The sequence below is a fragment of the Aythya marila genome, assembly GCF_965140915.1.
Source record: "Aythya marila genome assembly, chromosome: 2".
Classification (NCBI taxonomy): domain Eukaryota; kingdom Metazoa; phylum Chordata; class Aves; order Anseriformes; family Anatidae; genus Aythya; species Aythya marila.
This window is the reverse complement of record NC_139043.1, coordinates 108,215,310-108,445,190: the sequence shown is the minus strand read 5'-3', so window position 1 is coordinate 108,445,190 and position 229,881 is coordinate 108,215,310. Positions and strand designations below refer to the sequence as shown.

At 43.1% G+C, this 229,881-nt stretch overlaps 6 protein-coding genes and 1 long non-coding RNA gene across 12 annotated transcripts; 4 read left to right on the top strand and 3 right to left on the bottom strand.

Moving 5' to 3' along the window:
- Window positions 1-15,435: 15,435 nt before the first annotated feature.
- Window positions 15,436-41,934, top strand: ANKRD29 (ankyrin repeat domain 29; the record flags this gene model as incomplete). 2 transcript variants are annotated; one of them, XM_082753355.1, is made up of 10 exons in its annotated part: window positions 15,436-15,456; window positions 20,374-20,484; window positions 22,521-22,619; window positions 24,618-24,716; window positions 30,071-30,169; window positions 32,874-32,972; window positions 38,410-38,508; window positions 38,956-39,051; window positions 40,100-40,198; window positions 41,814-41,934. In XM_082753355.1, 10 exons carry the CDS (start codon window positions 15,436-15,438, stop codon window positions 41,895-41,897), a joined length of 906 nt encoding a protein of 301 aa, XP_082609481.1. The 2 variants fall into 2 exon arrangements, with proteins under 2 accessions (XP_082609481.1, XP_082609482.1); XM_082753356.1 differs by lacking the exon at window positions 40,100-40,198 and having other exon boundaries at window positions 41,814-41,897.
- Window positions 41,935-52,549: 10,615 nt separating this feature from the next.
- Window positions 52,550-76,713, top strand: NPC1 (NPC intracellular cholesterol transporter 1). The gene is made up of 25 exons (XM_082753353.1): window positions 52,550-52,701; window positions 57,943-58,065; window positions 59,330-59,436; window positions 60,017-60,192; window positions 61,097-61,264; window positions 61,941-62,190; window positions 63,863-63,939; window positions 64,474-64,844; window positions 65,236-65,462; window positions 65,880-65,980; window positions 66,920-67,022; window positions 67,983-68,172; window positions 68,575-68,757; window positions 69,474-69,588; window positions 70,137-70,264; window positions 70,361-70,501; window positions 71,073-71,162; window positions 71,279-71,469; window positions 72,260-72,375; window positions 72,959-73,088; window positions 73,481-73,681; window positions 74,420-74,651; window positions 75,462-75,575; window positions 76,065-76,227; window positions 76,576-76,713. Exons 1-25 carry the CDS (start codon window positions 52,624-52,626, stop codon window positions 76,656-76,658), a joined length of 3,858 nt encoding a protein of 1,285 aa, XP_082609479.1. The 5' UTR covers window positions 52,550-52,623; the 3' UTR covers window positions 76,659-76,713.
- Window positions 76,714-77,153: 440 nt separating this feature from the next.
- On the bottom strand, window positions 77,154-92,547 carry RMC1 (regulator of MON1-CCZ1). The gene is made up of 20 exons (XM_082753354.1): window positions 92,296-92,547; window positions 90,953-91,029; window positions 89,706-89,790; window positions 89,235-89,291; window positions 88,076-88,162; window positions 87,266-87,406; window positions 85,525-85,628; window positions 84,918-85,007; window positions 84,709-84,814; window positions 83,627-83,738; window positions 82,540-82,584; window positions 82,091-82,144; window positions 81,130-81,258; window positions 80,699-80,805; window positions 79,785-79,904; window positions 79,513-79,590; window positions 78,567-78,671; window positions 78,412-78,480; window positions 78,041-78,266; window positions 77,154-77,291 (listed from the first exon to the last, which is right to left on the bottom strand). Exons 1-20 carry the CDS (start codon window positions 92,485-92,487, stop codon window positions 77,212-77,214), a joined length of 2,064 nt encoding a protein of 687 aa, XP_082609480.1. The 5' UTR covers window positions 92,488-92,547; the 3' UTR covers window positions 77,154-77,211.
- A 1,290-nt stretch (window positions 92,548-93,837) lies between these two features.
- On the bottom strand, window positions 93,838-103,946 carry RIOK3 (RIO kinase 3). Its single transcript, XM_082753352.1, has 13 exons — window positions 103,841-103,946; window positions 103,380-103,501; window positions 102,443-102,588; window positions 102,208-102,312; window positions 101,629-101,738; window positions 100,761-100,904; window positions 99,953-100,080; window positions 98,646-98,834; window positions 98,080-98,239; window positions 96,939-97,019; window positions 96,765-96,854; window positions 96,297-96,404; window positions 93,838-95,217 (listed from the first exon to the last, which is right to left on the bottom strand). Exons 1-13 carry the CDS (start codon window positions 103,907-103,909, stop codon window positions 95,116-95,118), a joined length of 1,554 nt encoding a protein of 517 aa, XP_082609478.1. The 5' UTR covers window positions 103,910-103,946; the 3' UTR covers window positions 93,838-95,115.
- A 3,637-nt stretch (window positions 103,947-107,583) lies between these two features.
- TMEM241 (transmembrane protein 241) lies at window positions 107,584-154,551 on the top strand. Of its 3 annotated transcripts, none has more exons than XM_082755016.1 (15): window positions 107,584-107,729; window positions 109,197-109,243; window positions 111,772-111,849; window positions 115,902-115,983; window positions 119,186-119,263; window positions 120,663-120,685; window positions 121,824-121,875; window positions 122,745-122,793; window positions 124,665-124,710; window positions 125,679-125,714; window positions 130,905-130,939; window positions 132,205-132,274; window positions 134,936-135,029; window positions 151,156-151,220; window positions 153,841-154,551. In XM_082755016.1, exons 1-15 carry the CDS (start codon window positions 107,658-107,660, stop codon window positions 153,899-153,901), a joined length of 888 nt encoding a protein of 295 aa, XP_082611142.1. In that variant the 5' UTR covers window positions 107,584-107,657; the 3' UTR covers window positions 153,902-154,551. The 3 variants fall into 3 exon arrangements, with proteins under 3 accessions (XP_082611142.1, XP_082611141.1, XP_082611143.1); XM_082755015.1 differs by having other exon boundaries at window positions 120,660-120,685; XM_082755017.1 differs by lacking the exons at window positions 151,156-151,220; window positions 153,841-154,551 and adding an exon at window positions 138,038-138,798 and having other exon boundaries at window positions 120,660-120,685.
- A 10,162-nt stretch (window positions 154,552-164,713) lies between these two features.
- CABLES1 (Cdk5 and Abl enzyme substrate 1) lies at window positions 164,714-218,089 on the bottom strand. Of its 2 annotated transcripts, XM_082755013.1 has the most exons (10): window positions 217,143-218,088; window positions 196,397-196,468; window positions 194,229-194,321; window positions 188,005-188,082; window positions 179,792-179,891; window positions 178,141-178,297; window positions 177,022-177,125; window positions 167,924-168,030; window positions 166,805-167,012; window positions 164,714-165,219 (listed from the first exon to the last, which is right to left on the bottom strand). In XM_082755013.1, exons 1-10 carry the CDS (start codon window positions 217,796-217,798, stop codon window positions 165,079-165,081), a joined length of 1,716 nt encoding a protein of 571 aa, XP_082611139.1. In that variant the 5' UTR covers window positions 217,799-218,088; the 3' UTR covers window positions 164,714-165,078. The 2 variants fall into 2 exon arrangements, with proteins under 2 accessions (XP_082611139.1, XP_082611140.1); XM_082755014.1 differs by lacking the exon at window positions 188,005-188,082 and having other exon boundaries at window positions 217,143-218,089.
- Window positions 218,090-221,224: 3,135 nt separating this feature from the next.
- On the top strand, window positions 221,225-229,189 carry LOC309874378. 2 transcript variants are annotated; one of them, XR_014316823.1, is made up of 3 exons: window positions 221,225-221,329; window positions 223,177-223,314; window positions 229,009-229,189. It is a non-coding gene; the product is annotated as an uncharacterized lncRNA (long non-coding RNA). The 2 variants fall into 2 exon arrangements; XR_014316824.1 differs by lacking the exon at window positions 229,009-229,189 and adding an exon at window positions 227,166-227,218.
- Window positions 229,190-229,881: the final 692 nt, after the last annotated feature.

The following is a 229,881-nucleotide window of genomic DNA, read 5'->3' as shown; positions in this document are numbered from 1 at the left end:
AATGAGAGCTATGAACTAAGACACTCGTATCAGGAGCTACGCTGCTTCACAGCATTGCTATCTGAAGCTTCATACCCATTCGCGTTTCCTCCCCCATGCACAGTCACACATCCACTGCTCAGTTTTCTTAATAAAATTTGCAGGATTCAGACACAAAGATATGCTTAGATACGCATACCTCTAATATTTTAATAGTGATTCATGTGAGTAGCAAAGTACTTAGTAACTTTATGGTCCTTGATACATGCCAAATAGCACTAGCAAGGGAGATTCCTGGTATAATATTTCAGGAAGTACCAACCACAAGCTATTGATTCGGTCTGCAAGTAAATATCACAATCCCTAGTCTTGTGTCACTATGGCTTTAGCACACCATAGAGAGGCATTTTTGGAAGCAATTTTTGTGTCCTCCTTGGGAAGAGTTGTTTTCCATAAATGCTGCATACTGCCAATTTAAATGTATCAGGGTTGGGTATTCTATCCATAAATTCTTCCAATTTCTGGAGCAACTTGAAAATATACTTCTTTTCCAACTGTGGTGTTGTGGAAAGGAAATTATCTGATTGCACATATCACTTCCTACAATATTTAATACTTCATAAAAACTATGAGAGGTGTGAATACAAATAAGTAATACCATCTTCAAATATTCTACTGAACAAAAATTCTATTGAACAAAATGCTACATTATAATATAAAATTTACACAGGTCTTTTAAAACCTGTTAAATAATAAGGGATCTAGAGTATATCGTTTTTTACAAATGGAGAAACAGAAGTGTCTGATATAAGTGGCCTTTAAGTTCAAGGCAAGCATGCTCTTACAAAGGCTTTATATCCATTAACTTGCTGAGTGCTCTTGTCCTCTTTATTCTTAGAGAAATTAAATCAAATTGAATGAAAGCTGAGCAGAGCACGTTCCTGGTGGAAAATAAACAGTTGGGCACTTTAAGGAAAATGCACTATAAAGTACAATATTAAGAGGAACCAATTAAGATTATAATTATGCAGGTTACAGAATCATCACAGACTCTTTCTGAGTAGTCAGATCACCTCCAGGCTGGGCATTCATCTAGCAGTCTCTGAAAGATGTTGCTTCTGTATATACCCAATAAGCCATGAAGTATTTTCTCCTTTTCATCCAAAAAGAAAGTGATTGTTTTGCACATCATGTGAAGAAAGTAGTTTACGCCAGTTATGCAGTACATTCCTACAAATTAGACTCCTGTGATGGGATTGTTGTTGATATTGAAAAGGATTCTTTTGATATGAATGTTTCAAACCGAAATAACTGCAAAAGAAGTAACTTGTATTTTCTTTGGACACATTTCTTGCACAGAACCCTGCCTATTCTCTTCATACACATGCAGGGATGAAATGTGAAAGTAGAGAAAATAACTGCTTAAACTAAGAATCTATGTTCTGTATCTACTAGGGTCTGTTTTACACTTTCTTTGATTGCATTTCTGTAGAATATAACACCTTACAACTTTTCCTGGTACAGTTTTGTGGGTAGTTCAGGTAAGGAATCTAGATTCAGGAGATCCTACACAATTTTACTTTAAAGAAAAGATTCTTGTAAGCTGTTTGCTACATTGCACAGCATAAAAGGCAGCGCTTCCTCACAAGAGGTGCTCTTTCCTAAACAGGGAGTATCAGTTAATTTACTGGGGAGTATTTGCATTAAAAAAAAAAAAAAAAGGCTTATTTGAGCAAGATCCCAACACTTTAATACCATCATGACATGTTCTTGAATATGCTTTCTTAAAAACATGAATGAAATTTTACAAACACTCAGAAAATAAACCTATCAAATAGAGAAAGAGAGAAAGAAGTTCTCCTGTTCCTTTGCTCATAAAATTATGCGCATTTTGCTTCATATATAGCTAAATTTAAAGAGATTTTGCTGGCCTTGCAGGTGATTTTTCTGTACTTTTGTTAAACACTTATGCCAAACAAACATATCTTATTCAATGTGTTTTCTAGAACTGGAGCATTTGAAATGTCACAGTTTAGATTTTGTTGAGAAATCCATAGAACTACCTAAAGATGTGGGAAGATTTTAGGAAAAATATTATAGTAACTTTTGCTTTTGACTCAAAGCAGATGGAAAAAGTGTTTATAGTGTCATGGGTACTGAATAACTGGGTAACATGGGTTACATGGGTACTGAATAACTTGATCTTAATAAAAAGTCAGCAACCAAAAATTTCAAACAGAGACTTGGAGTTATGTCAAGCCAAAGTATGTGAGGAAGCAGACAGGAGAAGACATGTGGATGTATGTATAGAGATGGTAATGGCAGAGTGACTTGTTCCTTGCAGATGGACAACTGAGAACTAGTCCTCTTGTTCTGATAGTATTGTGCAGGCTGTGGTATGGCCATGTGCAGCCATGAGTCTAGCCTGACTTCTGCAGGGCTTTGGGACCACAGGTAGAGTGAGGACTGGTTCCCAGTGAAAGTATAGAGGAGGGAGAAACTTTTCCTTGAATGTAAATCTCAAAATTTATGAATTCCATTTCTCTTTAAAAAATAAAAAATAAATAAATAAAAATAAAAAATAAAAAAATTGAACCAAATCCAAGGCTGGCAGAAATTCACAGGAAAGCACTTACTAACATATTTGATCTTATTATCTGTATCTAGCACAGAACTTCATCCTGTTAAAAAGGTCAATATCAATAATTCATGGTATACTACTTTATCTTCCCTTCGTGTCATCTTTTCATTGTAATTACAAGTTCCAGAAACTCAGATAAGAATTTATTAGCTGGCAGCTTTCAGGAATCAGCATTTGTAAGACAGTGGCCCTCAGCAGAAAATACTCTCCTCCAGCTGCCTGCCCTTTTCTCCCTCCCAGCAAGTCCTCTCCTCCTGTTTCCTTCAGCATTTATAAGGTTTGCTTTCCTTGTTTCTTCCTATCTGCAAGGAGTAGACTTTGTTACTTGACAGATGTCGAGCACTTTATTGAATAAATGTTAGCAATTGGAAGTGTTTCTGGATCTGTATTATTTTAATGTAAACAGATTATGTTACATTAGTAGGCATTTATGCTACTATGATCAGAGATCATTCTTCGTGTTCACATTTTCTACTTTGAAAGATGTTCATTTAGGAATGGGTTTAAAATTTCGAGTCAAGAATGTTTGCTCCAAAATTGCAGATATAGTTTCTCTGTTTCATTCTCTTAGTGACACATGCAATATAGCACGTCACATTTCATACTGCCTCATCTCAACTCATACTATTCAAGACTTGGCACATGCAGTTCACAAACGAGAAAGCTGCAAAGAAAATGGGAGATGGTGAAAAAATATTCTCAGTGACTAATGCTAATAGTAATATTTAACTCCTACCGTGATATGATCTAAGAAAAAAATTAGAAGGTGGAACCAAGGACTGTGGAACTTAAGACACAGCAAAACTAGTGTGGTAGAGAGTTTGTAACCTGTACTATGTGAGCTGCACAAGTCAGTGAAAAAGATAGGAATGAAACCTAAGATTCATCTGTAGGCACCACATTTACAATTGTACATTGCCACACCAGATGATGTGGGAATTCACTCTGTGAGATAATGAATCAATATGCTTAAAGTCTCTCAGATCAGATAGACCCGAGCAAATACTGAGTGATCATTGAAGATTTAGTTGTGCATCTCATCCCTCCATAGCAGTTTCATATCTGGCATTTATGTTGAGGCCAATCCTAAAGATTTAATATGTGGAAGAGTCTTCCTACAAAGTAGGAGCTCTCTCAATACTCTCTCTCAATATTCTCTCTCAGTACTCTCTCATACTGGAGCTCTCTCAACTCTTTCAAAGTTTTAATCAGTTAAACATATTTGTAGCCTAGAGTGTAAATATAGAACCATAACACTACAAGCTCAGATTAGGCTTCTTACATTTATCAAGGAAGTAAGTCGTTTATTATGCTCTGGGATAAATATTTATGCATGATTATTAGTCAGTTCATGTCTATAAGTAAACTTTCAGTAGTTTAATAAAAGCATTTTGCAGTACACCTAGGCTAAAAAAAGGATTGTCTGTACTCGCTCTGTCTTAATAGCAAAATTGTGCTTTTATGACCTGGCAAGTCCTCTGCGTTCACTGGATTTCATTAAGAAAAATGCATTCTGTTAAGGTCATTTTGGCCTCCACTTTTCTGATGACATGATTTTTTCCATCTTGCAGAAATTTCTTGTATACCTCAGTATTTGAGGACCCTTCCATATCACTTTGAAAAAGAGAAGTTATCCCCTTATAGTTGGGATAATGAAGCACACAGAAGCTAGGACCCACACCTGAAAATGCTGTTAAGTCAGTAGAGATGGTTTAGATGCCTACAGTTCTTGGTGTAATCCAGAATTGAATTGTTAAGAATTGTACTTTCAATTTGGTCCTGTTGGTAAGTCTCCTTGTGTCTGCTGTGTCTACTAGATCTTATTCTCCATCCAATTGGAGGTTCTTTTATTCCTCACCTGATTCAGGTATCTCAGTTGACACTCTTTCAGCTTTTTCATGATTGGCAGTTCGTTATTTTGTGGTTTGCATAATGTTGTAATACTATCAGGTTGTGCTTGTTGTACTGTAGCTTAGTGGCTAACATTTTTCTTAGCATATCTCTACAACTTAATATTTTCCTCTGCCAGCCAGCAATCTCATGTACCAAGATTTTCTTGCACATTCAGCTTCTTGAGTTTACTTGATATATTCTTGTCATAGAGAGCTACTGTGAATTCCTCGGTTTCCAGCGGGGCACTCCCTTGCTTGCAACATCCACAGCCACATTCTCATCATAGCTCAACCCTGAACCATTAAACTCTTGTGTAGACTTAAAATAGTACCAAGGCTGTTTTCTCACTGTCTTGAGTGAAGCATGTTGTATTTTGGCTCACTCAAACCACCATCTTCTGAAGTAGATCTTGATTAGTCTAGACAGTTCAGTGATGCTTGACTGAAATGGAGACTTTCTTGATGACCTGCAACTCAATACTATTATGCTCCTCTAATGGATGATATCTCAGTGCATGTCTTTGGCAGATCACACAAATTCAGGATTCAGCATGCCAGCTGAATTAATACCTTTTCCAAGTCTGTGACATGTGAGTGCAATTTTTTTTGTATCTTCTGTTCTCTCTTGGAATGTTCTAGCCACAAATATCTTTGTAGCATGCACTCATGACACAATGGGATTGTGGACAAAAGACATAAAAATAGGTAAGTGTCTGATGCAAGACTTAGGTTTGGTATTTTACAGTCTTTTATTGATAGAAGTACTAAACCAAAAGAGAATGGAAAGTGAATGTTGGTACCTTAAAAGACCTTTTTCGTTTAGGAGGAGGCAAATTGCATTTTCAAGCCAAAAACATAAATCTGTAGAAGTCATGCCATTCTCTGTCTTAAGCTTTATATGTTCAGTCACTCAGTACACTAAGGTCTAAGACAACCCTGGAAATAAGACAGAACATCTTTGCCATATGGTTCTAAAGAACAACTTAAGAGGATCACATTTTGGGGCATGCAGGAAAAGGTACAGATAATTTAAGACTCCCTAGGGAAATTACATTTCATGATTCTCCATTAAGTCAACTATAGATCCTGACATTAAAATCCATCCACTTTATTGTTTTACTTTGTAATGGATTTCCATTTTACTCTTGACTTTCTGTACTTTTTATAGAGTTGTGTAACTAAGAACTCAAACAAGTAAAGTTCAAGAACATTAAGATTTACTTTTTGTTTACTTCTGGAGGTTGGAAGAGATAGTGAATATAGAACAAATCTCCCATGAAAGTGTTGAAAATTTAATGGAGAATACCATTGATATGTTTCATTAAGCACAATTATAGATTTCCATAGCACAGATATAATAAACCACCAAAATTATCCATGGAAGATTTATAACTCTTGTAAATCTCCATTTTTTTTTTTCATTAATAACAATTGGTTTTAGCCAAATTAATTATCAGGCACTTTGTTAGGAGATAAGATCGTGCTACTCTAATATTATTTTGTGGTTTGGGCAGCTTATCATTCAGTTGTAGTCCTTTGGTTCTTTAGCTAAGTTCTTTTGATTAGTGGACTGATATTTTGACCAGCAGGGCATTAAACAGAGAAATTGAATAGACTGAGCTCTAGCCAGTAACTCAGCAAATTTTGTACCTGGCAATGGAAGTAGTGTATAAAGACAATTCCTATCAAATTTACTTATGCCCTGTCATCCTTACCTTCTACCTGTTATCCTCAGTTCCTTCCTCTGAGGACTTCTGCTCTCTCAAAGTGAAGACAAAACCAATCTACCAGGTCAGTTTTATGGAATGTGATAGACTGCTGAGGACACTCAGAGATGTCACAGTGTCTGGACCCTGAAACTTATGCTCTTTAATGGTTTCCATTGTACAAGCAGGGTTTTGGATCAGGCAAGAAATACCCAAACTGATACTGTTCTGCCAGTCAGAATCTCTCACGTGAATGGGAAGGCAAGCATCTTAAGCTTCAGTGCTAACTGCAGAGGAGTCTTGGGTTCTTGTGCAGCACTAATGAGGTCATCTCCTCCCTCTCATTGAAGAATCTGTTTATTTAGGCTAGGGATGGTAATTAGAATTTGGCCCAATTTCTTATATTTACTCTTATTTCTATCTTTGTTAGTGAACATATGCAAAACTTTGCTTACAAGAATAGAAGCTGCTTATATTCTGTGAAAAAAAAAATAAGCAAACCTTTGATAATCTGCTGGTTTTTCTGCCCATTGAAGCACAGAGCATGTCATGTATTGTTCTCACAGTCCTGTGATATGCATGTTCTCAGACCCATGTCATTTCCCACATGAGTTACGTGCAATAATGCACAAGCAATGCCCAGGAAAAATGGCCATGATGTGATTTTATTTGAAGATGCCTTTATATTTCAAGAACTTCACTGTCCATCTCATTCATATTCTCCATGGTCTCAGCCTGCAGTTTGCATTATCTGCACTAGTATCAGGCAATAGTTAAGTGCTGTGCATGGAGTTAGAAAGCCTGCAGACACAAAGCACCTGAATGCAGGCTCCCTGGCTTCTCTCTGGCTGAGCAGATGGAAGATGGATAAACAGTTAACTTCCGACTGAGTCATAAAATCAATATATACAGAGGATAAGTAGGGAAAGGAAAAGGAAATGATAGCTGAAGAAAACATGCAGTCACAATCTGCACACAGTGTCAGTGCCCTGAAGCAGTAAAACTTCAGGAGGGCAAAATTCCAGCTTGGGGAGGTGAAGGATAAAAAATGTTAAAGCATGATGTACCTCTATAGATGTTAACATACAAGTAAACTTTAAGTTCAGCTGTTTGAAAGCTGAAATGCGTTTGTCAACGAGTGAACAAGGGAGGATGGTGCTTTCTACCAGATGGAAAATTGGTCTTAGCTGGTAGTTGAGTTCCATGACAAGTTGCCTCATCTTTGTAGCTAAAAGCATTCATTTGCTAGGAACAAATGGAAAAGAGGAAACAAAAGAGCAAATGCATTGAAACGCTCGAATGAAGATTTGTGGAAATTGTTCTGTACTACTTATTCAAGGACAATGCTAACTTGTTTTTAATTCCTAGGTCGTTAAGCCAGACATCAGGTAGAAGGTCCATGTGTAGGAAGTTCAATAATGCTCTTGTGGTTCCTAGAACCTGTGTCCTTGCACTGGCTTATATCAGCAAATTTTATATGAAATAATGATCTGTCACAGAAGGCCTCAGCAGAAGGGCCATGGAGTGAAAAGGAAAATTCAAGGTAGTAGCTCCTTAAAAGGACGAATGCATATGGTTATGAACATGTTGGGTAAACTATTTCTGTTATTAGATAAACTTTTCCTTTTTCAGGTTCAGTTCTGTAAATTCTCAATTCTATTTTTATATGGCTTGCAGGATGCATAAATATTTGATACAGTTTGCCAGCAAAGTCTGCAGGTTTAGGTTCTACAGTAATTTTTACTATTTCTCATGCTATTACTCTTCTTTTCTAAGAGTATCTCTGAAAATAAAGACTAACTCAAAGTACATTGTTTATGTGATAGTTTTAATAGAATGGGCCTGCATTTTTATAAATATTATGGAAAAAAGAAATACCCCATGTATCAGGTTATGCTACAGTTTAGCAAAGGAAAAACAAATGTAAACAATCAGCTGGATGGAAAATCTTTTGCTTTATTTACTGCTTTATCAAAGTTACTGATGGTTTAAATGCATTTCCTTGGACAAGAAAAAAATAAATTAACTAACAGTGCATTTTTGTGAGACATTTTATTTGTAGAACATTTATAATTTCTGTCTTTTTTGGAAAGAGGTAGATTAATTACAATCTTATACTGTGAGAAGCTATATTTCAGTTAAATTCTTTTAAAATTTTAGTATTTCACAGATATCACCTGCACAGTCGTAGAGGGAACTACAAGACTTTTCAGTCTACTAGAAGTAACAACTTTAGGTAATGCCAAAGATACAATATACTTTTAAACAATAATAACATGCTGAAAAGATCACACAATTTCAGCATTAACTTAACAAGTACTTGCTACAGTCTTTCTAGACTATTTTTTTTCATGATTTAGACTCAGAAGTATCTTGAATAACTACTTTGTTTCTTTTATGAATGCATAAAGATAAAATGTTTGATGATATACTGACTTCCTCCAACTCTGAAATGACAGACCAATCATTCATTTCTTATACTGTTCAGGGCATCGTTCTCTGTACAGGCATTCATCAGTCTGAACTTGGACTAAACATTTAAAACTGCAGCACAGAGCTCCATCACCTGTGTGAAAGGAATAATTTGTAGCACTTGCTTCTCTCATGGGCCAGCCAGTGTGAGGAAACTTTTGGGGCAGCAGTTTGCAGATTTAGAATCATAAAATAGTTTGGGTTGGAAGGGGCCTTGAAGATCACCTAGTTTCAACCCCGTGCCATGTGCAAGGGACACCTCCCACCAGATCAGGTTGTTCAGGGTCTTGCCCAACCTGGCTTTGAACACCTCCAGGGATGGGGCATCCACAACTTCCCTAGACAACCTGTGCCAGTGCCTCACCACTCTCTGAGTGAAAAATTTCTTCCTAATGTCTAATCTAAATCTATTCTCTTAGCAAGGTAGAAATAGATTTTTTTTTTTTTCCAATGGGCAGTGCTATTTAACAGGTACAAACTTCTAGCTGTTACACTTCTCCATTCCCAGTTCTGTTTGTGAAGTACTCAAATTAAATATGTCCTTGCACTGCCTAATCACAGAGATGTAATGTGTATCTTCATGGCATATCTTAGACAAAGAGCTGCAATGTGAATTTGTGGTTTCTTTACAGCACACAACCTTCTTAATTATACACAGCATAATATTTGCTTCTCAAACACAAAAAAGGACTCCAGTTAAGCAGCCTGAGCTGCAGTCAGTGGAGAGAACATGTAGAGAGCACTGTGCACCTAGAGTTTGGCTTTGGGACTGAAAGAAGAGCAAACTTCAAAAATGTTACATGGAATATATGCTGATTACTTCTTTTTTTTATTTTTATTTTATTTTTCCCAAAAATTTATATTTCAGCCAAATGCAGAACCTAATTCTGATCCTTCTATGAACTTGTTATGTGAGCTAGGAAAAAAATGTTCTTTCCTTTATTTAGCCTCCCAACTTGTAAAATGGAGATAACAGTATGACTATGTATGTTTGTATATATATATAAAAATCTTTATAGCAAAAGTGCAATATACAAATTGAAGACTATAGTGTGTCTGATAATCATAAAATTGTCAGTCACTGTATCCGTTGGATTCATTTTCTCTGAATTTTTCAGTATTTCATTTTCAGATTAAATTAGGTTATTTGTACATCAAAGGTGCCAACAAAACCAGGTAAGATTCCTTAAAGAATCACCCGTAAGTGCTTGCCAAAATCTCAAATCAGTCTCATAAAAGAGGTACAAATATACTGGAAATGAGTTACAACATGAATCAATCTGATGCAGTCCTGTGAATAAGCTGAATAAGTTGACAATTTGAGCAAATTGTCATTATGTGACAGAACTTCCTGACTGCAGTGTCTCAAGTATCAGATCTTCTTGAAATTACATATTTTGAAATCTTTGTCCATAGGGTGTTAGCAAGAATAACATTTTCACTTGAAATGAATGTCATATTTCTGTTCCTGTATAGATGGAATTAGGTGATTGCATACCACCTCTGTGGCAAGGCTGTGAGGCACCTAGTATGCATGTGTGCCTGTGAAATGTTCATGCATGTATATTCTTGTTTTTATTATCTATGACTTCTTCTATCCACAAGTGAAGGCTGGAAGTAAAATATCTGTTCATTTAACTAATTTAGAAACCTTTCACAGACCTTTCACTATTCCTATTTTTGGAGTACTTCTCCAAAATATAGTAAATGAAAGTTGGGATAATAATATTATATTGCGCTCAATATTCACCTCATAATGTTGTAGCATTTTGAAAAAATAAAAAGTTAGCTAATTACATAAGCGCTTATCCATTTGAGATGTGCAGCTGTTCTTATCTCTGGTTGTTCAAGTGTCTCGAGATAAATTGTGCTATTCTCATTTTAAAAAGGAAGCCCATATCTTCAACACTAAGTGCCTGTGAAGGAGCCAAAGGACATTAAAAGCTGCAATCAAGAAGTAGTTCAGGAGTCCCTTTGGACACAATAATACTCCCAGGTGATATAGCACGCTGGTTTAGGAGTGATTAATACTCGCAGGCAGAGGATGGGCATGCCCAGGCACTCAAGGATGTATCACTCTTGCTGCACAGGTACAAGCCAATGCCACAAGCTGTGCTGAGTAGATACAGCATGCCTAGAAAGTATTACATTTCTTGTGCATGCTCTGTAACATGCATTTGCCTATGCACAGTGCATCTTGAACAGGTTGAGATCACAGTGCCTGAGTAGAGTGTCAATAGAGCACACATACAATAAGTCTATGGTAAATCACAGTGGGCAGGCTTAGGATTTGTTTGTTTGTTTGTTTGTTTTGTTTGATTGGTTTGTTTTTTTTTTTTCCAATTTATAGTTACTGCAGGACACCTATAAATCTTGGGCAAATACGGAGACTTCCCAAATTCTTACTGTATGAGAGAACATGCAGAGGGAAAGGGGAAGGACCAGTGGCACCAGGCTTTGGCTTCTGCTTAGGAAGGGGGCTGGGCCAACATAGCTGTACCAGCCAGAGTATTATAAGGTCTTTCTTCTGCACCAAAGACTTCTGCATTATAGTGTAGAGATATCTAAGCTGGTTATGGCAGTAGTATCAATCTACTTTGCAAAAGCAGGCTGTCTGCTTTGCTAGTAGTGCAGACTAACAGGAGTTGGTCTGTAGAGCAAACGGTGCTGAAGACCTGAAGCCCATACTTTAAACATTTCATGTTGTGGTGTGTTTTCATGTTTGTTTGTTTGTTTTCTTAAATTCAGATTATCTGTCATTCAGTCTCAGGACATGAATACCCACTTGCAGCTGCAGTTGGCTAAGTCTGCTCCTGTAGAAATTCTTCGAGTTTGGTTCAGAAAATTGATCGAGTTTGCATACAGCAAGATCACAGCAAGAACAACAGTACAATAAAGGGACTCAATCAGGGCGTTCATTTCAGAAGCATATTCCTGATCCAGACTAAAACACTAACGTAGACGTTGGCAGAGAGATCAGCGTGGACTGATTTATCTTGCCAAGCAGTTGGACTTGTAGGGTCTGCACAGACCTTCAGGCTAGCACGGCAGATCTGCTGCTGCTGTCCAAACTGGCAAGCTCTGTTCTCTCCACAGTGTACCGCAGGCTTTAGCCAAGATAGAAAATGATTTTAGCAGCGTAAATGGCCCAAAAGTCAGGGAAAGAGAAAGACGTTTTAGAGCTGCTGTCTTACTGCTTGCCAATATTGAATCTTGCTGGTGAAAACCGATGTACAAAAATCATAGGTTGATGCTTTCAAAAGTAACCTTTGTCCTGTGTGTCCTGTATAAGGCAAGAGAATGTAAGGAAGCCTCAGAAGATATTTTTGAAGATTTTGGCACAAAAGTCTTGCTCAAGTCTACGTGGGAGGTCATAGGCAGAAACACACAACAGTCCTCTAGAAGGTGATGACTCATGTTTTTAAAACTGCTCTGAGACAATAAGAGTAGAGAATGTATAACTTTAATAAAATAGAAATACAATTTGTTCTTCACTGTGGTGTTACCTTTCTATCCAGCATAGTCAAGAATTTGTCAGTTGCAGCCTTTAAAAATATTTCTGTTGTTGACTGAGTTGAATTAGGCTTATAAAAGCCTAATTCAAAATTTGTAATGGAAACTGCTGAAGATTGTTCCAATTTAAATTTTAAATTACCTTCTTCATCTTTAGATCAAGTAATTTCTTTCTGGAAAAGCATATAAACGTATTTACATTTTTTGAACATTTAAATAACTAAATAGTCATGGAAGTACATGTCACAAGAAATAAGACAATGCAGACACAGATGAAATCGTCTTCGTTAAAACTTTAGAAAAGAATAAGCTACAGTCAGACAGTAAATGTCACAGGCTCCCATCAGTGTTTTTTACACAAATGATACTGAAAGCAAACACATCAACATTATAGGCATACTGCCATACAGGAAAGAGGAAAAGCTCTGGAGTCTAGAAGGTGACAATCAAATTCAGCCATAGCTTGTTAAGATGGGGGCAGAATCCCATGTTACAGCTCATGGAAGTTAAAACACATACATTAGCCACCATACTCTGCCGAAATAGATTTGTTTACTTACACAACAAGCAATCATATTGTTCTTCACCGATATTTCTAAGCATGTATTTGCTTGTTGGTATCTATTTTTAAGCAAATAGAAGAAAATGTGTATGTTTGCATAAGGGCTTGTAGATGTCTGGATGAAGATCTCCAAATGAATGTTTTGACTAACCCTAAATCTGTGCCACCTCTTTTAGCTCTTCATATATAGGTGTGCCTGAGCTGTTCTGGCTTAGGAAAGGTTTGCTTACGACTTACACAGAATGGGTGAATCAGCTTTTAAAGGCATTGCTTTCATTTGTTCCATCAGTTAATTTTAGATACCCCTTGGATTTGTACAAAACAACATGACTAAGGATATTTGTAATAGTCATTGTGATGAAACATGTGGCAGGCATGCAGCCTACTGCCCTGCAGATGAATTGTGCCAAACAGGTAACAAATCCCAACCGGTTCAAACATCTTGCAATTTGAGATGTCCTGCCAAGAATCAAGAATGGGGGAGATGTGGGTAGTGCAACTGCATAGCCCTGAGATACTGTAGTATCCCTGCTAGGCCATAAACTTTGCACTGAGTTTGCAAGGCCCCAGAACTGCTGGACTTGCTCTGCTAAGACTTTTATTGACCTTCCCACAACTTTGTTTTACACAGTTTAGCTCTAACAGTAATTCTTCTAGTTGGCCAGGTGTCTATGAGCAATTTGATTTACTTTTGCTTATCTTTGTATAGCACCACCGTGGCTTTACAGCTCTAACACAATGAGACAGAGTAGAGACATGCAGGTCTGGTATGATAACAGAGGCCCTGACCAGTGGAGACACTGGATATGTGGTAGCTGAATATGGACATGGGATAATAAGAGATGGGACACAAGCCTGGCACTGGTGCCCCCTCAGCCACAAACAACTTGCCAATACTCAGGTGCAGAAATGCAGACCTGGAGATGGACAAAAATAGATGTAGGAACTGTCAAAACCAAAAAACCTAACAAATATAAAAGCCAACATGAGTTTGGTTGGAATGTGGAGCTGCAGACCAGTGAAGAAAGAGCAGGATGTAAAAGTGTTAGCAAGCATGACCCTGTGCAGAGCCTAGAAGGAGAGAGAAGAAGCCATCAGCATGCACATCGTATTCCCCACCATAAGGGCAGCTGACAGCTCACCATTACATCCCAGGCCAGCACCACCAGAATGAAACCCCCAGCTTCAGGACCTAGCAGAGCAGGGAAAAGTGAGGATAAGTGATATCAGGAAAAGGGGTAGAAACTAGGAAGTGTGAATAACAGTTTTAACTGTAGTATTATTAATACTGATTTTTTTTTCCACATAGACTTATTTTTTTTATTGCATCTTCTGTAGTCACAGACCACACACAATTGAAAATAATTTCAGCTTTTGTGGGCAAATTGAGAAAGGCACTTCAAAATTTGTCCCTTGTTGGCTAAAATGAGTACAGACAAAGAAAAGAAAAGAAAAATCAATGCCTGCACTGCATTAGTCTCCTATTTTGTCATTCGTCCAGAGAATTTTGTTTTTTCTTTGTCAGAAAATTTAACATTCTGGCTGACGAATGTTAAATGGTTGGCATGTTACTCATGATAGATTGGATAAATACAGGGATTTTCCAGGGGTGAGGCAGGGAGCGTGCACAGATTACTAATATTTTCCTCTAACAGTGGGCAAGTAGAGCTGTGCAACTGGATCAGAGCAAGGATGACTCTTACCTATGCAATCTGCTGAGTTATTCAGTATTTTTAAATTTCGGGAACAATCAGAATGATCGATCACGTTTGCATGATCTGCTCAGTAATTAGGCTAGGTTCACACCAGGCCATACAGCCTAAAAAGAGCTTATGCTATTGGCAGCTCTCATCTGCTCGCCTACAGTTTGTTTTACTGTATGCACAGAATTTTGCCCCAGGAAAAAAATCTGCAGCAAACCCTCTGTTTGCAGATTTGTAGAATAAACTCCTTGGATCTTAGTGCAAGCAAATTCTCTCAATGCACACGCGCAATTTTCTTGTGAATGGCATTTATGTGTGTACATCAAAAGAAGAAAATCCCTAAGGGCTCTGTTTAAACCAACAATAGCCGAGAAATTCAGGAATCTCCCACCAGAGCATGCCCCGTTTTGCCTACTTTGTATCACGCAGGCTTTGAATGAGGTCTGTGGCAGCCAGGCGAAACAGGACACGCACCGGCTTTCTGCTCGCTCGCTCGCACAGACTTAAAATTAAGCCATCAGGAATGTATGGGCTGTCTAATGGGAGCACATCACCCATGCAGGGTAGTGTTGGTGCTACAGGGATGCTATAGGGGACGCTCACCATCGTGTGCCCCATCCATGGGGGGCGGGGGGAGGGCTTGCATTTTGGGATGGTACAAGGGGATGGTGTGTGGGCCAATTAAAAAATCACCATCATCATCACCATAAAAAAAAAAAAAAAAAAAAAAAAAATCACCACCACCCATCAGTCTTTAAACAGGACTGATGGCAAGAAACTCCTGAGCATCCAAACCTGCAGGATGGAGGGAAGGGGGGAAGGAAGGAAGAAAGGAAGGAGGAAAGGAGGGAGGGAGAGAGAGAGGGAAGGAGGGAAGGAGGGAAGGAGGGAGGGAGGGGGAGAGGGAGGGAGGCGCTGCGCCCCGCCCCGGCCCCGCGGAGCTGCGCGGAGAGGCGCGGAGCAGGGGATGCTCAGGATGTCCTTCAAGGTGAGCCGGGGGGGGGGGTGTACACAAGGGATAGGATCATTTAGCCCTCCCGTTTCCTTTTTTTTTTTCTTTTTTTCTTTCTTTTTTTTTTTTTTTTAAAAAAAAAAGCTTTCCCTGCCGGCAGCCGGCGAAACGTTTCACCGTCTTCTTAGAATTAGAGCTTCATTTATTTATTAATTTATTTATATTTTTAGGGAAAAAAAAAAAAACTGTGGGAGGGGCGGTTTGGAGGGGGGGAGAAAGAAATAGAAGCGCCCTTCCCGGGCTGTGGGGTGCCCCAGGGGTGCTTTGGAGGCAGGCTGTGGAGATGCAGCTGGGGTCCCCCTAAGGACGGCTGCTCGGTGGTGCATAAATCACGGCCCTCCGCTGGCTTTAGGGTCTGTGCTCTGCAGGTTTTGATGCAGCCGGGAGCCTCCCCTCGACTTTTCCGGTCCTCTCTGCTGGCGCTGGTTGTGTAATAGTTAGGAAGCAGCTTTTATCCCTGCTCCCCGGCTCAGGCTGTGGTGGCCACTGAAGCTCGGCCGGTTCGTTCCCTTTTCTGTGATTCCTGTCACTGTGCTTCTGTCATCCAAACCCACCTCAGAACAGTCACAGTCAAAACATCACCTAAAATAAGTTTGTTTTTAAATCAGAGGACAGGATTAATAAGATCAATTGGCAAAGAGGGAAGCAAACAGCAATTTGCTGATGATGACAGATTATATCTAGGCTAGATGTACATCTCCTCAGTTTATGGACTTCCTGGATGCTGTGCTTGCTCTTCACTTATTGATCACCAGCTCTGTGCCAGTCCTCTCCCACGTTGCTCATGTTGCATTGCTTTATATGAAGGGTTGTTCTCATCCCTTCATATCCCTTGTTCTCTCCCTCAGTCAATGCATCTCCCCCAGCAGTGCTGGTGCTGCACTTGCCCGGTGTTATTTCGATGGCAGGACTGCTCAACACTGCAGGTGGCTCCCACCTGCAGCCAAAGCTCTCATTAGTCAGGGAGCAGGGCACCTGAGTGGTGAAATCTCAGCATTCATCCCATTTTTTGTCCTTCCTTGGCCCCATACCTCCTTAGTCTCTCCTGTCACTCCACTCTTTCTCCGTGAGTTGCTCCCACCTTTGTTTCTCATCAGCACCCACCTTAATTTGCTCATGGTCTTTCTCCTCTTTTTTTTTTTTTTTTTTTTTTTTTGTCAGAAACTAAGGTGCCAGCCCCATGTTCTTGCCACCTTCTCCCTTTTTGGCATCTGTGTGGTTTTTTGTTTTTGTTGTTTTAACCTTGTCCTTCAGATCTTTGTTTCTGCTCTGTCCCTACCTGCTCCCTTGTTGTGCCATTTCTCACTTTCTGTCCCCTCCTGCCCAAGGTAGCTCAGTGCCTGATCTCTCTCCCCCTGGCGAGCTGCAGGCCTCTGCTTTCTCTCTCTTTTCTGTGTCTTGTTCCTTGGCATTTTCCCTTTCTCTCAGAAGGCTGTGTACTTGCTTTGGACTCCAACCACCCTCCATTTGCTACTGCCTATTCATATTTTCCATCTTATTATCCTTCTTACCCACAAGCTAGCATTTCTTGTTCACTCTCATTGTCTGTACAGGTGAACATCTTCTCTTCTTCTACCACATTCTCTGTGCTTTTGCCTACCTTAACTTACGTCTGTATCTTCAATTACCTGTCTCTTTACTCAAGGTCTTCTGTGTAAGACGTATTACTATCTAATGAAGACCTCTGTCTTTCCTTCTGAGTCCCACTAATATTTCCTGTTATATCATGCTTGATTCTGATTTCAGTTTTAAAACTTTTCTCTTGACTCCTCCTTTGCATCAGGACTGGTTTGGAAACTGAATAAGGAAAGGAAATGTTCTTGTATTTTGACAGTACAAGGAACCACCTGTCAACTCTGGACTAGTGTTCTCCTTCTCCCTTTTCTTTCTCTCTTTCTTTTCTTCCATCTTCAAGATCACTGTTTAAGAGCTAGACTCATCCTCCTCAGCTGTCACCCTACTGTGACCTGCCTCTTCTTTGCAAACAGCAAGTGAAAGGCAAGGCAGGGAGCGGGAGCTGGTGGTCACAGCATTTAGATGATACTTTTCTCCTCAGCCTTACTTAGATGACACATACAGTTACTTTCTCACATTTTACTGCATTCCTGTATAGAAATGGTCTTGATAAATTTATAAGATATATTTTCCTCTAAGCCATTTTTCAATAAGCATTTTTGCTTGATGTCAACACAGCATCAATAAAAGGCAAGCATTTCACCTCTGAGCTCTCCAAAAGGCATACGAACAATTGAAATGAATAACACAGCCAAATTTTGCAGTAATGCTTTAGAGACCTTGATGAAATAAAGGAAATTGTATCCTGAAAATTGTTGGTGCTGGAGAAAATGACATAATGAAATATTAGCTAATGCTTTGGTGAAAAATGGCATCACTTTTTCCAAACGTTTATTATGTTCTGTTCCCTGACTGTCCATGCTGAGAATCATTTGTTTATTTTAAGAAGTTTTTAGGAGCAGACTAGCTTTATAATAAGAATTGCATCAAAACTTTATCCAAATAATCTCCTGAAATTCAACATTGCCTCTCCCTAAGAAGTATCTGAATTCATAACTAAGCAACAGCAGTCAAGGAGTATGTCGTATCCTTTGGTTTAAAACCAGTTCATTGCTAAAAAATATTCAGTTAATCAGATTAATAATTCCAAGCTAATATATCATATTGTGTTTCCTAGTGATGTCAGTTTTGTTGGTATCACCTGAAAATGAAGAGCACACAGATATAAATCCTTGGATTGAAGGTAGAAGACAAATTGCTACACAAATTGGTTCTTCTTGAGGTTGTCCCTGTAGAGTGTCCAAATTGCTTGAATGGTTTTGCAAATTCTATTCATCTTGGCATATAAAACAGCTCAGATTTGTGTTTGCTTTTTCTGTCTAATCAATACATAGCTGACAGACTGAACATGCATTGTACACAACTGTTATGGAAGGAGTCCCCAGCACTGTGGGGTCATGAGGGGAATTACAAGTACTGATAGTGATTACAAATTGGGTTAGAAACACCACTGGGAAAAACCTAATTTTGTGTCCTTGATGCATTTGAGAATTCTTCCCTGAATCTGATCCAAAGTGTGAGGACAACTTTGTTGGAGAACTACTGTAGGAATTACAGAATATCATGATAATCAAGACAATATCCCTAACTATGATCTCTACAAATAAATATCTGCCTGTTAAACTAGAGCAAAAAGGACAACATGGACCACTGTGTGTTTAGGTCACCTGCCTGCTATTACATACAATTTGAGTGGTTGCAAGGGTAAAGATGGAATAACCATGCTTCCTCGCTAGTCACCAGCAAAGAGGGTATAAAGTGCTAGCTCTGTTTTAAATGACATGATCAGCAGATTCACCAGAGGTAAAGCAGTTTGTCAGCTGTAAAATGAAAAACAAAATTAAGCCTATTGTGTTTCTTGCAATTTTCTTTTTCAGTCTCCTGCCCCAGTATGTGCTGGTACAAGAAATATTACTAACAATTTATGGGAACATTCCTAGAATTTATCGAATGGCTGAAACTTCTCTCAAACAGTTGCCAATTTTATGACCTGCTAACACCTATGAATATTAAAAATGCAACCAATTAAAAATTCTCAGTGTGATGGATATGGAATAAATTCACAGAGAAGTAATCTTGTGCCTGCTGGTTTCTGGGAGGTTTATTATACGCATGTCACTGAAGGAAGCAATTTCAACTCTGATCTATGGATATATTTTAAGTGTCAGCCATAAAACTATTTAATTGTAGTTCTCTATCACATTACACTTGTGCACTGACATTTAGACATGGGAAAGTATGCATCAAATATTCTGAAGCAGAACGATTGACTTTTATATCCGTTCTGCACTCTCTTTGGGTTATTTGAAGGCAGGATTCACTGGAGAGTAAGGTCCCTGAGTTATTGGCACTGTTTTGGTCTGAGGTAGCATCATTGATGTGATGCTTTACTGAACTGTTAGTGATATTCAGCCTTATTCAAAACCAGATAGAAGCCTGCTGTATGGTATATATACCATTGCCACCATAGCTTTGTTTCACCTCAGCACTTCTGCTGCCACATTGCTTACCCATCAGCTTTTTTTTTTTCTGTCCCCCTATTCTGAGGCAGTGATATTTTGCTCCTACAGAGAAGTTGCTTTGTGCCATTGTTTGTAGGACTGAGAAAGCTACCAATGTGAGTAGTAGTGGTCTGTGAAGTCTAGATTTCAGAGTTTCTCATTTTTGCCTTACCTATTGCCTTGTTTATATAGTAAATGAATTCATAAAGCTGTAGATGGCAGAATTTTAGCTTACTTTTTCTAGTATCACCCAGAAAATAAGTCATGCACCAACAGCTACAGGGTGTTAATTCCAGGAAGGGGACAAACCAAATAATATTGGAGATTTGTGAGCAATGCTTTTAAAGTATCAGGGCTTTGTATGGAAAAGACAGAAGTGGCAGAGAGCTAGCCTGAAATGCAGGAGGATGTCCTGCAGCAGGACATGGCAGCAGGATGAATCAGTCTCCGTAACTGGGCTCAGCCCCACCACAGGAGCAGACCATGCAGGTACCAGATAAAACATTGTTTTTTGTGATGTTTCCCTGGGGATCTGGAACAGCATTGTCAGCTCTTAATATAAAGCAAGCTAAAAGTCATGCTGCTATGGACACGGGGAAGACCTGAAACAGCATGAGGTAGCACAGGGAGACTGATCCCTGTAATTGCGCAAATAAATCAGATTAGCTTCCCTAAAGTGAAAAATGCCTGGCATGAATGCACAATTTTCACATGTATATTTGTCCAATACATCTTCCAAAGTTTTTTTCTTTTTTTTCTTTTTTTTTTTTTTTCTTTTTCTTTTTCTTTTTTTCTTTTTTTTTTTTTTTTTCACCAGAAAGAAACACCGCTCGCCAATGCTGCATTTTGGGCTGCAAGAAAAGGAAACCTGGCTCTCCTCCAGCTGCTGCTGAACAGCGGGCGAGTAGATGTGGACTGCAAAGACAGTGTATGCACACGATGCACGTATTCCCTTAGCGCTGATTTTACATCGCTTTCCGAAGCCCACTGCAGAGGGTGCAGCAGGGATCTGACTGGAGACGTTTGAGAGTCTCATGACACCTGAACATGATTTAAAACCTTCCCTTGTCAGGAAGCAAGTTTGAAACTCAAGATAAAATAGTATGATGATTTATATCAGTGGCAAGGGGTTAGGAATTTGCCAGCACTCAAAAATGTGTCTTACATAGTTATTTGTGGCGCTGACATTAAAAACACAGATCCTAACACCTCGGGCTTCTCTCTGCAAGGAAATGTCATTGTGGTAGTAGATCACAGTGAAGAATCAACTCAGCCAAGCCCAGTAGCAATGATTCTGTCAGCTAACATGGCTCCTCATAATTAGTTTTTTTAAAAATAACCCTGGACCACAGTTTCTACTTAGGCAATGTAAAAGTTTGTATTTGATGTGCAGCCATTCCTGCTGTGAGGGGGCACTGCAGTGTGCTACATGCAACTGTGGTGCTGGCCTCCTAACTTCCAGCTCTCCCCACCCTAGTGTCTCCTGCACTGGCACCAACATGAAGGCACAGCAAGATTTCCAGGCAAAAAGGAGCCCAAATAAGTGACCAACAGATTCCAAGCGATTTTTTATTTTTATTTTTACTGTAGTGGTAGTCTCAAACTAGTTTTGAGGTTAAGAATAGGTTGAAAATACAGATAAGGTGTATGTCTTGTTATTCTGCCTATAACATATGTACCATTACTGGATTGTACAAAGCTACTGCGAAAAGCCAGGGAAAACTGAGGTTGAGAAGTCCCCAGATTTCCATTGGTTGATGTTGGGACTGACTTACAGTCAGTTGTGCCTGTGTCATATGGGATTAATGCCACTTCTAGCAATTAATGTGCTTCTCTCACTATGAATGCCTTCAAAGTGCAGGAGATTTCCTAAGCCCATTGTCTTTACACTATTTTTTTCATCTTCGTTTCATCTTTGACCTGTAGGCAAGTACTCGCCATGCAGTAAGTCTGGAGTTGATCCTATGACTGTCATTCAGACAGAGAGGAAAAGATGCATAGATGGGGGCATGAAGTAAAAAGGATAGAGATAGATGAAAAGAAAGAAGGTCCACTACTGCTCATTTTTTCTCAAAATAAGACAAAGCTTGATCAAGAATTTTTATAATGCGCTTTAAAATATCCTGATATTAATTCTGTTAGGTATACACATTTTCTAGACTAAAATATTTTCATATAATTAAGACTGCATGCTCCATTTTTTGCAAATTCACACATTTCTTCTTTAGACTGAATTGGTATGTGTGAATGTTTTAGAAAGATTAATTTTGTCCTCATGTATGTGGACTTTGCATGTTGCCACACATATAACCTAAGTCTTGGTTCAGTGGACCAGTGGCCCTACTGGGGTACTGAGGGAACCTGAACAAATAGTTCTGTTATGGAAAGTTGCCTGATACAAAGTGAGGAGTCACAGACAGAGCTTGTCCTAGTCATTCAGCTAGGGAATTAGTATTCAAAACACTGGGACCTTACTCCTGGCTATGACTCAAAATGAAGTGACTCAGATAAGTCACTTTCCTCCTGTGTCCAAGGTTATTCTTCTGGAAAGGATGCAGATATCTTTGAGATTCTCTGATAAAAAGCTATGCGTAAACCAAAAATATTGTTGATGTTTTTGTTACACTTTTTTCAGGACAGTAATGCAAAATCACTGCATACATAGTTGTTGAATGGTCAGGCTTAGCTTTGCAGGCAAGTCTGTAATGTATTTGCTTTAATACCTGCTAATTACTCATCTTCAAAGTATTCATGATAGCAAGTTTTAAATTGTCTTAGAATCTGTTCAGGGGAAGATTGGTCCCCCATTCAGGACAAGGAAAAGAAAAAGAGCAAACATGTTCTGTGGTCAACAAGCATAAACACTCTTCATCTTTTCAGAAGAGGCATTGTCTTTTGCAGACAGCCTGATTCAATGCTGAAGGTGTCTGTTGAAGGAACTGATCTGTTTCTCTTTATTCGCAGCTTGGCACAACAGCTCTGATGGTCGCATCTTACCATGGCCACATAGATTGCGTACGGGAATTGGTGTTGCAAGGAGCAGATATCAACCTGCAGAGAGAGGTAGGAGAAGTTCTGCATTCAGACAGGGATTGATGAAGTGACTGTTGGTTTATTGGAAATAATAAGAGTGTTGCCTGTTGCGTTTTGCCAACTGCTTATTTGTGCTGTGCTGTGCATGTATAAACAGGGTTCTCCTAAGGTCATCAAGGAGTTGGATGTCTGAAACTTGTAATACAAAATCAGATGCCAGAGGTACCTTTATAAATAATTCATCAAACATTTCCAGCACACAGGGGTGGGGTGCTTATATCTGAGGTGTAACCCTCAGGTTACTCCACTTAAGCATCTGCCATTTTATTTATTGGTATGGTAATTTACAGCTTTCTGGATGGGATAAACGTGATGTGATAAGGAGAAGTCCTTTACTTTTGACTTGCAGAATTTGGTCATTAACATAGGGTGGATGTTGTTTTGACTCAGTATACCCAAGAGTTTCTGCCTTTCAGTCCGAGACAACTCATCTCGAAAAATCACACAACTTAATCACTCTTTCCTGCATATCTACTTTGCATTCAAGGCATCTCTCACACCATTACTTTCTTGATTGCGGGAAGGAAAATGTCAGCACCTAGCTCTGTAGAAGTGCCATCCCCTCATACACTGCTCAGGTAGTGGTAAGGAGTATCTAAAGCCATTCTGGTCTGTGTGCTGGTTATAATTGCTCTGCAACGGAGTGGGACTGGCCCCAAAAGAACAGCAGTTTGATGAGGACATGTAGTGACATGGGATGATGGCAGGAAGAGCAGGACAGCAGTATTTCCATCACTTTAATAACCCAAGCAAATGTTTCTTATTTTCCTTGGTTACCTGGAACTAGAGCACGAATCTCATGCTGATGTCTTCAAGTCACTGAGTCAGTGAATGTCATGCCTGATGATATAAGTGTCTTTGCACTAACTGGCCTAAACTTGCATTAACCATGAATGTCAGTATCTTTCAGAGGGGCATGTATTTGAACATGTAGCTTCCCTTAGACAAACATTGCTTGAAAAGCAGCAACAAAAGGAAAAGTTGAGAACAGTTTTATGGACCTTTTCTTGAGTTTCTCGCTGGACACATTGGTTCAGCAAGCCAATAAAAAGAGAAACACGGGAACACTCCAAAATCACTCTGCTGCAGAGAGGGAGCAAAATTAATGAAATTTAAGCCCTAGCAACAAAGGATACTAATCTGAAAGTAAATCTACCTACTCAAACTAGTGCTCTTGAACCTTGAAATTGCTGGGAACCTCAGGGAAAGGGAACACCCAGAGGTTTGTCTGTGAGAGGGGCTCTAAAATGGTCTTGAGGGGCCATGTGTTGTTGCAAGCTTTATACAACTAATACAGTTATATGTTATACAACTGATATAAAATAAGGGCTTTCATTTCTTCAGTGAGGTTAATAGAAAATATGAGCTGCATGACTGGCAATAGTTGCTTGAAGGCTGCTTAGATGAATGGGAAGCTACTCATGCAAAACACAAGGGTGACATACCAACAGCAGTCACATTTGGCCAGTGGAGAGTCAAGCAAAGTGGAGCTCTGCTGTGCTGAATAACCCCTCTGTGGTCTTTCCACACCCTTATCCAAATCCAACCTATGCTCCTGTTTGTCTTAGGTTGTAGAAGTAGGTGGTAGAGGGGATGGCTACAAATTGGATATTCCTCTCTTGAGTAAGACTGCTCTGTTCTCCATCTAGGCTTTCTTTCCCTGTCTGAAGACTGAAGAGAAGTAAATGAATCCTAAGAGGTCTATATTAGAAATTGTACAGAAGCCACTACTGAAGCTTGATTTTTATTCCAATGTTTGATGCAGGCCACATTTCTCAGAGCGATGAGAAGAAAACTGACCTCTTAGCTAAGATACCTTGCATCCTCTTTAGCCCTCAAAAATCATCATGTATTTTCAGTTGATATTGAAATGATTGTGCTTAGTAAGCTTGAATTTGAAATGAAATGTATACTTTGATCAAGCATGTTATGTGTTTGGGTTTTATTTAATCATTTTTTCCCCTACAGTCAGGTGCAACTGCTCTGTTCTTTGCTGCACAGCAAGGCCACAACGACGTGCTGAAGTTTCTCTTTGAATTTGGTGCCTCCACTGAGTTTAAGAATAAGGTATGATGCTTTGTCTGTCTTTATATGCTGATACATTCTGCCAGTCAGGACTGTTGGTTCCTCTTCACATGAAACATGAGGTGGCAGCAGGAATATGGCAAAATGATTTCCTCACTGCAATGTTTTCTGAATAATATGAGTACTACAACATATTATGAAAACATTAACTTGGCACTAGCTTTACTACCTGGACTTAATGGCCTGATTTGGCCAATGATCAGTCCATTGATAGTGAAATCAGACTTTCCTCTTAAGCCATTCTCCAATACAAGAACAAAGGGTCTCTTTGTACACCTCAGGTACAATCCCATTTTATGCATATACGTACTCCACTTGCGCAGGCTGGAATTAGATCCATGTTGGGAAGTGTCTGCATACCACCTTAGGAGACAGAAGAATATAATGGCTTCAGTTTGAAGAAGAAAAATAGTTCTTTATCCAACGGTAACCAATTTTTCAAGATGTTGTAGTCAGTGATTGGAATAGGTCCCTCAACCCATACTTGCTGTTCAAAATCCCTGAAAACACAGGCTTTAAATACTACATGAATTGATGGAACATCACTGGGACTCAACTCTTTACACTCTAGGGACTGTAGCAGTTATTACCAATTAAAAATCCCAGGGTTCTGTGGTCACAGAGTTCATGCATGCCCGTACAGTAGAATGTGGATCGATTCTGGTACCTCGGGGAGCGATGCTTGTGGTAAGCAATGCTCTGACCACAGCAGAAGCATCCATCAGTAAATTTAAAAACATGAATGAAATTGTGGCTATTTAACCGCAACATGGAGTGCAGCTGTGGAACTTAGCATCATAGGAGGTTGCAATGTTAAATACAACAGCTGGATGTTAGGCTGGATTCTGGATAATCTCATGTGAAACAGAGTTATTGGGAGAAGTTGCACATTAAAATAGAGTTGCTTATGAGTCTTTTATTTTAGGATGAGGGTAGCAAGATTCAGAAAAATATTCTCTCACATTCATCTGTATACAATTGGGTGTGTGAAATTACACCATTTTTTGAGTCATCTGACCTATAGACAGGCCACAAAAGCATGCTGAAGGAGCATGACAACATCTGATCATTTCTGAAGCATGCAAAATAAATTAAGGAGTCACTAGGGCAGATAAAAAGGTGTAAAGATCCAAATGAAAAGAAAATCTCTCCGCATTCAGTCCCTCCTGATATCTTCCACCTTTGGACAAATACAGGCTTGGGCTTTACTGGATGTATCTCCCATTGGCCTTCTGATTTGTTTTGGTACTGGTTCAATTTTCTGATTTAATAATGTGATTTCCATAGCTTGAAATTATTAAATCAACTCTTCTTTCTGTTAAAGGGCAGCTAAGATAACAGGCTCTTCCATCCCTTCCCCCAAACCCCAGGAACAAAGTAGCTGACAAAATATGCCTTTTCAGGTCAGAGATAAGGCATTTTCTGATTAAGGCACTCAGCTGGGAGCAGCACAAGAAAAGATGAGGCTGATCCTGTCTGTTTTTAAAGGGCATTGCAAAACTCATCAATTTACAATGAACTTTCTATTATACATGAAGATGTTTAATTTAAATATGAAAACAGTTTTAATGAAACCTAGGAAACAGATACTTTTAAGCAAGGCAATGCAAAGTCCAGTGTCTTCTTTGTAATTTACTCCTCTGTAAATTTTAATTACTGCATTTGTCACTCATATGCAAGAGTGCTGGAGAACGATCTTAATAAAACAATTCTTGGTATGCCTTGTATCATCTGAGTTGATATTCACTATGACAGGCTAAGCAAACATCCCTAGAAGTATGTATCAGAAAATAAAATGTTTTCTTTTCTTTACCTGAGACACGTTATAAGCTTGCATCTGGGTTCTTGTAAGGATTTCCATGGAGGCATGCTTTCTGAGCAATACTGCAGGTTGAATGGTATGTTGGAGGCTATTTTTCAGTGGGCAGTAATTGCAGAAGATCGATTATCCTCCCTTGTAACATATTTCAGAGAAAGTAAGAAAAACATCATGTAATTCTAAGGTGCTTGCAGGCAGTGATGACAGAGGTGAAGGAAGGGACAGGCAAATGGAGAGGTGTACACCAGAGAGCGTGGTCTCATCGGGTGCTGCTGTTCCCAGTGCTTACGTGGGAGATTGGCAGCTACTGTACATGCTGCTGACAGGGAGGAGAGAATATATGGATAAGAAAAAAGGGTTTCAAAGGAAGAATTACAGAGGTAGCTGAGAGGACTGGCTCCTGTATGAGTTTCCAGTGTGCTGGAAGGGTTTGCAGTAAAGGATTAGTGGAAGCTAAGCTGTGTCATGAAAACAGGATATGAGCAGGAAATAAACCCAAGCCTGAGTGCCTTCTCTCAGCTCCATTGCCCGTTTCCCTCCCGCTGCAGAGCGGTTATTGCCCTACAAGTGTCTCCGTGGCTCCTCACATGTCCCTGCCTGGCTCAGAGTTTCCGAGAGGTTTGCCAGTACCAAAGGTGCTGCTTCAGCATTTTACTTGTTTCAGCTGAAGCCAAAAAAAAAAAAAAGGAATCACATGTCTGAAGGAGATTTTAAGACTGTCATTTATTTCTTGTTTTCATCCTTCCGTCTACCTTATAGTCTGTAAAACAGTGGGATCTTCAGCTAGAGCTCGCTGGAGAAAAGGCTCTTGTGCTGGAAAAAAGGGAAGAAAGTGAAAGCAAGATGTAAGTTTGAGAGGAGTTGGGGGGCTGATTTTTTTTTCTCCTCCTAAAAAAATGTGGACCTTTGCAGTGTTTTGTCCAACAGTGCCAATTCCTTGATTTAACTGAGTGTTGTCTTGCCATAAGGTGTTTTCTATGGAAAGGATTCCTGTCCCCGAGTTCTTTATCCTAAAGCAAGACCAATCCCTATTTATCATAGTGGTACTCGCATCCAGAGCATGCACACGAGTCTCAGTCTCTTCTGTGGAATGTGTTTGACTTTATAGGAGACAGTAGAGCAGGTCTTAGAGCCCACATGCCTTCCTGATCAAGGACCAAATCCTTGGGCCAAGGAGTTGTTATTTGATTTTTCCTGGCCCTGGAAATATTTGATTTGATGTGGGCAAATGGAACTAGATCAGGGTGGTCTAGGTCCCTTGGTCACTCTAGTCTGAAAGATCTAAATGTTAGGTTTTGGAAATGTGTTATTCTTTCCCAAAATGTATCTATCTAAAACTGTTCACTGAATTCAACCAACTACTAGGTCAGGATCCCCACATTGAGACACTTAGACATATCCTGCTTAAAGTGTCCTCCTTCTTAAACCTCAGGCTGTGACATCTCCACAGTGGAATAGCACAGTCCTGTTCCAAGCACTTGACTGTGGTTAGCCATGCAGACCTGTCTTTGATTTGTCCTCTCATTTTGTGGCCTCCAGAAATTATGTTAATAACCAAACAATCTTCTTAAAATAACATAGTCTTTTGGGAATACAAGGATTGTAGAAAATGAAAAGCCAAAAATCAATAAACAAACTGTTCTCATATGCAGCTGAACATGACCACTTACCTTCCAGATGGGGATCCTCAGTATTTTTAAGCTTCCTATAGCTCATCCTTCCCTACTTCTCTGAGGAGGACTTCCAGTCTTGATAGCACAGTTTCTTTTCTTAACTCATTGACCTTTCTCTCCCCATTTTCTTCAGGGAAAGTCTTTAAAAATGTCTCTCTTTTTATTTGTTTGTAGGCCTTCGATCTGTTAACTCAGCGCTGAAGTAAAACTGGCTTTCAGCTGATGGGAGACAGGAAATAGATTTCATGAAGATACTAGCTTTTCCCATTGTTTTTTAAGTGTGTAGAAGTGTTTTGTTGGTTTGTTTATTTTAATCCAGAAACCATTGTGGTTGCTTTTGTGTTCCGTTCCAGCAGTTTCAATTAAATTAGGATATTTTTTTTTTACAGGAAAGTCTAGTGACTCATTACTACAGAGTAACTTAACTCCACTGACCAGGTTGCACACCGTGTTTACTTACATAGTCCAGAATTAACAATTCTTAGATGGTCACCTAACAGTTTCACATTGGTGACTTTGCTGACACTCAAGCCTTTCTTGCATTTTAATGTGGCAGGGCAGTAGGGTGAATAGTTTTTGAGCACAGTTACAGGCAGTCCCTGTGGATTACTTCGACCATGTCAGGGCTTGAGTTTTCATGGGATTGTTATAGGCATGAAATAGCACTACAGATTAAAAAGTTTGATTGTCACTTCCCGTTATAACAGATTAATTCACCCATTTGGGCTGTAACTTGTCTTGCTGGCTATCTATCCATGTGGAAAAAAATCAGACAAAACTTTTGAGCTGTTTCAGAAAACAAGACTGAGGAAAAATACTACCTTTTTCCCACAGCTTCTAGAAATCATTTATATGAAAACTTCAGATAGCTTGCTTTGTGGAGGAGGAGCTTGAAGCAGGGAGAAGGTGGGGAAGGAGACAGAAACCCTCAGGGATCCATGACGTAGGGCATGCGTCATCCTTGCATCATGGCATGGTGCCATCCAGGGCAGAAGATGAGAACCTCCTCTCCATACCAGTGTCAGAAATTATGTCAATTTTTAAGTGGGGTACAGTGCAATGAGCATGATGTGGCAAGTCCCGCATTTGCTATTTCCATTGTTTCCGCTGGCTTGGAATTGTCAGCCTGCGATCCTGAGGTATTTCCCATCTCAGATAGCTCCTATGGGAGCAGCTCTACAAGCCAGACATGATGCATGTGCCTAGGTCTCCCTTTAGTGGTGATGCACAGTAACTATAACTGCCAGGGATCACTTCTTCAGCAGAGTTAATGGGGCTTTCACTGGGTCATGGGTTTGGTCTGTTGCACACTTCCACATTTAGCTAGAATGCTTTTAGATGCATCTTCCCTACACTTCTTAAGGCCAAAACTAAAAGGTGAAAGGCAGAACATGATAGAACGTGAGGTTCTGGTCAAAGAAGAGCAGATGATCTTCCCCTGCTTTAGAGCAGGGGAAGTTTGTGCTGTCCTACAAGGAGAGGAGTTTGTCAGGGGCAGAGGATTTGTCAGTAAAAGTAAAAGAAGAGATGCAGAACAGCTTGGTGTTGTGAAGCAAATAAAGTCTCTAGTGGGAAGGTAGAAAATGAGGAACTAAAAGCAGAATTTTCTTTGTTCCCGTCACTCACGAAAAAAGCCTCAGGAGAAAAATGTTTATAGTGATGGAGCCAAAGATTTAAGGGCCATGGCTTGGCACTAAAATTATGAAGGATTCAGTAGCTAGTCACTCCAGGATTGTTGTGAGCCAAATTCTGAAAAGCCTTAAGATTTGCTTATGTTTTATGGTGCCATTCAGTCTAGCATCTTCACTCCCACACTGCTGTACCCTTTCTTTGCTTTTTCACAGGATGGAGGTACTGCTCTTCTAGCTGCTTGTCAGTACGGGCATGCAAAGGTAGTGGAAACTCTGTTGAAGCACGGTGCCAACATTCACGATCAGCTTTACGTGAGTTATTCGACACGGATAATATTGACAACACTGGTGGTGGAACAAATGTGCTGTTTGTTGGACAGCAGTGGGTACTCTGGCTCCAGCACAGAGAAGCATTTGCCAAATGTTGTGGTTTTGTAGTACTCTGCTTCTCTACACTGTGATTTTTGTTAACTGTCTGCTTTTCACAGTTTTGGGAGAAGCAGTACAAAGCCAGAAAAGATGGGTTAGCTATGTTTTGGTTCCTTGTCTGTAAGAAGGCTTTGTTCCAAACCAGCCCTATCATTGTGCTGTCCCTTACCATTGAACAAAAGCTCATGTCATGTTTTACCACATCAGATTTGCATTGCAGGCAGAGAACTGAATAACCTTAAAGCCACTGAGGCATTCAAGAATCAGTTTATCAGTTTTCCACCAAGAAATGTAGTAGAAGTTATGTTATCTTTAATATATATATATTTAATATCAGTTAAAATGATGTTATTTGGTATTTGTGTGTCTCTAGTTTGTCAGTTCTTTGGGCAAAGAGTGGTTAAAATGACCAAACTGACATTGTTTAGTTGACTTTTCAGAAAGCTGGACTGAGCCAATGAAGTACTGGATTTAATTTACTTCAGCAGAGGCACAAATAGGCTGGGCTTTTCAGCATTCAACAAAAATGAGTGGCAAGCTTTCTCTCCACTTCCCACCACTCTTACCTACCTGAGGGCATAAGACAAGTCTGACAAAGTGGAATTTGTTCCCCGTGGATATATGTTTGTTTTTTTTCAGCCTTTTCTATGGGGTTTGTTGGATGCTGTTGGTCAGCACTGAGCACTCTCAGCTCCCACCAGTCTTCATGCACTGGTCACACAGAGAGACCCCACCTCTGCGCTGCTCCCACCCCACATTTGTGCAGAAGGTTGCTCCACAGTCACTGCTTTCCTTGCTTATTTAAGGGTTAGAATAATTCATAACATTCATAATGTTTGTCATCCTCTGTTTGCTAATCTCAGGGTTTTCCACCTGGTTTAAAAATAGCAGTGCTTTTGCACCTGGAGACACTTACCTAGAAATAAAGGCAGTAAAATGACTTACTTGTTGTCTCTGCTTGAAACGAGCAGTATTTACATTCAGATTTAGAGATGTATTTTTATTGCTCAAAGTCATGAGGCAAAACCAGTCAGAAAAAGCTGCTTAATAAAGTAAGAACACAACATCTTAAAAACAAGCATTAGCCTAACTCTTTTTTTTTTTTTTTTTTTTTTTTTTGGGACATTGCCAAGTGGCTTTTACACAATGGTATCTGGCTGGCAGTTTCACTTGCAGGCAGCCAAAGGAGAGGGAGTTCATGCATGCACTTGGGCAGTCCTCCCCAAACCATCAAGATAGATGTTTTAATTTTAAGCTGAATCACGTGAGGGGTAGAGGAGAACACAAGAGAATATGTCAACTAAACAGTGCTAGTTGCAGAAATATTTTATAGCCTCTAAACAGCTTTCTTGTTATAGCACCAAATCAAGTACAAATCCTAAATAATTGCTTTAAAATAATAATGGTTGTATGACAGGCAAGCCAGGCTCTCCATCTTGATTGGTGCTGTATTAAAGAGCTCTTTAATGTTACGCAACCTTGTCTGCTTTCTAAATGGAAGTGTTCCTACTGTATGTGTCTCTGGAGGAAGCTGCAAAATGCCCAATGCCATCACCCTATTTCATGCACTTGCACAACAGCCAGAGGAAACAGACCCTCAGAGAGCCTGGGGATGGATATTCACCTGCAATGCCAGCAGATACCTCTCTTCTTTACCAGGAAGGGCATTTGCCATGCAATCAAGGTCAAACATTTTAGATTCAGTCCCTGGGCATGCTATTCAGCACAGGTTTCAGGCCTGTGCTGAGTTTTGCAGAAGGAGGGCCTAAGCAGTATGTCTTTCCACTTCTAGTTGGTTGGATGGCTTTTAATGTGGTTTGAAAATTTTTCACTGAAAAAAACAAAATCAATGAGATACGAGTTTTTATTTTTTTCCTATGGAGAAAGCTTATGTGACTCCAAGTGTTATGAATTTTCTAATGTTGAGAACATCTCCACGTGAAAGTCATGCTGAAAAAAAAATAAATCCCGGATTAGTTCATTTTCTTCACAAACTTTTCTTAGAGAAATGATGGCTTCTGACAGGGCTATGAGGTACTCTGTCCTGCATGGACATTTACCCACTTTTATAACAGAGCCAATCTCTTCTGCAATATGTGCCCGAGCAGTGGTCTAGTTGCTGGCATAGCGTAGCAGTATGGCACAGTACTCACTCCTTCAGTCTAAAGGGCAGGCTTCAGTGCCAGTCTCCAGTTCTGCAAAGTATTTGAACATGTTTTCACCATGTGCATTACTGTGGCAGAGCACCTCTGCATGAACTTAACAAACGTGAATAGATGTATTTGCCTAAATAGGAATGGATTTCCAGTTATGTAGACCAATGCTTTGGTGATCTAGACTCTTAGCATGCCAGACCCAGGACTTAATGCTGTTTGATACATGAGGGAAGCCAGTACTTCTGTGTGCTGAATGAAAACATTGCCATAGTTTGTGATTTCAGTCATTACTCCTTGAGCTCAGCTGTATATATATGCTGTTACACTGCATAATGGCTTAGGAAGGAGAAGATGATTCAGTTTGCTTTGTTTTTGCGTGAAAAGTACAGTATAATTTCAAAACAGTATAAGCTGGATATATTTGTTCTTAGGATGGAGCTTCTGCAATTTTCTTGGCAGCGCAAGGAGGCTACCTGGATGTCATCCGATTGCTCCTTTCTTCAGGAGCAAAGGTTAACCAGCCACGACAGGTAAGCTCAACACTTCAGGGCAGAGCTGGGATCTAATTACTAAATCTCATAGTTATTGAAAGTTAACACTGGAATTTTCTCTGGACATCAGCTTCCCATGGAGGTGCTTCACCAAAAGGTAAATTGTGGCCGTGACTGCATTTGTGTGCTAGTTCAGAGTGATAGTGTGGATCTGAAGGAAGTGCCCCAGTTGTTTCTGCTTGCACACAACCTAGGTAATTTCTGTAAGAAGTGAAACTGGAAGCTCCATTTTAGGCGTGCACCAATTGTGCTTCACATCCTAAAGTAGATCAGACCTCTGGCTGATCCTTGGGAATGTTTTGAACCATGTGCAGGTTGGGCACGTTTGGGCCACGGGACCAGACTAAATCAAAATACAACCTTCAAGCTGTATTTAATGTTGATATGAGGGCCTTGCACTACCTCTTGCAACTACTGAGCTGTTTCTGCTGCACCAAGCTACTTGTGAGCACGCATAGCCCATCACGTCCTTGCGTTCTTTTGAAAATCCTTGGAAAAGCTTTGGAAAATCTGGGAACACTAGTGAGAGAAATTCAGTGTACTGAAATCACCAGAAATGTGGGTTCAGTATTGAAGCTAATCTTTGAAAAAAACCTTTCACTTTCAGTTTTATTTTGTATCCTCCCTGTGTACTCTGAAATTCAGGCGTGAGTATTAACCTTCACCTCTGTAAGAACTTGGTACGTGTGCAGAGCTTTGCTATCTATGTTTCCAGTTGCTCCCTCTGGTGGGTCTGATCCTGTAAACACACGAGACCAGTGGCAACTGTGAGCACGAAATTAGCTCCTCTGTAGGCAGTGGGGCTGCTGTTTGATCATTAAATGTTACGAATGAATTCGATGTGGGGCTGGTTCAGAGATCCCTGCTATAGAAGGCGAAGGGCTAGCTCCACCTTGCATTACTGTATGCTGTTGTTAGGTATGGGTGCATATAGGTTAGGTCTTAAACTAAGGGATACTTAAGCATACCTGGTTTACAGAGACATATAAAAACTCTCTTAGTTTCCAAAAATATGGATCTTTAATTGTTTACCTGTGTCTTGATTCTAAAATCAGTGCTTACACAGCACCTTTAGACGCTTCTTTGAATAGCCAGGTGTGGGAGTTGCCCAGCTAACTTTGCTCCTGGCACTTCGAGGTGTCTGATAAGAGACAGACATTCCCAGGAATCTTTGCCTGCTCTGGGAGAGCCTCCCCTGTGGTCTGCTGAAACCCTGCAGGCAAGGTAGCTGTCCTGGGCCTTGACTGCACATTGTAAATTGATGGGATAAGGTCTTGTGCTTGCAATCAGTCACGTATGTCTGCCAGGTGTCTGTGATCGCTGACTGTAGCAAGTAAAAAATCAGGAGGCAGGAGCAAATAAATGTGAGGACTCTAATAACAGAGGACAACGTGGCTTGTGACAAGCTTGGCCAGGTATTTTTAGGACTTCTTTTCATCTGCCCCAAAGAACCTGAAAAATCATAGCTTGGCAGCAGAGGTTAATCTATATGGCTTCTGCTGCATCTGTAGGTTTGTGTCTCCTTGCTGCTCCTCTAGTGTAAATAAACTGCACTAATATTTTATGTCCCCAAAACTAAAGTCATTTTCCTGCTGGATAAGAAGGATAAATCAGTGTTTGCATTAACGCCTTTTTGAACGGGTCAAAATAAAGCTGGGGAGCCTTTGATTTAGCTGAACCAGTTTCACATTCGTGCAACACAACATGTTTCGTGATGCATGTTCAAATCTCAGTCGAGGCAAAGACTCAACTCCATGTGAATGCCCCTCCTGGCTCTGTCTCATCTCCAGCAGTATGGGCTTAGTTTGCCTCAGGGTACCTCGGATCCCTGCTAAGATTATGCCTGGATAGGTCTGTGGCATTTGTATTCAGGTCCACTGTAATCCAAAGCATTTCCTCAACAAACGGAGCATTTTTACTGTTTAATTAGTAAAGAAATGGTTGGATGGACTTCAGTCTATCTCTTACTAACAGATTTGCACTTTGTTCAAAGGTGGCATGTTGGTTACCAGGAATGCAGCCCTAGATGGTGCACTTTTGAAGCCAGATGTCTCCTACAAGCTATGTTGCTCTTACTGCTGTAGCAAACTTTTCCAAGCAACATAACATTGAATGCAGGGCTGCCTGTAGCTGCAGAGTGCAAGGTTCATGCTTCTCCTTCCTAAGTGCCCATGCTTTCCTCCCTGTCTGGTGAATTTAGGAGTGTAATTCACCTGTCTGACCACATGCATCTTCCCTGTATGTGTCTTCCTGCTGCTCCAGTGGGTACCAGTTCCCCTTCTGCCTTGTGCCCCATCTCCCAGTCCCATGGGGTTCTCCAACACCTTGGAGATGCCTATGTGCAGGCCATTCAGCTCAGCTCTCACAAGGCTGAAGAGGGAAGCTTTCTTCCCTGGCAACATCATTCCCCTTGATTTTTAACCTTCTTTTCTTTTTTCTGGTGCTGGGCCCCCAAGGAGCTGGGCTGGAATTCTTTTGTCATCTTTTCGTCTAGACAGAGCTCGGAGCAATGTCTGCAGCCCAGTGTAGGCCATGTTTCTTCGCTTCTCTGACTCAAAAACAAAGCAAGGTTATTTGCCAATGAATTTTATACTGTGTGCAGGCTGTAGTTTGACTGGCTAAGGAGACTGAAAATGTTATTAAAATTAATTTTTGCTTTGTTTTGTTTTGTTTTTCCTTTACCTGTGATATGCAATCACACATAGATGCAAGCTAGTAAACAGAGTGCAGACTACAGTCCAGCAAGCTTGACTTACTTATTTTTAGAAATAATTCAACTGGTATAGTGGTGCAAATGGACTGGTAGGCAGAGTGGTGGAGGAGATGGCACTGAGCAGCCTGCAAGTAGGGTCTCTCTGTCCCTGAAAATCCTCAGGGGGAATACAAGGGTAATTTCACCTCCTACAGTAATCTGGCCCTTTCTAAGACTCTAAGTCTCCAGCAAGCACTGAGTTTCAAAGCTGCAAAGCAAACTCTTAAGTTAATGAGTAAGAGAAGGAGCATTAGAAATTTCTGCCAGGGTATGTTTGGGACTGCTGGACATAATGAGATATAGTTTGTATCTATTATGAATTTACAGGCACATAAGGAAATAATAAGCACAGCTTTAAACATATGGAGCATCTAACATTGTTTGTTCTACAAGAGTAACAGTCTCCAGTCTGCTGGGTGGTCGGAGGAACGAGAAATGGAAAGTACTTTTTGAACTGCTTCTTTCCCTGCTCTCATTTTCTTCCTGACTCATCTCTGAGTCTTAATATCTGTTTATATGGGAATTTTTGCATGGCATCTCAGTACAGCATAATATCTCTTTTGCACCGTACACCAACATCAAAATGAACAGAAATCTCATCTATACCATGTAGATATTATATGCTTTTACATAAACCTGCCCGTTAGATGCTGTTTGCAAAAAAGATAGAAGCTGGCACTGTGAGCCCACCACCAACTTCTTAAACTTTCTTTCTTTTTTTTAAGCTAAATTCTCCAAGGTGCTCACTCTTTCTCACAATGTATTTTTGTCTCTACTCCGTAACTGAGATGCTAACAATGATATCTAGCAGCAATACTGTTAAGGACAGTTAATGGTAACACTGATGTTACCCAACACACGTATTATTGCCTTCTGCTTCTTTCACTTCATGACTGAAAACAAGAGTCATAAACATCACTGTGAGTGAAAGAAAGCTGCTATGTTCCCCATGCTGTTCTTGTACTTGTATTTTTTACGTAAACAGAAATGTGGATTTGCACAGCATTCGTTCCTCATGCCCATTAAATTGTGTAGGTGGCATGCCCTTTTCCAAGTTTTATAGGCTTTTTCGTTGCCCCTCTTGCTATTTTCTAGAGCCCTCTGGTGGGGGAAGATTGGAAAAATATCAAGTGTCCGTTTACTGATAGGGAAAACACTGTACGCTGGAGACAGACAGTTTTTGCTATCACGCTAACATCACATGCCCTCCGTACAAGAGAGCCTTTGTTATTTTTGAATCATAAAGAAAACCCGTGGTATTAACAGGGTATGTACTAGAATGAGGTCAGCCACTAGCACCCATGAGATCATTTATAGAGAACTGATACCAGAGTCAGCAAAGATCCTGTTTTTTGCCATTTTAAAAACTAAAGATCTCAGGGTGTGTACATTTGCTTTTCCTCAGAACCAGAAAAGGTGAAAACTAGAATACTATATCAAAGGGAGAAATAACTTTATTTTTTCTTCCAGTGGATTAAATCACTAGCCCGTAGAAAGCAGAGAATGGTTCAACAATGTTTTTGAATAGCTTTAGCAAGTCATATGAACCTTCAGTTGGAAGAGAGAGATTACTTCTTTGATCAAGGTGGAAATATTTTATTTAAAGTAAAAAGCTGTTTCCTTCTGAAACTTCTCATTAAGGTACTTTCAGGGGTTTTGTCTCATTCTTTTCCTGCCAAGTCTTCAGGCTGCTGAGGCTGGTGGGAGGAACTGACAGAAGCAGGCACCCTGCTACTTGTGGTCTCACTTTTAAGTTAAAGTCCATGCAGGCAAAGTCTTTTATTAAAGGACCATGCAAATTAATTTGGCACCACATAACTAACTGCTGGAGTCCTCTTGTAATCTTGAGAAGCAAATTTGGCCGTTTAGGGGGAAAAGAAGGAAAAATACAAAACTAAATCCTAATTGCAGAAATAATACTCCCAGTGTTTCAACTCACCTTTGCATTTGGGATAGAAATTCATCAGAATGTTTAGCTTATTTTGAAGATGCTTTTTATTTTCTGCTGAAATCATGATTGCCTCAGAGCCTAAGACTTGATCAGTTTACATTGTATTCCTTGAAAATTGACCTCTTTTTTTTTCTAGTGGAGCTCTTGAAGATAAAATCTGTGAGATACTCACCATCCCTGTAAGTCAGGACATTTTTATCAGATTCCCTAGGAGTGGACAATGTAATTTAACATTGAAAGTTGCTAATCATCTCAAGCTGTTCATTAGCTTCTATAAACAGCTCTCATTTAATAGGTACAGACTCCCGGCTGCAGAATTCATCCATGCAGAGATCCTTCTGCCACATCCAGCCACCTAGATTTCGAACTACACAGCATACCTTTGGCCTTTACATTTTAAACCTCCCTATTTGTTTCAGGCACAGCTGGTAAGCCACAGAGGGCTTTTAGTGTTCAAACAGCAATGACAATTTCAGGTCAACCATGCAAGAGAAAGCATCTAAGGGTTCTTCTACTCAACAGCCAGAAATGTTCTGATTTCATACAGTGAGCTCCCACGTGCTTCTGGAAGGGACTCTGCATTTGTCCGTCCATGACGCAGGATTTTATTGAGGAATTGAAGCTCATCCATTCCACTAGGCAGATTTTGGCAGTCAAATTGGGAGTACACGATATAAAAGCCAAATTTCTCAGCACCCTTCTTTCGTTTGAAGGACGGGACGGCGCCCCTGTGGATCGCGTCGCAGATGGGCCACAGCGAAGTGGTGCGAGTCATGCTGCTGCGGGGAGCTGAGCGCGATGCCGCGCGGGATGTGAGTGCCACCTCTGCCTCTGCTCTGTCTGCAGTTTTGCGCTTCCTGGCGTGTTTTGAGGCCACAGGGCTGCCTGAGGGGTGGCCCAGTGTCCCCAGAGTTTGTTCTGTTTGCCAGGTTGTAAAGCTTGGGCTCTGTTTCTGCCCGCGTGTCTGGGGTGGCTCCCTGGAAGGACCTCCTGGAATAAGAGAATGAAGAGAATGAAGGCGTTCATATAAAAGAGAGACAGACATGATATATGGTGTTACTGGTTCATTTCACCCTGAAGTTTTCAGAGGAAAAATCCTTCAGATGCCCTAAAATTAGCAGCCTGATCAGTGGAGGTGCCTCCTCAAAGATGATGAGCAGAGGAGACCTTGCGGGGGGGACAGCTGGTGTTTCCCTCCAGCCTAGGGGAATGTGGATAAAGCATTTGTTGTGACCGAGCTGATCTTCTCTCTTTTAAAGGATGGTACAACTGCTTTGCTGAAGGCTGCCATTAAAGGGTACAACAATGTGATAGAAGAGCTACTTAAATTCTCTCCCACTCTCGGTCTGCTGAAGGTTAGTAGCGTAACACATAGATTTGTCGACAGAAACTCAAGAAGGCAAAGGGTCTAACAAAAGACCTGACGTTCATTACAAGTGGAAGATGATAGAGATTGAGCCCAAAAAGTCAAGAGAATAATGAAATTACTTTATTAAGCCTTTAGTGCTACACACAAACAAATCTTTTCAGAAGATATTGTGAAATTGATCTTTGGAATAAGGAAGGACATCATGCTGTGGGAGGAATTCTCTTGGTTTTTGTCAGCTGATTTTATTGCTACAGTAAACAGATTGCTCGTGGTGGTGCAGTTGTCAGCATTATACCCTGCCCTTTTATTGCCTTTAGTCAGCAAGCGAGAACCCTGAGAGATCAGTTGTGAGTAGCTCTTTGTTTGTTTTTATTTTCCTCTGAACTCAACCAGTGACTCAAAAATAATAGCAGGTATCTGGAAGCTGCATTTTAATAGTTGATCAAATTTCACACACCCATAAATCATACACTTTGATGACTTCTGTGAAGGCAACTAATTGGCAATTTTGATAAACCTGAAAATGCAGGTGGCATTAACTTGATTGTTAGTTAAGAGTAAGAAATAGCTTCCACGCTTACCTGAACTGTCAGCTTGCAGCCACGAACAAAAGGTCAGCTACGATAAAAATCACCATTCAGCTGCCTACCAGGGAGAATATTAATCATGAGAGAAAGGAGATAAAATGCACAGCTGGTTTCCATTACTGCTCGTACTCCTGTTCCAGTTGTGAATGGCTGATTTCACCAGGCAGCAGCAAGTGCTGTGTTCTTTTCACCTCTAATCTATTGACAAGGGCAATTTAAAAAAGAAGATATTAGTGTGGTGAAGTGAACCTGACTCTCACTTTTATTAAAGCATTTAACATCACCTCCTTTGTAGTCCACTAGCCTGCCAGCACCCTCTCCAAATCACAGTCAGGCTTTCACGACCTAACCTCTTCCATGTTATTTCTCATTTGTGGGTTTGTTCTCTGCGAGCATCTTTGTTTCGCTGCCTTTTTGATTCCAAACACCTCCACTGGTGTTTTCCAGAATGGGACTTCTGCCCTCCACGCAGCTGTTCTGAGTGGCAATGTGAGGACGGTGGCGCTGCTGCTGGAAGCAGGAGCAGACCCGTGCCTGAGGAATAAGGTACGTCCTGGTGTGCCACCCGGGGCTAGGACCAGCTCTGAGCCTCGGAGCACCTGTGCATGCAATGTAGGTGGTGGTTGTCCATGTCTCTGTGTGAGATCATGACTGCACCTTGATCACCTGCAGCACCAACCTTCAGTCCATCAGTTTTTATACACAAGCATCTATAAGGGTGCTGCCTAAGAATAACCAGACCATGCACTCATTCACCCAGCACCACAGGTTAAATAGTTATCTGTAACTAGTCATGAGCTAGCTAAATTGTATTTTAGAGAAACAGTAATCTGTTACTTGGTTTGATAAGTCCTAAGTTATATTCATGTCTCGTTTCACAGATGTGTAAGAAGGATATGTCCACAGTAGGAGGAATCTACATCTGGGTGCCTTTGGTAGAATTTTCTTAGGATTTAGTACATTGCTAGTAGAAAAAATATCTCAGAATTACATGCACTTTGCCAATATCTTCTTATAAATTTGTTAGTTTATTAAAGTAATTTTATATTCCTTTTATGACAGCAATGTTTCTGGGAAAAAAAAATCTACAAAGTGTTTTAACATTAAATGCTTGTTCACTTCTATGAAAATGTCTTCCTCTGAGTTGTGTTTAGGGACTATTTGCTTCTAGCATTTGATATCTAGCTGGGTTTGTTAAGCTGTGAATGGTTGGACTGGTATTTACTTCTGGTTTATGATTATGTGAATGAAAGTTTACAACACGAGTAATCCAGTATATGCCTTCTGAACGCTTTGGTTATTTAATATAAAATCAGTGCATGTAATTCCGACATCAATCCACTTGATGGCAGCAGGGTTAATGCCGCTCATACAGTAGTTTTTGCTGATACACATTTTGTTTTGATGCAATCATCCAAACAATGTGCAAGACTTTTCTGCTGCTGGTAGTGATTTGCAGAAGGAGGGTGTACAGCATAAGTCTGTGGTTATAACTTCTCCTAAAGATTTTTTTTTTTTTTGAAAAAGCATGCAATTTGGCACAACAGTACATTTGCAGAACAGAATTATTGATTTTCAGAAGTAACTTCATTATAAATAATTTCTATTATTAAAATTGTATTCAATAAATACAGAAGACCAAACCCTGCTATTCTGCTACCTATCCTACACAATAGCATTGACTATTTCATAGCAAGTAAAGTTTTTTTCCTTGGATTTTTATGGACTTAAAGACCTGCCTCATCTCCCCAAAGGATCATCAGCCATGTTCTCTTTCAGTTTTGTGGCAGCGGCATTGGGAACCCAAGGGATACCATTTACCCTGGACAGGCAGCACAAAACAAGATGACCACACAAATCCCGTGCTAGGATTATTTTGAAGACTTAAGTGAGGTTTTGTAAAAAGCTATGTTATAATCATGTTATTGTAAGATGCCACATCAAAACTCCATTATTTCTGCAGTATAAACATATACTAAGTCTTGTTAGCTACGCTGCATGGAAAGATGACTTTAAGACATCTCCAACAGTGGTGGAGACAAAGCTGAAATAAGCACATCATGGTTATACCCAGCACCATCTTCTTTAGAGCATGATGATTTAAAACCATATTTTGCAAATAATCACTCATTTTTGCTAACCTCAAGATTTTTTGTTCCAGGCCAACGAGCTGCCAGCAGAACTAACGAAAAATGAACGCATCCTCCGACTCCTTCGCACAAAGGAAAAGCAAAGGAAGAGCTAATGTTGCCCTATAGCAAATGTGGTTTGACAGAGTTGTGCCCTGACGGCACTATCGTGACAGTAAATCTAGGTTGCCCAAGAAGGTTTTTTTGGAACAGTTTGCCTGATCAGCCTCTCCAGTATATGCTTGTGAACCCGTGAGGCCCTTGCCATGGAGTCGCCATGCCCTTGGGCCTCCATCTGGCATCGCTGAACTCAGAAGGACCGCAACAGGAGTAGGGTTTGGCCTGAGAGCAGTGTTTGCCCTGCAGCCCTACCTACACTCCAGGGTCCCCCCGGTGCCAGCACTGACGTTAGCTCCTCCACGCCTGCAGTGTACGCATCCCCACGCACCCGAGTGCTCCCGCTGTTTCAGAGATGCGTCCCTCTACTGGCATGGCCACACGCCTGCAATGAGTGCCTTGGGGTGCACTCGTGGGTTGGGAGCACTCAGCCCTTGTGCCAAAAGGACGCCCAGGTCTTGCAGCTGTTTGGAGTCAGCTGGTCCCCATGGTGCTGCTGCCCTCCCTTTGGTGGCAGTGCTGGCTCTGCCGATTCCTCTGTACCTCCAAGTGCCACGCAGGGCTACAGGTGACATCCCGTCTACGACATCCCAACAGGAAAAGTCCTCCTGCCAGTCCAGGGCTTTGATAAGAATTTTGTTTCTACAGTACAGATGCTACACAAGTAATCTATGTTCTGCATGCCCCCCCTATGTTACACTATGTTTTGATATCCACAACTACTATGCAATGCACTTGTTCCCAAAGTCTGTTGGCAGTAGTTAAGGGAGAAGTGCACAGTCGTACAGGTGTTTCAACAGCTGGTGAGAGGGTTATATGTAGCCATGCTCAAACAGGCCCACTAATTAATGCGGGCCTGGAAAATGAACTCTCAGCAGCAATTTTGGCCTTTGTTGTGGTTGCGATGCTTAAAATAAGACATGCTACTAGTGTCTGTGTGGAGAAGACAGTGAAAATTGTTAAGGTTTTGTAAAGAGCTATGTTATAACCGTGTTACTGTAAGATGCTACATCAAGACCCAGTCATTTCTGCAGTATAAGCATATACTAAGTCTTGTTAGCCACAAATACATTACAGATCGTTTTACATTGAGTCGAGGTATAAGGTTAGTCAGTACATAAATCCAGGGACTTCATCTGTCTTCAGACCTTGGCAAATTGCTGAAAAATTGCTTAAGATGTTGAGGACAGAGAACATTGAAAGGAGACACAAAATGGTCTCTGCTTAGAAAATATCTGCCTGGGATTCAGCTGAATTGTTGCACTTTGCTTCAATGAGTTAAAAAAATAAATAAATAAATTAGTGAGTTTGCACAAATGAATGTAGTTTACTGAGAGCAAATTAGCCATATATATTGCCAAATCATAAAGTTATTCTTCTTGTGAGTAAGTTAGATAAGAAGTCAGGTTTCTGGTGAAGAGTACAGAAGTGGGCATATCTTTGCTTGCAAGCTGAAATTACTATTCAATTTCTATTCAGCATTGGAAAGAAAACCTTTAAAGTTTTCCAACAATATAAGACAACACCAGAAAAATCTCTTTGTTTAGGTAATTTATGCTGTTGTACTTTTCAATTAAAATAATGTTGTGCCTAACTGAAACTTGCAGACAAACCGGTACAGAACCAAAGAATTATGCAAGATGTGCAGAGGATGATTGTATCCAGGGTTCAGTCCTGTGAAAGACTCAAAAATATTGAGCATGCAGAAATCTCAAGAGCCTTATTGGGAAGTTAATTTGCACAGCATTTTATGGGACTGGACTCTAAGGTCTTTAACAAGCAACGCTGAAGAGGGTAGGTTCATCTGGAGCCCCCAGTGGGTCAAAGATAAACATTTTGCTTTGGAGAAAGCCAGAAGGACTTTAGGCAGCCCTGCCACGATACTGGTCTTTCTCCTGAAAGTTTCTTCAGATCAACAGCTGGGAACAACCACACCATTAAGATAAAAGGCCCTTTCATGGTTGTAAAGGAGGAGGATAATCACTGGAAGGACTTAGTCAGCCATTCTGGGTGAGCAATAAATACTATCAGACAGGCTGTAATGATCGATATTGCTAAAATGTGGAAGCATCCACTGTTGGTGAGGGTCTCCTATTTCTCTTGATGTCAGAGTGTAGGGGAGAGCATAGGGAAAGCCAACAGTGGCCCTGTGATGGCTGAAGTGAACAAGCTGGGAGAGCAACCTGCAGCTGTCTAGCATCTGCAGGCAGTCTCTCCTTTCTGCCAGGTATATTTTTTTTTATTGTGTAGTCTCACCCCAAAAGGGGCAGCTACTCAGTAAAAGAGTTTCTTGAACAATGCCTGTCCATGGAAAAATGCTCCCCACCATTTATAGTAGGACTTTGCAAGTCCTGTTTCCACCTTCCTCCATGACTGGCTACCACGGCCTAGGTTCCAGTGCAACCAGTGAGGAACATCTGGGACACCACATCCCATACGGGGTATCTGCTGACCTCCTTCGGAGTAGATACAGTCACCAGGTCCTCTTTTCTGAGTAATGTTGGGCTATAACAGGCTTTTTGTTTATAAACAATATTTGAAATGTGGAGCTGCCATGGGTTGAAGGGAGAGGCCTGCAGCTCCCATTAATGCTGGGTGATAGGACATGCAGGCCTTGGACCTGTGGTGGAGAACTGGCAGCAAAGTCTTTCTCTGCCACATTCAGGCTGAAGTTGAATCTAGCTTCAGCAAAGTCACTATTCATCCAGCTTGGGATTTTAAGCACGGAGACCTTCCCGTTGGGAGCATTTGTTTCGTCTCAGAGCCTCTGAGGAGAGGGCTGTATGTGGCTTTGAGTTCCCAGTAACCAAAAGGTGCTTATTCTACCTGTAGATGGGCTTGGACGTTGCAATACTGTTCCTCACCATGCAATTAACCTTTCCACAAAGAAACCTTAGTAAATATTAGTATTTATGTAGCCAATGTTATCTTTAAAGTGCTCAGTAAACACTGCTGTGGTTTGTTTGTTGTTCTAAACTGGAAAGCTGCTTTCCCTTCTTGGCTGAAGTGATTTACTGATACCAACAGTTGCTCTTGTTGTAGTGCCTTTTGTGCAAGGCTTTCAGAGTGCTCTGTGGAAGCTCCAAAACATATTAGGCAGGGAAATTGATGATTTCATTCACACATCAGTGAAATGCAGCAACAGCTCATCTCTTCGTGTTAATGGGCAAGAGCAAATTTAGACTAGAAACTGAGGGACACCAAATCTGCTTCCTAGATGACAGGGTGAACTAGAATGGGACAGGATAACAGGCCCAAATGTTTTCATTTCAACATCCAGGGGCCCAGCCTGCTGCTTTCTCCACCTGGGATTTATGCAGGTGCTGTGGGCCAGTGACTTTCCAGCAGCTCCAAGTGAGTACAAAGGAGGTGCAAGAACAAGCTGCACAGGAGTCGAGGAAAAGCATAGAGCACCATGCCTTTATTTCACATTTATTTCACAAATAATTTCATTATTTGGAAATGACACAAAAGGCAATGTTGTACCCCTGACCTAATGCCTCCTCTTGCACATGCCGTTCTTGCCTTGCAGCGAAATTGTCTCGCTGGTGATCCTCCTCCCCTTGTTTAAACTAGAAGAGCCAAGAGGCTCTTTTAGATTAGAGCACCTGATCAAACAGCTGCAGGTGACATTTAATGCACTTTAACAACGATTGTTTGTCTCAAAGTCAGAGCCTAATCAGAAGAATAATTTCCATTTTATTCCGCCAATCATAGCAACTACTGGGAAACCTGTAAGTAAACCAAGTTTCTTCTTGTCTTGGAAATTTCAAAATCGTTGTGCTGAAAATAGGGTAGCACAAAAACTGGCCCATTTGTCCTCCCCTTCATACAAACACAACAGACATAAAATACTGCCTTTGTTTGGAACCCTTGTCACTGTGCCGCACTCCTTGAGTCAGTGGTGACAAAACGTTAACGCATGCTAGGAATGCAACCAAAGATCATACACACGGCTCTTTTTTCCAGCGAGGGAGTGATGCACTGCACATACAGGACTAAACAGAATTGTGGCTTCTCACAGTAGCTCTGCAGGAGGTCCTTGCAAATGTCATGTTCATACTTCCCTGAATTCTGGTTTCTTTTGACCCTCCCTGTTATGCATTTCATAAATCCTATACAAATTTATGTATTTCAGTGTAAGATTAATATTCTACAATGGGAACATTGCTTTGCTGAAACACATTTTTCCATACCATCGTTTCAATAAAAATGAATCTACTACTCAGATTACCTTAACTCTCTGTACCCTTCAATATGTATTTGCCTTCCTCTGTATCCTATTCTTTCTATTTGCAGAATTCCAGAATTAATTTTCTATTCTTGTTAAGACCACTTTATTCTATACCACTTGATTCATTAGACCATTGTTTTCCAGGCCTTTACAGATGAGACAGCATTCACAAAACAAACAGAGCCAATGCCCTGGCTTGAAAAACAGGAAAATTTAATTTAGCATGACATAATGAGTTTTGTTTCAGATCCAGACCTCACTGGCAGGCTCCCCGTGACATTAATATCCATTAAGTCAGATCTGAAGGAAAGATTTCCAAAATGCAATTTAGGGAACAAAGGAGTATGACTATGCTTTTATTCAGTTAGTCAAACATGCCTTGGTGGTTCAGTTACTATTCCTAAACGTAAAACTGGCCCTTATGCTGATGTGACCTGCTTCGGTTTAAAAAATAAAAAATAAAGTCTACATCCTGCTGATATGCTTATTAGAGCAAGCAGAGGATGGTAATTGTAATAAAAGGGGAAAAGGGTCTACAGCGAAAACTCCATTTTTGACCTTGTATTTGACATCCCGATCTTTTTGCCTTATTACTACAATTTGCTGTTGTGATGAGCTACATTTTCAATCGATGTCAAATATTCCTACAGTCACAAGTCAATAAAGAATCTTCATCTGTACAGAGAAGCATGGTGTGACTTGTTCATGGCCTAAATCACTACAAAGGATGATTTTTGGTAATGCAGAGCTTCTTGATTTTGCATGAAAGCAAAACAAAGTGCAGTGTCAAGAGGCTGAAACTAGGCAAATGCAAATTCGAGCTGTGGGTTTTCAACAGTGAGGCTAGTTATCTAGTGAAGCAAATTGCTTGAGATGATTCCTTCATCATTAGAGTGTTTTGTTTTGTTTTTAAATTACTTTTCAATCTAACAGATGTTTCATCTGAAGCACTTTGCATTTGATTTAGACATTATTGGATGAAATTATATGACATGCAGCAAGTAATATTATGTGATCATAATAGTCTCTTTGACCTTAGATATATGAGTCAATATTTTTTTTTGCTTTATCTCCTCAGTGATTTAAAGAGATGCTGCCTCTCATGAGATCAATAACAAGACCATATGCTTAGCAACTGTGCCCTGTATCTGTGCGGCAAAACGACACCTTGGGCACATACCTAAGCCACCTGTAAATAAACCATTTCGCTCTCACTATGTTGACGAGGCATTTTAACCGGACTAATGCTTTAATGCCCTGCTTTTAATGTCGAGGCAGGTCACCCAGAGCTGGCACGAGCTCTGCATAGTGCTGCACTTTGCCAGGGAGCAGGGAACAGCGCAGCAATCTGCGATGTGCCAACGGGGAACACAGCTAAGTCAGGAAAGAGCGAGGGACACGACTTTTTGCCGTGGCAAATGTTTCACATGAGGTCAACTTTCGAATTTTTTAGTATGTCAGTGCTTGTGAATAGTATCTGGCACGAGTACACACTGCACATTTGCTGATAGCAACAAGTGCAGTATATCTCCAAACTCTGCTTTAATAAGAAGTTGTATTTCTACAGTGCTTTCTTCCTGCAGCTCACTGTTTGAAACCTGTTTTGGGGTATTTTTGATCCCATGTTGCCATACAATAGGCACCACTTTACAGAGGAGGAAATTGTGCTGGAGAGGTTGGGACCCACCCACATCATTCAGCAAGTCTGTGGCAAAACTGGGTCAAGCTTTTCATCTTCTGAATTTAATTCCTGAGCTTTTGCTACTAAGTAATAAATAACTCCACCTAGAGTGTAGTAAAAATGAACACTTTTGGGGCACCTTCAATGATAAATGCAGGAAACACATGATGCTAAAGAGTGAGGATAGGACACGGTAGAACAGCCCTACAAATACACTAGGGCAGATACAAAGATGAAAAGATAAAAAGACTTGATTCAGCATCACCTGACACACTACGCCTATTTTTAACACTACTGGCAGCTTCAGGCCGACTGCTGTCAGCCCCCGCAGCATGATTTGATCCCACGTGGAAAGTCTGAAGCCAAGAGCATCTGACCAAAGTAATAGCTGCTCTGAGGCCAGGGCTATTACAAGTCAAACAGGCCTTCACAAGCGAGGAAGGATGACAAACGAAAGCAATACGATTTGCTTACAATGCCAAATAGGAAACACCAGCTTTGTTTAGTACAGGAATTATTCTGGCTTGGCTGAAAAAATATTCATGGGGCATGCTACAGCGGTTTTGACTGGCTCTACAGAAAAAGTGGAGGTGTGAGAAACTGGGTGAAACTTGCAAACCCACCCACCTGCTGCAGCTTGTCTTTGCACAGGAGGCAAGGTTTCCACGCAGAACACCCTGCCTTCCTCTGTGCTTATGAAATGTGTTGCTTAACGTAGCTCCCGCTTCCTGCGATGGCCTCGGGGCGCTATCGCAATAGAAATAAGAAATGCTTGTAATAAATTATACGGAGGGTAAAAAAAAAAAAAGAAAGAAAAAAAAAAAAAGAACAGCGACAGACATTTTAATTGACTTTGCTGCAAAGCGATCACGTGGTTTTTCCATTTGTACGTGCAAGTAATTCTGCAGGCAGACTGCAATTTGGAAACTGCCCGATCACTACCACGAGACAAGTGAGCTTCTAGTGGAATCGGCAACGTGTTTTGCTGCACTGGGTAAAGCCATGGAAGCACCTCTGAAAGCAGAGCTCAGGGCTTGCTGTCAAAGCAGGACAGAACAAAGCAGGTAGTTATTTCACACTCGCTGCCAGGCAGATAGCTTCACACCAAAAGGGTATTCAGTGAGGGAGAGTGTTGATTTCATCCTAATGGACAACAGAAGGACCAGTTGGGTGTGATGGGGGCACCAAATGACATCCTACGCCGTGAATTAATATTAGCATCTTCTTCCAGGCAGGAAAAATTAGGTTTGTGCACACTACCAAGAACCAGAATAACTATGCCCTTCCTTCCAAGCAGAAAATCCCTAAAAGCTATGCCTAATCTTGGGCTTAAAAGGAAGCCTTATAAAACACAGCTTGCTAGACATTTGTAAGCAATTGCAGCTGGCAGCAGGGACAGTCTCTTTAGTAGCACAGAAAATGCAGTGAGATTTTGGCAGCATTGATCTGAGTTCATTATTCAGGGCTACTTTTTCCATGCCCAGACAGGAAGGGATAACTTTCAGATGAAACAGTCAAACATGCCAGCTTTATCATTGACTTTTTAATACTTGTGCAACTCCACCTAAATGCCAAGGGGCTGCACCCTCAGCCTCTGCACGTGGAAGAGAGCTGCAACCAAGACTGAAAGCTGCAATAGGACTGAAGGAATACCCAGACGTGGGCCGCTGGCTGGCAGCATACAGAAGCAAGGTAAAAACAGATAAATGTTCAGGTTTCCACATCTGCCATTATGAAGGATTTCAGAACTCTGATGGGCTTAGTCAGATTAGTGTTTGGTAATCAGCCTTCGCCTCTATTCCACCTCACTTTCACCCGTGTGAGTGTAGAAAAACTGGTGGTATGTGAAGGCATTGCACTGGCGTAACAGTGTGAATTTAGACAGCCTTCTAAATACAGCTATCAACCAGGGATTTAGATAAATATTAAAATATTACCCCCTCTGTCTGTACTGTAGGTGGTAGACAAGTGTGATGTTATGGACTTAGTTTGTTGTGGAAATTGCTACTGCAATAGATTCCTTTGTGTTTGCTTTGCAACATTATAAATTGCTTCTGTCTCTCTTAACTTTTTCACCAGCACCAAAACAATTTTTTATTTTTATTTTTTTTTATTTTTTCTAACTTGTAGCTATGTGAGCTATGCCCACTGCAACCTCTGCTTAGGTGGAGTCTCTAGAACATGTGGCAACTCGGTCCCCTGCTTTTCGGATCATACTGCATAGTGCCGAATAAAACTTTGACTTATGACAAAATTAAGACACGTTGATTAACTTTAGGTACATCAGCTTTGGTTAGCGCTTGCCAAATGCCACGTCACGCACTTGGGATGGAATAAGCCCGTGGAAAAGTACAAGCTGGGCAGCAGCAGGGTGGAAAGCAATTTCGCAGAGAAGAATATGGTGGCTGGGCTGGACAGCACGCTGAACATGAGTCAGCAGAGAAGAAAGCCAACCACTTCCTAGGCTGTATTAGCAAGGGTGTAGCCACTGCGGTTATTCCTCCCTCTGTGGGACTTGTCAGACCACATCCGGAGTCCTGGGTCCAGTCTGGGTCTCCCCAGAATAAACAAGATGCTGACATACAGGGGAAAGTCCAGTTTAATGCCAGCATGACTGCTGGGGGTGCTGTGTTTGTTCAGCCTTAAGCAGAAGGCCGGCTCAGGGCATGTCCTGCTGCTCTCCACCACTACCTCATGGGAAGATGCAGAGAAGCTGGAGCCACTCTCTCCTTGGACAGGCACAGAGGCACCAGACTCAAGCTCTCCAGTGTGGTCACGCGGTAGACCAGCTTGCTCAGCAAGGCTGTGACATCTCCATCTCTGAAGCTATTCAAAATACAACCGGACAATTCCCTGAGCAACCTGACCTAAATGGATTCAGCTCTCAGCAAAAAGCCGAACTGCATGGCCCTCCAGAGATCCCTGCCAACATAAATTAGCCCATGAAAACACGAAACCAAGCCCAACCTACATTTTCGTCAGCAGATGGCAATATCAGCTAAACTCCAGCAGCATAAACAGCCACAAAGGCAACAAAGTAGTGGGGACATAAATCAGGGAGAAGCTGCAGGCGAATGTCACGCCCTGCTTTGCTTCCTGTGTTTTCCTCCAGACGGATCCCAAACAGATCAGCGGAGTGGAAACTCCTCGCTCCCAAACGATTGCAACACCTCTCAGGCCACCTGATGTCAGCAAGTCAGGACCAAACGAAACTCGGCAAGGCAAATTCACCGGCAGTAAAAGCCACTGAAATCAACACTGAGAGCTGATTTTCTGCCGTGCAACCTGAGCCACCCTGCTCGGGGATTATTTTTCTTGCAGCTGTGCCGTAACAGCAGCTAGCCATGCGGCCAAACGCACGTGGGGTCATGACACCAACGCTTTGAAATCGCGGATTGATAACTTTAAGGCAAAAATACGAAGCTTTTGCCTAAGCCAGGATTTTTGAGCCTACTTAGGCATTTCTAAACTATGTGATTAATGCTTCTATGTTATAAAAACCAGCTAGCATACAACAGATGTGGAATATTTCCTTCTGAAGAGGCACAACTTGGCTCCGAAGAAACCGAAGCAGTGCAGTCGCCACTAAACCTTCACTCGCCCGGAAACAAACAGGCCACTGCTGGCGCAGCTCACCCCAGGCGGCAGATCACGAGACCCCGGCAGATCACAAGACCCGACTAAAACAAGAACGATGAGTAGCTCGGATGTCAGCACAGAGTTCCCTCAACACCAAGTGTATTCGCAACCCTAGGGCCCTGGGTGCGCTCCTCACCCCAGGACGTGACTGTGTGGGTGCCCATCAGGGCAAGACACCCATTGGGGTGAGGGACACAGTAGGGTGAGGGACACATCGGGGTGAGGTGCCGATCAGAGTGAGGGATCCATTAGGGTGAGGTGCACATGGGGGTGAGGTGCCCATGGGGGTGTGGTGCACATTGGGGTGTGGTGCACATGGGGGTGTGGTGCACATGGGGGTGTGATGCACTTGGGGTTGAGGTGCACATGGGGGTGAGGTGCCCACCAGAGTGAGGGATCCATTAGGGTGAGGTGCATGCACATTGGGGTGAGGTGCACTTTGGGGTGAGATGCACATAGGGGTGAGGCGCCCATGGGGGTGTGGTGCACATTGGGGCATGGTGCCCATGGGGGTGAGGCGCACATGGGGGTGAGGTGCCCACTAGAGCGAGGGATCCATTAGGGTGAGTTGCACATGGGGGTGAGTTGCACATGGGGGTGAGGTGCCCATGGGGGTGAGGTGCTCATGGGGGTGAGGTGCACATAGGGGAGTGGTGCACACGGGGGTGAGGTGCACATGGGGGTGAGGTGCACATTGGGGTGAGGTGCACTTTGGGGTGAGATGCACATAGGGGTGAGGTGCCCATGGGGACCAGACACCCCATTCCCTCCACTTCTCCTCTCTCACCACCAGCCCTGAGGAGAGCCCTGCGGCTCTAACCCAACACCCAGACCCCCCTCATCACCCCACCAGGGGCCACCAGCAGGGCTCAGGCGTCCAAACCCCCACCTCCCTCCCTCCCTCCCTCCCCGCGGGGCCGGGCTGTGGCGTGAGGCGCGGCCCCTCCCCGCGGCCGGAGCGAGGCGGGCGGTTGGCGGCGGCTCCCGGGCACGGCCCCCCGGCCCCCTCCGCTCCTCCGCCGGGGCAGCGGGCAGCCTCCAGGGGCGGCCCCTTCCGGACCTGCGCGGCTGCCGCCCCTCCCTTCCCATCCCCTCCCCTCCATCTCTCCTCCCCCGCCGCCGTCTTTCTCTTGCCGCTTCCCCCCCCGCTCGCTGCTCTCCCCGCGCCGCCATGGGGAGCCCGCAAGGCTGCCCCGGGCGGGGGCTGCTCCTCTTCGTCCTTCTCCTCCTGCTGCTGTCCCCCGCACAGGTGAGTCCCTGCCGGGGGGCTGGGGGCGGTCAGAGGGGTCGGGTGGCAGGGGGGAGGCTCATGGATAGCGCCCGGCTCCGGCCGGGGAGCGTGAGCAGAAAAGCAGCAGTCCCTCTGCTGCAGCTGGGGATGCCGCTTCGTTATTTATTTCTGTCAGGATTTTGGAGGGATATAGCACACAACATGGTGATGAGGCGTGCCCAGGGGTGAGAAGCTGCCACACAGAGCTTGTGGTGACAGCAGGAGGGATAGCGAGCTCGGGGAAGGTGCAACCAGTTCCCCTGAGCCCTGGGTATCCCTGCAGGGGATGTGGCTCTGTGGTCCACACGAAGTTAACCTGGTGAAAGCCTGCACGCCTAATGCAAGAAAGCAAAATCGGGTGGGGGTGTAGGGAAACGAAAAGCTTAGATTCGATTTATTTTTTTTTTTCTCACTATCTGTTACTTACAGCTGACCATTACAGTCAGTGGGCTAAGAGAGGCATTTTAATGTTGTTGTTTGTTTGTTTTTCCCCAAAGTTAAGGAGTCAAATTCAAGGCTCCTGAAACACTTCTTGTTCTCTTACCGACTTCGTAGCATACAGGAGTCCGTCCAGTGCCCTGCGTGCCTTCTGTTTCAGCTGATCCCCGTATAATTATACTAAAACACAGGCTGACAAATTAGTGGTTAAGCAAGGCTGGGAGCTTGTTTCCCATCAGACGCTGGGATCCCAGGCTGTGGAGTCAAATTAGCGTGAACGTTTCTGAAATCCTTGCTGGCAGATGGTAGTGGGAGGTTGTGCTGGGTCTCAGCCTGGTGGCCTGCAGTTGTGTGTGTGTGTGTGGTGTTGTTACCTGGCCTGTGGTACAAAGGTCTGAAACGCCTTTGTGGAGGAACTTGCTCGTCAGGGGCTGCAACGTAACAAGCCTTACGGCCTCGCTCTGGAGCTGCTCCCTGGAAAATCCGGCGTGACTCGTTCATGATCTGCCTGGGTGGAAAGCGAGGAAGACCTCGCAGAAGGGGAGAGGTGACTGAGGTGAAGGGCAGCAGCCTCAGCAGTCCGTCTGGGTGTGGTGCAGTGTTACTGCTGCTCCTCGGCAGGGCACGGCAGGTACTTTGGTGCAGGTGGCCGTGGTTGCAGGCAGCTGCTGGTTAGGGGCCTCGTGCTTTCCGATCGTGCTTGCAGAAGTGCATCTGTCTATTCCTCCAGTAAAAGCAAATTGCTGTCAGCTAACACCAGCTTGCTCCCACAGATCACCACAATTATCACCATTTTTATCGCTTTCTCTTTCTACTTGAGCTGAACTTTCCTGTGAGCTCACCTGAGTACAGGTGATGTGCTTGGATAACTCCAGAGCTAGGATTTGCTTTGCCTGACCAGGAGCACCTAATGATTTTGCCTTTCAGAAGGGAGCAGTCTCTTAACCTGTGGCCAGAGGAACAGGAGGAACTTAGCTGACAAGGCTTGTCTCTGGGTTCTTTGCTTCTGAACAAGTTATTGGAAGAGACGCAGGGTTTCTTGGAATAGCTTGTCTTGCCATGTAAGATCCCAGATGTACCATGCTGGATGAAGGAAGAGGAAACAGCTGAATCTGATGCTGTTGCCTTTTCTATACATTAGCGATCTTACTTTGGAGGGCCAAACAATGTCCACTTGTCATCTGGTGTTTGGCAGATGACAAGCAGTCTGTGTTGCTGTGCACAGCAGCATCGTTGTTCTTTGTCCACTTCACAGCGACACATTCACTGGTGGTGGCTAATGTTTCTGGAGGCGTCGGAGATTGTTGATTTGTTTCAACATGCCACTGAAGAAACTTGGGCTGAAGGAAATGTGTTTGTGATCTGCTGGGATGCTAGCTTAATTACAAACAAGTGATAACGTCTGGGAACAGGAGAGCTGGAACAGAACCCTTGTCGAACGCTATTGGTAGTCGTGAAATGCTAATACGTGCTTGTGTCCAGGTTTATTAGGGTTCCTGGAGTCCTGGCACGAGGTGAAGCTTCTCTTCAAACACAGTCCTGCCAGAAGCAGGAATTTGCTTTTCAGCTCTGGAAGTACTGGAGGCCAGCGTTTGTGTACTGCAAGGGGGTTTCTGGGCTCTGGGAGGGGGGAGGCAGGAGGGAACAGCTTTAATTTAAAGCCAACTTTCTGTTGCTTGGGGGAATACTTACGGAAATCTCATTTCTCAATATTGAGGATTTAATGTGATCCTCTAAAATACCTGCATTAGAGCCTCGTGGAGTGTCCTGCCTGGTTAAGAAGGGAGCCTGGTTCAACGCAGTTCTCACTGCGTCTTGGGACCAGGAGAACTTTTACCCAGTTAGGTGTAGGGTAACAATTGTTCACCCAGATCTTACCTGGTTTAAAGGCTGATTCCAGAAGCAACGCCTTTTGTTAACTCTGAGTTATTTACAACAACAGTTACTCACCTCTATCTTCTCCTACCCGTGGAGGAATGCTTTTCAGAAGGCGTGGAAAGAACAAAGTACTTGTTTTATTCTCTAACTTACTCCAGCCTTTACGAGAGGGTTTTGGGGGGAGAGCTTTCAGCTCTATCTTATCAGTGATGATGGTGTAAGTTATTTAGTGACTTGGAAGTATCTGTGGGCACTGAACACCAGGAGACCAGCCCTTTCCTGTGCTTTGTGGCTGACTCAGGGACGAGCATGCTGGTAACTTGCTAATACCTGAGAGCTACGGTGATGTCATTTGAAGATAACAGTCAGAAGTTTTGGTTGTTTTGTTCATCCTTGCTAACTGGCTGGGTTTGACCACGCTAAATCAAGAGGCTTATTGATTCAGGGAACAAATTCAAACTTTTATTAGTGAGATCCTGCTAGATCACAGCATGAGAATTTAATCTTAAATTGTCACTGAAATCCAATGGCTAGTGTTAACACTGAAATAAAACAAAGTATTTTAACTTGCAGTCCTAGGTCTAAGTGATCTTCTAGTAGTTAAGAGTAACTGACCTGTTCACACACTCTAAACAAGCTGAAAGTTTGAGAGAAACATGTTATTTATTTTTTTTTCTGTTTGAGGTTTATCCATGTCAGACTTGAATAATGGGGCTCTAAATTTTTGTTCAAATTTTTACAAGTGTAAACTGACCCTGATAAGCCAGAATACCTCATCTTGATTTATTTTCTTGTGAAATAGCTGAATACTTCATTGTGTGTGACCAGCCTTGTTTTGTGCAAATACATTTTTAATTTTTTTTTTTGTTCCTCCCTGATGGCAGAAAACCTTGTGGGTGAATTTATAGACAACTCCGTGATAACGTAATACAGCCAGGGTTTTATTTTGTTGTGTCTGTGTAGCTATGTGAAGGTAACGCTTCCTTCGTTATGCAGATAACACTTGTAAAAGCAGCAGAACTTACTAGTCAGCCTGATGGGAGAGCTGAAATTTACCTTCAAGTAAATCTTTCTGTGGAAGCCTTCTACAAGCCTTCATGCAGCACAGAAGGTGTTGTGAGGTATGATCACAAACCAGTCTAGACTAAACATGAAATCCTGCACAAGGTACAAGAAAGACCTAATTCTGGCCTCACTGATGGTGGTAAACAGCTCAAATCTTTGCCCTTTTGTGAGAATAATAGTGAATCTATGCTGCTGCTTGAAGAGATGACTGAGTCATTTATGACATTGGTACAAACACTCGAGTCTTCCTTCCACCAGCAGACATTTGCTGTTGAAACTGGAATATGTAGGTGTAAGGAAGTAAACGGAGATGGTGACTTCAAAGTTTGTTCCTTAGCTTAGACACTGTATATTTACTTCATGCATGGACAAATTCACGGTGTGTTTCTGTAACTGGTATCCAAGTTTTTATGGCAATTTAGCTCTCCAGCTACTGCTGAGTGTTAAACATCCAGTGTTTAAAAGTGCAACCCGAAGGGTTGCTTGCCAGCTTGTACATAAGCAACGGGAACGCTTGACAGCTGGTTACAGGTTCGGCTAGAAGAGATGCTGAAGCAGATGAATGAAGTAGTGATCTGGTACTTAAACTGATTTTTTTGGACCTGGTTTGTAGTGAGTAACATTGAAATGGTCTGTGTTGTCCAGGTTCAGTAAAGGGAAGATGATTCTGACACGTTCAGGTCAATTGATTCAGTCACCTGCTAAACATTCAGTTCCTGATATGCTTTTTAAAGCATCCAGTGCCTAAAAATGCATAAAAGTGCCTGAAAAAGGATGTTGTGGCAGCGTTGTTGTCAGCTGGGGTTGCTCTGGGGCATTATGAACGCAGCCTCTCGGGGCCTCTCTGGTCAGCAAACAGCGTTAGTCACGGTCAGGCACCCAGCGCAGCAGCCTGCCCTTGCTGTATAAGCATATGGTGCCTCCACAGCTGCGGAGTCAAGGTTGTTTGGGAGACTGAAAAATAGGTCAGTTATCTCCGAAACCGTACGGTGCAGCCTGCCCGGGCTTCGGCAAGCTCTCCTCAGAGATGTTTGTGCAGCCTTGTAGTGCTGTGCTTGCACCCCAGGTGCTTCGCAAAACCCTGGCGCCGTTTTCGGGCTCCTGCTATAAATAAGTTGTCGTGGCGTTGCTTCTGAAATGTTTTGATTTTGCAGAATAAATATTTCAGGGTTAAAATCTCCGACATCTCTGTATCAGCGCCGCTGAGCAGAAGCAGAAGGCTTACATTTACAAGCGCTGATGAAGAGCACCCTTTGAGTTCGTCACAATAAATGGCATTTTTGTGGTGAATGCAGAGCTGCCAAGCTCTGCTCCACAATCCTTTACGCTGGTACTTCCTCAAAATCTGCGGGGTGGCTGGGTTTGCAAGAAGGGCTAAAAGGTGGCAGGGAGAACTGAAAGCGTTGTGTTTAAGCAATTTACTTCTCTCCCTCTACACCGACCCGTGCTTTGAGCTGACAGTCTAACTCGCTAATCACATGCACTGACTTGCATGAAGAAACTTTCCTACAGCACCTTTTATTTGATGATGTTTTATTTTATTATTTTTTTTCTTCAGTAACTCTTCTACTTAGACTTAACTGCAGGCAGTGTGCTTGCTGCCAGTCGCTGGGCCGAGAAGGGAGGAAAGCTGGGCTGGAGCTCAGGGTGTTAACATGTGCCATGTCAGCTCATGCTTTGTTTGGGGAATGCTTTCTGTAGTACGTACTCATATTGAAATTGTAAATTATCTAATCTGGACTGTAAGCGGTCCTTGGAGTGGTAACATGCGGCCTCTAAGTAGCTGAAAAATTTGGCAATTGTTCCTTGCAGTTGGTCACTAACATCGTGTTGTGCTAGGTACTTCCACAATCGTGTGTCTGGTATGGAGAATGTGGAGTTGCATCCGGAGACAAGAGATACAACTGTGCTTACGACGGACCACCCATAGCACTACCAAAGGATGGCTATGACTTACTGCAGGTGAGCTGCTTCGGCAGATCTGCTAAAAACTGTTTCTCTTACACCTCAGGAGTTCTGCTGGGCCTGCGTTACGGTTTGGAGCTGTCTCATTCTGACTTGGTCAGAAGGGAAACACAGATTCTGTAGTTTTGCAGGTATAGCTTGTAGTCCCAGCGGTGTGAAGGGGATAGACCACAGTTCCTATTCAGGGATATGAGGTAGCCAAAGCACGTGATCGATGCACTTTCACAAAGAAAGCTTTAAATGCAGGATTTCTTCACTTTCCTGACTGTTTTCCCACTGCTTGGAGCAATCCTTAGTCAGACTGTTTGTTATTAGCACCCTTCTGATTTGTGACATTTGTCAGTTACCTCCTTCATATCTCTAAAAGGCAAGGCTAAAACTGTAATTTTGCTCCGATAATCATTCCCAACCCATTTCTTAATTAGGAAAGTAATAACAGACACCAGTCATTCAGATGGAGCAGATCTGGGCAAAGAGCTGAAGTTTCTTTAGCTGTGCCTGGTATGAGACCATGTGTCTGTATCTGCTCCTTAGCTGCCAAAGTGAACAAACCCAAAGTTTAAGATCAAGCTTCTGGACTGGAGGTACAGCACAGGATGGTGTTGCCAGAGCTGTTTTCTGGCAGATGGTAGTTCCAAGCCTTAAAGTGTGGAACAGCTATAAAATTAAATGATGGTTTGGCTGGCAGCAGCGATGACTTCAGTATGCAGGTGAGCTGACTGGTGTGTTGCACTGCTTCACAAGTCTTAATGGACGATTCTTGCATGTTGCTAGGAGTTACACTAGTGTTAAAATAAACGCATCTCTTTTCCATAAACTGGGCTTGAAATAGCTCTTCCAGGTGATCAGTGACTTCGGTTAGTGGCTTGCCTTTTGGGACTTACCTCCTGGATAGCAGCAGATTCTGTGCTAAAGGATAAGCTGCAGGAATACTTTCAACTTGGATAAACAAGTGTTGTCCACTTGCTAATAGGCTCTGAAATACTATTATAATTCTATATATAGACCCTGGTGACTAAAGATCATCTGAGAGAGCTTTTTAAAGGAAGCGACGCCCTGAATAATGCAAGTGGTTCTTCTCTCCCTATTTCCCAATGTATCTCGCTGTCTAAACTGATTATTTCTTTCATGCTTCTCCCACACCAGCAACTATTTTCTGAAACATGGTGAAATAGAACCCTCAACTGTGAAGAGTTTTTAATCTTAAAAGTGCTTTTTCCTCCTCCCCCTGCACTGATCTCAATGTTTGTTTTTATTGAAGGAACTCTGTCCGGGTTTATATTTTGGCAATGTTAGTACCTGCTGCGATGTCCTTCAGCTTCAGACTTTGAAAAACAACTTGCAGCTGCCTCTGCAGTTTCTTTCCAGGTATGCTAACGAACGGCTAAGCAACTGGAGCTTCTTTAACATCAGCAAGCCACTTCTGTTGACTTAAGCTGTAGAAGATGTGGTGTTTCATTTAAAGGCATATTGGAGTGAGCTCTTGTAAAAACTTCTATCAAGAGACTTTAACTCCACTAAAACAACTGCTTGCAGTCTGGATTGAGTTAGTTGGTTGAATAAACAGCAGCACAGCTTGTCTTGAGCTTCTGCATTTGTAAGGAGTCTTCAGAAGAGAGTGACAAAGTGTACTGTTTGATCTTCCTGGTAGCAGCACTTGTTTTCATTCAACTCCCAGTTGACTTATGCCCCAAATAGCGGATGCAAGCATATAGAATCTTACTAGTGAGTAATGTTCATACTTTTGCCTGGAGAGTATTAAATGATTTTAAGTGCTAATTAACGTATGGATAATTTTGTACATATTTATATATATATTAATATACATTTTAGATACAGATCTTAAATACTTTGTCACTGAACAGACTGTTTACACCTGGGGAGGTCAAATCTGATGTCTCATCTTTACCTCTTAATCTGATTGCTGCTCACTGACTTTCCTACCCAGGTGTCCCTCCTGTTTCTACAACTTGATTAACCTCTTCTGTGAGCTGACTTGCAGTCCAAATCAGTCTGAGTTTTTGAATGTTACAAGCACTATGCCTTATTATGACCCAGTTTCAAAAGAGAACAAAAGCAGCATTACAGAGCTGCAGTACTTCATTGGAGAAAGCTTTGCAAATGGTGAGTGAATGATGTGATACTTTACTTAGACCTTTATCAAGGTAACAAGCTATGCTTCTTCTGGAAGAATTGGGAGGGGGACAGGAGACAACTCTGAATTGTCTTTTGAAGTGCAAGGCATCAAAGAGATGCCAGTAATTCCCACTCAAAATTGTTAGAATGCTGACTTCTGTGTAGGTAGGAGATTTATGCTGACACATAATGGTGTTTTTGAAGATTCTTATGTATAGATTTTCAGTGTCAGTGTCTACTAGCTGTTAACCCTGATGACGTTATCTTCAGAAACAGAAAGTTGTTTCTAAGTGAATTTCGAAAGCCTATTAAATATTGAAACTGCCTAGTGAGAACGGTAGTCGAGTTCATACATAGTGCATTTTCTCACTTCTGAGGCACTCATTCTTCCTGAAATGAACTATTTGAGTCCAGTGCAGAAAACCAAATATTTCTTTTTCCAAAAAATAAGAAGTTCAGGTTGTAATGGTTTTATAGCAAGCTTAAAGCATTAATTCAGTCCTTGAGCATTTTGTATAGTAACCCATAACCAAGTTATGAGACACTTGAAAGTCACTTAGTGGCCTACAGGTCAAAAGTGCCTTCAATATCATTGAAGTTACAACTTCTTCTGAAAGAGTAACTTGATATTAGGTTCCGTTCCTTCTAACAAGAAAGCAAGTTCTAGTGTAATGCAGGTTCTGCTGGCCTACGAAGCCTAAGATAGCCATAACAAAACACTACAGCGTTTATTAAATAAAACTGAAAGCATTACTTCACTATCTTAAGGTGTTCATCTTGAAAGCTTTAAGCACTTTTTTTAAACTTGGTGGGTCTTTACTTTTTCCCAAAATCGTAATGCTCACTCAAATTCTAATGTTGGTTTAATGATTTCTGTCTTCATTCTTTCTAGCCATGTATAATGCCTGCAAGGATGTTGAGGCTCCATCAAGTAATGTTAAGGCCTTGGGGCTGCTGTGTGGTAAGGAAGTCAAGGACTGCAATGCTACCAACTGGATTGAGTACATGTTTAGCAAGGACAATGGGCAAACTCCCTTCAGCATTATTCCTATCTTTTCAGGTAAAAAAAAAATAATAATAATAATAATGGGGGATAGTCCTTGCTTATCAAGCTTCTGTCAGGGGCTAAATACAGTAGAAAATACACTAACTTTTTAAACAGTTGCCCAGCAATGACTGTATGCAGTCAGAGGCTTTCAAAGCATTGTAATCTAAACTGATAATCTTGTTTTGTATGTTTTTTTGTTTGTTTGTTTGAAAGTTGTACTTTACACTTGTTTTCTATTCAGCTTCTTGCTATAGATGCTTAAAACTCATTAAGGGATGTGACCGGTCTTAGGAAACTGAATAGTTTGTATTCTTTGGGGAACTAGGGCAATGTCCTGATCCTCTAGGATTTTTGTAAGGAAACTGTTACATGCTTCAGAGTCTGAACAGGTGGGGGCAGAGGGTGTCACAATTTATATGTATTCCTATGACCTATAGCAACAAGGTTAACAGGTTGAAGTGTTTTTAAAACATGACTACTAGCGAGTAGACAACTTGAAGTAGCTGCTATGCCTGCTGTGGAAGATAGCAATGGTTTTATTCTTCTGCAGGACTGAGAAAAGCCACTGTGTGTAAAGAGGACTTCAGTGTAAAGGGTTCATTCGTTACACTGTGAAGCTTGTCTTGTGAAGGTGTGAAATCTACCTGGTAGTAAACTGGCTCTGCAATGTGTTGTTTGCTTGTCATAGATGTTCCCGTCCATGGAATGAATCCTATGAACAATGCTACCAAAGGCTGTAATGAGTCTGTGGATGATTCAACAGGACCATGCAGCTGTCAAGACTGTTCAATTGTTTGTGGTCCAAAACCTCAACCCCCTCCATTACCTGCTCCTTGGCTTTTGTTTGGTTTGGATGCTATATACGTCATCATGTGGATCTCCTACATGGGATTTCTACTTATATTTTTTATGCTTGTTTTTGGCATCTGGTGTTACAGGTAAAGCATCTAAAATATTCAGCTCTGAAAAGTAACTTGCCTTTTCCCAGACATTTTCCTTCTAGGATCACCCAGCCAGAAGTCATGTTCTGTGACAGATGCTTGAAATTGCAAGGGCTGTTTTAACTCATAAAAGCATGTTGTAGAAAGTGAGGGCAGAAGTCCATTTAGCTGATGCAAAACTGGAGTGAGCTAGAAAATTCTAGTGATGGAGAGGCCTGTTTACCACATGCAGTGTTTCATAGAGTTGTTTAGGTTGGAATAGATCTCTAAGATCAAGTCCAACCTAGCACTGTCAAGTCTAACACTAAGCCATGCCCTAAACCCCACATCTACATGTCTTTTGAATATATAGCCAGGGATGGTGACTCAGCCAGCTCCCTGGGCAGCCTGCTCCAATGCTTCAAAACCCTTTCCATGAAGAAATCTGTGCAGCTTAAACCTCCATTAGTGCTGGCTATTGTTAGATGTGAAAGTAAGTTGTGTGCAACGTGCTGTACTTTCTCAGGATATGTTGTTGGGAAAAGAATCCCTGAAAGCTTCTTTAAGATAACGAAGCTGTAAGAATTCAACTCGTGATTGCTGGGAAGGAGTGATATCTAGTATTGGTGGCCATGTGCGAACACAGCAGACTAACAGTAATGTATGTTTAGACTAACTCTTGTAACAAAACAATCACTGCCCTATTGCAAATTGTCATGACTACTCCTGTCTTTCTATTCCAAAAATGCCAAACAAAGTGAGCTTCCAAAGATAACAACAGCGTTTTGTAAAGTAATGCACAGCAAGCAAGCTTCTCCGTGCTATACAATGCTCATTAGTAAAGAACACAATCTAGTATAGCTATAAATGTTTTGGAGTGGTTGCACTAGCCATCCTGAGCATTGGAAACCTATTAATATTTCTTAGTAGCGTTTTCTAGAGCCACCTAGTATCCTTGGGCAGAGTAGTGCTTTTCAATTATGACCCAGAAACCAAAATTGCTTTGTAACAAGTTGGATCTGGGCAGGGAGAGTGGGTACAAAAAACTCATGCCATGCTCAGCAGCCTTGTCTAGCAATCTCGTTGAGCAACATGTATAATAAACTAAACAAAACGGTGAGGGTGTCCAAGCTGTGTGGTTCATAGCTGAAAACACCCCTCTAATTAGGAGGTCTGTTGACGAGATTAATATGAGGAGGCTTTAAAACTTATCTGCCCTAGGTATTGGGAATGTATATGCAGTATAGGTCTGTTGTAAGAGTTGAGTGCTGTAACTTGTCTGTCTTCACAACAAAAACCAGCTTTATCTCTCTTGCCTTGCTGTGCCATTTCTTTAGCCCAAATACACGTAACTTAGGGCCTTTGACTAATGACATCAAATATTTCTAACGCAGGTGTCTTACTAATGCTACTGCATTAAGTTATGATCTGTTTAAGGAGGTTCTCTGTGCTGTTATAAACTTCTATAGGGAACACGTTGATCCAAGCTGGAAAAATTTAAGAAATCTGACAAGTCCATGAGTTGTTCCAAAGGATTGAAGAAGCTGGAGATCGCTGTCCTTCAGTGGATGGCGACAGGAGGCAAAAGATGCCTACCCATTCTGGAGGAGTCAAACCAAGAATTCTTTACTAGCATTGGTCTCTAGTCTTTTTGTGAGGGACTGTGGTAACAGAGCCTTTTCTTTCACAGGAGGCGGCACTTTGTCTCGGAGTACACACCGATTGACAGCAATATAGCCTTTTCCGTGAACTCTCACCGCGATGATGGTACGTCTTGTGTAAGGGCAACAGATCTGTTAGCCTTGGCTTACATGCATCTGGTTCCTGCGGGGACACTTCAGAACTTCAGCTTTGCTAGCCCATATAATCCATTGTTACAGTGCTCTATTGCAGTCTTTTGGCTAGTTATCTCTCTCGGTGTAGAATAGTGCTTAACCCTCTTTTGCTGGTTGCTGAAAGCCCTGGCTGCACTTCCCCTGCCGTCAAAGAACTGTAGATGAGCTACCTCAGCTGCTACATACAAGCTTATGTATTTTAATGGTCGTGCATCTTCTAGATGCTTCCTGACTTTTCTTGCTGTGACTGCTCTCAAAGACCTTCCCGCATCAGAAGGGGCAGTATAGGTACAAACTGGCCCCTGCCCTTTGATCGCAAAGATTACTCCCTGGATCTGATTGTCAGCGTAGCCACTAGCTTTGTAGTGAGCATCAGGAGCAGAGTAAAACTCCAACCTTGTTAGCGTGCTGCAAGAAAACGTTGTTTAAACTGACTGAAACATTCCCTGCTTACTTTTTCTAACAGGGAAAATCACTTGTGGTGAGAGGCTTGGTGAAAGGTTTGAGAACGGCCTGAGGATGACGTTTACATCATGGGGTGCTTTCTGTGTCAGAAATCCACGTCCCGTTATTCTCTTCTCTGTGGTCTTCATTGCTATGTGCTGTTCAGGCTTTGTGTATATTAAAGCAACTACAAACCCTGTAGATCTCTGGTCAGCTCCAAGCAGCCAAGCCCGCAAAGAGAAGGAGTACTTTGACAAACACTTCGGGCCTTTCTTTCGATCTGAACAACTTATTATTCAAGCGCCAAACAGCCAGCCAGACATCTATTCGCCTTACCCATCAGGAGCAGATGTGCCTTTTGGACCTCCACTCACCAAAGAAATTCTCCATCAGGTAACTGAGACTTCCCAAGAGCAAAGAGCCAAGCATTGCTAGCTGGTATAACGACGGGGAGTTGGCTTCCATCTGTAAGGTGATGCGTCTATTCAAGCAATCGTTAGTCATTACGAGGTATATCAAAACCCCTACTATAAAATCCTTATAGTAGGATTCTTACTGTGAAGCCTCTTTCTGAAAACCTTATCTTGACCTCTTCTGGTGGACTTGCAAGCCGAGTCCCAAGGAAGTTTACTGTGAACACCTAAATAAAGTGACTTAGTCATGCACTCCTGTTGATTGTGCCATTGTCTGGAAATTTCTAGGAACATACTATGTACTTATTTCTGTCTTGCAAGGAAAATGCTTTCTTGTGCTACTCTAATGTTAATTTCTTTTCTTTTTTTAGGTTTTAGATTTGCAGGATGCTATTGTAAACATAACTGCATCTTTTGACAATGAGACTGTAACGCTGAAAGACATTTGCCTGGCTCCTCTTGCTCCCTACAACAACAACTGCACTATACTGAGTGTACTCAACTACTTTCAGAACAGTCATTCTGTCCTAGATCATACCGTTGGGGACGAGTTCTTTGTTTATGCTGACTACCACACTCACTTCTTATACTGTGTTAGGTAAGCAGTACTATTACTTGTTCTTTAAATGGTAGGCAAGCTGGACTTTTGCTGACAAAACTATCTAGGAGGGATGGACTCCTTGCATTTTTACCACTTTTTCAATCCACAGTACTATGTGAAGTTGCAGATTATCGTAGTGTGTTTGTCTTACTACTTCAGTACTCAGTGCTTCAGCAGGAGTTGTTTTAATCAGGTTTCAGGTTAATTTTGATTTGGTGCAGACACTGGCTGTGGTTTGCTTTGAGCACGTTTCATATGCTTTGAGTAATAGAGGGCAATATATCACTAGCAGTTTAATATCGTTTCAGATTGGTCAGTAATAACAGAACAGCTTTTTACTTTGTTTTTTGTCTGGTGTTGCTGTGCTGAAGTTGTCAAGCATAAGCTGAGAATTATTGCTGATTATCTCTTCAGGGCTCCAGCATCACTGAATGACACAAGCATGCTTCATGATCCCTGCCTAGGAACGTTTGGTGGACCTGTCTTTCCGTGGCTGGTGTTGGGAGGATATGATGGTAGGTGGCAAAACAGTGTTACGGTCTAAGTCTTGAGAGTACTGAGTTGTTTGTTCTCTCTGGTGCTAAAGTTGCATTCTTGTTTAACAAGGCTGTTTAAACGCACTCCAGATAAAGTTGACTTTAAAAACTTCCAGTAAGTAAGGGTGTTTTAACTAATTGGTCAGTTGACCAGTGCTGAAAATGAAGACAGACAACTTCAGAAGTCCCAAATGCAAGCAGCCTGTTACATGCTTGTCAAGTGTGCTCCTGTAAGTGTTCTGTCTTACATGAAGCTTGAGCCTGCTAAAGGATCTCTAGTTTCTGGGGACTAGGGAAAGGTGTGAAGTATCTCAAGCTGATGTGCTGGGATGTGCACGTATCTTGGTTTTGAGACAGAATATTTTTTTTCACCCGTCTGAAAAAGCAGTTAAGGCCAGATAAAGGTGTTCACAAAGGAAACCCTTCCATAGTTATTCTAAGCCAGAATTTTGTTTAAGCAACTTATCCAATCAAACAGCATGATGGGTACGTGTACGTCAAACAAATGTTCTAGAACAGCCATTGAAGGCAAGTGTTTGATTAACTTTAGATTTTTCTGCTTGCTCTGACTAAAAGATGAGTACACAAGGCTACAATGTTAGGAAGCCACGTCCTGTTTCTTATTAAGTCATAAGCACTAGTTCTGTGATAGCACCTTGTCTAAGCATGCAACTGTTTAATGTTAGGATACCATGAAAATGATTGATAATGATAACTTCAGAAAATAATCTGAAGTGTTTACCGTTCATTCCTAGTTCAGTAATGTGTTTGAGATTTCAATGTGATTGAACAGATTGTGTTGAATAGAAATGTGGTGTTGGGATTGATTGAATACCCCCTTAAAACTTAATTGTACCTGCCAACACTGGAATGCAAGCTCTGTTTCATAATGCCTGGCATTTTTTTCTTATTCTACAGCGGATAACTATAATAATGCTACAGCTCTTGTTATTACTCTTCCTGTTAACAACTACTACAATGACTCCAGAAAGCTAATGAAAGCCTTGGCATGGGAAAAAGAGTAAGTATGCTTCCTGTATTCTAAAATGCAGACGGTAATTAAAGCAACCTTTAAATATAAATGCATGCAAAACACCTCTGCTGTACTGGCAGTTGCCCTGTATAACTATAGGGACGTTTTGAGAAGCAGCACAACCTGTAAAGGACTGATTGTTACTGGTCACAAGACTCGCTTAATCTGATATAGTTAATTTGCTCTGAGGAGATAAGTTCTGGTCTCATTAGAGACCACGTAGTTGAGTAGTACTTGGTGGTAAGTAGCTACAGAAAACTTGATGCGTTGCTTGTGTTAGAAATAGGCATGCAATTTCAACCTGCTCTACTGTAACCACCAGTGCAAAAATACAGCATTATTCTGAAATTCTTAAATTGTCATTGTCTTAAAAAGCTGTCTCCCAAATAAGGATATAAAAAGCTTTCATTGTCTTCACCATATCAAAGAGCTGCTGTTGCTTTACACAGGCCAACTGCTTTGGCAAATAGTTCAGATGAAACAAACTTCTGTTCTAGAATGTCTGAGGCTAAGTACAAGTGTAACTAGCATCTGCATGTCTCACAAGCATCTCCTTTCATTTAGGGGAGCTGAAGTAAGGGTTAGTAAATTGTTCAAGTGCTGTAAGCGAGCTGTAGTTATATTTCATGTATGTGTTTATAGATCTAGCTTTGAGAAAGACTGCACTTTTTGCTTTGAAATAGCTTATGCAAGATACCTAGTTACCACCTACCTCTGGAGAGAACATGAAAAGTATTTCAGCGTAGTGTATTTCTAGTGCTTGGAGCCAAGTTCTAGGGATGTGTAGCCAGTATCTCAGTATTACAGTTTTAAAAATGAGAAGTGTGCCTTAAAGTGCTGTTTGGCCACAGTGCACACAGATCATTCAAATTTGCCTTCAGCCAGCTTACCAGCCTTTTCTACAAGGTGTTTTATCCTTTAAAGTGTGACATTCTCCTTTCTTTTTAGGTTTATTAACTTCCTGAAGAACTACCGTAATCCAAATTTGACTATATCATTCTCTGCTGAACGGAGTATTGAAGATGAAATTAATCGTGAAAGCAATAGTGATGTCAGCACTGTTTTGATAAGCTATATTGTAATGTTTGTGTACATCTCCATAGCGTTGGGACATATCCGGAGTTGGGGAAGACTGCTGGTATGTTTATAGTTCTTGTTGCTTCTGAACACTGAAGTTAACAGCTTGCTAAGTAGCTTTTGAAGTAGTTTTGCGGAACGCTTACATTCAATCTTGGTGTAAAGCCTTGAGTCCTCTTTTGACTTTGAGCTGGGGGAAACAGTCTTTGTTACATGTGACAATTCAGATGTTGTTCATATCCTCAGCTAGGTCTATTTTCACTCCGTATATGCAATTAACTACAAGTTTTAAGGCTCCAGGTTTAAGTACTGTCTCTTCTGGGGTGGGGGGTGAACAGAAGTAAGTTTCTCACTCCAATCTACATAAGAATGTAGTTTTCTGCCTTTGCTATAGTCTATGCTATGTGGTGGTGCTGGCTTGGTTAACAATTATTACAACTTTTTTTTTTTTTTTTTTTTTTAGGTGGATTCAAAGATCTCCCTGGGTATTGCAGGCATCCTGATTGTACTGAGCTCAGTGGCATGTTCTATCGGCATTTTCAGTTTCTTTGGAATCCCGCTGACACTGATTGTGATAGAAGTCATTCCCTTCTTGGTGCTGGCTATTGGGGTGGACAACATTTTTATTATAGTGCAGACGCTTCAGGTATTTATTTGTTGTGGTTTCCTAACTGTGTATTTCTTGTTTTTTGAAGGCTGTTACTTTGGAGCAAAGTCTTCTGTGCTCTAGTGCTCATCCCAGTCTGAGCAGCTCTTGACTCTCAGGGGACATCTAGTGGTCGTGGAGAGAGCCAAGATTATATGAAATTGCTCAATCCCACTCCATTCACTCCTCCCCCAAAAACGTGGAAACTCCTTGCGCATTCTTAGCTGTCAGTTGATATCAAGCTTGTTTATGATGGCTTCTGGTCCACATACTAAGGACATAAAAATGAATAATTTTAACATCTCTCTTTGGTACTTGCAGAACTCTGCTACTATTTTGATCACTTGTAATTCTAGTGCACTGTGAGCAGTAGTCTTGCAGTAAACTACAAGTTTAACACCAGGAACTTTTGGCACCAATATTTAATGGGTGGGTAATCAGCTTTGTAGTTTAACAGGCTTGATAACACACCAAAAAAAAAAAAACACACCTGGCATTGCTTCTGGTGTGTGTGTGGTTTTGGCTGAAGCATTGAACTTGCTTCAAACCTAACCTAAAATACAGTAGTAAGGCAACAGGGTGGGATTTTCATGCTGTTTTTATATTAGAATCAGTTTATGTAAAATGATGATTTTGGCTGTTTGAATATTTAAAGCAATGTGATTTTTTTTTTTTTTAAATTCCATGATTCCTAATAATTGTTTATCTTAAAACAGAGAGATGAACGCCTTGAGGGTGAAACTCTGGATAAACAGATTGGCAGAGTCTTGGGAGATGTGGCACCTAGTATGTTTCTCTCATCTTTTTCCGAGACTGTGGCATTCTTCTTAGGTAAGACCCTTATCTTCAAATGTTATCGAATTTACATCATACCTGCATATTGTAAGAATAAATGCAAAGCTAAAATATTTAAACAAAGCAAAAGCTCCTTATAGAGGAAGCTTAGCTTAGCTTTTTATTGCTATAATCAGGTTTAACTTGATCTCTGCTGGCACAGGCCAGTGTGGCTCTAAGACCAGCAGAGTGAGGCCATGTTCTGTACTAAGAACTTGACATTCATAATTAATCTCCTTGCTTAAAAGACAGGAGCTTTGAACTATATTTGTAGCAACTAAAATCTGAATTCGATCCTGGGAATGTATCAAATACAAGTATGTTGACTCCTATATTGCTTTCAGTTGTTTTTCCACTGATTAGAAAAAGGTGCCCCAGTGATAAAAATCTATTTGAAGCTCACCCTTCGTGTGTTAGAGGCACCTTTGAAGTGTAAATGAGCCTGCCTTCAAAATGAGCTTGTTTTACTCCTAGTGTAACGTGGGGTTGGCTCTCCAACAGGGGAGGGAGCTTACTTGATTAACAAACTGGTTCGCTTCCTTCAGGGACACTGTCTACCATGCCAGCAGTCCGCACGTTCTCCCTTTTTGCTGGAATGGCTGTACTCATAGATTTTATTCTTCAAGTCACCTGCTTTGTAAGTCTCCTGGGCTTGGATATTAAGCGTCAAGAGGTGAGTACAAATGCATCCCTAACCCCTCCCTGCCTGATAGGGATGGCGTCCTCTGCTGGACTACTAAACCTGGCATACTTTGCAATTCATTTCCAGAGGAATAGACTGGATATTCTGTGTTGTATCAAAGGCAGTGAAGAAACAAGTGGGGTGCAACGTTCTGAGAGCATCTTATTTTTGTTTTTCAAAAACCTGTATTCTCCGTATCTGCTTGAGGACTGGATGAGACCGATAGTGGTATGTACATGCTGTTTGCAGTTGGCAGTCATCTAAACTTGAGCAAGAACGTTGAGCCTGAAGGCTTTATACTGAAAAAAAATATATATCAAACACAATAGAACAAACAAAATTTCTATCATTTCTTTCTTCCAGCATTGGTATTAGAACGAGTCTGTATACTTGCAAGTGCTTGATCTTGGATTGTGCAAGGCCCAAATTTAATAGAGTGGTATTCTTAACAATCAAATCATCTCAGGAGTATGTCAACATGTCATCTCCCACACTGTATGAATCCAGTCTTGCTCTTGCTGGAGAACGATGCCTAATTCAATTAGAGGTTACTGTGCTCTTTTACAGAAGGTGTTTAACATATCTGTAACTGCAGCCTTCTAGGTATAAATCAGCCCTTACCTAGTCAGTCCCCTCTGTGGCCCTAGATTTTACTGTTACTGTAGCACTAAGCCTGGGTAACACACTTCCGCTAGAGCCTTTTTTGCATCATTGTTATTCACTCAGTAAATTATTTCTAGAATGCCATTGCTTGTTGTTTCTGCACAGCTCTCACTCCCCGAATCTGCTTTCTTCGCAGATTGCCTTGTTTGTGGGCGTTCTGTCATTCAGTACAGCAGTTATGCACAACGTAGAGATTGGACTGGATCAGTCTCTTTCGATGCCACACGTAAGTGTTTAAAATCATGACTCTGCTCAGCAACTTGAGGCTGAATGGAAAGCGTGAAATCCTGTTGTGCTTCCTCAACGTTATGTGACAGTAACTGAAAACTTTACCCTTTTAAGGACTCCTATGTAATGGATTACTTAAGCCAGCTCAACAAGTACCTGCACACGGGTCCTCCTGTTTACTTTGTTCTCGAAGAAGGGCACAACTACACCTCTCTGGAAGGGCAGAACATGGTGTGTGGTGGAATGGGATGTAATAATGATTCACTTGTCCAGCAAATCTTCAGTGCTGCAGAAATTAGTAGCTAGTAAGTATTTCATGCTTTTCTCTGTGTGGTTATATGGAAGAGATGTAGCTGACCAGTGTGTTCTGTTGATTTAGCTTAGGTTCAGATGGTGATTGTGCAACTGACGCTGTAGTGTTTGCTTTATACTGTGATTTATGGGAGGGAGGAAGGGGAAAAAGCTGTGGCAATCTTCCTAGAATGAGGCTAAATCCTGTCTGGACTGCTGGGATGTATTGGTGTATTTAGATGTAGAAAGGGGGTTTGGTCCTTGAAAGAATTGGGAATGGTAGGAGGAAGAGCTCGTGAAAATCTCTCAGTATGATTCAACTTCCCTTAGAAATCACTTGCATGCTCAGCTTCTAAACTTGGTGAATAAACTAGCCTAATATTCTGGCAGCTAAGTGAGAAGTGCATCTGGAATACAGTAAACATAACCGAAGAAAGTCTCTTCTAAATTCCCTTCAGTGGAGTTTAGCTTTTTTTTTTTTCCTTCAGCCTGTCTGAAGGAGGAGTCTTGCTTGACAGCAGGCAACAATATCTGAGATGGGATGAGGCACGAAGTGGGCAGGGGAAATGGAAAGCTGATACTGGCAATGGAGCTCAAATACAGGGAAGAAGCTCCCGCTGTTTGCTAGCTGCAGTGTTACACGCAAGACCAGTTCTTGGATGAGGTCCTAGAGCAGGGGACTGCAGGGTGAACTAAGGAGCTTGCACCAGAATGAGTTGAAGTAGAAAGAACTGGCACTGGAGAATCAAGAGATGTGTTCTGGAATTAAATATTAAGTTACTAATGAGCGTGCTGTTTTGTTAGTACAAGGATAGGCTATGCCCCATCATCCTGGATTGATGACTACTTTGACTGGGTGAAGCCACAGTCATCCTGCTGCAGAGTCTACAACACCACCGGACAGTTCTGCAATGCTTCAGGTACTCGCATCCACCTTGTTACCAGGGGATTAGCTTAGCTGAAGTTTCACAGCCAAAACACTCTGCTGTAGTATGAGTCAGGTGAAGAGCTTTCCTTACTGTGAGCAGGAACCTCCTGAGTTGCCCTCTAATTTGCCTGAACTGCTGTTTGAGTGAACTTAAATAATGTACTGGAATGCTGCATGCTCAAGATGGCTTACCTAGACAGCCAATGCAATGACTATTTCAAGAGTAATTTGTTATGAAACTTTAATCTCTGTGCTCTAATGAAATCATCAGCAACTTACTACCCCATTTCTGTTGAAATCCTTGAGTTTGATATAATTCTTCCTCGGTCTGATGTAGATAGTTCAAAAGTAGCTAACGATTGTCTTGTAGATCTTGCCTTAGTAGTAATAAAGGCAAAAACATGACTGCAGATTTAATACAGAATTGTAGGGCTGTTCAGTTGTCTCTTCCTCAAAAATGCTTTTTGAGGAATTATATTCCATATTATTTCAAGTCAGAAGTTAAGACAAAGTGTCTAGTGTTAAGACAAAGAATATTTGATCCTGTAGCCAACGTGATTTCTGTATTGCTGCAGTCACCGATCCATCCTGCACTCGTTGTCGACCACTGACTCAAGAAGGCAAGCAGAGACCACAAGGCCAAGACTTCATGAAATTTTTGCCGATGTTTCTCTCTGACAACCCTAATCCTAAATGTGGCAAAGGGTAAGAGCCGTATTCCCCGTATCTTGCTTAGATCAATGTCAAAGATGCTTCCGCCAGAAGTGTGGCCCTTCTGTGTATGCCTGTCAGGATGACTATCTAATGTTCCTCTAAAATTTGTATAAGCCATCCAAGTCTCACCTGTTTTATAATATTTTCTGAAACAAAACTGAAAACAAATGTATTGCCAAACAAATGGAACAGAAGTTTCCCTCCCTGCTTAAAGAAACAAGTTCTGTAGTCTAGTACAGTGTATCCTATGTAATCTTGAAATACGTTGGTGTCTGAACCCTTGCAGTATCAGCTTTGGAAACTGTTAGAAACAAGGATATATATGTTACAAAGGTAATAAATACGACTGGTGTTCATTGACCTATGACATTCTGATCATACAGAGGACATGCTGCATATAGCTCTGCTGTCAACTTCATAAACAACAAAACTGATGTTGGAGCTACTTATTTTAGTACTTACCATACTGTACTGAAAACATCATCTGATTTTATTGACGCCATGAAAAAAGCTCGATCTATAGCAGACAACATTACTGAAACCATGGGCATCAAAGGGAAGAACTACCGCGTGTTTCCTTACAGGTACACTTAGATCTTTCTTCCTGTTTAACTTGCACAACTGAGAATTACTAGCAAATAACACCTTAGAAACTTGAGTCTTCTGTTTTGTCTAACAGAAGAAAAAATGGTTTTACTAAAAAAAAAAAAAAAAATCTAGGAGGAAAAAAGACTTATGTCCAGTAGTAATTTATCTTTAGGCTGATAACTAACTTGCTGAAGCAGTTACAGCAGTGACAGTAGTGATGTCAAATACTGCTTGCTTAATGCTTGCATGATTATTAATACACTAGAGGCTCTGCATAATAATACACAGACTTTCCACAGTAGTAGCACAACAAAAGTGATTTGGAACTAGCATCCGTGCTGCTGAAATGCTGATCTGCTGGCTTCAGAGAATCCTACCCATCCTTGTGGTCTCATTTCATAACGAATCAGTTCAGACCCTCTGCAGTAGTTACTGCAGATACTACAAGCTTATTCTCAGCACTAGATGACTTCTGTTTATTTCTTGCCTGTAGTTGGACAAAACCGAAACAGCCCAAAATACCGAGGCATTTCACTGTTCAAACATTCACTCTTACTGCACTTTAATACACTTACTAACGCAGAGCTATTACCTATCGGGGGCTGAGTATGGGGGAACTGTTCCGAAGTTCAGACTCACCTTCTAATGGAAATAACCTGTGGCTTTCTGCAGAAACAGCTTTGTTCCTGGATGGCTGGTAGGAGGGCTAACCACAACTTCTGCTCTTTCCACAGTGTATTTTATGTCTTCTATGAACAGTACCTGACGATTGTGGATGATGCTATCTTTAACCTCTGCATCTCCTTGGGATCAATATTTTTGGTGACAACTGTGCTGCTTGGATTTGAAGTATGGGCTGCTGTTCTGGTTTCAATAACTATTGCTATGATAATCGTCAACATGTTTGGAGTGATGTGGCTCTGGGGCATCAGCCTGAACGCAGTTTCACTAGTAAATCTTGTTATGGTGAGTTAACGAGACGTTTGTCTGCTTCTCTTTCCAAGTATTGAACAGTTCAGTGCATCATTCATGACACTGAGTAGTCTTTTTCTACAAAACTGTCAGACACTTGGACAATAGTAGAATTAACTTAGTAATATAGAAAATAGAACTGGTTTGTCAGAATAAAGCTAGTTCAGCTAAGATACAGCAGTTGAAGTGTAAAATAGACGGCATCTGTTCTCTTCTGTGGCAATAGCTGTGTTACTGCTTATGGTAGGTGCCATTGAATGCCCTAGTGAAACGCTGTAGAACTTAGCTACCAGTGGTTAATTTCTGCTAGTGATCAATTTCATCTTTAACACCAAAAAAAAGTCTGCTTAAATTAAGTGTTACATTCAGCTGACCTTATAGTATGAAATCCATGTATATACTCAGAAATCCATATCTATACTCGGTTTTGTTCCAAAGCTATGCTATCGTAGCTAGTGTCTAGAAACTGATTTCAGTGTTGTGTGCTGCATATGCTGTATTGAAGTCAGCTTCCTGCAACACCAAGAAACTTTTGTCCTCTAACTTTTGTCCTCTATTCTGATTCTTGTTTAATCAGATTATCACCAGTCACTTCTAAGCAGACAAAATGCCATTTTTTGCTGCTCAAAAGCCTGTAGTGACAAGTTAATGCTGAACTTGTAACTTGCAATGAAACTTTTCCAGTGAGTGGTAACTGATCACAAGGAGAACTTCCCTAGCCTGTGTAGAGTTCTGAGTAGAGACATTACCATCAAAACGCTGATCTAAATGACACTTTTATGCGTGCTTTCTTTTCCTATCTAGAGCTGTGGTATTGCTGTGGAATTTTGCAGTCACATCACAAGAGCATTCACTATTAGTACTAAGGGCAGTAGAGTAGAGCGTGCAGAAGAAGCTCTGGCTCACGTGGGCAGTTCAGTAAGTATCTTCCTACCGCTGTGGGGGGGGAAAAATGAGTAGCCAAGTTGGAACTCCAGCCTCTATCAATATCCTGCGGTTATGACTGAATTGGATGGCCTCAGGGTGGCCTTGCTTTTGGGGGTGGAGGTTGTGTGCGCTATATGTACTTGGCCACCCAGGAAAGGAACTTTATTGAAATATAAGTTAAATAACAGCTTTCTTTAGCGTATGTATTTATCTGCCTGAAGTCAAAATCAAACTAAATTTGTTTGGCTGTACAAACTGGAGTAGATTTTTAGCATACTGAGCCTGGCCTGTAGTGTCAGGTAGGACTAAAAGAGGAACTTTTCTCTTGAGTAGGTCTAGTAGGCTGGTTTTGGTTCTAAGGTTTAACGGGGAAGCTGGTGTACTGCGTCTAGGAACTTCAAATTACGTAAGCATTTTCAGGAAATGACAAGTAGTTGGAATATGAAACTCTGCTTAAGAAAACTGCATCTTAATTGACAGGTCTTCAGTGGAATCACACTGACGAAATTTGGAGGAATTGTAGTACTGGCTTTTTCCAAATCACAAATCTTCCAGATATTCTACTTCAGGATGTATCTAGCTATGGTTCTTCTGGGGGCAACACATGGACTAATATTTCTTCCGGTTCTGCTTAGTTACATAGGTAAGATCTAAGAGTCTGCTCTAAAATGCACGTAAAACAAAAAAATGCTTAACTGCATGTGCGAAAGCGAGCTCACCTTGCAGTCTGGATGGTCTAAGGGCTGTCCTCCTCCGATTGGGAAATTCAAAGGGTACAAATTCGTAACACCCCCTTGGCAAGTCAAGTACTAAGACGTAAAAGCGATTGTCCTTGCTGCTGCTGGCAGCTTTTGACAGGTGAACACGTATCTGAATGCTCTCCGGCGTTAAGCTGGACCTAGAAAACCAGACTGCGTGTGGTTCTTGACAGCTGCTGACTGATGTGCTGTATCGTTGAGACTTTGCAGTGATGCTCTTTTCTCTTACTCAGGCCCGTCGGTAAATAAAGCTAAAACTCACGCTGCACAGGAGAGGTCCAGACACACAGAACGAGAGAGACTCCTCTACTTCTAGTTTTTAACGGTGTTCAGTGGACTCCGAACTGTGGCCTAGGCCCAACTCTTGCTAAGAACTGAGGCGCAGCAGTGTTCTATGACTATCACTGTAACCACCACTGACTTGACTCCTGCACAGATTCAACTAGAAGATAGCAGCTGCAGCTTTGGACACGGCTTCAAACTCAGGAAATGCTCCGTGTGGCTCATGTAACAGTATTACTAAAAGTAGATGTGTTAAGTTACTAAAACACTTCTGTTTTCAAGAGGTTGCATCTTTCTTCTAGAAACCTAAACCAGCTGCATTGCAAGTTGAATAGCTTTTTTGTCAACGAAACTGAGGTGATGTGTACGAGAATGGACTGCTAAACCACTGACACTAATTTTAAATGCAGGTCAATGCAATTTTTGTCTCTATTTTTAAGGGGGAAGCCATCACAAGTTGTAATATTTTTAGTACTATTTGCCAAAATGTCTTGTATATACTTTATTATAAAATAGCAATTTTGTAGTTCAAAAATCTACTTAAATGCAATAAATTAAGTTTATACATTCCAGTGGGAAGAGTATTTTCAGAAAGTTGTGGGCTTCATGAGAGCTTGTTCTCCAAATACTTGTTTGAAGAAGGTGACATGTTCTTCACAGTGCTCACCTAAGGGGGCAAAATAAAAGTTTGTTAACATTGGAATTGAGGAACTGAGAAGCAAGATGCTGGAGTTTAATTTACCTTAGTTAAGTAGTAAGTTAAGTAGTAACTTGCATCTTTGATGTATTAGAGTTGAAAAAGTTTTATCAACTTCAAAGCAGTGGAATGCTTTAAGGTATTTCTACTCCTGTGACAGATTGTACTGTGGTAAAGCAGGTGCTTGATCTAGTTCCTCTGTCTGACCTGTGGCCCTGCACCCATTCGAGTTCTCTGTGCTCCAGATTTAAAATCCTGAAATAGGATTCTGAGCTTTTGGACTATCTGGTGACTAACAACATGAGCAGTTTGGCTTGGGTTCTAAAATGAGAGGAACTGTAGCATAAAACAGGCCTTGAGTTTTGTCTGTGGAAGCAGACAGCTGAACACAAAGGCTGCATCTTGGTCCAGCTTCTGGCTTCAGAAGCAAACACTGATGGGAGGTGCCAGCTTTTGCTAAACTAAGTGATGCAGCTACCCAACAAGTTACCTTCACCTGAGAGTTCCTGTTTGGCTTGGAGTTGCTTTACTCTACATGCAGTGTATAGAAAGGGGTAAGGCAAGTTAACTCTGGGAGTATGCTTACAGGTAAGACTAAACTAGACTCCAGCTGAGTCTGTATCAGAAGACAGAACTCAGTGCGTGTTCGCCTCTAAGTGGCACAAGTCTTGGTTCTGTCTGTACAACAAATCACCGGTGTTGCACTGCGTATTGCTTACCTGGTGTGAAGCTAGGGTTTCCTCGTAATCGCTGATTCCTTTGTTCAAAGAATCTGAAGATAGTGTAGAAAAGCATGTCGTCATCTGCTTGTTTTGCTGCGTCAAGGAATTTGCGGGCTGAAATACTGTCATGTCCTCCGATGCCCCTGATGAATCTCAAGGCAGCCAAAACTTGGTGTTTGGACAACAGAACTTCCACTATTTCATCATTTGCCGTGGAAAGCCTCTGAAATCAATCACAGCTGTAAGAGCGTGCTCCTAAGAAATGCTTTAGATGCTAGCTAGTCACGTCAAGCTTGGTCAGGTAAGCTGTTTGTTTGACAAATCTAACCCCAATGTGACACGGCGATACCGCAGTTTGAAATGCTTACTTTTAACATGTCCAGAGAGAGCTGATGTGCAGGAGGGTAAATGCTTTCCAGGGACAGTAACAGACAAGCCTAGGGCAAAAGTAGAAATAACCTTGAAATTCTGAAGCTATTCCCCCCTCTATCACCAGTTTATTGAAGCAGTTTGCCTTACGTACCAAAGGCTTGGAGTCACTGAGCACGTGGTACTGAAGAAACTGATGAAGCATGTAGAACAAGTTGTGTTGGACAAGGGTTTTGATGACCAGCTCGTACAAATAGTGCTGTGAATACAAGAAGACCACCATCAAAGGCAGGTGTACTGGGTCTGGCTGGGATGTTAACTTTCCCTGCAGCAGCCCATACAGTGCTGTGCTCTGCACTTGTAGCTGGAACAGCAGTGTTATCACACCAGTGTTGTGTCTGCTGCTGAGCAGCAGTGGCACAGCATCAGGACTTTCTCTAACCCTCCTAGGGGGTGGGCAAAAAGTGAGAAGAGAAACATCACCAGGGCAGCTGACCTAAACCAACCAAAGGGATATTCCATACCATGTGGTGTCACACTCAGCAATAGAAGGTGGAAACAGGAAGAAGAGGGGAGGGGTGGGCTCTCACTGTGAAAACATTGGTCCTCCTTCCGAACACTGGCTACGTGCTTTGAGGCCCTGCTTCAAGGACGTGGTCAAGCACCACTTGTGTGGGAAGCAGAGAGTAATTTCTTTCCTCTGCACTTCCACATAGCCTTTATTTGTTTTGTTTGTTTGTTTTCCTCCCTTTTTTTCCTTTCCCCCTCCCTTTCCCCTTTCCCTTTTTTTTCCTTTAGTTAAATTGTTTAATTAATAATAATCTTTCCTTAATAATTATTATTTTTTCCCTTTAATTAAATTACCCTTATCTCAACCCATGAGTTGTTCTTTATTTTACTTCCCCTCCTCATCTAAGGAGGGGGAGTGAGAGAACAGTTGTGGTGTTTAGCTGCCTAGCACGGGAAAACCACCACAGCCTGTCTCAACGCTGGTTTTTAGATGTAGAAGGTGGTGGTGGACAGAACTCAAACACATGGACAAGAATGTTTTGATATTCCCTGTAACTTGCGAGAGTGAGGTGCTACAGTTGGTGCTTTACCTGAACTGCAATCTGGAACTGGTTGAGAGAGCGAATATATTCCATCAGGACTGCTATTGTGAACTTGTGAGGTGCTTCCTAGACAAGAAAAAAAGTGTTAGGTAGAACTTCCCTCGCTTTCCCTTCTAGTGACAAGTTAAGACCACGCAAACAGAGAAACAAGATGTTTTAAACCTGGCAGGAATAAAGAGAGCCTCCTGCTTGCTACTTCCAGTAGTCAGCTCAGTTCAGCAGTAGTCTCACAGCAAACCTCTCACTTAGTGTGGACTTACCTTCTTCTCTGTAAATACAGAGAGCACGTGGGTGTACATGTCAGACTGGTCAATAACTGCTTGAGTGCGGACCGGGCGTTTCAGAAGGGGATTACTTCTACTCTGGCCTGCTTCTACGACCTGCAAGGAGAAACCCTTTAAGAACAGCGTAGTCTCGTAGTACAGTTTTAGTTAAATCTTGTCTAGATAGACTGTTTAGAATCGGTTCCCCATTGAAAACGTTTTATTATTGAGCAAACTCATATCTGTGGTTAAGTTATATTGGATGCATTCTGACTGGGGGCTTTCATAATGAAATTGAAAACAAATGGAGTTGCTACTTACATGATCTTAAGGCCAGGAGATAAATGGGCATGCAGTGTTGTGGCAGGCCCACCCACTGAACAGAAATTTTGTATCTGGCTGTGCTACAAGAGCAGAACCTGCTACATTGACAAGAGCTCTGACATGCAGCAGTGTTCAAGAGGTTGTGCAGTGGTATAGTGTGCCAGGAACTCAGGGGTCTGGAACTACTGCAATAATTACAGCTTCGAAGCTGCTTTTTGAACTTCTACCTTCTTTCTTTCTTGCCTACGAGGGTATGGTAGTTGTCTTACTGGAGATGAACTACGTGGAGGTGGAGGGAGAGATGGAGCGTTTAGATGATCTTTGATGTCCCCTCCAACCCATTCTGTGAACTTCCACAGCAGAGTGCTGAACAAGGCCCACATCCCCAAGTTGGGGGGGGAGGAATTGCGTGTTGCACAAGTCTTTCTCCTGTGAGTTTGAGGACTGCAAGGGACTGACCTTAGGGGGAACCTGACTTTCCTAAGTAAAGAACAAGTACTTGGCCTTTTCCACACGATGCAACTTGATATTCCAATAGTGTTTCAAATAGTGTTATCCCATCTCTGCAAGATGCTAACATGGTTTACCATAGTATAGCTTTGCTCAGCTTCCAAGTACTTCTTATATTCGTGATTCAGTTTGTCAAAAACAGTTGCAATCACGGGTAGTGATCCCCTTTCCGGCTCACTGAGCACTGAAAAGATAAAAAAAAAAAAAAAAAAAAAAAAACCTGTGAGGAGAAGTAACAAGGGCTTTAAAGCTATCTTGAAAAAGGTGATCTATGAATTGTATGCTTAACTGAAAATGTTTCTTTAATGTCAGATGTATTTTAACTAAATGGGGGTAGCAGAAAGTTGAATTATTTCATGTTGTTAATTCCTTTAGGGTGGTGACAGACTTGATATGACAAAGCCTGTTTCAGAGCTGATCTCAACTCTAAGACCAGTCCAGCTAACTTGTACAAGTATTTGAGGAGGCAGTGTTGCACTTTCAATACAGGCAAAGCACTTAAACTTACTTTGAGAGCATACAGCCAGGATAACCATTTTGCATTCTTTTCTTTGGAGAAGGAAATCCATTAGTCTTCCTTTATCAAGCAAGAGGTTAACTACAGGCTCAAGCTTCACTTGAAGATTCCAGAGGTAACCTTGAGTTGAAGGAATAAAATAAGCTGAATTGCCATAGAAAACAGGGATATCCACATTATATTTATACCACAAAGGACAATGCAGATTGATTTCCTAAATGTGGTTTAGAGCAGCATAACCCTGATAGGACTTATAAAGGATATGCTCATCCCCAGTTAGCACTGTTAAGAGTAGACATCTTTACTAGGTGCACCTGCTTGGCCACTGTTTCAAGCTGTTTTGTGCACTGAAGGTATAAAGGAGTCACCGGTTTTGAGTCAGAGAGTTAGGTTCCTTGATAATACCATACAGGATATGTTCTGGATTTGTGATGGAAGCAACACTGATTGATTGATAACGTGTTTTGGTTCTTGCTGAGTAGTGTCTACACAGCCAAGATCCTTTCAGCTTCTCAAGTTGGGCTGTCAGCATGGAGGCTAGAGCCACACAAAAAGCCAGGAGTGGATACAGACAAGGCAGGTGGCCCAAACTGACCAAGGAACTATCCGTAACATATTCCATGCTCAACCATAAATGCTGGAGGGAAAGCACGAGGGGACTGAGTTGTGGCCTTTGTTTTCCCCAGTAACTGTTACATGTGCTGAAGCCCTGCTTTCTTTTAAAAATGGAATAGAGAAAACTAATTCCTTATTTCGCTCACATTGCACATGCAGCTTTGGTTTACCTACTGAACTGAATCTCAACCCACACCTTTTCTCACTTCTGTCCTTCTGATTCTCTTCTCCTTTCCACTGGGGAGCAAGCAGCTGGGTGGTACTGAGCTGCCTCCTGACGTTAAACCCCACCAGCTAGCCACCATTTCACAACGAGTTACAGTGTAGTACAGCTCACCTTCACTTGCACTGATGATAATATCAGGTTGAAAGACAATCCATGAAGATGAATCTAAATGTTAAAGTTCAACACCCATTTAAACATTGATTCTAGCTGCTACTGTACTCATAAAATTGTACTGAAGCAGAATGAGTTAACATGCTTGCATTCACTGACACAGCCTTTCTCTTGCAAGATCTTGAAACATCCTTGGATGTTTATCCGGTTTCACGGCGTATTTATCCACTAATTTCACACAAGTAGCTCAAATGACTAAGGAATACTTGCATTACACTGGTATTCCTTATTTATAACTGTGTTAAAGTAGTAAAGGCTCTTATGAAGCATACTACTTCCTCTTGAAGTGGTAAATGAGCTAAATCTAAAGGTAGTGAGTCAGGCTATCATGCTGGTTTTTTCCACGCTTGGTACACAGGAGGCTGACATGAAGAGCACTTAAAGGATACAGAGTTTACACGGAACAGGAGACTGACTTGTTACAGAGGCTGGACCTGCAGAAAAATTAACATCAACTGAAGAACAATAGCAGCCTGGCAGCTCCTGTGCTAACAAAACACAAAGCACAAGCTTACAGGGAAAAGGCAAGTAGAGGTTGTAACGTTCTAGCAGTCCTACAGCAAGCAGACAAAACAAAAAAAGTTACATGCAATTGTGTAACTAGATCATCTGGAAGGAAACCTGACATGCAGGAAATTATGCATGCTGAAGTATTCCATCTCTAATACTGTGACTCCAAATGCAGAGTCTCCTACTTCCTTTATTTACATGTAATTGCTCGTCCTTAAAAAGCGGTGTAGGTTTGTATCTGCTGGTAGTAACCTTTACTCACAGATTTATCACATACTTTCTTATCAGTGATTTCAGAGTTTTGTTGTCAGAGAGCTTTTAAAGTGCAATCGTCCCAAAAGAAGAGTTTTTTTCTGTAGAGAGTGCCACGCCGTTTTGCTATGGGATAGTGGAACTACGCTCAGACTATTTCTAGGTATTAGCAAACAATTTTCAAAATGAAAAATGATCTGCTACACTTTTATTACAGAAGGGCAGAAAGACAATCCAGGAAGAAAAATCTAGAATCATCTTTAGTATTGATGCGAAGCTGATCTTAAACTTGACTCTAAGCCTGAACTGTCTTTCAGCCTCATGATGTGGCCTAGAAAATTAAATAGTTACAACGTAGGCCAGAGAAGCATGAAGTGCTTTGGAGTACACACCAGCTTTTAGAGCTGTGGTCAATGGGGAAAGGACAGGGCATACAAATAGTCTACAACAAAATTTGAAAGATCTTTGCTCTAATACTTTGAAGTACTATAGCAACTGTACAGCTTAAGTAGCATCTTTCCTGTAAGAAGCACGAATTCGGGATAAAAATTTCTTATCAGTTCCTTGCTATTTTCTTTCTTCCCTCATCTTCTCCTTCCTCACTAGGTATCACGGATGCATTAGTAGGCTGAAGCACTCTGGTATGCCAGCTGTTGCGTTTAGACAATGCTGATAATAGGTTAGAGTGTTTATTATATAGCATAATAGTTCTACCTGCTACAGGTATTTGGTAAGGTTGTATTGAGCGAGGTGGAAGTACAAATTGATGGATGGTAGTAGACCCATCAAATTCTCCTTTTAGCTTGATGTCAAATATGACTGAAGTCTGAAAGGGACAAGAGAAATTAGTTTTCACCAAACACAAATTCCCACCCATTTACATGTATTCAGGTCACTTTTCCTATTTTGGAACGGGTTGCCCAGGAAGCTGGTGGAGCCACCATGCCTGATGGTGTTCAAGGAGAGGTTGGACGTGGTGCTTGGGGACACGGTTCAGTGGGTGACATTGGTGGTAGGGGGATGGTTGGACTCGATGATCCTGGAGGGCTTTTCCAACCTTATTGAGTCAGATTTCCATGTTTTGTTCTGCATAACAACATCATGTCAACCTCACTGCTTAGTTATGGACTCTAGAAATTGAGAAAAAATCTGCACCCACCTATGATATCCTCATACTCACACCATTCAGTCTTGTTAAATAAACAGCTTACTAACGTTTTCACCCTGCATGGACAACAGTCGTAGTGAAAACCTCACATGGTGGAAATCTGCTTCAGTGCCAATGAGACGTGACTTGGCAGCTACCCTACTCAGTGTGGTATTGGTTTTGTAGGTTGATACAGCCATATTTATTCTCCAGCATAAGATCATGTGTGTTCCTATAAGTTTTCACAGACCTGGGCTTTCAAACTAAACGTTTTTTGTCATAGAAACTGATCGTTCACATTTTTGTGATACAAGAAGTTCCCAGGATTAATAATTTAGCATCCAATTTAGCTCTGCCTCTCGACAATGCCTCAAAAACCTACACAATGCAGCGGAATATCACAGTAAAATAATAATAATAAAAAAAAGGACAAAAAAAGAGGCATTAGAAAAAAAACTGATGAAGTGTTATTCCCAACAAGGTCAAGGGTAAGTTTGAATCTTCTACCTTTATGGTGTTTCTTCCCCTGCAAGTACTCTGGCTTTCAGCAGTGCTAAGAACACACAGATATTTTCTAGAGCTAACGTGTATAGTTATGAAAGTGTCCAACTTTTGGAAGTTAGGACAAGAAAATATAAACAAATCAGACCTCGGTATCCTGATGATGTACTACCACCAAGTTATCCACGACATTTAGTGCAAACTTTCCAGTTCTGTTGAGCTTTAAAATGTGCGTCTTCTTACAGGAGCCCTCTCTATGGAAATACAGAGGAGCTGGTCAGTAAGCCTGTTCAGAACAGAAAAGCAGAAGTCTCTTACACACAGAACTGCCCTGAAAGTTCTTTATTCTGCTCTTACCTTGGCAAGTGATAGAGGACTACTTCTGCTCCTGTACTATTGGAAGTCCTTGAGTGATGCCGCAAATAGAGAACATAAAGCTGCCCGTATCTGATGAGACAACAGGATCAAAACATTATTTGACAACCAAGAGCTGGGAAGGAGATGAGACCTAGGACATCCTTTCTGAAACAAAGGCATAAAGCTGTCTTACTCTAACGTCCTGTTAGAACCATGTTTTAGAATAACAGAGATGAGATTACCTAAGTCAAACGAGCAATTAAAAGTGAAAGACTTGGTAAATCACAACACAGTCTACCCACATGCAAATTAGACATAAGACTACCTCTATCAGCACATCAGCTCAAAAATGAAATGTTCTCAAGATATCTGTACTAATCAAGAACAATTTCATGTAAGACTCCTCAGTTTGCATCTCATCCCCACCCTGCCTCAGGAGAGTTGTTTAGACTCTTTCTTCAAGGCAGTAACCAAAGCCCTTTAAAGCAGGAGTACTGCTAAAACAAGAAACAAGTGCAACCGTGTTACCATTCTTGTCTTCTCAGAGCCTCCCCCAACTCTCCTACTTTTCCAAGGAAAGAAAAGGCTCAATTAGTCAGATACATACATTGTAGCCATGGCAATATCTCTTTCAGAAAGGCTGAGCTTGGAGGACTTGGGTGCTGCAGGTAACTCAATTTCAAATTTTGATAGTTTTGACATTGTTCCACTCTGTTCAACAGAAACAACAACAACAAGCAGAAATCCAACATTAAGACTTGAAACTGGAAGGTGGCCTTGACTAAGAGTTAGTCAAAGGTTAGATGAATAGCACCCCCGTGAGGGGAAGAACAGTGATAGCTGAAAAGAAAGATGACTGACACCTTTCTACTGGGATCCTAAACAAATACTTAAGATACCACAGTATCATCTTGTTATTGTAACATCAGCTCCAGCTAGAAAAACATTTCAATCTTAGTTAAGGCAACACAAATTTGTATGCAAATCCCAATGAAATTGGCTTGGAGATCTCAAACCTAAGTTCTCTCAACTTCCTCCTTCACAGTGAAAGGTGCTCCAACTCTTGAATAGCTGCTTACTGGGAAGGGGAAAAATACCAGTAATTCCTATCAGTCACAGTCTCCTTTTGTTCCTACTAGCTCCAGAATCTGCATTAAACTGAGAGCATATCCTTGTTCCCACTCAAGGTTTCCTCCTCTCTTCCTCTTTTTGCATGGAATTTAAGCAAATTTTCAGAGTTGTTGAAACTTCTGAGTTTCACCATTCTCATTAACTCGTTCTTGAGTGTGATATGCAAATACTACAGAAATTTCTTCTTTGCTAGAGCTTTATTTTCAAGGGATTATTTTAGCACAGTACTTTTCTCAGGAAATCTTTATAGACTACTATCTGAACACAAAGTAAAAGTTATTTAGCTACAACTTGACACGAAATATGAAGGAGAGGGAAGCACAAAGTCCTCACAAAGAAAGCAGTGGAAGTATGTTCCACCTAGAGAACCAAGCGAGTATTACTTCAGGATCCAGTCAAGATCCTACATGAGATCAACACAAACCAAGAAAACCATCTGAATATGCTTCTTTTTAAGTATGCTGCCTTAGACTACCATAGCAATGTGTAAGCCCTTAAAAGAAACAAGATGAAGCCAGTAGTTTTGTTCTTCGTTTTCTCTAAATCTTCTTACTGTACAATTAACTTAAAGAAAATTCTAACTTTCACTGCAGTGTTTTTCCAAGCCATAATGAGAAATATTTTCACGGGAACCCTTACTGTTGCCCACAGGGAAGAGCACCAAGAAAAATAAATAGGGTAAACCTAGCCCTATGCTAGGGTAAACCATGCTTGGAACAATAACTGTTTCTTAAGCACTACATTTTTATTTTTCAAGTTCATCCACTCGCATGTAGAAGGATATAGTTAAAATTGTAAGTGAAAGGCCCTTATTTTTAGTTTATAATGCTAGAGAGTTCAAATGCCCACATAAAAATAAAAGATTTACATAAATGAAAAAAAGAGATCTTGAAGAATACTTAAGTTGGCAAGTACTGTGTCACTGATTTTATGTCAATGATTTTCTGTTCCCCTTTCTCAACAGGAACTGCCCAACGTTAGCTCAGTACACTTCTTTCCAAAGAGGACATAAGGAAAAAGTGAATTAATTTCATAATTTGTTGCCTAGGATCTAGCTTATAGATTTTGCTTTGTTCTTTGCTTATTGTCATGTAAAGATGTAAACATGTACCTCTCGGAAGAAATACAGGAAAAGCAAGAGAATGCTTGAATGAAGTAGCAACCTTAAAAAAAGCAAGCACTCAAAACAAAAGAAAGTGTGGAACACAGCCCTTTACCTTGAAATAGAATGGCTGCAGGACATTGCCAAGGACAGTGGTTGACAAAAGAATAACAGAGCTCTCTGGACAGTACATGTACCAGTTGACATTGATACTCTGATTCTTCAGAAGTTTTAAACTTCGTTTCTCTGGTAGTACCTGGAAGTGTGAAATAGTACCATTATATAAATATCAGGATTCCAACAGCATAAACAGCATAGAATTCTGGAGAAGTTTACCATATCCCTCATCACCAGTGAGGGCTGCTTATTCTTTAGATTTCTCAAAAAACACATGCAGAGGTAATTTAAAAAAAACACACAGGCTACCTCAGACAATTAATTGACCAATGTAAAAGGAAGCTACCAATTTGCAGAAGGATATCACTATCCTAATCAACATTTGTTCTTCATTGCATTTGAAAGCATGCACACATGTTCCTTGATCACAGAATGGCCAAGGTTGACAGCGACCTTGGAAGATCATCTCGTCCAAAATGCTGATTTGTTCTGCATGAAGTAGTATTTCACATTAAATTTATAAATTTGTTTCTATACTTGCCAAGAGCACATCAATCTTGAGTTCTCAATACTTTACTGAGAACTCCTTTATAGAGGACCTTTATTATATGCACTACATTACCTGTTAGGTTTCCCTCACTCTGAAAAAAAGTATTTACCTTAAAGTAGTCTAAACAAAAGAGCAGTGCTTTTTTAAAGAGCATTTTCTCAGTTTGAAAGCTAGAAGAAAATAATTCAAAGATATGGGAAGAAATTAAGATCTTCTGACTTCTAAATGTGTCTAACCTACAGGAGTTGTTTGCATTACCTGATAGAATTCAATTCCTTGATCTGTGATGAAGACGATTTCTGTTGAACTTGTCCAGCAGAATCCTAGAATATTGGCATTCTTGGTCTTTTAACAAACAAGCAAACAAGAACTTTTACTCGGAAAAAGTAACTATTCAGGTAAGCTAATATTATTAATGAAGAATGTGAGATCAAAGGCCTTTTAGTTATCCAGTCACTAGAGTTCACGCACTTGGCAGCTGAACACCCAATATACATCAGCTGTTTTTGTCGAAGACTCCCAAAACCATGTATGAACGTAACTACCCTGTGACTTGAACTTTTGGTAGCATGTAAAATTTACAAGTTTATTACACAGTCAATTTTTCTTCTCCCCTAACAGACGACCAAGTTCTTCAGGTTCAAACCATACTGCCAATTCAAGTAATTCTTGGCAAGAAAAGCCTGTTCCTTCCAGTGACAGAAACAAAGAACCAAGATGTCCCATGACTACACTCAGAACTCCGTCATAAATCCTTGCTATAATGCTTTACTCAAATGCATAATCCTCAATAATGAAGCAGAGAGTGCTTTAAAGCCCATGAGAACAAAGGAATCTTTGCAAATCCCAACGTTTAAAAAATTTACTTTGGCATTCTATTACCCCACACTGTATTTTCTTAGTTAACGACTGGAAAGTACCAAGGACAGAAGCAGCTGGTTCTCATAAACCGATCATCAAGAAACGAGAAGGGTTGTTTAACAACACCAGAGAGTAAGCTGTTAGTAGTTTGCGTACTCTATCACTGATCAGTAAAATTAGGGCAAAACATCAGAATTAACATGTCTTGATATAATTACTTTAAAAAAAAAAAAAAAAAAATACAAAACACCACCACCAACTAATCAGCTCTTCGTTTCTTTTCCTCCCCAAACCTTGACATGTGTTGCTTTCACAACATTTCCAGTTCCTTCTAGGAAAGAATTAGAGTGACTGAAGCAGGAAGGGTTGTAGGTTTTTCTGTGGCATTGTTAATACCTGTTAATTTACCTCAATTCAGACAGACAGTAGTGACTACCTATCTCTTACTTCACTTTAGTGTTTTGGAAGGTATCTCAATTAGTTCTCTTTTAGAGACCAGCAGCATAATTAACATTAGAGTTTCACCTAGGCCTATAAGCTTTGAACGTTTATTTACCTTACATTCCTGTGTATATTCTAGCTGAGGGCTGTCTGGAATAAAATTCAAGAAATCCTGCAACAACACACATGAAACACATCAGCAGTTGTGAAGCACAGAATACTATACGTACAAGAGAACAGATATTAGATGATCAAGTTATTTTGGATGAGATACGTAGAAATAAGCTTGATTTAATATATTCTACTGCACCACAGCCAGTAACTCTTTATAGGAACCAGCTCCACCCCTCCACCTTCCTTAAAGGATGATACCCACAGAAGAATAACATTGCCTGGCAGCTGCTCAGCCTCTCAGGTTGAGAGGAACTTTCACTACAGCTGTTGACAGCCACCAAACTCAGCGTTGAGTTTGACAGCCTGTTGACACCCTCTCAAACTTCAGCCTCAGAGACTTCTACTCCGGTACTGTAAGTACTAGAGTTCCAGCTCCAATTCCCTTCCTGTCTGCAGGGCGCAGGAGTCTTACCACGCTTTTCGATGTTCTCTGCACAGCCAGTATCTTGTTTCCCAAGGAAAACTTGATGCATTTTACTTCACCCTTGTCTTCCATTCTATATAGGAAGAAAAAGAGGTTGTGTGAACACTGCCTAAAATAGTTTGTTACAGAATTCTGTAATACACCCTCAAAATAAGGAGGAGACAGAAAAGTGTAAAGCAAATACTTTTGAACATAACTTCGGAGAGTTGCTGGACACGTACAGGATTCAGAAGTTGGCAAGATAACAGCAGTTCACTCCTCAGAAGTGCTGAACACATCCATGACAAAAACATGGCTGGGAATGCAAACTAGCACCTGAAGTTACTAGAGCTGCTCAGCTCCGTTGGCCTGCGATGGGGAATTGAAAGACTGCAGAACTATTCAAACCTGCAGTCTTGTCTCTGTCCCAGGACAACTGCTAATGGACACAAGGCTACTCACTTCCCCACTAAGATTCATCCTCTAGAAGAACTTCTGAAATTAAAGTGGGAATGAGGTTAACAGCACAGTAAACAAATTGCTTCCTCCACACCTGGTTTTAGGCAGCCTTTGAGTAAAAGAGTACTTCCTAACACACAGGCAGCAGAGTACAGAGAGCCGTCACTTTTAACATAGGCATTTATAAAATAGTTTCATTAAAAATATTGCTGTCAGATTCTGGGGGAAGGGGGTGGGAATGACTTTCAACAAGAAAGAGAAGATAAAAATAAACCAAATCAAATTAAAAAAAAAAAAAGAAACAAAAACCAAGAAATCCAGAAGTCAAAAATAAGATGCTTGAATCACTGGCAGGAAATTCAGAAGCTAGAGTTCTCTGCACTCTTAGGTTTACCTCATTTTCTTTAGCTTGCTAAACCACATCCTTGGAAAAGTGGCAGCTGCTGTAAGCATCACAAGATTGAAGCCCAATAATCTCTCACATTTACAACATGTTTTAATGAAATATTGCTGTTACAGAAAAAGCCACAGCTTTGTTGTTTTTTGTTTTTTTTGTTTGTTTTTTGTTTTTTTTTTGTTTGTTTTGTTTTGTTTTTTTTTTTCAGAAGACTATAGATTCATAAGAGAAAAGCATGCCATCTCAATTACAAGAAGATTATGTCTAAGAACAAAATAGAAAGACAATCACAACTACTTTTAAGTTTTATGCTGGGAATACAGTAGATCAGGACTAAATACCACATAATTTTAAGACCTCAGAATACTATTCTAAGACAATACAAGTGAAGGTGCCTTACCTGAATGAAATGGGATTTCTGTCCTCCAAGCCTTTAACAACAACTCCTGTAGCTCCACCAGATCGAACAGCAAAAACCTATTACAAAGGGAAAAATCCATTATTTTCTCTGGAGCTCTAAGTTTACATAGGTACTTACACAACACTGTAGGCATTTTCTGAACTGCTGGGCAAGAAAAATGCAGAAGCAGTTTGTATAAGCTTTTTTTATTTGTTTTGTATATTCTTACTTACCTAATTCAGGTATTACTAAAAAGAATTACCTAAGAGCAGGGCATTGTTTAAGGAAAACAGCTTGGGGACTGGGAAGGGACGAACCACAACTCGCTGGCCCAGAAGGATGATCTTGTCAGAACATGTCAGTAGATAGGAATACGCTAATAGTCATCTGCAGTTTTGCCTGTACCTAAGAAGTGTCAGCTGACTTGCACTAACAACCTAAGGATTTCTTTAGCACAACTGCTTAGCCATTTGTGTGTAACCTGCTAGATATATACTGCTTGTCAACTAGAATAAGCTAACAGTAAGATGAAAAAATCATGCTCTACAAACTTCAGCTGGCTTATAAAAAAAAAAAAAAAAAAGGCAGATGCCTTATTGTTATAGTCTTGGAATAATGACATAACGATATACTGTTTCGTAATATTAACCACGCTGATGGTGCAGTACGCTCATGCAGGAATACAGGTTTCAAGGCTATAAACTGCAAGCAAGTCCATAGTCTCACCATAATGATAAAATAAAAAAAAAAAACATTTGTAAATACTTTTAATATTGATGTAGATAGAAAACGAAGGTCACTTTCTTTTCCTTTGTGCAAGACGAGAAGACAGCAAGGAACAAGCTCTCAGAAGGGGAAAATAGTCATTGAAATGATAGAGGGGTAGAGATGATTTAGATATACACTGGAAATTAAACAATTTTAGATTAGCAAGAAAAAGATAGAGAATTAAAGTTACAATTGAAAATAAGTTGGTTTTGAGAGGGCTTGACATCCACATTATGATCCAGTGCCTCCAGACAAGTGCGCTTCCACGCTCATATTTCAACCGTCCCTTGAAACGTACGTTAAGTATAATGGTTTATAGAGGAAAAAGGACCCCAATAAGCCTGAATATGGAACAGCAGCAATAAATTCATAACAAAAATGTTGCACACACACACACACACACGGTGCCATTTGTGTGGGGAAGAAAGCCTGCACATTTCAAGCCAGCCACCAGCATCAGGTCAGGCTCAGCCGCCGAACCGAGAAACTAAAAGGGGGGGGGGGGGGGGGAAATATTTAAAAAAGGGACCAAAATAAATACAAAGGGCGTCAGGAAAGCCCCCCGCCGCACCCACCTGCTTGTTGGCCTCGTCGAAGAAGACGCAGTTGACGGGGTTGGCCTTCTCGAAGTGCACGGGCCGGCCGCACAGCGCCAGGTAGCAGCCGCCGCCACCGCCACCGCCCCGGCTCTCGCCGCCGCCGCCGCCATCTTCTCCCCCCAGCGCCCCGTCCTCCTCCTCCCCCCGCGGCGGCGGCTCGCGGCTCATGGCGGCCGCACCAACGGTCCCCAACGGTCCTCAACCGTCCCCAACGGTCCCCGGCCGGCCGGGCGGCCGCTTCCTGTTTACACCGCCTGGCCGCATGACGCGGGAGCGGCCCGCCTCACGGGCGGTGCTGCCGCCATCTTGGGGGGGGGGGGGGGTAGGGGGGCTGTGAGGGGCCGCCTCTGCCTCAGGTGCGGAGCGTGCTCAAGCGGTTTTTTTGTGTTTTTTTTTTTTTTTTTTTTTGTGTTTACCGTCCCCCTATTACCAATGTCACCCACGGAACCATGTCCCCAAGCACCACGTCCAACCTTTCCTTGAACACCCCCAGGGATGGTGACTCCACCGCCTCCCTGGGCAACCCGTCCCAGTGCCTGGCTGCTCTTTCTGAGGAGAAATGGCTCCTCATCTCCAACCTGAACCTCCCCTGGCACAACTTGAGGCCATTCCCTCTGGTCCCATCACTAGTACAGTCTCAAAGAAAATTGAGACTGAGCAGATTTTACTGCAGGACATTCAGGCAATATAATCAGGCCCACCAGCTTCAACTCACAGGCTCAAGGACCATCACTTCATTTTTTTATATTTTATTAAATCTGTTCTAAGCAGATTTTATAAAGAAGTTAAAAACAGACATACCAACTGAGGCTTCTACTCAAGCACAACAGAACAAGTCTCCTGTTTCAAAATCACATCTCAGAAAACGCACCCCTGCTTTCCAGTTATTTGTGCTCTCTTCCTCTCGCTTCCAGTGCAAACATCCCTACGGATCTAACATCCTTCCTTGACGAGAATGCTGTAACGTAGTAGATAGCTGCTTTGAAATAAATGTTTGTTTCCCTAAGAAATATTAGAAGTACTTAGACTTTTAATAAGTCTAGAATATTAATATTTTTCTTTTTAAATACCTTACCCTCTGAATGCTCTGAGGAAGGTTGGGTTGTATGTGCCAACAGCAGGCTCCAGTCTTCCTGAAGGTGTTAGGTAACTGTGGCACTCCACATCCGTACGTAATTCTGTTCGTTCCCTGATGTCTTTATTTTGGGCAACTGTTTCACTGAGTGGTGAAGACATATCCACAACACATAAGCTGCTTTACTTACAAAAGTAAGGGGTAAAAGCAAGAAGATTGGCACAAATTTATAAAGAAAAAAAAAAAAAAAAGGATCCAAATACCTCCAATGCAACTGGCCAAAAAAAAAAAAAAAAGTCAAAGTTATTTACTGTTTATGTAGCACCCATGAAAATAGTCATTTTTCTGTTGTTAAAGGGAGTACTCCCTAACTCTGGTTTAGCATAGCACTGAGGATCGGCGATGGCCAGTACGATGCAAAGAACCACACAAGAATGCCACTGCAAGATCTAAAGTTTTTACTTCATCACCAGTTCTCCAATTATTAAAAAGAAAACCAAATCACTTTCACAGCACACTGGGAGAATGTCACATGTAGCAACACAATGTTCTGCTTGATAGAACAGCACCAGAAACAGCAATTTAAAAAGTTGATCCAAACTTCTTAATTCCAAACCACCCAACTAGATCAGTTCATCTTCAAATGTGCTGGAGGAAAAACATTGCTAGACTTTTAAAACTTGCTAAAATAAGAAGACTGGCATTAAGAATAAAAGCATGAAAGAAAGATGAATCGACTTTTCTCTTTTCCAATTGTAATCAAAAAGCTTAATTTAAAAGTAATTCTGATCAGTATTTAGTTTTCATAAGTGTACGATTATCTTCTACATGAGTAAGAAGGTTTGGTGCTCTACCCAGATTTTCAGTGCAGATGCAAAGGTTTGAGTGTTTGTTTTCTTGACTTGCACCGAGTTCTTGGAACTACTTGTATATTAAGATTGAAAGCAACTGATTTTACTCTGTTATGCATCTTGGATGCAGCCCTCAGGACTTCCAGCATATCACTAAAGAAGTCCTCTACAGGTTGGATTCAGATCAGTTTCTCTTAATACCCAGTTGTATTCACAGAGACAGTTAGAGCCAGACTCCACGTACTTTTAATGAAAAGGTACAGACTTTTCTTTCCATGTATAAAGACGTTGTTTTGTTAAATTAACAGTTTCATGATTACAGCACAGTTTGACTTTTCATTTTGCCCTGGGTGAAGGACGAAAGGCTCATTGACACGGTTGCGATACACAATTTTTTAATTTGTTTTTCAAGTCGCAAAAGGGAAAAAAGAGGGACTCTTTTTTGAGTCTGCTTTCTCACTAACTGGTTTAGTTGATCTAAACTCTTTTTTTTTTTTTTTTTTTTAAGTATAACATATAAGCTCTGAATGACACAAAATATGACCACCTCAGCCACATCAGCCTAATGTAACCAGACAATTGGTGAAGCTGTCAGACCATCCCAAGTAGTGACATTCCATTCTCGCAGTGCCAGCCTGACGTGTGGGCGACATTAAAAACAAAAATCAAACAAGAAAAAAACAAAACACTGAGGCATCACCATACGCCCACTGTGTTTTCCATTTTGGCATTCCCAGTCAACCACTCTCTCTTGACATCGGCAGTTGACATTTACCACTGCACTAACATAGTCAGAAGCAGCATATCTGTGTTGGTTTCTCGTGGTTTTGTTTTTTGTTTTTTTTCTTAAAAGCAGCTATACAGCCAGTGCTATTCATCATAAATAGGTGGGTCTCCATCACTTGAAAACGTGGACACTTTCTTTCCATGATTCTGCACGTGATCTTCATTTCTCTTCTCCAAAGCTTCAATCTAGAAAGCCAAAGAAAATAGAAAAAAAAACATACTGAAATCATAAAGCCAAGCTGTGCCTGAATGTTCCTAAATAGTGTTAAAATATACCTTTAGATGACTGATCAGGTATATACAATAATTTTATTTTAATGATTCTGTCACATGTGGTGCAATACGCTTGGGAAATACAGCTTGAAACATCTGTTCTCAAAAAATTAGTAAAAGGAGAAGCGCTCTTTTGCAGCTTCATGCTATATAATGACTGAAATGCATGAGCTGCAGGGAAGACAGAAGATTCTTAGGACTCCCGGTGTACTCCCCAAAGTACAAAAGCATCCCTTTATCCAACTCTGATCACCTCCACTGTAATTCAGCCAATCCACCAACACTGGAGAAATTCCAAGTGATATTAAGATTACAAAGCCACTGTAGTCATTGTCAGAGGTGACAGTAGAAGACTGTTATACTTAAACATTTTGTGCAATCCAAGTAACGCAGTCCTGTAGTTTACTTTAATCTTCAAATTGTTATGTTTGAAATACTTCCTCTTGTACTCCAAGGGAGGTAATTGTAGTTACTAAAGTCAAAGCCTGAAGTTCAAGGATGCGTGGCTCAACTTCACCGATACACAAACAGTATGTCTTTCCCATAAAACCCGTAGGCAAAAAGATGACATTGAACCCACACACACACCTAAGCTCACAACACAGTCAGCGAGGCAATTTTTGTTTTGCTTAATAAATTCATCTTGGAAAGTCTAAGAAACCCTCGTGACTATTTCACTTTGTGTTTCCTTTACCCCTTGATCAGTTTGAGGACCTGTTCCCCAAGTCAAATGTTCCAAACCTGCTACATACTGGACTAGCATAAACTTCATACTTGGGAGCAAGGCATCAGGAATGGGACAGGGAGGTCTGTGAATCTGAGTTTCTGAAAAATGTTTGTATGAGGAAGAAATAATGAAGTTTTAGAAGGGGGATGCAGAGTAATTGCTGAAATTATACTCGTATTAATCATACAAACTGAACTGGGAAAGTTAAGGTATTGCAATAGCTCCTCGCTAACCAACTCAAGATGTTAAACACAGAAAGTTGTACCTCTTCTATGAAGTCTACTTCGTTGTCAGCTGTAATATTTAAACCTGAGACAGCGTTGAAGAGCTCACGCTCATTAAGTGCTTCTGCCACACCTCCTTTCTGGAAGAACTAGGCAACATAAAAAGGAGACATTAAACACTTTACAAAACAAAATACTCCTTTTTCTTCCACAAATTACAACTGAAGTTTTTAGTCAAAATGACATTTTTGCTTTTTGTTTGGTAGCAACCAAGAGAAGTTCTAATTTCCACTGGTACTGTTTTATTCTTCCATACTTTCTTCCCTTTCAGAGAAGAACACCATCAGTATGGACAACATGCAAGAATAATCCTACGCATTTCCAGCCACAACCATTTTTTTTTGGAGTTGTTTTGGTTGATTTTAAATTAGCTCTGAATTTCAATGACGCTGTTTCAACTTGGAAAAACACTCAGCCTAACAGACGATCGTCAGACAAAGAGGTCCTACCTGTGAAACATTCCTACAGTCTCTGAACAAAAACTCAAGTCCGTGAGGATGGGTGGGCTCCACAGACTGACTGACATCAATAAGCCAAACCTGAAGGCGGAGACAGCAATTTGTTTTGTGTTAACATTTCACATCGGATGAAACCTTTCCTTCCCACTTTAAAAATACCCTCACCTTGCCGTCATGCCAAAGCATGTTGTATTCACTCAGATCTGCATGGACCAGGTTGCACTCTTTATACAACTGCTGCATCATCTGCAAGGAACAAAATCAATGCGTGAATCAAGTGTGCTAAGCGTGCTATTCCCAACGATAACATTTGCAGGGCGAGCACAACAAAGTGTTTCCCCACCCACCATTTACATTATTTCTTCCAAATCTTCAGTGAAGCTTCACAGGGAACTGCAGTTTTGGTAAGCTGCCAGCAAACGAAGCTTTTATCACTGAGCTTAGCTTTGGCAAGTGAGAAGAATCAGTCTCGTAAACTCATGTCAACTCTGCCAACAGTCCAAGTGCATGAGAAAGATAAACGTGTTCTCTAAAAATACCTGTCACTCTTACCCCCATTGCGTAGGGGAAAGAAAAAAAAAGTCTCAGTTTTAGATGACGAATCCTAATTAATATCCATATTTGGTTCATTTAAAACACAGTTATGTTGCTCTACTGATCTCAGGATGTGACGTACAGACCACTCACAGCACCAGGCTGCTGGGGGCAGGGGGTGTTGTTGTTGTTTTGTTTGCTTGTTTGTTTATGACCATGGGAAGCTAATGGAGAGCAGACACTTAGCAGGTATGCGTCTGAAACAATTACAGTAGGAAACAGGAGTTAGAACATTGCACCATGCAATATTCTAATTCATTCTCTGAGTACTACACTAGTTAAAAAAAAACAACAACAAAAAAAAAAAACAACAGGGGAGGGAGGTTTATTCACCAAAGTGTGTTTAAACATTGTAAATTAAATATTCTACAAACCCAGAAGGACTTCAGAGAACTTTCTAAGCCACTTACTGCTTCTGTAAAAGGAGGACTACTTGCTCATGACTTCCCTGCTACCAAGTATCCTTTCTGTCACCAAGTTCCAGCACGTTTTCTACTAGATTAAGATTATTTATTTGTATTATTTCTAGTGCTTAATTTCTCATTTATTCTAAGTCACTCATTAAACAGCAGTAAAATAAGCCTTTGGACTCCATACTTTGAAGCTGATGCAAGCATCCTGAAAAGTAAATAAATGCTGATTTGTCCTGTAAGTTATTTACCCAAAAGAAAAGTATAACCCAGAACTGGAGGAGAAATCAGCACTGTCTTACATTAAGAGTCTGATAGTAGGCCTTTTTCATATCTTCACTATTAAGTTTTACATCCTTTAGTTTAGGAGCTGGGACTTGATCCTGGCCAATGAAAGACATAACCAAGATGTGTTTCTTAAGGATAACCACTTGAGGACAAGGAATTCCTGCATTTTGCATTCTGTGAATCAAAAAATAGATACTGATTAAGAAAGAAACACCAAAAACAAAAAAGTAAAATTAAAAACCTAGAGTTCTAGTTCCTGCTTGCTCATTTCCAAGCTGTGTGTGAAGAACTTGACCCATTTCTTTGAAATAGACCAGAATGGTAGTTGATTTTATATAGACATACTCCCCCCTCTCTATTTCAGATTGGATAACTCAGACTTTAAAGCCATAAGCGGGCCTAAAAACACTAATGGAAAACTAATTACTTTTACAGCTAGAGCCTGGTAACTTCATGGGCTTATAAACTCTGCTGCCAAATCCCTGAAGATGTTGATAATTCATTAAATTGTAAGAAATCAGAGGGTATGTTAAAAACAGAGAAGAGGAAACCAACAAGCATTAGATTTTTTTTTTTTTACCTTGTTAAGTTATGCATTTCTTTCTCAGCCCACATACGAATAATCTTTCGTGGATTCAATTTGCTGAAGCGGTCTTTAAATCTGTAGTCATCCTTGATGTATTTGTCACGGTTCTTGAATTCATTAAGCGTCGTTTTAAACACTTTAATGGCACATTCTGGAGGTATAACTTTATCATCTTCAGTTGCACTTCTCATGGTAAGAGTTAAACACATAACAAAGGTAAGTATTCACATCCTTACAAGCAAATGTATGGTTGCTCTTTTGCCTTTTGTTTGTTTGTTTTTGGTTTGTTTCTTTTTTAATACATTGCAAGATATAGTGACTTTTAACATGCAGGGAAAAGACTTGATTTTGTACTGAGTTTGAAAGCCACTTCAAGTTAAGTTTATAACAGTTCTACGATTAAACTTAGATATTGAATGTTTGATTTCAGGAATTCTGACCGTATGTTGCTCATCAAATAGGGTCCATCTCCCAACTTGTGAATATTTTAAATATCATAGCTAACAACAGCCCTGTTAATGGATATAATTCCTTTGAGTATGTTACAAGTGAAAAAAACCTTGCATCAGAACAGTAATGGCAGTGCCACAGTGTTTTGTTAAGCAACTTAAAAGGCACTGAATTCTGAATAAGCAGAAGAACACTCCTGAATATCATTCAAGCACATGTCAAATAAAAACAAAAACAAACAAAACAAAGCAAAAGAACAACAACAAAAAACATCCCCTTCAGCTCATCTTCCCTCTGCCCTCAACTCATGTCTCTCCTGACATCTCTAAACAGGTTATCTGTATTTGGGTTTTATTGGTTTCTTCTCAACATACATTGAACTAGAGGTGTTTCCTCATCCCAACACTATTCTCCAGGTAAACCAAAAGTAAGCAAGAGCACCTACACTGAGCTTCACAGATGGAGCTGGTAACACAATGATCTGTATGTAAAGACAATCTGCAGGTAGCCTAAGATCATCATGATGGCCCCCTAGTGTGGGGCAAGTCAGTGGAAAGAGTTCTCTGAAATCTCAAGAATTTTTTGTAAAAAGGAATACTTTTTTCTACAGAAAGTCACCGTGGATTTGATCCTGTTCATCAAATGGTCTCAAGGAAGACAGCAGGAATTTTTTGACTTCAAAGTCGGTACCATTTGGTTTTCAGAATTTATCATCGCCTGCATACACGTGAATAAAACCTCGAAGTCTTAGCAACAAAACAGATGCAGATTGTTTGTATATTTTGTGGTTTCTCCCTTTTAGGCCATCTCTGACACTTCAGTGTACCGTGAGTACCAAACAACATACTTACGTTCCTCCATATGCATGAAAAACAACAGATTCTTTCCCTGTGCTGATGCAGCCTGTGATGGTCTCCAGCATCCCAGAATTGACCATCTTGTACAGAAGTAAACGTGTTTTAGGATCCACTGCTTTCTCCTACGGGTAAGAAATGAACACTCAATTCATTAAAACAATCCTTTGCTTTACGTTGAGTTAGAATATTTATATACTACTAGAGTCCAACTGGGCACAAAAAAAATAATGTGTTAGAACTCTCTTAGTACTTAAGAACACTCTGTAGTGTTTTCAAGAAGTCTTACACATGATGAACATAATATCCCAAATATTATATTCCTTTTGTATGAGCTACAATGCAGTAAAACATTCAAGTTTGAAAGAGTCTGCTCCAAACTTACCCATTAAGCCTATTTACTGACTTCCAAAATTACTAACTAAAATTTACTTGGTCACCTCATTTTCCTGAAACTTGCTATGAAGATGTTTGGAGCCACAAACTTCAACCACAGCGGATTCATCCTCTAGAGAGTTTCTATAAATAATTCCTAAGCAGTTTACTCATTTTAGTCGAGTATGAGACAGGTTTAGAAAGAAAAACAGTAAATACTGGAAGCTGTTTATTCTTATTTTGATATGGCTCTCACAGTTAATGCAGCTCAAATGAAGACAGACTTTCTCTAGCAAGAGCTAATACGATCTTCTTCGTCAATTATATCACTTAATTGTTTTACTCAAAATGGTTACGTTTCAGGGAATTACCCAAACAGTCTTCCATTGTTACACAAGATAAAGAGCATAAAGAAACTTCAAAAACATACAGCAGTGGAGTGCTCCTTCTTTTCATGGAGCCTTGCACTTCGACGTTCCTCTGAGTATGCGTGCTGCTTTAAGGCATTGAAGACTTGATTTGACAGCTTTAAGTCCATCCCAATTCCATCTCCAACTTGGAACCCAGGAGCAAACTATGAGGAGAAACATCAGAAATGTAAGTATTGTTAATAGCCAACACCAGAAATTGGCACAAGCAAAAATTTCTCTTTATGATCTGCGAATCTAGTTTAAATTAGGACTTAAGTGACAACATTCCACACAGTGAGTTTCACAACATCCAAAACACATTGCTGTAAACTCAGAACTTGAAATTCTGCCCAAATTTGTAATAAGATTACCTAACATCCTGTAAAACAGCAACTGCAGCATCTCCTTGTTTGAAGCAGTTGTACCAGTTACACTAAAGGAAAGTGAAGGTAGGTACTGTGGGTACGTAGACTGAAAAGCTGTACATCAAACCACTGCCTGAAAACAAGTTACTTAGTTGAGCAAGCAAAATTAATGCGAACGAAATAAGGTTGGATTGATACACTTCACAGGGATATCCTTGATGTTTTATTTGCCCAAGTACCACACTTGCCAATATCTTTGTATTGTCAAAACAGTTCTATGCAAGCTCTTGAATCGTGTCATTAACAAACTATTATTAAATTAACAACAACAAAAATCAAGTCAAACCGGCAATTTGATAACTAAACCAACCACTGCATTGCCTTCATCCGATTTTTAAAAATAAGTAATTAAATAAAATTAGCATCATATACAGTAGTAGAGACATTACTTCTTTGGGTAAGTTACAGCATTCCGCATTCTGGTTTCACATGCAAAGCAAAATTCCCCTAAGCTTTCACTTACATTTTCCATACGAGCAGTGTTCTTTCTTCCACATACCACTTCATCGTGTTTAGTGGTAATGTCTTTTCCCTTTCCAATGAAGCCCTTTTTAGGTGTAGTAGTAGGTTTATCTGCCAGCAGTAAGAAAAAGCCAAGCTTTACATTGAAACAAACATTATTAATGCTAAGGTTCCACAATGCCCATAAAAATTATATATAGCTTTACTTACTAAAAAGAATAACATTTTAGTCCTATTATCTTAATGCAGTCTTATCTTCTCCTATCCTAAACACGTCAGATTCTTGCTATGTCATGACTTACTTTTATGTATTCTCTGGAGTGTCAGACAAAGTAATATTCAATATTTTGTGCAGATGCCCCAATATATTCTCTATAAAAATCAGATTTCAGCCACTGAAGCTAAAATACTGGAAGACAGAAGCCTTAAGTTACCCGCCCAACTTCCTGCATAACACCTCCCAATTAGGTGACCTGGTTTTCCACAGAATTAGTGGAAAAGTTTCTTCTTACATTGAAGAAAACTAATTTTCTTATTTCTATCAGCTAGAGAAATTGTACTGTTTAGAACAGCCACATACCTGCCCTGTAAGGATCGTGACGGGTATCCTGCCAATCAACCTCATCCTCTGAACTGTCACTGTCAAAGGGATGCACCTTCCGATAATTTTCGAAGGATATGGAGACTTGAGAAAGAAAACAAATAAGCACGTCTGTGATTATCAGGGATTTGCTAAGTCTTCACAGCTCTGTCAACTGAAGTAGAATGCCACTAGAATGCCTCCAAAGCCAAAATATTTCTTTTGATTAAAGTACCTTTGCTATCTCCGTTGAATTTCTTCTCTTCACGTCGAAGCTGTGCGTCATATTCCCTGTCAAATTCCATCTGCAGCATCTGGGCTAGCATTAGGTCACTAGAAGTGTCAATATTTTCTCCTGTAATAAAGGGTCCTTCAGCAACACTATATAAAATGAAAAAATTGATTCCAAAAATTAAATGCAGCAATCTAAACAGAAACATTCCTTTATACCATTTCAGCACTCTATACAAAAGATGTAGTGCAGAGCTCTGTAGGAACTAATGGATCTCAAATGCCCCCCAGATTCTTTTTACAACTACTTTGCTGGGCAAATTACTTCAATGTCTTTGTTTACCATTCTGTAAGAAGTGTGAGGCTCCATTTTTAAGATGTCCCTTATGAGAAAGAAGTCATATAGCTACATAAATGTATATAGATACATAAAAACAAAATATATGCACTATATATTAAAAATGAGACCAAAATCAGTGTTGCATTGCTGTGCTTCACAGAAAAGGCCACAGGCAGAATCTGTATGCATTTAGAACTAGTAAGCTCTGGGCCACAATTAGAGCTTCCAAGTACAGGGAGAATACGTGTGATATGCATAACCTGACAGTTGTCAAACTAACCATTAACAAAACTCCCTAAAAGAGGAGAAAAAAACATTTCTGACAACTTCTCTCAAACCATAGCTTATGGACTGGCTTAAAGCAACCAAAACAAGGCGAAGAAAATATCCAGAAAGGAGGAGTGGTAACAGAGGATAGTTTCTAAAGGAAGAGTTGTACCTGGGGAAGCCATCTTCACTGAAAAAGACCTGAAGGAGCAGAGTTAGGAAATACTGGGCAAGGCACTTACTATGGTGCTACGCTATAAGCACAATGCACAGAAGGGGACAGAAGATGAGGATTTACAACTCTGGAGATGACTAATCCGGGGTTTAAACTTACGCAACCACTTCAGGAAAAGCAGCATTTTCTTCTTCCAGTTGCAGCTCTTTCGCCAGCTGTTCGCTCATTACCTCGGCGAGGGAACACGATATCGATGCAGGCTTGGGGGCTCCCCAGGGACACTGTAAATAAACATTTCGCTCAAGCCGGCAACCCCCATAACAGGTTAACAGCAGTGCCTCTAGCATAAACTGAGGTAATTTTTAAGGGCTTGTTGAGTTTTCTGAGTTCACACACAGCGCGTGTAAAAGTTCGGGGGGAATAACTGAAATCACTGCTTTATGGGCAATGTCCTCCCTCATTTCTGGACTTTCTGAAGGGAAAACCACCACGAAGGCGCCCTCGGAAGCCGTGAAGCCCTCCCCCAGCCCGGCTCGCTGCCGCCAGCCGCCCTCAGCGCCTCAGGGGGCGGCAGCCGCCGCTCTGCCCCCACAGCCGCCCCCACAGCCGCCCGCCCTCACCTTGCTCTGCCAGCCGGGGCCCGGCCCCGCGTCAGGCACGGCGGTGGCGGCCATCCCCAGCGGCTCCATGCGAGCTGCCAAGGCCGGGAGAGGAGGCGGAGGGAGGGAGGGAGGGCGGGCAGGCGGCTCCGAGCGAGAAACCTTCCGGGTCCTCCCCGCCGCCCCGCTCCCTCGCACCGCCATCTGCCGGCGGGCTCCGGAGGGACCCGTGTGGGGACGGGGAGGGGACGTGGGGACACAGGGACACGCATGGGGACACACACGGGGACATGGGGACACACACGGGGACACGGGGAGCGGCCGCCGTCCCCTGCCGAGAGCGCCCGGGGAAGGGCGAGGAGCCGCCGGGCAGCCTTGCTGATAGGATAAATAGTGATCATAAATGGTCCTGTGGGGTGAAGTTTGCGTGATCTGAGGAAATAATGAAGATAAGGGGAGGGAAAATAAAAAGCCTAAGTGTACAAATCGGTTTGGTCCTGATCCTGTAGTTCAAAGGACGAGCAAACAAATTGATCTGATCCGGACCCCGTAACTCACTGTAAATGCAGAACGAATACAAATGGCTCCTCTGCGATCCTCCACCTGTTACACCCCCATGGCAAGCACAACGTTTACCTGGAAAATCATACGGGGTTAACATGTCCTCCTGTCAGGCCAGGGGCATTTTGCTACCACACAGCCACCCCCTGTGCCTGCTGGAGCCAGCAGCAAAGCAATGCCCGGCAGCCCCTCAGGTCTGGCTCGCTGCTGGCCCTCAGGGGCATGGCCCCATCCCATAACCAGGAACCAGCCTGGTTGTGAGGTGGGCGAGATAGGAAGGGGTCTCGCAGCCCCCTGTGTGGAGAAGGTCCCCATGATGTGGCTGCCAGGCCAGCCCCAGCAGCCGCCACTTGCCTTGACTCAGGCGTGGAGAATCGGCGTTGCCGGCCAGAGTTCATCTGAGCCGTCATTAGCCACCAGCGACGATGTCGGGTGTCACAATCACCAAGGCGACCTGTTGACAACCACTGAGGCTGGAAGTCCTCAAAAAAACAAACACCAAAAAAAAAAACATTAATAATGACTTAATATTCTTACGTCTTTTATTCCGCTTTTATTTTTCGGAAATAAGTGTTTTTCACATTCTTCAGTTCTGCAGTCTAATAAAGGAATCAAAGCCCTCCTCAAATGAATATTACATGGTTGAGGCCTCGATCCCATGACCCCTTAAATGAATGGATCAAGCTTTGAACTAAATTGCACAAAGAAGAAATGCTATGTAAAATCACATGTAAACAAAATCATTTGCCACACATTCACATCTCCTGGAAAAAAATAAATAAAATAAAATAAAATAAAAAAGTTAAAATCTAGATAGACCAGAAACTTCCCTTCATGCTACTCAAAACATTTCTAAAGCTGTTTAGCAACTACTGAATATGTAACTCAAGTTAGTTATGATAAACAACATTGGCAGCATTTTTTATCTTCATTCTTTATCCCACGCTTTAAATGATTTACAGTAGTTCAAATCTGCCTCTGCAGTTTTCTCTAGGAAAACACATCTTTGCCCAAATCTCCCAGTTTTAATAAAAAACACCTCAAGAAACATGAAGAGAGATATCAATGTAATATTTTGTATGAAAACTACACTCCACTAAATTAAAAAGTAAAAGTTATTCTTCTCACATGCTTACATCAGTCTTTGTAGATCCAAGTAAGCTTTTCTTATTCTTTCTTAAAGCCTTACAGGCTGAATTTATGGCACAATGCAAACGTATTTGTCTGCTTACTGATTTTCAGAGCTCTTGAACACAAGATCTGTGAAACGCTTTATCATCTACACAATCATGTCCATTGCATCTGTTACTGTGGCATGTGAGAGATCACTGCTGTCCAGGATGGACCAAACCTTTCAGCACAAGAAATCAGATGTCTCTTTCAGGCCAGCTCCTTACAAACCACACAGGATTGCGTTTCATGGACCAAAGTGTTTGCATTTGTCTTGGAGCAGTGGGGGCTGTGAGGCCCTTGAGCTCTGACTTTGCCTTTCGAGGCTCAACTTAGCAGGTTAGACGGGCTCATACCATGGGGCGGATTTGCCCTTGCTCTACCTGTTAGTTTCCCTTCTCCCTCTCCAATTTAGGCCATGCTCACCACTTCCTTATTTGTGCTGCTTTCTTCAAAAACAGGGTGCACATGTACAGAGAGACCCTGTACTTTGCATTACGTGAGCAAAGTCAAGATGAGAACAGCACAGGTAGGGCACTGCTGATCAGGCAAGAGCACGGCTGACCTGTGATGTGATACAAGAACGCCCAGGACTAGGTAGGACACGTCATCCACTGCTTCTCTGCCTCCCTGGGGTATTTATAGTTTACACGTCACCACTGTGCATAAGTACTGCTGTAAAATCTAGTTGTTTGCAATTATTTGCTACTTTTTTTTTTTTTTCCTCTAAGTAAGTTCACTAAATGAGTATCTCCCAACAGTGTAAGTTAAGCAATACAGGCTACAGTTTGTGAAATGACTTACTGTTAAATATCTTGAGCTGCCAAAGGCAGAGAACACACAAATATCTCACATTGAGCATTCACATAATGTATTTTACCATAGAGCTTGTCATTGAACAAACATAATGGTCAAATATTACAGCTAAAATTAAATACAAAGGAAGAAATGTATGCTTGTTAAGATTTTTTTTTTTTTTTCCCAACAAAATGGCTGTTTTCTTAACTGTTTTCTGGAATGTGTCCTGTAACTGCAGATAGAAGAAACATTATTCTGCTTTTTTCTGGTTTACAATAAAAGAAGTCCCAAAAGATTTGTTAGCTTTTCTTCACTAAAAAGTACCCCAAATGATTAATTTTTCACCACATAAATGAGAAGCCTTTTTTTTTTTTTTTTTTTTTTTTCTTCCTATTTTTACTGGAAAGCCAATTGGATATTTAGAAAACTGGAAAGGAAATTTGTGTTGCAAAGTAGGAGTTTTTTGAATATTTCATGTTTGTCAGATCCTCAAGTTAAATTCACAGTAGCGAAAACAGTTTATTTTTTAAAGCAAAAAAAAAAAAAAAAAAAAATCTTATCACATATTCCCTAAGTACAGATGTTAATTTCTCTTGATGATGCTCTCAGTTTGTCATCACAGGGATGACTACAAACCAAGCAGGTCAAGAACACAAAATGTAATTCTATCTGTAACATGTTGTTGTTGTTTTCCTCAGAAGTTGTGCTTTTCATTCCACACACAACACTGAAAGAGAAAATCCCGCAGATCACACCTCCATTCAGCTTCAATTTAGCCAAACACGGGCAAAAAGGTGGGCTGATACGTTTAATAGTATATTTGTAGGTGTGATGTTTGAAGCTGGAAGAAGTGGGGAGCGGAGGCAAATTTTGTCTCTGGGCTGCATCTCTGTGAGCCCAGAGGTGTCACAGAAGGAGTGTATTCCTTAAGTGCAAGGAATGGCAATTATCAGAAGGAAAGTTTGTCATAATAAGCTTGCAATTTATGTTAGTGCAAAGCAGCGGAGAATACAGAATACAGAGTGAGGGGTTCTGGTCTCTGCTCGCCGCGCAGACTCTTCCATTTTGATCCAAGCCTGCGTTTCCTTCTATCCTCGCATCGCTCCGGATGCCATCTACATGAACTCGGGTGCAATTAGGGCCGGTGACACCCGGCTAGCCGAGGAGCCGTGCCCACATTCCCCCTGCGGGGCCCGGCCCCGCTCCGCGCCGCCCCGCTCATGGCGGCCTCGCCCCCTTCAGGAGGAGGCGCGGCGGGGAGCGGCCGCTGCCCCGCCATGGCCGCCGCGGGCGGCGGGGCCGGTGCCCGATGTACCTGAAGCGGCCGGCGGGCGGGCTGGCTTTTTGCCTCTTCTACCTGGCGTCCTGCTTCACCAACAAGGTGAGCTGCTCCGCAAGGGGAGCCCGGAGAGACCGGGGAGGCGGCGGCGGCTGAAGCCGGGGCCCCGGGACGCGTGGCGGCTGGCGGCCCGGCTCCCGGCCCCTTCGCCTCACAAAATGGGGGGCGAGGGGTGGTAGCGCCGGGCAGCCGTGCTAGGTAGAGGTAGATCGGGGTCCAGAGGTGAAGCAGAGCTCCTAGGAGGAGATGTTGCTCCTACCAAATCTGCTGATTGAGGGGTGTTGGCTGGGGAAACAGAAAGGGGCTGCAGCAGCTGCTGAGCTGCCTCCTGTGTTGGAAAAGATGCTTGGCTTAACTCGGAGGAAGCTGGAAGAGCTTTGATGTAGGGCCTCTATTTTCAAACTTTTGAGTAGGTTTTAACATAATGAGGCTGAAAATAATCAGAATATACACCTTCCATTTTCCCCAGATGGTATATAAATGGAAGCGGGGGTATGGGCTTGCACAGTTACACCCTCCCGATTTAAAAACCAATTGCTACTTCTGGCAAATCTGTGCTTAACACAACCCCTTGTGAGCCAACGTGCCTTATCTCTGTGTGTATTGATGCCAGTTTCTCAGTAACACGCTGCCACCACCTCTAAAAGCGACTTTGCCAAGTGCTCAGTGCGGTTTTGTCTCTGCTGAAAGCTTTTGGCATTTCGTGTTCATTGACAACTGGTGCTGGCTCCTGGAGGGAGCTCCTGAAGGTCCCTTTCCTTTCTACTGAGGAAGCTCCAGTCGTTCTTCTCCTGTGCACAGATAGTGTCCTTGTTCTTTATCACAGGTCGTTGTTAGATCCTGGTTTACGTATGGAAAGGCCAATGCATTTCTGTCTCAGAGATGCATGTGTATGTGGGGAAAAAATGCGAACATCCATACGCAGGGACCCTAACAAAGCATGCTGAAGCAAAGACACAAAGCCTACTTCCACATCTGTGCAGTATATTACATCTCCAAAGGGCTTTATGGACTACTTCATGTTTTACACAAAACTGAGTGAGCAGCGTTAGGTACAGATGGATTAATCATCAGGAGAAAATTATCTCAAAGTTAGCGGTCTTAATCCTGCCAAAGCTTGCCTCTGTGGTATGATATGATTTTAACGGACAAGTCCTCGTATCTTTTTGTTCCTGTACGTCCTTTTCCCATTCAGTGCAAAGAGTGCCGCGTGCTCAGCAAGTAAAAGAGCAACTCGGTAGGCATCCTTCTCTCCAGTGTTCAGTGTGTCTGCTCTGTGCCTCACGAACTTCAGTGTCTACTGCCTTCCACAGTGACTGGGGGAACATCCAGCAGTTCTGACACAGGAAAAGAAGTTACAGAGAATGTTCAGACTGTCTCTTATTTTTTTTTTTTAATGTTTCTCTATTTCAGTAGGGGCTTCTTGTATTTTGTTGCTCTTGTAATCGCTTGTTGATGTTATAGCTCTGTGGATGTTTGACGTCCATTAATTTGGTGTTTGTTTTCCAGTATGTCCTGTCTGTCCTGAAATTTACCTACCCTACCCTTTTTCAAGGGTAAGTACCATTTTAAGAATACAATCGTTTGAAAAATGACTTTAATCGGTAAATGTCCTGCTGTTCCATGCTGAAGCCAACTTGGGTACTTCATGCCGTTACTGGCTGTTGCTGTCTAGAGAACGAACTTCATGAAATCTTGGTAAAACAGACATTAATTTGTCTTGGTTAACTTTTAAACATAATGATGGTAATGTAATTAGGATACATAGACCCCATAATTTCTTGTTTTTCATGGAAGTTTTATGCTTTAGCATAGAAAAGTAGTAATCATAGTATAGCCCGTCTTCATGGGGTATGGCTCTCATGTATAACAGGCAGATTTGGTGTATTCTTTTTTTATTGTGCTAGTGAAAACTGAATTTAAACCCATCTTTAGGCATACACAAGTACAGTGCTGCTTATTTTCATGCTTGGCATTTGTTGTAGCTATGTATTAGCTGTGTAGTCCTTATGCTACCTTAATGACAGTAATGACAAATATGACAAATTTAATGCTTTGCCAAGTATTCATAGACCATCAGTACTGTTAATAATTTGTGAGACAGTTAGTGAAATTCTCTCCTCTTACATTCAAGACTTCTCCCTTTCGTTCTTTTGAGACACTGGTAAAATCTGCAGATGTTGAATATCTTTAATTCCTTTACTGTTGGAAAACATTTTTGCCTGACTTGCAGCTCCAGGGCTGTAGTTGACTCTAGGAATAATTCACCTGGCAATCTCCATTTTCTCTGAGTATACTCAGCTCCATACACAATGAATGCTTCCTTCAGTAAACACACAGGCTCCTGGACAAGGCTTTTAGCATATGGGGAAAGGATCTTGTGTAATGTATGTCAAACATGAGTGTGGAAAGTCAACAGTAAGAAACCATATGCTCAATGACAAGGAATTGCTTCACGGTATCTGTGTTACCACAGTTACTTCCTTTTTCCTGTTATTTGGAAATGCATCTGAGATGCATCTTAATAATTCTGCTTTTTAAAAGTGACCATTCCTTGAAAATTAAGTGACTCGGGTGTGCTTTCCTTTAGTGCTAAGGTAGGTGAATAGAAGGGGCAAGAGTGTTAGGCCCACTTCACGTCATTACTATTTGTTGACGTGGCTTTTGTTCCCTCTACAATGTAAGAGAATATGACAGTAGTGCTGAGGATAGGAAATTATTACAAGCTTCAAATCCTGTCCTTCAAAATATGAGATGATACAAAATTCTTCATGCAAAGTTGATGGGAATTCATCGGTGGTTTGGAATATAGAGCATGATCAAGCCTGCAGCAAACAAGAGCCTTTTAAGCTCTGAAAAGTCTTGCATCTGAAAAAGGTGAAGTGAGCTGTGATAGCAGTGTTGAACCTTCATCATATATTTATGGACAATGTCTGCTCTAACAAGGTTTAATTGTAAGTAATGCTGCATATAGCAAACAATTGTCAATTTATGTGTGCATGAAAGATTTTTAAAATAATTGCTTATTGGAGTGAATGGGAATAATTAATAAACCCATTTCTATACCTGTTAATGTGACTTAATGCTGTTGTGCAGTATCTGTCATGTGTTAAATGCTCAAGTATTTTCACCCAAGAAACACCTCTCTGTAAACCACTAGCCTGAAGAAGGAAGCTGATCGGTTATTTTACAGCTTAAAAAAAATGCACTGTGCACCAGTACTACTTTTAACCTGCAGCCATTGCTCAGGCCTCACATGCTATTTTTGTAGTACAGTAAGGCATATCTTTGTGCTAGGATAAATTATTAGATAGGTAAGTTGATTCAGAACATGTGTAATTGTGATTTTCTCTTGGAAAAGGTGTGTAACAGTGTTGTGGTTTATATGCAGTTATCTGTCTGTGAAGATGTTTTCTCTAGATGCTCTGAAGCAGAAGCTCCTGCAGCATAATGATTCGATTGTTGATGACACTTCAGTTGGTGCTTGCTGCACAAGATGCAGGGCAAACATGCCATCCATGTTCTAGGGAGTGTGCAATCTAGGCCCAGCATGAATAACAATGAAAAATCATAAAGCTCATGCTTGAAATTACCAGGACTACACGCTTCATCCTTGGGGCTTATTGGGTCATCCAGCTGAAGTCAGTCTGAGTTCTGAAATCATGTTGATTTGCTCTAACAATGACAGTTGATGTATGAACAGCTATCTATCTCTTGTCACAAACCTTGCCTCGCTTGCATCTTTAGATTATCATGGTTATAATGACACTATTATGATTGTTAATCTTGTTTTGGGAGAAACGGTAAAATGGGTAACATGACTAAGGTAATCTTGGTAGATGGTCCTTTATAAAACATTTGAAGCATGAGGTTGGAAGCACCAGAGTAATAGGAAAAACTGGAGGAAATAAAGGTCCAGAAAATGAAAGATTCAAAGAGGAATAGTGCCATCCCAGATAACCTGGAGAAATGGTAATAATGGTAGTTCTGGGTGTGCTCTGAGAAGTTTTAGGGATCAAGAAATCATGCTCCACAGAGTTAAAAAAGACAAACAACTTAGAGGTAATGTTTGTTTCTCTTTCAGGTGGCAGACGTTAGTCGGTGGACTTCTGCTTCATATCTCCTGGAAGCTGGGCTGGGTGGAAATAAGCTTGTGTTCAAGGTACTGTGGGGTGTTCAGTATCTGATAAATGCTTATTTTCTGTAGTTGTGTTACAGCGTGGTTAAGTTGGTTGTGGAAGTTGCTAACTTGTTAAAAACATAAGACTGCGCATGTGTCTGTGCGTTCTGCCTCACAAGGATAGGTGAGGTCTTGTGTTTCAGTCTAATAAATGTTCAAGGACATGCAGTTCAACAGATTACTAATATTAAGTGGATTCAGTTTAACATTTGGTAAGATAATGAAACAAGGAAGCCATTAGAGAAGACTACAAGCTAATTTATCCAAGCATTTGTCTGCATCTCCTTCCTGGATTATCTTAAAAGTACCGTAAGAGAAACATCAGTAATATTAGTTAAAAGCCCCCTTTCCTAAAATCTAAGTGCAGTGGAGTCAGAACGTGTAATCTGCCTTTTCCTCTGTAAGAGGTGTATGATTCTCATTCATGGGACACACCTTTACGTGTACCTCCTGTATTCATAAATGCATGGCAAGAGTAGCCATTGCAGTACACAGGGTTGGTATAATAATCAAACTCCAAATTCAAACGTGCTTTGTTGGATCGAGATCATCTTCTTGAACTGAGTGTGGCTCAAATTAGAAGAGTCACCCAAAAGACTGTACTTTGTCAAGATCCTTTCCATACTATGGAATGTGACACATCCTTTATATTTCACAAAATGTCATGATTTATAAGATGGCTTACCTACAGAAATTGTTGAATCCTCATCACTGGAGATATTAAAAAAAAATATTGAATGACCTGAACAACGTGGCTTAAACCTGAAGCTAGAGTATCAGGCTAGATGACTGCCAGAGTTCACTTCTTTTTTTTAATCAGTGATTCTGTATTAGCAAATGAGAGCTGATAAATTTTCTGTCTGGGATACAAGCAGTTGATTTGCAAAACTGAAGCTACTCATTTAGAATGAAATCTTCTGTGTGTATGTGTGTGAGAAGAACCAGGCTAAGCAATTTTTTTTTCCTCCTGTGTGCAAGTGACTACATCACCCCTGAAACCTAAGCGAAGTTGTAAATGGGAACAAAATTTAACTTCCTATCTTTTATCTTTCTGTTTAGATAAAATGATATTGGTGCTGAAAGCTGTCATTGACGCTGGTTGAAGCAGGATTAGGTTCCAATCTTCGCTTTAGTAACAGTTACTGATACATATTGTTATCAGATGCATCTATTGTTTGTGCATGTTTTGTCTCCACAGTACAGCATGAAGGACAAAGGAATACAGCCACCAGTAACGTCCTTTTTCATTCATCCTTTCATCACTAGATGAGAAATTACTTCTGCTTTAAATCAAGAAAGTAAAAAAGTCGAGACGCCACTAGATGTCAGCATACACTAGGGAAACCGATTTAAACAAACCTTGAGAAAGCTTTTTTGTAGTTTTCCAGAAGGTGCATTTTGTATCAGCTGCAGACCAAATGAAATGACCAGAATTCAATGATGTGTTTTAGCTGTAATTCAGCTGAGCACTTAGGTGTGAATTTAAATCTTTCTTCAGAAGAATTAAGTGCATGCTTTGCTGAACTGAACTTGTAGCATAGATCTCCTCTATTTAAAAAAACAAAACAAAACAAAACAAAAAAGCAACCCATAGTGCTTCAGAGCTTCTGCCTGCTGGTTCCTCTCAAGGTCCTTTCCCCTGCAAAGATATTCTCCCAGTGGTCTGGAAAGGACATTTTTTTTATCCCCTCTCTTGAAGAATATTGGTCTCTGGATCTATTTTGTGTATGTACATGTAGGGTATTTAAAACCAATATACCCAGTCATCAGTCTTCTCATACTGGAAATACCAAACTGCTACCCATCTGCGTGTTTCTACAAAGTCTTGAATATTTTTGTTCTGAAGGCTGATCTCGTGCCTTCTGAGCCAGTTCAGGTTATCTCAAAGTATTTCAGAAGAATTATTTTATTACATAGAGATCACTGCCCTTTGTCTGAAGGATATGACAAAGTCAGGAATAGTAGCTTCGCAATAAAGCAAATAAAAACAGGTCCTCAGTTCCATTAAACATAATATTTAGAGTAATTTCTCCTTGGTTTTATTTTTTCATATGCTTCTCTTCAGTACTGCAAGAGATGCTGGCTGTCGTTGTTGCTTCTACAGGGCGAATAGTGATTGTCTGCAAAACTTGTATCCAAAAGAACTCAGAGCCTTGCTTAAACCAAAGCTTCAAAGAATGGTTTCAGGGAAACTGCTCGTTGACTTCAGTGGGCTTTGGATCTGGCCCCGCAACCACAAACCCGTCAGTTCTTTCACGTCACTGAGCTCGCCGGCTCTGCACGTACGTGGCTGCATTGCCAGCAAAGGAAACTACCAACTGGTTTGCATGCAGGACAGATCGTTGGTGCTGACACATTACATCAAACATGCACGCATTCTTTTTCGGTCCTGAAATTCCCACTTGGCAGCATAAAACTCTCTTTTCACATCCTGGGAAAAGGATCTGAAGGCCTTTTCCATTGCACTTCACAGTGCTGCACTGGAAATGGAGACATATTTCGCATACCTAGAATTTAATGGTGGGGAACATGAAAGAGCAGCATTTTGATGCTCTAAATGGAAATTCAGTTTTCAGCTTGTGTTCCTTCTTCCCAGCCCTTCATTTCTCTTCTTCCCTTCCTTCTTTCTTGAATTCATGCCCATTCAATTTTTTGGGTGATGTGAAATCGTTGGCAGTGAGGTATGACAGTTTTAAATCCTGGTCTTAGTGAAATTCCAGTTGAATTGTGCTTAGAAGGCACAGATTCTCAATAAAAATGATGATGACAACCGGAGGAAAAAAAAACCAGCAAATGTTTATGCCAGTACAAGGACATAAAGACCATGTTTTGTTACACTGTTGTCATTTTTTTTTTAATCAAATATATTGGAAAATTATATAAAGAAAGGAAACACTTATTTTTTTTTTTCCTTGTCTTAAAGCTTATAGAAATCCTTGGGCATGATGGATCTTCGTTTAGACTGTTTTTTTTTGTTTTTTTTTTTTTTTACCTTTATTTGTCTGCTTTTTGGTATTTAATGAAGTGTGTTGCTACAGTGGTAACTCTATTTTGACTCTTATATGCTAGTTGGAAGCGTAATCCAAGCTGATGAATTGCAAATAATTTGCCTTAATTTTAAAGAAACAGAATTACGTGTTAAAACTCTGCCTTTAATTCAAGGTTTAGGAAGAGTGAATGAAGGTAACATTGTCTTCAGTCCTGGGAAACCTCTGATTTAGTCCTTTAAATTGCTATCGCTTTTTTCCTCCCTTGCTCAAAATCTTATATTATTCTCTCTGAAGTTTACCCCCTACCTGATTCATTTTTTTCCTGAAGTACCGAGATCAAAAAAGGAAGGCTGCAAATTCTGAAGCCCCTTCCCAAAACTGAGACCTGACCCGACTGCCATAACGAAGACTTAACAAAAAACCCACAAAACACCACTGGATCAATCTGCGATGATTTCATTCCTCCATTAATTGTCAAACTGCCTCTAGGAGTTTGGCTTAGTCAAAGGAGTATCATTAGGAAATCTCAAGAGACAGGCTCCCACAGAGACAATCTGATCTTGAGGAAGGATCTCGTTGTAAATCTGGCTGAGAAACGAATGTGTGGGTGGGCAAGTGTATTTGTACATAGTGAAAATGTGTGCTGTCTGTGCAAGTGCGCCATTTTATGCCTTCATTTGTCAGGTTTTTTTCTTCCTTTTACAGTGTATCAAGGATCTTACTGAAATGGAATTGCTCTCCCTTAAAACCAACAGGAGCAATTGCTATGAAATAATTTTTTTTTTTTTGGTAGGAGAGCAGCCAAGGAAAAAGGACAAGAAAAGAACTAGCAGAAATCCCGGCTATCTGGGATTAGATGAAGTGGTTCATTTCTGTCTCAGGGCCTTCTTTAGTAAGTGGGAGGAATATTGAACAATCAGACAATAAATTTAATATGCACACTTCTGAATATATATATATATCTAATATTCCTTGCAAGTAGGTGTTGCTGGCTGCATGTAAACAGAATGTGGTGAAGTAATGCAATTCTAATTGTTTTCACAGGTCTGAAATCCTGTCATGGCTGCCTGCTTCAGTGCTTTTTGTGGGCATTATTTACGCTGGCTCTAGGGCACTATCTAGATTGGTAAGAAATGCATGAGTAGAAGTCAGTTCATTACTGACTGCCTCGACTTTTTTGAGCAAACAATGTTCCCTTCATACGAGGTGTTTAATGATGTTCTTGGGTTGGGGGGAAAGAAGGGAGGAGGAGTTCAAATAATATGGAATCTGTTAATGTCCTAGGGCAGCAATCCAGTCCTACAAAGCAGTAATAAAAACCATAAAATACCTTCACCTTTCCGTGGTCTCTCTGACAGTCTGAAGAACTCAGCATCTCTCCAAAATATTCCAGGTTTTGCAGACAGATCCTTGGTAGTCTGAACTGTGCAAACAGGGAAGAAGTTACAGAAATTATTAGCAGTATCTTTGCAAAAGGGTAAATGGGACACGTCTGTGGGAAATGCTTCCAGGAGGAGGATGAAAACTATTTCAGTGAGAGGCTTTGAGGCTTTACAAGATCTGAGAAAATAAATTGAAAGTCCGGAAGAGATTATGGGAGTGGTTAGAGACATTGGACTGCTGATCCATTTCAATCACAATAACCTAGCAAATGTTTATTCAGGGGATATCAAACCTGCTTTCATTGAAGTTGACTGCCTTTTACTTAAGTGAGCCAGTGTTTCTCAAAAAAGTAAACGTGATGTTATTTTTTTTAAAAAAAGCAATGTTTTACTGCTGTTTCTGCAAGAAATAAGTCTGCAAGACCAGATTCTCCTCTAGTCCTCTTCTGTCATTGCACCTTGGTTTGATTCCAGAGCCAGCTCACTCCTACCAACTCCTAAACCCCAAAAAGGATCAAAAGGGCATTCTTTTTGGACAAGATTCCGCTTGTGGTAAACATCCTACAAATATCCCAGTGGAGAGGCAGGGCAGAAAGTGGCAGATGGTCTCTGTCCTCTTACCAATGCCATGGGTCTCATCTTAGACCCCGGTGATCTTTGTTAAAGCCTGGCTGTGTGCTCAGAAGCCACGTGCCTCCAGATTAGCTCTCTCTCATGGTGACTGCATTTACTTCCTCCTGCTTCCTTGGCAAAGTGACTTCCATGGGGCTTCCCTGGTGCAAACCCAGCGAAGATCTCTAAGGAGAGAGCTGCCTGGAAACAGAAATAGAGCCGCAGCAGCGGCACCTTTTCTGCCTGCTCACCTGGGAGGTGGAGGAGGCCCGAATCCTATCCTCTCTGGCTATTTCTTCTTTCACAGTCCCGTAAATTACATCATTTTCATGCCTTCCCTGCTCCCTGGTCATTCCATAGTGAGATGCACTGGAGTGGCAGAGGGCCTGTGAATGTTTTTTTTTTATTTTTATCCCAAACCGATCATCAGGAGCATCTCCCATTTCTGCATGGCTTTTTGTTCATGGATGAGGGTTTTGAGGCCTAATTCTGTGGCCATTTTAGGAAGAAAGACGGGTAGTTTTAGGCCATAATTAGTGTATAGTTCCTTGTACTGGTCCTAAATTCAATACGTGCCAGCTTTATTTGCAGTGACTTTGCCTACAACACTTTTATGACATGATGAGAAGAAAAATGCACTCTCCCAATCCTTGTACCAGAACGGCGCGCCTCACAGGTGTACTTGAATGAAGCGGGTTTGTTTCCAAAGTGGAAATTACGTGAACTTTTAGGAGCAAATCCAGGGATGCCCACTTTCAAACACTCCTGTATACTGCCAGGGCTGTAATATAGGTCTCTATTGGTGCCTCTCCTGAGGGTCGCTGGCAGTTCTCCTGCCCAAGAGCTCAGGGCTGGAGGAGGGCTGCTTAGCTCCGGACTGTGATGCAGTAGCAGAAGTATGCAGAACTGCGAGGGGAGGTTTGGATGGAGCCTGTTCACCCTGCCTGTCCAACGAGTAAACCTTTCTCTTCGTTAGCGTTAAGTCCACTCACAAATTAAAAAAAGTCACTTCAAAGACAGCAGACATATGGAGAAGGTTAACAGGGCTAGGCAAACTGGAGCCATTGCTGGCTCCGAAACGCACACGGAGGAGCCAAAAGTGGAGCCAAAAGGGGAGAGGGAGGAAAGAAAAACCCAACAAATTGGCTTCACAAAAGGAATAATGTAAATTTTGCTGTCAACTGGCCTTGTGTATGGTTATTTCTTTATAGTTACTTGTATTTCCTATCGTGTCAGGCTCAGGATGCGTCTGTTAGATAATTCTGCTTTATTGTGCTTAGCTGTCCAGCACCAGGGGTGAGAACTGGTTTTCGGAAAGGGTGAAGCAGGAGCTGACAAATTCATGCTAGTTCTGTTTGTGTGATTTTTCATTCCTGGCTAATTTAGAGGTGTTAAGAGTTACCTTGGTGAAACTGCTGTGTTTATGGATCCACCCCAGTTGTCGTTACAGCTTTCAATGTTTATTTAGTGATCCTTATCCAGCTTTACGGGAAAGAAAAGAAAAATACAGCAAATACAGATTTCTGATCACAAAGTCAAGACAAGGAGGTGCTTGCTGTATGATCCTTACAAGGCAAGGGCATCGCTGAGAAATTAACTCATTCTCTACTCATGATTTAAATACTACCCATAAGAAGGGAAATACTGCTTCCTACAACTGCTTTAGTCTTCAGGTTATCTTAATTGGAGCAGAGAGTTGCTTCTGTCTCGCCTGGCTGAGAGACCATGGATCTGATTTGGAGGAAGTGTTAGGAACCACTAATTCAAGTTGGTTTTGCCCGGGGCGATGGTGTCTTACTCATTATTGTTATCGCTGGGGTTTGTTGCTTAATGATTTCATATTGGGATGGTGGCCAGATGCCTCCTTGGATATAATTTCAGCATCACGCGTGTGTGAACTATTACATTTCCACCCTAATTTCTGGCAGCTCTTCCTAGCAGGAACAGAAAGCAATTGCCGAAAATAATCTTCCTGGTGGTTTTGTTGCTAGGAGTAACACTGTATTCTTAGTACCCGCAGACAGAGAGGGGAAAACTAATGAGAAGGGTTTGCTGTGGAGGCTGTGGGTACAGGAATTGAGAGGCAAAACCCGTGGCAAAGCTTGCAGTGGTAGCTCTGTATGAGCACGCAGACCGAGCACTCAAAAGTGGGAGAAGTGATCGTGCTCTTGGAATGGGACTAAGTCCCTTTTAGGAGATATGATGTGGGTTTACAATTTAAAAACAAGCAACACAAAACCCTGGGGCAGGTAGCCCTAAGAGGAGCACCCATTCCTATGCCGGTGACTGTTTTGAGTTGATTCAGGCCTTTTTTTTTCTCTCTCCCAACGGCAGCCAATTCCAGTGTTCCTCGCCATACAGAACGCGGCAGAAGTCATCACCTGTGGCTTCCAGAAGTTTGTGCAGAAAGAGGTAATTGGTCTATTAATTGAGGTATTCAAGGCACCTCCGGTGATATAACTGCCCTATAACAAAGCACCTCGTTTCTTTTTATATAGGCATTACTGCTGAGTGCTTTTCTGCTCTCGCTGTGATAGCAAGTCCCTAATGAGTCCCAGAGAGAGATTTGCTGTTGACAAGTATCTATATCGATGTTTTAATTTCCTCTTTAGTTGATGAAAGACTGCAAGTGCATATTGATGGCTTGATCTGCGTTTCAAAGACTGGCTTGGTCCCATCTCTCTCATGCCATATGTAAGAATTTCATCGTTTGAGCTAAGGGCTGTTCTCCAGCCTCTCATCCCCCAGTCATTTATGAAAACATTGAAGAGAACTGGCCCTAAAATGGAGCCACAGGGAACCCCACTAGTGACTGCTTGCTCACCTAATCTAATTCTGTTTACTGTAACCCTTCAATAGATCACATCTCCACGTGAAATTTTGGACAAACAATGCATTTTTGGATTTCTTTCTGGGTGCTTGAGGATCTGTTCCAATACCTGTTAAAGTATTGGAACAATTGGACAATTCCTGCTTACTTTAATAAGAGAATCTTTTTTTGTCTCTTCAGCTACACTACAGGAGATTTTTCTTTTTAGGCAATGAAATGCTTTTTTAATTGTAAAAGCAGAGAGCTGCTGTGTGAGGTAACACTGGGAAATCACAAAATCATTTCTGCAATGGCCCATGGCTTGCAGTGGAAAGTATCTTCCCTTCATTACCTCTGCTGTGCATATAGAAGACAAATAAATGGCTGATGTTTGCTATTTGTAACAAGCTGAAGAGGTCTGAAAGGTATAATAAGGTATATCATGGCATGTCCCTGTGGCATATTTCCCTGTCTAGTGTCCCTGCCAAAATGTTTTTATCTTTTTCTTCTAGCTCACGTGCTTATATTTCATGTTTTTGAAAACAGAAGCATGATGGGGATGGATAATGCAAACACGGGTCTTGCTAGGAGTCTTCTGGGGAACAATTTTGGCCCAGGGGATTGGAAAACTCATGAATTTAGACCAAGACTGGTTTGTTTTGAATGATACCTAATTAATTAATGATACTTAATATTTGAGTACATACAAAATGCAGTTTTGGTATACTTCAAGATGTGAGTGAGGATCAGGTATTAAGTGAGCGACTGACTTTAGGTATACTTACTGGTAAATAACCTAAAAATAATAATTAAAAAAGAAAAAGGGAGTAGGCTAATCTGTAATCCTTGTTCTATTTTTTTTTTTCAAAACAAATTTGCTAAGCAGTACTCAAACATAACGGGTTGTTGAGTGTTCAGTGGCTTTTTAATGTGTTTGGTGCAGGAAGATCATCTGTGATCACATGTATTAATTTTTTAATCATTTGTTCTTTTCTACAGCAGACCTCTCATCTGAAAGTGTGTAGGTAAGTTTTAAAAACTGCTCAGATTCAGGTTCAGACTTGCTTTGGCTCCAGCTTCTGTATTTGTTTCAGACAGTAGCACATCAAAACAATGAAGAATATTAAGACACATTCCTGTAGGCAGTGAGTCTGAATTGCAACAGAAGTAATTAAATGTTTTTGAAACGATTTTTTTTAACAATTGCTTAAATAGATCTTTTTTTTTTTTTCTTTTTTTTTTTCATTATAAATAATAAAAACAGCTAGAAGGGTAATCTTCCTGAGTAACATAGCAGTGATTGTAAGAATGTTTTTGAAAAGGAGGTGGAAATCAAGTTTGATAATCCAGTGGATAAAACAGTAAGAAAAAGATGATGAGATAGAAAATAGCTAAAAATGCCTTTCCTAAGAAAGAAGAGGTGGGTGACATCCAGCATCATTCTGTTAGCACTGATACACAACCTTCTTAATCTTGGCTGGGCTTCAAAAAGGGGATAAAGAGAGAAACAGAAGTTGGCTATACCTGTATTAAAAGTTTCATTCTTCCTGCCTATCCTCTTGAAAAAAGTGTCCTCCGTGCTTTGTAATCTTTAAGCTGTACTTAGAGTGGATGGTTTTGGTTCATATGCTAGTGTGTTTGGAGGCCCTGTCTTCCTACTCCCTCCCTGATGTTCCCATTAGCTGACTGACTTATTTACTGCCTTATTTTCACTACTGGATTATCTTCAAGGACACCAGGTTTTGTTTTGTTTTATTTTTTTAATCTTATTTATTCTGTCTTCTGTGTCCCTGCAAAGCAGGAAAATGAGCTGCAAAAGCAAATATCCACTAGTATTAATAGTGATTGTCCATAGAAATTTTCCACCTGCATTTTCCTTGTAACCTGTAGAAATCCTGACTCAGCCACAGTTTAAGGTTTTGTTTAGTCCAGCTCAACGGACTAGGGGTGTTTTGTGCTGCTTTTCTTATACAACGTTGTTCTGTATTATTATTTATGAAGCGTGTCTGATGTAAAAATTAATTTTGGTGGCAGAAATTGCTTTTTAAATGCATGGAATAAAAATGAAGTAAACAAAGCATCGCTGTAAAATCAAGTGGAAGTGTCCATATTTCACTGGGAGTACAAGCTTTCAGTCTTGTTTTTTTTTTCTCTTTCGCACAGTGTGCTGTTCCTTCTGGTAGCAGCAGTGTGCCTTCCTTTGTTTGACACACAGGTGAGCTCTGTTTTTGTAAAACAGCTCTAGCTTGACCTTGATGTTTGTTCTCATAGAAGAGATGCAGCTTTTACTTGTAAGCTAGGGCAGGATTCCTGCAAAGGAGTCGTAAGTGTGGCCTGTTGCCTCGTTATAATCTTGCTGGTTTTAATGTGTTTGCATCCTGGTAAAAACCTGTGACCAGTGCACACACAGAGCTCTTCAGTGAAGCCAGTAGCAGAAAAGACCTTGGTATAACTTTACGGTACAGAGTAGAAACTTCTGGTGTATAATCCATCTTCCCTGAAAGCAGACATCAAAAATAGGCCAGGTGAATTCCCCTCAAAAATGTTTATTTCTTCCCTATTGACTGAGCACAGTAGGCTCTCTTCATAGAGTGTTCTTTCAGGATACTCTGTAGTTCCTGAGAGCCTTGGAGAAAGAGACTGCTTAGCTGCTGGAGAGGCTGAGAGGAGAAAAGAGGCAAGAGAACACCGCTTCCAAGACCTTAGTGGTATTCCTCTGATCCCCACAGCCCTCCCTGACTGCCAATCCAAATGTCCAGGGGCAGGCAGAAGTGAACTTTTCTGCTGAGTGAAAAATGGCTGTGATACAAGAGTAAACAGGCTGGAGTTCATAGTCTCAGGCTGTTTAAAATGGTGGCTATGTCTGAAAGAAACAGAGCTGTCCTCACCAAGGCTGGAACCTGCGTAATAGGATAGATGCCTCGTATATGCCAAATTTCTAAGGGGAGCAGAAAGGACTTGAGTCTTCTCTAGGCTTTCTTCTCCTTACTTGTAGCGTAGCTTTGTGAAGCTAACTGCAGGGAAATGGTAATACCTATGTTTACATGAACATGCCTCAATTTACTTAAATGTTCTTTATTGCAGTTTGATCCAAATGGTTATTTCTGGGCCCTAATTCACTTGATCTGCGTTGGTAAGTTTTCTTTTGGAAGGAGATTTCTGAAGAGTAAACATGCTGTAGAAGTAAATCAGCTTTATTGTGAAGTTATTGATATTTACGGGTTTTGATGTAAGAGAATAAAGAAGGTCAGTAAAGAAAGTGCATTCCTTTTATAGCCTTTGTGTTGAAAATAAAGGAATAAGCTAGATACTGCAGTCAGTTAATTGTGGATGAGAAAACACACATACAGTTTTAATCAACACTAAGCCTTTCTGGGAGTTTTTAATGGTTGGCCTCTAAGAGACACTTCTCTCAGGGGGGAGAAGAAACATGAAGAAAAACAAATAATATCTTTATTGCACACACTCGTTTCATTTAAAAGCCCATAAAAAGTATTCTAAAATATCATGGAATATGCTCCCAGAGGAAGGGTGTTGAAATGTTGGTGTTTTTGATGCAATCATATGCGTTTTTAAAAACAAAGAAACAACAACAAAAAAGAGTTGCACGACCTGTCGGTAGTTGTATGCTTAAATTTTGTCTTTTTTAGGTTAAACATTAATTTGGATAAACAGTAATTCTTCCCTGAAAAGCTAAAAACAGACCTAAAAAACCTGAAGAAAACCTGAGTAGTGTTATTTATAACGTTAAGTTGGATTGTAAGGGATTTGTATTTTGTTCTTAGAACTGCTGTAAGACTGACTCATTCGTATGTTAAGTCTTGTCTGCAAAGTAGGGACGATTCCTTCTTTATTTTGTGTATTCCTATTGTAAATTTTTTAGGTCAGAGGTCATGTGTTTATATCTATTTGTGTCTAAGGAGGTCTAGAGATTGCATGCGAAAAAAGTTGTGTACAAATAAGAAGTATTACTTTTTCTGTAGGAAATGTCATGTGGTAATTGTTTGCTTACTTAGATAAAACAACAATCTAAGGATTTTTCACTTCAAAGACTTGTTTACTATAACTAGTGATGTTCCTGCTTTCTCAATTGTTTCCTTTGTGAAGCGTTGGTAGATCAGGGGTGGAACGCTGCTCAGAACTTCCTGGAGCCCTAATCTGGGTTGTTGAAACGTGTAGGAAGTGACAACATAACATTTATGCTCAAAATGCATCTTTTTTTTTTTTTTTTTTCCATTTCGCTTATTTCTGAGGGAAAGCTGTTTATGTTGCTGTTGAAGTTTTTGTGTAATTACGTTTTCTATCAACTAACAAAATGATGCTGAGAGAAAGGGTGAACAGGTGAACTGACTTACCACATAATTCAGGTAGAACATAGAGGAAGGACATGTTTAACTTTTCAGCTTGGTTCGAAGAGAAATGGTAAAAGGGAGGAAAAGGTATGGAAGAGGCCTAAAGATTTAGAGCCTGAAGCTGTGTTATTCCTTCCTTGAGTGCTTAAAGCCTTTCCCAGAACAGAAATGGGAGCTAACCAAGAGGTGAGTAGGTAAAGATTGCAGAGAGCCTGGACAGCCTGGAGCTGAGAGAACTGCAAAGGGCAAAAATGGCTCAGAACCTACAGCTATAGGAGCCTACATAGATGAACACATCATAGAGGTTACCCAGAAAAATAGTGAAAAATGGGAAGAATGGATTATTCAGCACTTCATTTACACAGACATTTGTGTTTCCCTCCCCATTTTTCAGTTTCCAGGAGCTAGAAGTCATCTCTTTGGAAGGGCTAGCAGAAATGTGTAGCGTGAGGGTAATCTGAGGTGATAACACTTTGAAAACCCTGAATTTGAAGCGATAGGTTGATTTTACTCATGATTTACGCATCCTTTGTGCTCTGTTGCTAACTGTAATTTGAAGGGCTTCCGCAGCTGTCAGTACCAATGACCAGATAAGCTGTTGTTTGTCAGAATGATTGCATCTTATGGTAATTACACATCATTTCAATTGCAGGGGCTTACAAAGTGTTTCACAAGCTATGGAAACCTAGTTCTTTCAGGTATTGTATTGTATTTTTTTAAATTTTTTTTTTTTAAAGAAGGAGATTGCTATCAAAGAGGGTTGATCTATGTAGCAGTCAGGTAAACTGTAGGATCTCTGCTTTATCGGGATGAACTGGATCACTCTTGGTTAATCATTAATGACTTTTACAAGAGGAGCCTTGTTGTTGATGATCTTAAGAATACCATGCAGTTATTGATATTTATACTGCTAATGCAAACACTGAATTAGTTTTAAACAGTGTGTTATCAAAGGACGATGACTCAGTCCTGGAAAAATATCCCCTCATTACTGGCGCTGGCATGAAGAGGAAATGTTAGTTTCTGTTAGACTTGAAAGCTGCGAGGTTTGTCTGTGTCAGTATCTCCCAACGGGACACAATCTCAAAAGTGTGTAACAGCTGGTGAGTTGCTGCAGGCTGTGAATGTCTGAGTAACTTAAAAACCTGGAGACTTTGCAACAAACTTTGCACACTAGACCTGCAAACATACAGCAGTTTTCAAAGCAGGTGCATTGTTCACACGACACATTCATGGTGTCTATAATCTGCAATTGTCTGTACAGGGAAGGAAGTGTTGCCACTGCATATTAAGTGTATGTGTGCAACATATGTATAGGATATGAATAAGCTCATTTATTTCGAAACCATTTTCCATTTTTGTTTAAGGGGTCTAAATTTTGGTTAAGCTCACCATATCTTTGCTTTCAAGACTCCGATTGGCAGAGTAACAACAGAAATAGTGTGCAAAAGCTGTGTAGATTAGTATGCTGATTAATATTATGATATTAATAGGTTGTTTATAATATAATACGTATGCTATATAATTATAACATGTATAATGCAAATATATTGCAACATTACAGTGTTATAATGCTACTTCCTATACTGATCTATTATATCAAGTGAATGGCATTACTAAAAGAACACTTTTCTTTTTTTTTTTTTCCCCTCTCCTCCTCTCCTAGTGAATTGGACCAACAGTACATCAATTATGTATTCAGGTAAAATGAATAAGCCTTTGATACGCTATTGTTGCTTTTATGTTGTGTATGCCTTCTATTTAACCACGTCTTGTTTAGGAAACTCAGAGCTACCACTACTTAAATGTATTTATTTATCAGGATGTTCACTGGAAGAATATGGCTTAGCAGCTGCATGTTTTTGGCTCCGGTTGTAGGTGGGCGTGCCAATACACACCTGGGGAGGTAACGAGGTGTTAATTACGAATTTTTAATCACCATGTGCACAAGTGATCTATCTTTTCCAGAAATAATATTTACTGAGTAACTCCCTGGCAAAACCTCCACCACAGAAAATCAAACTTACACTAAATTGCCAGGGGGAGAGGCAGCGATTATAAAAGTACCACGTGCAAAGAACACGAGCAGTAAGCGATGGTTGAGAGTGCCGTTAGTGCGATTGAGTAACTCAGACCTTTAGCTGTTTTCCTGATTTGGAGATATAAAACTGGCTTGTTATGTTGTAGTTAGTAAGGGAACCTGAGTCACAGACCAGAGTCCCCTGGTTGTTTTTTGTTGTTGTTTTTGTTTCATTTTGTTGTTTCTGGTTTGTTTGTTGTTTTGTTCCAAAAAAATAAAAATAAAAAAATCAGTCCCTTCCCCAAAGAGCTATAAAAGCTGGAGCATTCAGTGTTCGTGGCTTCCACTAGATTTTTGTGAGGCTTGATTTGAAGTAAGACATAAAGAGACTACTAGATCCTTCTCCATCCACTATCACATCGTCTTGTATATATTGACCTCTTTTCTTAGAATGGCAACTAAAGTTGTAGGAGAATGCTCTGGGGTATGGATGTGGAGCTCGAAGGGAGAAAGGTGGTTGAAAGGACTGAAATACATAAATTGGTTGGGGCAGAAGTGGAACACAGAACAGAAGTTAGGAGTAAGCACAGCAAAAGTGAAGTTGTGCTTGGCCATTTGATTAGATGGATGTGTGCTTTAACCTCATTAAAGATGCCTGACAGGAACATATCAGGGACACTGGTGTGAGATAGTTGCTTAACTTAGGTTCCCATTTATCTTATGAGCATCATCAGCATGACACCATGTATCTCTTCCTATCATAGCCCAATCAGATCTTCTATTGCCATAAAAAAGTAATGCAGGCCACTTGGGGTTTGTATGGTTCCAGTGTCTGTTCACTAAGGTCCCATGCATTGACAGTACCTGAACATCAATTTGCTTGAAGTAGGCTCTTGTTTGAAGTCAGTTGTTGTTTCCTACTTAGTGTGAAGTGCAAAGCAAATCAATTTTACTGAAGGGAGGTAGTTGTATTTATTGAACTGTTTCAAAGGATGTTTGTCATGGAGCTTGCAAATGTGCTGCTATGTACAGAGTTAATCCACAAAGTCTGGAATGAAGTATAGCTGTATGTTTAATGTTGAAGTATGAAGGAAGAATCAGTAAACAAGCGGTAAATTCAACTTATTACTATTATTCTTAATTTGTCAGCTGCCTCACTGTGGCTCTCGGTTGTCATTTTAGTTGAAAACTGCATCTGGGCCTGAACCTTTACGTTCAGATTTTGGCTGAAGGTCTCAATTTTGCAGCTTCGATTGAGAAGTGAGATCCGTGTTCCATATGATGTTAGCTGATGGTATCCTTCGAAGTCTGTGAAGTTGTGTCCAGCAGAGAGCAGGAGTTGCACATTGCATGGAAAGGATGATTAAGGATACAGAGGATTTTGAAAAGGAGAAGCTTCTCAACTGAGGAACTGTGAAGTACAGTGGTGTGTATTTAGAAATTAAAATATATATATAAAAAAAAAGCAGATTGTGCAAGTTGGGAGATGGCTTTTTTAGCATCTCTTTAAAAGCAGAACTGTGTTATTAAACCTGGAAAAGATTGTTTTATGATCTAAGGGTCTTAAAGGTCAGCATAGCTTGTGAGATGATGGTGCAAAGCAGTTGCTGGAAAATGGGTGTCTCGTTCTTTGAAAAGAGGAGGTGGAAGACCGGATGCTCGTATGTTTGTTTTACATCTCCGAGTATCCGTGTCTCTCTGTCTGTCTGTATATATTTCTGTCTGGTAGAGAGCCTCACAGTTTGTGGCACTTGGGCCTCAACTTGTCTAGGGAAAACAAACAGCACCACGAGCAGTGGAATAAAGGACACCTGGTTTCTTCCAAGTTTGTGTGTTGTCACTACAGCCGTCATGTCATGGGTGTGACATTTGGTGGCAGCTCACTCCTTGTTTGTGGCCTTGGTGAGGTGCCACTGAAGTGAAGGCCCTCTGGTGTCTAATGGGGCTGAGAGGCTTTCTGCCACCAGAGGCACTGGCCACAGGATTTGTCCCTTCGTGAGACCTATCAGCACGTAGTTGTCTTTGAAAGGAAGCTGGTCAGCATGTTTGAGAGCCATGTAGGATGGCTGACAGACACATGGGATTGTGGCAAGAACTTAATTTCTGTAGAAAACAGTCAAAAATACTTCAAGTAGCACCGAATGGAAAACATTTCACTCTGAACTCTGGATGAGCACAAACTTCTTAGGCCTCTTCTCACAGGTAACTAGTGATAGGACAAGAGGGAATGGCCTCAAGTTGTGCCAGGGAGGTTCAGGTTGGACATGAGGAGGCATTTCTCCTCAGAAAGAGCAGCCAGGCACTGGGAGAGGTTGCCCAGGGAGGTGGTGGAGTCCCTGTGCCTGGGGGTGTTCAAGGAAAGGTTGGACGTGGTGCTTGGGGACACAGCTTAGTGGGGACATTGGTGGTAGGGGCATGGTTGGACCAGGTGATCTTGGAGGGCTTTTCCAACCTTTGGCTGTGAACACAGCCAAATAGTTTTTATCATCACAGGATCTGCTCAAACTGTTTCTGTCAGTGCAAAACCAAAACCGTGCTCTGTGTGGAGCAGATTAAAAGCTCTGAACCAAGCAACTGGATGTTATAATGCACCAGGGTGTCAGATTAAAAACACATATATTTAGATTTAAGAAAAAACAACTGTATTGGATGCTTCCAGAGGTGCAGCTGAAATTAGCAGTCTCCTGACATATGCTGTCCTTGTAAGCCCTGTTTCTCATTTCAAAATCTGAAACAGTTTTGTGGGGGAGAACATCTTAAGTTCAAGCGTTAGCAAATGTATATGGACAGGAACGTCCCAGATCTGAAGAAATGCTTGTTGGTGATGAAAGTGTGGTGGCGTTCTTACTTCATCACTTCCAGCATGATTATTCAGGGGATTTTTAAAAGGGAGCCTGGCCAGGGACAAATGTAGGAGAAGGAAAGCAGAGCTGTGCTATGCAGAGAAGGGAGGAATGATGTTGCTTCCTAGCGCCCAGCCCCATCCTCCTCTTCATCCCTCTCCCTTCTGTTGTCCCTCTCATCCTCCAGTCTTGTTCCCAACACCCTCTTTTACCACAATGGTGTATTTCACTGCATTCTGACTCTTGTGCTTCTGGTACTTCCTACTTATGCTTTTCTTTCTCTTTCTCTTTCTTTCTCTTTCTCTTTCTCTTTCTCTTTCTTTCTCTTTCTTTCTCTTTCTCTTTCTTTCTCTTTCTTTCTCTTTCTTTCTCTTTCTTTCTCTTTCTTTCTCTTTCTTTCTCTTTCTTTCTCTTTCTTTCTCTTTCTCTTTCTTTCTCTTTCTCTTTCTTTCTCTTTCTCTTTCTTTCTTTCTTTCTCTTTCTTTCTTTCTTTCTTTCTCTTTCTTTCTTTCTTTCTTTCTCTTTCTTTCTTTCTTTCTTTCTCTTTCTTTCTTTCTCTTTCTTTCTCTTTCTTTCTCTTTCTTTCTTTCTTTCTTTCTTTCTTTCTTTCTTTCTTTCTTTCTTTCTTTCTTTCTTTCTTTCTTTCTTTCTTTCTATTTTGTTTTAAAAGCAATAATGGAAAAAGCAAAAGTGGAGAACAGCAGGTTAGTCATAATTCATGTTGATAGCTGTACTTCCAGACCCCTGTTGTCTGTCTTATTCAGTCAATAACGGGTACCTGAGGTTGCTCATTTACAACAAGCAAAATTTTCTAATCATCATGCGTGCTGGGAGCCATTTCCAGCTCTTCCTCTGCCTTAACTTTTCCTCATGTGGCCTTCTACTGGCTGGGTTTGTACTTTACTGCTCTTACTGTGCCCAGTGACCTGTAAGAATCGCTGGTAATTAGCAAGGGAAACTGCCTAGCTTTACCATTCACAATATTAATGAATGTCTTTTCACCTTCCTAAGTGCAGTGCTTGCTACTTATCAGGGAAGTGGCCTCTCCAGATACTCCTTTCTCCTTCTCTCTCTTGTCCCTTGTTGTCTGTAGGAAGCTCTAGTTCTGGTTCAGAAGACATACTGGCTTCTCCCATCCTCTAATGCTCCAGAGTATCTTTCTGTAGCCTTTTAAGCGTTGAAACAATGTGGAATAAAAAGTTTTTGGTGAGAAAAAGAAAACAGAAATTTATACGAAGAATCAACAGTGCTGAAGGAGGCTCTGTACAGCCTGTACTACAAACTCGGAGCATGAAGACCATGTAGGATCTCAGAAGTCTTAAGTAATTCTCCAGCAAAAGAACTGGTCACAGCAGATTTTCTTGTTCTCTTCTATCTGTGTATCACTTGGGCTGGTACTTTGTTTCGATTTCATGCATATTTTTTCTTTTTAGAACTTGTTTCATTTCAGCATTTGATCTTTTTGCACTTAACATTTTTGGGCATGAATGTGCAGCGAATGTACAACTGCTTGCATAGGACTGGGTGTTTAACTCTCTTCCACAACATATGGGCATTTCTGCAAAGCAGACATTTGTGCACGCTGTTGAAATTCATCCTTGGACAGAGGGTCGCTCAAGTCCGCAGTTCCCTACAGAAGTCATAAACTGTAGCTTTGGTGATTTGCAAACTGGACATCAGGAAAAACCTCTTTGTTAGGAGGGTCGAGTGGCCCTGGAACAAGTCACCCAGAGAGGTGTGGAGTATCCATGCTGGCAGATTTTTGAGACTTGAGGTATTTTCAGGCAGAGCCACACAGGACAGAGGACATGATAAACTATTGGCGATAGCCCTGTTGCAAGTTAGAGGTGGCAACCCTGGAGATTCCTTTCCAGCTACCTTTTCCAGTATTATTATTTATGCCTCATTTACTCTATATAACTGAAATAGTTTTCACCATGAAAAAAAAAATTGCAAAGCAGTCAATTCATAATGTTGGGGCTGTGTCATAACTCCTGTAATATATAATTAATCTTTTTTTATTTTTCAGTGTGGTGCTGTTGGCCTCCGCATCCCATCCAGCAGGTAAGGTGGTTTGAGTTGCTCCTTTTTTTAGGTTTCTGTAGTGCCTTTCCTTTTCATGAAATTTTTTAGAGGCCAGACCCCGTAGAAGTTAGCTGTGGAATTCAACTGCAGTATGACTGATGATATCTTGTAGGAAGAAGAGAGGAAGGTACCTGACACTGTGTAATTTGTGTTTGATATTTGGTAATATCTTTCTTAACTGCCCTTTGCAAAGAAGCAGCATAGGGCAGCCAACAAACAACAGCTTTTGAGGTGGTACATGGCAAAGAACAAAGGTTCCCTTCCTGAACATGTCCTCTTGAGAGCAGTGCTCCAGCGCTCCCGATAGATCTGAGCTTCCCTCTCTGTGTTTCCCTCAGTGCTATGCAAAGATTTTGGTTTGTTGATTTCATGAGATGTAGCCCATCCCTTAGCCCTGTGGCAGGATTTGAAGTAGCAAAAGATCAGAGGCTAAAATTGAAGAAACTGAATATTTGATGGTGGAAAATACTGCTCTCGTACTTTTAAGAGTTAGAAGGAAAAAGGTGTCTGTCTGTTGCTTTCACTTGCTCAGTCAGAAAAATAAAGCCAAAAGCATTTAAGTAAACTTGAATTCCCCCTTTTGACTGGTGGTTCGTATCCTGTATATAGCATTTCCCCACCAGGATAGACAGAAATGCTAGGGAAGCAGGCCCGTGTTTCAAAAAGTGAAAGGAGGAGCTGCATCTGCATCTGTAGGACCCAAGGGATGAAGGAGTCCCAGGAATTGTTGCTACTAAGAGCAGCCAGGGCCCAGGTTCCTGGAAATGCAAGTACTTGAGAGCTCTGCCTGCATCTGGGAGAACTCTCTTCAACCTCTCGACTTGTTCTGTGTGACAGAGTTCAAATTCCAGAGGAAGAAGCAGCCAACATGTATCTGTGTTTCCTGTTGCTTCAACAGGAATCATCACGTCCTTCTGAGTGGAGTGGATGTGATGTCTGTCTAGCCACTGGCAACTGTTGTTTCAGCAGGATCAGCTGTATGCTGGCAAAGAATATTCTTATATTTTGTATAATCCCTTTCCTCCTTTTCAACCAAAGGCTGAGACTGGCTGGAATCAAGGTCAGGGAGAAATCATTAAGCACACTAGAAATGTGGAAAGCATCACAAATGAAAAGTCAGCCAGCTGTAAAGGCTCAAAGGAATGTTAAACCAGTAATGTTCGTATAATTGCTGTTCCCTGCTTGTAACAGTGGTAATTTTTTTTTTTCCTGTGTTCCACTGAGCGTATTGCTTTGTCCCTCAGGTGATCTCTTCAGTGCCTTGGACTTTCCATTCCTGTACTTCTACAGATTTCACAGCAGTTGCTGCGCCAGGTAACCTCTCTGTAACAGGGCATGTGAATGTTTTCAAATTACTGTTGAATTCCAGCCTTGGCTCTTGGTTTAAAAGAAAAAAATTGGAGCTATCCTAGTTTTTACTGGCATAAGCCAATAAAACTGCAGAGAACATGTGGCAATGCATTTGAAGGCATAAGATTTAAATGTGCTGAAGTTTGTGCAAGTGCAGTAAATGTGATTGTTTGAGGGAACCATCTTACCTAATGTAGCAAAGCTTTGATAAATAGCATCTCTTAAATGCTTCCCAAGTTGGATTAGCCCTTGTAAAACTTGCTGTTTGCAGAGATTACAAAGTATTAGTCTTCAGCACCGCATGGGTGCGCGTGGATTTATTTGCTTGTACATCTTGTTACTTGGCAGAATGGTTTTTGGGGGTAAAAGGGAAAAGCTTTAACAAGCATCCCTTTATTTTGAGTAGCAAAAGTTCATTGCCCAGTAATGTAATTCTCACAGGACAACATAAATGCTCACTATAGGTCTTAATTATCTCATGTAATTTATTCCTGTCCTTCCTCTCCAGTCTTTTGCCTAATGGAAGCATTTTCTTTTTAGAGAGGGAAAAATGTTTTCATGCTAACTGATGGTGAAAATATTTCCTGATTGTTACGTATTTTCTTATTTGTATCTGGATTCTCTGTTAAAAGGTGTTATTTTAAAATGATTGTTAAATAATTCCTCTGTAGTTTGTAGTACAAAAGTGGCTTTTTTCAAGAGTGGACTGCACATAATACAAATAAATTGCAGCTAGCTATCAAATAACTTGTTTCTCAATAGCTGTTTCTTCTTGAAGGCGACTTCAGGCACTAATGGATATTCAGCTAGCCCAGACATACTTCTCTTTTACTTCAGTATAATTTTACCCCTGTTGTAGCCTCCTGCTTCTGTTTCCATTGCCCCAGCTTCAGCACACATACTGGATAGCACTGTGTGCTACGCTTTTCTAAAATAATTGGAAAGGAATAGATGGAGAAACAGGTTGCTTCCCCACATCTTGTCATCTGGTGTCTTGTAGATGGAAAGGACCTGATGGAAAACCTGCACAATTTAAAGGGTGACTGGTGGGGCTAAATGCACCACCTGTGCAGAATGTCTGAAGCATTAGAAGTTAGGCACAAAGTGCTCGATTTATTTAATGAAATAAACCGGTGTCTAATTGTGACATCAGTCTTTCAGGTATGATAATTATCTGTTTCACTTTTTATGCCTGAATTAGATGAAATGCCTTCAAATCACTTCCGACTCAAAGCACTTTTCAGCAGGGCAGAAGGCACGGAACAAACTTTAGCCAGCTACTGAACTTCCAGAAGTTTGGGCAGTGCTGCTTCACTGAACTCACCGATTTCTCAGGGTGGGATGCTCTCCTGCTCAGTTCTTCATCCTCTGCAACGGGCAGCTGAGTTTGGTTCTTTTATCACTAAAGCATCACCTGCTTTCTTGGCTACAGGCACAGCAGGTAGTCCTTTGGGGTCTTGTGTTATGCCTAAGTGTAAGAAATTGCAGTACCTCGTACTCCTCAGCTGTTCCCTTACCCTACTGCTTGGTGTATCAAAACCACCTGCGCTGACATGTGGCTGAGAAATGATTTCCCACATGCTGTGAGCAGGGAACAGCACTCGACTCAGGTGCTGGAGCCCAGCATGGGACTTCTAACCTGGGGAGCCACCATCTTCTACCCGTTCTGCTGCTGCAGAGGGGCCATCAGCTGCCAAGAACAGCACACCAGCCAAGGAACAGGGCACTTTTTGCCTCGCCACGTGTGTGCCCTGTGGATCCTATCTCTTTTCCCATGCAGTTACCCACAGCGCTTCGTAATGTCCTGTGCCTCATAACCTAGTGATTTGTACCACGTGTATTTTGAAGTCCTTTTCCATTCCCTGCTTGCTGGCTTGTATTGTTTCCCTGTTCACAGCCAGTGGATTTTAAGTATGTTGCAAGTGGAAAAAAAAAAATCCAGAGCCAGAGCTTGTCAGCTTTATGAGGTCCAGTGAGATGTGGAACAGCTCCTTCAAGAGTAGCTTTGGCTATGGGATGGGCTCTTGTCCTCTATGGGTTGAGAATCAAAATTCACTTAATTTTCAGCACAGAGCTTTGGTGTGTTCTGTTCCTGATGCTATTGAGTCGTCTGTCTGTCTGTTACCTGGTAGGGATGTATTTGACTTTTTGATTGGAATTTAGGCTTCGTGAAGCTTAAACAACTTGAAAACTCCAGGCAGAAAGTTTCCAATGGTTATTTTTCAGTTCAGCCTCTGTGTGGAGGTTGGAGTGAGTTAGCTGCCAAAAGCGTGGCTTCTGTTGAAATTAGCATTGCCTTTATTCAGAGCTGTTTCAATGCCTCAAGTTAAATATTTGACCTCATGTTTCCAATAATCTCTACTTTTCTGATTATGCAAGTGCATTAGAGACCAACCATAAGACCCTCAGACTTGCTTTACTCAGACTCTAGTCACTGACTGAACAAAACCCCAGATTTGCTGGGTATAATGTAAGCTCTTGTCAACCAGTTTGCTTTCCCCAAATACGATTAACGCTGCTTGAAGGCTGCCTGTTCAGTCCTGTGGTAGAACTGAGATGCTTGTAAGCGACTGCTTAGCTGAAATTAAGAGACTTCATTAATAAAGTTTTCCCCATCCTTTGCAGCGGGCTGTTGGGATTCCTTCTGATGTTGCACACAGCAAAGCTACGAAGCAGCACAACCTCAGGGCAATATGCAGCATGGAGTTTCCTTGCAAAGGTAAGAGAAAGACCATCCCAGGAGCACAGCAGGTCCATGCATCTCACAGGAGGACAAAGCAAGTCCTGCACCTCCGTGGTTTCCCTTGTTATTCCCGTTTGACACTCGCAGAGCCTGGCCATGCAACCTGCTCCAAGAGTTTAGGCAACAAATATGGTAAATCAGGGTCGTTAGCTAAGGCAAAATGCTGCGTGCAGACTGAGTTCAGTGGAGCTGTGCTGATCACTGCAGCTGAGGGTTTGGCCTGCTGATTTCAGGTAATACAAATCAATACCTACCAAAGCTGTCCTAGAGAAAAATGTGCTTCCTGAGAGCGTGTGCACCAGCCATTGTTCCCAGCGTGTCTTCCCAGAATCGAGAGAGAAAACTTGTTTTGTGAAGATCAATACCAGCCCTCCCAATGACATCGTCACAGGGCAGATGTCATTTGCGTTGATATTAGCAAGGCTTTTGACAGTATCTGCCGTGATGTTCCTATATCCAACTTAGCCTGTATGGGCACACAATTAGGTGGTGTTAGGAAAAGGTTCTGCACTGAGGGGGTGGTTGGGCACTGGAACAGATTCCCCCAAGGAAGTGGTCACAGCACCGAGCCTGCTGGTATTCAGGAAGTGTTTGGACAACGTTCTCAGACATGGTCTGATTTTTGGGTCGTCCTGTGTGGAGCTGGGAATTGGACTTGACAATCCTGTTGAGTCCCTTCCAACTCAGGATATTGTATGGTTTTATGAGCAGTCAATAACGCTGAAGGACGTGGTTACACTCTGGACCTGGGCAGACTGGAGAAATGGGATGACAAGACTCTTAAAAAAGATTTAGCAAGAACAAATGTGAAGTCCTGCACGTAGGAAGAAAGAGTCCCTGGCAATATTACAGGTTGGGATTGGCTGGCTGGGAAGTAGCACCGTGAGAAAGGATCGAGGGATTTTGGTAGACAGGAAGCTGATCGTGAGTCAGCAGTGTGCCCTGGCAGGAAAGAAGACCAAAAGCATCCTGAGTTGTATTCAAAGTAGCATAGGCAGTAAAACAGTGGAAACAATCATCGCCCTCTGCTCACCGCTTGTTAGACCACATCTGGAATGGGGAATCAGAGAATCGTTTAGGTTGGAAAAAAACTCCCAAGATCATCAAGTCTGACCATCAGCCTGATTGTCGGAGTCCCATCATAAAAAATGTCCCTTAGTGTCATGTCCCCATGTCTCCTAAACACCTCCAGGGATGGGGATCCCACCACTTCCCTGGGCTGCCTGTTCCGATGCTTGACCACCCTTGCCATGAAGAAATTCGTCCTAACATCAAATCTAAACCTCCCTTGGCACAACTTGAGACCACTTCCTTGCGTCCTATCACTTGTCACCTGAGAAAAGTGACCAACACCCTCCCTCCTCGCCGCAACCTTTCATGTAGCTGCAGAGAGTGAGGAGGTCTCCCCTCAGCCTTCTCTGAGCTAAACAATCCCAATTCTCTCAGCTGTTCCTCAGAAGTCATATTTTGTAGTCCCTTCACCAGTTTTGTTGCTCTCCTGCCCTGAACGTCGTGTAATTGAGCTCAGCCCATCGATCTACTCTGTCTGGCCTAGAATCTTGTTTCGGGACCCTCAATACAAGGAAGACATTGATAAACTGTAGCGGGCTCAGCAGAGGATCACCAGGATAGTCAGGGGCCTTAGAGCACATGCCCTCTGGGAAGAGGCTGAGGATAATGAACATAAGTCAAAATAAGGCAACGATGAAGCTGTTACCTTCAACAACAACAAAGTATCCTTGCACGACATGCCTGTTTAGAAGCTGTAGTTAAATTATTATTCTTTTTTCTTCTGGTGATAACAAGAAGGCAGGGCTGTGGCTCGTTTTTGCTTCGCAAACTGTTTCATGCTGTGCAAGTCGTATGGAGTTTCTCACCCGTCTGAATTTCTCCCAAGCGTTCTGGCTGCAGATTTTAGTGCTTTAACTTTTCTTCTTGCTCCTTGGTAGCAAGTCAGCTGATCTCCAGCTTGCTCTTGCATTTTTGTTCTCTAATGCTCTGGGCTGGAGATGGGAATAGCTGGCTCTGCTCGTAGGTATTGTGAATAATGAGGAACGGTTCTGCATGTGGTATTTATGACCTATCCCCAAAAAATTCAGGCAAGGACGTGTTGTGAAATATATTTTAAGCAGATTTGGGTGCTTCCCAGCTGAAGCGAATCAGAGCCACAAGGTCTGGAGTGGATCAAAGCTTTCCCAAAGTTCAAGGACTTCTAGATTTGTGGGGGTTTGGCCAGCTCTAGATAGAAATTAGACGAAGGTTTTTCTAGCCGCTGTTGTCAATGAAATTCCATGCTTTTGTAGCAACTAAAGATTTTAGCTTGTATCACTGATAATTTAATCTATTCGTTAGTTTTAAGGGGTCTGTGTGCATGTGTGTGGTGTAATTACTCATCTTGCTTCGGAAGGCTTTTGTAACAGAGCAAATCAGTCCTTTTCCTCCTGTAACTTCTAACGCAGTGCTCAAATTATATGCCTCCTCTTGAATTCAAAGAGAGGAACAAGCAATCAGGACACCAGATCTGTCTGTAGCTCTCATTTTCCCCAAAGTAGCAATTTCCTAAATGTCTTTCAGTAGTGTTTAAAGCTCATGGCAAGAATGTTAAAGCTCACTGTAAGATTTTTTTTGGGCTCAGTCTGAGGCGGTATTCAGGACGCGGAGGAGCTGCTGCTCTCCGTGCTGAACTGCAACTGATTCTGGAGTAGAAGGCAGTGAATACTTAAAAAAAAAAATAATAAAAAATAATAAAAATAATAATTCAGAAATACTGTGTGTCAGTTTTAGAACAGGACCAAAAGGGACTGCAAAGACAGCCCCAGATGGGCAGAAAGCAGCGAGCTGAAGCTACCCGCAAAGGCAGGGGCTGCTCTACCAGCTCCTGCGAGATCCTCATCAGCTGTTTGGTAACTAACAAAGCACAGAGTTACACGTGGGGTGGTTAGGGAGAATCCTATCTACCTGATCGCTGCTGCTGCTTCCTGCAGGTGTTTGGAAGTGTCGTAACTGCACGCTGATCCAACCCAGCACTGCCGAGATCCGAGGAGCTGTCTCAATCACATCCTAAGTCGTGAACGGAGGAAAGGTGCAGAAAAGCAGTGTGTAACCAGCCCTGTAAAAACGTGCTTAAACCCAAGTGTGTGACGCCCTTGGGGGGGGGAGGAGGAGGAAGTTAATGTGGATAAAGATTAAAGATAGAAACTATTTGAATCTGGACTTGCAGAATGAAATGAGATCCAATGGAAAAAAAAAAAAAAAAAAAAAAAAACACCACTCTGGGTAACAACAGTGGCTTTGCGTTCCCACATGAGCATTTTTCTTGTATTGAGTAGTGCCCTAGATCATCCTCTTAATCTCTCGGTCTGACTGGAGTTTTCACCAGCAGTTGGAAAGGAGCAGCTTTGGAGGCCAGGGTATGTTTATCCTGCAGATGAGCCAAGAAAGGAGAATGCTGAAGGCCTCAGACAGCAAGCAGCACAGGCCTCGAGGGAGGTGCCGAGGATCAGAAAATGTGTTTTCCATTTGGGTGCTTTGTACCTGGGTGACTGATGAGCTGGGGCCGAGATTGCTGCCACCACTTCAGGTCTCGTTAAGTGCCCATACACCAATGAACTAGCCGTGAGAGCTGCTTGGGCTCCTTTAAAGATTCGAGGAGACATTCCTTGTGAAGCCCACATATTTGGCCTCCCTGCCCTCTAATTTTTCATTCACTTAAAAGCTGGAGCTGGGTCATAACTTGTTTTTACGATCCTTGCCTTGGCTCTGGCAACTTAATCGTTGGATGAGGTTTTTGAATTCTTCCCTGTAATGATTTTTGACAGCTTTCTTGTCAAAGCGTTGCTCTGTGCGTGGACAGACAAAGCACAGGCTTCATCTGTGTGTATGGCCCTGCGTGATATCTGCAGTGACAAACACGCCGCGCTTCTGCTGTGCAAGCAAATAGCCCGTGCATTAGTCATATCTGTATAGATTTCCGAGGAATGCCAAGAAAATCGCTAAAGTGATCTGAAAAACAAACAAACAAACAAAAACTTTCAAGAAGCCCAAGAAATATGGAATGCTTTGTCATAGCTTTGCACGAATTTAATCCCCAGAAGGGCAAGGATTTGAAGTTCCACTAAGTTTTCTTGGTTTAATTTGAAAGCTGTGCTGGTATCACGGGTCACGCACTGGAAAGAAAAACTGGAGATGCTCGTATATACAGACAGAAGCAGCTGGTGAGAACGCTAATGAGCTCTAACAGTGCTGTCAGTGAGTTTGTTTATGTTCAGGCTGCCAATCTATATCTGGTGATGAAACCTGCTAGGGACTCCAAAAAGCAGGCAGCAGAAAAACTTGAATCAGGAATAGGAAGGAGCAGCGGCGTTTCAGCACTTTGCTAGAGCGAGATACTGGTTCGGTGTGAACTTATGCTCCCATATCGTATTTAGTGTGATCCCAGTGAAGCTTGAAGTAGTGAATTCAGCTTATTTCCAACAGGAATCTACTGAGACACCTTTTATAAGGAGGAAGAGTAGAAGGGGAGGGTCAGTGCATGGTGCATTTTGATTTCTTCCTTCCTCCCTCCTCTGACTGAGGTCAGAGTTGCACTGAATTTTACCCTGGTTTTACACATTAGCTGGAAGAAAGCTTCATTTAATCAGACCAGGAGTATGCAATTCTTTTCTTTATGCCCATCCTATGCCCAATTATGTAATCTCCAGCCTATCTGAATCGTGTTGGAGGCTCCCTGCTCCATAAAAGCATCTCCTGACAGCTGCTTTGGTTCCTTGTTTGTTAACTTTAGAAGTGGTTGCCCCAGGTCACTCTGTGTTTAGTGCTGGCTGCCAGACATTGCAAAAGTACTTTTGGAGAAGCATCTGAAAGAATAGCTTAGCCATGGCTCTGATGTAACTAACTGTAGCCTGCTGTACTTACAAACCAGCAGTTTAGTTTTCCCCCAAAATACCTAACAGCTCTTCAGAATGCCTCCTGTGGTCTTTGATTTTACATTTTATGCCTGTCTACGTGCTTCCTAGGTCCCTGTGGTGTCCTGAAGAGAAAGGATAGAGTAGATCCATCTTCATATCAGTGAAAAAAAAAAAGGATGATAACACTCCTAGAGATTGGAAAGTACTGATGCTTTTTTTTATTAAAGCAGAAAATCTATTTTTTCCTGCTTCTCATAAAATGGAGAGGCCACAACTGTGAATCTTCTGCATCTCTTAGCCTGGCTGTGCTCACTGCTCCTCTCCACAGATAGCAATTGACATGAGAATTTTACCTACTTTAACTACAGGGGCAAACCAACCAAGAGAAATAAAACAAAATCAACTTTTTCCTTATTTTTATAGTCTTAAATCCTTTCCTACAGCATTTTCTCCTGTTTGAATTTCCCTTAATTCCTCCCTTGCACTGCTGCTTAGCATGCAGGTGCTATAAAATACTCTAGTTGAGAATGTCGGCTCCTTGCTTCTGCTGAGGGATATCTCCTTGCAGAGAAAGGTGCCACTGCAGGAGAGTCTTGCCACTGGCACCCGACGTGAAGCAAATGGCTCTCCTTGTGCATCTCTGCCCTGATGGGAGAGGATTCTGGATGAAATATTGTGTTCAAGAGTTTTATACGTATATCATAACAAGAACCAGAACATGTTTGACTGTCTGAATGTGCCCATTTAGTTCTGTTGCAGACTGAAGTAGTCTCTTCTTCGTGTGCTGCTGTACGCAGGCAAACATCTCTAATCTGAGAGAGGGAGTTTCCATGACCCCAATTCTTCTGTGTATGCTAAAAAGTTGTTTTATAAATGTAGAAGTGAGCTTCTTCCACCTACATGCCACATGTACTTTTATGCATGTGGACGTATGCACACATGCATAAACATGATTAAGGATGGTAAAAAATCTTATTACTTTGTGCTCAGCCGTCACCGTATGAAATACACAACTTTATTCTTGTCACATGTAGTTGTCAGTCACCATGGGGACTGTAAAATACCTCTGGAAGAGAAAGGGTGTTTCTCAGCTGAACCTGATGAGCAGGTAAGGTAATCAGCGTGCTCTTAACTGCATCTTAAAGGTCTGTAAAGCACCCCAGTTGTGGAAACCTGTAAGTGTAGGTTTTCAGGTAGTTCCCATGGATACAGCTTGATGGTTACGTCTTAGCATCCAGCACTAATTACGCCATGTAATTGTTGGGAAGAAATCAGTCTCCATAACAACTCCTCTGCGTGCTCCGTGGCCGCTAAGCGCAGTGGCGCAGGCTCCCTGGGGCACTAATACAATTTAGGGAAGCTGTCCTGTAAAAATAGCTGAGACTTGCTGGGGATTTTGCATCTCCAGGCAATGGTAAGCTTTAATACATATGTTAACAGGTGTTGCATAGGGCTGCGTTTGTGTATTCACTACAAAATGGCAGCTGCACAGCTTTTGGGCACGACTGGGTAAGTACATAAAGTTACGTGACATGAATGGATAGATTGAGCCCCAAAAAGATGCTCTGAATTAGTTTGATTGCTTTTATCTGTATCGAGTGTCGATTTAAAGCGCGTTGTGTACATTTGGTATGGTCATCCTCTTGCACATGAAGATAACTGCAGGACTGCTAGCTGGGAGAATGTTTTTCTGAAGCTATTTTTTTCACCCCAGCCCTTGACACACTCCCCTATGTATTTGATAGTAGAAAATGACAATTCAAAAGCAGACTTTGTCTAATCTAATGGAAGTTTGAATTGCGGAGGATGCAGGTTCATTGGTTCCTCGGCATAATAGGTTCCTGGTATCCTGGGTTGTTATTCAGTTTCCTGGAGTTCCTTTTATATGGAGAGCCGAGGCTGGGAGATGAATCATAAGTGTGACAAAGAGAAGACAAAGGAATAAGGGCTGGTTCAGAAATTGTTTCCATCAGAAATGCACTGATGTAAATAAAAAACTTCTATGGGAAAGCCATGCGTTATACAACATCCTGATGTCGAAGGTTTCAGAGCTCTCTCAGTGTAGGCTTCCAAAGATGAGCAGAAAACGGCCTCCTTCCCCTTGCTGGTTCCTTCCAGGATCGGGATCACCAGCTGCCTTTCTGGATCTTAAAACCCTTCACGAGTGAGGTGTCTCCAGAGGGCCTCACAACCCTTGAGCCTGATCATTGACCTCTCTGACAGGCACTCGGTGCCACGCTCCAGGTTGCACAGGGCTCTGGGGGAGGCAGACTGAAGGGTTTGCCCCCTGATTTATATCCCATCCCTAAAATACCTGGTGCTCAGGGAAATTACCTAAGCTTCAGATGGTCTCAAGAGATGACCACCACCTATTCCTGTCCTACCCATGGCTAGTATGGAGAGGAAGAGGGCAGATTTCAGCTTTCTCTGTGTGCATTCCCATGAATGGTTTTCCAAAGAGGGCAGGAGGCAACAGGTTGTCTTGGCTGCTGCTTCCTCACCTGTTCGAAGTGAATGGGAGCCCACAGACTGTAGGCACTTCGGTCGCTCTCTTCTCACACGTGGGACACTCACATGCTGCTGACGCCCACAGGACCAAGTGCACAACCTTGTGACACTGTTCATAAAAGGCATTACTCAAAATGGGTCAGCTATGAGCACATTTAAAAACATTTTTCCAAGTATTGCTTTTTTTTTAAGGTTTCTGATGGAATATTTTGACCTTTTGTAACAGTGAATGGTTAGAAAGCCTTGGAAAGGCTTTTGTTTTTGAATGGAAAATTAAAACCGTGAAGAATAACCCAATTCTTTGCAATCCTTAGCATAACAATAATAATAGCATGTTGATTTCTTTCCATTACATCATTGCTAAAACAGCATAAACACACCAGAAAGTGGGAAGGCAGAGACTGTGACTGTTGTTGGGTTGTACAGAAAGGGGTCAGCAGGAAGATTTAGTTATCTAGTCTGGGAATTGTTTGCTTATAAATTAGGTTTTCCCAAAGGAGTCGTGAGATGGGAAATACAATAGGAAGTGGACTTCGTACATGCACAGAAATCCCAAAACTGTGCGTGTTGTGGGGGAGAGAGGTTGATGGAAACTTGCTATTTTTGCTAACAGATTTAAAAAAAAAAAAAAAAAGTTTCCTATGCTATTTTTGATACTAGTGATATCCCTACAGAGCTCTGAGTTAGTCACGACAGAAAATTGTTTCACATCTGATAATACTGACGGGGATCATAAACACTTCAGGTGTTTCTTTGGATTATATAAGAATGGAAAAAGCAATATTCCTCTTTTTCATGGATCCAAGCTGCTAAGAAACTTAATCACTAAAACCAACTTTTTTTTTTGTTGTTCCTTCTGGATGCCGGCTGAGCCACTGGTGCAGGAGGTGATGGCTCAGGAATTGCCTCGTCTCCCACCTTCCCTCCAAGATCCTGATACTGCAAGGTGGGCTGTTACGGTAAAAGATCCTGCCAGATCTGGCTGCTGGCCCACCCGCTGGATCCCAGCGTTTGGGAGGAAGACAGACACAGGCAGATGCTGAGCTCGGTTCTTCACGAGCAGCCAACTCCTTTTGTGCCAGATATAGACAGCAAACTGTCAGCTTGCCTGTTAGATTTGCTGCTTTAGTCTGACAGTGAAAAAGAGGGTCTTCTTGCCTGGGTTATCGGCCTCCTCCGTCTCTATTTCGTAATCTCGTAAGGGTTAGATGAGGTAAAGAGGAACTTGGAACGCCAAAAGGCTATTGCTGAGCTTGATGTAAGTCCGAGTGCATTTTATTGCAGTATTTTACAGTGGCAGAGCGTTGGAAGAGCTGGCATTTCCCCAGAAATGAAAAGCAATACTTCTCAAATCAGGCAACAGAAATGCTTCTTTAGCAAGTTGTGCCATATTACTAACCAATACAATTCAAGGTAAAAAAACAAACAACACAATTTGTTTTTTTTACAGGTTCAGATATGCTCAGATGGTTTCAGTGGCGTGGTCCCTGGTGTTTTTTCAGCATAAGAGAACGTTGTATGCAAATCTTTGCAGTACAGAAGTGAAATACTAAGTGAAATAAACCGTGTGCCAAGGGGTGCAAGTCTTCTATAAGCTAAGGTCGATGTGCAGATCCCTCCTTTCCTCTGATGTGCACATCAGCTGCAGACTTGCTGCATTGGGGAAGGATTATAAAATCCTCCTGATGCCTCTGACATCAACCAGGGCTTGCTGAAACAAACCCTTGGTTCGCTGGTTCACTCCAGCTGGTGTTTGGGATCTTAATAGGTAGAACACTTCGCTGCTGCTGTCGTTGCTGTTGATAAATGCTTGCTCCATTACACAAATATTTAATAATTCAGATAATAAGAACAAGATGATTATGAAACCTTGTCCTGCCAGCTTCTGAGCTCAGAGGTTTCAAGGGAGAGATGAAGTGGCAGGAGCAGTTTAAGGCCATTGCCGTAGTGGGACAGAAGGTAAGGAAAAGAGACTTGCTGAAAACAGGCTGAAATAAGAGAGGAAAAGGACAGTTCAGCATTTCAATGCATGAAGCTTTTACAGCTTAATTACATGAATTGTGCATCATTTCCCCTTTTTCTCCTCAATACAGGTGAATACTGAGAGAGAGATCAGTATCTGGATTACGTTTTCAGAAAGCCTTGGAAAGGCTTTTGTTTTGGAATGGAAAATTAAAACCGTGAAGAATAACCCAATTCTTTGCAATCCTTAGCATAGCAATAATAATAGCATGTTAATCTGAAAAGATTTTAGATTAGTCCTGGACAATGTATTAATGTGAGAGGACGGGATGCTGAATGACTTTAAGGGACCTGATAGATCCACCTATTGCTGCAGATTTTGCACATGTAGGATCAGGGTCTTGGCTGTCTTGATCATCACAACCCAGACACAAAAAGTACAAACAAAAAATGGCACTGAGAAAAATCTTCTTAAATGTGATAGAAAGCAGAGGCTGTGTACCTACTTCCCTAAGTACTGGAACTGCATACATACAGGGGTGGAGATGCAGAGGTTTCTCTGCCCTCTAAAATCATACTGGATGTAATTAAGAAATCTGTTTTCTCAAAGCAGTTGGAAAGCTAATATGTAAAGATACTCCTCTGTGAGGCAGAGACTGCTCCTTTGGCTGTTGGTTAAAAAAAAATAAAAATAAAATAAAAATATCTGATGCTTCTGCTAGACAGAACATTTATACTGCTTCTGTTCTGGAAACATTTTAGATGGCAGGCTTCTGATTTTGTTATTTAATCTACTCTCCCCCTGTTTTTAGTATGTTTCATGTTTTGAATGCAACATGTAGGTGGCTTTAAGCTGGTGAGAAGTTAATCGCTATGAAAGTCAAGTAGATTAATTACACCAGAACTGAATTTTATCTTTCCCATTAAGTGTGTGAATGCCAGGGCGTGTTTAAGCACTGGCTGCATTTGAGTCACAGTAATGGGAGCTAACCATGCTCTCTTGAACTGTGTTCAAAATTGATTTTGCCATTATTATTTCAATAACACTCAAAAAAAACAGAAGTACAGCACAGAGGAAGAGCAGAGCAGAGTGACCAAATCCCCTTCGAGGAACACGTACTTCAGGGAAGGTGGACATCTGTGCAGGCATTTAAGCAGACATGAAGCAAAGGATCTCAAAGAAATCTGCTGCAGCTGGTAAGACTTCTGTGTGGCCAGATCCACGCTTTGTGGATCGTGAAATTGATGTCACCACCGTGCCAGCATCACCAGACCGTCCTCCAACAACCTGCTCAGGGTGTGTGTCAGGAAGGGTTAAAGGGTTTTCTTGCTTCTCCTCCTGACACAGCTTCAGGAGAGCTGAGCAGAATCCACCTTCCATGAGCAAATTTCACCTCTGGGTGCTGTGACGTTCAAATTCACTGCAATGCCTGCTGAATTCCCGCTGTGGTGTGTGCTGGAAAGGTGGCTGTGTCAGCCTCCTGTGAAGTCCATCAGGGAACAAAAGCCCTTAGGGTACGTCTGCACTTCGGTCAGACTGAGGGTAATGCAGCAGGCATGCTCAAGTTAGCTTTAAACCAATGAGCAGAACCGACAGCAAAACCTGCTTTGTTTTTCCCCCTTTTCCAGTGTATTTCACTTTGAATGGTTTCTTTCCTTGTTCGGGCTGCTCAGCTCTTCAAGCAGGATTATGGCATTGCCATTTCCTTTTGGAAGGGACAGTATTTTGGTGCTTCGAGGCCAGAGATTCATTATTTTTCCTTGCAGAAAGCTGCTTAGAATTGTTCCTTGTCTGTGAAACTATGAGCACTGCTCCTTCAAAGGGGCTGTGTTATCACCTGGAGCTGTTGGGTTAAGCAGCATATTTCATCTTTCCTTGTCATTGGTAACAACAGACCCTCAGAATAGGTTTGGGTTATTTCAGAAGGGCTTTTCAGAACACACTGGACCACGTCTGCTTCTGCAGCTGCCAGGTATCTCTGACTCAAAAACTTCTGGCTAATCTGGCTGTGTTTAGTTGCCTTAAATATGAATGTAGCAAGGTAGAGGAGAGCTAGATAGAAGTGGTTTCTACTCCAGCTGAAATGAAAAACGTGTGTAAACGAGGAGGAATGGTGTTAATAATAGCTCAGGACACGTGAATTATTGAATATAGACGATAACTAATAAGATTAACTGTTCCTTTTTTCCTGTTCTGAGGATATTTTTTGCTAGATCTCCCTACCTCGCGGAGCATTTCATGTGTGTGCATACGTACATACGCTTACTGCCAAGTAGATGCGTATACAAAAGAGATGTAACAATAACATTTGATAAATTATTTCAGTGGCTGTCCCTCGAGAAAGACAAGAATGTGTTGTTACAGCTTCTTGCCCGCTGTAATTTTTGCCTTTTTCATGTTAATGTATTATCTTGATGTAGCTGCTTTCAGCAGCACTAATAGTGATCCATTTCCCTGGCGATTTTTGACAATTATCTTAGCAGCTGGTTAAAACATGCAGAAGAGGGGCAAAACAAATATTATGTCTATAAAAAGCTCGGCATTGCTTTAATTCCACCAGCAGAATGAAAACAAAGGTTACGTACATCAGAAGCCTTTTCCTGCTGTTTTGAGAAGATGACCTGATGATAAATCGCAAGATTTATTTTGAACAGTGAGTGAACTTGATGAGCCATTTCCAAACGCTGTCTTTGGAAGAAAATACGCGTTTTTGTAAGGACAGAGGTTCTGGCAGTTTGGAGAAGCGAGGTTACGAGGATTGGCTGTGTGTACACAAAGTCAGGAAAACTTTTATAAAGTGTTCTGCGTTTGCTTGCAGCAAGCACCGTATGACATTTAACTTTGCCGTTTAGCAGTGAATCAGAGGAAACGTACTTTTTATATGGTATGTACAGATACAGTTGTACTACTAACAAATCGTGTTCGTATCTGGACCAAATCCCCCGTATCTTTCAGTTCCAGATAGGAAGATTAAATCAGAGCTTAAATTCCAAAAATGGCCTCGTCTGCATTCTCAGCTACATAAACAACGTGTTCCTGAACACCTCAGAAACGTTAGATACTCCAAACCCAGAGCCAGCTTTTGCAGCTCGAAAATCTTTCGCTAAGGTACTTGTGAGGTCAGGGAGGGAAGGGATCAATGATTGCTCGCTCAGGAATGACACGTTTGTCTAGCCAGTGCTGGCTGGGCTGACCTGGCCAAGGATTGACGCCGTGCAGTCTGTGAGACCATCACAGCTGCTCGGTGGAGGATGAGAGGCAGCAAAGGACGTGTAGTCCCACATTTCTGCATTTCCCAGGATCCAGGTGTCTGCTTCGTCAAGAGCCAGGCACCTTTAGGATGCCATTGTCATCTCCTGTCTTTATGCCACGTGTCAGACTTAGCAGAATTTCCTTATGGTCAAGAAGTAGGTATAATTGGGAAGCAGGACCAGCTGTAATCTTGCTGTTCTTAAGGTTCCTCAGCAAAGAATTATACAGCCTCTGTATTGTGTTGTCACCTATAAAAACTGTTTTCTGTCTTTTTTTATTTTCCTAAAAATAAATGATTTCTAAATGATTTTTTTTCCCTAAGTTTTTCAAACAACTTTTAGTAAACAAATTTTGCTTTCTCTTCTGAACACGTTTTGTCATCTGACCGTAAAGTGATTAGGAGAAAGGAGGGGGTCTTTCACATCAGGAGTTGTGTCGCAGCCTATTGAAGCTCTTTGGGAGCTTTGAGTTTGTGGTAACAGCGCTTCCGTGCGTTCACGAAACACTTCAGCAGATTCACAAATGCAGGTTGACTTTTGCATGTTGGATGTGCTCCTGCTGTGCACCAAGTTCTTCCACGTATTAGGGTATTTGGGCTTGATGCACCTTACACTGGTACCGAGCACTTTGATGCAGCTTTGGTCTTGTTGCCTCTCGTGTCCTTCGCAAGGCTGCAGTTATTGCCTTCAGGGCTGACAGATTTTGTGAAGAACTGGAACTGTTTCTGATGGAGACAGCAACCGCACTCTGCCATACCCAAATTTTTGTTTACTTCCAAAATTACTTGTAAATGAATCAGCGGTTGGAACTACAGAAATAATTGAGTTGAAGGTAAATAGGTGTTAATCGAATGTTCCCTTCAAATGCATGTTGTTTCCACGGATCAGCAGAGTGACGTGGTAAATTTAATAAGGTTTATTTTAAGAAGCAACCTCCCCCCCCTTTTTTTTTTTTTTTCTTTTTCCTTTTTTGTTTTCTTTTTGAGCAAGGAAGGTTTTGAAATGATTTCTTGAGAACAACTCCAGCTCACATGGAAGTGTTTTGTTAGATGATGCTGCACTCAGATTTTTTTTTTTTCCTAATCGCCGAAAGCTGCGTCAGAATTTTGTACAAATGTTTGCAGTATAAATGCTTTTAAAATGGCTTTTGCATGGTCACAGTTTCTACAAGCACGTAGGTAGCCGGAGTTCATGGAACTATTCCTGTGTCTAAAATCATTTGGGTTGAACCATCTGGTCTGTATCATTTGGGACAATTAGTGTCCGTATCATTAGGTGGAATTCGGACTGTATGTCAGAGTCTTGGGGACCTTTGCTTTAAGCAGGCTGGCTATGCCTAATGAAAATTTTCCTTTCCATCTCCTACTTTTAAGGATTCAGCAGATAGATTTGGAAATCGCTAATTTAATTTGCCCTTTACTTGGTTTCCTTTGTCTTGCAAGCTCATTCCTTTTCCTAAGGCATCTCAGTGCCTAGGAGGACAACCGTGACCTTTCAAGTGAAGAAAGACATTACCACACTTTGCCTGATTTTTATTCTAAAGGACATTCAGGACATCAACGTAGGTGTATTTTCTTTTTTTAACTAAGTACACGTGCACTCAGAACACTTCAGGAAATGCTGAAGTGCAGTAAAAGGAAAATAACCTTCTGAACTTTATGTCTAGATGTCAGAGCCTTCCCCTGGAACAAATGATAGGGTTAGCTTCTCCTTTCCACGTTACACAAACAATCAAAGGTGGACATTTTTAGCAGCGTGTTTTCCTTTTGTTTTGCTGCTTTTTTTTTCTTTTTTTTTTTTTTTTTCTTGCCCATGCTTATTTCGTGTGCTATTCCAGCCCACATCTTGTTTCTCTTTGGCACTGAGGCACCCTTACATAATTTTTCAGAAATACAGGGCTGTTCGGCAGCAAGTCCAAAAGGCTACAGCCTGCAGTAGCATTTTTGCAGGGTTTTGGGATGATCGCAGTACAGTGGGGTATTGTTTTTCGATAAGGCCTGTGCTCACTGGGTTCCTCAATGCCTGTTTCTCTGCTCCTGGCCTCCTCTCAAGTTTCTGATAAACACGACTCTACAACGGAGTGGGTGACACCGCTTTAACTTCTGTCCCTTCTCACTTACTGCCCTTCTGTGGCGTTACATTATCGCCCCCTTCCCCCTCCAACCATTAGGCTGGGGCTGGGGAAGCGATGCACCAGCCTCTCTCCTGCTGCTGCTTGTGACCTGCGGGTTCACAGACCTGTCTTGGACAGCACAGCCGTGGTGAGTGTGATGTGTGTTGGCTAACAAATCCTTGGCTCAAGCTCCATTGCACAGAGCTTACTACGAAGAAGCATTTACTTCCCTGCCTGACACGTATTAATGTTACAACAAGTCTTTAGGAGATGAAGGAGTGAGGTTTCTGCTGCATCCCCTGGGAGTCCGCTAGACAAACAACTGTGTGGAAATCTTAGCTGATAATTATTTAAATGTTTGGTTTCTTAATTTCATCATTTTCCTTGGGCAACTTCGTATTATCCTAAATAGTTCCCTTCATTCCTCGGCGCTTGTGTTTCCCAAGTATTTGTAAATCACTACCAAGGCTTCCTTTCCCACAGGCATTGCTTATCCGAACTGTTGACTGCAAATCAATTCCTCCATCTAATGACTCTGTCACTGTTCTCTGAACTCTTTCCATTTTACATTATCCATCTGGCAACAAAATGTCCAGCCCCGAGAGCAGGCTGCAGATGTGGTAGCTCCGTAGCTGCTGAGACAGGGATCTGCTGCAAACCATCCTACCTCAGGGGTTAGCAGTTTCTGGGATTGGTACTACAAAAATATGAAGTCATATAAAGTCATTTCTCCCCATTTTCTCCGCCCAGGACACCTTGGTGTAAGAAAATACTTGAGGTAGAAACACGTTGAAGTTACATTGTTTTTATTTACCCCAATCCCTTTTTTTTTTTTTTCCTTTTTCCATCTTTTCTACACCCACAACACATTTGAGGCTCTCATTCTCATCAGAAATGGGGTTGGAAGAGGCCTTTAAAGGTCACCTAGACCAACGCCCCTGCCACGGGGAGGACTCCTTTCACTCAATTAGGTTGCTCAAAGCCCTGTTTAACCTGAGTTTGAAACGTGCTTCCCAGCGATACCTTGTGTTCTTGCTCCGAGCTGGTTGTACAACTCTCGTGTCCCCACACGTCGGGTCGTCTTCTGGCCTGCCTCACGCAGGGCAGAAGAGAAAGGAGGTGCCTCTGCAGAGGAATTCCACCTTCAGCAATGTTCGGCTGCTTGGAATAGTCTCGTTGCATTTTTCCTGTCATTGACTGTCTATTTTTGGACTCTAATAGTTATAAAAGCAAAGTAAAAAAAAAATATGTGTCTGCATATATGGAAATTTAATTTCAGCAAAAGCGTTTCAGTTTTCATTTGTGCTATCACAAGGTCACTAAGTTGTTGTTGTTTTTTTTTCTCCTCTCGATTTTACAGGTTATCACTGCTAGCTTATCACCACTCTTCTTCGTCATGACTGCTAACGTGCCAACAATTTCTTGGTAAGTACCCATCTGAACAATTTTCTTAACAGTAGAAATGAATTCCCACACGGTGTTGCATGTGGAAATGCTTTTCAAATGGCAGACTCTATTAGTGCTAGTAGGATTGTGCACGTAAGGAGAAGCAGGTGTGGTGGATTCGGTACAGCAAGACGAATAGAAGAGCGTTTCTTCTCCTTCTGTGGGAGAACATGGACATTTCGGACGTTAAGCACCTCCACAATTCACTCAGCGTGTTTTACAGCTCGATAAATGGATCCAACAGGCAAATAAATGACCTCCTCAAAGTCATGCTATAAATCAGAACTGGACGTGAAGTGTGGGAGTCATGGTTTGGTAACAGGCTTTTTAGCCGATAGAGTGCATTCAGGTTTCTGAACAGCCCCTGGTGCTGTGTGTCCTGTGAATGCATAAATAGAAAAATAAACTACTGCTAATAAACTTTTTTTTTTTTTTCCAAATCTGTATCTGGATTTTGTAACATTTGGCCACGCACTACGAATCACCTAACCTGAGGTTTTTAGGTCCTGAAAGTAACATAAATAATGAAAGTATCTGTATCATTACAAGAAACTTTGCTTTGCTGCCCTTAGGCCAGTGTTACGCTTTCATGGCTACAATTAAGAAGTATCTTTATTTATTTTCAAGTTCCATTACTGTTTGTGCCTCGGTAGTGCCTTGGCTAAGCTCTGGAAATATTCTTAGACGATAGCAGCTGCACAGCACTCATGAGATCATTAATCACGGAGGTTTTTAGCATTGCTCCAGTTTTGTCATGGACGATATCATATGTTAATTCCTGAGTGATGGGCAAGTGCAGTTAGCTGTCACTCCCACAGTAAACAGAAGCCAAAGGATTTGCCAGATGGTAAACCGAAGGTAAATAAAGGGTTGGCATCCGGCCATGGGTTGTAGATCTGCCTCATCCCGAAGTTATAATGATTGTTTCTATTGGCCTAGTAATCCAGTTAAGCATGGATTGCACGGGCTGGTGCATACCTGAAACTTCCAGTCCTGCAGAAAGGGATTCTTCTTCTCCACTGATGGGGGACATAAGATATTATAAACAACTTAAATGCAGATGCATTTTTACAGGATAGCGTTGTACAGTTTAATCTTTGGTGTAGGATTGCCAATCTAATTTGTAGAGTGCTACAGCAGCGATAGATTATTTTTTTTTAAAGTCTTTGTCAAAAATGTTGTAGAGAACACGTAAAAAGGAAAAAAAAAAAAAAAAGTCATTTCTAGGACTCTTGGTTTTAGTTTTTCCTACATGCATTGGGATAAAAAAGAATCCATTGTCCAACCTTAGCTTCCAGAGGCATTAATGCAGAGATGTGTTAAGAACTGGTGCTGAAATCTAGGCGAGACGCGGAGTTAACCCTCTCCGAAGAGAAGTGCTCAGGTTCTTGGTGATTTCAGGATTTCAGGCGCACAGACCAGTGTGTTTTAGATCATTTTGACAAGCCTGCAGCCCTTGCAGCCCCTTGCTGGCAGTCCCACTGGGGAGGCCTCCTGTCTCCACAGCAGGCTGTCAGCACCCACCTCCTACCGTGTAACTGGGAGGCGTTGTGTCACGGCTGTACAATGGTTGTGCCTCCCAGGAACAAGGGGAGTTATGTGATTTTTAAAGCAGCTCACCAGAACTAATCATATAAGCGAATGTAATGCTATTAAAGACCAGAGCCTTCAGCTTCACATGCATTTTTTTTAGATGAGGGAAAAAAAAAAAAAACCACCCTTACAAATGAACTTCATAAAAGTTTGTTTTGTTTATGAAGTTCATTAAGGAGCTTTTCTGTTTCATAATCTAACTAAGCCATGAGGCTAAGATGAAAGGTCAATGTGCTTAGCTTTGCGCTGGTACAAAAGTGGAGAAGAGTCCGTGTCCTGGCATATTCCTCTCGGATGTGATAGCAGGAAAGATTTGGGAGATTTTAACTACTGCACAAATGCAGTTGGGTTGATAGATTATTTCAGTGGCTGGTTGTGCTTGTAAAAAGCATCCATCCTCATTTGGATTTATGACATTCATCCTGCTTCATGCCTGAGTCTTGGCGAGAAGCGTCAGAGCCACCGCTGTGCTGCGAGCAGCAGGGGAAGGAAGTGCCTGGGCACGCGTGCTGCTTCAGCCAGGGCACTTCTCCTCCACCAGCTTCCTCACAAAGAGCAGCAAACACAAGGATTTCTACCGGCCTCGCCAGGCCAGTGGCAACTCCCCGGAGCAAAATGCTTTTTTTTTCCAGATCTGCTCAGCTCACAAAACCCAGGCTTTACATCCCCTTCTGCCTTCCTTTGCTTTTCTTGCTGGCATGTGGGCATGTAGTTACTCTCCTAACTACCTGCAATCTTCTCTATGTAGGCTTGTGCCTTTTCATGTCATTACCATCAGCCCTAACGTACAGAAAGGGTAATTTCTGGTGAGATCTGTAACACAAGACATTTATTTTTTCAGTCTCTTATCAAGACAAATGAAGAAAAAATCACCTGGGATACTGTCTCTAGGTTGAAATGCATTTAGGCAAATTAATACCGTTCTCTGAATGTCGTGGGGTGCTTGGCCTTGTACCAAGTAAAGGGACTTGCCTGATGCTGAATTTGTGGTTTGCTTTGTTTACAGCCTTGTGATCAGTGGGGTTGGAGAAGCCTTGCTTGTGTACACTGAAAGGACAGGCACGTAAAGCGGAACCAGACCTCGCCAGCTGGAAAAGAGCTGACTTGCAGCCTGGAGAGCCTATCATGAATAAAATGCAGCAGCAAGAATGAAGAAGTGCAACCAAACACAGGGAAAAGGGCTTTTTATTTTTATTTTTATTTTTTTTTTATTAAGAAGGAAAAACTTTGCTATTAATAGTGCCGGTAAGAGGGCAGCATAGCTGGTAGGATGATTAGGAGCCTCTGCCTCAAAGCACAAGATTTCTGATTGATGTGGTAAAGGAAAAACTGTGCTGTCTCATGCCATTGGCCTTGTGCAAAAACCTCTCAGTAGCAGCTTTTTGCACGGGGAACTGAACTCAGGAAAAGCAGCATTCCCCACTGGATGCTCCCAGTTGTTTTTTTTTTTTGTTGTTGTTGTTGAAAGCTGACAGTAGGTTATACCAAACACCGTCAGAGCCCAAATCCTGCCTTGCTTTCAGTGTCAGGCAGGATGGACTTTGTTCCCAACTGTTCTGAGAGCAGCGAGCCGCTGCGCACAGGTCTGTAGTCACGTCGTCTGAGCTGGCACAGTGACCGAGGCCACGGGGCTTCTGGAGAGAATTCCCTCATGGAACTGCGGTGGGTTGACAGCTTTGCCAAATGGGGAAATCAGCAATAAATCTCAACGTCTGTAGTGCTTGCTGTTTGTGTGTTTTTTCCGCCTCCCGTTCCCCAAGATTCCTCTTGAAGCCTGTGAATTTGTGTCATCTGGAAGGGGTGGAGGGAATTGTCCTGTTCCCAGCAGTGGTTTGTCTCTTGAATTGTCGCAAGAGGCAACAAAAGATTATAAAACTTGAATGGATGTCATAAAGAGTCTAAGGCAATTTATCTCAAGAGTTCTTAAATTTAATTTCTGGTTGCTTAATGGATGTTAGAAATCAGCCTTGATATATTAGCGCCTGGGAAAGCAATTTATGCGAAACCGGTATTAAATGTTGGTTTAGCAATATTGTGAGGAAGGTCTACACGGTAAAAGGAGCTTGATAACAGATCTTCAACGAGGAGACGGACTCGTCCCACCTGGCATTAGATATCTAAACTGCAGTCCCTTAATCCAAGTCGACAAAAATTTCCTTCATGGTCAGTGGAAGGAACGGGGCGCCTTCGCAGAGAGGAGAACAGCGGTGCCTCAGGAAGGAGCCCCAGGTGATGGCCTCCGTTTTGCAATTGGAGCTGGAACCTCTGCTGTGGGAAAAGCTCTCCGTGTACCGCTCTTCTTGCATAATTTTCACCGGTAGGTTGCAGTCTGGATTATTTTTTTTTTTCCCATGCTCTCATTTGTCCTACTCCTAGCAGCACACCAAACCCCAGAGCACCCGTTTGCCCGACCTGCTTCAGAGGGGGATGACCCCTGCGGGGGGTTGAAGACCCCCTGCTGCTGGTCTTGGAAGAGGGGCCCTCCCAGCAGCATCTCCCAGGTGAGAGCAGACACAAGGAGCGTGTGTGACACAGAGCAGCGTGGTAATTGCCTGAGGAAACCACGGCCTGGTCCTTAATTCAGCCCTGCCTCGGGAGGAGAGAGATCGTGAGGCTAAAAAACACACCTGGGGGTTGCTATAATGAGCTTTGAAGAAGGAGACCTCATCGCGCTGCCTTCACGTCTGCTGCTTCGGATCAAACCACTCTGTCAGGGATAGTGCTGGATCATGCGGTACCTTCTTGATCTTATCTTGCTTAGTTGGCTCGTGGCAGGGCTCGTACGATCTGCTGGGGCGGCGTAGAGAGGCTCTTGAAGTCCAGCACCACAGACAGAACTGTATCAGAGCTGTTGGATGAGCACGTATGCATTTGTGTTCTTGTTTCCCATCCCCGAACAAAAGCTGAAAGATTCAAGAAGTGTGATATGGACACGGTTCGTGCTTTGAAACGGGTGCTGGTAGTAAATATTGCAGGAAAGTTAGACCTGCCCGAAACCTTAATCCTGTGCCAGGGGCAGGCTGGTAAAAGCACAGGTCGAAATAGTTTTGTGCCGGGAGATAAAACGGGAAGAGATTTTCTCCTGAAAATGCGTTGCTTATTTCTTTCTTTTTTGATTAGGGCCCGTTACAAATAGATGGCTGTTTAGTCCCAGAAAGCGATTAAAGCAGCCCACGAGGGTTGTGTAACTATTTCCATGGCAATTGCCTCGTGTGAGGAGTGTAACCCTTTGAGGGCTGTGCTTTGGCCTTGTGTAAGCTTTGTTCTCTGCTAGAAAAGTGGCTGTTTGGGGAGAATACTGATGAAAAGGATGGGTTTCTTGGTTGTTGGGGTGGTGTTTCCTTCCTTACTGTTTTTTTTTTTTTCATTTAGTGTCTCCATTTTTCTTCACAGGCTTCAGATGCTGGACAGACACAGAAGCTACAAATGCCATCACGACAACTTTTCTTCCCTTCTTGCACTCGTCTGTGCACCCTGTCTTCAGCACGGGCGCTCCGTGGGCTGGTTGCTGATGATGATGAAGAAGAACAGACCGCGTGGGGATTGACACCGATGGCCGTAGCCTCAAGACCTGACGGGCTGTAACCAAAGGAAATAAATCTCGAGCGCCTTACACAGCGCAAGCCCGCGTGGCGCAGCTGTGTTGCAGTGCTGCGAACAGGCACGTCCTATGGGCGAGTGGCTTGCTGCAGCCTCTCAGATGGAAAAAACCTGGTCTGTATTGTTTTCTGTCAGCTTAAAGCAAACAAACAAACCCAGAAACCAAACCCTCTGCGGTTCTCAGACCTGCAGAGAGAAGTGGTCTGCTTCAGCAGGGCGGGCGCTGCGCTGCGGGGCAGTGCCACTGGAAACGGTGACGGGGGAACCCTTACCCTCCCGATACAGAAATGGGTGGAAAAGCTAGAAAGTTACTGCCCCTTCCCTTCCAAATCTCTCGTGTGTTTTTTATTTTTCTCGTTTACGAAAACGGGGCACAGGGGCGCCATTTCTGGTTCAAAGTCTCTCTTGTGTGTTTTTTTTTTTATCTTTCTTGTTTATGGAAATGTGACACAAGGGCACCGTTTCTGGCTCAGAGTCCTCTTTGAAATCACGGAAAGTTGATTTTGGAGGAGCGAACGCAGGGGACAGCAGCGGGGGTGTTGCTGTGTAACCTCTGGCTCCCAGCATCTGGGGCCGTAAGCGCGACTGCCGGGGAAACGCTGCGACTTTCCTCAACAAGAGGAAACGCCAGCCTGTCACGACGTGATTCAATAAACCACTGCGAGTTAATAAACCACGGCGCCTCTGAAAATGATGCACGTTGAGTCTGCTTCCCAGTCGGTCACGATACACCCTTCACCTCCTGCAGCTGTCAGGCTCGAAGCAGTGCCAGGGAATGGACGGCACCAGCTGCCCTTCCCCGTAGCCCTTTCATCCAAAGGTAAAGACTGTAAAGGTTTATGGCTTTTAGGGGAAAAAAAGAGAAGGAAACGCACTCTCAAAGAGCCAATGGTGTCTTTTCTGTTGGTCTCCTTCCACGAGAGACTTCGTGAAATCTCTTCATGATGATTTCTTTCGTGAGCTGGCAGTGTGGCTGTCTTGCCTCAATAGGAGGGTCCAAAGTACTCCGAAATCTTTCTGACCACTCCAAAAGCACGCCCCTGCTATAGGACTCCGACGTCATTTTCCATGCGATGGTTTGAAGACAAACAGCAGAGCGAACCCATGGCATGCATGGGATTTCAGCGGTAACATTCTCTCAAGTTTTGGAGTTTGGGGTGTTTTTCCCTTTTCCCTTTCCTTCATACTGGGTTCCTCTCTTCCTATTTCCTATGGTAGCCTTATGTAAATCAATATAGTCACAGTTACACTAAAAATAAATATTTTTTAATTTTCTGGCTCATTGCTACCCAGTTAACTGGAAAAAGAAATATATGAGGACAATATAAAGTCAATCAGTCGCTTTAAAAACAGGAATTCTGCCTTCTTTGCCAGCTGTTTATTCACCTTTTTTCCCCCCTTAAAGATCCCCTTGGTAGGATCTGAGATCATTTGCACTTTGAGAAGTCCATTTGCTGATTTTCTGGATGCAGCCCCGGGGTTTCCAGGGCATCCAGGTGCCTCGATGGGCTCCCCCAGTGTCTGCAAGGTCTTCAGCACGGGTTGCTGCTACCACTTCTGCCCTCTGCTCAGCTGCTGAGTTCAGTGAGACCACAGGGTGATATCGCTGGGACTCCTGCCACCGTCTGCTGAGAACAAAAGCAGTGGGGATGCCAGGGTGTCATCAGGTATGGCTCAGGTCTTCAAGAAATTAAGGAGAGAGGGAGAATAACTTGGGTGGTTGGCGAACGTAATGGCACAGTGAGAGCTGGCCTCTCCTACACCTTCAAAAGATCAGCTCAGCAAAGTGCCTGACCTTCCCGCTGGTAAGGAACATTTCAGCTGCTCATCCTTGTGGCCTTGCAGACTTTCATGCTGCCCTCCTTGATCTTTCCAGCTAAGGATCTGCTCTGGGTCACCGACTGCCATTTCTTTAACATTCGTCCACAATAATCGCGTTGCCGCCATCGATTAAATTCACCAGATATTTTTCTTCCTGGCCTCCTGCAGCTCTAATCTGAAAGTTTCCATTTTCCTGTCCATGGACACCATCACAGCCTGAACAGAGTCCAACTTTCCACTAATGGACGCAGCAGGCTTTTAAAATAAATCAGGCAGAGGGTGGGGACTGCAGCTCCGGATGCCGCGTACGAAGGAGTCAGCCAGCCCCAGCTCCCTGCGCCGCACCAGCATCTACCTGCTTATCCATGGGTTTATTCAAATAAGACGAGGTGAACCAAAAGGAAAAAAATAATAAAAAAGAGCACTTTACAGTCCTGGTCTCATCTTTGTGGGAACAGAAATATCCACAGAAATACGCCAGCTCCTAGTTGGCTTCCAGTCTGTGCTCCTCACCAGAGAAGGGTGTTTCAGGACGGCTGGGAGGATGTTGCTCCAGGAGAAGGCCTTAAATATCGAGCTCTCAGAAGCCCTCTGGATGTAGCTCTTCAACGATGTGCATCTGAAAGATGTGTATTTAAATGGCTTGCTTTTGCTTGAATTGGTCTAGTTCTGGCTAGAAAACTGCTCAAAACAGAAGAGGTTGGAAAAAAACTACTGATGTTTAGAAATGTGCTGGACTTTGTCCATCTGAAATGAGTGCTTTGATGATTCTTTAAGATGCTTGTGGTCTACAAAGAGCTACGGAGCAGCTAGTTTGTGGGCTGCATCACGGGAGGTCAGGGCGTAGAGCTGGAGGTCTGTACCACTGGCTCCCTTTTGGCCTAAAAAGCAGAAGGTAGGTTGCTGGCGGTCGTAGTTCAGCCAAGCTTCAGTACCTTTTAGAAAGGAGATTGCCTTTTTTATGAGGAAATGAATGATGATGGTCTGTGGGCAGTCACTGCTCCAGTTCTCCTTTCTTTAGGTGGGCATGTTTTCAACGTGCCTCGGTTCTCCCTTTTCCTCTGGGGATGCTCACGTGGACAAATGTGGCGATGGCCCCTTCCACCCTTTCTCTCCAGACCTTTCCCAATGAAAAGGCCTGCTCGTGGCAGGTTGATCACACGGAGCTGACTGCCTCGCTCGCTGTGCTCTCACCCACAGAAGTGGGGGGACGTGAGGAAGGTGCCTGGGGTTCAGCCCTTCAGCTGGAGGCATCGCTCTGCAGAGACCCCGCGGGGAAGCAGGGCAGGACAGGGAGGCAGCAGGCTCCCGACGGGTAATCCAGCTTGGATGGCAACAACTCAGTCATTTTTGTCACCCCATTCTGGGTGGGATGAGAGCAGTTTAGAAATAAAAGCCTTTTATCTGGCTTTTTAAAACTTTATAGACACTGTGTTACTACAGTTTTTGTTGTTGTTGATTTTTTTTTAATCTTTTTAAGCTAAAAGTACAGTCGGGCTTCTTTGTTTGCCAGCAGAAAATATCAACAGAAACCACAGACTCCCATTGTTTTCTGCAGATTTGTAACTTTGTGACCCATTCCTTCCTCCCTCGAGCAGTTTCAGACCCACTCAGCCCTGCAGTTTTCCTACATCTGTTCTCGGTGCTTTATCTCCTCTCCCCATCCCAAGCAGCTGTTTCTTTGAGACAACGCTGAGAATCTCCTGAACCAACAAGCAGGATCCATTCCTGGTAAACCCCTCTGCGATCACACGGGACTTGTCAGTGACTTGTAAATAAACCAGGCTGCGTTTTCTCCCCTTCTGCCTCTTCACCCTCACTCTCTCCCAGTCAACCCCAAACGAAAACCCTCTGGGAAGCAGTGGGGAGCAGGTAAACTCGTGATTCTTGGCTGTGTGTGGTGGGATGGAAGGGCGAGTAGGTTATGGAGAATAAAGGCTGTCTCAGGGATGCAGGTGAATTAAAAACGAGTGTGTTTAAGCCTAATGTCAGCGGATCTGAAGGCCTGGCTTGCCCAGCTTCTCCCTTGATGGCAGCACCCACCGATGACAGCGAAGGCAACACTTCACTGGGCTCGGAGGCTTTTCTTTTAACTCTGAATAATCTCTGCGTGCTGTTTGCTGATCCTTCAAGTGGGCGTTTGCTGCCAGTTTATCCACGATGCAATCTGGAGAGCGTGCCAAGGAAGGTAGGAGAGTCAAAGGAAGAGGGGAGAGACACAGAGCAAGGGGCATGGAGAAGCTGGCAGCAATGAGGGCTTCAAGGGAAAGGCGACAGCTTAGTGTGACTGGCAGCTCTCCACACGAGGGAAGAGAGTTACTTGGGTGTCTTCCTCTCACATTTCATGGTCTTGCTGCTTTAGAGGACTGTTTTCTTCTCGTGTCTCCGCTCTCCTTTTAGCATCTCGTCTAACCGAATACCTGAACGTTGTCGAGAATATCCGCTGCTGCTGAGGAGCCGCTGAGCCCGTAGTCCCCATGGGGGAAGATTTCACTCTCAGTTAGGTGAAATGCTGACAGGAGTTCAAAAAGTTACAAACTAGTCACAAGTTAGACTGAATCCAAAGGCTCCTCATGGTTTGAGGAGCCAAGTCCTGGAGCTGCTGCCTGCGCGGCCTAGCAGGGGCCAGGCCCTTCCCTGCCCTAAGGCAATGCTCGGCAGGACGGGGGAAGGGCTGCGTGACAGGCTAGAGGAATTCAGAGGATGGCTGAATTAGCTTCTGATGGTCACCAATATTTGGGTCTCTCTAAGGGATGGAAGATTTTGCCACTCAAGTCAGCAGCACCTCCTTGCCCTGCCTCGCTTTGAAGGCCGTTACCCAAGACTTCAGTCCCTGCTCGCTGCCAGTGGCTCTCAATATTGTCCTGACATTTGCCACTGGGTTCTGGACGAGGTTATTTATTTGTTGTTTTGGTTTGTAGTCAGTGGAGAGAGGCTTTTTGAGCTCACCAGGACCAGAAGTCCTGTAGGCCGAGGCACTGCTCTGGCTGTAGGAACTCGCCGTGCAGCCAGAGCCAGGTTCAGGATTTCAGAAAGGCCTTTTTACGTGCAAGCCTCGTTGAAAGGACACATCTGAAGTTTCTCTCTTCTCTTCACTTCTTTCCCCTGTACTACAGAGTTTAAAATGGCAGCCAGAAGAGCAAACCCAGTCCAGATCCTCCTCCCACACTCCCTCCTCCTTCCCCAAAGGCGCAACCTGGGACAGCTTTCGGTCTCGAGCAGCGCTGTTGGCGTTGCTGCTGTGATTGCTCAGTCTCTCGCTTCTCTCAACAACTTTTACATTTTTTTTTTTATCTTTTTTTTTTTTTTTTTTTTTTAATGTTGTTTCTGTGTTTTTAACGTGGCACTGGGTGCCAAAATCCGCTAGCGCTGTGGGAAGGTGTTATCTTCTCCTAGCAAACTGCTCACTCCTTCCAGGGAAGCTGGCCCGTGGGCTCCGTGCTGCGTGGCTGAAGCAATTAGATAAAGATACTTCATTTAAGCACACTACGGGCTATCCCAAAGAAGCCACTGCCTGTTTGTGGGTTGTAACACCTGGGCTAAACGTGAGTGGCGTACCCCCAACTTCTCCCATTAACAAGGGTCATGAGACTTCACCTCCTGAGACATCATGCTTGGGGGCCTGCTTGTGCCTCGTGCTTCTGCACATGGCCATCAGAAGGTGATCGGGGCTGGAGGAGAGACCCTGGAAGTGGGATACGTGCAGGGAGATGAATGTCAGGAGATGCCCTGTGAACCTTGGGCAGTCGTGCTGCTGGCTTATTACTCGGTACCTTGATGTCCCAGAGGAAGACAAAAACCAAAACCACTTGACACATACAGACGAGAGAGCTGAATAATTTTACTTACTGTCACTGGTGGAAAAGAGTGTTCTTTTCAAATTTTTTTAAAACTTTTATTTATTTTTATTTTTTTTTTAGAAAAAGGAAAAAAACTCTGCATGGTAGAGTGTATGGTAGATAATTTCCAAACAGAACAAGTGATATGGAATGGATCATTTCCCACACTATTGAAAGTTGAACCTAAAATCATCTGTAAATCAACACTCATTACCATGTAAGACAAAGGCAAACAATCAAATTTTTTGTTTGTTTAGTACAGATTTCTTCTATCGCTTCAGCCTGAATTTTCCAAGGGTTGGGGAGAAAAGGGGGGCAAATGCTGCCCGTTGTCCTAACCATAATTGTACTGACCCAGCTTTGTGCTTTGAGATCTAGCATCGTATGGCTTTATATACGTTCCCTAAGTGAACAGTGCAACATCATCACCATCTGAAGTGTTCATTCCACATTCAGACTGTAACTCAACAGCACTCCCAAACCCTTTCCCGCCCCCAAAATGACGAAACCAAAAAGCAGAAAGTCTCCAGCAAGCAGATTTCCTCCCAGAAATCCGTGTAAACTGTAGCTCAGGGTCGGGTAGCAGCACAGAAGACAAAAGAGGTGACAGCATGATTCAATAGCGTCTCTAAAGACTACTGTAAGACTGTCATTCTTTAGTCTGTATCTTGCAATCACAATTTTTTTTTCCCTGCAATACTATAAAGCAACATAAAAAAAAATAAAAATAAAAAAATCGAGACTCCAAAGCAAAACGCGGAAGCCTTTACAGAAAGGTAAAGCTTCCACTTAGCTTCGAGTGGTCGCTCTTAGGAACAGATCTCTGCCGTCAGAAGCAAATCTTGGATGTATATACATGATTTTGGTGGGGAGGGATGCAGCCAGGGGTGGGAGGGCCTCGTAGCGGAGCCGCTGACGGTTTTGCTTTGCAGCCCAGCCTGCCACACCACTGCCCGGGGCTGAATCAGCCGAGGGGCAGCCAGGAGCAGGAGGACGCGGGGATTGCAGCGGCCTGGGGAGTTGCAGCGGGGCGGGAGGTGCACGCTTCTCTCTTTGCCCACATCCCCCCAATCCTGTTGGAATGTATCTGATCATAATTAGGCAAGTGTTGGCAATCACTGTAAGCCAGCCCAGTGGCCCTCCCCCTTAAAATGGAGGGAGAGCAACAGCATCAAGCGAATTCCCGTTTGTCCTGACACGTTTCGTACAACCTTTCCAGATCCTATAGAGTACTCATACGCAGGCGTTTTTCATACTAGAATTTAAAGGAGTCAAAGCTGGTAAAGAAACTGGATGTTTCCTGGCCTAACCGAAGGAAATAATAAAACCGGTTAAAAGTAAAAGCGAAAGAAAGTAAGCATTAGTGTGTTGACATCCTCTGCTATGTCCCACTTCTCTACGCTCTGCTCACAAGCCCTTTCTGTACTCTGAGCAAGCACTCCCAGACTTAGAGAGGTAAGGCTTCAGCTAAAAATCTCCTGCTTGAGATTTTTTTTTGTTTCAATACCATCAGTGTAAGCATCTGACCTCACTGGATCCGTGCGGGGCATGTTGAGGGCAAGGCTTGTTACTGAGTGAATCTGCACGAGAGGAGGTTGGAGGCGGGCGTAACCCCGCCGCGCTACGATGGCAGGACGGAGTCCGTCAGCGCGGCGCGAGCACGGGGAGCTCGGCTGAAGCTCCCCTGGCTTTCTGGGTGTCCCGTCGGAGCCACGGAAGCTGCAAGAAGTTTTCCTGTAAAACTCCAGTATTGAAATGTCTGAAGGAACTGGACCTTTAACTCGAATGGGCACGGGTTTTTTAGGTTTTGCACAATCAATTCTCGTTAAAAACCAAAACCTGAACAGCTGATGCCCCTGCTGTTGGAGCCTTAAGACACCTGTTATACTGCTGAGCCCTACTTTTTTTTTTTTTTTTTAATAAAACACTGTTTTAAGATACAGCACAATAAATGTGCTTATTACGCACTCTAACATAGAGCACAGAAATACAACACTACAGAGTGCAAGTCTAACCATCTCCACAGTGGGAAAAGTGCGAAGGTTAAAAATATGCATGTGGCTTAACACAAGATATTTTTTTAAAAACATGACATGGAAATCTCATACTAATGCTTTCGTCTTTATCACAAACACGACTGAAAACTTATGGTCAGCTGCTGATCCTTCTCTCGTAATAGTAGTGTCATCCTTTCAAAGGTAAAATGTTGGAAAGATCAGAGAATTAAAATGACAAAAACAAAACAAAAATGTCCAAAAATGATCCCATTTACCACTTTTCCAGTAGTTATGTTTTTCAAGAAGTAAACACGGAAGGTCGCCTTGATCTTCGCCATCAGGAACTGATCCACGCTGAGCCAACCACCTGCACCGAGATCAGGCCAGTGGCACGCACGCACACACACATGGATGCACACACAAACACCCCACAGGAAAAAGTGCACTTTCAATTGCTGATACAAAAATAGATTGGCACATTCTTTCTTTTTTTTTTTTTTTTTTTGACACAGTGAAGATATCCTCTTTGAAAAGCTTTTTCACAACGTCAGGGAGTCCTTTTGTAAGTTGCAGCAGGTCTGTAGAAAAAGCGCTATGAGAATGCACTCACGTGGGCTTTCGGGGTTTGTGTGATTGAGGGAGGGGTGGTAATGAAGGACGCCCTTCGTGTTTCTGTCTGACTGATGACAGGTAACTTCTATGTCTGTAGTCCCCGCAGGCAGGGTCAGTTGCCACCCAGTTTCAGCACGTTCACCGTGTGCCAACATCTCAGTCTCTACCTGCTCTGAGAAAGTCACGACACGTCAATTTGTCAAAGCTGAGAGTCTTACGTCAACGCAGTGTCTCCTATCAGTCGCTGGAAAAACTGGTTTGGAAAGGGAGAGAGTGAAGTGTTAGGAGTCTGATTTTGCATTTCCAGTAGTAACTGCAGCTCAAGAGAGCCGAGTGGGAACAGTCCAGAGCCCCTTCCCAGGAGGGCAGCCAGTGCTAGGAGCTCTGGATCAAGCGTCTGTAGTGTGGCATCACTTCGTGCTCAGGAAGGTGGAGAGCAAACTCCAAGGCCACCAGCACTGGGAATTCGAAGGCGATCAGCTCTCGCCTGTTCAGCCGAAACTTCTCTTCCAGTTTCTGCAACAACAGGAAAAAAACCAGACTTTTGTGAATGAGGATTTGACTTCCTAGTGCTTGCTTACAAATGACATTATTAAAAACGTTGAAATAAGCATGTGCTGCTGTTGTTAAGCATCTGCCTTGCTGGGCTTGCAAGGCTCTAGATTTTGAAAATGATAGTTGAGGATTTCTGCTTCTGCTTCTGCGAGCTGATCCTTACCACCACACTGTTCAGCAAGACTTTTAACTGACCTAAACGTGCTGAGCAGCAGCTCATGACCACACAGTGTCATGTTGCTTCATATTCCCCCTTCCCTTACTGGTCAGCAGGTGATGAACTACTGGGATGAATCAGATGCACCCGCTTCTTACTGGGGAGGCTGTTTACAAAGTTCAGCCAGATGTGCTGTTTTTGTCATTTCACCCATTCGAGGATTTTCTTTTCAGCATTAGGCTGTGTTACAAGGCCCTGTTAGGGCAATTATTTATGCTACAGTTACGTACATTTGATTGTAATACCTCAGAGGCAAAAGGGGTCATCTGCAATGACTAAGTAGAGTATATACTAAAAATTACTATCGTCAAGGGAGGCGAGATGGGTTTCATAGTTGACTTTCTGCTGTAATGGACTTAACCTCCCATCTGGTCTGCTGTTTTCACTGGATTTGGATGCTAGAAGAAGGCAGCGAGCTGTTCAGGGATATTCTCAATACCACCCACTTGTCCCCCCCAATTTCTTATGACCTCCTGGGCTTGCTGCATCTCTGCCCGCTGGATCTAATGAAAAGCTCAATGTGACTTAAGGGTGGACCAATCTTTCACGGTAGCATGAGGCCAGATCTTCCAACTCCCTCTCGGTTTATTTTTATCTCATTATTTGAAGGGCATCCTAACAAGCTGACTGTCAAACCAGTTCTCTGGCTGTGGCAGAAGGGTGTGAGTCCAGTTCTGCCCCCAGCCAAGCCCCATGCCTCTTGAACTGAGGTTGGTTGTACTCAGCTACCTCACTGATTTTCTGTAGCATTCAATCAGATTGGTATCTCAGTTCTTGCAAATGGACTATGGAATAACACACCCCTCTGTCTCTTAACTCTTTAATATGGAGTGGCTAGAGACCAAATACTTTCCTCTACAAAAAACAAGTTGGGATGAAGTGTCTAATGGAAGCCACATCCTCTTGACCAAATGCTTCACTTGATGAAAAAATACAACCTGGTAGTTTATTACATGCCTCCTCTAGTTAGTATGTACCTTTACCTTTCAAAGGAGAGTCTTCACTGACACTCTTAAAAATACAATTAAAAGCAAAATGAATTTCCTGGAGGTTAACTTTTGACCTGTCTTGACAGAATGGCGGTCAGATATATCTCAAACGTCACAACATCTGACAGCAGGGTCTTCAATCACGTCAAACAAGTTTCTTAGTCCTCTGTTGTGACATTGATCTCTCCTGTTTCCACACAAATGTAAAATAAAGGAATGTGTTTAGCTAGTTTTAGAGCTGGCCACCTAGAGGAGAGCATGACCACTGATAAGCAGGCTTGTGTATAACACACACTGGTGCTTAATGTAGAAGGGGCATTGGAAACGTAGGGATACCTACATCTATAAGATGTTTGACTTCGTGTTTTCTGAGGTCACTGCCAATTTTGGCTGCTAAAAGAACACAGGCTCCAGCACAAAGCTTTCTATTCTGCTTGTTCAGCTTCCCCTTGAGAGCGAGCTTCTCGAAGTAGACAAAGGCCATGGCTACCGTGGGCTCTTCAAAACCACATTCTTCTTGAGCAAGCTTGCGCATCTCTCTCTTCAAGCTGAGTAAAGAGACCAGACAAGTGTGAACTGCATGTTAAAGCATTTCTCATTTTGCCATAAGAGTCATTATTTCAGAGATTCCTGCTTAGTCAAATGGAAAGGAGAAGGAAAAATGTAATTTACTGGGCAGGTGTCTAGGCTCTATTTCAGGGACATGTTTAACTGCATGTTTTGACTTCATCTTTTCCCTTCCCGCCCCTCCCCAGTAGGCAGTTGCATCAAAGTATAAAAGTAATTGTAAAGCTTTGACACTTTTAATAAAAATACCTCATCAGAACTCTTAAGCTACATACAAATTACTTAGTAACAACGGATTTGAGTGCTTGTCATCTATAAGCAGCTTTGCAGTTGGTTATGGTTGGTCAACCCCAACCTTGCTACGTAGCGCAGAGCTCTCCAGTTACAGAGCAAGGAGAATCAGTATCCTGGCCACTTCACTCAAATGAAATCATCATTACTTCAGTGAAGCAGTATGTCTAGCCTGCTACGCTGGAAACTGTGATGAAATACTAAAACTTCGCTGTGAAACTGATCCCTTGTTTTGCTTCTGGCCATGCTCTCTGGACAAATCAACATTTCTCCTTCCTCAGGCTCTTTTTAAACTACGTGCATATACTCAAGATTCTTTTTTTTTAATGTTATTTTTGTGGATCTGATAGTACAGTGCAAGCCCAGCTCATATCCTCATCCTCTCAGATGCTGAGTTTGACACCTCAGTGGTGCACGTTTGTACCTTCCCCTATCTCGTTCACTCAGCCCACTAATCAAAGCAAGCATCTGACTTATTCTGCACCTCTGCAGGTCACTGCTCCTGGAAGATCAGTCAGTGCTGTGAGTCTCTTCACGTACAACAGTGATGGCCCTGAGACAGCTGTACCACGTGGCTGCCATACCAAGCTTTGCAGCGTACCTTCTGATTTTACTGAGGGTTAGCTTGATGTGAGGGAACTTCTCCTTGAAGGTCTCGTTCATGTCCTTCTTCAGATCTGATGGCTTCACGTAGTCTATGACTGTGGTCTGTAACACAAGGCCAAGAGAAAATCATTCTTTTAGTGTGTAACAAACAAGATCACTCAGTCCCCGAAAGCAAGGAATACCAAACGAATGCCTGGTGATTTCAGAGAGGGGAAAAATAAGCCAGAATTAAGGTAACAATCTGTTTGCGACCGCTCCATCAGAACAAGCGACCTGAAATCTGAGAGGAGTGCTGAGCACAAACCCCAAACAACACATACCTCACTACTTCCAAACACTGCTGCAGAGGAGTTTATGCCAAATGTGGGCGGATAAAACCTAGCTGACAATCCTTGTTATGCCAAAACAAGTCATCACAATAACGGGATGACCAGATTTTGTGTGTGGTTCTGCAGCATATTGCCAGTCTCAAACAGACTCCTCAAAGGATCTGTTGCTACAAATTGCTGACTACTGTGCTATACATTTGTGATAAAATAGGTAATTAGCCTAAGTCCTGGGTAAATCAGTAGAATGCAAGATAGCAATGCTGTCATAACTTACACATTGACCGGGCAGAAATACTGAGTTAGGACCGTATTAGAGGTGCACAGTTTGCTTACTTTACACTGAGATTCCTACTCCTTTTTGTCACAACCTGAAGAATTTCCCTCAGCCAAAGTTTTTCAATAACAAAACATGGAAGGGCTGGGGAGGACGGAGCGTAATGGCTCCAGAGAGCAACTGGACAACTCTTGGTAGCTGATCACGTCCTTGGCTGGGTCAGAAATGAGCATGAAGAGGAGCAAAAGGCAACACACACACCAGTATCTGAAGTAAACGTGCTGATATGAAGAGGAAAAAACACAACTAGCCACAGGGAGTCGTCACAGTCATACACACGTTTTAAAACCAGGGCTATCCTGCTGTCTGCCTTGCAGTGTGAACAGCACCATTTGTCCAGATAAAGTGCCCCCCGTGACACCCTGGCAGGTAATTCTGCTGGGCACGTCAGGTTGCCTGCTGTTAGGTATAAATGCTTGCAAGCCCCCTCTGACACAGTTACACGTCAAGAGCCAGCCCAGATTTTGCTCAGCAAAGGGGAAGATTTATTACAAAACCCTGTCCTATTAAGGAAGGCTGCCAGTTGTACCTGAGGCAGAAGGGAAAGGCTTCACTCAAATGTGTGGCTCTGCCTGTTTTCAGTCTTGCTAAAGGTGGAAGGAAGGAAAAATTTGGCTGAATGCACACAGAAGACTCTGCCTGGGTGTCTCAGAAAGTCATTTGCTTGCGGGAGGCTCTGCTTGCAGCCTGCAGGGCTCAGACCTCAAGAGCTGCAGAATGAAAATCTTACCCATTTCCCTCTTTCTCCTCTCCTTCCTTTCCCTGGGATTTTGGTTCCTGCTTGCCTGCTCCTTGGTTTTGGGGATTTGAGATTTTTTTTTGCTAGAGGATCACCTCTAGTTGGGTGCTTCTGACACTTAAATGGATGTGCTGGGAGTTCTGTGTGGTATTAAAAAGGGTCCTCTTTAGGACTGCTGTAAGAGGACTACTGAAAAAAGCCATATAGCATACTTTAGACCAGTTGTAGTGGGTTTACGTGGCAAGGTTTTGGTAGCAGGGAGCCATAGGGGTGGTTTCTGTTAGAAAGATCTAGAAGCTGCCCCATGTTTGGGAAGGGCCCCATTGTTTTCCAGAGCTGAGCCAATAAGCGATGTTGTTTTGCGCCTCTGTGAGAGCATATTTAAGACAGGGAAAAAACGCTGCGCCACACAGCAGCCGGGAGAGTCAAGGGAGTGGGAGAACAGCCTTGCACCAAGGTCAGTGTAGAAGGAGGGGGAGAGGTGCTCCAGGCGCCGGAGCAGAAGTCCCCTGCGGCCTGTGGTGAGGACCATGGTGAAGCAGGATGTCCCCCTGCAGCCCATGGAGTACCACGGTGGAGCAGGGTTCCACGCTGCAGCCCGTGGAGGAGACCACGGTGGAGCAGGTGGCCCTGCACCGACGGAGGCTGCCGCCTGTGGAAGACCCCTGCCGGAGCAGATTCCGGGCCGGACCTGTAGCCCGTGGAGAGGAGCCCACGCAGGAGCAGGTGATCTGGCAGGAGCTGCTGCCCGTAGGGGAGCCAGGTTGGAGCAGTTTTCTCCTGAGGGATGGACCCCGTGGTACGGACCCATATCTGGAGCAGTTCTGGAAGAGCTGCTGCCTGTGGGAAGCCCACGCCGGATCAGTTCATCAAGGACTGCATCCCGTGGGTGGGACCCCACAGCACAGGGGACAAGAGTGACCGAGAAGGAGCGGCAGAGAAGAAGTGCTGTAGACTGACCATAACCCCCATTCCCCGTTCCCCTGCGCCGCTCGGGGGGAGGAGGTGGAAAAGGGTGGATGGGGGGAAGGTGCTTTTGTTTTTTTTTTTCCCTTTGTTTTCTCACTTCTCTCGCTTGTTAGTTGTAGGCAATAAATCTTACTATCTCCTTATGCCGAGTCTGTTTTGCCCGTTACAATAATTATTGCGTGATTTTCTCGTCCTTATCTCAATCCTTGAGCCCTTTTCACATATTTTCTCCCCATTCCTCTTTGAGGAGGGGGAGTGAGAGAGCGGCTGTGGTGGAGCTCGGCTGCCCACTCGAGCGGAACCACGACACCAGTGCTATTTGCTACTCAAAATACAGAAACGTTGGTCCATGCCTCACTTGTTTGCAGAGTCAAGAGCTGCTGAGCACACAAAGGTTACCCACTATTAAATCCAAAGATGGTTTTAGTTACCATCAGCACTTTTTTTGGTTGTCTTGGGCAATCCTAGAAAGAGCAGGCTTGGTGCTACCGTGCGAGGCTGCACTATACCTTATTTCATGCCTCACTGCAAACTTAACTGCCCGCTGTTTGCTCTCCGTTACCACAGAGCTCCTTAGTTTTATCTCAATTATCTCCCACAAAGCCATCGTGGCTTTTTTTTTTTTCTTTTTTGGCAGACCTACGCTCGGCTCCTTCCAGGTAATCATTTCCCCTTTCACAGAGGAGAACACACACAAAAAAAAAACACAACAAAAACATGACTTGAGTGTGCAGGAAAGAAACCACTTTGCAGCAGAAAGCTGGTGGTGGAGGGAGGGCCCGAGCATCCCCTGTTGGTTTTGTAGGATGGCAGGGTTGGGTTGCTTTCACCTCCAGCACAAATGCACCCGAGTGGCTCCGGAGTGACTCTGGGCTCCTGCAGCAGCCCCCTGGGTGCCCCACCTGCTGCTCTGCAGGGATCTTTGGTTTTACCTGGGACTCCTCCGGCTAAGCCGAGGAGATCTGCCAGCATTCAGCTCAAATCTTTTTAGAAGATGTTCTCCCTTTTTTTTTTTTTTTTAATTTATTTAAAGCGAAGCATTCAGAGTCTTGAGAATAAGCAGGCGGCCTAAAACTGAAAATGGTAACGAGGTACAGCTATTTTTAACCGCAGAGATTTGTCAATTTTGTCCTGGTGATAAGGATCTCCCCCCCCCCCCCCCAACTCTGAATGCTGCTGCTTCCTGCTAGACAGCAGTCTCTGCGATATAAATCACAATAATGAAATCCAGATGAAAGCTGGTGTGTGCTGGTTTTGATTCATGTAACAGGATAACAGCAGCATGTTTGAACACACTGGCTCTCAGGCAGCTGTCTCGTCTTGTCAGTGCCATGCTGGAGAGCTCAACTCACTGCCCTTATTCTCGAGAAAAGGAATTGTGCAACTTCTTTTTTCATCTTTTTTTCCCCTGATTTTTTTTTTGGCAGCTGCTGCAGAATCCTGACTTACCCCTGAGCAGCGGGATGCCCCTTTCTCAGCTGGTGCCTGTAGCAGAACTGTATCTGGGGCTCTGCACACCAGAGGGGCAGCCCTTTTGCTGCCATGCTGCGTACCTGTGAAGCTAAGGAGGAATCCCACATGCCCAAGCACCCTCTGTCCGTCCTTTCCTGCTGGAGCTGCCCTCCTGCACCCCACGAGCGGCTCAGCACCGACCCTCTGCTGCTCCCTTTCCCATGGAGAGGGAAAGAGAACGGGCTGGTGGAAACCTCAGAGCATGTGCAAGGCCAAAAGCATGGCCAGGGTGCCCCACAAGGACCAGCTGGGATCGTCCTGCTGAAACGGGAGTGCTCAGTGACCCCAAGTCGTCGCTTTGCCACCTTCTCTGCTGCTCAGCGTTTACTCTTCCTCTGCTTTAGGCAAATTTTATTTCTCTCGGGCTGTCTGTGAGTTAGTGTCAAGGAAAAGACATCCCTGTAAGCAGAGCTTTGTCTGCCTGGAACAGTTCTGGTATTGCCTTACCTCATTCAACACCGATGCTCCCAATTCTAGGAGGGCGTTTTAAATAATCCCCTAAAAGGGAGCACGGCGTTTTTCCATCCAAATATACCCAATTACATACAGCGTTGTTCCCTAGAAGGCAGGCGGTTTGCACTTCCAGGGCTGTCAGCAAGGCGCTGGGAAGCACCCGACCATCTCTCCAACACTCTAATCTCCAGTGTTTGGAGCTCCTGTCATCCAGCCCCGTCTGTCTTGTTTCTCGCAGCTGATTTGCACGAAACACGTCTCGCTGCAGAACTCAGAAAAGCTCCTCTGCGAGCTCTGCCCGTGTCCTCTGTACACGGATCTGCAAATGTGTGTTTTCGTTCGGCGATGGAGGCTGCACAAGACAAATGAAAGCTCTGATATATGGTAGCTGACGGACGCCTGGCCAACGTGATGAATGCTCGGGCTGCAGCCTGCGCCCTGCACGCTTTTTGCATGGCTGGCAGTTTTGAACTTGGAGGTTAGGCTCGCGTGTTATTCACACGCATTTTCGAGCAGCTGCTTTCTCATAGGAAAGCTGCATATATGGTTTCCTACATACAGGAGGAGGCACGATGCCTGGAATGGTTGGAAAGACTGGCAAGATGAAATATTGCTGAAAACAAACCCTGCTCTGGCACCTTACCAGTGAAAGATGACCTAGCCTTGGATGCCTCCATCGCCGTCTGAGAAGATGTAACTGACATCCGAGGGACTTACCCTGAAATATTTAGCATTTCACAAAGCAAATCGCCTCCAAGCTGCCCCTTTGAATGAAGGTACGTGGAGTGATGCCAGTTTGTTTTTACACAGTTAACACCCTGAAAGCATCCCCGATTAATACAGCGTGTCATTGCTTCAAACTACGTATTTACTGGAGCCTCAGCCAAGCATAGCATCCAATCCATACAGCACTGGCTTTAAATATGAATATATACCACCGCTGTGCTCCTCAGCTCCCTGAGACTTTTGGGTACGAGGCCAGCAGCTGATAAGAAAGCAATCTGGAGATGCTGCTTAATTTAAAACCACGGAAGCGGCTCGAAGCCTGCAGTGACGACATCAAAGGGCGCTTGCTGTAGTGGAGCACTCGTGACCTTGGTGCTCCTTGTGAAAGACAGTAAGGGGGCAGCGAGAAGGCAAATGTGCTCTATCATCATGCGGGGCTTTTGTTAGCCTGCACGGATGGAGCAGCGAGCAGTTGTAATTTTAAAATCCCGCTGGAAGACTCATATTTAACAACGCAGCTCGGCTGTGCCTGACACGGGGGCTGCGCCTGGCAAACGCGGGCTGATGGTCAGTGAGAGCCCTGCAGCCCCCTGCAAGATGCTTTTTTTTATGAGCAGTGTGTAGATGTCGATTTGTTTGGATATAATTAAGCCAACGCGCCGAAACTGTCGTTCAGGACCAAAACCCAATTTCCAAGGGTATCCCTTGGGCATGGAGAGATGGATATTGCAGGGATGTCATTACACAAAGTCGAGATGCTACCGACCTGAGGCTTTTCTTCCTTTTCTGCAAGTTTTGGCAGCAGCCAGCAGCCAGCTGAACACGCTCCTGTGTTTTTGTGTTACCAACAAAACCCAGAGCTGTGGGGGTCGTCCTCACGCGTGCCGCAGAGGGGGTTTTCTCCTCCTGTTTGCTTCTGCTTGCAGGAATGCAGGGAGGCAGTGAGGATGCTGGCTGCACGCTGGCTGACGTGAAACGCTAGCAAGGAAGTCACTGCTCTGCCTGGTAGCTGGTGGAAGTTCCTATTCTGGAGAGATTTAAGGATCTGCAAGAATTCCTGTTTTAGCAGTATCAGCCAGGAAGACATCTGTTAACCATGACATGATGTTTTTTTCCCTCCCCCTGCCTCCTCCAGCACAAATTCTTCTACCTCTTATTGTTTATATTGTGTCAGAGCTTGTAGCCTCTCCTACAAGGACAACATAAAGGGAAATAATTTCTCTGGCGTACACCAGGATTTGACCACGACTAACGCAATTCATAGGAGCGGTGGGGTTTGTGCTAGAAAAAAATAAAAAGCTGCCTTTTCAGATTTGTTCCCTATCAGGCTGTTTGTGGGTATCTCTTTTAGAAATGCTACCGGGAAGTGCATACCCTTTAAAGCTAGGGACTTCACTGCAAAAAAAAAAAAAAAAAAAAAAGACCAAAGCAAAAGCACTTCTTCCCCACAGCTATCTTCAAAGAGGAAGCTCTGTTTTTCCTTGAAAACAAGGACTTGCAGTTCCAAATGCTCTGCAAGTCAGGACTAATTCAGCTCAGGAAAATTATAAGCCCATAAAGTCCATGTATATGATAATAACCTTGGGCTCCACAAAAAAGGAGGAAACTGCCTGTCTCACAGGCTCGAGTGCAAACCGCGCTCATGTCGGAGTAAAATCCAAGCAGGGCCACACATTTTTGCTGTCTTGCACCTTTGGGTAAAGCCTGTGATGTTTAGTGAAGCAGAATTCAGGCAGAGCTCAACAGCATTTTACCAGAGGAGCAATCCTGGCCCGCAGAGCACACGCTGGGCTCCTGGGTGTCAGCATCTAGCCTCGCTCTTCTAAAACACCATTTGTTCAGATTCTCGTCACACACCTTGCCCCCTTAATTGCTCTGACATCCACAAGGAGGGGGGAAAAAAAGCCTACAGGCTTGCAGCTGCCAAACATTAATGCAAAATGCTGGCCAAGTAAGGGAACTTTAATTACAAACTGCAGCTCTCCACGCACAGCGCTCACACTGGAGATGCTCTCGGCTGCTCCGGCACCCGTGGGAGGCAGGAATTGAAGCTGTGTTCCCCTCGGGACCGCAGGCTGCTGCTTTGGATCTGTGTGTACAGTAGGTCAACAATGCCGTGGTTGCTTTGCAGGAGTCTGCTAACGCCAAGATGGCTGTGAACCGCCAGGAAAAAATAGCACAGGTTTCTCGCTGCCCTCAGACTGCAATTTGCTTTAATTGCAGCATATGCTGGTTTTTGTATTTGGGGAGGAAAACGCCTTGAAATTACAGACTATTACGCTCCTGTTCACAGTGATGTGAGCTGCAGGGAGGGGGAACTCCAGCTGAGTCTGGGAAGATGGATGCGAGTGAAGTCTTCTGCATAGGCAGTGTGTCCCTCTATCACCCAGCTCAATGCTTAAGCTCTCCTTACTCACAGCCCAAACTGCAAAATCCTTTTTAAACCTGCAGGGACGCTCTGGCACGACCTTTCCTCCCTTCCCTCAGCTGAAGGCAGCACCAGCCGCTTGTGAAATCCCTCAGCCGAGCGCTGAGGAACAAACACCCACTCCTCGGTTCCCTGTCAAGCTGTGCAGCTCCTGCCTTGCGTCACGGCGAAATCTTGGACCTTGGACAAGAGAGCTCTTGGCACATGCCAGCTATTCCCACCACCAAACGAAACACAGCACTTCGTTTCCTTCGGTCCTTCCTCAGATTAATGCCTTCCTTCTGAGAAGGAGCAAAGAATGACACTGGTTTTAAGGATTAGCCTTCAAGTCCATTTTTCGCCTTGAATGTATCTCGTCATACCTCCACCACAGGGGAAAGCCCGCTCAGCTTACTGCAATAAAAGCTCAAACGTGGGCCTCAAAATGTTGTGGTTAACCAGTGCATGGAAAAGGAGGGCAGCACACACCCGCTGCTGGGCAGAGAGCTCCCCTGCAGGAAGCTCTCCTGGCTTTCTCCTTTTGACTCACCTGCCCACGTCCACCTCAACGCCAAGTATCGCTGACTTCGGGTGATGTTGGAGGACTCGGACTGTTTGTTTGGAGCTTACTTCCAGCCTGAAGAAGGTTGGAGTCACAGCCACGATTGCTAAAACTACTTTCTTTCTGGATGCCAGTTAACAAGGAGTTTCTGTTTGAAGGAAGGCAGCTCCCTGTCCGTGACAATAACCGTGTCAAAAGCTAACAAATATTTTCCTACCCAGACGTGGCTGCCTTAAAGGGTTGACACTTTGTGGGTTGCCAGCCAAAAATAACTTGCCAACCCTGAACGTAAAGCTGGCTGAAAGTAAGCAGAGGACATACTAAACGTCTCACTTGAAAATTTAACCCTCACACATGCAACTGCGTTGTGTCTTGCTACGTTTCTGCCAAAATAGCAGACCAAATCCTACGGGCTTGGTGCGACTGCCAAAAGGCTACAGAAGTCTCTCACCAGAGCAAATACTGAGTTAGGGCTGAGATCAGGGAACGGTTATGAGCCTGTTGTATTACAAGCTTTGGCTATGGCGAAAAACATACAGGTTCTGCTCATAATTGCTGCAATTAAAGGAAGGACTATCCCATGATGAAATAAATATCTGGGAAACAAAGGCTCTACGAGACACTGAGGTTCTACTCCGATGAGTAGACGATAAGCATCAAAACACAACACAGTTTCATGACTTCAGAAAAACCCTAATGGGCATTCTCCTATTTTGTAATAGATGCCAATTAGAGGAAGTATAAATTTTCCTCTGAACGAGAGAGAATGAGTGCATTGTTCAAACAAGCCTTTCATCTAAAACATGTATGAAATAGCAGGAATAAAACATGTATGAAACAGCAGGAATAAAAGCACTTACTTTTGTAATACCTCCACAAGTTTGTTTTTACATGTCCCAGTAAGTAACTGTCATTGAGAACAAAGCATTCCAAACAGCTGTTATTAGTAGATTAAAAATAATAATAATCTTCTTAAAACGCAGCCAAATGCAACCTCAACTTTCTAAATATTGTTACGAACATCTATCTGTGCTGCACCACCTCGTTTTGAGTATCACTTACCATATACGAAGGAAATATTAAAACCCGCTTGTGTTTGCCACACGGCCACTGGGGATCATCTAAAAGATTGGGGTCATATTCAACGTAGTCTCCCAGGTCACTGCCTGTAAAACAATGGCAAAAAAATAACATTGCTTAATTGCATCAAGAAATCTGTAAACGTTAACTGGCAAACAAGTTCAGTGGTAGTGCACAAAATGATCTCCGTGCTGGCTGATTGAAAGAGTCAAAAAATTTTGTGTATGTCACTCTAGGTACTTCAATAATAGTAGAACTTGCAAAGACACAGAGGACCTAAAGCTTATGAATTACCTGGGAAGTATGAACTTAGGGCTGAGAGAAGTGCACAATTATATGAAACCCCCAAATTAAGCCACAGTCCAATAGTCTGCCAAACAAATGAGATCCTGTGTACCCTGCCATGCTCAGGGTGAAAGGAGAGTGAGTGGGGAAATTTTGTTGACTTTTATTCCCAGAAATGAGCTCTCACATGTTTATGCAGATGTTTTGATTTGTTTCATTTAATATGCCAAAGTATCTTAAGCATATAGTGTTTTGGCGTGCGTTTTGTGCCCGGTTTTGTAAACACAGCCCCTTCCAGCCTCCTAAAGGTCACAAGTACGATTTACACCTTCAGCTTCTGACTATCGTGTTGCCATTGTGTACTTTCCACAGCAAACAGCAGTCATGATGAGCCGTTTGTGGGAGGCACAAACAATGCCAGTTACACAAGGAGGCATGCTGAGCGGGAGCAGGGGCTGGCAATATGACAAGGGACCGGCGATTGTGTTTACTCAACTTTCCATGATCTGTAAGCCAGCTTTGCTGAGCAAACAGGCAACAAGCGTGGAAAAGGGCACACCAAGCTCAGTGTTACCTACCCCAAGAGACTACATTTTGCTTAATTTAAGCATCAAAGGGGTTAAAACATGGCGTGCCTCCACCAAAAAGCCTTCGTAACTGGACGCCTACCTGTGCAGCCTGCTCTAGGGAACCTGCTTTGGCAGGGGGGTTGGACCCAATGGTCTCGAGGTCCCTTCCAACCCTACAACTCTGTGATAATAGCTGCCTACTGCCAGGGTGTGCAAGGCTATTAAAACAAGCTTCTTGGTAAGTTACCTGCATCAATGCTCCCCTGGGTGCTGTTAGCTCTTGCCAGAGAAAGGCTACGATGGCTTGCATTGCGAAATTGGGAGAAGGATGAGGTGGAGTCTATCGTGTTCCTCCGAGTTCCCAGAGCATTGGTTGGAAATAGGAACTGTGTGTATGAAACCGTCTAAAAGAAAGTCAGAATGGACAGAGAGTTACTATCAGCCCAGCTCAGCCGCAGCAGGATCCCTTTGGGGCATCCCAGTTCGAGGCAGAGGAAACCAAATTAGCAGGGGATTTTCTGGATTTGATAGTTAGGCACAGATGAATAAACACTAGTCACCTACATTTGCTTCAGTGTAGTCACTTTATCCACACAAAAAAAGCTTTTGCCAATGCATTAATTCTTCAGCAAAACAAAACGACAAACACACACGCGAGCTCTAATACGCGGGATTTACGAAATCCTACTCAAGGGTCAGATTTAAAAATACGTCGGGTTTTTCACTGGGCCTTCCCTGTAGCAGATTTCAGCTGTTTCTTTACTGAAACGGCATTCTTCTGGATGGGTCCCTCAGCACAGATCAGCCACAGGCAAATCACCTGAACACTGCTTAACGTAAGCACTTTCTGTGGTATTTCTGTCCTTTAGGATTTGGCCTGGCACAGTCTCGTTGGTGTCATAAGTTAATGGTAATGGTTATGGGAGATCATTTACTACCTGCCAGCATGGACTCAGTGTGAATGAATAACATGTGACAAAATTATTTTCAGAGTGAACCAATTCTCTGCTTGCATGCTTGGCCAGAAATAGACTATGTCTTGCTTCTCCTAGGTTTATTTTCCAAAAATAACAGTATTATGAAGAAGAAAATGAGTCTCAGACTCCAGACTGGTTTAAAAGCTGGTCAGAAACAGTATGAAATAAAACATGTGAGCTTTAATTTATTTATAAGCAGACAGATTGTCCTCAAGAATTTACTCTCTGGGGTCTGGACTGTCACTTGGTTAGGTGAGCACACCATTTGCAGCAGCGTTGACCTAGGGCCCTTAAGCCTTTAAATCCAGAAATGACAGCAGACTGGATAAATAGAACGACAAAACATAAATCAGGTTTTCAGGAAAAAAATAAATGTTTTCATATGTGATTAAAATAATCTCTTCTCTACAGATTTGTTTAAAATGGATCACTTTCCCCACAGAAGTCATAATTGCTTATTCCATTTCAAATGAATGCACTCTTGGGGTTTGACATGCTCATCAGGTTCATACTAGTGTCCTCTTGCCCTTTTGGACAAATGCAATGTTAAGTGAGATTTATTGTATTAAATAAATTGGAAAGCCAGCAGAATTACAGCTTGCAGCTATCACCAGAAATTATTTTTGCCTCTGACAATATGCTCTGTGCTGATACCTCCTGCTAGAGCCAGGGGAACACCAATTTAGTAATGCTCCACAGACTCAGACGTTGCCCGAGGCAGGTTTCTTCAAGGAAACTGAGTGCTTTGCACTGACAGCTAGGATGGCCCCCTTGAATTTCTGCTCATCTTATTTACAGCTCATACATTCTGCGATTTAACTGTTGTATTATGCTGAATATTGTCATTTATGTAATTATTTGTGCTTGTTCCGAGTTATGCCATGTTTTTCCCCAACGGAGTAGGAAGCGAAGCGTCCCCACCTTCCCGTCTGCTCCGAGCTCCACTCCTTCAAGACCGATGATCTCCTTCAGACACACTCCAGCAGAATGGCACTGGCGTCCACCATCCAACTTCATATCCCTGGGGGACAGAAACCAGAGCAGAGACAGCTCTTCAGAAGCACATCTTACTCACTACTTACCTGCCACGCAATGGAAGCAGCATTAATCCTAGATCTACCAGTGCAAAGCACAGACAAGAGATCCAATAAGCCACCACATCTAATAAACTGATGCTCCTAAAACACGTGTCCAAGTGCCTCCTTGCTGTCATGCAGAAAAGCAATTGCCCACGGAAGCCTCTGGGAGGAATTTCTGCACCCCCAAGAGCAGGAGGGTGTCTAAAGCTCAATGAATTTGCTCCTGGAGGCCTTCAGGAGAAATCCACCTCTTCCTCTCACGTCAGGATGGAAACCTGGGCTTTAGGAGGAATGATCCTCAGTCTGTATCCCATGCTTTAGCATCATGGATGTGAGAGAAGATAAAGATGATGAGCAAATTTGTGTTCCACAAATGGCTACTGTACGCAACTCCAGAGTATTTATCTTGTGGTATTTTCCTGGATGATTTCTGCTAAGGTCCAAGTACGTGCTTAAAAACCTGTGGGAGAGATGCTGACAGGAGGCTTGGAGAAGCCCTGCAGGCTCTTCACCTGACTGCTGGACTGGGCTAGCTCCTGCTTTCTCTTTGCAAGCCCTGTTTCCCTGTCTTCACTTTAAACCTTGTCACTCATTTTATTTCTCCGAAAACTGGCAATCAGTGACTTCCCAATAAATCGTGTACCTCGCTCCTAGAAAAATCCCTCTTGATTTCTTGACTGGGATTCGCTTTACACTGTGTCATATCATCATTCTCTTTCCTGATACCACATTACTGAGAAGCTGCACAAGTAATTAGGTAAAAATAACCTTCTGTCAGAGGCAGCGGATTAGCCTCCCTGTTTTTGCACGCAACATGCTTGAAGGAACTATTTCTGCTAGAGATACATGCTAAGCAGTAACCATTTCAGCAGGTCTTATCTAAGAAATGAACACACGACTCGAGGAAGCCCCCAAATCAAAACAAAAATCTGCATTATCTTTGGCGATATCAGGATAATTTACTTCACTTCCTCCAAGACAGGGGAAGAAATAATGCCCTTACAGCTTTGAAAACAAGTCACGGAGACACTCCTCCGTGCAATTAGCAGAGAAGGCTGGATAGCTTTGTTAATTCATTCAGTGAAAATCTGCCATCGTTTACAGAGTCAGCTCAGCAGCTTTCCAAAACCAGGGTGGCTCTGGGGACGTAGGAGAAATCACTTTGGGAGCAGAGATCAGGGGCAGCTCCACGTGTAAGCATGCACAGGAATGATTCCTGCCCATTAGCTGGAGATCAGTCAAGACGAATCCTCCAATTTTTCCCATCTTTCTTCTGTTTTTGAAAGAAACCTCTACCTTCAGGACCCTGTAAGCAACACTGCAGTTATTCTCCCTCATTCTAAGTGTTTTGTAAGGGCTACGTAGAAGTCCCTTCTACCTTTACATCTTGTCCTTGTGTTTGCAGGTAGTATATATTGCTTGTGTTGTAAAACAGTAATAAAACATCACTGTCTGGGGAGAAACTTGCCCATAAAACTGAGAATTTAACTCACTCTCTCGAGGAAAATCAGTACAAACCAATCCCCAGTTTCTTATCAAATGAAAAGGATCATCCCAGCTTATATACCTCTTCTCCCCGCTGACAGAAGACATTGTTAAACACTTGATAGGAGATTCCTAGGTGAGTGCAGCTCATCCTTTTTGAGTTCCCTGTCACTAAGCCCAACAGCAAGCTAGTCAATTTTTTTGCAGGGAGAGTGATTTTTCTTTTTTCTTCGTTTGCAGAGATTTTTCTTCCCTCTCCTACTACAGCAAACTTCACAAATGCCTCAGCAAAGCTCATGCTGGATACCTGTGACCAAGCCAGCTAAATAAAATAATAACAAATCCTTTCTGGATTGTAAACTGAGGCAGGTTATGGTTTCTCTTGTGGGGAACTGCTGGTAACAGCAGGCTACAAAGCACTGTCCCAGGGGTGCTGGGGCAACTTCCCCACCTGGGACAAGCCCCGGGGCTGCAACCCTGCTTCTGGAGGAGCCCCAGCACAGCTTCTTCCTCACCAAAGCCCCCAAATCCCCAAACCAGCTAGGAAACATCTCACATTTGCTCTCCACAAAATGTGTGAGCTGTGCCTGGAGAACGGTTGGGACAGTGGTTTTGGGACAGCCAACATGCTAAGTGCAGCAAACCTCTGCCACCAAGTCCCTCAGGATCTGAGCTCCTGCGTGGCACCACAGTCAGCAGGCCCCACACACGTGTGTGGGACAGGAACTTGAAAGAAAATCAAGTGTTGAAGTTATTGACATTACCAGTGGCACCGAGGAACTGCGCAAACCAATATGCAGTAGTAAAAGCTGTTTACAAAATTCGGAGTCGGAAGGATGGCCCCTGCCAAATAGGCTTTTAAGCGAGGAGAACTTCCTTCCCCCTCTTCCTCGTTTTTGATTTTCCTGGGTTTTGTTTTCCGAAAGTGCTTTTTAGCAAAATTTTCCAGCGATTCGAGCAGACGCTGAAAAGCTAAATTAAGTCACAGGAACGTAATTTTGCTACCTTTACTTTATTTGAGCAGGGAAAGCTGAAGGAAATTGCAAGATCAGGATGCCATTTCCGCAGGAGGCAAAAAACTTGACCCCAGTTTTTGGTAACGTCTGGGGAGTTACCCTGATTTACATAAATGCCCATGCTCTATTTGTGCATACCGTTTCCAGAAAGCGTGCTGCTGGCTGGTGTTGGAAACTACACTCAAGACTGAGGGTGAAAAAGAAAGTTAGTTTCACCACCTCATTTTCCTGAACGGTACTGGGTGACTTGTGAATCCAAAGTTGTCGTGGGATGGTGGAAAGTTTTACCAAACAGGTAAATGGGAATCAAAACAGGAATTCTCAGCCTGTGTCAGGCAAAGATTAACAGAACATAAACTGAATATAAACTGTATTATATATATAGCTGAATATAAACTGTGTTACCTGCTCTTTCATGAATATAACATCGCTTTAATGAGCCAGACCCTGTGCTTTGACATGATCTATAAAGCCCCATGCAAGAGTCCTGCTGGGTGCTTGCTCTTTAAGTGACAGCAACAGTTGAACACTTTAACTCGTGAATAATTTAGGAGTCCATTAAATATTAAACACATTTCTAGATGCATGAAAAAGCCTTCTACTTTTTGCGAAAGGAACCTGATATGTGTTACTTAGAGATGCAACCTTTTTGTGTTTGTGTTTTATGCTTAGTGATTCCTGACTGCCCAGATTTATTCCAAAAACAAAGGCGGTTCAGGAAATGTCAAAAAAAATTCCTACTCTTATCCCTCACTGTAAATAATTTCTACTTATTGTCTGCGTTTATAGGGATGAGGACGATGACAACTTTGGAAAAGATGTGCTGCCCGCCAGTTCTACAGCAGAGCTCCTACTGACTGAGACTGCTGGCTTTAATTGACTGCGAGTTTTCAGATCCTAATTGCCATTAGTGTTGCTAGAACAACATCTCAAGCTGCAATTTACCGGGAAAGGAGGTGGAGAAGCTCGTGGAAAGATTGCTCTAATGGGCCAGCATCCTTTTAATCTCTCCAGACATATTCAGGTGTCAGCGTGTCAGCTCTTGTCTTGATGTTTTGCCCGACATGGAATAAAAGTTCAGAACTGAAGCCTATTAGCTTTTGGGATTTATCACTTCATTTCAATCTAAGGGAACAGGAAACCTCATAAAAATGAGCTAATGGTGGATCTATAAAATTCACCTGTGAGATGATTAGTTTAAAAATGCCATGCTGTGTAGGAAAAAAAAAATCAGACAGATTTTGGTGTCTTTCAGTAAGTGTGTGAGGTGCAGTGTTTCAGGTGCAGTGTGTGAGACAAGCTCATCTGGATGTTCCTTTTTGCCTCATTTTGCATACAGCTTTCTTCCCCAGTTTAAACACTGAAGACGAACAAAGATTTCAGGATTTGGATAATGAAACCCTTTGGGAATGCCTGGCCTCTGGGCTCATTGATCGCTGTGGCTGCACGTTATTTGGGATGATGGTATTGGAAACTTCTTGCTCGTTGTATCACTGAACTCCTTAGTGTTCTTGTCAGGACTTCAATGGGCAAAGTTAAATTCGGTGATGATTTATCTTTAGGAACTGGATGAAACTGATTTGCAGCAGTGCTGAGAAGGACACAAATTCTTTTTATCTAGTGACTTAATGCTTTACTTCAGAAGAACGATCGATTTTCTGTGTTCCAGTCCATTTGATTACTGATACTTTATTTTTGATTACTGATGCATTATTTTCCTTAACTGGAGGCAGGTTTAGCCAGATAAATTCTCATATCTGGCTTAATAATTCTTCTAATTCTCCTACCAAAGAGCAATATTCAGCAGTTATCCTTTCTGCAGGATAAGTTTCTAACCCCTTAATGAATTCAGTGCCAGGAAGAATACAACACGAGGCAAATTGGCTGTTTTTGTGACATGCACTATCTGATGCTCTGGTATTTTTGTACTCCAGCTCATTGCCTCCAGTCTCAGTAACAGTCAGCCACTCTGACCCCACGGCTGATAGCTGAATGTCAAACCAGCCACGTTGCAGTGCCAAATCTCTCTGACACCCCCAGCTCTCCTCCTTCCCCGGCTCCTTTACATTCAACTTCTGGGCAGAGCTCTACAGAAACTTGGAAGCTCTTAAAAGGCTCTAGCAACATTACAGAATAAAATGCTATGATAGGGATGATTATAATCTGTGAATTAAAAAAAATAATAATAATAAAGCTTAGGTTTTGTTATTAACAAAATCCTAGCCTAAAAAGCCCCTTTTCAAAACCATGTTTTTAAATTGTGAGCCATAAGGACGTGTGCCAAAGAAAAAAAAATATAATAAAGCAACAGAATTATAAAAACAACCAACTTCACTGCCTTTTTCTCCTGGAGGAAGCACAATACGGTACCTTTTTCCTCCTTTGTAACACCATTAACAATGACAGAAATACATTATCATTTCCTTTTTTTTTTGGAAATGCTCAGGCTTTTTAGAATATGAATGAGACCTGGATTGCTCTCGGAGTACCACTGAGTCCTGCAGGCCACGTGGAGCACCTCCAACATCGCCCCAGAGGATTGCCAGAACTGTACTGTCAAAGCCAAAGGAGAAGTGGTGCCTAAAGAAGCCCCAGGAGCACGTAAGCAATGGAGAATTGGAGTTTTGTTTGTCAACGTTACTGCAAAATCCCCGTTTGGTAACTTCCACGTGTGGGCATGTTTCACAGGTGAGCAAGATTTTGCTCAGCAGCAAAACCCAGCCTGTGAATACCTTTTAGCTGCGAAGATCTCCAGCACGTTGGAAAAGAGTATCAGCTGCCAAAGTGATTCTGCAGCTCTACTAGCAGCCCTTGAATTGCCTTACCACTAACCTGTGCACCACACAATGATTTCAAATGGCATAAAAGCATCATCAAAGGCAAGCATTCAGCCAGTATTAGCAGTGCTGCTGCTAATACATGCCTCTGCAGACTGGCCTGTAATGACAATGAGAGTTTGCGAGTGTGTTAATTTAATAAGAACGGCAATAAAACTATCACATTGTTCACAGTATGGAGCAACTCCCTCATCGCTGCCCTTAGCCACCACTACGCAGTACACAGGGTCTGCTAACTTAGGACTTCAGAGGCCAAGGGAAGGCAGCTGGCAAGACTCCTGCTTCTTTCAGCTCCTGGCATGCTGTACAACCTCCCTTACGCTCATTTCACCTGGCTATGCCTGCTCGTGCAGCTGCTCTGGTGGTCTAGATGGGGGAAGAAAAGCAAGCTCTGCTCCCATCCATTGCCCTGCTCTTGGCCATGGAGACTGGTGAAGGTGGGCCTGCCACCACACCACCCACAAAGGTGTGGGCAGCCTCACCGTAACCAGACCTGAAGAGGAGAAATGATGGCCCAGATCCACAAAAGCACCTGCCTCTCAGTGGTTTCAGCAGCAGGAATGCATCTCGAAACCTTTTGGAATGAATCTCGGCGGTAATTCTCCCCTTCCTCTTGCAGAAATAGCACTGTAAGCTAGAGCATTAGTTTTCCACCACATAAAAGGTATGGACAAAATTCTGAGGACACACAATTCCAGTGATAACGACTGTTCATGACTTATTTTTCCCCCCAACACATCGCTCTCTATACTTTTTGCTTCTCTCCAACAGAACAGAGAGAAGCAGAGCAAATAATTTCCCTGGCACGTGGTGCCCTCCCCTCTCAGCCTCAGCATGTGCAACCCGATGTGCCTTCTGAGACAGCAGCTAACAAAACCCACCATCCCTCACCAGCAACCCCTGCACTGCTCTGGAGCATGCTTCCCTTCACACTCAGCTGTGTCGGCAGGAGCTGCCTCTCGGGCAGGTTTTTATAACAGATCTGTTGGAGCAGCTCAGCTGCAGCAGTGATCCAGAGACACCCAGAAAGCAAAGCTAAAGGGTGCTGTCCTTGCAAAGCTTCAAAAAGGTACCGATGTCTCTCCCCCCTCCTACCACGCATCCAAAATGTGCAAAGCAGTCGGCAGCCGCTGTGCAGCCCGAACAGAGCGGCTACAGTTCCTGACATACTGCCTCGTCTGTTCTTCGCACCAGCTGTTCCTGGAAGGAGGTGCCATTTAATTGTTTCTCTCTTCCTCTGATGCTTTGGAAGAAAGACAGAGGGCTTTTTTTTTTTTTTTAATCTTGGCTTTTTAACCTACAGAGCAGGGCTGGATTGCTGTGTGCAGACACTTTCTATCTACTCACCCCAATCCCTTCTTGCAAGCACGGTACGAGACATTACATATTGAAATAATATTTAGACGTGGAGCTGGGTTCATTACTGCTGTAATTTAGAAGATATAACCAATCATCAGCATTTCAAAATATATTCAGTTTTCAATAGAGAGGCAATTTCCACAGGGCAATGACCATAAATGAATGACAGGGCACTGAAGAAGAATGAACAGAGCTGCCAGTCTGTCAAGGATTTGCCTGATGTGTCATCCCTGCTTAATTATGGGAGAAATTTTACTGCAAGACACAGGAGAGCAAGTCAGCTTTCCTACACAGGTACCTCCTTTCCTGTCTGCATTAAAAATAATCTCCCTTTGTTTTGAATTACTGATGCACGAGCAGCTTGTGGCGAACAGCTCTCCAGAATTAAACAGACGGCAGAAAAAATTTGAGCCACTTTGTGCACAGGATGAATTTCATTTCTATTTGCGGGTCTTTCAGCAACACCTCCCTGTATGATCTGAATATTTCCCCCTAGATTTGTGCCCTGCAGGCACCGAGCCAGCGCCAGCCACAGGCAGCTCTCAGCTCGCTGGCAGGCGGCCACGCTTCAAACCTCTGCCCCAGAGGCGCGGAGCTGCCGCCAGCACGGCCCCTGGCAGGTCGTGGCCCAGAGACTGCGAGATGACATTTCCTAGCTAAACCCCGTTTCCTCCACTTCTGCAGTTTCACTGCAAGAGGAAAAAGCCTTCTCAGTCTTTGGAGAAACTGCTTCAAATCCAGATATCCGTCAGAGGCCCAGTGGCTCAGCACTTTCAGGGCTGTCAGTCAGCTCCAGGGAAGTTGCTCAGAGCTGCTAAGAATCTGGATGGCACCAGTGCCAAAACAATCTGTCAGCATTACCACAACTCTCTTTTCACTAACTGAATGATCTGACCACTGCCTACAAGTACAATGAAAAGCCATTATGTTTAGATCCAATTATTTCTCTGTAGTAATGCAGGTCTAGATACAGTAACACCATAGGCATGTGGGAGAACCAGAAAGCTAGCACTGCTTATAAAATAAAAACACTGTCTAAAATATGTTTTATCAAAGATGGGTGAAGAAAGAAGAAACAATACAGGCTGTAGGCATTTTTCACAAATGTAGAATTCGGGAGGCCAGTTTTCTCCAGTTCAGTAACCAAAGGTACCACAACACAGATAAATAAACTGGGAAGCGAGGATTGTAGTTTTAACCTGGTAACGACCCACGGTGCAAACGTTTCTAAATGCACTCCTCCCTTCCCTTCTCGGAGCAGATGTTTAAAAGCGTTAGCCTCTGTCATGCTCTTGTCCGCACCCAGCTCTACATGCAGGCCCAGAAAGACTACGTAGGATGTGTATAAGTATACATACCCGACTTGGGTACAGTCTCGATATGGCAGCACTGAAAATATGCTACAGAAGGATCTTCTGCTGCTGATAAGGACTATTCTAAAATATAAAAGAAAATAAAAGAAATCAAAGACTACAATTTAAAAATCCCGCCGCAATAAGCAACAAAGCAACAGGTGTCATTGTCGAGGAATTCATCAGCACAAAACTTCCATCCTCACCCCTTCTCCTCCAGCACAACGTCTGTCTCCGTTACTAGCTGTCAGGACCGGATCCCTCCTCCTGTGAAGATGGCTCGCCTTCATTCATTACTCAGCTCAGCATTTGGCTACATGACAGTGTGATTTGTTTGCCTGCACAGAGCTGATCTCAGAATGCAGGCCGCTCTAACTGCAAACACCTCGTGCTTTCAACCAGTCTCCAAATCTCTGCGGCATCTGCAATACGGGTGGCATTAAATTAAATACCTGAAAGCAACCTATCTGTTTTACACCTGCACTATAACCTTGAGCCATCAGCCTCGGACATAGCATCAAGTGACATCAGAACAACCCAGAGGCCAAGGCCCACTTTGTATAAAGCCACACGGACTTCCAACAGCAGCATAATTCAAGTTTTAGGACATGCAGATGGGCAAGAAGCCACGAGAAACTTGATCAAAATGTTAAGATATGCAATAGCAATAAATAAGTGATTATTTATAAGTATACCAGCTTTCCTCATTAGCTTCAGGACCCCAACAGTTGTACATTTGTACAACATACACTGAAAAAGACCCTTCTTTCCCCTAAAACTGGCTGACAGACTACGTCCCCTCAAATCCCTCTAAGATCTGGTGATGGTGATTCGTACACTTCTAACCTGATTAGTGTGATGATTTACCTGTTTCACCTTCCTGAAAGTCTCCACCTGTGGTCCAGAGTGCCAGGACCTATTGCTAGGCTGGTTGTCAGGGCTATTTCGCTTCCTCGTTCTGCTCTTCAGCACTGATTTTCCTGATGTTGTCTGCCACCGGTCTCTGTGGTGAGGGGATTTCACCCAAATTTTTGTCCTATACTGGTCAAAGTTGGATGACAAACCCTAGCAATCTATTTTGTTCTTTATTGTCTGAAAATCTTCATATACATCTCTAACTCTTAAACCTTTTACATTCTTTTAAGGTATTGTTTACTTATGGGAGCAGCTTGGCTTAGTCATATTTCTTGGAAAAGGCTTAGGTTCCCCAGAGAGCTGCTGCATGCAAGTATTATCTCCTTGGAAAAATGCAGGATGATCAATTTTCCTTTTCCTGGATCATTCTATTAGAGCGATTCTATTTTCTTCCTTAAAAGTGTATTTCAAAGCAAAGCAGTATTTACCCTTTAATCAAAAAGGGTTTCTAATAATAAACCCATGTACAACATGAGGAAACTCTCCTGCAGCAGATACTGTATGATCTGAGTTCTGTAACAGCCCCTACCTATGGCAAGTATCTCGTATCTGATAAGATGTCCCCAGGGTGCTGCAGTAAGTTATAAAGCAGGGAGAATAACTTAGTCACTTTTGAGAAAGGCAGGCCACAAGGAAAAAAAAAACTGGCGTATGATTAATTTTGTGCTTGCCACTGTTTATTGCTGAAGAGTTGCTACTCACAAGAGCTTGCTTGTTCACTGAAAGCCTCGTTTGCTGATGTATGAAACTTGGCACACGTTTCAAGGCTGACATCAGAAGGCCTCCCGGAATTCAGAGCACCACAGCACCCACCAGGCATATTCCCCCACTCCCTCTGGCTGCTTCTGGAAATCCAGCTCTTCCACTGATGCCCTACAACTCCCTAAAAAATAAGCCCTCTTGCAGAAAAACAAACTGGTGCTTTCCACATCCTCCAGTGGAAACAGCAATGGGAAGTCACCAGAAACTTGCTGCGTGTATCAGAAGGAATCAGATCAGAAAGAAAACAGAAAGCATCAGCCCAGCCTCTATTTTTTTTTCAGATTTCTTTCCCTTGGGAATCAAACACTGTTCCTGTTTCCATGAAACAGGACCTTCACTACATAAAGATCTTCCAGAGAGGGAGATGAGTGCACGGCCTCTCCTAGCAAGGGCCTCCAGAGCCAGGCTGCCACAAAGCCTCTGCTTGCAGGGCTACTGGAGGGAGGCTGGTGCAAAACAGACTTAGGAGCTGGCCTGGAAGAGAACCAGGGATGGCAGTGGTCAGAAGCTGATCACAGAGGGATAAAACAGCATTTTATTCAGAGGTTTGATGATACGTGTGGAAACAAAATAAATCTGAGGGCTGACAGTGGTTTGCTGGACCAGAAAATCCAGATATGTGTCATAAAGTATGCTTTGGAGAAGAAAGTGTGGGGGAAGCTGGCTGCTGTTCAGGGAAATAGAATTATTGTTTACGAGAGAAAAGCATTTTTCTGGATTTCAGCTCTTCATCAGTGTCTACGATGCTGTGCAACTGTGATTGAGCTATCTTGGATATCAGAAGCAGCTTGACTCAGAGTGGGTTTACGTGCCCTGACTGCCATTGTGCCATGTAGACATGTTTAAAATTACTTCATGAAAAGGTTTCCACTCTCTAATTCTCTCATTTTCCCAAAAAGTTGTACTAATTGCTACAGCTTAGGGAAACCATTCTCTTGCAAGAGAGCTCTGACAACGTGCAGCTGTCTGAGATTGTAAAAGCTCACTTCCCAATTTCTTTAATGAGGTATGTACTATAAAACTACAAAAATTTACAGAGCACAAGGCTCTCAGCTGTTAGCAATGCCCTCATATGTCACTGAAAACGTTTGAGTAGCAAGACTTTGCTCCCCTGCAGGTAAGGATGAACACAAACTACAGATCTGGACATCACCCTACAGCCTCCCAAGTTTATGCCAGACCTATTTAAAACTGTTTGAGAGTAGTGAGGACACACAAACAGTCAGCCTCTTGCTGTGCATGGGTGCATCACCACTGTTAAAAGGGCAGCAAGACCTCATAGCTTTTGGGTCCTGCTTGGTTTTGGCACAGAAACCTACGCTAACGAGAAATCGCACGGAGTGGGAGAGGGGTCTTGTTTTACTGCTATATAGGATGACTCCAGAAATGTTCTTGTCACGTTCTCACCCTGGGTTGTTTGCTCAGCTGGCTCACGTTGCTATTTTGGTGGCCTGTTTCTGCTAGATGGGACATCTTCTGCTTCACAGCTTGTGGAAGGGACCACCACTAAGCCCGCTGAGTACAGTCACTGGGTCTCACAGGGTGAAACCACACACCGGTGGCTGCATTTGCTAATTTGTAGGACGGGTTGCCTTGTCTTTGTCTTTTAATGGGCAAATTTATTTTGTGTTACTTCACAAGATTGCTTTGATAGTGCAGTCTAGGAAACCTAATTTTCCCCTTCCTTTAATAAGCCACATCCTACAAATCCGAAGAAACTGGTTTAACCAGCACACAAAACTATCAACGGGGAGCCTTACAAGGCATCGCTGATACGCTGCGGTCTGGGTACAGGTGGTTTTTCCTCAGTGCTCAAATACCTGAGCTGTTAATTTTAACCACAACCCGTCCTGCCTGTGTGCAGGACTGCCGAAGGCTCTACCCGGAGTATCGCTGCTCAACACGTGCCACCTCCAGGGCTGGGAGGGGAAGAGCTCTCAGCACTACAGGACAGGGACTTGTCAGAGGTTAAGAGCCCCGAAAAGGGCAGTTCACAAAAGGAAAAGGAGCCCTGAGCTGTCACCCACACCGCGTGTTTCTTTGCTGTGAAACTTGGCCACGTGCCAGTGGAACAACTTGGTCTGGTGCCAGTGAAATAATTACTGAAAGCACTAGCTATTTTGAAGCCTAGCTCTTAAATCCTCCGCTAAAAAACACACTAGAGGGGATGCTTTCAGAGCTGAGTTCCTCAAGTCAAGCCACATGAAAGGCTGTCGTGCAGCGACCGAGGGGTTGCAGGTTTCAGACAGCTCAGGGAGCCCAGCTCAGCCTGCATGCATGACCACACGTGAGCTGCTTGGGACGAGGTCCTGGGCAAAGGGAAGGAGAGCCAGGAGGATTTCCCATCCGTTGAGATACCTGGGGCTCCTCTGTGTCACAGGGAGCTGTGGAAGACACCAATATCGAAGGTCCAAAGGGACTGAGCACCTCTGCTGATTTGGGGCTGAGTACATGAAGCACATTGAACTGAATTTCCAGGGGCCCCTTTCAGCCCGAATGCCAACTGCAGGGACTGCAACAGCACCCAGCCCCCCTGGAAAAGCAGGGTGAGTGCTCAGATTACTTACTGCTGGACTCAGCCAGCTTCAGGGGGACAGAAAGTATTGCCTTTGCATTTTATTTTTAGCTAACATCGCTGTGGCTCTTTGTCCATAGGATGGAAAGCATTTAACAAGCTGTGTATCTTGTTCTTACTGTATCTGTCCTGCAGATAAAGGGATCTTTATTATGATTATGGAAATATTCTGGAAAACTGTGTCTGCTGATAAAGATAAGGAGCCAGCTGAATAACAAAAGCTGTGTTTTCTGAGCTACAAAAATATTCTGTTGTTATCAGACATAATGAGTGACGTAACACAAATTAAGACAAAATGCCGCACATAACCTACAAACACATTTTTGCAACGGCTGGAGAAAATGTGTGATTCTGTAGATCGTTTACAAACCAAGTGTTTTTTCGTTTTTTGACAGGTAATATTTCAAGTTTATGCATTTGTTTTATATGCATATCTCAGGAATTACTCATTCTGTGTGAAATTTGCATAATACTTTATAAGTGGTTTTTTTTTTTTGCTGTAAGAAATTCCTAGAGCACGCATATATTTATGCACAAACCAGGCTAAAATTAAAGAGCTGCTTTTTAAGAGTTTGATTACACATGTATTCGTTGTTTAGACAATAATCGTCTGCTAGTCAGACAATAGTCAAGTCAACAGCTCTGCACACGTCTGCCTGCAACAAAAGCTGTTTCTAAAAAACCCTCCTCTCCCAGAGCCACGCTCTGCAGTATTGATGTTGATTACTACCTTTCACTGCATTCAGTCGTACATCTGAGAATAAAGGCAAGGAAATTTTTCTTCTAGCCAAGTGACACCTCCCGGAATTCAATTCATAAAAACCGTGGTTCGATGTTATGTCAGAATTTCTATTGATCTGGTTCCACATTTGATTAAAATCACCGACTAGACCCACAAATCACTCCCCAGATGTGGTTCTTGGCCACCACAGTTGTACGAGGAGAGGTATGTGCAAGGGTCAGCTCTCAGCAGGAAAGCTCTGCCTATGTCAAACCTGTTCAGGTAACCTATTCAGGTTTGGAAGGACAAGAATAATATCATAAGGCATAAGGGAAATAGGCTGGAGAAGGAAAAAAAACAAAACACAGATGTCTTTGTAAGCAAGGAGGGATTATTTTCTCTTCTGAGCTGGATGGCACTGGAATAAAGAACCTACTTGGTTGATGGGAAGAAGACAGACACTGTGCCACTGCAGCGAGGGAAATCTTGGCTGCCTGATGCTGCACAGGACCACTGGTGCCCGTGGCTGCAATCTGGGTACTGCACATCAGAGTGCAGGGTGCACGTGTGGCCACAGCCACACCTTTCCATACATCTCCTGGTGTCCCCACGTACCCTTTCTGCCTACGTCTGCCCTGAAAAGAAGGCTCCCGCTAGTCACAACCATCCCCACCTGCGCATTTACAGAGCACTCTGCAGCTGGGAGGACACAATGGTGCGCTCAGAACCTGTCACTTTTATAATTCATCTTGTAAGACTTGGGATAATCTTAATACCTTCCCCTCCAGCTGTTTTCTTGAGTCACTTGTCTGCTAAGCCTCCTTCAATAGGCAGCCCTGACAACCCAGCGAACCCTGTGCTTACCCTCGCACTCGCTAATAGCTGCTGAAATATCACTCAGCCATTGCTAAACGGGTTCCAGGCAGGTTCAGCCATGTGCCTCTCTCACTCCTAGCACCTGGCACTATCCTCAAAGCACCGTAACCAGATTATGCTCCGTTCACTGACAGCACCACCGATCTTCCTTTTCCACAGGTATCTGTATGATGGAGACACAGGTCCTAAAAATCAGCTAGCACTGCCTCTGACTTGGATTTCACTCAAGAAAGGAGCCTGCACTTTCACAAACTGCTTTAATGGCCCGTATTGACTGTACATTTGGTAACAGGCAGTGCTTGTTGCACTGTTTCAGGGGGACGCTGAACCTCCCCATGCCCCCGTGCCCCACGAGTTGCCTTTGCAGAAGCAGCACAGTACCTGCCATTTCTGGTATCGTGTTGCCTCATGTTCTTGATAAAATGGACCTTCTTAAAGTTCTTTGGTCTGGGTGATCCTGAGAGAGTCCGACATCTGAAAAACAAATCGGTTGGGGGAAAAAAAAAAAAAAAAAAAAAGGGCTCAGTTCCCTGCTGTACAGCTGAGAAGTCTACACAAAGGCAGGAAGGAAAGACTAGACAAATGATTCGAGTCACCCTGTTTTAGGAATCAGCAAGAACAATGAAGACAATAAGTCTGGAAATGTGACAGCTCGAATAAAAAAAAAATATTTAAAATAATAATAAGAAAAGGCACCACCACCCCTCCCTTCACGCAGAAAAACACATAAAAAAAATCTCAGCGAAATAAAGCTTCCTGTAATCCGTTGTGACAGCTTAGCCCAAGCTTTGGGAGGGAAAAAAAAAAAAAAAAAAAGTAAAACAAAACCTGGTACATCTTTCTGCATTTTTTTCTGCTCACACCAACACCCACACTTTCGTAACCTCCTTGGCTACTGATAAGGGAGCTGCTGAGGAAAGTTCTTTCTTGTTTTAATTTTAGAAAGGCTTAAAATCTCTTATTTACAAGGATAATTTGTAACTCTTTTAACTCTAAATACCACTTTCCATGTTCCTGACAGCATAGAGAACAACAGAAAACAAAATGAATTACCTCAGAGAGAAATTTCCCCTCAAAGCATCAACGCTTAAATCTATTTTACATGCAAACACACTTCTTAAAATTGCAATTAGAGAAAGGAATTGCCAGAGGAAGGAGCGACGAGACAAACAGCGCTCCCTCCCTCCTTCCAGCCTTGCTCTTTTTAATCAACTGAAACCACAAGGCTCACTGTGAAAGCTCTCTCCGTTTCGTCTCCTTGCTGTTCTGTTCCAAGTCACAGAGCACAGGCAGCAGCGATAACTCCCCAGCTCGGTGTGCAGCCAGGGCTGCAGGCACTGCATCCTCCACGGGACGGAAGGGAGAAGCAGCTTTCTCTGGTGCAGGGGACCCCACGAGCCCATTTTTTCCCCCATCCTCTCCTACATGTAGACAGAGTTCAGCTTCCTCACCTCATGAGGCTGTTCTGTAGGACTGAAACCGCAGCCTACTGGTCCCAAGCACCAGGGGCTGCCAGTCCCCAAATGCTATCACCATGCCCGGCCAGATCCCCAAGGGGGGGAACCCCACCACCGTGCTATTTTTGCCTTCCCCTGCTGGTCAAATCCCTGCAATTCCCTCACCCTATGGCTCGTTTCCTTCTTCACAGGCAAATACCACCGAGAGAGCGGTGCTACCACCAGCTCTGCAAATTAGCAAATAGAAACGTGGCCTCGCCAGCCACTCTTTGCTCCTATCTTTTGCCAATTAGACGCGTTTGAATCATTTATGAGGATGCTTCACGACACGCTGGGAAGCGTTCAGCAGCGAGCTTTGTAAAAATAATCAAGGCTTGGTAGCGGGCCAGCCGGTAGAGCCTCTGCTATGAAGTCTTTGCTTCAAGGTGGGGAGAGACAGCCAAGGTGCGTGTGGGTAAACAAGGCCACAGGCTAAACACCAGCATAAAGCAGCTGAGTGACAGGGCTGGGATAAAGAGACATTCAAAATTAAGCTGCTGCCTAGCCGAACAGCTGACCTGGAAGCCTACCACACGCTGGTCAGATTACTGATCGGCCCGTTTCTGAGCTGTTAAAACAGTTGCTCCGTTTTCCAGCCCTCCGGAGGATTGCCGGGTGCCTAATTGCTGCAGTCCCCAGAGGGGCTGTGGCCTCTTGGACGCAGAAGTGAAACCGCAAGGAAGCTGCTGATGTATCGTGGATGGGAGAGGATTTAGCAATGAAGCAGCAGTCACAAATCAGCACACAGGGACAGTGACGTTGGCTGCTGAAACACGATGTGTGTGCTGAGAGAAACAAAGACCTTAAAAATCCGTAAACAATAATGATGCTAAAAAAATACTAACCTTAAAGGGCTTACTTTATTAAAGCAGCCAGGAACCGTGTAATTCCCACCACCTACCCCCTCACAGGGTGTGCGATATTTTAATACCTTTACCAACATGAAAAATGTCTTCATGTGTACATTCAGCTGCTTCTCAGCACGTGCAGGGACAGCAAGCCTGTCCTTGTATGTGTCTTACAAACAACCAGACAGGGAGCAAATAAAATCACCTCCTTAGCGGGGCGTTTTCCTCAATGTCCTCCAAAGTCTCCAGAGAAGATCGCTGGGAGATCAGCCGACGTCTGCAGGGAAAAAAACACAAAACATTGCCACCAGTTAGAGTGCACAACGAAGTACCTGGAGCTGCTGTTTAGAAAGGTTCACAAACCACAGTTATCTATCTGAGACGTACATTTGGGTTATTAACCAAGTTTCTTTTTTTTTTTTTCTGCTTATCTTATCAAATCAATTTGATTCCAATCAGAACCAAACTCCTGGATCAAAACAGCAACTCAAACTCCACCTTCCCAGCAGGTCCTTCTCCTTAGTTTGGGCTTTCAGGTTTTCCTTTCTTTAAGGATTAACACCCACCTGCCAGCAGCCCCTCACTTGCTGTGCTACAGCTTGCAGTATCTTAAGCACAGGTCTTCAACAAAATAATCTGGGTTTTAAACCAGTTTGCTACGGTTGAGTCAGATCCCTCCCCACCACCACAGAAATGAAGTTGTGAAGGAAATCTTATCACTTCCAGCTTTCTGATTGTCCTGGTGGGCACGAAGAAGCCCCAGCACCCACCTGCACCCAGGCCCCCCCAGACCACCATAAATCAGGAACCACGTGTACGACACAACCCACCCACGAGCCCTGTGGCTGGAAGGCTGCTCACTACTTTATTCCCGGGCTGTATTTCCACAATAAATTGTTTTCACTGATGCCAGCGTAAGCAGTTTCTAATCCTTCTTGCAATTTGCTAGCCCCTGCAGTCGCTCTGCTTCAACTGCTCCCGCAGCCGTGCTGGAAATCAGATTACCAAAATGTTTTCGGATCAAAATAACCCCGAGGGTCAGTGATTTCATTTACTACTAGGTCAAACACCAGATTTCTATCGCTAACCCCCAGACAACACATTGCAGGACGCTCTGAATGTACACGCAGGTTTTCAAGTATTTAGCAAATCATTAAAAAAAAAAAAAAAGAAAACCTCAAACAATTTCTAAAACAACCAAGTGTGAAGCATAATCCTATTAGGAAAATATGTAAACCTAAATCCCCTTGGGCTTTGTCTAACCTAGAATTTCAGAATCAAGCCCTGGTACAAGATAGGATACACCTTCAAACTGCTAAGAAAATATAAAGAAGTCTGAATTTTAGGGTGTGCTGAACTTGCTGGCACGTAAGAGACACCAAACATCTGTCTCCTGTGCCCATGGGTGCTCCATCCACAGTCAGAGGACACAGAAAAGCTCTTCTGGAGAGAAATCCAGGTGAGGAGGAGTTTCCCCTCTATTTTCTGCACGGGTCCACAGACAGAAGTTGGATGTTTCAGCCACCAGCACCACTGATGCAGCAAATGAGTGTTGTTGCTTTAATACCTCTTTATATGCCATACGAGGCTTTATGAGCCTTTGATGGAAGAAATGAAGAAGTGTGGGTCACACAGAAACCTCCAGGGACATGCAGGGATATCACAGCGTCTCTCACCTCTCCCCAGAGTTCTTGGTTTTCATCAGCTGGGCTCCTGGCACAGGAGCACTGCTGAGGATTTACAGCATCTCTGCCAAAATCACTTCATACTGCCCGGGAACTTTGCTCCGAACTGCCTCTCTTCACTGAAGAAGCTCAGCAGCAACGAAGTAGGTGCAATTATTCCACTTTTCAATCTTTACTTTGAGGCCTAATTAAGCTGACCTAAATACCAGCGTTTGTAAGCCTTCCGCAGCTGGATGTTACACCAGAAATGGCAACTAATGAACTTACCTGCTGTGAGCTGACTCCCAGCCTGTGCCCCACACAGATGAGGACAACTTGTGTTTAATATTTAAATTCTTTTTATCACATTTCTGGTCCTTGTGCAACTGTTACATGGGCCCAGAAATTACTGATATGCTCAAACCAAACTCCGAACCAAAGCCAAAGAAAGAGACTGAAGAGATATTTGATGCATTGGTGTTTCAAAGGGCTATTTTCTAAGATATTCATGACCCTGGTTGCATACTTGTCTTTGACCAGATGTCTGAATCCCTGTGGAAGTTTCTTAAGGCTTAGATGTTGTCTGTTTCTCCTCCCCTAAGTCAGATTAATGTGTGGTTAATGTAAATGAATACAAAGAAAAAATGAAACAAAGGTCTGCGACGAACAGAGCGAATGGCCAAGTTAAGGACTCTGCAAAAAGATTAGCTGTAACCAACCTGTCAATCTGTGGAAAATTATCTTCATTGTCAATTGCTGCAAAATACTCAGCTCGATAACATTAAGCCTACGAAAGCGTAAGCCCCTAAAGACAGGAGGTGATAAAAAAATGGAGCTGCAATCAGAACACTGGATAAATCCATCCAGGAAGGAAGGAAGGAAGACAGCAGACGATAATCCAAGAGATAAGGAAAACTAAATCCATGTGTAATGACTTTCTAGCGCAGCGAGGAAATCGGGAAGAAAGAGCTGCATTTTAAGTATGTTTTATTTCTGAGAAACTTGTGGGTGTGCATCCCCCCTGCTCTTGCTAAGGTTACAAACCTACAACAGCTGAAGAGAGCAGAGCAGGTAGTGCTGGCGTGCTGAACAGCAAGAACAGTTTTGGGGTGTGCTTGCTGTTGACCTGCTCATGAGTCGCTCTCGCCCTCTGGATGCAGTTTTCACTGGGATCCCTGTGTCCCAGCTCATTTTCTTCCAGTCTTTTGCCAGTATCGCACAGGAAGGCAAACGCAGCAAAAACAAACCCTGAGGCTGTTAAAAATTACCAAGGGCATACTGTGCATATGCACACGTGCATAGAAAAATGGGAGATGTGGTTGTTTGCAGCCGACTTGCACAGTGCCACGCCAGATATTAATTCTTAGCCCTGCTAGAAGGCACGATTCTGGGAGGAAATGTATTCAACGCCAGGCAGTGATAAGAAATCTCTGATGAAGGAAAAAAAAAACCACAGGGTTTAGTCTAGTCAATGGGAGAGCAATCACCAAGTGTTGTTGAATCTGGGGCCCCTTTTCTTTTTACCTTCCCCAGCTGGGTTCCCAATTCACTGAAGGCAGATCCTGTTTGAAGCCTACCATCTTCTCCCTGTAGCAGCTGCCTCTGCACCCCGTCCTCCTCCTATCAGCTATACCCAAGCTCTAATGAGGAGCTACAGCTGCAATTCACTCAGATTCACTTAAAGACAGCAGATCTCTCCATGTTCCTGAAGCGCCTAAAATCTACATCCCCTATTACATGTACCCAGTGATTTACAGATTCAGGCTTCACTCTCCTGCCTCTGCAGCAACGTGATAGCTTTCCGAAGGCTTGTGAGCAGTGATTTACGTTGAATGTGCCAGAGCGCTGCCACAGCTCTATTTTTCAGAACAGCCATTACCTCATAACCTAACACACGTTATCGTGGCAAGACATCATCAGGCACCAGCTTAATTAAAGACACTCAAAACTAGCAAAGGCGCAAACAACAAGATTAATTGTCTGCCCTACGAAAACAAGGGCGCTTGCCAGAGCAGATACTGTAGTGCTGGAAAGAACATACAAATTCTTCATCTTTCTGTCCTTTTTCTACAGGAAAACCCAGACCATAATAGTCTTTGTCTGATCAACAGGTAAGACCTACCTTGTCAAAGACCTAACAGATCCTTCACGTGTAATTTCTGTCTGACAAATTCGGTGCATTGTAATGTGATGCATATCAATGGCTGTCCACAAAGAGTGTTGTTCCTTAAAAGCCTGATCTGAAGGATACCTATTCCTAAGAGAATAAAGAATCGACCCTAAAATTCAGGACACTAGTTGAATAAGCTACACTCCAAAACCAGCTTTTAAATTACCAAAATCCAATAATGTTGTATTTTAGAGCAAGCAAATGTTGTAACTACACACTGGGAAACCAAGGCTATAGGCAAGTGATGCCATAACATGTGGAAACACATACACACTTCTGAAAAAAGCCTTTAATTCTTGCCTGCATGCATAACTATACAGTTAAGACTGTTGCCTTGTCCTGTTTTTTTTCCCTGAGTTCATTCGCGGTATCTCTTCGATTACCTCCAGTTCTAAATTATAACCGTGCCTCCAGATGTGCATGCTATCTGGGAGAACATATTCTGCAAATTAACGTTAGATTTAGACAAGATGTGAACGGGGACCAATAAATCTTCCCTCTAAAAATGCATCTTGGACATTATGGACTGCCTGGATACAATTCTTCTGACAGAGAAAACAGGAGCTCCCCATGTGAGCAGCACATAATGATTAAACCGAACGAGTGAAAGCTAACGTGAGGTATTTTGTGTTTGAGATATGAGCCCTGGCACAGATGGTGACAAACGGTGCATACTCTGGATCTAGTTCTGGGTACATTTGCCACAAATTCCCTCAGGAATTTTCTCACCATCCTATTGCATACCCAGGAGCAAACACTAGTCGTGCCCTCCTCTCCTTGGCCACGTATGCCAAAGCCCAAGCCAATGACTTCATACAGTTCAGAGACATCCAATATTAGGTATCTTAGATATCCAACACTGGGTATACTTTTGGGTATCTGTGGTAACACGAGGTACTGCAAGGCAGATCAGTGCCTTAATTTTAAATATTTACACATCAGCTGGGCTTAATGCTCTCTTGCCTGCTAGTCCATGTTTCAATGCCAAAGGCATTTCAGTAGAAAATCATGTGTTTACTTAAAAACATATCTGCAGTAACAGAGGCCAGTTTCAAAAATGATAAGATCCACCACGAAGGCAATGGGAGATCCTTATAGTTAAGTGTAACCACTCTGACATGTCTCTGAGCTTGAGCCTGGGGCTTGCAAGAGGAAGCTCAATTCTCTCCTGCTCTTCTTGGTCACGAGAGGGCCTGGGGCCAGCCAGTGTGGCTGCCCTGGGAAGAGCAAACCACCTCCTCTTCTCTGTCACTGCAATGAGGCGCAGTGTTTTCCTAGGTTGATCGAGGGAAGCAGAATCAGGAGATTAGATCATTTTCCTCTCCCCCTGCTGAGGTCTCCTGCTCAGCGTAGCATCCTGTAATTGGCACACTCCCAGCCTGAGGTTCCTCTCCCCTGGTACATGCCTCTATTAAAAATTGAAATGTTTTCGGGAGCCCGTTTACTCCATTCAGAACACGTCGTTCTTATGAGCTGCACGGTGAAAATCCAGCTACAAGCTGAAGATGCCTGCACATCTCACACATCTCTGAGACCTCCAGCCCAGGTGCCTGGGCACTCTGCTAGGCGAGGCCTACTGATACTTTATATTTTTTCCTTTCATCAGGGCAAGGAAAAACACCTTAAATGGGGCTGACTGGCACTATGAGGAAGGGGCACAGGACCCAGATTTCATGTTTGTGTCTCCCCTGTGCTGGTTCAGCCCTGAAGCACCACATTCACCACCTCCACCTACGGACGGGCCCGAGCTGAAGCAGCAGAGGCAGTACCTCAGGCACCACCGCCCTGCAGATGCAAGGACAGGCAGATCTCTTCAAAACACACAAATATTAATAACTTTCAGTGCACCAAACCACCCCAGGGGTGATTCCCCACACGTTCAGCCTCTCTTCACCTCACCCTAAAGACATGTTGTGTTCATATTACGCCATGAGGAAGGTAAGAGGTTGGGGGAGCTACTGCTCAAGTCACAGCCACCCGCCTCAGGTGTTTCGTGAGGCAGGTTGCTGACCTAATCTGACCCAAAACACACATAAAAAAAAAAAAAAAAAAAAAAAAAAAAAAACGACATGGGGGCCAAGGCTTCTTCCAGAGGTGGTGCTGCTGCCCAGCCCTCAGTCATTTTCAGAGGGTTTGGTGATAACATAAAACAAAGCCCTTTGTCATCTGCCTCAGCGGCAATTTGAAGGCTCTGCAATGAATTCGCAGCTCATTAGCAATGAATTAAGTTGATGAAAGGTTACAAGGAACCAAGGACAATTTTTACAGAGAGTCTCCAGGCGTTTTTCCCTGCCGTCAGCTCTCTTCTGCTAACCAACCACCACCTCTTGCGCTCTCCAGCGGCCTGCTTCCTCATAAAAAACCCCAAAGTATTGCCTAATGAAACACACAAAGAGCCCTTCTCGTGCTACGGGAGCCCATTTCAGGATTCCTCTCACACGCTTTGCTCAGGGATGCTCTGCTGTAAAAGCACGGCAGAGGAATTTGGAAGGATTTACAGATTAATCAGCCGGAGGAAGGATGTGGGTTAGGACCGCTGGAAGTGTGCTCCTCTGGGATGCTAGCTGCAGCTCAGCTTACCACAGATGAAACGAAACACGCTTTGGGAATGCAAATGAACGAGGATGGCACAAAAAGTAATTCAATTTGGCCCAGCAGGGATTTGAATTTGGTTAGTTACCTACAAGATCTTTATTTAACTGTAGTCCTGGCACAGCATCCAGTAGGAACACAGATTTGGAGCTCATTTACTGCTATTCTAAAAATCAGGCTTGATAACTTAGAGTATTTTGAGTCACGTTTATATTACATATGTGTACCTCTATACATGCACTTGCTCTGTAACAGATCTGCAGAATAGGGGGATCTTTAATATAGGTAAAAACAAGGGCAAGGTTTTCATTCATATCACCAGTGTGGAAGAGGTAAGTGGAACAAGACAGCTAATTAGTCATTCTCCATTTCAGTCCTCAATAAGCACAAACAGTCTGTGTTTTTTGTTTTTTTGTTTTTTTTGTTTTTTTTACTGCAGGCATTATCCTACATCAAACAATTTGTAGATAACAAAAGTAAGTTCTCTTCCTGAAGGCACATCGGCAAGGAGTTTGGTGTAGAAGATGAAACAGCATTAGAAATTAACTGCAACACTTCTTCCCTTCCCGATCCGCTGGAGTGTGTCCATTAGGATGCCTTGCTAATACATAACTATATTACCCAGCCTGACAAATTCTGCCCAGTTGGCTGTTTCGGTACTAGAGAGCACGAGGCATTAATAGCTGACTGCCTCATTCAAATGAAAGAAGACAATTATCAGATGTAACTTTCACAATTAATACTACTGCTGCCAGCATTTTCAGCCGAGATTGGGTTCTTTTATAGCTCGTTTGAAGTCTTTAGGGGCCGTGTTATTAGTACATCTGTCCCGCTGTAAACATAATTATCATGCGAAGCTCTATTTATCATGCTGAGCAGGAAGCACTTTGTATCAGCCTTTCAGCTTGAGCACACTGATAACCAGGCGAGGGAATTTAACTGCCCCGACTAGCCAGGACCGTGCTCGCTGCCAGGAGTATTTCTGTGGCTTCCCAGTCAAGCCCACGGCAATTTTCTGAACAGGCGAACAGCTCGTGCTAGCCTCGGAGCTGGGGCGTGTTGCCTTTCACACCGCTTGTTTGTCTCATTAGGCAGTTTAATGTTCTCCCGTAATTCCCTGCTCTTCTCCACGACCGAGGAGACTCCTCATGCGTGGCCAAGCTAACGGAGCTGGCCTGGTACCTAACAGACAGCAGAGGTCTTTGGACATTTCAGCCTTCAGGTACCTGACAGCACAGCTGCAATATAGGCGGTGTTTTCTGCTCGATGCAGTGGAAAGAAAACAACATAACAGCAGAATGAGAACTTAATTATTTTTCTTTATCAGTTCAAACGCTCCTTTTCCTTGCCTGTTCCTGGTGGCACACGGGGGACTTGCAGGATGCCCTGCACGTGATGGCATCTGGCTGCTGCAGCTGAGGGCTGTGGGGGAGACCAGGTCCTGATGGAAGGGCTGATCAGAAAGCAAGCGCTGCTTCAGAGAGAAATTATTTCCCTGCTGATGAATGTCTGATAAAGGGTACGGAATATTTTTTAAAAATATTTTTAAAACGTGGGAGAAATTCATAAAGCTAAACCGAGACAACTGCCCCTGTAGGCTACGCACACGCAGAACAACCACATATCCATAGAAACTACCAAATTCACCGTCTTAATACACTGACCGATTATGGATTATATTTTGGGCAACTTATCCTGAGATCATCCTGGCGTTTCGTTTAATTTTGTTGAGACAGGGTGGCTGTGAGGAATGAGCTAGCGCAGCGGCTCAATCAATTATTCTGTTTAAATTGAAGAACTGTGCATATCCAGACTGCTTAATCTCTCCCATACATCTGCATTTGCACATCTTTCTTCTCTGAAGAGCTCTCAGAAGCTGAAGTTTTAATCACAGGACTATTTTTGCCCCTCATTTTCCAAGCTGCAGTAAAGCTGCTGCGTGACCTAATCTGATGGCAAACGCACCATCATTATGCAGTGGCTTCGAGGCAGTTGTACCCTAACTAGTCGTAATGTTTCTTATTACATTTCTTATTTCTAATCACTGACAGACCAGGTGCCTTGTGCCCAATTAGAGCTATCAGTCTGCACACATCCCTTTACCTGAGGTCAGCAAATGACTTGTTGAAGTAAGTGCTGCACGGCGTGAACAAAAACACGTTGCAAAGCCCTGTCTGAACATTAACCCCCTTGGCCATACCCCACCGCACAAACGCTGTGAGCAAAGCCAAACCTGCTTTAGCTTACACCAAGCTCGGGTTTTGCTAGCAGAAAGGAGCAGACCAAAGGGACCGGCTTGGGTTCCTAACAGCAAAAAATAAGAAGAAAAGGCACAACATAGCTGGAAGGGTTCATATAGAGAATCTATAACTAGATTCTCTAGCTATAATTAATGACAGATTTCATTAATATTCACTGATCTCATTTTTTGCTTTTAGGCTTGTGTCCCACTAACACAAGAACGGCAGCGAAGAAATCTCTCCTATTAAAGAGCTCTGCTAGGCGTTTGAGATGACATACAGAGCATGGCCATACAGTTCTCCATCCTCCACTACCCCCGAATTTTACGGTCCAGAACCTCTTTCAACAGCCAGCTGCAGACTGCAACCACGGGAGGAGCAGAAGGTTTTCTGTGCTAACAGAGAATAGAAAAGGTAAATCTCAATAAAGAAGGTCAAGGTATTTTGCAAAATGATCCAAGTTCTTTGAGTTGGCGGTCTCCCTCCTTCTGCCCGTGATGTGGCACTGAATGCAAAACCCCTTCGTGTGTAAGGGTGGCACTGTGTCCACAGAAAGTGCCCAGTCCCTTAGTGAAGGGGTGAGACTGGGGGAAAGAGAGATGCAGGCACTGTGCCACACAAGGCTGCCTTCCCAAGGGATGCTCGGCATGGCCCCGTGATGTGCCAGAGGCTTCCCATGCCTCCCATGGAGGCTTCCCAGCATCAGCACCAGCGCCCTGTACCCATAAAATCTCGCCCTGATGCTAATTTGTGTGTGTCTGATGACCTCTGAGCACTGTCAAGTTATTTGCAGGAGATTGTGCTGGAGAGAAAAAAATACAGCAGCCGGGAGAAGAATTAATGTGAAACTGTACCAAGGCATCACTAAAATGATGTATTTATTGAGCACATTACAGCGTATTTCCTGAGCTCTCTGACCTCTCTTCGAAGGAGCTACTTTGGATCCAGATCTCCCCGTTATATTTGACAATCATTTAAGAAAAGACTGGGGAGACCAACCCGTTCAGTTTAATTTGCAGGCAAACAAGCCACACATCACTTCACACACAGCAAAACTGCCTGTTTTCCTGCTAAAGGGTTGCGATTTTCCCAGCCACTCAGCACAGTGATTCTCTGAAACAGAGAAGCTGGTCCTGTTCTCCAGCGTGCACAGTCAGGAGACGCTGGTTTATGGTCATCAAGTTAAGAGCTCCCTCAGGCAACACAAAGGCCAACACCCCAAAAGACTGGCTTTTCAGGGCAGTCCTCACAAAAGCTGCTTCAAGCTGCATACTTCATGCAAACGTGAGAAAAATTACGAGGGCAAACCGTATCCCCCAGCCAGACTCCTGGCTTGCATTTCTCTACCCAAAGACAATTAAACGAGGAAGCCTTGAGCACAGATCTGTCTCTGCAGTGCTTTGAGCTCCTCCTGGCAACAGGGTAGACGGGGAAGTCGAGAGGAAAACGGGAGGAAGAAGGAAACTGCTGTGTTTCCTTTCCAACCTTTTATTTGCTCCAGAAGGCTTGTTCTCCCCTCTACATGTACAGTGAAACCAGGACCCACTTTCTTTTCCTCTTTCCTGGGAAAAGACTGCCAAAAAAGCCCTGCCCTTCTTCACTATAATAAATAGCACACCCTGTCCCCGCTCTGTCTGCTGGGGAAGCAGCTTCCACCTGGACTGCAGAGTCCTCAGCAGAGGCGTCTTTCACTCCCTGTGCTCCTGCTGCTGCCAGGATTTCTGTTACCAAAAAAATCATCAAATCGGCCAAGCCCAGGTATCCCAGTCAGAAACCTCACGACTGCCTCCGTGCCCCACGGTGCGGATTAGGGGCAGCCACCCCCCGGCCAAGCCAGGCTGCTGCTGGCTCCAGTCATCGCTGCTGATTCTCCAAAAGTGGAAGGCACGAGGGACCCATGACTCTGTTATTATCCATTTAAACAACAAATACAAAGCTAAAACAGATAAAAAATGCATGAATTTCTGTGAATCTTTAAAGAGTCTTAACTTTGCCTTCTGGTATGTAGGTCTATCAGGCTTTTTAAAGCTTTGATTCCGAAAACTAGGGACTTTGTCAAGAAGACAGAAGACAAGGAGATGAGACTGAGCACTTCCCCTTCATCCCAGTAGTCCAGGAACTTTAAAAGTCTCAATCATACATTGCAAGACTTTGAAGCTGACGATACTGGAGTAAGATCCTCTGCAACATCGGTGGAAAGGGGACAGAGGATCCTTTGTTGGAGCATGTGATTTTAGAAATGTTGCTTCCAATTCTCATGAAAAAACATACTATAAATGTTTAAAGAGTGCTATGTCACTGCTTAATTTGTCACTTGCTCCACAGTTGTCCTAAACAAGGAGTGGGATGTGCATGCATCTGACACATTGCAGCAGAGATTACTGAACCTGCATTTAGGGCTTAACCACTGCTGCACTTCTGCAGAAACCTCAACTGATGGGGCTCTTGCTCAAACCAATCTGCAAAACTGCTCGCTCACTTTGACTCTCTGTTAGGTGATCACTTTCGAAGCCAAAAGCAACTAGCTGCCTGTGAGAGTAAGACTGAAAGGACCTGCACGTGTTTGCAGGATCAGGTGCTGTTTTTATAAAGCCATTTTTCAATGACAAAGCTCATTTAGGAATACTTGTTTCAAATTAATCACCTCTTTCAAAAGATGTAACTGAATATACTGCAAGAGAGGATTTACTTTAGAACAGCCTTGGGGGTGAAAGCAGACAGAAAAAAATAAAATCCATCTTTTCAAAAAAGTAATTAAGACATTTAGATGCTGCAGACATTAAATGCAGACTTAACAACTCCGGTATAGATTTTCGGTGATTTTCATGTGAAATGGCTAACCTTGTAACACATCTTAGATCATCTGACTTCTGTGTCTGTCTGCATATTCAGCATCACAGCCCCAAGCTGAATAAACACAGGCAGAGAAGAAAGAGATTCTTGTTTCCTGGTAAAGCTTATTGCAATAAAGAACTGAAAGCAGGGCAAAAGGCCCATTCAAAAATGTGTCACAAAACACTTCACCGCAGACCTAGGGGCTTTGTTGAAAGGAGGAAAAGAAGGGGTTTGTACAACAATATTGCCTAATGGGATTACGCACGCACAACATAATTTCCCACTTACAATACGGTACCAGCGAGGGGTTAAACACGAGCTGAAGTCCTACCTGCACCAGTACCAGTTTTATCATCTCATGCCAGACATTAAGCAAACAAGTAGAGGCTACAGACCACAAAGCTGTTACTGAAAACACTTAATCTTCCGAGGTGGATATCGGACAGGCAGTTAAACAATCAATATTCCTTTGAAAAACATTACATTTTATTATCTGTAAATACGCATCTCTTTCTTTTGTCTCTAAAAAGGAAAACAGGAAGCATGCGCTTTTGTAGCATACATTTATGGTTACTTAAATCTGTCAAATTTATATATCAAGTCGTACCTGGGTAAGTATTACACAGAACATAGCATCATGATGGCAGAAAATAGTATCCTGATGGCAGTACTACAACATATAAAGACAAACTATGCTTAGGATCCTCCTGAACTTGTTTGCATACAGAAACTTGTCTTGGTACCCTTTCTGGCTAATATAAATACAGACAGAGCCCCTAAACCCAGGTATTTCCCCTTTCCAGTTCATACCCTTGTTTTTTTTTCTTACCAGGCACTCTGTTTGAAATATATCTGTAGCTAGCCACAACAAGCATGCTATGCTTTGAGGGTTTTCAAGAAAAATAAATTCGAAAACTAAATCTGGGAGTAAAAACACTGCAGCTCTAGACAGGAAAAACCCTTCAGCAAGTGGAAAAGCTTATCACATGTACCTAATAGAGAATATTAAGGGTATTAATGTGGGACAAAAATCCTTGCTTTTAATACAGTGTGAACATACAGCCATCATTTGGAGGAGAATATATTTAAAGCTGTCATAGCACAGCTCCAGTCCTCCTCCAGCAGCCCTGGTCTGGCTACTTAATCCCAACACAGGGAAATGATCCAGGCAAAGTTGTGGAGCAGAACAGGGGATGTGAGGGATGGACATCGGTCAGTTACCTTTGGTAGAGCTACAGGGAGGACTCGGAAGATTTCCTCTCCTGGGCATGACCCGTTAGCTGCTGATAGGAAAACAGGAGATGTGTATGCCTTTATTTTTCCTCTAGAAACATCTTTAAAAGAGCCCGTCCAGCAAAGAAACCAAAAATACACTTCTGCTGCTGCCTCTATGAGTGCCCAACCAGCCGTAACATTTTCCCTCCTCGCTGCAAGGCTCTGCGAAGGAGGAAGTTCAAGTGCAGCGACCTGAAGGGGGGCAGCCCCGGACAGCAGCGAAAACCAAAGCACACCCATCTTTTCTTCTTTTGCTTCTGCCCTTCCTTCGCCTCCTCGGGCCTGAACATTCATGAAGGTAGCTAAAATGGAGGGGAGAGAGGCAGTGCTGCCCACAGACCCCCAGCATGACCCACCACGATGCCTCCTGTAGCATCTGCTCACGTAAAACTCACTCACACAATTTTACCTCCTTACTTCCACTGAAACAGAAATTAGCCACACTTTTATAAAAGTTTTTTTTGCCTTTTTTTTTTTTGAATGAGAAAGAACCCCTCCTCCCTCCAGACCTCAAGAGCAGAAACCACTACTTCCTCACATGAGCTACATGCGCGCTGCTAAATACAGCTCAGGACAAGAGAAAACGTGTGTTGGGTATGACAGCAGAGCTCTGCGTCGATCAGACGTATGGACTGTCAACACACAAGGCCAAATTTTGAAATTTCGGCTTTCCTGTTTCACCTTTTCCAATAAACGGACAGGAAAGATGCCCGTTGGTGTGAGGCGCAGCAACACAAAAAAAAGTCATTCTTGCTGAATTTACTGCATTGCAAAATGAAGGCTCAAAAAGCCCACAACTGACCAGCGAAAAGAAAACAAGTGGCCAAGTGCTCTTTTTCAACAAGTACGAAGACAAGTTTTCCCTACATTTTTTTATTTAGTTATTATTTTAAAAAATAATCTTGCCAGATGAGAACTTGGAAGGGAGGTGAGGGACCCGTCCCCAGGTCCAGGCAGGAGCTGGCCTGAAGGCGCACAGGGCGGACATCTTGTCCTCAGCACCACGCTCCTGGCCCTGCCCTGCTCCCGCTGGACCGTGCTGTTCATCAGCACGGGCACGGCCTTTTTGGATTGAGGAAACCCACTCCTCTCACAAAGGCCCCACATTCAAGTAATTTGTAGCTCTGACGGTTCTTGTCGAGCTTTGTTTCAAGGCGTTGGGTGTCTGAACGCCTCACACAAACAAGATGGAGCATGGCCTGGCGGGACGGACTGTCACCTCACAGCAGGACGCGGGCACATCTACTGAAGACCTGACCAAACCTTTGAGATATCCTTACTCCAATTTTGTTTTCATTCTAAACTTGAAGGAAACTTGAAAAGCAGCAATGAAGATTTGAAGAGCAATCACAGAATCGTGGTCATGCTTTGTTAGAAAAGCATGATCTACACCTCAGTTTTCTGTTTGTTAGGGCCCACACACCTCTATGGTTTAAAATGTAAAAGACTGGTAGTTTTATGGCCTCAAAAGCCATATTTTGAGTTTTATGAGGAGAATTTTGCGCATTTCAGCTGATACATCAGCACAAAGCAAGCTCTCTGACCCACTGATTTAACCAGAAGTGTGCTGTTAGCTTCAATAAAAACAGAATCGCAACTATCTCCTACAACACTAACCACTCCCCTCAGAATTGACAGGGAGGACAAGTATACCCATTGGAGCAGGGCTGGACAAAGCGGGAAACAAATTTTGTGAAAAAACATAAAGGGAAAGCACATGCTGTCTTTTTAAAGTGAGATTTTTCAAAGGAGCCCCGAAAGTTCCTCAAATTCATGGTTCAGAGACTCCTTCACAAAATCTCAGCTTGAATTGCTCCGCTCTCTTTAGCCTGAATAATACAAGACAGACATCTAATCCAGAAAAAACACTGAAGAAGTGAAGCCAATTGTTCATTACCATAACCCCCTATCTTGGGAAAGTGGATGCGAGGGTCAAGAGCCTCTCGAAAGCCATGCTTCTTCTCGCACATTTAGATGACAAAAAAAAAAAAAAAAAAAAAGATTATGCTGAAAGGTTCCCAGTTTGTACAAAGCAGCACTGCAACAAATGCAAGCCAACTGCTGGTTAGACAGAAGACGGTGCCACCATCAACCATGGATAGCGTGCTCATTTACCCAGTAAGATATTCAAGACAGGCAATTGCTTGACAGGTTGGAAACCTCACCCCTGCTCCTAAAATAGAAAGGACGGGCCTGATCCTGTTCTCACCTGTACCTGAGCAATTCAGAGACCATTCATTTCCAGGTGCCTCAACCTTTGCAAACACACAATGGTTCATGAGGGCTTTTCCAGCCTCTTCTTTTCCATCCCCTCCTCCCTTCCCAGAGTTAATAAATTCCAATTACAAGCCCCTTCTTTGTCAGGTGCCCGACTGCACAAAACTGAGTGGGCTGGGGGTTAGTTCATAAGTGATATGGCACAGCAGCAATGGGATTTTGTACAGCCCTGAGCACAGCATCAGTACCACACTATAAAAATCCACTGCTCCTGTCACAAGGTTACATCCTTGCAGGAGATGAAAGCAGTGAGCTCACAGACTGGCTGGGAGCAAATACATGTTGCCATTCACATCAAGCATTCAACCTTAACACAAAGCATGAGGCTAGCACCAAAAACTACCACTGCATTAGCCTTGAAAGTGCCTATTTAAGGGTGCTGACAAATTAATAAAAAATTGTCTTTTTCACTTTTAAATGCATTTACTCAAACTACACTCCCTGTTACACCCTAGCACTTATCTTTGACTTGTATAGCCTTAAATCAATAAGGATTATATCGAGCAAACAAGAAACCAGTATTTATAATAATCCCTTTAAAACAAACAGAAGCACAAAACCTTTGACAATGAAGTACGTTCCTTAAAATAACTGCGCAGACACTTTTGTTACTTGCAAGGCTGAGTTCTGCAGTAGCTGGAGCTGCTTCTAAAATAGAAAAAACACTTTATCTGGAGGATTTTGCAGATAAATTGCAGAAAAAAAAAAGTCACTAAAGAGGTACTTAACAATGACACTTTGTGTTCTTCTGTAAATAATTCTGTTTTTAAGTAACCAACTCTTATCTGTGACTTTTTCTGTATTAGGTTATGCTAAAAGATGGCATTCTACAAAACAGTAAACACCACCATTTAAAAATCAAACCCAGATTTGGTTTAAGTAAGAAATTAAACATGTTCCTGAGAGGTATAAAGGGTTGAAAACAGGAGGCTATGTGAACTCTGTTTTAGAAAGCATAATTACACCTTTGTATTTGAAAGACTGTTCTCCCAAGCCTATTAATAGCAGGCTGCCATCTTTCCACACCTTTTTACATAACGTGCTGCAGTACCTGCTCGACTCACCTTCCCAAGCAATTATACTGCGCTGTGCACCGTAGCATCAGCAAGCTGTTTTTCCTCTCTTCGTAGTCTCTGAAAAACACGCTAGTGTTTTACGATGCTTAATTATGGAAATGACATCATTCTCTTGGAGAAATGCTGAGTACTATGAGGCAGGCTGAGTACAGGGGGGTGGAAAGTATAGGTCCCAAGTACACATGAGGGTGAACAAGAAGAAGCAAGGTATAGACCATATTTGTGTTCCTGACCTGAAGATCTGAGATCTGCTCTCTCCATACATATGCACATATGTGGTCCAAGCAGGCCCAGAGGCAAAGGGACTTAGGAGAGAGTCATCTCTTGGTTCCCCTTTTTCCATCCCTACGTGTTTCAGACAAAACCAGACGTCCCTTCAGGTGACAATGGTCCTTCCTGAGCACTGTGACCATACCCTAGGTCCTTGGGGTGGTGAAGCTCTGCTCTCCACTTTCTTTACTGGGACTTGCTGGTCCTGCACCTACAGCGGCTTTCTCCATCCCGAAAAAGAAAGGATGCAGCACTGAGGGAAGAGGACAGAGGGAGGACCAACCTCCCTGGGCTGCAGAAGGCACAACCTCAGCTTTGAGGACAGCAAGAGCGCCTATGGGTTGATATTTGTCAATCCTACACTAGGACGGCCACCATCCTGTAGTATCACTTCTTTTGCTACACAAAAAACTACGTGCAGATGTGTCCTGTAGGGTCATGTACCTAAAAACAGGCTACAAAACGAGAGGCACTACAAACTGGTTAGTGCTCGCCATCCTGACCAAAGCCCAGAGAAAAAGAAAAGCAAGCAGAAAGGTTTTCCCCTGTTTGTTCCACGGGTCTCGTTCCGGTTGAATGATATGGAGAAGTCAGCATAGTGTCACCTTACAGATTTTTCCTGTTACACAAAATAAGAGGATTTTTCTTTCCTTTTGGAGGAAAATTTATGCTTCTTTTGAACGCCTTTACCTATAAACTGATGCGCCTATGGCTGATTTGTCTTGGCAACACAGATTTGAAACCGTAATCGTATTTGCCTTGGTAATACGATTACTTGTTGGAGCACCAAAATGCAATCCATTGTTGTCTGAAAAATTAGTAAAAATAAAGTTACCTAGATTTCAATTTTTTTTTTTTTTTTAATTTCTTATCCCACCAATATTATACAGATAAATCCCTGTTTTTGCGAAGATTCATTTACAAGTGTAACTTCATACCCTGGCCACGTAATTTCATACATATGTAAATGCATACTTTGGGCTTTGCAGGATCCTGGGTCAGAAAGCACATACCTTCTTTTGCCATCCAAGATGAGTAGAGAAAAACACATTTCAATGGTGGGGAGCGAATCTTTTTGTCCCCTCAGACTTGAACTTCATAAAATTACTAGCCTAATTTCTAATAATATGAAAGAAAATACAACTGCTTGCTAAGAATGTGTTGTTTACATTCATATATAGGCTGAAAGGGCTTTTATGAAAAACAAAACAACAACAACAAAACACTTTGTACTGAAAGGAAACTAGCCTTTGCTTAACTTTCCATTCACTTCTGAATTTTCCACAACAGAAAACCTTCCTGAGGCAAAAAACTTTGAAATGTGGCAGTGCTAAGAGCAATGTTGACTCTGAAACACATCATTAGAACAGAAAATACATTTAACATTCATGACAGGAAGGCAGTTGCTACGCACATAACACAGTAGCCACTGTAAAGGAACCTCACAGTCCCTTAAATATATCCTCTCCTACATCTGCATATTGCAGCCTGAAAAGCAAACCTGAAGACATGTGCCGGAGAGATTCCTCAAAGCCTCCCACTGGCACATCATGTTTTCTCCAAACAGCAGTGAATTTCTCCTCTCCGAACCGATTTGCTGAGTTCTTCACCCTTCCTCCTGCAGCAAATAAAACTTCTGCTAAGCCCCTCTCACGAAATCAAATGCCATTCCTTAAATTTTTCAGCATGCTATTCACAAACTGCCAAATAATGTAATTTCTAGCAATCGTGCTTCTTACAGCAAACTGGCACGGGGGGGTTTCAGCCGGGTTATTAAAGCAGCCAGCACCTGCTGCGTCGCCCAGCCGGGTATCTCGAGGCAGCCCCGCACTCCCATTTCCCATACTTATCATGGGATCAGTTTGTGTCTACCGAGGTTTCAATGTCCAGAAGTTCCAAAAAGTAAAACCAAACTTCTGTATTTTTAGGCTAAATTAGGCAGACGAGCCTTTGTGTTTAGTCCAGAACATGCCTGAGAGACTACGGACAGCTGAAGTAAGGAAAAATAAATAAATCAAGGTTTGCTTCTGAATCATCATTTGTGCTTCTCATCTTTACCTCACATCAAACTCTCCAACAGAGCCTCCAGCCAGCCCACCTGGCATTTACTGCTTTGAGACTCAGGAGCCATGGAATCAGTATTACACGAGATTTCTCTTTTTGCTTTCATACAGAATATTTGGCATCTTATATTTGTATTTTAGCCGTTTTCAACTGCTCCAAACTAAGCTACGTCCTTCCCTAGAACAATTCTCAAAGTCATAATAATTACAGATTAAAGCATACTTCCTATCCAAAAGCTGTCAACAAGCTAGGATCCGCCACTATCCTATCTATCCACCATCAAACCATGTTCTTGTGATGGTCTGGAGGGCTGCTGAGTCACATGGATGCTCCTGATTTTCACCACAGAGGGATGCCTGCAGAAATACTGTGTGGCAGAGCACCGTGCAGCTTGCCCATGACCAGGAGCTTTGCAGGCGATTGATCTGGCTCTAACGCTGTCTCACTTCCAAACTTGTCAAGTTTTGAGACTTGTGCACAGGCAGCTCTGTCTTAGCATGCGTCTGTCTACAAAGATGTCTAATTAATTCCCTCGCAGTCGTGTACACCACGTTCTGTCCCAGCTCCTCTTCAGAACTGACAGCAAAGGGTTTTTTTTTTCCTTGTCTGATGAATATTATCTTTCTTACTGGCGAAAGATGCTTGCTTAGTGTTATAATAAAACCCGAAATACGCCAGAGCAAATAGAGCCTGCAGGCTGCGTGCATGGACAGCAAGTCCTCTCCTGGGAGTCTGCCCTCCGGGAGCTGCATCAAACACTTTGGGGAGGACAAAAGCAGCAGGATACCGATGCCACCACCAAAAGAGCCCTTATTATAAAGTCTTAATCCTGTTCTTGAACACTCTTTCTTTCGGGTGGCACGGGATGGCCATTTAGGTTTCTAAAATGACGACAGGAGTCCCCAAAGCATCCCCTGCTTTAGAGGCGGCAATGATTAGCGGTACACAAGGTCACACACCTAAGAAAAGCCTTAGTTCAGCGTGTGCACTTTCCATTCACTTCTCAGACCATTAAATTGCTGTTTTCATGCTGTTCTTGTATACCTAATTCCCAAACTCCGGCTGCCTGAAGGGCTTTGGGCTCAGTGAATAACCCAGTCTCGGTCGCACACAAAAGGTCCGACGCGTTTCCAGCAGCTCCCAAGCAAGCTCCCGACGCTGGCACGACCCTGAAGGGTGGACAGTGCCCTCGGCTTTTCGTTCTGCTCCTCTTTCAGGGCTCTGCCCATCACACACTCATTTCTGAAAGGCTCTTCTTTTGCCCCCGAGGATGTGCGGGGATCCTGGGGGCTTCCTGCAGCTCCAACATCTTCTGCTCGCACCTTGTGAGCCCCACAAAGGCTGGGCAAGTCTACAAACCCAGCATCCCCCCTCCCTGCGTCTCTCTGGATGAGGAACAATCAGGCCAAAACCCGGCTATTTAAAACAGGCAAACGCTTTCATATTTTCAATAACAGCCTGAGTGCTTCCACAACAAAACGCCGGGGCAGCGAATGGAGACCTGGAGGAGGAAATTGCCTCCCCTCTGCTTTGTCAAAGCTGAATGAGATGGAAGGTGAAAGGCACGGAGACTTTCTAATGGGTAGAAACAAATTGAATCTTTACGAGCTTTAATAATCACAGATTAATTCCAGAATTAGTCAGGAAGTGAGGTTTGTTCTGTGGGTCAATAAATTCTGACGATAAATCCATCTGAGCCACGGTAGCTTGAACATCCTTTCGACTAGATCCCCCCTCCCAGCAATTACTCAGCAGATACTCACTGATTTGTGTCCTCAGCAAAAGCACGCTTGCTTCTTACAACCTGAGCCACTGGAAAAAGTCATGTATGGGAAAGGAAACTTCACGTATGGAAGTAATGGTGTTTCTTGTAAAGAAAACTATGGCAAGAATCGCAGGTATATATAAAAAACAAGCATGTGGATGGGATCGTTACCTAACCTGCAGGCTCTGGAATGACTTTAAACGGGTGTTGCTGAAACCTTGTTCCACAGAGGTCCTGCCTAGCTCAGACGAAGCCATTAAAACGAATTATGAATTTGGCACGAAGGAAAGCCATGGTACAGCCTGGCCCTAGTCTCCAGCAGCGTCCTCAGCCGCCCATTCACCACGCAACCGAGACAAACTTCTTCAGCACCAGACCAGAGCCTTCGGCATCAACACGCCAACTCCTGACCAAGCGTTTTTTCCCCACGATTACGTGTAGTCACACCCGAGCCTTTTCTTGAATCCCGTGAACACACCGGGCGCACAAACCCCGACCACGTTAACGATAACCCCTGTTAAACATAAACCAGTGTGCAACTACACACACATAAAATAAATAAAAATAAATAAATAAAAAGCCAGGAAACTCTGATTGTACGCTCACGATGGCTTCTGCAAACGCACACAGGAGCCTGTCCCGGCTGCCTCCCACCCCAAACTAGCCGTGATGCGGGGGGGGGTGGGACCCCCCCTCCCCGTCCAGCCCCGTGCTGTCCCTTACCGGGAGCGCTGCAGCTCGAAGGCGGCGGCGGGGCCGGGCTGCCCCAGCTCGCAGCCCCCTCCTCCTCCTCCTCCTCCTCCTCCTCCTCCCTGGGGGCTGTGTCTGCCGAAGGGCACGGGCAGCACCCCGGCCGTGAAGGAGTTGAGGCGGCCGCGGCTCCCCGCCGCCGCCGCGGCGCCCAGGAAGGCGGCAGCCGGCACCTGCACGGCGGCGAAGGCGTCCTCCTCCTCCTCCTCCTCCTCTTCATCCTCCTTCTCCTCCTCGTCCTCCCCGCCGCCGCCTTCCTCCCCCTCCTCCTCCTCCTCCTCCGCCCCGCCGCGGGGCCGGGGGTGCTCAGCGGGCGCTGCCGGGGGGCTGCCCAGCCGCGGGGGGGGCTGCGGCGGAGCCTGGCGGAGCCTGGCGGCGGGGCCGTCAGCCGGGGGAGGCGGCGGGGGCCGCCCGTCCAGGGAGATGCTGGTGAGGAAGGACAGCGCGGCCTGCCTGCGACGGGGGTCGCTGCGCGGCGGCACCGCCGCCAGCCCCGCTCCCGTTCCCGGCGCTGCCCCCGCTGCCGGTGCCGTCCCCGCTGGCAGCGGCCCCTTCCTGGGGCAGGGCTCCGGCGGCGGGGCTGGCAGGGCTCCGGCCGGGCTGCCGGGGCTGGCGGCGGCCGCCGCCATGGTGTGGGGCTGTGCCGGCCGCCCGCCTCCCTGCCCTGCCCTGCCCTGCCCTGCCCCGCCGCACGGAGCTCGGCTCGGTGCCGGTGGCGGTGCCGGTGGCGGTGCCGGGCTCGCCGCTAGGGCAGCGGGCGGGCGGCGGGGCGAGGCTGCCGGCGGGCCGGCGGCGGGGCCGCCCCCGAGGGCCGCATGGGGCTGCCGCGGCTCTCACGTGCGGAGCGGGGAGCCCAGCACAACAAAAGCCCGGCCAGCAGCCCGCAGGAGGAGGAGGAGGAGGAGGAGGAGGAGGGAGGAGGGTGGGTCTCGGCGAGCTCCCTCCTTTCAACCTCTCTCTCCGCTGCTTGCTATTTTTTTTATTTTTTTTTCCCCCTTCCCTCCTCCTCCTCCTCCTCTTCTTCCCTTCCTGGATGCGTGGGGGCGGGCGGGAGCAGGGGAAGGTGGAGTCTGTGCCCGCATGGCCCGCCGCCTGCCGCCGCCCTGTCCCCGCCGGGAAGCACCTCACAAGCCTCTCGAGCCATTAAAGGACCATTAAAACACCTCACTAGCCCCCCCAAACCTTTAAAACACCATCAAAACACCTCACGAGACCCAAAAACCTTTAAAGCACCATCAAAATACCTCACAAGCCCCTCAAGCCATTAAAGGACCATCAAAATACCTCACAAGCCCCCCAAATCTTTAAAACACCTCAGAAGTCCCTCAAGCCATTAAAGCACCATCAAAACACCTCACTATCCCCCCAAGCCATTAAAGTGCCACCAAAACACCTCACAAGCCCCCCAAACCTTTAAAGGACCATTAAAACACCTCACTAGCCCCCCCCTTCCCCGAACCTTTAAAGCACCATCAAAACACCTCACAAGCCCCCCCAAACCTTTAAAACACCTCAGAAGCCCCTCAAGCCATTAAAGCACCATCAAAACACCTCACAAGCCCCCCAAACTTTCAAAGCACAATTAAAACACCTCACAAGCCCCCCAAACCTTCAAGGCACCATTAAAACACCTCACGGGACCCAAAAACCTTTAAAGCACTATCAAAACACCTCACAAGCCCCCCAAACCATTAAAGCACCCTTAAAACACCTCACTATCCCCGCAAGCCATTAAAGCAGCATTAAAACCCCTCACAAGCCCCCCAAGCCTTTGCGCTGCCCTGCCCGGGGCAGTGTGGTTACTCAGGGTGCCCTCTCGCCCCCAGCCCCGCTGGCCTGAGGCCAGTCCCACGGCAGCACGAGGTGCCTTTGGTTTCTTTATCGCTTCTCAGCCTTGCTACAGGTGTTTTCGTCCCTACGTGAGGGCTGGGTAATGCAAACACCAGCACACATGGTGCTTGTGAGGTATCAGCGTGCACCTCCTCCAGTGACATGTATTATTATATCCCCGTTACAGTGTGCTGATACAGCCCTCCCAGACTGTCACAGAGCAAGCAGTGCCCCCTGTGATTTCATCACAAGTTTGCTGATTTGATCAACAAAGCTGGGTGTTTGGTCACAGAGGGAAACCTAACACTGTTAGTGTTGAAGAAGCTACGGACCCAGGTTTGCCTTCCTCGCAGAACTGACCTTGTGAGCACTCAATGACTTTACAGTCGAGCTCCGTGACTTGGATTGATTCGTGAAAGCTTGGCCTTTACTCACCCTGAGTGCCACAAAGCCCTGCCTCTGAGGCCCCGATGTCCCTGGGGTGGGCTCTGCAGGCTCCTGATGCGATAAGGATCCTGTGCAGGCAGCATGGATGGGAAATGCTGGGGGAAAGGGAGCGCTTCCCAACCCCCAGCTCCTCCTAGATTCAAGGGCTATTTTGAGGTGGGCATCCCCACTTCAGGCTGCTCTCTTGAGGCTTAAGCTGGTGCTGTCTTCCCTAACAGATGGCACCGGTGTGCTCGTCCCTGTGGCGCATCGGGGCCGGATGGTTTGGTTGGGAAGCAGGTGGGCCTGAGCGCCGGCCTCACCTCCCGTGGAGAAGCTCAGGGGCCTTTCGAGACAGCTCCACTTTTAAAAGAGTTCAGGACTCTTTCGGGGAGGACTCCTGGGCCACACACAGGGAAGTGCCACAGCTCGGTAGCCTGACAGTCAGCACGTTCCCTGGGTGCTGACCTCTGGTCCGAGGACTACTTCTGTGTTGTAGGCCCTGAAACTCACGCCTTCCACATTACAGCTGTGTGAGGCATACACTCGTTTTATACCTCTTGCATTTCTGGCAGGAAGCAGCCACAGTGTGTTTTTTTTTTTTTTTTTTTTTTCCCCGGAGCTCAAAATCTTGCTATGGCAACTGAGTTCTGGAGCATATTTTCCAAATCCAGCCTCTACCAGGAGATAAGCATGGTAAAAGAGAACCACCACCACAATGACCGGTGCAGGTCCCAGAGGTTGGTCTAACCTGGGGCAATCTTGATGTGTGCAGAAGTGTGAGCTCCTTTCACAAAATCCCCCTTGTGGCGGGATAAATGTGAGCATTATTTTGCTTTGGAGGCATGACCTCTGCTCCAGAACACCTTTCAAGCTGTTCAAAATACATTTGGACGCCTGATACACTGTGTACAATTGGGAACCCTCATGTGGATGGTTGAGTTTATCGAACCTCCTTACCTCAAAGTTAGAGGGACTGGGATAAATTGTAGTTGTGTTTTTTTTTGTTTTTTTTTTTTAAATTGTAGGTCTTTGCTAAGGTGGGGCATTCAGCTGTGGTCACCAGGTTCTTGTCACCTCATGCAGCCTTTGCAGAGCACGTATCTGTCTGCCCATCAGCCTGACTTCCTCAGGGGACCTCAACAAATGCCCCTGTGGGCACCGTGTGGGTATGGACTGTCTTTTCCAACAGTGCTGCTAACGATGGTTTAAAACATCCCTTCCACTGTGCACGAGAATAAATCCATTTGAGAAAGCAACATACAACAAGGAAAACACGACTTTTTCAGTCTAAAGCGAAGCTATTTTTGTTAATGAGTGGGGCACCACAGTACAGAGATAATTGGCATGTTAGAAATACCAGGTTCTCTAGACCTATTTATATGTTTAGTAGAGAATTTAAATGAATACATACAACCTAAGGTGAATGTTTTTTTTTTCCCAGTTACTTACATCCTTTTGATCTGTGCTTAGCAGAGCTGTAGATGATTGCACGGGCTATAGGAGTCTTGTTTGCCGGAGGTTATGTGGAAATGTTAAACAAATTGACTTTTCTGGTTCAAACTTTTTTTCTTTGATGGGGAACCGGTGGTTGACTAGAGGAAATAGCAAACTTGAAAGGAAAACCAAAAAGACATATTCTGGAAACTTGCTCCTGTGACTGGTTTTTAAATCATTTTCCTCTCCAGTTTCTCTTCCAACCAACCAGCTCTCCCCAAGTGCAAGCAAATGTTTTTATTTCAGAGGTCACAGGCTTATGCAAGTGGTTGGATGACAAGTGGTAATAGGAGTGGAAGAGCGTGATAACATTTTTTGCCCCATGCACAAAATGCTGGAAGAGGGAGAGACTCATCAGCTGTGGGTGTTCAGAGACAACGAGGAACCGGGGGAGCCAGTTGACACAGGTGAGTGGAGAGGCCAGGTTTAAAGATTTTGAGGAGGGTAAAGGCAGTTTGGACAAAAAAAAAGAAAAAAAAGAAAAAAAAAAAAGTGAAAGCTCAGCAATTTACCACTCTGGGAAACGAGACTTTAGAAGTGGTGCCTCTGCCTTTGCAGGAAAGTGAATCCAAGTGTGGGAGCCTTATGTTTTCTTGGTGTCAAGTCTGAAGGGCCACGAAGCTTGAGCCGAAGCTGTGCGCCTGCATGGCTTGCCACCTCAAGTTAAAAAAACATATTTGCAGGTGCATTGAAAGCTTTGCCTGGAACTCGAGTTAGAGACAAGATTTGTACTACCCTGAGAGTTAACTCTGCAGGAATAACCGGTCCTGAGTCACCAACGTGAGTCACCAGGCCAGCGCTCGAGTGTCCTCAGCGCAGTGTTTGTGTGCTTGGGCGATAAAAACAAGTTTCTTATTGTCCCTGACACTTGTTAGAGCTGCAGGAGGAAGGCAGCTAGTGGAAGGAAAAGCAAACGCGATTCTCCCTTGCAGTTTTGACAGCGTTGTTTTCTGACTGTCAGGATCAGTCTGGTAATGTTGTTACACGCAAAGCTCAGCAGAGAAGTCATCCGAAGGTGGAACTGCATCAATTCTCTAGTTGAGAACAGAAGTGATAGTTACCTATGGCCATGGATCCCACTGCGGGATCTCAGCAGCTGGGCAGATTCCTGTAGCCTGTGAGCACGCTTGCTGTGCAAGACTTCGGAGAAACAATAAATCAGCGATCTTATAAACGATTTGGCTTTTTTTAGTTCCTCCCCAAAGTCCCTTTTTGGAATACAATTGCACTTCAATGGAAGAAAGAAGTTGTAACATTGAAGAAGGACTTGGAATATGAATTTAATAATCCTTCTGCTTAGAAGGAGTGTCTGGCAGAAGTAAAATAGAGGGAATTTAAACACACTTCACTGAAAGCCATAGTTAAGAATGGAAATTGGATAAAGACAGTACAAATTCTTTACAAAAGACTAATACTCCATCTGGATAGTGAGTCCTGTTTCGGTGCCAGGCCCTAACCTTAAGTCTGTTGTAAATTTAGCCTGATTCTCAGAAAAGCTAAGTACTTGCTTCCCACTGGTAATTTTTCAGGAGCCTGAGTGTTTTATTTTTTGCAGGCTGCCCTTGCTAATTGGATATAAAAGCCTGACACTAACATGCTTGTTGCCTTGTTTAAAAAACAGAGTTCCCTGGATATGCAGAGACCCACGCTTGTCTCTTTACCAGGAACCTAACTTTGTTTTCTTGCATTGTTCGAGGGTGTGTGCCAACGTTAGCCAGTTAATGTAAACCAAATTCTTATATGGCAGTGGTAAAGAGGGAGAGATTTGGGGTCACCTAGCATTAGGGTTGGAGCAGTGTGGGCAAGATCCTGTGTGTAACCGGCAGGAAGCACAGTAGCAGATGCCCTTGGCAAAGATGAACCGGTGCCTCCACAGCTCATCTGACATGCGGATATAAAGGTCACCAAATTAACCTGCTAATTATTTAAGATGTCAGAGGTGTGGCATGCGTGGTGTTTGTGTGCATGTTGTACCGCCTTGAAAGGCTCCTGAGGTCTTCGGTAGGCTAGTGGTACACGTGTGGGCGGTAGGGCCAATTTGGTAGATGTTTGTCTCTCAGAGAAATTAGGGCACTCTAGTTAAGTGGTCAAAACTGGAATATATAGCATTATTCCAAATTAAAGTCCCCTTAGGTGGGGCTGGTGGAAACAGCTTTTTAATAAGACTACTTAACATTTTCTATTGTAACACCTTGGCATTTTCCGTGCTAGATCCTCTTCAGGCCAAACATTTTTTATTTTTTATTTTTTTCAGGAAATTTCGGTCAAAATGGTCATGCCAGCTCCAACAGCAGGAACAAGAAAAACACATTGCTTCGCCCACATTAGAAATTCGTTTGACCTTTCCTTTGAAATACCCGAGCATTCCTGCACTGAAACAAGAATTTAGGAGGTGGGCTTCTGTGTCTGAGGTGGGGCTGGAGAAGAAGGAGGGAGTGCCCTTCCTGTCAAAATCCACCCACCTGGGTCCAATTTTAAGCCTTTGAATCATAGCGTGCATGTGCTGGAGACTTATTACTGCCTAGCAGCTAAAACTGCCAGTGATGTCTTCCCTGAGCAAGCCTTCTGCATTTCCCAAACCAGCCGAGTGCACCCAGACCTACAGGAGTGCAGGAAGGGATGTTCCCAGCTGTTCTGGGTCACGGTGGAGGCAGCTGCTGAAATGCGGGTTCAGGGCAGGGAAGTGGTGCAGAGGAGGGAGCCGTAAGGTTGGGTGCACTCGAATTTTTAACGTTACTTGTTCAACTTTGGCTCGGTTTGAGGATTTCTGTTGCTGGAGGTGTTTGTTTGCTGTAAATACTTGTGGATCCCTTAAGGACCCGCACTAAAACAGGAGCTCTGTTTTACTAGTCGCTGCTAAAATGCTGACCCACGCTGCAATGAGCTTGCAGGGTAAGTAGACAAAACAAGGAAGGTGGCCATGTCTGAGCTGCAACTGGAATGCAGCAGTTTCTGGCTCCTATTTGTGTGATTAAATGGGAACAGGGCCACACAGCTCCTCCCTCCCTTGGAAAACAAAAACTGTGGACACTTGTACAGAAAACAATCCTGGTCTCTGTCCTTGTCTCACTGCAGTTTCTTCAGATTTTTTTTTTTTTTAATTATTATTATTATTTTTTATTATTTGTTTCTTTCATAGTAAGTTAACATAGGTGTGAGGTTCAGGAATGCAGTGGTCTTTATTCAGGTGAGGAACAGGCAAATGTCCTGCCTTCCTGGCAGTCTCCTTAAGCAGACAGATAAATAAAACGCAGCTAGTAATGGCAGTAGAACAAAACAAGACTTATCACTAAAAAGAGCTTTTTTATGTTTTTTTGTAAAGTGACAGCTGTGATTTATCCCATTCTTTACCACTCTGAGATAATTTGGAATTGAATATAGAATCACTGGCTATTAAGATTTCAGTGGGAAGCCTGGGAGAACATCCGTCATCGCCATGGTGTTTGTTAATTTTTAATCACCTCGGGATAATTTTAAAACATAGCTGCAGGTTTCTGAAACATTCATGTGAGCAAGTCTCTAGGTATGTTGGCTGCCTAGGGTAGGAAAATCCTCCAGTTCACAGGACAGTCTGACCGAATTGCTGTGTGAGAGGGAAAATCCTGTTGACACCTTCTGAGACACGGTCTTCAATGAGGGTAAAAACATTAAATAAATAGCATCTGAAGTTCCCAAAGGGGCATGTTGGTGGAGTGTTTTACTTCAGAGGCTGTTGTGTGAGTTCATCCTGTCTATAAAAGTTTAATATCCAAGTTGGAAAAAAAAATAAAAAGTTCAAGGGATTTGTTTTTTCTCCTCTTGAAAATATTTAATTCAGTGTGAACGAAGGAGGCACATGGAAAACTTTTGGCAGAGCGAGCTGAGGTTTTGCATCTTCTCAATGGCATTTTTCTGCCTGTGTGCAATGTGATCCCCCGTGAGCACCACGCTCGGTACGCTCCAGGATTTCAGGCCAAATTGTCAAGCCCTGAGAACTTCAGGAGATCCTCAGCAGGTGGAGATCGTCCCCAGCGGGTAGAAATCCTGAAACCCTCGAAAAGAAGCACAGCAGGCTCCCCTCACGCCACCTCGGCCTGCCTGCACAGGTTGGCCTGGGCCCATTCTTGCCCTCATGGTGGGCACAGGCCCTGCCTGGCTCTTCTCTGAGCAATGCCCCTGTGCAAGTGTTTGCCACGGGCAAATTTCCAGCATAATAATGCCCAGCAAGGTCAGCTCTGCCTCTTTCCCATGGCGGCCAGATAAACTGGCACGACACACTGAAGGAGACGAAATGGCGGTGACCTTGGTGGGGCTGGGGCCAGTCTTGGCCGCAGGCCGGGCAGGAGGCGATAGGGCAGCTCCACTCCCCCAAAAAACCCTGAATGGGCACTGCTGATGCTGGTGGGTAGATGTTTGGGGAGTCCCTGTGGCCAGGAGAACTTTCTGAGGGGGCTGAGGCCCTGCTAGGGTGTGGGGACACTCAGAAATGGCATAGGTGGCCTGACCCTGGCATGGACGCCCAAGAGGTATGTCCGGAGAATGGGTTTTCTCCTTCATCACACCAAGAAGTATGTGAAGGGAGACCCCTAAGGAAGACCCCTAAATCCTGCTGCGTGCCTTTGTGTTGGATGGGGAGGGAGTCTACTCTTCATGAAGTACAGAAAATTCATCCTCAGAGGAATGACCAGAGACAGCTGGCTGCTATTCGGGGGGCAAAACAGCAGCTCAATCCTACCCTGAATAACCGTAACTTGTTATATGCACGTCTTGCATAGTCTGATAGAGACTAAAACTGCTAAAAATTGTCTGAATGGGATGCCTTTTTTCCCTCAGAAAAGTTTTGGCAGGAAACTGCCAAAAGAAAATGAATAATATGAAAAAACAAGCAGCAAAAGAAAATGGAACAAATGGAAAAGTGGTCCCCTAGCAAGAGAGATCCAAAGTCTTTTGCTGTCTTCACTCCAACTGAGTAGCACCTTCATGTAATAATCTCTATGCTGAGATCAATGAGGCTGTTTAAATAAAAGAAGCGTTTAAGCGTAAAAGAAAGTCAGAGAAGAGCAACTGCATTCAAATCAAAAGACTAAAATTCAAGCCTCCGTGAGCCCCAAGGAAGGGATAAATCCTTTAAGCTGTGAAGAAGTAAATGCTGGAGAAAGTCCGTGAAATCCATTCCAAAGTTTATCACAAAATAAAACTCAGTTAAGGGCCAGAAAGGACACTGAACACTTCAAAGAAGTGGCAATGTAGCAGAAGAGAACAGCTCTGCTAGCGTAACATTTCATCTGTATTTGGTGCATCTGCAGGTCTTTCTGTCTGGAAGCTTGACACACCAGTAATTCCTTCTTCCAATGTGAAAATAAATAGTTTATTTCTAATTTACTGCAATGTCTCTGGAGGTGGCTGGTTTTTTTTTTGTTTGTTTGTTTGTTTGTTTTGTGCTAGCCCCTCAGGAAAGAAAGAAAATGTTCAGATACACAACAAAAGGAATTAACTAGATTTTGGCTGTATATATATATAGCCAAATACACACACATATATATATGTGTGTGTGTATGCAAGTATATATATAGAGACAGATATTTCATTTTCCCCTGCGGGGATGTAATCCAACCAGATATAACAGGACCTAATGCATACACTCAAACTAGAGCAATAGCAAGGATATGTAGCAGAACTATTCTGCTGGCTGTTTTTGGAAATGGTTTAGCTGTTTCCATCACGCCAGCATGACTGTGTTCCTATGGGAACAAGCTTCCTCATAGCAAGAGGCTTCTATAGCAAGAGGAGGTGACTCCTGGCTAAAAACTTGTTGTTTAGCACAAAACTTAATTCTCTGTAAATATTATTTATTATTTTTTTTTTTCTGTGATATTTGGATTATGTTCATTCATTTTCAGAACTAATTAAAATAATATTTTTTCTACTCTGTCAATGAGGCAAGATGCTATCAGCTACATTAAAAGTGTCATTAGGACTAGAGCTCTCTCAAGGATGCCTTCGGAAGAAGGGATTCCAGGGGTAAAATAATAATAATAATAATAATAAAAAAATCAATCTGACCCATCAAAGAATGAATTACTGTAGCTAGCTGAATACTTCTTTGAATCAGTATTGTGAGTGTTCATATCCTGAACTGAAGCTGATCAAACGTATCTGCTTAATTTTTAATTCCTAATTGTTAAAACTGCCAGCAAAGTAGCTGTTACGCACAGAAGTGATATGAAGGCGACAGAACTTTATCTGTTGTTTTTTTACCAGCAGATAATGAACGGACATACTGGAAACTGCAAGGAGGCTGGGACTCAAGTTTCAAGGCAAGCTTGTAAACTGGGGGGGAAGTGCCCAGTAAATGGAGTCGGATGTGCTGTACATCAAGGGTACAGATATAAATGAAACCTCAAGGGTGGTCCCATCGTGTCCCATCTGGGACTATGAGTCCAGAAAATACCATTTTTCTGGTGGAAACAAATGAAACAAGGATGTCAGTATCCTCTGGTCTTGTTTATATTCCTCCTGTAATCACTGCTGAAACTTTTCTAGTTCTGTTCTCAGTGCTGGCTTATCCCTGTCATGTCTCTGCTGGCATAGCCCTGGCTTTCCTCGCTGGTGCTCCAGTCTTGGTGCAACTCTTCTTGTACCTCACTCGAGGTGCAGAGGCTGGCCATGAGGCATCCACCTGCTGAAGGCAAGGGGACCTCGTGTATGCCATTTCCCTTCCTATCCTTAAGGCAGGTGATGGTGAGCCAGCCCTGAAGAAATCCTGAAGGTGCACAAGACTCAGTGAACTTCACAGATGTTCAGAATGGGTTGGATTGGAAGGGACTTTTCCAACTCGAATCAAAGCTTTGATTAGTGCTGACATTCTGCCTAATATTAAGAAACCCTGGTTTAACTTTCCACCTGCTCTTAACAGCAAGGGCATGTCGTCACCCCTCAGTATTTTCCTGCTTAGGAAGGTACAGGAATTGTACAGCCTAACCGGCATTTCAGCGGAGCCACAGTGCTGATAATATATCGTGGAGCATATTCTGTACCCTTGGAAACTGCCGTTTGCAGTTTCTCTCTTTAGAACGATCTTTATAGCTCAGGGGAGAACTACACAGCAAAAACATGGGTGTGTTAATCCTTTGTAAGCTTGATAAGACGTGAATTTGTTTGAATAGCCATCTGCTGGTCTTGAGACTTCAGTGTTTGCTTGCCAGATAGAACAAGGCAGGCTGGGGGTTATTTTGCTTTTATTGCTGTATGTGAAGTACACCTGGATGCAGAGAAAAATAGGATGATGGTGGGCCGTGAAGGCTGAGACAGTGACAAATGAAAGTAAGGCTGCTTTTCTGGGAACTTCAAATGCTTAAACTCAACGTGCAAGCGTTTCTGGAGTAGGTATTTCTGAAGGGCATCAAGCCAAGTAGTTTTACGGCCAAATGTGTGGCTATTTAAGGAAATACAGCACAGAGCATGAAGAGTGACTCCCGTGTAACATCATTTGAATTGTGCCCGATTTTTTGCAGTTTTGCCCCAGCTTAGAGCCAGCAATCAGAGCACTGTAACACTCGGTGCCGAACACGGTCACAGAGGATCTTTCCCTTCCCTCCCCGCTCCAAGTGTTCCCGTGCAAGTGTTATGAAATGTAAATGCAACAGCACTGTGTGGGTGAAGCCTCGAAAGCACAGCTCCCCTAGAAGCAGGCTGGTAGTGCACGTGAAGCGTGCCAGCCTTGCTTATTCTCAGGGTAAATGCCGTCTCAGGGAGTATGCCAGGGTGCCCGGCTTTGTACAGGGACTTTCCTCTCCCCAGAGGACAGTGGCATGGGGCAGCTTCACCCTGAAGGCAAATGCTTGCACTGGAAGGAGGTGCACAGGTGGAGGAGCAGTGGTTTGAAGGAGAAAGAGGGCTGCTCTTCGCTGTGACCGCACCAGGATGGTGCTACGCCACCTCCCCCAGGTGTGGAGTCCCTCGAGCTGGGAAGTGCCCTGCGCTCATCCTTCTGCCCTCTGAAAACAGCCCCGCATGCACAGCGGCTGATTTCAGCAAGGCTGAAGTCCATCAAAGTGATCTTTAACACGGCGTGACTGACTGAAGGGCTTTTTTCCTTTTTCCTTAGCTGCACGAGGAGCACAGCACATCTGATGCGGGACACGGCCGTGCTTTGTCTTGTGCTGGAGCAGACCGACGGAGGAACATCATCTCAGCACTGACTCTTCCTGATAGGGCTGATGGAGCTGTTTTTTCCAGAGAATTTCCAGCTAAGCTGTTAAAATAAACTTCTCCATGCAAGCTTGTGACTGGAAGCAGTCATCCTGCCTATTTGCCTTCTTTCTGTAACTGGGCTCTCCTCGGCAGAGCTTTCCCCTGAGTGGCTGAAATTACCTTGTACACAGTCTTAGAGAGTACCCGTACCTCATGTTAGCCACAAAACAACGCTGTTTTAAGGACTTCAAGGTGTCCTGCCCCTGTGATAGTTACCCGAATGCCACCCACCGGCTGTATCGCAGCCTCGCGTGAACTGGGTGATTTGTCATGCTTTGTGCATGTGTTGTAATTAAGTCACTAGCCAAGAGGGTTGTTGTCTCTCTGTTTTTATTTTGTTTGGTGTGTGTTTTAATTATTTTTATTTTTGGAGCCAAGTTCTAAAGTCCATGTTTAGGGCCGCACACACTTAAAGTCTCCTTTAACTCTTGATAGGGGGGGAAAAAAACTGAGCCGCGACCTTACAGCCCGAATGCGAGCAAGCGAGCACACAGGGGGAAAAAAAACAATGATTCAAGGCAACAAGATCCTCAACTTGAGATCATCATTTTCACAAAGGCAGGGGGTAACAGCTGCCTGGTGATCATGGGATTAGATCCTCCCGCTGGTCCTGGGGTGACCTTAAATAACAGCCCCGATGCCGGTATGGCCGAGGCAGGCAGGGGCAGGTGTAACTGAGAGGCATTGCGAACATGGTGCTAACTTCCAAGATGTGCCTGTTGGTTTT

Bases quoted from the DNA above. Each gene is read 5' to 3' on its own strand.
- NPC1 (XM_082753353.1), top strand. From the start codon at position 52,624: ATGGGGAGCCCGCAAGGCTGCCCCGGGCGGGGGCTGCTCCTCTTCGTC. The intron at 68,758-69,473 runs GTATTTATTTGT...ATCTTAAAACAG, and splicing joins TTATAGTGCAGACGCTTCAG to AGAGATGAACGCCTTGAGGG. The intron at 73,682-74,419 runs GTACACTTAGAT...CTCTTTCCACAG, and splicing joins TACCGCGTGTTTCCTTACAG to TGTATTTTATGTCTTCTATG.
- RMC1 (XM_082753354.1), bottom strand. From the start codon at position 92,487: ATGAGCCGCGAGCCGCCGCCGCGGGGGGAGGAGGAGGACGGGGCGCTG. The intron at 91,030-92,295 runs GTGGGTGCGGCG...CCTTTGTAATAG, and splicing joins TCGACGAGGCCAACAAGCAG to GTTTTTGCTGTTCGATCTGG. The intron at 88,163-89,234 runs GTAAATAAACGT...GTTTGTTAAAAG, and splicing joins AATATACACAGGAATGTAAG to ACCAAGAATGCCAATATTCT.
- RIOK3 (XM_082753352.1), bottom strand. From the start codon at position 103,909: ATGGAGCCGCTGGGGATGGCCGCCACCGCCGTGCCTGACGCGGGGCCG. The intron at 98,240-98,645 runs GTAAAAAAAAAA...TTTGATTCACAG, and splicing joins GAAATGCATAACTTAACAAG to AATGCAAAATGCAGGAATTC. The intron at 96,855-96,938 runs GTGAGGGTATTT...CTCCGCCTTCAG, and splicing joins TGCTTTGGCATGACGGCAAG to GTTTGGCTTATTGATGTCAG.
- TMEM241 (XM_082755015.1), top strand. From the start codon at position 107,658: ATGTACCTGAAGCGGCCGGCGGGCGGGCTGGCTTTTTGCCTCTTCTAC. The intron at 109,244-111,771 runs GTAAGTACCATT...TTTCTCTTTCAG, and splicing joins TACCCTACCCTTTTTCAAGG to GTGGCAGACGTTAGTCGGTG. The intron at 121,876-122,744 runs GTGAGCTCTGTT...TCTTTATTGCAG, and splicing joins TTCCTTTGTTTGACACACAG to TTTGATCCAAATGGTTATTT.
- CABLES1 (XM_082755013.1), bottom strand. From the start codon at position 217,798: ATGGCGGCGGCCGCCGCCAGCCCCGGCAGCCCGGCCGGAGCCCTGCCA. The intron at 196,469-217,142 runs GTAAGGGACAGC...TTTTCCCTGCAG, and splicing joins TTCGAGCTGCAGCGCTCCCG to ACGTCGGCTGATCTCCCAGC. The intron at 188,083-194,228 runs GTACTGTGCTGC...TTTATATTTTAG, and splicing joins CACGATACCAGAAATGGCAG to AATAGTCCTTATCAGCAGCA.